The 206,593-nt window shown below is 43.7% G+C and overlaps 10 protein-coding genes, 1 long non-coding RNA gene and 1 other non-coding gene across 22 annotated transcripts; 7 read left to right on the forward strand and 5 right to left on the reverse strand.

Annotated features, from left to right (window-relative positions):
* Nucleotides 1–8,860: 8,860 nt before the first annotated feature.
* On the reverse strand, nucleotides 8,861–11,918 carry sing (MARVEL domain-containing protein sing). The gene is made up of 4 exons (XM_065483623.1): nucleotides 11,716–11,918; nucleotides 10,474–10,656; nucleotides 10,261–10,401; nucleotides 8,861–10,137 (listed from the first exon to the last, which is right to left on the reverse strand). The coding sequence occupies exons 1-4, from the start codon at nucleotides 11,854–11,856 to the stop codon at nucleotides 10,024–10,026; spliced, it is 579 nt and encodes a 192-aa protein (XP_065339695.1). The 5' UTR covers nucleotides 11,857–11,918; the 3' UTR covers nucleotides 8,861–10,023.
* A 431-nt stretch (nucleotides 11,919–12,349) lies between these two features.
* On the forward strand, nucleotides 12,350–13,705 carry LOC135940502 (uncharacterized). The gene is made up of 4 exons (XM_065485427.1): nucleotides 12,350–12,528; nucleotides 12,635–12,796; nucleotides 12,857–13,123; nucleotides 13,190–13,705. The coding sequence occupies exons 1-4, from the start codon at nucleotides 12,526–12,528 to the stop codon at nucleotides 13,277–13,279; spliced, it is 522 nt and encodes a 173-aa protein (XP_065341499.1). The 5' UTR covers nucleotides 12,350–12,525; the 3' UTR covers nucleotides 13,280–13,705.
* A 39-nt stretch (nucleotides 13,706–13,744) lies between these two features.
* Nucleotides 13,745–13,817, reverse strand: TRNAR-UCU (transfer RNA arginine (anticodon UCU)). The gene has a single exon. It is a non-coding gene; the product is annotated as a tRNA-Arg (tRNA).
* Nucleotides 13,818–14,108: 291 nt separating this feature from the next.
* Nucleotides 14,109–18,801, reverse strand: LOC135939344 (probable 2-oxoglutarate dehydrogenase E1 component DHKTD1 homolog, mitochondrial). The gene is made up of 18 exons (XM_065483669.1): nucleotides 18,513–18,801; nucleotides 18,331–18,451; nucleotides 18,101–18,269; nucleotides 17,661–18,042; nucleotides 17,537–17,610; nucleotides 17,369–17,482; nucleotides 17,091–17,312; nucleotides 16,871–17,028; nucleotides 15,995–16,130; nucleotides 15,813–15,944; nucleotides 15,641–15,761; nucleotides 15,448–15,587; nucleotides 15,236–15,392; nucleotides 14,978–15,180; nucleotides 14,810–14,930; nucleotides 14,553–14,747; nucleotides 14,335–14,420; nucleotides 14,109–14,247 (listed from the first exon to the last, which is right to left on the reverse strand). The coding sequence occupies exons 1-18, from the start codon at nucleotides 18,646–18,648 to the stop codon at nucleotides 14,143–14,145; spliced, it is 2,772 nt and encodes a 923-aa protein (XP_065339741.1). The 5' UTR covers nucleotides 18,649–18,801; the 3' UTR covers nucleotides 14,109–14,142.
* Nucleotides 18,802–18,923: 122 nt separating this feature from the next.
* On the forward strand, nucleotides 18,924–20,626 carry LOC135939345 (activating signal cointegrator 1 complex subunit 1). Its single transcript, XM_065483670.1, has 6 exons — nucleotides 18,924–19,167; nucleotides 19,226–19,507; nucleotides 19,559–19,674; nucleotides 19,726–20,017; nucleotides 20,077–20,395; nucleotides 20,450–20,626. The coding sequence occupies exons 1-6, from the start codon at nucleotides 19,067–19,069 to the stop codon at nucleotides 20,603–20,605; spliced, it is 1,266 nt and encodes a 421-aa protein (XP_065339742.1). The 5' UTR covers nucleotides 18,924–19,066; the 3' UTR covers nucleotides 20,606–20,626.
* Nucleotides 20,627–20,854: 228 nt separating this feature from the next.
* Pi4KIIIalpha (phosphatidylinositol 4-kinase III alpha) lies at nucleotides 20,855–30,571 on the reverse strand. Of its 2 annotated transcripts, none has more exons than XM_065482806.1 (31): nucleotides 30,325–30,571; nucleotides 29,996–30,209; nucleotides 29,755–29,934; nucleotides 29,440–29,698; nucleotides 29,253–29,385; nucleotides 29,018–29,195; nucleotides 28,684–28,893; nucleotides 28,532–28,632; nucleotides 28,323–28,473; nucleotides 27,781–27,961; nucleotides 27,529–27,715; nucleotides 27,370–27,473; nucleotides 27,153–27,312; nucleotides 26,939–27,098; nucleotides 26,574–26,713; nucleotides 25,936–26,517; nucleotides 25,085–25,309; nucleotides 24,733–25,035; nucleotides 24,560–24,676; nucleotides 24,224–24,504; nucleotides 23,935–24,169; nucleotides 23,124–23,873; nucleotides 22,919–23,039; nucleotides 22,755–22,858; nucleotides 22,537–22,706; nucleotides 22,231–22,384; nucleotides 22,051–22,176; nucleotides 21,874–21,993; nucleotides 21,691–21,814; nucleotides 21,476–21,635; nucleotides 20,855–21,415 (listed from the first exon to the last, which is right to left on the reverse strand). In XM_065482806.1, exons 1-31 carry the CDS (start codon nucleotides 30,418–30,420, stop codon nucleotides 21,190–21,192), a joined length of 6,252 nt encoding a protein of 2,083 aa, XP_065338878.1. In that variant the 5' UTR covers nucleotides 30,421–30,571; the 3' UTR covers nucleotides 20,855–21,189. The 2 variants fall into 2 exon arrangements, with proteins under 2 accessions (XP_065338878.1, XP_065338877.1); XM_065482805.1 differs by having other exon boundaries at nucleotides 27,781–27,976.
* Nucleotides 30,572–46,746: 16,175 nt separating this feature from the next.
* LOC135940633 (hemicentin-2-like) lies at nucleotides 46,747–166,014 on the forward strand (the record flags this gene model as incomplete). The annotated part of the gene is made up of 7 exons (XM_065485603.1): nucleotides 46,747–46,853; nucleotides 62,292–62,608; nucleotides 144,716–144,903; nucleotides 152,181–152,282; nucleotides 160,223–160,331; nucleotides 161,715–162,005; nucleotides 164,660–166,014. Coding segments are annotated over 7 exons (1,269 nt in total), but the record flags the coding sequence as incomplete, so codon positions are not given.
* A 276-nt stretch (nucleotides 166,015–166,290) lies between these two features.
* Nucleotides 166,291–170,342, forward strand: LOC135939802 (lysosomal alpha-mannosidase-like). The gene is made up of 16 exons (XM_065484374.1): nucleotides 166,291–166,418; nucleotides 166,471–166,655; nucleotides 166,706–166,891; nucleotides 166,948–167,156; nucleotides 167,209–167,348; nucleotides 167,405–167,538; nucleotides 167,591–167,810; nucleotides 167,881–168,080; nucleotides 168,136–168,329; nucleotides 168,384–168,583; nucleotides 168,644–168,869; nucleotides 168,929–169,046; nucleotides 169,103–169,394; nucleotides 169,460–169,705; nucleotides 169,764–169,913; nucleotides 169,974–170,342. The coding sequence occupies exons 1-16, from the start codon at nucleotides 166,326–166,328 to the stop codon at nucleotides 170,256–170,258; spliced, it is 3,078 nt and encodes a 1,025-aa protein (XP_065340446.1). The 5' UTR covers nucleotides 166,291–166,325; the 3' UTR covers nucleotides 170,259–170,342.
* Nucleotides 170,343–172,074: 1,732 nt separating this feature from the next.
* On the forward strand, nucleotides 172,075–177,146 carry fzr (fizzy-related). Of its 2 annotated transcripts, none has more exons than XM_065483427.1 (9): nucleotides 172,075–172,256; nucleotides 172,544–172,897; nucleotides 173,364–173,561; nucleotides 174,644–174,970; nucleotides 175,036–175,260; nucleotides 175,321–175,453; nucleotides 176,181–176,344; nucleotides 176,407–176,604; nucleotides 176,665–177,146. In XM_065483427.1, the coding sequence occupies exons 2-9, from the start codon at nucleotides 172,559–172,561 to the stop codon at nucleotides 176,704–176,706; spliced, it is 1,626 nt and encodes a 541-aa protein (XP_065339499.1). In that variant the 5' UTR covers nucleotides 172,075–172,256; nucleotides 172,544–172,558; the 3' UTR covers nucleotides 176,707–177,146. The 2 variants fall into 2 exon arrangements, with proteins under 2 accessions (XP_065339499.1, XP_065339500.1); XM_065483428.1 differs by lacking the exon at nucleotides 172,075–172,256 and adding an exon at nucleotides 172,322–172,483.
* Nucleotides 177,147–177,271: 125 nt separating this feature from the next.
* On the forward strand, nucleotides 177,272–178,248 carry LOC135939195 (protein lethal(2)essential for life-like). Its single transcript, XM_065483429.1, has 4 exons — nucleotides 177,272–177,424; nucleotides 177,490–177,756; nucleotides 177,816–177,989; nucleotides 178,052–178,248. Exons 2-4 carry the CDS (start codon nucleotides 177,493–177,495, stop codon nucleotides 178,175–178,177), a joined length of 564 nt encoding a protein of 187 aa, XP_065339501.1. The 5' UTR covers nucleotides 177,272–177,424; nucleotides 177,490–177,492; the 3' UTR covers nucleotides 178,178–178,248.
* Nucleotides 178,249–179,657: 1,409 nt separating this feature from the next.
* LOC135939193 (lysosomal alpha-mannosidase-like) lies at nucleotides 179,658–184,112 on the reverse strand. The gene is made up of 16 exons (XM_065483426.1): nucleotides 183,979–184,112; nucleotides 183,313–183,497; nucleotides 183,067–183,252; nucleotides 182,794–183,002; nucleotides 182,601–182,737; nucleotides 182,417–182,550; nucleotides 182,128–182,347; nucleotides 181,863–182,062; nucleotides 181,614–181,807; nucleotides 181,360–181,559; nucleotides 181,074–181,299; nucleotides 180,899–181,016; nucleotides 180,550–180,841; nucleotides 180,239–180,484; nucleotides 180,031–180,180; nucleotides 179,658–179,970 (listed from the first exon to the last, which is right to left on the reverse strand). The coding sequence occupies exons 1-16, from the start codon at nucleotides 184,066–184,068 to the stop codon at nucleotides 179,686–179,688; spliced, it is 3,072 nt and encodes a 1,023-aa protein (XP_065339498.1). The 5' UTR covers nucleotides 184,069–184,112; the 3' UTR covers nucleotides 179,658–179,685.
* A 4,415-nt stretch (nucleotides 184,113–188,527) lies between these two features.
* LOC135940473 (uncharacterized) lies at nucleotides 188,528–196,057 on the forward strand. 9 transcript variants are annotated; one of them, XR_010574872.1, is made up of 7 exons: nucleotides 188,534–188,742; nucleotides 190,774–190,830; nucleotides 192,006–194,102; nucleotides 194,168–194,473; nucleotides 194,689–194,979; nucleotides 195,038–195,421; nucleotides 195,627–196,057. It is a non-coding gene; the product is annotated as an uncharacterized LOC135940473 (long non-coding RNA). The 9 variants fall into 9 exon arrangements; XR_010574877.1 differs by having other exon boundaries at nucleotides 188,542–188,742; nucleotides 192,006–193,163; nucleotides 193,725–194,473; XR_010574878.1 differs by having other exon boundaries at nucleotides 188,548–188,742; nucleotides 192,006–192,045; nucleotides 193,725–194,473.
* Nucleotides 196,058–206,593: the final 10,536 nt, after the last annotated feature.

The following is a 206,593-nucleotide window of genomic DNA, read 5'->3' on the forward strand; positions in this document are numbered from 1 at the left end:
CTCGAAAATTTAAAATTCTTAGGGCATTTACTGGATTAAATTCAACCTTGGAAACTCTATTAACGCATTTTAAATATTAATTTCTATGTTTCCAGCAATTATGAACCAATTTGCTTGCTCCAAAATCATAATATTAAAAATTAGAATTTTGAAATTGACCGAACTCGAAAATTTAAAATTCTTAGGGCAATTACTGGATTATATTCAACCTTGGAAACTCTATTAACGCATTTTAAATATTAATATCTATGTTTCCAGCAATTTTGAACCAATTTGTATGCTCCAAAATCAAAATATAAAAATTAAAATTTTTAAATTGGCCGAACTCGAAAATTATAAATTCCTAGGGCAATTACTGGATTAAATCCATGCTTGCAATCTCTATGAAATTATTCCTTATATTAATTTCTAAGTTTGCAGCAAATTTTAACCAATTTGCACGCTCCAGAATCAATTAAAATATTAAAAATTAGAATTTTGAAATTGACCGAACTCGAAAATTTAAAATTCTTAGGGCAATTACTGTATTAGAGTAATTCTTTCAAACAGTATTACATTATTTTAAATATTATTTTCTAACTTTCCATCAAATTTGAACCAATTTGCATACTCCAAAATCAAAATATTAAAAATTAGAATTTTGAAATTGACCGAACTCGAAAATTATAAATTCCTAGGGCAATTACTGGATTAAATCCATGCTTGCAATCTCTATGAAATTATTCCTTATATTAATTTCTAAGTTTCCAGCAAATTTAAACCAATTTGCACAATCCAAAATCAAATTATTAAAAATTAGAATTTTGAAATTGACCGAACTCGAAAATTTAAAATTCTTAGGGCAATTACTGGATTAAATTCAACCTTGTAAACTCTATTAACGCATTTTAAATATTAATTTCTAAGTTTCCAGCAATTATGAACCAATTTGCACGCTCCAAAATCAAAATATTAAAAATTAGAATTTTGATATTTTCCGAACTCGAAAATTTAAAATTCTTAGGGCAATTACTGTATTAGAGTAATTCTTTCAAACAGTATTACATTATTTTAAATATTATTTTCTAACTTTCCAGCAAATTTGAACCAATTTGCATGCTCCAAAATCAAAATATTAAAAATTAGAATTTTGAAATTGACCGAACTCGAAAATTATAAATTCCTAGGGCAATTACTGGATTAAATCCATGCTTGCAATCTCTATGAAATTATTCCTTATATTAATTTCTAAGTTTCCAGCAAATTTTAACCAATTTGCACGCTCCAAAATCAAAATATTAAAAATTAGAATTTTGAAAATTACCGAACTCGAAAATTTAAAATTCTTAGGTCAATTACTGGATTAAATTCAACCTTGGAAACTCTATTAACGCAATTTAAATATTAATTTCTATGTTTCCAGCAAATTTAAACCAATTTGCACAATCCAAAATCAAATTATTAAAAATTAGAATTTTGAAATTGACCGAACTCGAAAATTTAAAATTCTTAGGGCAATTACTGGATTAAATTCAACCTTGTAAACTCTATTAACGCATTTTAAATATTAATTTCTAAGTTTCCAGCAATTATGAACCAATTTGCACGCTCCAAAATCAAAATATTAAAAATTAGAATTTTGATATTTTCCGAACTCGAAAATTTAAAATTCTTAGGGCAATTACTGTATTAGAGTAATTCTTTCAAACAGTATTACATTATTTTAAATATTATTTTCTAACTTTCCAGCAAATTTGAACCAATTTGCATGCTCCAAAATCAAAATATTAAAAATTAGAATTTTGAAATTGACCGAACTCGAAAATTATAAATTCCTAGGGCAATTACTGGATTAAATCCATGCTTGCAATCTCTATGAAATTATTCCTTATATTAATTTCTAAGTTTGCAGCAAATTTTAACCAATTTGCACGCTCCAGAATCAAAATATTAAAACTTAGAATTTTGAAATTGACCGAACTCGAAAATTTAAAATTCTTAGGGCAATTACTGTATTAGAGTAATTCTTTCAAACAGTATTACATTATTTTAAATATTATTTTCTAACTTTCCAGCAAATTTGAACCAATTTGCATGCTCCAAAATCAAAATATTAAAAATTAGAATTTTGAAATTGACCGAACTCGAAAATTTAAAATTCTTAGGGCAATTACTGGATTATATTCAACCTTGGAAACTCTATTAACGCATTTTAAATATTAATTTCTAAGTTTCCAGCAAATTTTAACCAATTTGCACACTCCAGAATCAAAATATTAAAAATTAGAATTTTGAAATTGACCGAACTCGAAAATTTAAAATTCTTAGGGCAATTACTGTATTAGAGTAATTCTTTCAAACAGTATTACATTATTTTAAATATTATTTTCTAACTTTCCAGCAAATTTTAACCAATTTGCACGCTCCAGAATCAAAATATTAAAAATTAGAATTTTGAAATTGACCGAACTCGAAAATTTAAAATTCTTAGGGCAATTACTGTATTAGAGTAATTCTTTCAAACAGTATTACATTATTTTAAATATTATTTTCTAACTTTCCAGCAAATTTGAACCAATTTGCATGCTCCAAAATCAAAATATTAAAAATTAGAATTTTTAAATTTACCGAACTCGAAAATTTAAAATTCTTAGGGCAATTACTGTATTAGAGTAATTCTTTCAAACAGTATTGCATTATTTTAAATATTATTTTCTAACTTTCCATCAAATTTGAACCAATTTGCATGCTCCAAAATCAAAATATTAAAAATTAGAATTTTGAAATTGAACGAACTCGAAAATTATAAATTCCTAGGGCAATTACTGGATTAAATCCATGCTTGCAATCTGTATGAAATAATTCCTTATATTAATTTCTAAGTTTCCAGCAAATTTTAACCAATTTGCACGCTCCAGAATCAAAATATTAAAAATTAGAATTTTGAAATTGACCGAACTCGAAAATTTAAAATTCTTAGGGCAATTACTGTATTAGAGTAATTCTTTCAAACAGTATTACATTATTTTAAATATTATTTTCTAACTTTCCAGCAAATTTGAACCAATTTGCATGCTCCAAAATCAAAATATTAAAAATTAGAATTTTGAAATTGACCGAACTCGAAAATTTAAAATTCTTAGGGCATTTACTGGATTAAATTCAACCTTGGAAACTCTATTAACGCATTTTAAATATTAATTTCTATGTTTCCAGCAATTATGAACCAATTTGCTTGCTCCAAAATCATAATATTAAAAATTAGAATTTTGAAATTGACCGAACTCGAAAATTTAAAATTCTTAGGGCAATTACTGGATTATATTCAACCTTGGAAACTCTATTAACGCATTTTAAATATTAATATCTATGTTTCCAGCAATTTTGAACCAATTTGTATGCTCCAAAATCAAAATATAAAAATTAAAATTTTTAAATTGGCCGAACTCGAAAATTATAAATTCCTAGGGCAATTACTGGATTAAATCCATGCTTGCAATCTCTATGAAATTATTCCTTATATTAATTTCTAAGTTTGCAGCAAATTTTAACCAATTTGCACGCTCCAGAATCAATTAAAATATTAAAAATTAGAATTTTGAAATTGACCGAACTCGAAAATTTAAAATTCTTAGGGCAATTACTGTATTAGAGTAATTCTTTCAAACAGTATTACATTATTTTAAATATTAATTTCTATGTTTCGAGCAATTTTGAACCAATTTGCTTGCTCCAAAAACAAAATATTAAAAATTAGAATTTTGAAATTGACCGAACTCGAAAATTATAAATTCCTAGGGCAATTACTGGATTAAATCCATGCTTGCAATCTCTATGAAATTATTCCTTATATTAATTTCTAAGTTTCCAGCAAATTTTAACCAATTTGCACGCTCCAAAATCAAAATATTAAAAATTAGAATTTTGAAATTTACCGAACTCGAAAATTTAAAATTCTTAGGTCAATTACTGGATTAAATTCAACCTTGGAAACTCTATTAACGCAATTTAAATATTAATTTCTATGTTTCCAGCAAATTTAAACCAATTTGCACAATCCAAAATCAAATTATTAAAAATTAGAATTTTGAAATTGACCGAACTCGAAAATTTAAAATTCTTAGGGCAATTACTGGATTAAATTCAACCTTGTAAACTCTATTAACGCATTTTAAATATTAATTTCTAAGTTTCCAGCAATTATGAACCAATTTGCACGCTCCAAAATCAAAATATTAAAAATTAGAATTTTGATATTTTCCGAACTCGAAAATTTAAAATTCTTAGGGCAATTACTGTATTAGAGTAATTCTTTCAAACAGTATTACATTATTTTAAATATTATTTTCTAACTTTCCAGCAAATTTGAACCAATTTGCATGCTCCAAAATCAAAATATTAAAAATTAGAATTTTGAAATTGACCGAACTCGAAAATTATAAATTCCTAGGGCAATTACTGGATTAAATCCATGCTTGCAATCTCTATGAAATTATTCCTTATATTAATTTCTAAGTTTCCAGCAAATTTTAACCAATTTGCACGCTCCAAAATCAAAATATTAAAAATTAGAATTTTGAAATTTACCGAACTCGAAAATTTAAAATTCTTAGGTCAATTACTGGATTAAATTCAACCTTGGAAACTCTATTAACGCAATTTAAATATTAATTTCTATGTTTCCAGCAAATTTAAACCAATTTGCACAATCCAAAATCAAATTATTAAAAATTAGAATTTTGAAATTGACCGAACTCGAAAATTTAAAATTCTTAGGGCAATTACTGGATTAAATTCAACCTTGTAAACTCTATTAACGCATTTTAAATATTAATTTCTAAGTTTCCAGCAATTATGAACCAATTTGCACGCTCCAAAATCAAAATATTAAAAATTAGAATTTTGATATTTTCCGAACTCGAAAATTTAAAATTCTTAGGGCAATTACTGTATTAGAGTAATTCTTTCAAACAGTATTACATTATTTTAAATATTATTTTCTAACTTTCCAGCAAATTTGAACCAATTTGCATGCTCCAAAATCAAAATATTAAAAATTAGAATTTTGAAATTTACTGAACTCGAAAATTTAAAATTCTTAGGGCAATTACTGTATTAGAGTAATTCTTTCAAACAGTATTACATTATTTTAAATATTAATATCTATGTTTCCAGCAATTTTGAACCAATTTGTATGCTCCAAAATCAAAATATAAAAATTAAAATTTTTAAATTGGCCGAACTCGAAAATTATAAATTCCTAGGGCAATTACTGGATTAAATCCATGCTTGCAATCTGTATGAAATAATTCCTTATATTAATTTCTAAGTTTCCAGCAAAATTAAACCAATTTGCACGCTCCAAAATCAAAATATTAAAAATTAGAATTTTGAAATTTACCGAACTCGAAAATTTAAAATTTTTAGCGCAATTAACGGATTAAAGTCATGCTTGCAAACTCTATTAAATGATTCTAAATATTAATTTGTAAGTTTCCAGCAAATTTGAACTAATTTGTATGCTCTAAAATCGAAATATTAAATATTAATATTTCTAAATTAGCCGATCTCGAAAATTTAAAATTTTAAAAGCAGTTACCGGGTTAAAGTCATGCTTGCAAACCTTATTAATGCATTCTAAATATTAATTTGTATTTTTCCAGCAGATTTGAATTAATTTGCGTGCTCTAAATTGAAAATATTAAAAATTACAATTTCTATATAAGCCGAACTCGAAAATTAAAATTCTAAGGGCGGTTACCAGGTTAGAATCATGCTTGCAAACATTACTATTGCTTTTTAAATATTAATTTGTAAGTTTCCAGCAAATTTGAACTAATTTGTATGCTCTAAAATCGAAATATTAAAAATTAATTTTTCTAAATTAGCCGATCTCGAAAATTTAAAATTTTAAAAGCAGTTACCGGGTTAAAGTCATGCTTGCAAACCTTATTAATGCATTCTAAATATTAATTTGTAATTTTCCAGCAAATTTGAATTAATTTGCATGCTCTAAATTGAAAATATTAAAAATTACAATTTCTATATAAGCCGAACTCGAAAATTAAAATTCTAAGGGCGGTTACCAGGTTAGAATCATGCTTGCAAACATTACTAATGCTTTTTAAATATTAATTTGTAAGTTTCCAGCAAATTTGATTTAATTTGCATGCTCTAAAATCGATATAATAATAATTACAATATTGAAATTTGCCGAACTCGAAATTTTAAAATTCTAAGGGCGGTTACCAGGTTAAAGTCATGCTCATTTTTTGAGAGTTCAAATTAATAAAGAGTGCAAGCATGTAGATACTCTCTGTTTTTCCTGACTAATCGAGACTATTATTTCCGATTATTAATTAAAAATTAATAAAAGCCGATTTAATAGGATCTTGCATGAATATTAAAACGCTGAATGGCTGAATTTCAGTTAATTTTTAGTTAATTAGAAAACCTTGTGCTATGATTGCACAAATTCAATGTCAAGTCTTTCACTTGGTGTGTCCTTTTATTATGTTATTTAGTTCACTTACTCTTTGACACCGGGTCATTTATGGACCCGAATAGTGTTGTTTTTTGTTGATCACCCCTGTTCTGCTGGTGACCGCTGTTCCGAGTGCAGTTTTCTTGTGGTTGCTGATGTTGAAAACAACCTTTGCTGCGTGCGACAAGAAAAACGATTTTTTGCCCTTTTGGCTCGGTGCGGTTTTTGCACTTTTCACTGCACGCACGAGTCGAGGGCGTCTCTCGCGACTGCTCTCCCGCCCGCCGACTGTCTCTTAAGACTGACCCCGACCGGCCGTTCCCTCGGACCGTCTTCCCCTTCAAACCTTCTTGAAAACAATCAATGTTTTCGGGTCGTTCTATCTGATTATTTCACAAAATAAAGAATAACACTCTCTATTCTGCTTGCTGCGTCTTGTCAAAAATGCAAGGCACCCTCTCTCGGTCATAAATCTACGTTGGTGTTATTGCCATTATACACACAAGCAGATGTGCGCGTCAAATTCGGTTCTTGCTGGAAATTCAGCTTTTTTCTTTTTCCTTTAAAAACGCAAAACAAGCGTTGCTGCGTATGAAAGCACCATTGTATGGGGCGTCCTAGCTAAATATTCTCCCTTAAGGGCTTTACTTGGCGCATCCTACAGCGAGAGTGACCACTTCTCATGAGCCTTCAACATTTCAAGATAAATTATTTTCTTCCAGCTGACCGTACTTTTTATGCCCCTGATTTTCAAGGATTAATTTATAATTGCTAAAAGTGTTGAGTTTCATTTATTATTGGTTTTTGATCGTATTCTCCCTCCGGTTGCGACCGCGTGTTTTCAATTTCGTGTGTCGCGAAACTAAACTCGGCACACAAACCGCTTTTTTAATTGGCGCGAGTGTTTTTTGGTTCGAGCGCACCAAAAGCGATTGATGGGCTATTGCGTTTGAATAATTGATCGCGCTTCCAGACCTCATTCCCCTTTTGCGACTCGCTCTATACTGCCAACCCATTTGATGTGAGAGCAGCTTCGAGTCGAAGTTAAAATTTTCCGCTCCAATTTCATAAGTTTTAGGACTGTGTAATACACAAAATTTCCCCCGCTTCGGAAACAAAGTTTGAACTGCAAAGGTTTGCTATTTTAATAAAAAAAAACACGCGCATGTTAGTTGACAAAACCAAATTGACAGTGGCTCAAATCTGCGCGGAAGCAGCCACTCTACAGTACGCGGGAGTGTGTTATTTAATTTTCCACTAATGAATTTTCATGCTAGCTGATCATCTGGAATTAATTTCCACGTAGAGCATATCTTATTATTTTATATTCAGCACTTGTTCAAACGCAGTCATAAAATACATATATCAAGAGCAGTCTAAAGGAAATCACATGAAAAAGGAAATTATTGACAAAAAAAGCTAAACGAATTTTTGAAAAGTCGACCTCAGTAGAAAGCACACAAAGGTAGACCATGGTGCAAAATAACACAATTTTATATTGCGGCGAGCGTTTCTGTGATCTGTAATTGCCTTCCATTTAGAGCACCATGAGCGGGGTGGAAAGAGACAAAGCACAATCTGGTCGGAAAATAGCAGCAAGCGGGAGACCCATTCGGGACTGAAATGCAGTCGAGCATTTAGGGGAAAGGCGAGAAAATGATTTAGCACTTTCAATTAGCCAAAATACTACATCCATATATTGTCACAAACATCCGTGGTACAACACACTGTTAGGCTTTTTGAATATTTTTCATGAAATGCAAATTTTGTTCGTTTTCCCTCGTTAAGAGCGTCCAGGATCCGTGAAGTTGTAAAAACTTTTAATTATTTGTAACTTGCATTTATAATGATTTAATACTAACAGTGAAACGGTCTTCACTCACTTGTTTGAACTTAAATTAAGAGCAAAATAAATCTCGGTTTGAATGTTAAAATGCTGCGTTGAAAGGGCTTCCCAATCAATTTGTGTTTTATCTGCTAAGTGGTCATGCACTGGCGTCACTTTTTCGGCACGCGGGAAGTGTTCGAAAGGCGCGTTTCGAGTCTTTTCCACTTGTTTTTGCGTGGGAGTGAGTCTCGGCTTCTGTTGCTTTGGCTCGCAAAGTTAATCACGTGTTGTGCTAATACAGTGGTGCAAAACAACCACTCGCGTGCGCCGCGTCATGAGAAAAAAAGGAAAATTAATAAAATACACATGGTGTGGCTGTGCAAATCAGTTAAGATAAAATATATATAGGCGGGCATCCTCGCAGAGAGCAGTCGGCCGGAAAAATGAGCCAAATGAAATATTTATTGGGAGAGTGCGATCGAACGCAGAATTTCCCGGCCGCTGCATAATTAACGGCGCTCACTACGCTGACCGAGCACCGGGTGCGCACGCGCGCGTGTGAGTATCACTAATCGTATTAGTTTGTTTCCACTTCCAAATATTTAAGTTAGACAAAAAATAAATAAACACGATTATTTGTATTTCAGGCACGGTTTTAATGAGTGAGCTGAAGCAGTAGCTTACAATTAGGCGTGCTCGCTGCTGCCGAACGACGGCTCCGAGCCGGGCCAGCTGTGCACGCGGCTGTCTCGACTTCAATCAGGACGGCAGGGTCGACCTGAACGAGTTGCTGGTCGAGTCGAGACGGCCGGTCGAACCGAACGAACCGCCCGACGAGGAGGACTAGTATTCGGCCAAGACGAGACACTGCACCTGCGGAAGGTGGGCAATTTGTCGGCCAAACTAAAGCGAGGAAGCAGCTCGAGCGCAAGTGAGCCGCCACACGCGCAGACACACTCTTGAATGCTTGGTTTTCACCTCTGTTGCACATTCCGTCACATTCATATATATTATATACATACTCGAAAATATAATTAAAATGTGTATGCCGAGAGATACACACGGCATGGCGGCTTTTTCATAAACAATGTTCGATTTGCGGTTACGAGAGAGTTTATTGAAAGGAAGGCCGCCGCCACCGCGTCTCGTTGCTTTTGATAATATCGCCATGATAAGAAAATTCCGTTGTGCGAGTGTGCTTTTCCCCGGATAAGAATGAATCAAAAGTCCTATCTTCGCAGCGCTTCAGGAACCACAAAAATCAAAATACGGTGTTATTTGCCGTAACTAACGCAAATATTGCTTCGTTGCTGGGATTTCACACAAAACTATATGCTGGCAACTGAATGGAACTAAAATTAAAATACCTTATGCGCATACTTTGCGGACGCTAAGAGCCTAATTTTCGTTTAGAAATTGTTCCTTCCCGCAAAATAGTCGAGGAATACGCACGACGACTATGGAACCAAATGCGTGTGCTCTATTTTTGTTTGGCATTCAACGAAAAAAGTACAAATAATTGTTTATAAAAAGATATTTATTGTAATTATTAAAAGGCAAAAAATAAAATGTCTCGATCAGATATCCCACACGGCAATTGATTTAAATATTTTACCCAAATCCTTTGAACAGAGTGTTTGTTAGTCTGCCAAACTGACTAGTTTAAAAGAGAGATGTGTGAGTGTGTTGGCATGGCAATGACGGAAGTGTGTGAAGCGGCGATATGTATTAATTAAATGCTGAATATCGGTGCGTGGTTTCTTCTGTTTGGTGAGTATCCCTTGTAATGTCTGTAGCTCATGTAGCAATCCAACACGTACACGCCTCCTAAAAGAAGTCCCAGACACTGAAAAATAATACCAATCAATTTTAATTTTCAGCTATTCTCGAGCAACACAAATACCAAAATCTACAATCTTTTTCTTATAGATTTACTGTGTTCTTAAATTTAAAAGATGAAATTGCTCACCGCTGCACCGAACATGGCTGGATAAACAATATAAAACGGCGTGACGAGATATCGCGGCCAGAGGAAGAAATTGACCGCCGCCATCAAGGAACTGCTCGAGCTCAAGACGAGAAATGCGCACATGCCGTTGTACAGCGTTTCCTGCCAAATTAAAAAAAAAATATTGTGTGTGTAAGCCAGCAGGGGCCGAAGTAAAATAAAATAGGGACTTACGAAAAGCGACGAACGCACTGCCTTGACGGACTTGTCGGACATGAGAAAGCAGAAAAGGAGGCAGCCGGAACCGAGCAGGGCCGCCGAGCAGGCTGAGAGATACGCGTCGAAAGCAGAGCCCATCTCGGAGGCGTGCGCCAGCCCGAATTTGATCGCCAAACTCTGACACATCGAGCCGAGCACCTACAATCAACGTGACAATAAATAATATGCCATACGTGAAAACATATTTAGCGAGTCTGAAATAACGCCACGGCAGCAGAGCAAAAATAAACAGATTTTTAACAAAAAGTTAGGTTATTAATTCAAATCAGAAGGCTTGGTTCTGGCAATCGACTATTTGTAAAATGGGTCGATTAAAAACGGCAAAGAGCTTCGAGGCCTTGGTTCTTATCTTGTGAATGGAGTCTTGAAATAAATATAATTTTTCCATAAAAGCTACAACATTATATTTTCAAAGTGCCAATATTTTGACCAGGCCAAAAATTTAAAACCCAAAAATGTACAATATAAATTTTCATATTATCCTCTTGCATTGCAGAGGCTGTGACAATTTTTTAAGAGAAAAAATCCGTATCAAACAACGAAGATATGAAAAGTGAACAATATAAAATAAAAATTAAGAAAAACTAATTTAATCTAAAACAAAATATGTATAACACCTAATTTATATGCTGGTGATCCTCCTGTTGATTAATTTTTTAAATCCAACAACAACTACAGACCTTCTGCCGCCGCAAAACTTGAATAAAAATCCAGTCATTAATATTTCATTGTTTTTATTTGAGCTATACCTAATTATTATTATTTATTATTAGATATCTTTGGCAAATATTTGTTTGCTTAAATGTGCTTAAAGACAACGCATATTGAACAATAAATGTTGATATTCTTATAATGTAGACGCACCCTCTAAATTCTGGATCATGGTGGCATTTTTTTAATTGATTTGCTTAACTGTAAAAATTAAATGGAAACAGAATTTGCATTTATTATAATACGATATTATGTCAGCGACATCTTACAATATTTGTTATATCAGCTAAGGACAGGGTCATCTGTCACTCCATCTTTAGAGTGTCAAAATCATAATTCGATGATGGATCCAATAGAGGAAAATCAGAGGAAAGCCGTGAGAAAAATAAATACATATATTGGAGGATGTAGAAGATTGGTGACGAAAATCGTCTAGTCGATTTCGCACGATGCGTAAAACTGAGGAGAGAGGAGAAAAAAACTCACAAACTCGACGATCTTGGCGATGCCAGCCGCCGACGTGACGTAGGCCCAGTTGATGCAGCCGCAACAGCGGATGCAGCCGCAGCAGCAGTTGACGCCCTGGTCGGGCCCTGACAGGTTGACGGCCACCATGCGGCCCGGCATCGTCGGTGCGTTCGACCCTCTATGGCCGCGGCGCCGAAATGAATATTTGTGTGTCTCTCCACCGACGGATGCTGCGCCGCGTGCACCGAGGGGGCCCCCGCGAGCGTCGCGGCTAAAGATAGGCCGCACACGAACGTCTCGTCTATCGTCTGACACGCTGATGCTTCTTTTACGACACGAGTATTAGCCGAGTCTGTGCGGGAGGCTCAAAATTTCAATGAGTTTCGCGGCCTATCTTTAGAACTGAGGGAGAATAATCGCCCAAAATTAAAGTTTTTTTTAAACAAATTTATCAGTGAGATTTAAATTTTTAAAATGACAATTTTTTATACTGCGTGTAGCAACCTATATAATACTAATTTGAGAAAGTCAATAAACAATTTATTATATTTCACTACTTTTATTATTTTGGTTTGGTGTGCTTTTGGCGCCAAAAGGCGGCAAACGCGGCGAATTGTGTTGCGCGCCGCGGCCCGCGGCGGCGCCAGTCTCTAGGCAACCGCACAACCAGCTGTGCACGACTTGTGGATCCAAATAAGCTCTTTTTAAATCGCGTAAACAAAACATTCATCTCTTTGCTCTGCTTATCGAGTTATGTAAACTCCTTCCACTGTTTATTCGTTTTTAAAACTGACTTAAATCTGATCCTGCAGTGAAGAATAACGAACAATGGTAAAACATAAATTAATTTCATATTTTTTTTATTATTTAATTACGACCTCATTAATTTTGTCGTGTGCCTTTTTCTTTTCATTTTGGATTTGTGTCTCATTTCCAGAGTTGTTCCACGAAGAAAGAAAAGACGATAATCGGAGGCATTCGGCGCAAGTCTGGCGGGCCGAAATTCGAGCTGAGCGACGAGCAGAAGGCCGACATCAAAGCCGCTTTCGCGCTGTTCGACAAGGAGGACACGGGCCTGATGGCCACCAGAGACCTCAAGGTGGCTTATGAAACCTCACTGCCCGCCACGCACGTATAGCTCATGCACAATTTGATTCAGGTCGCTCTGCGCGCGTTGGGCTTCGAGCCGAAAAAGGAGGAGATCAAGAAAATGGTGACCGAGGTGGACAAGGACGGCAAGGGCAAAATCACCCTGGACGACTTCACGCAGCTGATGATGATGAAGATGGCAGACAAGGACTCGAGGGAGGAAATCCTCAAGGCGTTCCGGCTCTTCGACGACGAGAACACCGGCCACATTTCTTTCGACAACCTGAAGCGCGTTGCCAAGGAATTGGGCGAAAACGTCACCGACGAAGAGCTCCAGGTACAATTATTATTGCTACGAAAAGCCTGATGAGCATTTTAATTTCAATTCAATCGGTTGCAACAGGAAATGATCGACGAGGCAGACAATGACAAGGATGGAAAGGTTAGCCAGGACGAATTCTTGAAAATCATGAAGAAAACGTGTCTCTACTGATTCACCTAAACGGCTTTTCCTAAAAGATGTTGATCTCGCACCACTCTATCGCACACATTCCCTGTTTATGTTTTTGTGTGGTGTCTTTTCAATCGGTTTGTTAAGCAGGGTAATTCAATTTTATTCGATTTGCATTGTCTCCCACTGATATTTTTAAACTGCAAAATTGTCTGGGTTCTTCAATGGAAATGTGTGGAATGGGATGAAGAAAATAGATAATTTACTTAAAATTTACACGAAAATCCATTTCGTCTCTTCCAGGAAACAAATATATGGTTGCTGCTAGTCAAAACGAGCATTTAAAAATGTATGGCAAACTATCCATCTATTTTTATCAAATATAATATAATACCAGCTGTACTCAAGTATTTGTATTATTTTACGCTCACTGTTGTGGAAAAGAATAAAAATGAAATAACGCGGAAAGCAGTGTATATTTCTTCAGTAAAAATATTGCAAAAAGACCATCCCTTAAGGGGATCGAACCCTTGACCTCTGGATTAGAAGTCCAGCGCGCTATCCTCTGCGCCAAAGGGACCACAGATATTGTGGTGGTAGAGCGAACTACTTAACCGTGGCTTGGCGAGATGGATGCTGCACCGCACGACACGCACGTGAAACACGTCGTGCATGCGATCATCAGATTCCACGCAGTCAGCTTCTCTCATTTCAGCAATTTGTATTATTATATTTTTTGACAGCTGGGATGAAGTTAAAAATAATAGGCCGATAAATTCGAAAAGAAATAATATAAAAATATTTATTTTCAGCATGTCCTTGAAAAAATGGCACAATTAACTTCGTCGAATATATATATATATATATATATATATATATATCAACAGGAAAACACGTTACTATATTTATGGAGAGAATGCAGAGGTAATGACTTCCTCAGCTTGCTGCTTGTGTGCTATTCCATAGCCAACGGCAGGTGCTGCCAGGGTAGGCCGACCTCTGTAGGAAAGCTGTAAAGAGATCAATTTCAGTATCGAAATAGCGGCGTCACTTGAAAATTGGCTCGTCTGCTTTACAAACTGAATATTTGTGCACACCTTCTTTCCCACTAGGTTATAAAACCGCGGCTGCACAAAATTCCAAGCGCCTTGGTTTCTCGGCTCTTCCTGGCTCCAAATAAATGCTGAAAAAATATGTTTTAAAATTTATTAAAACAAGTAAAATCCACCTGTATTAAAAAAATCCATTTTAATTGAAGAAAAATTGAATTTTTTCTCTTTCGTATCGAAATTAGACTAATAGCTGTACAACTTACACTTTGCCCTGGGATATTTCTCCAGTTGCTTGTTAAGCTCGAGAGTGGGGAAAGGGCAGAGAGACTCGACTCGAATGATGGCCACGTCCTTTCGATCCAACAGCTTTCTTTGACCGACCAAGCTGTAGTAATGCTTTCCGCTGGTGAAAACAACTCGATTCACGCTCTTCCCGTTGGCCTCAGCCTCGAGGTCGCCTGAATTTCATACAGCTTATTAGATAACACTCTTTCTTTCCACACAGCAGCAACGAACTCGCCTAGGACTGGGTTAAAAGAAGTTCCGGGTGCCATTTCGGCAAGAGACGAACTGGCCGCAGGCAAGCGGAGCACGGTTTTGGCCGACGCCACGATCAGCGGTTTGCGGAAGTTCCTCAACATCTTTCAAAAAGACTCAATGGGTATCGATCTTTCTTTTGAAAAAGTACCTGTCTTCGCAGAAGGTGGAAATATTGAGCAGGCGTGGTCGGGTGGACGATATGCATGTTGACGTTGTCCCCGTCGGGCTTGTCCTCGTTCGAGTCCGAGAGCTGGAGGAATCGTTCGAGGCGGCAAGAACTGTGCTCGGGGCCGGCGCCGTCGTAGCCGTGGGGCAGAAGCATCACCAGTCCGCTGCACGTGACCCATTTGGCTGTGATTTGCGAGATTAGGCCTCGAAATGCGAGAAAGAGAAGTATAATATATACTTTCGCCACTGGCGATGAACGTGTCGATCTGGATTTGCGCCCCGTTGAAGAAATCTCCAAACTGCGCTTCCCAGATGGCAAGCCGCTTCGGACTCTCGATGCTCATTCCGTACTCGAATCCGAGCACCGCTTCTTCAGACAGAATGCTGTTTGCCACCTGAACGAGTTTATTTTTAAATGAAAACCCGGTTCAAGCAGAAATTAAGACGCACCTCCAAGTGGCCTTTCTGCTCAGGATCCATTTCATTGAGGGGAATGTACGTGTCGTTGGTTTCCTGGTCCACCAGCATCGCGTGCCGCTGCGCAAATGTCCCGCGACCAACATCCTGCCCACAAATCCGGACATCATAACCTGAGAAGATTTCAGTTGAGCAATTATTTTTTAATTAAATTTGTGAAGAGTACCTTCGTAGAGCAAGGAACCGACGGCCAAAGCCTCTGCGGTGGCCCAGTCGATTTGATTTTCTTCCTGGATTTTCCTCAAGCGGCCTTGCACAAAGGTTTTAAGCAAATGAGGGTGGATTTCCTAGACACACAAAATTAAATCAAATAAATCAGGCCCTGGCAATTAACTTACAAAGTCTTGCGGAAAGGACACTGATTTGTGGCCGACGAATTTCAGCAGGTTGGTCGACACACCAGTGTCCCAGGTGGTGACCGCCGCATCGGCCTGACAGACGTGAGACCACGGTCCAGTCAGAAAACTAGCCTAGATATTGCCCTTTATAATTGTTTTATTTAAAAAAGTAGATATATCACTTGTGGTTCGTAGTTGTCCGCAAGTTTCAGCTGATTGTTCAGCCAGTCGTAGTATTTTTTGCTGACGCCGCTCGCTTCTTCCGCGCTGAAAAGTCCGCTTTCCTCAAGTTTCTCCACATACAGATCAGGGACAGATCTGCACAAGAGGAAGGCTCAGCCATTTACGACTATCAAATATTTGTTGTGATCACGAATAACGCAACTTTAACTCAAGACACTTTTAAAACCGTCTTAAACCCTTTAAATTACTTGTCAAGACTGAAAAAATATTTCAAAACTCGAAAAATTACGTATCAAGTCAGTAAATTAATTTATTTTCCAAAATGTACAATTTACATAAAGATTTAATTTCAATAGAGGTGCTTTTTGAAACCTGTTGGGCTTTAAATAATTTTTCAGCCGCGAGATTTTAGGCAGCGGCTGGCAGGACTGGCTTAGTCGAATTTTTTGCCGAGCGGCTGCCCTTTCACTGGCAGCTGTGCGTTTAATATTTTAAACGTCAAGTTTGAGAGTGCTTAGTAATAACCCGAAGGACCGAAAGACCGTTTTTCTCCTGCTCTTTTTAATTTTTTACTCTTTTCACGGGCGGCTGGCGCGGCGCAGCGTAACTGGCAGGGAAAACTCCATAAATTGTTTTCCTAATTTGACTGTTTTTTATTATTATTTGCTGGTTTATTAAACAAGAAATACCAATATTTTTGGACAGATAATTCCAGGGGAAAATTTGATACCAAAATAATGCTAGGAATATTTATGTAATGGACCATCTATTTTGCAAAAAAATCTTAAATTTAGGAAAAATGGTCCTTCACTTTTAAAAGGTGATGCGCATCATTTAATTTACAACGAAAAAACAAAAGATTTTAGCGAAAATACCTTTGTTTGTCGATGATTTTGTACTGAATAGGATTGGTGAAGGTGGGGTCGTCCACTTCGTTGTGGCCCCAGCGGCGGAAGCAGTTCATGTCGATGAAGACGTCCTTCCTGAACTGCCTCTGGTAGCGGAAGGCGATTTGCGTTGCCCGGAACACCATCTGCGCCGAGCGAATGGCAAATTAAAACGTTTAGACGCGTCGGCATGGCAATTGTAGCCTACCTCAGGGTCGTTGCCGTTGACGTGGATGACGGGCGCGCTGACCATTTTTGCCAGGTCGCAGCAGTACCTGGACGACCTTCCCCGCGGCCCAGGGGTGGAGAAGCCGATCTGGTTGTTGACCACCAAGTGCACCGAGCCACCGACCTCAAAGTGCGGCACCGTCGTCATGTTGAGCGTCTCCTGATTGACGCCCTGGCCGGCGAACGCCGCGTCTCCGTGCACCTTAATCGCGGTCGTTCACAAGTGTGGCAAAAATAAATATTCAGATTTGAAATTACTTGGACGTTGAGCACTTTGTCGCTCCACTGTTTCGATTCGTCCTTTGAGTAGGCGCCGTCGCCCAATGTCTGCTGTCGCGCCCTGGTTTTGCCCATGGAAACGGGATTGACGGCCTGGAAAATATGTAAATTTAAAGCTGGCCCAACCATAAAATATGTTAATTTTACCTCCAAATGCGAAGGGCAGAAGAGCATGGTCAAGTGCAGGCTTTTGCCGTCAATTTCCAAGTTAGTGGTCGAAGCTGCAAAATGGTAATTTAAATTATTTAATTTTAAAATTGCACCAAATTACTTAAATGACTGATGACGTCTCCGGTGGCTTGAGCAGATGGAGGAAATTCAAACTGTCCTTTCAGCTTTCGAAAGAGAGCGGCCGGCGGGAAATTGAACATTCCGGTGAGCAAATTGAGACGGCCTCTGTGAGGCATGCACAGCACAATTTGCTCAATTTCGTCTCTGGCGGACATGTAAAAGAGCTCCTGGAAGAAGGCAACCATCGCCTCTGCTCCTTCGGCGCCGTAGCGTTTCACGGTTGGAAATTTGCTCGCCATGAAACGATCGAAAACCTGCGACTTGATCAACTCCTCGGCTATGGCTTTCTTCGCTTCCAGAGGAATGTCCATTGGGACCTTGTCTTCCATTTCCTCGGCAAACCACTCGCGCTCCTCCTCATTCTAAAGAAGCAAATTGTAATTAATAGTAAAAACTGTGGTGATATTAATGTGGTCCTGCCTCAAGGTAGCTGAATTCCGCAGAGATTGTCTTGCTGTAGACGTACTCGAGAAAGTGAATGGCCTCTGCGACAGTGCACTCGCTGGACGGTCCATTGAGGATTCCTGGAGTTTTGACTATGTCGTCGTTGTACAGGCCGAAACGTTCAGCTTCCAACTCTTTCAGCGGCCTGAAAATTTGTTTCGCTCGATTATAACCTGCTCTCCGATGGTTCTGGTTATCTTGTGAACCTTATTGGATTGAGCGCGACCGGATTTATCTCGGCTTGTTTGTGGGCATGCTCCCTGTAAGCGGCGACGAGCCGACAAAAATTTGGCTGTCTGCTGCGGGCCTCCAACACCTCGTGGGAGACTAAAACGCACAAATCAACCATTCAATTTGTTGATAATTACAAACAAAATCGACTGCATACTCTGGAAATCTCGTTTGGGGCGAGGTTTGTAGCCGTAGACCCCGGTGTGTGTTTGATAATTTCTCGCAAACAGGTGTCTGCCGATGTTGAGCACGGTGTTTTTGTGCGCAATTTCAAACGACAGCAACTTGAGCATGATTCGAGAGGTGCTAACTTAAAAGCAGAAGAGCTCAAAAAAGCATTTTAACAACTAAGCACGCGATGACAAACTCTGGCAAATCGAATAAAATGCGATTTCACTGGTGTCCTTGATCTGCACAACCAGTGCCAGACAGCTGCCTAGCCTACGAACCAGAACCAGCCCCTCTCCACTCCAGAGACAACACAAACATCTTTTCTCTCCTCGACCCACAACGATTGGCCCCTCCCCCTTTGTCACTTCAGTCGAGTGTGCGAGTGGAGACCAGTGGAGAAGGAGAGTGGATAACGGAGCTGTTAATGAATCGACTGGCCGGACTGGAACAAACAAAACACGACACACAACATCATTATTCATTACGATTGTCTCTCGATTTGAACTATTTCAGACTTTCTTATCTTGTTTGGAGTCCAAAATGAGTGATAATTTCTGGGACTGCGAGTTTTATAAGCCTTTTCCGCACAACTTGCGAAATTTGGGCCCTAAAGAATTAAAAGAGGAGTTGAAGAAACTGATGTTAGTACACAAAAATAAATAAATAATATTTTATTACAAATTTTTGCAAAATACGCAGACCGCCTGTCATGAAGCCGTACAACAACATCGAGATGCCCAATCTGAAGTGGGTGACGGTCTGTGACCCTGCTGATGGTAGGAAGTCGCAGCCATCGCAGATTTGCCTCAGGTCTGAATCAAGTTCAGACCCTCCACCTGCTGACGGGTCTCTTGTTGGCGAAGCTCAACCTAATTATCACTCGGAGTGGCTGGAAAATGACGGAGAATCGGAGTCAATGTTCAAAGTCGAAGAGGAGAGTGGAGGAAAACACAAATTTAAATGCAACCTGGATCTTCCCAGGTACAAATAATCAACTACTTGTGTATTTTTATTATTAATCGTAATTTTCAGTCAACTCTTTGGTTTGATCCTTGGGCCAAGAGCCAATAAAAAGAATGCAATTGAGCAAAATACAAATACCAAAATCTTTGTTCCTGGCAAAAGTGATGATGTGAATGGCACCATTGGTAACATTAATACACGCGGAATAATTAAATAATAATTTTTGATTTGAGCAGTTGTCAGAGGCAACTCAGTCAGAGATGTTGAGGCAGCTTGCAGGAAAATTTACCACATCATTGACACGAATAGAAACTCGATAAAAGCCACTCATTTCCTCGGCATCGTCATTGACTCTCCAGGCGTCAGACGTGCTTTTGAAAACTTCAAGAAAATTTCATCCATTGATTCCAAATTTCTGCAACACGCGTCGAAACTGCACTTGACTCTTGGAATGCTGGTTCTTTTGAAAGACGATGAAAAATCTACGGCTGCAAGCATAGTCGAGGACTGTGTCAGCCAGAACCTCAGGTAAAAACAATTAAATCTGACGGACGGGCAAGTTTGGTACATGTATGCGTCGTCATTAGAGACAAGCACGGAAAACTGAAACTGCGCATCAAAGGCGTGGAAATCATGAACGACGACCCGACAGCGGCCAGAGTGCTTTACGGCGACGTCGTCAAAGATGACGCCCACGACGAGCTTCAGCAACAGATCCGACAGCTTCTCTGTAGGCTCAACTTGGCAGGATTGTTGAAGCAAGACAAACAGCACGCCGACAGCGACAGCGTCAAACTGCACATGACAATTGCCAATGCTACGTTTGCTGAAAGAATGGCTGGCGTGAGCGCGGACAGAGGTGCTAAAAACGTCAACATGACGTTCGACGCTACGGATGCGCTCAAGGTATTTATTTTATTATTGCCCTTGTTCTCAATTTGATTAAAACTTTTACTCTAGAAATTCGGCGATTACGACTTTGGCGAACAACTGGTCAAGGCGTTGGCAATTTGTGAAATTGGCAGCTCGAGCGAGGAGCATGGTTATGTCCAGTTTTCTCAACACTTCCTCGATCCCCAAAGAGATCAGACTGATTTGTATATTTGCAAGAAATAAATACAAGCTTTCAATTGTTAATACCACATTTTTCTAAGCGCGTAAATTAAAAATAATCCGTTATTGAAATTTTAAAAGAAAGTACGACGTCAATTAAATCAGGAGCGGCAATCTCGGGCATTAAATAAGCCTGGTATTGCGATCAACCTGACACAAATTGAGGATCTAAGATTTTAAATGAATGCGGTAAGTCACGTCTTGAAGATTAGAGTCATTTTAAAACTATTTCCAATTACGAGTAAAAATCGATTTGTTTAACATCAATAGTTTATTATTTTTAGTCAATGAACAAAGACTCGGAAAATATTTTAACAGCGCAATCTAACGAGCAAAAGGAATGTCGATTACAGGAACAACTAGCAACAGTTTTAAATCTGCTATGCACATTGATATGGTTACATTAACGAGAGATATACATATATAATTTATTATTGCTGTTGCTGTACAGCTAACATTGCTAAACACTCTTCAAAGTAATAGGAAGCGTTACAAGTGAAATTCTGACACGTCGTGGCCCCTTGGAAAGAAAGGATTGCGTGGGTAGGAGAACGTTATCACAAAATTAGAAAGAGAGAGAGAGAGATTTAATACGGAATTTGATTCTGGTAGTACTGAATCATGTCATAGGTCTTGGTCCTGAAGTTGAGACACGAGCTCCTGATGACGGACATCATGTAGGCGGACGCCTCGCGTTCTGACGCGTTTGGCTGGAATCGGGCTCGCAGCAGCTTGATCGTTTGTCCGCGGAAGCAAGGCAGGCCGGTGTCCAGCATCAGGGAGACCAGAGAGATGATCGCCTCTTGGTATGGGCTGCCAGAAAAATCACTTTGTTAGCTAATGGAAAAAAAACAGTTTAAACGTGATTCGCACCGAACAGCGAGGTAAGCCTTGACGCAAAGCTCCATGAACCACTTGAAAGGAACAGCTTCCATTTTGCCGCCCATGATCATCACCATCTCGTCCGTCAGTTTAATATCTGGCTCAAATCCTAGATTGCCGCCTGGAGAGCTCTCAAACATGAATCCAAAGTCTGAAACGAAAATGATTTATTTTAAATTAAAAATTGACGACGAGGAAATATATACCAATGTGGATAATGTGGCCTTCGTTGTCCAGCATGATGTTTCCGTTGTGCCTGTCTTTGATTTGCAGCAGAAATCCGACCACACTGTACGCAGCCATCGAGGTGATGAAGTTCCGTCGGGCGGTCTGAAATTTATTTATTTTCTTGCAAAAAACCTATCAAATTTGTGGAATGAAAGTATTACCTGGAACTCAAGAGTGTTCTCGCCGTATTTCTTGATGAAGTACTCGTACATTCCAAAATCAGTCTGTCTGCCCAGCTGGTCTCTCGACTTTGCGTTCGGAACACATTCGATCACCCCGCACTGCCGAATTTCGAAATTAATTAAAACACGCAACTAGAATAATTTGAAAGGAATTACCCCTGGTGAGGTGGCGACCACTCTGTAAGGGAACAGGTACAGATCCAGTCCCACCTTCTGGAAGATGTTTTTGAAAATGCCAATCACCTGCAGCGCGAGCATGTCTTGCCGCACGTCATCGCCGACCTGAAAAATTCGGCTCTAGACACCGGTCGATGAAAAAATTTAATTATTTCCTACCTTGAAAATCGCAGCCTGCCATGATTCGTTGGCTAACGACGACGGATTCGCGTTGATGGCGCCGTGCTTGGACACATTCATGGCCAGCTGCTCCAGCTCGGCAATTCCACAGCGCCGCACCTTGAAGCGAGCCAAGAACGGAGCTTTCGCCGCACTAAATCAAACAGATTTTACACTTAAAAACACTTATATTTTTATTTTAGCATCTTCACTCTCCGCTGAAATAAGTTATACTCAAATAGGTTTAATCTCGAATTAATTCAAGGGGAAAAAATGATCAAATGACGCTCCTGTTTCTTTGCGTACCTCTGCATAGGTGTGCCGCTGTTGTAGTCAATGTCGAGCACCATGGCCTCGGGATTTGACGGCAAATAACACCCAGGTTGCACTTTGATTTTCTTCAAACAATCCAAGCAAGCCTGTTTGCGCTCTGGACCTTTGGGGAAGTGTCTGATATCTCCAGACACCCCGGTCACCTTTCCAAAATGTTAGAACGGTTTTTAAACAATTTTATTTGCGCTTACTTTGCCAAAGAAGTCGAATTCTCTCTCGTAAAACTGCTTCGCGGGACCAGATAAGGTGGAGACAATGTTCTTTGTCAGCACCTCCAACGTGTCGTACAGCGCAGCTGATTTTATCGCAATTTAAAATCAATAAATTTGATTCTGGACGCATTAATAGAACTTACGATCCTTGTTGTGTCCCTCCTCGTCTAAATACTTGTTGGTGTTCATGTTCCAAATCATTTGATGGGCAACAACTTGCGATTTCTTTCCAATGTACTTGATAAATTCGGTCACGTACCCCATCTGACGTGTTAGAAAAAATAATATGATTTTAGGAATTGAATATTTATTTTTAATAAATAAATTTCGACTGGAAAAAATGCGTACCGTGTCGTGCCGGACTGCCTGCACGAGTTGGGGAATGTAGAAGAGCACAGCGTCCGGCGGGTAGCTGCTGAGCACCCGGACGGCGTACTGGGCCGTGATCGGGTGCGGCGGATACTGCCTGGAGAAGAAGGCCAACGCCGCCACCGGCGAGACGCGCGCCCAGGTGAGCGTGTGCACGAGTTCGTGGGCGTCGTTGATGAGCGACTCGGTGTTGACCAAGTACTGCAGCCCCTCGGCGATGTGGGCCACGATGGCGGGCTTGAAGCGCACCTGCCGACTCACCTCGAGCACCACCGTCTCGTTGTGGCGCAGTCTGGACGGCAGGAAGACGGCCAGGGTCGGACTGACGTCCCACGCGAGCCGCGCGGTCTCGGTCAGGCCCTTCATCGGTTTCGACAGCCAAGTCTGGATGTTGGACTCGCCCGGCTGCGACTGCTCCGAGGCCAGAGGGTTGCGCCACGTCGTCAGGTTCTCGATTTCGATGGCCAAAAGGTCCAAAATAAGGTTTCTCCTCTTGATGTAGTCCTTCATGCCTGTTCCGGCCGGACCTGCTTGCTTGCTCCTGACCGATTTCTTCGAAAGGGTGTTCGTCGAGGAAGAAAGCGGGACCGTGTTCATCCAGCCGGTCACCGGTTTGGCCAGGTCGCCGGACAAACTGCTTCTGTCTCCCAAAATCGAAGGCATCAGGCCTGAAATGGATTGCGCGTCTTGCTGCATGGCCGAAATGGAGTTGCTCATCGTCGACAGCAGCTGCACAATAATCGCAATAAAAAACGAGGAAATATATTAATAATAAAAAAACAAGACACACCTGGTCTCCAGAGGTGCCCTTCAAATACTTCTTCTCGGCGTGCATGTTGGTCCAGAATCTAACCACGACGCTGATGTCCTCCTTCAGGGCTGCGCCCTGCTGAGTGGGCGTGCCCGGTGTGCAGCAGAAGTAGTCCAGAGTGGTGCAGTAGATGCGTTCGCGCAGCACGTTCTTGCTGAGGCAGCCCCTCGGCAGGCCGTCCCCTTGCAGCAGAGACAGTGCGCACAGCAGCAACCTATTTAAATTAGACATGGTGTTGCGAAAAATTGCCAAAAGAATAAGCTCTCACCTGAAGCGCACTCCGACAGCAGCGACGTGCCGCGTCAGGTGCTCGCTTCTCGCGCCGACGGTGAGCGGCAGCGACTGGTGCAACACCATGGACAGCATTTCCACCTGGTCCTGGCTGCAGTACTTGGCGGTTTCGATCAGTTCGGCCAGAAACTGCACCCAGATGTTGTGCGGTTGCAAAAGGGGAGGGTCCGGCGTCAACACGCACTCTTCGTAGGCAGCGAGAGGACTGACGCCCTCGTGGTCCACGGCGAACAGACCCAATCTCTTCTCAAACGTACTCTGAAAAACATTGCGCTGAGTCTCGATTTGAATTGGGCCGGCAGACGACTCGTACCTGCCAGGCAGCCAGCATTTCTTGCAGGAAAGACGCTTCGAGGTCAGCCCTGGCGGTGAGTAACCACCTCCAGCAATCGACTGCGGTTATCACCGCCTGCTCTGTGAAAAGCTCGACCTAAAAAATTAAAAAAGCAATTTTTATTGAGCCCTGAAGAAAATTGTTAAACTAACTTGTGACCAGGCGACGGCATGAAGCAAAGGTCTGTAGACGCCGGGAGAGCAAATGAGCAGAGCTGTCGACCTCCACAGGCAGGTTGCGTGTTCCGAGTCGCTTTTCCTTTTGCACGCGTCCCACAATTTAAAGACCAAAACGTCTGCCAGTCTCTCGTAAGCTCCGCTCTCGCCGTGGTCTTGCAGACCGGCCACCAAGCCTGCAACCTCTCCGGCAGATCTGCTTCTCAGAGAAAGAGACGCCATCATTCGAGAGAGCTCGGCTCGACCGCCTGCCACGGTCCTGTCCTGCACCATAGCACCCTGCGAAGGCATTTAATTTCACGTTTGTTTTTACTTGTTGATCACTCACAGTTTGGTTTGGTGGCAGTTGACTAGTGTACTTCATCATGCATTCCGTCGCGAGGGCAACGCCAGCCTGGGCGTTTTGCCCGTTGGAGCTCACGGTGCCTTTAATGTTTCTCGAAGGGGCCAGATTTAAGTAGTCTTGCAGGTGCGACCGAGTCACGTGAGGGGCCCAACGCAACGCCTCTTGCAGCACGCCCTTGCAACGCTCCGCAAAGTCGTCGACTATGCTCTGAAAATAGTATTACGAGCGAAAATTATATCTCAAAGGGTCCAAAAATGCTGATTGGACGGAGAAATTTAGGCGTCTTTTTCAGGGAAATTAATATCGAATGTTTTATTTTTGCAAAGTCTATTGTGCATAAAATTAAAAAGGAAATAATTCTAGAAAGACAACAGACGCGGTTTAAAATAGTAATAATTTTTTAAATAGCATATAATTCACGATGAATTTAAAAAACATCGTTTCGTCATTAATAATTACAACAATTTAAATTACAATTTTGTAGCAGGTTTCATTTCCCTTAAGAATTTATATCGCTTGAAGAATAACATATATTTCAAAATAAGAACACAGTAGGTCGTATTATAGCCTGCCAAACCCGACAAATTTACGAATGACGAGTTTTTATTCCCACAGAATCTTTGGAAAATCTCGCCCAGGCCAAAACGGCTCGCTATTAAAAAATTTTAGGACTAATTTGCTGGTCTGTTAACGATTGGAAACTGAGGCCTAGATAATTCAGAGCCCTGCCGAAAGAAAAATTTGCAAAATACGAACCATAAGAAGAAAATTGTCTGTCTGAAATTCAATTTGTAATTTTCCAAATACAATGAGTAAAATGCGAGACGACTTACGACTCTTCCTTCTTGCGTGTCAACGAGTCTGATCTTGTAGGGAGTGTTCGGAACGTCGAGGAAGGAGGGCGCGTCTTCCTGGTTGGGGTCGAGTACGAGGGCAGACGCCAAGACGGTCAGCGTGTCCAGCATGCTCCAGAGGATGCGGCAGTTCCACAGCAGGTGCGGGAAGCGGTCGACCAGACCCGAGAGGAACTTGTCGGCCACCCTGCGAATGTTCTTGAGCGGGTGGTTGAAGCCGACCAGCAGCAGCTGGGCGTGGCGCTCCAGCTCCTGCTCCCTGGCCTCGTCGTGCGGTCGCTCGGACATGACGTCGAGCAGCGCCGCGAACACCCTGTCGCTGACGCTGCAGATGCACGACCACATGCCACCCTTGTCCTGCAGGATGGCCGAGTCGTTCAGGTAGTCGAACATCATCTCCAGCGACGGCTTGGGCGAGTTTTTCACCCTGAGCGACTCGAGCCAGTAGACAGAGAGCAGGTAGGTGCACTCGGGAAACGGGAACTTGTTGATGAACGGCGTCACCTCCTGCGGGTGCTCCAGCAGGTTCAGCACCTGCAGTTTTAATTCCTGCAGCTCGTTCTGCGATTTTTAATAGAATTGTGAAAAAAGAGGTAAATAGAGGCTGGCCTACATACACCTGAAACGCTGTCCGTTCGCACGGCCGAGGTGTACTGGAGGCCTCGCATTTCTGATCTTGAAGAGGTCTGAGAAACGAGCTGCGGAGATTTTACCGCGATTTCTTTGACGCCGTCGTACCACTCTGAAGGCCACAGACCTAAAACGACACACATTATTTATTTTTCAAGGGGTTTGGTTGAAAAGAGTCAGTTTACTAGCCGATTTGGAGGGTTTTCTGCATTGTTTAGAGCTTAAAAAACTCTTAAGGTGTTTGGCGAAATTATTTATGACTAATGTGACATTTGTCGAGAAATAATTATTGATTAATTTCGAAAATTGTGAGATTGCAGCTAAACTGGGCAAAATTAATAATTTTTTCAACCTGAATCTGCGGCCGTGAAGCCCATGAGAACACAGTAGAGCCAAAAGTCCTTGAACAATTTGAGAAGTCGCGGTTTCGGCTGCCGAATGGGCTGCAGTCTTCTGACAAGGACAGCGATGACGGGAATAAGCATTCCCAGATTTCCAGCGCTGCTCGACGCCTGCACACACGATTCTGTTAAAATGTCTAGTGTTTAGGTGAAAAAAATATCGACCTTGAGAGCACCAGGATGTTTCTCGGAGGCTCTCTTCCCTTCTAAGCCTAACTGGACAAACAATTCGAGCAGCCGGCCCAACAACTCGTGCATTTCCGCGTCGCCTTGCAGACTTGCTGCAATGTTGGCCAGAACATTGATCACGGCTCCGGACACGTGTCTTAAGAAAGGTTACACATGAATAAAAGTAATCAGAATAGAAAAAAATGAATTCTACTTGTACTGAATCTTCCTCTCCTCTCCATTCGCCGCGTAAGTTGTGCTGCTCGCCTCGACAGTCACCATCGTGAACATTTTCATGATTTCCTCGTAGATCGCGGGCTTTGGATGCACCACGTGAATAAATTGGATAAAATTAATTAATTAAGACACTCACCTCGCACTTGGCGATGATCATGCAGCCGAGCTGGTCGACGATCAACACATCCAGGTTGGACGGCGTTCGGCAGAAGCGTTGCTGGAAGAACTGCAAAATGGTTTCCGTGGTTTTCGGCGTGTCCTTCAGGGAAACGGCCACGTGGCCGAGCATGGTGACAATGTTGGTGCTGATCAGAGACGACTCGCTTTGCGTCAAAAGATTATAAAAATTAGTCCCCGTCCGATCATCGCATATTCTCGCTCTGTTTACTTGTCAGACTTTTCCGCGGTGAACAGCCTGTTGGAGACGGAAGCCACGAGCGCTTTGACGCAGTTGATGTCGACGGTGATGCACGCCTGCAGCGCGAAGCAAAGGTTCTCGATGGCCGTGTCCCGCAGCTCCTCGTAAGCAACCTGCGTGGCTGTGTGGTGCGCCAGGTTCTTGCCGTCCACTGTACACACATATACTGCAATTGTTCGGAACGTGGCGTGCGCGAATTAAAATCCGGTCTCCTGATTCGAAAGGGAAAACTAATTCGAGAGATTTACAGCAAAGAAGCAGGAGAGCCGAGTCGCATTAGCCATCAACAGTACAAGCGTCTGACAGATGAATCAATTGTGCTCCCAGAAACCAGAATCTTGATTAATTGCAGGTCAAGAAGCCACATGTTTTTTTTAATAATGATTTGCGCTTAAAAATGGAAACCAAAGCTTCAAGCAACGGAACGTGGTCAAAAATTTAACAAGCACATTTAGAAAGCAGGAAAAGGCCAATTATCGAACTGATTGGGTTGCCACATTTACTTTACTTACGGGAAACGTTGAACTTTTTCGCGCAAATGAGAGTTTGGTGCTGCAAACGCAGTTTGGACAGAATTGGAGAGGGCGTGACCAGAAATTCCCTGAGAGAGCTAATGCACGTGCTGGCGATGCTGGGAAACCTTTGGGCCAATTTTCCCAGCCCCTGAGAACAAAATTTGAATGCTAACGCACGAGCGTTTGGGCTTTGGTTTGCAACTGACCTCCAAGCAAACCATCAGCAGCGGCATGTGCGCCAGCAGAACCTTGTAGTTTTGGTTCAGGTTGATTTTTTCCGTGAGCCGGCTGCACAAGCTGTCCGCCTCTGCGCAACCGATCCATCAATTGAAATAGCTTGAATTAATCGAACGCGAACCTTGCTCGCTGGCGACCGCCCAGACCAGAAGATCGACACACGCAGAGTTGGCCATCACGTTCACTTTGAACGTGTTGACGATGGGCGCGGACTCTTTCGAGTCGTCCTTCGAGGCTGCGTCATGCTGCCGGTTTTGCAACTCCGTCTGTCCGGAGAGGAACAGTTCTTTTACAAACTCCTGAACGTCCTTCGTGAATGGCACGGGAAGATCTGGAATGAAAATTAATTTGGTCGCAAACTGTCGCTTTCCAACTCACAAGGAATAAATAAAATCTTGTCTGAATTATTTGTATCAAATGAAACGAATAGAGCATTTTAAAGGGGGCGTAATTACCGATTTGGGGTTTGAGCAACTCTCGGAGGAGCGTGACGACGGCCAGCGTGAGTGCCTGGCTGAGACTTTTGTAAGGGAACACCTTGGCGTGGCCGGCGAGATAAACCTCGGCGGCTTGCTCGTCTATGAAAGCTAGAATGTCCTTGGTTAAAATCTTCTTGGCAAGCGCCAGAACACTCTGCAAATTTCAAAAAATTAAAATCCGTGCCCCAGGGCGTGGGTAAAAGGGGCAGACCTGAAGGTGGATGATTGAGTAGAAGCTTGTCGAGTTTGGCAGTTGGGTGAAACTCGATCCGATCTTGGTGAAGAAATACGTGGTGGGATCAAAGTTTGATTCTGTCTTGCTTAAAGACGAGAACTTGGAAAACCTGTTCGAATAAACTGATCAGTTGAAAAAATAATCGAGATTCGATTGGGCGTACGAAGAGTCTGGAATGTCTTGGTTCTCCTGAGCCAGCATGTTTCCCGACAGAGATCTCGGAATGATGGTTCGGAACTGCGCGAAATTCCTCGTCTTGCTGCTGTTTGTTTCGCTGTCGCACTTGGCCCTCTGCTCCGGAGGCATGGGCGGGGTGAGAGGGAAGATTCTCGAGATGAGGGGTGTGTCGTTGGGGTCGCCGAAGCGGCCCATCGCGCGTGCCATGCCCATCAACACCGGGATGGTCGCTTTGCACAAGGTCACTGCCAAGTAAATTGTTTGCTTTATTAATCATCCATCGAGAGGAGAATAAAATTACAGCGCGCAGTGGAGCCTCTGGGACTTCTCTGGTCTTTGTAGGACCGGCTCAGGTTGACCAACACGCCGAAGAACTCGATCTGGGCGCTGATAATTTCGGCTCGCGAATCTTCGTCTCGGGAAGCGATGTCGCTCAGAATCGTGTTCAGCACAAAACTGAATCTCTCGGCAACGGGAATTTCTAGCAATGCGAAACGTTTGATCAATTTATTTATGATTACGTGTGTCATTATAGTAAGTACTTTCTGATCTAACGTATTTGACTTCATCGAGCCAAATTGCTTTCGCCAGTGCTTTGAGGAGCTTCAGCAAGTAGGGCAAGATCTTGTCCTTGTGCTGCAGCCCCGACTCGAGGACGTAGACCCCGAGTGCGATGACCGCATCCTGGCCCCGTTGCTCGATTCTGTAGATGCCCTGCTGCGTCTCCTGGGGGCACAACTGGAACAACCTTTTCACCTGCAAACAAGAAATTATTAAAAAAATTTCACGGGGGCGTGACAACATTTACACAAGTCTGTGTTTTCATTTTAAGCAAAAACACAAATTAATTTGAAAGGGGAGGAAAACGTACCTTTTCCCAGGGCGAAGGTTTTATTGCGGCCAGAGACCTTGCGAGGTGCAGCACCGACTTTTGGAAGAACGACTGTCGGTCGATCAGGTAAGACATCTTTTTCTGCTGCTGCTGCTGCTCTTTTCAGTCTCACTCGGTGGAAATCATGAGATCGATTCGCTCGCGATTTCAGTCCAAAAACTCGTGCATCACAGCAGAATCACTGGTCTGGCAATTTCAGCACTGACATTCGGTGACAAGCGAGCGCGAGCAGAGCGAGCTAATTAACTCCAGCTGCGAGCAGCGCACTTTGCTTTGCTCTGATATTTTGGTAAACATATGAGCGGGCGCGAGAGCCACGTAGCGGACACTCGAAGAAGCAGAAGCAGAAGAGCGGCAGCGATTATTCCTCGGCGCGCCTGCCATTCTTGAATGTTTGCAACGTGCATGCCACGCATTACGAGCGGATTGCCTAGCTGATTTTTTTTGTCAAAATCATTTATTTCCAGTCGGGCATATTTTACACACATTTGACATTTTTTATTACAATGTGTACGTTCGTGATTAAAAAATACAGTAAACGGAATATCATTACGAAACACGAAAAAAGCGGTAAAAAGACAAAAAAGGACAAGCAGAAACTGCATGGTCAGAATAAAATAATGACTGTCAGTTAATTACTCCTCATTTTTCGAGTTCAGCATTATTTCATGTTTTTAAAACAAATCACACCTGCTAAAGATAATGGTAGTTTTTCATAATAGAATTTCTTTCAATGTGAGTAATTGAAAACAAATCCGATCTCATTTTTGCGTTTATTTCTTCGAACCAAAAGGAAAAGGCGTTTTTCTTCCATCCCCGGAATAAATCGTGGGGAAAGGGCTTGTGTTGCTCATTTTTCACTCGGAATCCCATGTGCAGGGAAGGAAATTTGATATTTTTAGCGCGCAACGGCGAATTTGGTGGGCAGTGCGTGAGTGACAAAGCAGCCCGGAAAATTTCATCAAAAAGCGTGTGCGTGTGTGCTGGTGGCTGCTGCCGGATCCTTTTTGCCTAGCAAATGCACACCGTTTTATCATTCTCGACAAGTAGATCCACGCGCGTGTTGCCGTCGGCCGCCCGCGCGCGGCTCCGTACGTGTGTGCCCTGCACACTCACACACAGGGCCACTATTTTTTACGGCACACAGAGGAGCACCCATTTTTCCTGCCGCCGCATTTTGAAGTAGTGCTCGGCTCAGTTGCCTTCGCTCCGTGTGTGCGCGCCGGTAATGACGCTGTTTGTAAATATCATTTGCGAGTAATTCAGAGGTCGGCGGTTTGGAAAGGAATAGTTACGTACGCGCCGCCACCCTGCGTTGTGCAGCACACAGAGCTTTGCACCCTCGCGCATTTTTTTTCATATTTATTCACGTACAGTCCGAGCGTGTACAAGAATGCGTATATTCAGTTTGCTAGAAAAAAATGCTCCGTTCTGCACGACTGCACACAACAGGCGAACGTGACGGCTGGCTGGAAAAAGCTGCACATTCCTCTCCTCGATCGCGATTTGAGAGAGAAAAGGGAAATATGCACGGAAAGTTCAGTACAATTAAAAGATACCAAACATTCTAACTAAGATAACGTCGCACTGGTTTTCCCAAAATAAAAAAGGCCAAATTTCTACACTCTTGAAAAAAATTGCTCAGCATAGTTTGATTAATTCGAGTAGAGATTGTTAATCTCTCATTAAAATTAACAGACACATCTTTCAAAGTTTCTGACGAAAATAATGAGAAAATATTTGCTTATTACGTTATATAGAAGCAGAGTAAAGCATGCAAAGTTTTAGTCAGACGTTAAGAAGGAATTGGTTGTTGACTTTAGTATATTGTTGTTGCATCTTATAGCGCAGAGCTCTCCTCTAACTAAATACATATGTTTGTGTTTCATTTAGAACAGAATTATCGCGTTCTTTACTAAACAAGATTCAATTAACAACTTGTAATCACGGCCACGTCAGAGAAAATTTGTTGTTCTGATGGTACACTTCCATTCGTAATCTGGGTCTGGGTCTGGGTCTCGCAGCCCCTTCCCCGAAGACGAAAAAAATAAAAAAAATGTTTGTAATGGTTAAGATTGGATAAAATATGGAGTTTCTGATCACTTTGGTTTATCGATGGAACGATAAGGTCACGCGAAACAACCCAAAATTGTCTCGAAAAGGTTTTAGAACATATTTAATCGTAGAGCAAAATTTCTGCTCATTTTTTTAACATTTTGTACTTTTCTTGTTCATCTTTTCCTTGTAGCCTTAGAATTAGCTCTTAATGAAATTGAATGAAAAGCTTAAAAATTTAATATTCACGTAGAAAAAAATTAGAGTTAGGCTACCTGTTCGGTTCTTCAACTCAGAAATTAGTTTTGATTAAATATCTGGATCAATTTAACTAATCGCGATGTTTCCGGTCGAAATCTTGAATATAATAAGGCTTTTCTGAAAAGTAAAAAAAACGACACTTTGATAGATTTGTCTCTTGCAAAATTGATTCTAAACCTATCAATTTCAAAACATTTCCAATTTTAATTTTTAACGCGCGAGAAGGCAAGACAATGTTCTCGAATTTTAGCACGCTCAGTTTGCTCTTTTTCGTCCATCCCGCACATAAATGCAAACCAAATCGCGGTGCTACCTTTTACTACCCTTCCGACACAACTGCTCCTCGCTCTTCGAGGACAAAATTGCAAGATAGAAGAGGGCGACAGGCACCAGCCGACAATAAGGAATAATTAATAAATGAAATTAATTATTCCATTCATAAAACTGTACCTTATTGAATTTTAAATAAATACTAAAACAATTTTTTTTATATAAAAAAGTGTTATTTGGGCGGTGCCTTTCTGCACTGCAAAATATCACGGACCGACAAGGCTCAACCTTGGTCCGCCAAAATAATTAATTATTTCCAATCGTGATGGGGCTCTCGTGGGAGCACAAATTCGAATCTTTTTAAACACCAAACTAAAATCTATATTTATAAAATAGTTGAAATAAATGTTGGTTAAGTCATCTCTATTTCTCAAAGTGAAAATAATCGTCAGGTAATAAGAGAGCGTTACAGCTGCGTCGTTTTTAAGCTCTAGTTTAAACATAGAAAATTATAAAAAAAAAGTTTTTTATAGATTTCATGTTTCCATTTTATGACTCTTTCGCACCTCAAGCATCAACGAAAATAAAAGGAAATCTCTCAATGACGGCAGCTGAAATTTTATCTGAATCTGCAAAATGTTGTGACACAAACCGTCCAACATGACTGTTATGCTTTGCTGCACAAAACCACATGAAATTGTCAGCTGTTGCTGGAAGACAATGAAGTCTTTGTGGACCGCAAGAAGCGGCGAGATGAGTCGTGTTGCGGGCATTGTCAAAGCGACTCAAAGAGAAAAGGAGCGATTTCGGCTGCGTGTAGTGTGGATGTGTGTGCGGGAATAAGCTCGGCGGCGAGTTGTCTGACTGCGAGTGAGTGGCGCTGGCGGGCCGGGGTGCTCCGCTCCTCTCGGCTCGGCTCCGCTCCTCGGCGCCGCGCTCCGTTCAGTCCACCTCGAGCAGTCCAAGGCGAAGCAAGAGGCGCGTCCGCGCGCCGCTCCCCTGACTCAATTATTCACAGCCTCTGCCCGACTCTGACACTGACTGACAGTGACTGTTTCCCGTGCTAATCACGCAGACGTGCGTTTCCCACCCACCCACCGACGACCAGATCGCTTTTTTGCGCCAAACTTTGCGCGCACACCACCGCCGATCATCTCTCCTCTGGGAGGTAAGAAAGAAAAACATTTTCTACTCTCTCCGGCTCGTCACTTTTCCGTCGCACTCTCGCGCCTAGCACTTTTTGTTCCGAGAGGTAATTTATTTCACGCGCTCCAGGAGCAGTCTATTCACTATTCAGAGTTTTCAACTCTTCCACAATCAATTTATATGACTTAAGAAATGTCAACGTGAGATAATCTTAAAGCCCGCCGGCACCGGATTACAACTGAACAGTGATTTTGAAAATTAATTAATTATTTTTTCTGAGATGCTACCAGCAGTAAATTTTTAATTCAAGACTCATAACTTGTTATTGTAGTGTATGAACCTGATTTTGCATTGTAGTAAAATTCAAAATAGAAAAAAATTAACAAGGGAAATCTCGTAGGTCTGTTTTCAATTGATCAAATTCGTGTAGCCTATTGCGTAATGAGAGTGAATGAAGTTCAGAGGTCCACATTTTTCGAGTTGATACTACTTCAAGCATTTTTTCGAGGTTAATAAAAAAATCAAATATCTCAAAATTGACTTAAAAATACCTGTTTCAGCACACTTTAGGGTAATTTTCGTTTATTATTTAACTTTGATGGGACAAATAGGTCATTGGCTCAGTTTTTACATTTGCAGTTTTTAAGCTCTATATGTAATTTATTTTAAAGACTTTTATCATCCTGATAAATTTTCAAAAATGTTTTTTCTTAACACAAAATTTTAATATTAAGAACTGACGCAGTTAAAAAGGGTGTTCCAAAAATTTAAAGTTAATGAATCACCGAAATACTCAAATATCACTTGGACACTCCTAAGCCTAGGAATGACGAGGCAATGCGAGGCAACGGGCTGGTCAAACTCATTCAGCCGATTTCAATGCTTCTTGTCTGCGACCTGAGGCAGCGTTTGAAAATTGCACATATGAAAGTTAAAATCAGTTTCGAGTGATGGATGAGTGCACGCGGACGTCACAATGCACATGCACTCGCGCGATGTGTTGGCAATGTCATTTGGCGTGCTGCATCGCGCAGCACACAGCGCCGCGATATTAATAATAAAAATGTGCAGGCAGCCGCGCGAGTGCAAAATGCAATATAACTGAATTTCATCCGCGTGCTGATTAATTCCGCGCGCTGCATGTGCAGTCAAATCTGGGCCAATCTGCATTATAATTAATTTCAGCAATGACATTATTATTTGGCGCGGTGGCGAATTGCGCGCCGACCGGGCTCTCACTTCGATTCAATTAGCAATGCAAATCGAGTTATTATATTACTGCACACACACACCGCCAGTAGCAGCAGCAGCAGCAGCGGCAGCCGATGTTTAGTCTAATAGTTGTAACTCATCGCAATTCATATCATCATCGCTTTACTGGAGGAGCAAACCCTTTGCTCGTTTTCTGCGATTCGAATTATGCGGTGCATCATGTTCACTGCTCTGTCTGTGTGTGCGGCACAGTCGAACAAATGCTGAGCAGCAATCATTTCATTCCATTCACGCGATTATGCACGCGAGAACAGAGCCAGCGCATGTCATTATCACGACTGCTATTTTCAAACGACACTTTAATTTATTGCAAATCACATTTCAAATTTGCACGATCGGTTCATGTCATTCCCAGCCGCTCTTGTCACTGCTGGGAAATGAGTTTTGCTAAGTCGATCTCTTATTACGTGAAAAGAAAATCGATTTGATGAGCCCTATTACTTATTACATATCCGGCTGTCATATTGAACTCGTCATTGGTTGAGTCTTGATCAGCCATTTCCAGCCCACGAGCATCAATTTTATCCATAATTTAAATTACCAATGTTGCTCTTTTTCTCTGATTTTGAGAAACTAAGATAAGGTTCGGAAAGTTAATTTTTTTATGCAAATAACAATGTTTTCGAGATAGAATCATTTTTTAATTTCAATTCGGCAGGTTTCAAAATTGTTTTATTTCTAGTTTCAAAAACTACGGACACGTCCCATTTATAGTTTTCAGATATAGTTACTTTTGCCTAAAAATATTAATTGCAATATTTAATCAAACATTGGCCAAAAATTACAAATATTCAGGAAAAATTTTCTTATTCAAGCAAAATTATTGTTTTTTAAATAACCTTAAATTACTTTAATTCAATTATTTTTGATAATTTATTGACCATTCATTCACGAGCTCGTGCTGAAATAAACAGTTCAAAAAATGTAAAATGGTATTTTGCCAGCTACAATCAACAAATTTGTTACCAAATTTCCTGTGTGAATAGTAATATAAAGCCGTTTGATCCAATTTGGATCCTTTGTTTAAACCTTATTTTAAACGAGTCAATTGAACTGCATATGAGAGAGAAAATATCGTGGACTCTCCACACGGGCATGCAGCACAGACGATACCTGATACTGCACACCGATATCACGTTTCCAACTTAACGCGAAGAAGAATCTGCTCAAATGCTTTCATTTTCTCGTAGATAGAAACAAACGTTTTCCTGCAACCTGCCAGCGATTTATTTGACACTGAACGCGGCAGTTTTTCAATTTTACGGACAGCCCATTGCGAGTCACAAACCGCGTTTCGTCTCGAAGGAAGTACAAATTGCGGGTTAATTCGCCGAGCCGCGCGCGGTGTTGGCATCTGCTCGCACGGTGTTATTTTTTTTCCGTGGCCGCAACACGCGAACACCTAATCCCAGCTGCGGCGTGCTGGAAAAATACACACACACACACACACCCGGCAAGGCAAGAAAACGAGAGAGTTACACGGGGCCCGAGGGCAGGAATAAAGAGATGTGGTGGAAAACGCCGTCTCGGGTCTCTCGGATGGAGAGAAATGTGAAAAAAATGCAGCCGCACGCAAAGTGTTGTCGAGGTGTTATTATGCGTGACGTCAGTCACAGCCATCAGCAGTCGGAAAATATATAGGGAAGCGTTTTGTTTGCTAGATGCGGCGAAATTTGACAAAATTACACACCCTCTCGGATGGGGAGCAGGGGGTTGCTTCCGTGCTAGCTCGCGTGGAAAGATTCTTATCTGGGGGCAAAAACGAGCCTTGTTTGCAATCGGTCGTGTGTTTCGTTGCTGATTGCTTAATTGCATTGCTTGGAATATAGCCTTTCTTGTTAAATATTTTGAACTCCGATGGCTTTGATTCAAGTTACTGTTGGGCGGATAAAAATTAAATATTATTTAAGAGAAAAAAATTCACCTTTAATCCTCACGCTTTTGCAAACACATCCGCAGTGCAGAAAATGGCAGAGAATTTTGAATTACGGACGGCTCTTTGAAAGTTGCTGTAGGAAAATAAAAATAAAGAAATGCGCGAACATTTCAAAATTTGAGAGGAAGCTAAATAATTTTTGTACACTTCTAAGTTTTAAAACATTAATAGATAAGCAATTTCAAAGAAGAGCATCCTCAATTACTCTAATAATTGCAAAAACCCTTCTCTCGCTGTCGAACAAGATAAAATTCGATATGGAAATATTGCAGAGTGCGCGGCAACGAAAATTAATATTTGGGATTGAGTTGCAGAGACTTTATGGCGTGAGCGAGCGGTTGATTAAACTGATAATCAGTTTACCGCCGTTCATGGGGCTCAATTAACCTCGGCAGCAGGAACAAATTGGCACACATGCCGCCGCGGCTCAATTATCAGGCTGGCGTCCGAAAACGCGAGTGGTGAACGCAGAAACGTGATGCCGCCGCCGCCGCCGCACGCCGCCACAAAGGGAGGAAATTTATTGCACGTAAATCGTTGCGGAGAAAGTTTGGTTGGCGCGTGTGTTATCACCTTCTTTTCGGCCCGGTGGCCTCAAAAAATCGTGTTATCGAGAATGCATGCTAAAGCGAACAGAAATCTTGACACGCAGCGGCGGAGAGACGGAAAAGGAAAAAGAAAACGCGCAGCCCATTAGGCACGGCGGTGCGGCAGCAGCTCCAAACACACACACAATAACAATAAAAGCTATGCAAGTGAATGCTGCGCGATTGTTAAGCGGCCTCCGAGATTGCCGGGATTCGTTTAATTGCGCCCGGTTGTTCGAGTTTCGGCCTGATCCGGTTTCCCTCTTGTCGATTTTATTGCTACTTTGTCCCCGGCTGATTAATTCGGGCCGATTAAGGCCGCGTGGGAGCTTTTAAGTGTGGTCAGGACGAGGAGGAAATGCTTATTGATTGCAGGCCGGCCGTCCGTCCGACCGGCAACAAAGAGCCGCTCTCTATTAAGGTGGAGTGCAGATTGAGATTAAACAACCTTTTGAATATTTTATCGAGTTTGCGGGCAAAGTGCGCGCCGTGCAAAAATAGCTGATCGGATATTTCTCGTCGCTCAAGTGGATAAGAGAGGCTTTGAGCGAGTGCAAATATTGCGGATACGATCGCTGCGCTGTGCTTATTTTTAGATGCGAAACGTGAGCGATAAGCCACTCTTATTCGGCAGGCTTCTCATTGCTAAATTACTTTCCTCCTCTCTCGCCAAACCAAACGCAAGACAAGTGGTCTCTCGTCCTTATTTATTCACAACGAGTATTTCAAGACATAATCAAAAGTTTTAAATTAGCTTTTTTATCAACAACTTTTCATAATTTTTAGCGTCCAACGAGCTTGTGCTAACAAAGTGAAACTTTCCTTATTTAGACACGCGGAGCTGCCAGAACTAAGGCTGTGTAGGTTTTCTTCGCTTTGTGTTACATTACAGTAAAACTTGATACATTGACCATTATTTTTTTAAGAATAAAACCATAATTGTAAGGAATTTGTGCTAGATCAATTTCGAAATATTTTCTACTGGAGTGGGGAACACCAAAAGAACAACATCTGACTAGATAATTTAAACAAGTTTTTTTAGATTTGTTGAATTTGTATTGCCTGTGGTAGCAAATTTCCTATTTACCGATTCACAAATCTTTGGAAATAAGTGCCATCTCTCAAAAAAGTTTCAGGTTAGTTTTAAAATCTTAAGTATAGTTAGCCGCTTTCACCCGCCATCACGCGATTTTTTTGTCATGAATTCGGGCCGACACAACTGCTGGTGCTGGGCATTATAAAACGACGACGATCTCAACGAGAAATGTCCGAATTTTGCTCTTTTAAGTCCGAGTGGTGCTGTTTGAGTTTCTGGAAGTGTCCTAGCCACGCAGATTCTGGCACATGATGAGGAGGCAAAATCAGCAATTTTAAAACGAATTTAGCACATAACGTGCTTTGAAAAGGAAGCAGCAGTCGCTGGCGGAGCTTTAAAATCATTAGCGCGCAGCCTTTGACTCGAATGTCAGGCAGCGAAAGAGTCGCGCGCGCGGGCGGGCGGGCGGGCGGCACAAACCGAAATTTAATAACTCATATGTGTATAATATTATGTATGCTGGCGTTGTAACGAGGACAAAAGTATAATTTGGTCCTGCGCTGGATGCACGTCTGAATATTTATGCTGCTGCTGCTGTGTCGCTAGTGTGACGGCTTTAAAAAGATCAAAGACGCGCTCGCGAGCAAGGGTTGCGCGCGTTTCATTAGATCAACAAGGCGGCTTGCATGTGACTCTGTTTGCAAAGGTCACGGAAACGAGGTCAACAGTTCGCTGGCTGGCGCAAGGAACAAAGTAAGTGATTCAATTAGCAAAAGCAATGCGCGCGCGGTAATTATGTTAAGTATGCATCTCGTCAGCGGGTAATGCTTCAGCAGTTTTAATAATCGAGAGCAGCCGCGAGGGCGCAAAGATAACTTGGTTATGCATTAATATCTGGTTGGAAAGCATTACCGCTGTCAGCGCGATTAAAATGCTCGTGTGGCCGCGCGCAGACCGACTATCGCAGTGACCAACCGACTCGCATTGTGAGGAAACGCAATACACATTTTGCTTCGAGGCGGGTTTGCGAGCTCGGCAAAATACGAGCAGCTGTAAATAGGACAACACGTTTAAATTCCGGTGCTAAAAGGGTTCAAAACGAAAGTCGCTCTTTCGACTCGTCGTTGGGGTGGCGACTTAAATATTTTTCAAAGTGCGCCGTCACGCCGACTGGCTTGTGTTTATAGTGCGAAAAGTGAGTTAGCTAAAACAAGCAAGCATAAATATAAAGTCCATTGAAAAGCGACGACCTGCTGATGTATTGTAAAAATATCTCATTTAAAACGCTGGCGCGCTCGGATGAAATGACGTTTCTTCTATCCATTATAAAGTTGACGATTTTGCATGAAATTTTTAGGGCGAAGTAAGAAATAATCCAAACAGCATTTTTGGCCCCGAATTTTCCCAAACTTTTCGAGTAAATGTCAACTTTGAGGTAAATTTGCCTAAATTTAAAATGACTCTTCCAACAAAAAGCTATTAATGATGGGCAGCGACTTCCGGCAAGCCTTTTAATGACGTGCGAATAGCTGGATCGATTATTAAAATGTTAAACGCATGCCGAATTTTTCTCAACCACTCGACTATTAAAATTTCATCAAAACTCGATGTTATAAATTGATTTTTTTTAAATTTTAGTGCTTATATAGCCAAAACATTTGCTAAAAACTTCATTTAGTTATTTCAATACGCGTTTTGTGTAATGCAGCCCGATGCACATGCACATGCTCTTGTTCGCAACAACTCGGCTGGTGCCTAGCTGGTGCACTGCGATATAAACAAGAAAAAAGCTCATGCCTTATGGAGGAATTTTGGGCAGGGATTTTTCAGGGCAAAAACTGTGGCTTGAGCTTGAGATTGCATTTAGACCATATTTTAATGGTGGCGAGTGGATTTTCCGATCTAACGCAGTGCATAAACGTGTTAAGCTTAAATAGCCTTAGATTTTATTTTGGGATGTCATAATCATGGTCTCTCGTCTTTGACTCGCCGCCGCTCTGCCCTGCTCACAAAGTCCAGCTCTGCTTTTCCCCACTTCTTCCCCGCCTCTTCCCCACTGTGCCTGTTGCCAAAATTGCCAATTTTCCAGCCATTTGCTTGCTTTACCAGTTAAGCGTTAAGCTGTTAATGCAAAGCATAGACTCAGGTTAAGTGAGTGGATTTGGACCCTAGTTACTCGATAGTTGGTAAACTGTAGAATTTGCTTTGTTGTCGGTGCAAGTGCAAGTGTTAATGATAAGCAAACAGTGCTGATGGAATGTCGTCGGTTGCTGCGTCGACATTCCTTCATAGTTGGAAGGCGGTCGCAGTCGCCAGACTCGCCAGTGCCTGCTTTTTTCCTTTCCTCATCCTTTCGGCTGAATTTTGAACACTTTTGGACCCGGTGTTGGCTCGTTGTTCGATGAAATAAGGTAAGAGCTTTCCGAAAATAACATTAATTTTCCTCAATATCGTTTGTGTGAACCGCAAAAGACAAAATTGTGTGGCGAAATGTTCCAATTTTAAACGTTCTGCACACCAGTTATTTTACCTTCAACTCGTGACTGTGCTATATGTATGCATCGCACACAAATTTTAATCACACCGCATGAAAGCTGAATACATGCTCTTTTTACTGGTACAATGTTTGGTGTTGGTCGCCGCTGAAAAATCCCAGTTTTACATATAATGTCATATTGCCAAAATTCTGGGAGAGCGGCTATGTTTGTTTACGTTGGGTTGCTTCATTATTTCCAGATTGGCTTGAGTTTGATTCGAGTGGCACGGATGTAAAGCTTGGCACGGAAACTTTTAAATCTCTGTATGATTTTTGTTTGCTAAACAATAGCAATGGAATTAATTAAGATGCGTATTACATATAACAAGAAGCTGCGTGAATCCCTGCAATAAACGTGGATATCAGAGGGATAAATTTAATAATGATTTCTTTCGGACGTCCGATTCCTCTCTGGAAGAAATTCTTTCCTTTTTTTTTAAAAAAAATATTATTTTCATTAACATAAGTTAATGAAAATAATATGAAGTTAAAGTTCAGTGGAAATGCAAAGCGTCAAGCCGACCACCGACGACATGGATTTTTTGTGCCTTTTTCTTGATGAAATTCAAGCCTGGAAAGACGATATTTTGGGTCGAAACGAGCGAAAATAAAAATTGGAATGAAGTTCGACGACTGTAATTAATTTTCGGCATTATATCTGTGCTTGTCGGTCACAAGTTGTACCTAAAGTAACCTGATTTGGATGAGAAGCGACGTTAAAAAATTACGAGGATTCCAATTCCGATCGTCTTACAGTCTCGGCAATCCGGAAAAAAGATTTATCCCTTTTTTAGTATTTATATGCTTATTTATTCTTGCAGTCAATACAGTTTAATTTTTCTTATTGGCATGCAGTCTTTTTAAATGTAGTTAAATTTTACTTTTTGTTAGCATCAAATTGATTTAAGAATTTTGCTGTTTACTTAAGACTCCGGTGTCTTACGGCGCAACATTATTGAAAATTTAAACGTTAGAAGTTTGACAGGCTGGATAGTTTATTTTTGCAGAGTGACAATGCTGGTGTGCCGATCAATGGCTGGCTGGCCGGCCGGCCGGAATTCTCACGCGTATATGCGTATTTGCAGGGGTGGTGCGCGGAGGGAGGGAGGGAGGGAGGAAGGCGCTCTTTGTCCGAAATTACATTCGTTTCAAGTCATAAACGCGGCATTCAAAAGAGGCATAAAAGCGCATGGTGGATTTGGAAGAAAGGCGCCCTCGACGAATAATAAAGCGCCACTTTATTGGTCAGTGAAAAAAAGTGTGTTCTGTGTGTGTGTGTGTGTTTGCACGGGCTGGAAGCTGGAAATGAAGAATCTGCGGGACAAGTGAGCCGGCCTATATATTCGCGATCGGACATAAATCTTGCAGCTGCAAAAAGCGTTTGACGCCGAATAAAGGGCTGAGCCGGCTTTATTGTCGCGCGCAGCGCAGCGCAGGCAAAACAGCCGCAGCTTTTCAAGTCGCTCCATTGCATATATATACGGTGTGTAGTGTTGCACGCCAGAAAATGTCCAGCGAACAAAAGTCGCATAACGGCGGCTGAAAGAAAAGTTGCGTTTTAATGCGGCCGTGTGCAGTGCAGTGCACTCACCAAAGCGCGCGCCCTATGATACGCAGAGATAATAAATTATGACTTGTCTGCGCGCGATAGCGCATGCTTTGTTTAATCCAATTCGTCCGCCACCGAGATATGCGCCCTTTGCAGTAATTTACAGCGGGATTTGTCAAACTTTCAAGGGAGGGGGTGCTTGTTCCAAACTTATTTGCCTCCGTCATAACTCGGAGCATTATTTTCGAATATGCGCGGTGGTAATCAAAGTTTATTTTTAGACCATTCTTCCAAATTTTACGGTAGATTGAAAGTTAATGACTTTTTAAGATTTTCTCAAGTCTGTAATGATTTAATATTCGTGGTGATTACAAGACACGAGAGCCCGTTTTCAGGCATGCCACATAATTTGTGGCTTTCGATGTGATTCGGGTTTCGCGTGTCACGAAATTAGTGCCCACGCAAAAGCAAAGATTTGCATCATTCACGCGAGAATGCGTAGCACTTTCCTCAAACGCGATAAAAATACAAATTTGTATGTGCACGAGCGTTTGATGTCTCGAAATGCTCCCGCTATATTTGCAGTTTCCCATTTGTTTGGCAATTGATATGCGTAAACACTCGAATACGCACGGTATATCGTAAAAATTGATCGAGAGCGGATGAAATTTTCAAATTAAAAAGCTCTCTGGCGTCGCAAAGCAAACTCGCGGGCGTCACGGGAAACTGCAAAAATATAATTTGGTTTTCACCTGTTCCGCACGAGACCGTCAAATGTAACGACACGCCCCATCCATCCGCACGGATAAAATTTCACGAGAGGAACAAGACCGCGCGCGAGTGAAAAAAGAAGAACAATGCCTTGTGCGGCGGCGGACGCGCATGTGGAAGAATTCGCTGCCGTGCTCATCATTGTTCGATCGAGTTTCGTTTCGTGCGGATATACGCGCGTCAGATTACGCGAATACACCCACTGGATCATGTTGCAGCAGCGCTTCTGGTTATCTTTTACCAAGAGGCGGGCACCCACCCACCCACCGATAACATGCAGCGCGTAAACAGCTTCTCAATTATTTGGATCGGTTTTCATCGTATTTTTATTCTCTATTACAGCCTGGGGTTCATCAAACAATTTAGGATTTTGTTGTTCATGTCCGGCAGCCAATCTGGGCATAGCAAATTGCGGTCAATGAGTGTGCAGTGTGTGTTTTATCGATTGCATACGAATGTAGTGAGGCTGCAGATTGGAGAATGCACGCAAGCGGCGTGAGAAACGCAGGATATCGGCTGGCGGCGTGGCGGCAGCGGCGGCATGCAAGGCTAATGAGTTTCCAAGGGTGCTTCGACTTCGCCAGAACAGAGCACTTAATTCTCAAACAGGCACTCACGACACGACTAATTAATTAATTAGCGCCCATCAAAAGTGACATCATGTTTGCACTCGACGCGGCTAATTATTTGCTCGCGCAGAGAGCGCAGTCGATCATGAAATATGCGCAATTCGCTCGCAGTCTTTCGTCTTCCGTCTGCAGCGTAGAGGTGCGCGACGAGTTAGGGGTTGGTGATGATGGATGGCGCTTGCGAATGGCGTCCCCCGGGCCTAAATTCATCATGAATATCAAATTCAACTATTTTCACGGGCTGTGCAAATTGGCTCTGTTTACCGCCGCCGCATTAATACATTCGAGCAGATGCGCCGCCGACGGCGGCTGCCGGCTGCTGATATGCAAATTATCCCCCGAAAGCCGCGCCACCCGACCCGAATCGGCACCAGGTGCAGCGCGCGCGCCGATTCTTTCCCGATAATTTGTCGAGAAACTCTGCTCGTTGACATTCCGCGAAATGATTCGAGTCGGAAAGTGTCGGCATGCAAATGACTGACGACCGAGCGGGATCAAAGGACCGGGCAGACGACTGGCCGGATAAATAGTCTGAAAGCGTCTCACTCAAAGTTGTTATAAACAAAGTGGCGAGGAGCGAGCAGGAGGATGAGGAAATATTCCATTTTTCTCGCATCACACTTTATATGACTGGAGTCGCCGGCTCAAATATATAGTTCTTCCGTCTTTGCGGGATTTTGCGCGTAAGAGGCGATAGAATTTTATCGGCCCACTTTTGTTCTTCCTCCCTCATCCACCCGCCCGTCCGCCCGCACGCATTCTAAAAGCCGTGACGTCAATATTCGGTGCTTTCTTTTCGGCTCTCGGGCACAATAAGGCAAAACACACACACGCACACACAAACTCGACAGAGCACTTCGGCAGTGTGTGTGATGGGCAAAGAATTCGAGAAGAACATTCTGATTCGCGGTCGGAATATGTGATGAGCGAGGCGAGAGTTAGTGTCGGCAAAAGTTTGCCGCTTCTTCAAACAGATTTGGCCTCCGGCAAAAAACGAATAAAGATCTTTCATTTTTGCTCTCAGCGCGTTTTTTCACTTCCTGCTTGCATATTTAACCAAGCCATTAGCGACTCTTGGCTAAATTGCCGCGCGCTCGTTCGAGAGCAGCTCGGCGGGTGCGAGTGTGCGTCTCACCCACGCCGCCGGAGACACGCGAGCCGAATTTGCGACAACGACCCCCGCCCGCCCGCCCGTCCGCCCGCGTCTATTAAGCCGCTTTTATTCTTACGACGCATTTATAGGGCAAACAGCAGCGCGCCGCACGGATAAATACGCACCGTCGTGTAACCAACACACGGAATTAAAGGGATTTGCTAGCGCTGGCTTCTCCGAGTCGGCGAGTCGCGCGCGCGTCGCAGAAAAAAGGCACACACGCAGGATGGAAGAGCAAGGCAATAGGCGCACGCAGCAGTTTGCTCTACCAAAATTCACAAAATCCCACAGGGTTTGTCCGGATTTTTTGCCGGATTCTGTGCAGATATCCGTTTCACTGAGGCCGCTTGCTTTTTTGTTGTTGTTTCCTTCCACTTTGCATCCGCAAACAAAACTTTGTTTCCGTCTTCAGTCTGACGTGTATTTCAACTAGAAGCAAATAATTACAAAAAACATGTTTATTTTAAATACGTGCTTTAACCAAATAAACATTTTGCACAGCGTCAGAAATTAAAAAATTTGACCCTCGGGCTTTGGATCAGACGTTCATTTTTGCAAAACAAAATCAAAATCAAAGTCACGAACTTGATTTAAACGATTTGTCTAGCTATCGATTAGTTTAAATCAAACAAACATTTTTTTTTAAAACAATCTCAATTGTAATGTGTGTCTCGAAAAATCGCCTTAAGCGCAATCTTGTCTAAAAGGAAAAGGCTAGAGGCGAATCGAGCAAAAAGCGTGGCGCAGCTTGACGGACGGACGCAAAGCCGTCTGTTGGTTGGCTGGCTGGCTGGCTGGCAAAGCGGACGTCTCCAAAGGTCCTCGCGAAAAGCACTCTCGGCGCAGAAAGAGGCTGCTTTGGCGGCAGGAAAATAAGAAAAAGCAAAAGATGCCTGGGCGCTGCTCGTCGGCGGTGCTGTGCGACGGCCTCCTTTTCTAATTTCGCCCTTCACGCTCCATTCCAAAAACAGTTTGTCATTTTCAGCTGTTCCGACATATTTCTGCCTCGGCCAGATTCTCGCGCGCACTAATTTCGTAATATGGCACACACACTTCGCTCGACTCGACTCCGCTCCGCTTTGCAGGAAGTCTACATCTCTTGGCGCGGCTGTCACCAGAGTGCTTTCTCTGTCTCTTGCTCTTGCTATAGCTGCGCGCGATCATGTTTTATAATAACACGTGTGGAAACACATCACGTAATATTCACTAAGTTTAGCCAACGGAGCGAGCATCTCTTCGCAGCAGCAGCGGCAGCGGCAGCAGCAGGTTTGGTTCGTTCCGCTGCTGGAATCGCGCCAGATACAAATGTGTAAGAAGGCCTTGTGTGCAAGCGGTGGATCTCCATTTATTATTTATTTTGCTTTTCTCCAGAGCGTTCGGCAACTCGCTGAATTTTGGCACCTTTTATCGCGAGTTGTGTGTATTTCTGGAGGCGTTTTTATTCGCGCGTTGAGCGCGCGCGGGCAGCCAAGAATGTGCAGTTGCCGCGCGGCCAATCTGACAGATATTGTCGACAAGCAGGTTCTCGCTCGACATCTATATGATATGTGCAAATTAACTCGCCAATGAAAGTGGACTGCGCGGCCTATTTTCGCATTCGCGGAATTTGCTTCGGATCTGGAATTGAAATCACGTGGCGAGCCGGGCTAAAAATACAAATTTATTCCAGGACGAGCGCGGCCATTTCTATATACTTCACTCTGCATAGCGTTGAAATGAAAAGTCAGAGGTGTGCGCGCGGCCATTTAATTTACGACCAACCGGTTTGCAACAAAAGTTTCATTAAATGATAACAAAACGGACGCATGCAGAAGCAGTGTGGCTTGAAAAATATTCTCTTTGTCCTACTTCTGCTTGCCGTTTTCTATGAAGTAGTATTAATCCCGGCGAAGGTACCAATTACGAGCGTGTTTTGATTTCATTACGCGCCGCAGCCTTGTTTATCCACGATTTTTTGTTTCGTGCCGCGTCAGAGCCTGCCGGGGGAAAAAACGGGCTGATCAATAGAGCGCGCGCAATGATTCATGGCAACCAATCGCGCTGCTAATTAATTTTTTTGCCGAGCCGAGCCGAGCCCACGGTGGATGGAAAAGGGCCGACGAAGCTGCTTGTTTGTTCTTTTTCATTAAGGCCGGCCGCTACACGAATCGGACGCGTAATTGATTTAATGGCCTCTCGTCATGAAACTCGTCTCGCGCGCCCCTTTCTTCCTCGCCGCCCTGGCGAGTGTGTGTATCCCATTAATTGCTGCTGGCCGAATTAAATTGTGCATCAGCAGCGCAAAATCAACCCCCGGGGGAGATGTCACGTTCGCGGCCGGCACCAACTTTGCTTGCTCTTCGCCTTCTTCGTCAGTTTTACGCCGAGTTGGAGTTGGGCCGGCCCGACAAAATAAAACGAACGGGCCGATCGAGTTTTAGTTTTGGCCTGCCCGGCAACTTTTGCTCACGGCCGAAAGGTCGCCGCGGAGCAGACTGCTTTTATATTTCGGCCTGTTGCGTATTGCCGTGTACGTCGTTTTAATAAAACGCCTCGGCAGATATATACGCGCGCGGCCCTAAATTTCGCCAAACTGCCGTCGCCGTCGTCGCCGCCGGTAAATCTAATAAAGTCTGGCTGGTGTTAATTTTGATTAATTCGGCTTAGTACACACGCGTGCAGCGCAGTGGCAACAGTGTGACATTGTCAAAGCGAATCCAATTTGCGTGTCCGCCGATTCCCGGATGCTGGCGGGGAGCAGAGCAGAGCAGAGCGTGACAATTTTAAAGTCGCCCTCATTGGCAGTGCGCCGGCCGGCCGGCGGATTACCAATTTCGATCAAATGCGGACGCTGTGCTCGCGAGTGCATGGAAATCACAACAGGTAACAATTGTTAATTGTTCAAGGCCCCATCCCCTGAAGTGCACACGCCATTTTCAATTGAACACTAAACAGTCTATTTGAACTGTCTGCTCAAATGCATACAGCATTTTTTTTCGTACGTAATGGCCACAGGGCTGTAAACACTGTTTTCAAGATTTTACCACTTATGAATAACTGCTCCACAAATATAAAGAGATCAAGGTTAATCTCCGCACAGACGACAAGAGAAAAACCATGATCGTGTCCCATTTTCACACAGATAGGGGAAATCGGACATCTGGATATTATGAAAAATATTAATAATCAAGATTTAGTCTGAGACTTATTTCATTCTTCTAACTATAAGCAAAATAATTCAAAAGGCAGGGACCAAACACAAAAACGTTATTACGGAACTTAAAGGTTTTGTGAAGTTACGGAAAAATTTATTATTTTAAAATTAGCAGCTATACATATCAATGGTTCATGCGGTGCTGACGTTGCACGCGAGCTTGAAATTTGAATTTCCATTTACAGTATTGGCCATTTGCATGAAATGGCGAATATTGCCACTTTGATAATCAATATTTCATTGTACACACTGGCGGGCTGGCGGGCGGGCGGCATGCATCGCGCACTGATTTGCATTAGCAGGCAAGTGAACACTTTGCAATGAATATATCGTGTCGAGTGACTTTTATTATTACAAAAGACGGATAGAACAATGTGGAAGCGAGCAATTCCGCAATTTTCATCACAAGTGTGGCTTTAATTTTGCTAAAAGGCCGATTCAAACCCCGATATTGATATCCGATTTGGTTTGTGAGAGAGGCTTGCTCGCGCAACTCACAAAGGAAAAGCCATAAAATCAATTTAAAATACAAAAGTTTGACAACGCCACATATTTAGACCAAATTTACGGTCCCAGAGTGCAACCCTTTCCCTCCGTCGCTCACTTGAAAACATAATAGAGCGACGATTAAAATGGATTAAAAGAATCAAAGGCATTGTGGAAAAGCTTTGTGATTTACGATCGCTCAAGCAGGCTGATTCAATTTGGAGTCGTCTCCAAATTTCGTTAGTTTCCCCTTCGTGGTGCGTTCTTTTGAGACGTAATTCGATATAAAAAGCGCGCGCGGTCGAGAGCGGCGGCAACCTGCGTCATAACTCATAATTAGAAGCATTATTGCCCGATTTGTTCGTGTCCGTGCCTGTCTGTCTGGCTGGTTGGTGCCGAGTGCGGCGGGGCAAGGGTTTGTTCCGCTCGCTAGCTGCGAATCGGACATGTTTAATCTAATAAATCCACATTTGGCGCCCCCATGCCGTTTACATTAAGCGCAGCCGAGGGAATATAAAAATCACACACACACACACACGGCGATAAAGCGGCACGTTTTTCGGGGGAAAGCGTGGAGAATCGGAAGCCAGTTGGGAGTCGCGTGGGGGGGAGGGGGGGCGTCTTGATCAAAACGGAACAAAAAGCAGCGAGACGGCCTCAATCAAACGGACGCACCCGCCTGCAATCAACGCCGCTAATCCGAGGGGCAGTGTCAGTGTGTGGCAGACCTCATTTTCCGGCTTCCCAGTCAACAACAAAATTAATTCGTTCCCGAAACTCAAACTCGGAGGGTGGTCAAGATGTAGGACGGAGTGTTTTGATGAGGCCCAAATTGGATACAAATAATGGCTCGACTTCTGCAACAAATATGCAAATTGGATATTTACCGATTATTTGAATAATTTCCGCAATCTGTCACCCACGCTGCACCGTCACCCGCCGGGATCGCCCGCACTATGTCGTCTTCTATAGGTTCTTCGCTCAAATCTTAGCTATATTGCTTTGAATTTTGATATGCGTTTTGAAATGCTCACATACAGACCGACTGAAAAAATCGCTTTTTCTGGCATGTCGCTGATGATAAAACTTGGCAATCTGACTACAGAAATGCTTAATTATTATTACTTGTACGTTTCTACGCCAACCAGTTCCCAAGCGGTATATTTATAGGCTGGAAAAGCGTCGTTAGTTTTGTTTCATTAAATTAAATTGTTTTTTCCCTAATTAACCGCAATTTTCGCTATTTTACACCCAAAATCCATCTTTTTGGGCCTGATTGTTTTATATTTGATAATGCAAACACAGTTAGGAAAATTCAATAAATTTCTACATTCAGTTTGCCGCAATGCAGTCATCTAGCTAGAGGCAATATTCCGAAATTTTATTTTTTTATCGTTTGATCAGAATAATTGTATGTAAACATCAAATTGTAGAGACTCTATGCCAAAGCTTTTATCGAAAAAAAATCGTGAAATAGATGCTCACTGAATAATATATAGTTTAGATTAGAAAAAAGAAGAAGAGCTGGGAAATGACAGTCTGACTGATTAAAGTAGCGGAATTGTTTTACTTTGTGCTAGCAATATTCGAAAACAAATGTTCATCGTTTTTTGGTCTGCGAGTATATTTGTTTTATTTTTCACTGCCCTGGACGGTGTTCCAGGCTCGAAACAATTGGTGCGGCGTGGATCGTGGCGAGCGCGGCTTTATTGCATCAAGCAAATCAGCGGACAAATTGGCGGCTGATTCGCTGTCGACGGAGCGAAACAATCAAAGGGGTATACATATACATGCCGGCCGACCGACCGACCGACCGACCGGCTGCAATTTCGGCGAAAGGACCGAGTGCTGGAGATTGATGATTGCCTTCGTCTGCTTCGTTGTGTCTGAGCAAGAGAAAAAGTTGCATTTTATTATCGGCAGCAGACGGCCCGGGAGGAGGGACGCGACTGCTTTCCAATTTCTGGGGTCGGACGGGCGGGTCTAATTTTGTGATACAATCTGCGAGTGATTGTGCGATATACGCGTCGTGTGACTCATCTTCGGCGGCGCGCTGCGTGCCATGAAGCACCCTTGCTCTTTAATGCCGCTTGTCAGGGAAGCTTATCTCTCGCGAGGCGAGCCGCACAAAATTCACGCAAGATTTATTTGTTTTATACATTATGCGCCGCGGGCATTTCTTGCCGAGGGGCTGAGAAAATTCATGGCGGTATTTTTCACCGGTCCCGCCAGCTGTAATTTGTAAAAATCATAATTTTTTACGACGCTACTCAGCACTCGTAATTTTTACAGCCGAGAGCGTAAAACGACAGAGAGAAAAGTTTGTCTGTGGCGGCGGCGTATTGATTTCGGCGGAGACAGAGCCTTTATGATATTTTTTCTTTTTTTTTCACCTCGGCCCGCCCGGCCCGGTGGCATGAACTGCGCGGCGACACAAAATGATGAAAGTCTAATTTTATTATGCATCATCATGTTCTACTTCAATAAAGCGACTCGCGTTTAATATTCATGGTGCATTCCGTCATGGAATAAAGAGTGTGTTTTGCATTATTCACGATCGCGGCAAATGCACCGAATAAATAGACGCGCGCGCGGCTGCCGGCACAAATTTCGAGAGAGCTAGTGCCGCAGCGATAAATTTCAGAGAACACGGAAATAGAGCAGCAAAGTCACTCGTCATATTTCCCGCTGTGCAGTGCACTGGCAAAAACTAGGCAATTATCAACCAACGTTGGAAATGACTGCGGGCCGAATTTGCAAATATTTCGCGAGCCGCCGAGCGAAAGTTTGCCCTCCCAAGATTGCATATATTGTCTGCCGACGCCGCTGCTGACTTATTGCCGCCGCGCTGCTATTATTATTATTGCGCGCGGCGATTATTGTTGTTATTAATATAATATATTACATGTGCGCGGAACGCCTCGCCGGCCGACGTCAAGCTTTGCATAATTGCAGTAATAAAGAACGATGAATTTGGCGGCAAACCGGTTGAAATGCTTTTTTGCCCGCTGAACGCGTTCCGCCGCGATGGCCATTAAATTGAGAGTGCATCAGAGTACCAATGCCAAGTGGGCCTTTTGTTCGTTCTATTAATCAATTAGAAAGTTCTGCACTCTATTGAATCATAACAAAAGCATCATTATTTTCTCTTTCATCGTCGGCATTCGATAGAGGTAAACATTGTGTATACATATATTTTGATTTGTTTCGTTTTGTCTCTTGAAAAATTCGAGTAAAAAGTGAAAATGTCAAATTTGTTAACAATAACGGGTTTTTAACAATGATTGTGTAATAGTATTTCAGGCAGGCACATAAATTACAATATAATTTATGTGCCTGCCTGAAACTTTTGTTGCTTTTACAAAGGAAATAGTGATGAAAAAATTGCAACATTGAGGTTTCATGAAAAATAAATTTTTAAAGCACTTAAAATTTTAATGAACTGATAAATATTTATACTAAATTGTGGTTTGCAAACATCTTTCCCCGCTCTCTTACAATTTTCTGTTAAAAGGCCTTGAAAAGTTAAGTGAAAGTTAAAAATTTCACTAGCTTCTACATACGAGTGAAATCAACTTTCCGCTTCAAGTTTTCACATGTTTGCGGTGGTGAAATTTGCATGATCATTTATTCGTCAGGTGCTTGCACTCGGATAAATTTCTGCGACTTGCAGACCGAGCGTATTTTGCGCTTGGATTCGCGTTTATTATAATCACTTGTGTGTGCGCTCGTCACACAATGAGCCGTGGGCACCGTAATTGTTGACGGCAAAAAGTGGTGCAGCTCTCTCTCTCTCTCTCTCTCTCTCTCTCTCTCTCTCGACAATCTGTGCGGCAGCGGGGAAAAAAGTTTGCCGGAACACCGGAGACCTGAGAGTGCTGATAATTGCGGATGCATATTTGCTCGAGTGGCAGCTCATTTTCCGGCGTCGCGCACACACACAATGCGCCGAGTTGCCGTGCCGTGCGCCGACTGGAGAAGTTGTGTTGCGAAACAAAAATTTGCGCGCTCGCTGGCTCGTTTGCTTTTTCGAGCGGACGAAATGGATTTGCGAGCGGAAAAAGGCCAGGCGAGTCTCCCCCGCCGAAATCATCGAATGAAAGCAACCGAGGAAATATGTACTCTACACAAATGCTCGCTCGTCGTGTGTCCGTCGTTTAATTTTATGTAGCCATGTGTGTGCGTATTTGCTCTTTTGTTTGTCCTCTCCGTCCTCTCGCTGCTCTCGTCGCATAACCGCGCGCACTTTGTGGCTCTTTAGGCCTCGCGGCCGATTCCAAACTGCGCGAGTGAGCTTTTGTTAGCTGCCGCGCTCAGGAAAACTGCTTCAAGTGCGCACACTATTGCCAATACAAACTTTTCAATGGCCCCTCCATCTCGGAATGGAATAACACCTTTCTGCGTCCCAACCACTTGTGCTGAGTTTTTGGCTTCTTTTGAGACCAAATTTTGTGTCACTCGCTTCTAACGGTTTCAATCAAATAATCCTTTGCAGAATAACCGTGATTAGGACTGTGGAATTTAGATGTTTTTTCGGTCGAATTAGTCTCTTCCTGGCAGTCTCGTGCACTACGGTTTTTGTGCATTGTTTGTATATAGCGTAATTCACGCCTGCTTGAGGCTTAAAATCGCAATTCGTTTAAAATCCTCGAAATAAGAACGCATTCAGTTTGTGCAACTGTTGATATTTGTCCGCAGTTAAAAAAGTTAAGGAGTTTTAAAGCTGAATAATTGGGATATACTATACGTCAGTTGAATTGCAAAAATAACTGGTCCAAAACTTGGCAATTAAACTAACTTTTCACGCATTGACAAAATATATTTCAGTTTCGAAAATTCTGCTTGCCATTTTTAAAATTGGAATAATTTCACCGCACACGCACTAACCAAATTAGTATTCACACTCTTTACGAATGAATATAAGCTAATTTCTAAAACGGGTTCGGCAGTTTTATGCGATTGTAATATTTTGGTGCTTGCGGTGTCATGGCGATTTGCGCATCCCTATAATTAATTAATTTTAGACACTCTGCGGAGAACATATATGTGCGTCAAGCAAAAGCTCGACAGCACAATAAGGCTGTGAATTATCTATTTTTTAAAATGCTCTTTTCCACTCCTGAAAACGTGTTATTTTTTCTCCACAACGTTCACTGACAAAAAAATGGAGCCACACGTGCCAGACGCCAGACGTATTTGGTAGTGTCCTGAGCACCCTGAGTATGCAATGCACAAAGGAGGCTCAAAGCTTTCGATACAGTCTTTGTGACGGCAGCGCAGGTCAAATAGAGCGAGAGGCGAAATTCCGAGCTGACCGACGGGCTCACTTCTTTGTGCGCGCGAGCCAAATTCGCAGCGCACACTCGACGACGACAAGAGCGCGCAGGGTCATTCAGTCAGTCAGTCAGCATGCGAGCGAGCGAGCGGTGATATTTGATAACTTTTCCGTGCCGAGTGCCGTGCACAGCTTGCAAAAAATGCCGTGTGTGTGTAGAGTGTAGGGCGTAGGGCGTAGGGCTGGCAATACAAGATGTACGCTATACACACTACTTGAAAGGAATGAGCTGGAAACGTGCACAGACGGACGCCTTTGATCGCGAGCGCCGCGCGCGCGAGTGGGCGTCTCTCTCTCTCTCTCTCTCTCTCTCTCTCTCTCTCTCTCTCTCTCTCTTTCTCTCTCCTTTTCCCCGGCATAAAGCCTTTGAATTAAGAGCGATTTTGTACATAGATGCACACACACACGCGACGGGATGGGACGGGACGGGAGCGAGAGAGCAAATCTGGCGCTGTTCACTTTTTAAGTGTGTACTCGCCTCGCCCCCTCTTGCCAAGCAGCAAGTCATTGTGTGTTGTTGTTGCAAAGGGCGCGCGATGTGGCCGGATTAGTCGCGGTGGCATTAGCTAAGCCGCAGCTTTCCGTGTAAAAAACGCGAACATGCTCCAAAGTGATGTGTTTATTAGACCAGAATAGGCGTAAACTGGCTGAGAGACACGTCAATTGTGTGCGTGCGTGGGCCGTCGTCGTCGTCGTCGTCCTTGCCGCCGCTGGAGCGAGCAGCGGCACAGATTCCCCTGGGTGCGAGACGCGAAATGTCATCCAGATTTATTAGCATCTCGCAGCTCTGATGAAGTGAACCATATGCCGAGATAAGCCGCAACGAGGGGACGCGCAATTCACCCTGCGTTTAGTTTACAGCCGCGTGGTTTCGAATGAATGCTGCGTTTCACAACTATTTTCCAACAAGCAGAGAGCCCCCAATACACTAACAATAAGGGGCTCAAGACGAGGCGATCGAATGTGGTACGTGGGCGCGCTTTTAACGTTTCGCACTCTTACAAGCTAGCTTTCGTGGTTACTTTATTTTGAATGTGAAAAGTTTTTGCATTTTAATTTTTAAAATGTTTACAAGCTCACACACGTGCCGTCGGACCCCTTTCAAGACTATTTTCAGGCTTTTAAAAACTTTCCACTGGCTTGAAAAATCAGGAAAAGTCCCCGAAATGTGCAAAAAATGACCCGTACTGACCTTTTTTGTGGGCTAAGTCATTCGATCTGTCTCAGAGAGAGAAACCAAAGCACAATTTTTTTAATTGGACAATGAGGAGTTGAGACATTCTCAAAATAATCCAAAAATGTCTTATAAAAGCTGCAAAAACGAGGACTACTAATATTATCCGAAAAGTGGCATGAATTATGCTTGACTCGAGGCTCTATAACGTGTCCAACGCGGCTCACAATCAGCAGCTTGAAATGCGCCCCACAATGCGCGCGATATTGTTTCTCCATCGAAGCTGCGGCTCAATTAAGTCGGCGCGGTGCAGCAAATTAGGTTAATACAATAAAGAGGGTAATTTGTTTGCACACAATTACGACTCGAATAGAATTTGCAGCGCAGTCGACTTTATTACTTTGTCAGAAATTTAAAGGAAAAGTATATATGGGCGTGGAGCGCTGGAAATGCAATAAAACGGCGGCGCAGAGCGAGAGAGTAATTACCATTGTGCCTTGGGAGAGCGCTGAAATAATATCAGTTGTTTACGCGCTACATTCCGACGACGACAATTTCTGCACTGGCAAACAAAAGGCTGAAAAAGATCGCGCACGCGAACGCGAATGCGAAGGGAACACACACACACAATAGCACAGGTCACTTACCAAACACGGCATTTTATTACATTAAAATTTAACACGCGATGGATAGAAATCTTGGAGGGCTGTAAGAACCGTTTTACGACCCTAAAGTGCTCATTTTTCATAACTCCAGCTGTGCGAAAAAGACTCTCACCATTTATTATAGAGCAGAAGCAGTTCTCAACTATTTCCCTATCGGAGAAGAAAGAAAGAAAGAAAGAAAGAAAGAAATAGGGGCGCGAGGAAACATGAACAATAATTTTTCTGCAAGCAGATTCCCCGCGGCGATGCAAAAGGACGAGATTTCGCACACGCGAGCGAGAGAAAAAATTTAATTTGCATTGCGCGCGTGGAGAGAAGGAATGCAATAAAGAGGTGCGGGCGAATCGCCACGGCAGAAATGAGAGCATTCTATCCGCGGCGTCGCAGATAAAAAAGGAAAATGATATAAACGCGTCGAGAGCATGATTATTTTTCATGGAATTCATCGGCGGCGGCGGCGGCGGCGGCGGCACTGCGTTCATTAGGTATGCAAATTGTGCGAGAGCGCAAAATATGCGCGCGGTGGCTGCTGCGGCTATAAACTAGTTTGCTGGCCGAATAAAACATGAGTTATGGCCTGCCGGGAGAGCGAAAGCAGCAGCCCCGTGTGTTTGGTGTGTTTCGTTTCGTTTCGTTTCGTTTCGTCGAGTGTAGTGTGCCTTTCGCGCCGCGCGCGCTGCCGCTAATCAATCATCATCAGCCGCTGAAAGGTGCGTTTCTCCACGGAGAGCGACTCAATGCCGACGTATATTTCTCCAGCTTTGTTGCGAGTTAACGTCGACAGCGGCTTGCACTTAGTCTTGGCAGCGCAGCGCAGAGCAAATGCAAACGCGTCGATTTGCAAATTGAGAAGCACCACTTCTCTCGCTGCAACGATTTTCATCTGCCCGATTATTGCACCCTCTCATTCCTCTCGAGCCTGCAACACGGGAAATTACCAACATTACGTAGAACTGCTCGTTGAAAGTGATGCTGTCAGAGGAAAGTTGCACGGCTCAAACTTTATTGGGAAACGAAGCAACTGCAGATTATCACTCTATTATTATTTTATTTGAAACAATTGCACAAATAGAATGTAGTAACGCTTTCATAACAAGAATCTAGAGGCTGATAAATCTGCTCGAGCTGCTTTAAAGAAAAAACTAGGTTGGAAACACTTGCTAGGAATCGCTCATTCTTTGAAAAAAATACGTCGCTTTTTTGTTGAAATTGATTTTAAGAAAATTTCGCCTGAGAGTTGAAGAGGTTATGCAACCTGCTCAACACACGAGACAAAAAATTACTACAATTCGGGGCGAGCTGTAGAAAACATTTGGCTCACTTTCCTCGCAAAATTGAAAGCCGAATTAGGAACAAAGTACTCTAAAAACAATCAGCTTGCGATTTCCTTCCTCTCATCCGGCCGGAGAGGGCAAATAAACACAGAAGAGAAAGGGCTAGAGTGATCAATTCGCGTGTGTATTATCCACTCAAAAAGGCCTGGCCGAAATGTTGGCATGAGATTTAATGGAAATCCGGTGAAGCAATTAATTGAGCGGCTCGGTTCGGCCGGCGGGTGCGTGTGTGACGGACGCGGCGGAAGGCCCAGCCAGCGCCAGCACCGCGCAGCTCTGCACGTAGCCGGGGGCGGCACGGGGGCGGCAGGGCTGCGTCTTGCTTAATGGGCTCGTTCTTATCCACTTAATAGAAGGCGCGCGAGCGCGCCTTGTTTGCGGCCGACCCAGGTAAATTAGCAATAGGCGTGGTTTTCGCCGCTCTCTCTCTCTCTCTCTCTCTCTCTCTCTCTCTCTCTCTCTCTCTCTCTCTCGAGCTGTGATTCATGCCACTTTGCGGCTGCGTGGCCTGAGACCGAAAGTAACGGCCGACTTTCGCAGTCGAATCCGCACTGACGGCGCGGCTAGAAGGCAAAGGCACCTTTAGCGGAGCTGCGCTGCGGACACTCTTCAAGTGCGCTTTTTCCGCAACACTTTGCCGTGTCGACCGACCACTTGCTGGTTGAATCTTGTTTTTGGTACATCATTAGGGAGTGCGGCGTTTTTATATCAATTTGTCCTGCCAACAATATATTAACATAATTATTTTCTCTCTTAGACCAGGCTCGTTTCCGCATTGCTTCAAACTCCAGACCGAGTAGATTTGTTTGTGTGCATTTCTCATAGCGCTTACTTTCAGGTTAACTAACGTAATTGGGCCAACCATTTGTGCCGCGAGTGGGAGTCAAAAGTGTGGTTAAACTACCCCTAGACGACCGAAACCCGAGAACCACCTCAGCAGTCGGTATAAAAAAAAACACACACAATATTGAATATTGCATACAAAATACAATTATACAAATTCAGATTGTATTGAAAATGTAACTAATTTTCCGCGTTTTTAATCAGCTTTTGCGGCTTGAACAATACTAAACATTTAAATTTTGACTTTTTACACCAAATTTGATTTTTCAACGCGTACCAAAATAAAAGTCGACTTGCAGCACATTATAAATTTAGAGGTGAGGGCTAACAAAATTTGACCTTTCCTCATAGACAGTAAAGCTGGCTTTTAATGCTATAGCAGATCAGATGATTATGATGTCTGTTTTGGGTTTTGGGCGTACTTGATATGTAAAAAGAACAATGGAACTGAGAGGATTTAAAGGAATTAAAATGCTTTCTCTCTTGCTCTCTGCTGGCTTGAACGCATTTTCCCGATCGGACGGCTGGCGGATCTCTTTTCCAGGCTGGCCGGCCGGCTGGCTGGCTGGCAGCGAGTTTGTAAGATGTGTGTGTAGCGCGGCATGGATTAGAGAAATGGGTTTAGAGTTGCGGTCTACCCCGGCATTTAATGGGCCTGTCTGATACCTGCCCTGCCCGCCCATTCGGATCCCTCCGCTCCGGCCGCTCGCTGCATGGCTCTCAAGGATATAAAGAGAGATCAATCGTGGCAAGCTCCCCGGGCTGTAACCTTTGACTCGCGCGGTCGCGCACACAAATGTTGACTTTTAATTAAGCGCGCAGGTCAGGTTCGGCTCACCGGCCAAAAAAATAGTCCGGCAGCCAAGTAATAGCCAAAATAGCCGGGCATGCACAAGTCGGCACAAATTAAGAGTTTGCGCGTGCGAACGGCATGAATTATAAATTGCGCGCGGCAGGCAAGTTTTTGCATTAAAAGTATGCACGTCGCGGATAATACCAAAGTTGCGGCGAGTTGATTACCTAATTGGAAACTTGGGTCGTTAAGGAGAGGAGAGAAGGCCTGCCTGCCTGCACCGTGCTGCCGAACGGAATTCACAAGATTATTACGTGCAAAAGCAGTGCCACGCGTCAAGTATACATAGTATAAAGACGGTGGCTGCATTTTACTTTTTTCTCTCAGCCAGCCAATCATTTTAATGAATAGATTTTCAAATCATGCGAAGTGGAAAGAGATAGAACTCGGACTCATCCTCATTTCCTCGGTGCCAAAAAGTCGTTTATAATTTGTGCTGCCATCGACCAGTACCAGGTACCAGCATGAGCTATTAATTTAATTTAATTTCAAATTACTACATTAAAGTACGTGAACTCGAGATTGGTTTTTACATTAATACCCCATAAATCATAAGATATTTCCTTTTAGACCATTTTTCGCATCACAAATAGCGTCCTACTTCATGAAGGGCTAAGGCTAGCTCAAACATTTTTTTTAAATTAAAGACACAAAGAAAAGGAAACAGAAGATCATGAGGAGGTTGCATCAATTTCAGAGTAAACGAGATACGACAACTACATGCGAGGGCGACGCTGGAACCGAAACATGTCTGCTGTTGACTGTGAAGACAACAATTTGGATTATTCTTTTCAATGTAGCTGTAAAATGCCAACATTCCACAGAGATTCCTATTGAAAAAAGTCTCCGTGATAGTTTTAAATTAGTTTGTGACCTAATTATCATTTCGTTTTGGTTTCCTGATAAACGCAGCATTTAATAGTGGTCGGGGGAGGGAGGGAGGGAGAGTTGTCAGCATACCGCAGATGCGCATCTCGGTGCCTCCAACTCTATTCCGGAGTGAGTCAATGTGTAATCAGCGGCGAAATTCATCGCAGCTAGGTGGTCGCTTGTTGGCAATTTAATTCAATTAGGAGGCAAATAGGAGCAGGCAGGCAGGCACAAACAAACAAGTGCTCTTGCGCGCATGCAAAAACACGGTCGGTGCGACGCCAAGAGGCAGCGTCAGGCAGGATCGCCGCGTCTCAAAGCGCGCGACGTCAAAGGCAAAAGTTGAAATTAGTTGTGCAGGATGCCGCAACTATTCCAGCCAAGCCAGAACTCAGCCTCGCGTGTTTCTGTTCGACCACCGGGCGAGATGCACACCAAGTAACGGGCTAGATAAATTTGAAAAACGCGGGCAAGTGCGAAGAAAAACTTTTTGAATTATTCGAGCGCAGGGGTGCAGTCGCACATTATCCATATCTCATTTGCGGGAGTGTAGTTGGCTCCGCGGCTGATGGCACGATGCACATTAAATTTGTGCCTGCCAGCCCTGCCAGCGAACAGCGAACGTATATCCGTGATTCCACTCGGGGCATATCGGACACGCGGCCGCGCGGGCCGAGGATATAGATTGACAGCGGGCTGGTGGATTTGTTTGCTCAAAGCCGCGCGCTCTCAGACTCGCAGAGCATTCACTGCGGGCCGCCCTTGTGCCCTTGTGTGTGGATATACATATAAAGTGCGCGCCGATGACCTTATTTAATCAGAAAATTTATTCACTCTCACGAGTGACGCTAAAGCAGCAAGCAGCTCTTGGATTTCCAGCCGAGGTGGCTCGAATAAAGGGGTTTGCGGTTTCCAATGGTGATTCGTGGGCATAAATCTTTTGGAGCTGCGCTGCTGGCCGGGTTGGGGTTGTGCCGTATGCCATCGTGTAAAAACGAAACGGCTTCGTGCTTGCTGGCTCTCGAGAAGAGGGCTGGCTGGCTCGAGTGTTGTTTTTTCTTTCCAAGGACGCTCCTCGCTGTGCTTGCGCTCGTTTTTGCCAGCGAGCTCTTCATTTTCGCCAAAATAATGAACGTTGTGTTTGAATAAAGATGAATGCCGCGCGCTCGACGAATTATGTTGCGCGGCGTCTGCTCTGCTCTGCTCCGCGCTGACTGAGAGTATCAAGCATCTTTTTGAAACGTTTCCCCGAACCTGACACACAGCATTAGTGCTGGCTGCTTGCATGCAGCTCTTTCGGCAATGCCGCGCAATATTGACAGCATATTTGAGCCAAACAGATCGATCATCGCTCGCTACATCGCGTCTCGTCTTGTTCTTGACACATTTTAGGGTTGGGAATTAGCGGTATAATGTTTTTGAAGCTAATTTAGGCGGTTCAGACTACTGATTATTTTCAGAGCGTTTTTTTCAACTCTGGTACATTTTCAGGATATTCAATTTGGTACAGCTTTTTTACTTTCAATTATAAATTAAAAATCAATGATGGTTTAAATAAAAATTCGCACTGTTTGGGTGATTATTCAAATAAAAATATCAGAGTAATATTTTTAACGTTTTTTTTCACAAGTATTTTATTCAGCATCTTGTAAAACTTAAAACCCCAACCCTATTTGATGGAGCTTTTCAAGAAAGGGCAAGTAGTAGAAGTGCTTTTGTTTAAACGGAATTCCGGCGTGCCTGCTGTGCTCTTGTTTTGATGAGCTATATCAAACATCATCAGGCTTATGAAGTTTGCATCTACATAAGCTGTAAAACAATTTGGCCCCAGGGAAAAAAGAGCGACTCGGCTCAATAATCCCATATGAGCGGTGGTAAATTTCTTCCGCGGAAATTGTGACCAGAGACGGATTTGAAAGAAACACACGCACACGCACCCGGCCGATAAAACAATTTGGAGCTAACGAGTGGTTGTGCTTTTTTCTGTTTCAGCGGCCGAGGACAAAGGCGTTGGCAACTGGGGCAAGAAAGAGCAAATAATGGATGCAGTGAGGCGCGGTGCCTGAGTTTGCCGAGCCATCGACCAGCCAACCACATGCACGTCGAGTCCGTCGCCAAAGACAAAAAGGACGCGGCCTGCACCCAACTCGCCTCTGCCTCTGCTGCTGCTGCTGCTGCCGCTGCTGCCGGTGAAACAAAAGTTTGCTCCTCATCCTCGGCGGCGGCGCCCATCTCGGCATTCGGCATGACGCTCCTGGCTGCCGCACTGCTCGTCCACTTTCTGCTCCTCACTTCAGTCGCCAGAAACGGTAAGTGCATGGCATGCGCAAATTCTCGTTCATCCACTCCGCGCGCGTCTAACTTTGCAATGTGAAAATCATGTTTCATGCAAACAAATCTCGTACTAAAGTGCTTCCATCGAGAAATGAATGCATTTCAAAGGAGATGAAATGCTCACCAAAGACCTGAAGCGGAAAATGCAGCGAGATTTCTTACTTGCGGGCGAGTGGAATGAATGGGAAAAAGAGTTTATCGTTTGAAACAAAGACAGTTGGTAGGAATTACATGTGACGCCGCATTAATGCATGGCTTTTCTACAACTATAGAGCAGAGTTTCTTTTGTATTCATTCATATAAAAATTACGGACTCTTGTTCTCCTTAAGAAACGGATTCCTCCGTCAAAACAAGTAAATATCATCAGGGCGATTTTTACAGAAAAATACGACCATTTCTTCTACGCAAATTTCTTGCCAAAAATATCAAAATTTCAGGGAGTTTGCAATTTTTAACATAGATTTAGCTTCTAAAAAGCGTTACGGACCAATTCAGACGGTTTCATTTGAAAATATCTATATTACATTGGACTAATATTAATCGCAAAAACTTTCCCCCAAAACCATCTGTGCCTGACTAGTAAGAGACAAAAAACACCAACAGACAATCAACGGAATATTTCTACTTCAAGCCCAATTTTCTTCCGCATTATTTATTTTTATTTATTTATTTATCTGGCTTCAGAAGAGTGTGAGGGAATTGAAGAAAGTGAGCATGAAAGGCTTATTAGTCATAAAGTTGCGTGTTTCGTGCTCTTTAAGCATCTATAAAAGTATAATAAATCAGCCGATCGTTTTTTATTCCCAATTCTATATCTATTGTATTATCAGTGCGTCGCAATTTGCAGAGAATTAAGAAGCTGATTAAGCTAGATTTATTAAATTGTGTTCGATGCAAAACAATTGTTTCAATACAAGAAAGCACCTCGTCGCTTTTAAAAGTTTGCACCAATTTTCGCCATACCGATTTACCGATTACTGGTTCATTGGAAAAGAAGCCAAACTTTTGCCGAGAGCAAATAATAACGACATTTCTCTCGCGAGTCGATGAATATAAAGAGAAACTGATCCAGCCAAATAATAGTAAACCCTCTTGGCGGGAACACGAGTTTACTCCTTAATGGACTCGCGATTAATTAAAAAGAAGAAAGGCAAACTTTTTATGTGTGTGTGTGTGTGTATATATATAAAATTCGAGTGCAATTATTAGTGCTGAATGTGCGTCTCGCGTTTTTCCGAAGGCAAAGGAAAAGTTTCAATAAGGCCTTCCAATACCGCGCATATATATTATACCTCCAGCCTCTCTGCGGTTAGCTCTCGTCTCACTTTTTTCCTCCTCGCTTCCAGAGTATGAATTTTGCGTTTCGCCTTTCGTTCCCATCGCCCGGGGAAAATCTTTTCGGCAAAAAATTGAGCAATATAGAGATATGGAATAAGCGCGCAGCACGGTGATGCGTGCGTGCAGATAAGATCAGGCTTTCGACGACGAGATTACGAGCAAGGTGCAAAACACCTTTTAGCACAAAATTGAAAACGCGAGACTAAAAGAGAATAACAGCTTCAAGCTGCGAGGAAAGTATATATCTTGACTATACTTATACTGCTCTTAAAAGCGCCATTCATTTCTCTAAAAAGTTAACCACATTATGGGTATTTTTTTTAAGAATCTTTGTCAACACTTTTTCTACACAGCGAGAGGTTGCGAGGTGTTTGCCTTGCGAAATTGGCGGAGTAAGCCAAGCAGCGCATTACCAAAAGTCAACACGCACTTGATTTTAAATTGAAATCGCGCCGAGCAGCAACGCGAGAGAGAGAGAGAGAGAGAGAGAGAGAGAGAGAGAGAGAGAGAGAGAGAGGAGGAAAAAGAGAGAATTGCTTTCGCGGCGCGAGAGGCAGGCACGCAGGCAGGTCGCTTAATCGCACTTATATTTGCACACACACACACACACACACTCAAAATAGAAAAAGCGACACACACTCGCGATAATTGTCACTTCTTTTGAGCCCGAAAAAGAGATGTGCGAGCGTCGACTCCATTTGCATTTGCACGCATCCCGAAATTATTATTTTTTCGCCCTGTGCGAGTTTGGCTGCGAGAGCGCAGGGGAGAGAGCAGCGAGGGCAAGATAAAATTGTGTGAACGCGTTCGCATCTTTTGCGTCACAAACAGCACACACGCTCTGGCAGTTTTTGTGTCGGCCCTTCGCGAAGAGCACGGAATGAATTGTGGAAAAGGCGGCGTGCATCTGGCAAATGATAATGGCAAAAATCGATTCGCGAGTACGTTCCGCGCTATTTGTTTTGAGGCGCGCATCACTCTCAGCGGCTGCACGACATCCGCCGACGAGTCTTCAATTTAATATCTGCAATCACGGCAAGCAGAAAAATAACACGGTGGAGCCTTACGCAACGAGAAAACTTTGAGTAATAACGCCCGAGCGGCGCTTTAAAAGCGATCCGAAGAAGAACCAAAGCGCTCTCCGTCAGATAATCCAAATAGAGTTCATATTTTTATCTTTGTCGAGATGACCCACTTTTATATCGTGCTATTACCTTTATGGAAAAATAGCTTTCGGTCGAAAGGAGGTGCCGGCAGATGAGTTGAATAATGGGCGGTTTTGTATTTTTGGCCGAGATTAGTCGCTATAGTGAATAAACAAACGAACATTTGCGTTTTTCAAATTTATAATTTGAATTTTTTGAAAGCTTATTTAGAGCAAAACCCTGGAAATTTCACGCAGTTTGAAGTTTTAATTCTTTCAGAATTTTAGAAATTTCACTGAACCTTAAAGTCACGACCACCCCAAAAATTTACAGAAAACGACATCGTTGACCTTGGCCAATGTTCTTACGTTAGATACGGGGTTCATTCGCTGGGGCTTGGCGAGAGAAATCCATATGTTGAAATTACACCACAAGCAAAAAAGAAATACATAAAAGGGTTCTAGAAAATTCAAACTTGCGAAAAAGACATTCAAATTGTTCTAAACATAAAATCGTCACTTACAGTGTCTCTCAGAAGAAATGTTTACGGTTTAGTCATTTAATTAGTATTTTGTTTTGTGGGAAATTCATTAAGACGATAAGAGGAACGTGAAGAGCTCTCAAGCATCATTAACAGCCTATCGCGAGAAATTGATCTGATCAGTCAAATTCCATGAAACAGGCTTCTCGAGTATTCCATTCTATTTCGGAGACAGTAACCAAAGTAACGCAGGTGGGTGACGTCAAGGTGTCAATCGTACAAAATCGCAAGACGAGGCTGCGTTTCATTTCCTCGCTCGCACTGACAATGAGAAACGGAAAATGTGACGAGGCGAAATTGCACTCACTCAGGCGCACCAGCTCGCGGTTACTCGCGCGCATTGTTTGTTTCTGCCGTTATTATCACTAGTCGTATGCGACTCGACTGCCTGGGAAATTGGATGTCGCCTAAATAATTATTGTCTCGCTCGCTCCACCGGCAGCGGCGGCGGCGGTGGCGGCGGTGGCGGCGGCGGGGCCGATGCGGCCGAGGGCAAACAGCAATTGGGTGGTGCGTGCGTGCGTGCGTGTGGGAGCACGCACCGCTGAAAACACACCGCTGATAAGGCAGAAGATGCATACGCGATTTTCGGGCAGGCTTTGATGTGAGTGTGTGCGGCATATATAATGAAACGCGTGGCGGCGGCGATGATGAATGTGCCACCGCCGCCGCCGCCGCACGCCCGCTGCACTAATTGCAACCGAAGCCAGGCATCGCAAGCAACCGACTTGCCGAACAATCAAAATTGTTGCACAGATGGCAAGACGACGATGCGGCGTTTTGTTGTTGCTGCCACGGTTGAAGCCTTGCTGATTGCTCTAGAATACAGAGAAATTATCTGACAATGAGTTCGGCGAGAAATGGATGACTGTGCGCGCGGTGACACACTATTAAATTTATACCAAGCTGTCTATTTCCTCAGGCCAAAAAATGAGATGACTTCTATGAGGGTCAGGGGGGCATTTCAACATACCACATTCCCTTTGCTCTAGTAATTTGATCGAATTTTTTAAATTCATCTAAAATTTACCACTGGTTTACAGCCAAGGAAAGTTTTATTGTTTTACAATGAAAAATGATTCAATTTAGAGCTGTGAATTTTACGAATTTTAGATGGCTGATTTTTTTTTGGCCTTTCAATCGTCACGTGAGTACGAATCATGCAATTACAAACCATTTTTGAACCGTATAGTTCGAGTCGTGTAAGACCATTTAAAAACAGCCTGAAAATGTTCGAAGTTGCAAATAATAATATCTCGATAAAAGTTTATATTTTGTGGCTCGTTTTTTTCCAGGTGGAACATGAGGCACAAAATATTTTAATAAGTGCTCCTGCCCGAAATAGTGAATTAGTTTTACTGACAATTTTTCTGACTCTTATAAAAATGTCAATTTTTTTGGGAGGAAAAGGGAAAAGCTGTAACAGAACTTGCTTTTTATTTATCGCCCCTATTCGCAATTTGTTAGAGCTTAATTACGATAAAATCTCACATTTTGTCAATGTGAAGAATATGTGTAGTTATAATAATTATGTATGTAGCGGTAAAGGAGCTTTTTTGATGGGAGCCAACAATTTGCGGTGGTTTCAATTATTGTAATTTTGCATTGTGGTTTAACAGCAGAAAAATGAATTTAAAATAAGAATTTACTGTCAGTTTTCGCCCGTAAGCCACTCGGTGCTGACGTGATCCGTTCAATAGTGCGCAGAACCAGATTCAAAGGGTTTTGGTATTTGGTTAGTTTCCGATCGTAAACCATTTCTTCGTCACTTCAACCGCACTCGTCTTCCCCAAATTGGTGACCCCGACGTGACCGTAACGCAGCCAAACCAGTTTCAAAATTTCAAGATTCGAATTCGCCGGACACCCAGCAAGCTCTGATGCCACTGCGGTTTGTACACAAGAATGTTCGACTGCAGTCATCGCAGCATCAATCAACAATGAGATGTAGCAAGAGTAACAATGGACCGTCGCGCCAACTCGTAGAATTTTTGGAGCTCTATCCCCGTTCGTGTCAGCGGCCACGATGTCGCCTGAGAGCCTCCCTGTCTGTGTGGAGTGAGGAAGTCTGCGGACACCTTCCCTTTGCCGGCAAAATGAGAAGAAAATGAAGAATTCGGATGTGAGCGAAGCAGCAACTGCGTCCGCGTAGGGCCCACACGTGAAAGAACGAGAGACGCCTAATAGTTCTGCTCAACTTATCAACAAAAAAAGGTTTGCCTCATTTGACACGACGGGTTAAATTCGGTCGCGGTTGTGTTTCCAATCATTATTTAAATGCAAGGACGAAAATTTGTCGCCTATAAGAATTTTCTTTTCTGCTAATAAACAAAGTTATGTAAATTCCAGACCTAAATAATTTCAAAAGCGCTGTTTCGCTGTTTCATTTTTCAAGGTGGAGCAAGCGGAGTTGACGCTCTTTTCCATTCGCATTTGTGTGAACAATGCGTTCGGTAATTGGCGTGCAACAGAGGAATACAGAATGGCAAAATATATTTGATTTATGTATTTTTGGTAGTTGACAACTGCGGTTGGTCTGGAGCACAAACACTCGACACCAATGTGCTGGAACAATTACGGCGATTCAAAGTCGGTCCAGGTAAAATTTGTTTTTGGCTTTCCAAACATATATAGAAAAAAACTGGGATTTTAGAATAACCTGAGTGCCTAATAACATAGATTAAGAAAATGTTTGAAACATTACATATTGCTCTGAAACAGTTGACTATTTTAGCAAAATAAAATTTAAATTCAGAGCCTTAACTCACAAGAAGATAGGATTTTTTCGTTAAAAATAAATTTCTGGAAATTTACTGCCATCGAATTTGACATGTAACAAAATTCCCAGTCTATCTAGAAAATCAGTGCAAACATGTGACGCTATTTAAATTTTTGCGTATGGTTTGCGTCTTTGCGTGATGAAACACTTAAATTTATTTTGTACATGCTGGGATTTGGGATGTGAAATTTCTGCTTTTGCGTGAATCCTGAAAATGGATTCAGTCTTAAAATAGAATGCGGTGGCTGCGAATTCAAACACGCTTTGAATCGAGCTGACTGGAGAGCGGAGCGCGGCGTGTGTAATTGCTGCGGGATGTCGTGTGACACGAGTTGAGCGGACGGAAATTCTGCCTTGCCTGCCTGCCTGCCGTCTGCGTGTAGAACAACAAACTTGTCCAATTTGTCAAATAGTGTATATGTAGTTTTTGCGGCTCACTGCACTCTATAAAACGGCTCGCAGTCGTCGCCAGCCGCTCCCACATTTCGGCGCGCACCGTAACACAAAGAAAGGAAATTTCAGAGGAGCGCAGCAGCGCAATTTGGACGCGGCGACGCACTCGCCGGTGGCATGGCATGCGATGCGAGAGTCGAGAGGAAACGTTGCCTCGCCGCGACGAGGAAATAAAGTTAGCAAAACGCGCAGAGCAGAGAGCTCTCGCGTGCAATAAATCCGATAATCCAGTCGAGCGGAATTTAGAGTTGCTATTGTACAATTAGCAGGCGCAATGAATACATTTCTCGAAACGGGAGGGGGATAGAGACTTCATCTTCACAGGCACGGCGGGAAATGGAAAATAAAGTGGCGCGCTCGTTGCTGGAATTAAATTACCGGGCTTCAAAACTTTTTATCGTCTTGTTTTCCACTTGACTTGTCGCAATCGAATGCACAACTTTTCCTAACGGCGCATCATTTTCATTTACGTTTGGCTTGGTATGCTGCTGGAAAGTGCGATAATGTACCTTTTGTGCGTGCACCGCCGGCTCTTTTTACTGTAATTTTATTCATTTAATTGCGCACCGGCCCGATAAAAGTGGCACTCGCCAACGTGGCTAATGGATTGGAACTGCCAACGTCAACAGCGAGTGCATTTCTAAACTAGCACAAAAGGCAGATTCGGGAAAATTGCTTGCATGATAATTAACAGCAAAGTACACGCAGTGCTTGCAGCTCAAACTTTTGAAATTTAAGCGTCTCAGAGTGCTGTGTGGGTGTGAATAATAGAGGCGCTGCTGGCTGCTGGCTGCTGGCTGGCTGGTCACGCTTCCCTAGTTGTTGTTTGCATTCGCACAGAGTGCAATTTATCGCATTGTGTTGGTGGCAATAAACGCTGCATTTGTGACGAGGATTACAAACTGTGCGGTGGAGCGAGCCATTATTATTTATCTTGCCGCCGCCGCGGCCGCCGAGACCGTCCGTTCTTGGCTGCGAGTTTGCAAGGATTAGCTTCTATTTATTCAGTGTTTAACAAGCTAACACAGACATCAGCCTGCCGAGCCGAGCCGAGCTAGCAAGTAGTCCATTCAAATTGCGCCTAGGCGCACCGTAAATCGCATGCAAATTGTATGAATAATGTACTCACTCACACACACACACACACACACACTTGCTTTACTTTACGGGCTCACGGCCGCCCGCCGAGACGCCGAGAGAGCAGGAGTAATACACTTTGCCCTCGTTTTCAAACTATACATCGGCCCGTGCGCGGCATTGGAAAATATTTAGTGATAGATCGGATGAGGAAGAAAAAGAAAAGCTTGTTTTCGCTCAAGACACGTCATTAAAGAGTTTTGTTTCGCCTATTTCCTTTGAAAAACAAGACCATGGCGAACGGATGCTCTGCATTTTGAGTGCTTTTTCTTTCTCTGCTGTTTTTCTATGATTTCGAATTGTTTGTCTTGCGGAGGAAGAAAAAAGGTACGACCTGATTTCGATGCTCAATAACAAGGCTCGGGTGCTCGACGCCGTCACTCACTGCATGCTGCCAGGAGAAAGACAGACAAGAAGTCTGTATCGGCGTTGCTGCAAATTTCTCGCGGCCGGCCGAGCCAATAAGCTACTTCGGCAACTTCATTAATTTTTCAGCCGCATTCGCGCACTGCTTTGGCTATAGCTATAATAACAGCGTCAAAAATGTATGAAATTTGATATCCGTGCGTTGCATTGCAGCGTGGAAAAGTGACAAAAACCAGAGGTTATCGCGTCACGCAAATTGAAACGAACCGAGCGTTTCAGCAAATCGAGTAATTTCGCACGTGAGAGATTGGATTTTCAACTGGTGCGCGGGATGAAAAAAGCAATTATCAATATTTCCCTGCAATTAAGCCGTGCTGTGGGTCGCCGCACGCTCACGCTACCTGCCCCTCATTCTATACAGTCCGCATGTTTTTTTTACTCCATCAACGGCTGAACTCTCTCGTTTACGCTCTGAATATTTAACCGAAATTGGCGGCCGGGGCGAAAACCAGATCCGCCGCGTACAGTTTTCATCCAATCATAATCCGCAAACAAAAGCAATTTTAAATAAATAAAACGAAAAAACATTACATTTGGAGTAATTCAGTAATTCCTGTGTGCGCGCGCGGCAACGAATTTGTGCCTCTCCGCATATACAGTGCGTGTTATTCAGTTTATTTGACGGCGGCGGCGAATGAGGGAAAAAGCAAAATTGAAATTCGCGTGTAAAGCGGAATAAACAAGGCATTGTTGGCGCGCCGATATTTCATTCGCGCCTGTCCTGCGAAACAAAACGAAATAGAGGCGAGATTTCCACCCGAATTAGCGCGTATTTACCCAATCTGGCGAATCTGGCAAACGCCCCCGCCGGCTAATTGGCGCGGCACATAGAGTGTATTTCGCGAGCCGCGTGTGTCACGTGCAGCGTTTCGCTGCTTTCCCGCACACAACACAAAAGGCGAAAACAGGCAAGTTTGGAGCAACGCGGCCGTTAATACGGCGCATCGCTGGCGAGTGAGCGAGCGTGCCAAAATACGCCCAGGCGACAGCCAAATTGCTAATTAGCAATATATACCGCAGCCGCGATGAATTCCGCAATTTTAGTGGAAACTGCGCTTTCGGTTTCGAATTCGTCGTATTCTCCGCAGGAACTGAATTTATTTGCGAGCTGTGGAATGTCGGTTGAAGCATAATTAGAAATTCAAGGCTAGGTGTGTAACAGGGAAACTGAAATTAGTTCCGGATGCAATATTATATCTATCAGGTGAGGCAACATTTATTATTGCTACTGTTGTGCCAAAGACTGAATCATAATGAGACAGGGCTGTGCGATTAACCACATTTTCTGACCTTCCTAAACTGTCACGAAAAGAGCACACATTATATGCAATTTTAAATTTAAAGGGTCACCTTTTATTTTATAGGTTTTTCCATTTTTCAATCATTGTGGAGAAAAATTGCTTTTTTTGCAGTTTTTTTCCTTCTCGTTTTGTTTGTTTTTCTCTGTGTATGGTCTTTTAGCTAGATTGAGGAAGTAAAATCAAATTCCATTATTTCAATAGCTTTGCTCGCTTGCGGTGCAGGCGCCATCAAGTTAATTATCGTGCTTTCAAAAGTAAACACTGATGAATAATTCGAGGCGGCACGAGCACTCGGCGTTCACACTCTGCTCTGCGCGGCGGCGGCGGCGTGCGTCCGCAATGACACCGACACTAAATTAACAGTGAAAGCAACACAATCCGCCGCCGTCGCCGCGATGCCAGCAGCCAGCGGCGAGACGAGTGAGAGCCGGTGGCGGTGGAATGGAGGCGACAGCCCAAACGAGACGCCGTCCGAATGTGTCTCGCGCAGAGAGGACGGTCTCTCAATTAGCCAATTGAATTACCCACCTGCCACAGCAGCCAGGCTTTTGTTTTTGGCGGCGTGAGTGCGCGAGGCCGAAACGATATACGCGACGGCTTCATTCACGCGGCAGTCATTTGGCTGATTGCAGATCGGTGGCTCGGCGTTCGGGGCAATCATGCAGAGTGACACGGCTAATGCATTAGCGCATACACGGAGCGTGCATTGCGAATATACGCAGTCCCGTGCCTCCCCCGGCCCCCGGCCCCCCGCTCCAGCACCACCCAGGCCGGGCCAAAGATTTATTGCCTTTGTTCCCCGTGGGCCCAGCGTGTTGCGTACGCACACCATAAAAATGCTGTGCGCCTGTGGAAAGCGGCTGCTCAAATTATTTATGGCAATATTCCGGCTCGCTCAGAATATTCTCGGAAATTTGGGTTTCAGAGCTGAGAGAGTCAGCAAATGACGTTTCTGCCGGAAAAAGAATTGATTATAGCAACCAGATTTATAGCAAGAGTGTGAGCTAAAATTGTGATCTGATTACGTCCTTTGCTCAACTTTGGTTTAAATGTACCAAAAGCTCTTTTTATCAATTGAATCGTTGACTTCGAATATGTATACTGGCGTAGCGTAGCGGTAAAGGAACACGGTCCTGCTTTTTGTTGGAAGCCGACAATTGTCGGCCGTTTGAATTGTTGTAATTTTGCATTATTGTTTAACAGCGGCAGAAAGATGATTTTCAAAATAGAATTCTGTTTCCGCCCGTCAGCCATGAGCCACACGGTGCTGACGTGTGCAGAACCCGATTCAAAGGGCTCTGGTGTGGTGGTGATTGGTGTCCGATCGGTGCAACTGAAAGCCATTCCATCAACAAAATTCTTCATCTGAATTGATCGTTCTTCGTCGTTTCAACCCTTCTATCGCCCAAACTGGTATATCATGAGGGTTTTTTTCACTAAATCTTTTGTATGTTTGAGCTGAACGGTGATCTGAAATTTACATGTTTATACCGGCCTGAACCAAAGAGACAAGGAGTGAAGCCAGCACCCCGCACCCCAACTCGATGCCGACTCCGTCGTCTGGCGACCTGATTTAAAAAAAGCCGCAGCTCGAACCCAGCAGTGAGTTTGCTTATTTATTAATCGGCCGGCTGCCGGCTGACAAGTTTATTAAATGAATCACGGTGCGCTTTGATTAATTGGCGCTCAACTATTCATTAGTATGTGTGGCTGGTGGCACAGGCCAGGCCAGGCCAGGCCAGGCCAGGACTGCACGTGGCGCAAGAGGCTGTGCCGTTGGTTGCATTGCAGCTCACACTCGGTTTGCTCCGCGTACACATGTACGTGCATACGCAATGCCGGCCACCGGCTCCCCACACCCACCCCCTTCCGCTCTGTGTGTGTGTGTGTTTGTATGTGTGTTTGCGAAGGCAGTATCGACCCCTTTTTCACACGCGGCCAGGGAATGCCGAACGGGGTGCATTGACTTTTTGCTATAATCCGCGGCGCTCACTTCAAAGCCAGAGCAGCCAGGTGCTGAAGGCTGGCGCGCGTGATTAATTGAACTGTTAATACGCACAAGCGGCCGACGCGAATGTGCACACTCATCCTCGCATCGGATTGCGATTTGCTTGTGATGTACATTGTTGTTGTGCAGTGTGCGACGACAGAAAGTCAGCCTAACGAACCGGGATAGCTGCGCTGGCACCAGGCTGATGGATTTTTAATTAATTCGACTAGACGTGTTCAGTTAGCTCACCAACCATCAAGACGCTTTCACACCTTTTGGGCAAACAATCTAAAAGTCCATTGTGAAATTTTGCAAAGATGATGGATTAAAATTCCTAATTGCAAGTGCAAATCTAACACATAAAAATTAATGAAATATGTTTTAATTTAAAATTGTTGTCTTTTTTCTTGGGAAAAACGACTGTTGATCTAAGTGGATTTTACATTCGTTCAACAAGACGCGCGCGGCATTGCTGAAGCATTAAAAAGTCATACCTTTTTGAGCAATTGCAATGTCGAGTTTTTCCGCTCGGAAAGAGATATTTAATTCTGTGTCGAGTTCTGCAAATTAATGTCAACGATGTATTCTCGGAATGCATCAGGTCATTTCAGTTGAAAATATATTCGCTCGCGCACTTAAGCCCTTTTGCCAGCAGGAAAAAACGTGCGGCTTTTCATTAAATGCGTTTCTAGAATAAGTTGAAATGTGCACTGCTCTTTTATTCGAGGGACAATTTACTGTGCGGTGGTAGCATTTAACTCCGGCCGCGCGGCCTCCTATATATATAGAGACTTCGAAGGCCGCGTGCATATACATGAGTCCTGAGTCCTGAGAGTAAGTTCTTAACGTGGCACGGTACAAACGCGGTTGTTTGCGGTTGTAGGTAAGTACTCGGCACTACATGCATACGTAATACACGGTATAAAGTGCCTCTCGAAAGCCGCCTTGTTGCTTCGTTATTACGTGCGGCGTAGATATTTTGCGGGGCTGCTGCTCGAGGCTTGGACTCTGATGGTCTCGCCGGGCACGCTTGCTTCCTCTTTCTCTATTTTTCGCAAATACGCGCCTCGGATCCGACCGGTCGCTCGGTCGGTTGCAACTTTGCGAAATACGACCGGCACGACCGAGCGGCAGATAATGAAAATTTTAATATTGCATTTTTGCTAGCAGGACCGGTCGGCCGGCCGGCGCGCGGCGTCTCCGGGGAGCGCTTGTGCAGCAAATTGCAAGCGTGCTCCAAGCCGAAGGCCGAAGCCGAAGCCTCGGCTATATCGAGTTTGTGCGCTCTTATTGTCTTGCTTACGCGCACACGCCTAACGGACAAATTTCCTACTCACTTCACCCTGTGTGTCGCTTCTCGTGTACGTATTGTTTTATTTTTGCGCTAACTCGCTAGAATTGCCGACGCTGCCTGTGTGCTTGCTTGTTCGTTGCCGCCGCACAAAAGCAGAGTGCCGTCGCCGCAATTTTTCATGAACATGAAGAGTCGTCTTGGCGGCAGCGAATTAACGCGGTGCTGCCTTTCTCAAATTACGAGCGTTTTTTCATCCGCCGAGTGGGCTACAAGAATGACAAAAATGCCGCCATTACAACTTTCCTTTTGCGTCATTCCGTTCCAGCAGCACAATTTTTCTTTGACAGAGCGAGAAATGCCACGAATGATGAGGACTTTGAAGGTGGCCCTTGAAATTTAAAAGTACACCACCTGAATCGTCCTTGTTGGCATTGCAAAACCAGAAATCATCAAACATATTCCAAATTTTTAGTGTTTTTTTTGTCGGCCATCAACGTCCCACCAGCTGCGGATATTTCGTTTTCATAGCTGACATCATAACTCTATTTCATTTATCAAACTCTGTTTATGCTTGATTGGCACTTCAACTCGAATCGTGTTATATGACGGTGAAAAAGGAGTTCGTTTTAAAAAATCCGATAAAAATAAAGACGTGTTTTACATGCGGTGCAGAGTGCGTTGAGCACAAGAGGATTTTAGGCGACGAAAACAGCCTCCAGTGCCAGGGTTAGTGACTCTTTTGGTGTGTGTGTTTTCCCCCTGAAGCACCGTCGCGCGAGAGACACTTGCCAAGCGCGCACCAAAACAGTTCTGCTTTTCTTTTCCCACACACACATAGGCTGAATCAAAACAAACTGCGGGCAATGGAAATTTGTCTTACCGAGCGGGTGAATGACAAAACAGCAGCCTCGTCTATTCAAAACACGAGCCAGGGCAGCCGAGGGCACGCGCTGCAGCACACACGTAGCAACGCAAACACGCGCGGCGGCAGACTTCTAATTGTGCCGAAAGGTCGACGCAATGCTTAGGATATATATACATTTTAACGGAGCGTGTGCTTTGCTTGTCCGTTTATCCCAACAATGCCGAGCATTTAGCCAGCGGCCGGCTCCAAGTTTTTGCCCGCGAAAAATCGGACCGGCAATTTGTACTTGTGGATTGGCCATTTTGGAGCTAGGGACCGCCGCCATTAATTATCACTCGTGCGTGTGCTTTAGAAACAAAAGCTGCGGGCGCTCCGCTCTGCTCCGTCCCTGCCAAGTTTGGGCGCAGAAAAAGCGCAGCAGACAGGTGGAGTAGGGTTGCCGCCCACCACTGCAAGCCACATTATTTATTGCCCAACCTTTCAGGCAAACATAGTTGCAGGCCTTTGAAACTTGCTTTGCATATGCGATGGGTTATTTTAGGGTGCAGGTCACCATAACATCGAAATATATCCGACTTGCAATCAACTCCCATTTGAATAAAAAAAATGAAGCTCGCTTATTGTTAGTCAAGTCGACTCGGCAGTTCTTGTGGCTCCAAAGAGTCTATCAGCTTTATAAAATGTCCCGGATACTTCCAAAACGGTTCACTCTTGAATTAAAATTTTTGCCGCTGCTGATTGTGAGCTGGAGGTGTTTCGGTGTTGCGGCCCCAGCGTGGAATCACCGACAGAAGACCGATGTGGTTCTCTTGGACGTCCCAGACCCAGTGCAAATCCTCAGCACCTTTAACAATGCCTGTGGATCTGCACTCTAAAAAGACACACACCAAACTTCCGTTTTTAAAATTTGGAAACAAAATGCAGAACTTTGAATTTTAAATTTTGTATTCTTAAATAAGTTGATATAATTTGTCTTACCACAAGACAATTCAGATAATAAAAGAAAAAAATTAATAATTCAGGATCATTTTGAAACAGTAGGATTCAGTTTTTCCAGCACTGAACTATGTGCAGTGAGGAGGAAAACCGCTAATTACGCAATAGTGCGCGGGCGATCGATAATCCAATTAATGGCAAGCTACGCAACATATAAAATGAGTGGAAAAGCAATCTATCTGCAAACGACAGAATTCGTATGAAAACTTTTTGGCCGCCCAGCACACCTGGTATAGAAACGGGCTTGCTTTTCCTCGGTAGCCGCAGCCTCCGCCTCCGCCGCAAGAGCTGCGCGACGCGCGGAGGGCGGGCGGGCGAGCGGGCAGGATGTTGTATCAAAAGCGCTGGGTAAATTGTGTAAACTCCCAAATATTTAGCCTACTGGCTGGCTCTCCCACTTACACTTAAGCCACGTTTCTGTTTGCCCGCCGACTAGTTGGCTCCTGCTCACATATGTACACACACGCTTATTTATTTCCGATGCGTACAAACACGCGTGTGTGCTTTTTAATTCGGAAATAAAACACGCCGCTGACTGTGCACTTGGCCGACCTTTGCCTTTGCCCACCCCCGGGGGTGAACAATAACTTTTTAGTAGAGTGCCTGTTAATGTATGATAATTAAGGTCAAGCGCACGAGAATCCATTTGGCGCCCGAGGGCCTCTGCTTTGCATTTTGGAGCGCAAAATTTGCTCCTTGTGTCAAAAGCCGAGTTGGCTGAAAACCAGCAGAGTTTTCATTCGTCAACTCTTTAGCAAAGTGACAATTTAAACAAAATTTCAAGCCACTCGCATGTGAAATGCGGCGTGTTTTGGTAGTTTTGAATGGAAATGCTTTTATTTGATCTTCGTTTATCATGGATGTGATTTCATTTTGCAAATCAACTTTTACTAATAGCAGCAATTTGTGGAACGGCCTGAATATAGCCATAAATTAGCACAATGAAAACAAAGGTCGCAACGTCTATATCTATCTACGCGGCTGGTGATTTAATTTCTGACCAATCTGGTGGCCTGGCAAACCAATCTCTGCAATTTATATGCCGAACGCTGGCCTTTGGCGATGCCGCCGCCGCTAATTTCCTTGACTGACACATTTCGAAAAGGGTTACACGCGCATCCATTGACGCAATCGGCCCTCTCGATAAACACATCCATCGATTTGGAATTTATTATCCCTGGCCGTTTTATATGGCTCGCGAATAATAATTTGGCCCGCAGGCTGGCTGGGCAAAAGTGTAATCCACTTGAGCCCCGATTACATTATTATCAATATACAAAAAGGGGGCGCGCGCACAATAGCCGCGCGTGTCGCCGCGTTACCGACCAAAGCCGATTTAGCGCGTGCGAGGGCTCGAAATTTTGCTCTCTCTCTCTCTCTCTCTCTCTGTGTCCACTCGAATTCCGATGCGTGCTCGTGCTGTGCTCCGGGGTCGGTGCGTGTAATAAGTCAAACGGCCGCCCCGGGGGATTGCAGCGGCTAGGGGCTAGGGGGACAAGGAAACCGTTTCGTCGCCGCTGGCCGGGTTAAAAGGCCCAATGAATTTATCGGTGCCGCTTTGACGACAAGTTGGCGTGTTGCTTGCTGCTCGCTGCGCCTCCGTGGAAATCCAATTCCTCACTTTTAACGTGAAAACCTTCGGGAGCGAATGGAGAGCAGACGTTCGTCCTCTGTGACTTTGCGAGTTGCACGCCAAATGTGGTTCTCCTCCTGAACTTTTGTTGGATTAATAATTGTTTTTTATGCTCCGTCATGGACAGTTTTCAGGCGATGAAACCGGCTGTAATTTTTTATTTTTGACCTCGACCATAGGTATTCAAAAGAGATAGTCCATTCCCATTGCTTTGATGAACCTGTAGGACACGCAACTCGCACACTTAACGAGCGTGCCTGACTGACTGACGTGTGGCAACTGCTATTGCAGAGCAGAGAATATAAATGTGCGTAGCGTCGCACATGAACTTGCACAAATAGAGTGACGCGTGTGTGGCAGCTTTTCCAGTTTAAATGAACGGCCACATGACGTTTCCCCATTCCCCAGCAGCTGAATGTCCTGGCTGAAAGGTTGAAAAGAAATTCAACGACACGATGCTATACAACAAATCACGCAAATTACGTAAGTCATAAAATGTGCTGGAAATTGTCACGATTACATGTTAAATACAACAGGTTGTGGCATTTTTTTATTCGTGAACCGTTGGGACATCCAGCAGTTCAGTGGTCAATTTTTGTTATCCGTCGATTTTTGCGAAATACAGAAGTTTAAATAATAACCAAAACTTCCATGAAATGATTTGCATTTAAAGTTTAGGGTTTAGTTTACTTAGCTAATTTTGGTTTGATGGCAATTTTCTATTGAAACATCGATTGCAGGGTCCATTTTTACAGACACTATAAAACTTTGTTTGTTCTGGGCCCTGTTTTTCTTCTTTAAATTAATTATGTAGCAATAAACTCCAAATTTTCTGAAAGATGATCATCTTCCCAAATTGTATATGCTGATTAAAGATTTTTCTAGATCTTTCGGGAAAATTAAATTGTTTGAAAATTGAGAGATTATGTATTTAAATTGTTATACCAGAAAAGCTGAAATTAATATTTGGAGCAATTATTTCGAACCATTTTTTACTTTTTCTGGCCAGAGCCTAAAAAAGGAACATTTCAGATTAATCGATACGTCTCGTTAAATAGTCTTAACAATAAAAATATCATTATATTGAAAGGTTGAATTAAAATTCTATTTCAAAACATTTCCCATGACAATTCCCACTTGACTTTTTTCCTTTGGTTCTCCTTGTATTTATTCCTCTAGCACCATATGTATAGCTTGTTTAAGCTATTAAATTAAAAATTTTCTCTTGTTATCTTGCTTGAGAGTTGAATAAGTTCACCACTAAATTCAAGCCAAGTTTCGTTTGAAAAGAATGCGAAGACTATCTTATATATCTGTGCGGAATGGCCGAGTGCCACTTTTACTTTTCCCATAATCGTCGGGCGCAATTCGGAACTATTGCACATCTATATTCTCGAGTACGCGACCAACTCGCTGAATAATCCGGCGATACAAACTAAACCTGAAGCAGCGCTCGATCTGTCGGAGCGAGCAAGTAGAGAGAATTGTTCTAAATATTGAAAAGGCGCGGCTGCCGGGAGTGATGCTCGGCTGGATTTGGAATTTTTTGCCGCTGCCGCCGCCGCCGCACTCGTCGTGTTCCGCGCAACCATAGCCAATTTGCTTTCTTTTCTTTACATAAGCTGGATTTGCGCTCGGCATGTATTTTTGCGGCAACTTTTCTCCGTTTCTCCAGCCGCCGCCGCCGCTGCCGCGTGTGCATCCGTCTGCTCGGGCTTTTTATTATTTTCATTGCTGGTGGGCAGAGGCAAAGCTTCTCTGCTGCGGCGGATCCGTCCTCCTCACTTCTTTCTTCAACCAACAATAGCGGGCCAATTAGGTGAGTGAAAATTTTCCGCACGACCAACAAGCCAAGAGAGATTCGGAAATGATTTGCTCGGCCTTGGTGCTGCTGCGAAAACTTTTCAAAAGTTTTGCTGCCCGCGAGTCAAATGAAAATAACAAGACAGATTCTATTCCCCGTGCGATATACGAATCAGCTGTCCGATTTCATAACGCGGTCGTCAAGAGAGGGAAACTGCTGTTATGTTATACGTTCATGCTAAAAGAGGCTCTTTTCGACTAAATTAAACTAATTCGTAATTTTTTGCGTTATTTGATCAAATTTCTCGAAAACGGAAGCAAACACGCAGTTCTGGTATTTGCTCAAGTTCAAAACTTTTTTTAGATTTTAAAGAATTTGTACTTCATTTATACAGTTTTCTTATCTGAAGCATATTAATATTTTTTTTTTAATTTTAATCGTCCAGTTTAATTTGTAAGTCAAATCACAGATTGCATTTCATTGCTGTCGAATACAAACTTTGGGTGCAAATGTATTATGTGCGGGCCATTTTGAAACTCAGCACATTTGGCTGGCTGTAAAGAGGGAAAGGAATAAAAGTAGGCGCCGCAGACCATATTTAGCACCATTCAATTACTGTCGCTAGCCGCACGCAGCTCGCAATTTTGCCCAATTGAAAAGCTGGAACGAGCCTGCCTGCGCGCACTCTGCGTCGGCATCGGCATCGGCATTGTGCGTGTTATTTAAGGCGCTTCGATGAGCCCATGTAGCGAGCGAGCGGGCGGGCGGGCGGGCGAATAGGCAAATAAAATGGAGATGGAAAAGCTATATCGCCGGCCGGCATCCCGCCGCGCACAAAATTGTCGAGATAGTTGGCCTACGTCAAATGCGGTGGAATGCAGGCTGCGCGCATACAAATTGCAAAAAAAGAGATTACGCATTTAGCCAACTTTGTATTTTATGCACTTGCCAATAAACCTGCTGAGCCGCGAGATGAAACCGGCAGATGATACAATCGAATGCTTTTCTTCTCCCCGCAACTTTGCTGATTTGCACGCGGTACTCGAAATATTGCTATTGATTTTGCAAATGAGCCGCGCGCGTGTGTTTATGCGTGTCGCTAATTTTGCGAGCGGATGTTTGTGCTCGGCTAAAGCGGACGCTTTGCATTCGGGTCACGGCTTTTGTGTATGCAAAAATGGGGATTTTGCTCCATGCAAGTTAAGTCTGCAAATTTATGCCGCTCGACTTTTGGCACTTTTTGCTGCAAAAGCTCGGGGATTTGCGCCGTGCCAGTCTGATTTTGTTTGATCGACGACGCTTCAAAATTGATTGTAAAATTATCTTTTCCGCCATTCGAACAAACTAAAATTTGTATTAGCTGTGGAATTTCACGAGTCAGCAGATTTCAATGAACTATAGGCACAGATGAAAAGCCTAAACCAGCTGCGTCTTTGGTGAGAAATTCAGGAAATTGGGCATGATTTGCATAAGCGGAGGGAGCAAACGGGCGTTGGGACGATTCGGCGAGACGAAGTTCACCGCAACTCAGACGCGCGCCGTGTGTCGACCGACACCGCAAATGCCGGCCTGCCGGGGCTGTCGGCAATTCGCATTCACACGTCACACACATTAATTCACCTGCACTCGCAGACTTGAACCGAAACTGGGTTAGCAAGCACCGCGTGTTTCACCGACTCAAGGCGATAAATCGCCGCGAGTAATAATAGTTTAATTCTCGCTTGTTAGCCGCTGGATCAAATTAATGATGCCGCTCGCTGCAACGGCGAGTGTGTGTGTGTGTGTGTGTTTTATTTGTGCAGAGCAGATGATTTGCGAAGAGGGAAATGTGCAAGCATTGTGGAGTGGCAAACGAGCTCTGCTTGTGCAGCACATCTCCGCTTTTATTCTTGCTCGTGAATCTCTAGGGTGCTGATTTCCCCTTTTGAACAACGTGTTCGACTCAGTCGGCGTTTTGTTTGCCCACTGCTACGCCGACTCAGTTGACAAAGCGGTTTCTCTCTGTTATTTTTCCGCCGCGCTCACTCCTACCCTATCCTCGGGGGCTAAAAGAGACTTGATTAACGATCTGACGGCCGCAGCTAATTTGTTGCACAGAATGAGAACGAGAACGAGAGAGCAGGCCGGAAATAATTTTTGAAATGCGATCTGCCGTGCAAAAACGTGGAACGGAGCCAATCTGCATCGCGCGCTAATTGATGCCTATATGCCCATTGAATTTCTTCTGCAATAACAAATTGCCGTGTTGAAATGACGGATCAATTTTATGCGGTCTTGAAATTAATACTGGGAAAACACAAACTTTATGGGGCCATTGCATTCCGTGTTGACGATTTATATTGCTCACGAGGATTCAACTCGGCTCTTCAAATATTCTGAAAATTTCCCGTTCCACCGCACGAACCAACACTTTTTGCGCGCACCGAAGCCCAGTAATAAACGAAATTTACAACACAAAACATTTGCAGTCAGCCGCACCTCTTAAAACAATAACTTAATTAAACGCGCGGCCCACTCGGCACGCGGGCACGGGCACTAAAATAATAAAAAAGCCTCTCACGAAAATTCATTGAATTCTTTACAAGGCACAAAAAACATGACGAAAAAATACGAGAGCGGTAGCAGGAAAATCGGGTGCTGCTGCTTTTGTAGGAGCCAAGTGCGGCGTTAAATTTCGGGAGCAAAATGTGTCACTCTGCGCTCATTGTCTCGCGCGACAGAGAATGAAAACAAGGTGCGGCGGAGGCAGCGGCAGCGGATAAATTCGCATTCGCACACATTTTTATCTCATTTGCCGGCAGCGAACCGCACACACCTTAGCATCGATTCGGCGGCTTTTCTTGTTTGCTCTCCGGCTCTGGCGGTTTGATCGATACATTTCCATCCTGCGGCACCAGCCGCGCAATGTCTGCTAACCGTAAACTTTTTATTGTGCGTGAATTCGACTCGAGTCAGAAGACGCGAAACTTTCCACTTTTTGTTTTATTCCTTCTCTCTTGACCGGGCCTTTTGTTCCGGCCATTGCGCCTCAGGGACAAAAAGTCTCGACTGCAGCTTTTTCAATTCGGCTTTCAATTTCGCTTTGGCGCATCCAAACTAAAATTTCACTGTAAATATAAAAAAAATTGTGACTCAAGAAAAAGCATTGCTTTCAAATAATTTTAAAATGGAGTACAATTGATTCTGAGACTAAATCAGCTTTAATTTGGACATTATTTAATGTTCTAATACGTCTATTTCTAGCATTTGGTTCGCTTTTTAGCCGCCAATTAAATGAATCCAAATTTACAAGCTCAGCCACGTGATACAAGAGAGGAAACCATTTATGAAATTAAATCAAATTAAATTTCAATTAATATTTCAATAAATCGGTTTAAAAATCAATTGCGTCTCGGCGTTTATTATTAGGATAGCCTTGGTTCAAAACAGACCGTTGAACCCCTATAGACGAAAATTCGCAATTGAAATGGTTTGCTGCGTGACTGTTTTTACCAAGTTGCCCGAATGATTTCAATTGCGCAGTTGTCGGCCCTGAGAATTAAGCGGCGCGGCGAGCGAAGCGAACGCGTACTTTGCATCCTGGCGCCGAATGCCGTTCGTTCGGTCGTTGGTTAGTTGGTTGGTTGTAGGCCCGAATTCAATTTAGCTCGCCGCGCACTATATTATCCGCCGCGTTCATTAATATGTATGCGCATTCGCTGTCTCCGAATATGGTAATCAAGCAAAACTTAATTTAACTAATAACCAACGGAGCGACCGACTCGCAGGCCCGACCAATGAGTTATCGCGCACCGGCCCAAACTGCGACCTGCCCGAAATAAACTCGCTCTAATGTTATGCAATGGAGGCTGCACGCAGGTCAAACCGCTCTTCGTTCCGCCGCCGCCGCCGCACCACCACCACCACCAACCAACCCGTCTCGTCTTTTAAGTTTGAGTGCACAAAACGGCGTTTTCATTTTTACACCTCTAACTCAAATCATCTCTGGATTGAAAATTGAATTTTTGTCACACAAACGCAAGATTTTATCTTTCTTATTGCCACGATTTTGGTTTGCAACTAATTTTTATTAAACCTCACAATGAATAAAATTTCCTATTCAAGTTTAGATACTCGGGAAAACGTTAAAGTTTCAAAATTTGATGTGGGATCTGATGCATACATTTTTCATCCCGAAAAAAACCTATTTTTCGATTCGCAACTCTAACAAAATTGTCTCTCGTCTCCACTCGGATTTTTAGTACAAAACGAAATTTAAAACCTTAATCACGATATTTTGAAACAGGCTACATCAAGGGAATTGACACACAGAAACGAAGGCAAAAAGCAACGGGATCTGATCGAAGCTTTTTGCGACGATTTAACTGAATACGCGTTGTTTGGCAATGCGTGCGCGGCAAAAGCTGGCGTCGCTCTTTGAACTTGGCCTGAACAAAAGCATTTCTTTATTTCGTTACTCGCTTTGAAGTCGGTCGCGTTTGCCAGGCAGCTCATGCGATTTGCGTGTATGGTGAATTGCAAACAGAATTAAGGAAAGTCTTGTTTGCTGAATCTATCAACGCCGTTTTACCATCCTTTACCCATAGTGAGCGATTTTTCTCTTAATCTCTTTTGGGATGTCAAGCTGCATGCACGAAATTTTCGCCACTGTTAAAGAACAAAAAATATTTTTTATGAAGATGGAAGTATTTTATTTTTCTCATTCATTGTTGAAACCCTATATGATAACAAAAATTTACAAATGTGACATTATAATTCATTAGTTAATTTTGGTTTTAAAAAATATTTATTTATAATCACTTAATATTTAAATATATTTAATTATATATCTTGTACAAACTAGTTCATAAGTCCAAGCTGTCGCCTTACAATGCATGCTAAATAAACGTATTTTTACTATTAAGTGTTAAAGTTTAGCTTTGCAGAAAATTTATAAAAAAATCCTAATTACCTGTACTTGAAGTTCTATCTAAAAATTAGGAAAAAGCAAAAAATCTCCCAGGCTGTCGTTAAAATTTTCTATAAAATTAGTTCCAAAGTTAATAATTATTCGAATGAAGTGGTGATAGTCAATTATTGGACATCATGATTTATTTCTTTCGCCAGAAGAGAAATTAAGCTCATAATTCGGACGCACCATTGGATGATAGGTCGCGTTGAGAGGAATCGGAATCAAGCGAAAAATCATTGACAACCCGTTTATTTTTCGAGAAATTTGGCAAAAACTGAAATTTAGTTGTTCTCCTATGTTTTGTTTTGTTTTGCTCTTTTTTATCCTTGTCCGTCCGAGGACCGGGAAGGGCGCGCACTGCACTAGCACGAATGCTGAAACCCGGGTCCCAATAACACCGCGAACGGATAACATGGGCGCACCAGGCCGCACAGGGACCCAGCCCACTGAAGGGCCACTTGCCTCTGCACCGAGGACTGCATTGAAACGCTAGACATTTGTCCCGTGAAGCCAAATCACGCATGCTGGGAAGGTGCAAACCAGCAAGTAGCGAGTCGGCACCGGTGCGCCTCCCAGCCCGTCGAGCAATTTGAGCAATTCGAGTCACTAAACTAACCACTTTTTGCCATCTCTGACATTGGGTAGCCAGTATTAGATCTCCGAACTGCTCAAATACCTCACATTGCTTTGACACTCCTAAGAGTGCCTTAACAATGCGAGCCAACGGGCTGGTTGTAATTTCATTATTGCAAATTGTAGAGATGAACTGTTGCTAAATTTAACAAACAATAAACTACTTTGTCACAGTCAACAATGCAAAACGTGCTTGATTGCTGGCCTGTAAATCTCTACTTTAATTTAATTATGGCAATCTTGAGTGCTTTAACTGTTTTGGTCTTCATTCGCATAAATATCGACTATCATTCACCGTTATGCCAAATTTTAAATTACTTTTAGTTAACCAAATGAGTAAATTCTTCTAAAACTGTAAGTTTGAATTTGTTCCATTTTATAGATGGCTTGAAGCTAATCCGCATTCATGAGCGACGACCTTTCCTTCTTTTTTCTGAATTTCATAAATCGCTTATCAAAAGAGCATTAGTAATCTTTGCACTCGCGCGCTGGGATGCAAAGATGGCGCGCGGATATCGAAGGCAAAGTCGACGTAAGCCGCAACACGGGTCATAAAAATGAGATTAAGCCGATCTGCATTGTGTGTGCTGTGTGACACGTGAACCTATTGGCCAGCTAATGGCACGAGCCTGAGAAATCCGTCGGCGCATGAATCTTGCATGAGTTTTTCCAATTTGCGCCCCCGCCCGCTCGCGCACACACGGGCGAATATCGAGCTGACAATCTCGGCGTGCGGCGCTATTATTACCATAAATGCAGAAGCGATGCAAAATATCGACGCCACTCGAGCGGAGCAGCCAAGGCTCCAGCGTGGAAATTGCGCTGCTCTCTTATTGCGCCACGCAACGCGAATTTCTTTGCACCGTTTTTGTTTTCAGTCAGTCGGCTGCGAATTTGCTCTGAGCCGAACTCAAATAGATACACATGTCCTCGGAGGAAGAAAGGACAAGAGCAAACACGCTCTCGCAAATGAGAAACTACATACGCCCGGAATAAGGGAAACGGCGGTAAATAAAACTTGACGACGCTTCCTTTCCTAACCCCGCGAGCTAGCTTCTGCATTTTAATCGCCGCTCCATTCTTTTTTAATAATAAACTTAAAGCGAAAGGGAAATTTGCAATTTGCAGCCCGCGTTCCAGGCTTTATTGTTTGCATTTATTTTATGACGTTTTTAATTAGTTTGGTTGCGGCAGCTAATTTATTCCTTTATTCTTTTCTGAAAAAGCAACAACTGGTTACTATTTTTGAGACTCCATTCCTGGGCGCTCAAATTCTGTGGATGTTTTAATGAAATGAATGCACAATAAATCGGAGTAGCCAATAGCAGGCTGGAATATTGACAACAAGCCTTTCCAGCGTTTTTTTTTCCAAAAATATATGAATATGTAACAGCCCCTTCTAAACCAGCTTTTTACGTAGTTAACACAGGAAGCCCACTTTTCTGCGGTTAGCTCTAGCTGTAGTTAATGAATTTTTATTTGTTGCACACATCAAAGACGCTTTAAACGACTTCTAAAGGTTAGATTACTTCTTCAGATATTTTTAATCGAGTTTTTAAATTTTGCACCAGTCTTTGCGGCACACAAGAGTCTTTGCAGGGCCCCAAGTCTTATTTTCCAGGGCTAGAGACACAACTGGGAAAGCTAAATTTAATTTTTTCAATTTTCTCAATCTTCGTGCCGCACTGTCGAACACTGATCAATTAAATTGAGACCTGGAAAATGAATAGTTAAAAGTCATCTTAGTTGGCATTTCTCAATCACTAATTGCATCTTTTCCTTTTAGCAGCAGCCCTTGAGTTGAGAAAAATTTAAATTACAGAAGCGCTGGAAAATAGCGTTTTGCAGCATTGATGCTCACGTTACCTTTTCTAGTTGCGCAAACGAGCTTAATGTATAAAATAGTGTAGAGGGAAAGCGACGAGCTGAGAGGAGCGAAGAGTGAAGTGCTACACACATCTCATTTTAATGAATCTGTCTGGCTGGAGAGAAAAGTCTTTGAAATGCGCATAATCCTCGTAATAATGTGGGCAAATCCCGAGTGCTGGAAGAGCAGACCGGAGGCTGGCGGAGCAGTGTCCCGTCGTGCTAATTACCCCGCAAGATTATTACGACGCGCATTATCTCACTCGTGATGCGCACTTGGCACGGCGAGGCGGCGGACGGATGCGCAAAAATAAATGAAGGCACCCGCAGCAGACGCGCATAAAACAATTTTTGCGCCGCCTTTATCGTTCCTGCTCATCTAGCGCGATTTCAGACAGTCGTGCATTCATTTCGGCAGCGGCACTTTTAACCCGGCGCGGCAGGGCAGGGCAGGGGAGGGCCGGGCTGCTGCGCGGCAGCAACAAGTAGGCCATAATGAGAAAGTCGCTGCCGAGCAGAACACCCTAACAAGGCGCTGTCGATGTGAAAAATTGAAACGCCCGCCCGCCCGCCGCGCAATATGAGACGCACGCTTTTTGCTTTTGTGCTCCGTCTCCAATCAAAGGGAGCAGCCACACCAATACGTATAATATAAACGCGCCGTTTGTTTGTTCGGGCCGCACGTTCGCCTTGCAAAGGGATCGTCTTCCGCGTGCGGCAATTCGTTCTAATGAAGCGCCGCTCGCATTCAAAGTCAATTTGCAACTGGATCAGTCAGTTGATTTCTTTCTCGGCCTGTTTTTCGAGCTACATTAAGCAAGAAGTCGAGATTTGACACCTTTTTAAAAAGGGAAAGTTGTTTATCGTGTCGACTGGCACCAAGAGTCTTGGCTCGATGCTTTGCTTCGTTTTTTAGCACGACCCGTGTCGAATTAAACATCGATCGAAAGCGAAGAAAAAGAGCTTTGATGTGCTTAGTCTAAATTTGAATTGTGATAAACGATTTTCTGTGCAGACACATTTGAACGAAAAATATTTTGATTCAGTGCAAAGATTACGAGACGTGTGCAATCATTGCTGAAAAGCGCGTTATCCGTGTAAAAGGTGTGTGTGCGTTGATAAAAATTCGGTGGTGCGTGGTGAGAAAAGAAGAGGCTGCAGCGTAAAAGAGCTCATAAAAAACAATCGCTCACTCACTGGGTGGACACGCGAGTGACAAGGGTCAGTAAATAAATTTGGCACTTGGACAGAGTGCGCGGGTGCGCCGGCTGCTGCGTTGTAAAATTCACGTACAGATGTGTCTTTTTCGCACTCGTGCCTCGCCTCTGCCGGATGGCCGAGCGAGCGCGCGACAATTTTGCGCCCCAGCTTCCCTTTTTACTCCCGCCACAGCAGCCTGCCGGCCGAACGGCCAGCCGACCGACCACTCTCTCGGCCAGGGGAAACCGCGACAGCACATTTTGAAGGATTCACACTTAACGACGTGAGCACCGGGTTTTTTTCACCACCACATATGGGAGCGTGAGAGGAGGCTTTCAGCACCTGCGGGCTTGGATTCGGCGTGTTTCTCGTTGCTATACATAGGCTCTCCCGGTTGCATACTCTCCTTCCTGGCAGGCGTTCAGAGCCGCAAGAGCAGACGACTATTCACTTTGCACTCGATGCACGATATTTCTTCTCCTTATCTAAATCTAGATAAATGTTTTAATCCATTTCCCATATCAGTCCCATAGTAAGGTTTAAGAATCTTGAAAATGTTTGAAATTGTGAAATGATCAAAGCAAAAGCATGCCGGTTGCATCTGTGGCAGCCGCCTTCTTGTCTGTTTGACAGGCGAGACTTCATCACAACTTGTTTTAGGAGCTCATTGATCCAAACTGAAATTTCGTTTGTGGTCACCTAAGCTCGGACAAACAAGCGTAACTAATTTCCATTCTTACAGCAACGGCTTCTTTAAGATTGAACTACCCTGTTTATTGTTCTAAGGTATTTTTCAATCCAGCTTATTGTCTTTTTACTATTATATCCTCTCTGACTGCTCACTCGGATAAGTCACAACTGCGAATATCGAAAAATGAGCTGCACACTTGGTAATTTTCCAAACTGAAATCTGCCCGAATTGATTAAAGCAACGCAGATTAAATGGAATAAAAGGGATCGGTAGCGCGCGACACAATGAACGTGATGAATTCAAAGTGAAATTGTGTGCGACGGCCTCGAGGGAGCGCATCTGCCGGCATTACCAGTCGTTGGCACACGCCTTTTTGCGATAGCCAAATTAAATCGGCGGCCGGCCGGCGGATTTTGTCAGCGCGCAGGTGTAGGGCACGCGTGAAACCTGATGATGCGGCCGGCGGGCGGGCGAGCGAATTTCCATTTAAATAGGCCTCTTTGGGGCAAAAAGTGGCGCCGGGGCTCGCCGCTCTGCGTGACAAATCGCTCCTCCGGCCTCGGCCATCGGCGCCCATTGGCATAATGCAGCAGAGACACGACGAGCCGATAAAAAATCGCTGATACGCCATGCCCGCCTGCCCGCACCCACCGCGTGCGCACATGCTCTCGATGGCTCCGCTCCGCTCCGTCCGTTATATCACATACGTTTTGCAATAAACTGTAATGTAGAGAGAGGAAGAGTAAAAAATAAGCTAAATGCGGTGATTGCGATGAAGCATCTTTTTGTACTTAAAGGTTTTATTGATCGATGGTCGTTAACCTCCAAAAATGAAACAGATGTGAGAAATAGAAATTACGGCAAAGATATTTTTTGCTCGTGAAATTGAGCCATAGCGCGAGGTTGGGGGCTCGGATTTCCTAAAGATGAACAGGGCCTTGTCAGCGCCATATCAGCGTCCGCTGTCGATATAAATATACAACTGAGTGAGTGAAACACGAGCCGACGAAAAGCCATGCTGCGCCAATTGGATCTCAAAATCGCTGCCTTGCAAATAAAGTGAGAAAAAGACGTTTAGCCTGCGCAAAAATTAATTTTTTCTTTTGCTATATGCACCAAATTCGATTTTTAATAATGAGCTCAATGTCAGTGAACAGCGCGGGTGGAATTGATCATTGATTGGATATTTACAGGACATCAATGATCATAGCAACGTACCTTAATTATTATTTTTGGCCGTAGCTAGCAGTCCACTGAATTTTTTGTTTTTGGAATCTAGAAAACGAAGTCCACGATATTTATTACAATAAAATCTAGACCAAAGTGACAGTTAAATTTCCAATTTCTCGTCGTTGTCCAACGGTGTACGAATTATGAGCTAAATTCTGTAAAAGGCGATGAAAGGCGAATGAGAGCTCACCCCGCTTGAATAAATTATTGCTGGAAATTTAAACAGCACTCATCCAGACAAATTTTAGTTCTACCAAATTAAAAGATCGTGTTTAGTAAACGTTGGAATGGTTCTCCGAATTTTGCACCACTTTAAAGAGGAGGGTCAAGAATTTGGAGCAGCTAGAGCAATAGTGGCTCCGGCCGGCGCCGTATTGCTGGTCGGCGGCGGCTTCAAAGTTCAAAGGGCTTGCGGTTTTGCATGTTGCGTCACGCACGCACTCTGACGCGTTTGATAGTCGGGACTCGTTTTGCATTCCCGGTCCCAGGCAGGATGCAGTTCCCACGCGCTGCGCGACAGCATGAGAAAATTGTGCTACGGGGACACAACTTGGCATGTGAAAAGCGACACTCGATTCGGTCACGCCGACGTATTTTCGTTTATTTGCTGCTGCGGGAGCAAGTGCATAATGCCACATACGAACGATGGGACAGAGAAACTTGATATTTTGCGGTGCAAACAACATCGATCACGTGGCTTCTTCTTAGCCAGATGAAGCGTCGGATCTTCTTACGAGCCGGCGATTTTCTAATTCTTTGCTGGAAGCGAGTGAAAGAATATTCTTATTGCACGCAGTGAGCACGCATTTTATATAAAACTTTTTATTTGATTTCTTTCGAGACGTTGATACTTTGTACTTGTGCAACTTTACCTTCTCTCTGCGAAAACTTTTGATGAATTGGTTTCCGGCGATGTGCCGCGCCGGCCCGCGCGAGATTAAAACAAAAAGTTTTATTTTTCGCCTCTCGACTTTTTCGGTTCTGCCGAGCTTTGCTTTCAGGCGCACGATGAATATTTAATTTGCTTCTTTTGCCCTGCTTTAGCTCTTTTTATGCTTTTTGCCCGCAAATATTTACGGGTGAAATGAGCGCCTCTGCAAATTACGAGCAAAACTAACACAATTCTGCCTGGTTTTTTTAATTCAGAATCAAGCAGCACCTGCGGCAAGTTTTTCCTTTGTTTCCGCAGGCTGAATCGTGCTTCATTTGCAAATATTAATTATGCAAATATGTGGACGAAAATTAAGAAACACGACTAGGAAATTAGCTCAGGCCAAAGTTGGGCCCGCAGTTTCCTCTGCTTTTGTTTTAATTCCAGCTGTGGGCAGAAAGTTGGTCGTCAGATCTAAATTTTGCGCGCGAGTTCATTGATTTTTGGCAGTGACGCGTGTTCATACGAAATGCCGCATGTTTTTGTTTGCTCGTATCTGCGAAAAGCAAAAAAGAGGCCTCGCTGGTTATTCATATTTTGCCATCTATAATTAATTTTGCTAGCGCCAGAGATATTTTGAATACACAAACAGCTGGAGGACAGAGTGTTGATCAAAACAGATTGTTTGCAGCACGTTTTTCTGTTTGTTAATAAACATAAATGCGTAAAAAATGTATTCACCGCGCGTTACATCATTTCTCTTGAAAATCAAGTAGGAGTTTGTTTCAAAACTGAGACGTAATGGAGTGAACAGTCAAACCGTAGACATATGCAAATGCACAAGATTTTACAATTGCAATTTCTCTCAAACATGTAAGTTTGAATCAATGCTTGTGCACGAGCGAAGAAATTACGTCGCGTTTCAATGTGCAAGCGCTCTCTATTATTGCAATCATCGATACTAACAGGCAGCAACAAATAAGTCGTCGAGGCAAACAAAGTACTCGAGTCGCACAATCAAATAAAAGCAGAGCGAGTAATCGTCTGCTCGATTCCGCGCTGTCGTTATTCTCATTGTGCGCGCCCGAGTCGTGTGTGTATGTTATTACATCGTTACTCACTATTATCCGCGTTTGCAAGCTGGTAATAACGAAAGCGCTCGTTGCGCTTGTTAAGTGTTTACGTGATTCTCTTTCTGCGCGCGGGCAAATTGCGAGCAAAGCAAAGCAAAGGAAAGGAAAGGAAAGAAGCAAGAAGCACAATCGCACGTTCGAGTCTGCGGTCGCCGCAAAATGAGGATTATTAACACTCTGTTTGATTTGTAGCCGGCAATTCACTTTGGTGATTCATAATTAACAGTTTAGTGCGTCAACAGTTGGCCTCACTAGCGCGAATTAATTGTACTTTTACAACTGCCATCTTTGCGCCACGCTGCAGCATTTGCGTCGTAAAATTTTCACTGCACCGCGATGTGTCCCACACGTAAATTTATTGCTGCAAAAAGGTGCGAGCCAACTTTGCTGACGCTTTCAAATAGAGCTAGATATTTCCACACGCTGTGCTGTAACATACACTCTCAATCATATCTTACAAACTTAATCCATTTTTACTTTTTAAAAGAATGTGAAAGAGTGTAAATATTTTTACCAGAACTTCCTAGAGACATACTTTCGTGTCATCTCCAAATTGAATAGTTAAGACCATCAAATAAGCACCATCACGAATTTTTTGTGTTGCCTGACGCAATTTTACAATTAATTATTCTTTAACATGAACGAATTTTAAGTAACTTTGCCGGGGTTTCAACCATTTTTTAGATCCCCATTTCCTCCAAAACTCCTTCGAGTTAAAAGCCTTTTCCAAAGAAAGCAAAATAAAAGTTTGTTTTTCCTATAATATCTCGTTTTCGCAATAATAAATGCGGATCTGAGAATTTAATGCTCAGCCAGTAGGTGTTGATTAGAAGCAACAAATTGCGTGGCCACAGCTGAGCCGCTTCGCACTTGAATATTGTCTTAAAGATAATCGAGAATTCGTCGCCTCGCCTCGCCTCGCGTGCATGCACAATCAGAATCAAATTGCGTGAAGCGCGACACGCACGAATACGCACTGCAGGTATGGCACGAATTGCAAAATTGCTCAGCGCGACAGATTAAACGCGTGTAGTGCAATAGCGCGCGCGCGTATTAATGAAATTTGGTAGCGCCTACCGCCACGCTTTGTGCGAGCATAATTATTCACAGCGTCGCCGAGATAAATTGAGCAGCAGACCCGGAATCTCTTGCAGCTGCGGGTCGTGGAATACAAGCAAACGATAGTTTCACATAAGTTTTGGTTAGTTGCTCTTTTGTTGTTAGTTGTTACATAAGAAAGGAGCTTTCCAAGTTTATTTTTTTTTTAAATTACTCATTTTCATCTTCTAATCATCTTCAACTAGTCGAAGGTTTTAGGGGTTTCATATTATGACGACATCTCCTTTTCCTGTGGTGCAAACTTGTAATAATTAACATTGCAGTTAATTTTTCTCTTTGGTTGTATACATATTTTATTGTCATCGCCTGATCGGTCATATTAAATTTAATGACTAGAATCTTATTTTCCATTCTCTTTGCCTCGAGAAAGCAGCAATCTTGGGCCGCGTCGGAGGAGGCTTGTAATTCAGAAAGCTGTGCTGTGTTGCCGCACACAATAATAGCTCAACATTGCGGTGCAAGGAAACGGCTGTTCCGCGGCGGCGAGTCGTATACTTACACCTCCCTTGAGAGAAAAGCGGCGTGGCGCCTTCTCGCAACCGGCAAATTATTACGAACGCGTGTAAAATCACTATTCCGGACGGACGGCGTGGCTCTTAAAAGTGACGAGCCGGCTGGCCTTTCTCTCTTCTCTCTTTCTCTCCCTCGCCTGCCCAACACTTGCTCCTACACCACATTCGTTTTTTTTTAATATCGCAAACAGACAGACGCACGCACACGTGTGTGTCAGCGCAAAAAGAACGGGGGAGCGTCGCTTTTATGCAAATTCAGCACTCGCCCGCGTGATTTGTGGACCAAAAATCGCAAAGTGGATTTCGATATCTCCCGGCAAATATTTATTTATGGCCCCGATGCGCAATTGCGTCTCTCTCTCTCTCTCTCTCTCTCTCTCTCTCTCTCTCTCTCTCTCTCTCTCTCTCTCTCTCTCTCTCTCTCTCTCTCTCTCTCTCTCTCTCTCTCTCTCTCTCACGGCCTCCGCACTCCGCACCGCCCGCCGGCGCTGCCGCAAACTTTTGCAGTTCTCGCAGCTTTGATTACTTCCAAACTTTTGTTTCGCGGCAGACACACGTATGTGTATGGTTTATCAGGTGATTCAGCCTGAAATATATATTTCTGTACGGCCGGAAAAGTGGAAGGTTAAACGGCCGTAAAAAATATTTATAGTGCGACACACAGGAGAAACGGCCCAATTTTGCGAAACTGCTGCGAGCACCATTCTTCGTCCGCGAAATATTATATTTCTCTGCTCGCTCTTATCTTTACTGCAGTTTGCAGCCTGTTTGTCCCTCCGCCGGTCATAACTGCAAACGACAAAGGAAAGAAAAATGCCGCCAATGAATCTCTTCATCCCCCAAGCTTGGGCTTCGTCGTGCTTCATGTCATTCTACGTGAAGACGCAGAAAAAACTGGATGCTGAAATTCATACACTGCATCTCAGCTTGGTACAAAATGTCACAACAGTCTTTTTCAACAAATCGGATGTCCTGTTCGATAATTTTGACTTGGGTTAGTATATCAAATATAAATATATTGTTAATTTCCTTTGAATGTGTGGAGTAATGTTGACCTGCTTATGGACTAATCCACAGTTAACTTAAACGTTTCAATTTGTGAATTTGTAGGACAGTCTTAGTCTTGTCGGTTGTCGAACTTGTTCTGTGCATTTTATCAACTACGAAGACACCTTTGATGTCTCTATCAGAGTGTAAAATGTAAACTCTATTTATAACCTACGCGCTGTTGCCATTTCTTTGCATTATTTTGTTTTTAATTTCATGTTTTGAAGTGCATGCTCTTTTTCAGAAACCAGATTCGACTATCAAGAACATCAAAATAAATAAATAATGAGATTTTAGAAGTGAAAAGATTGGTACTATACTAATTATACGTATTTTAACTAACACGGATTTTACCCTCGCTTTGATTGAAAAATATATGGAAGAACCATAACCTTGAGTGTCGACAAACCAACTAAAATACCAAATATAATTGTTTGAAAATGAAACTTTAAATAGCATATTTATAGAACAAGCTGAGTTTAAAGTTAAATTAGGATAAAATTATACTGCAAAGCAAGTAAGCAGGAAAAATTGCGTCACAGCCACTCTGCTGGCTTTGGGCCGATCCTTAATTAAATCTGTCGGCCTGGAAGCACTCAAAGCACTTGGCAGCGGAATAAAATCTTGGGCGGCAGGCATTGTTCCGCGAGAGCTCATCCACGCGCGGAGCAACAAACAGGCCATTGCGTGAGAAGCAGTCTCAGCCTATTAGAGGCAATTAGCATTTTTCATCAAGTGAGAGCTACACATGTCGAGCGAAGCATAATATGCGCGTATAGCGCGGCGCACCCTCTTCAAAATCGAGGCAGCACTTGAGGATAATTAGCAGCGCACGCCTCTAAATTAGCGGGCATCATCATTTATTTGAAGAGAGCGAGAGCAGCACAAAGCGCGCGTGCACTCGCGCAAATTAGATTAGGCGCGCGTTCAGCAGGCAGGCAGGCAGGTCCGACCGGTTGGCATTATGTTCGGCTCGGCGCTCGGCACAAACGCAAACTCGCTGCCCCCCAAAACCCGAAAATGCTGTTCTGCGTTCGTTGTGTTTTAATTAAGTGCGGCCGGCGTTGATTGTGCGAGGCTGCGAGGCTGCACGGCCATTGTCGGCGCGGGCAGAATGGCAGCACGCATTGATTGATTAAATTTGCACGTTTCGCAGCGGCTGAAAAGTGCACGAATGACCGCGAAATAATGCGGCGAGATGAGCGTAAATAACGCTGCAGAGCTGAATAGCATTTTTGTTCTCTTTTCACTGCTCGTTTTATTAAAATGGCAATCTACCGTGGCTTTTAAATTTCCATCATATCTTTCCAGCGAATTTCCTTTTTACTGGGCACAACCTATTACCAATTTCAAGCTTTTTTATTGCTTCATTCCATTAAATTTAAAAATAGTTCATCTTACTTAAAAATTTTCCAAAAAGAATTGCTTTTTCACAGTGAGTGGTGAACAAATACGGACGTTTTAATAAATATTAACACGTCAAAATTAATTTAGAGGTGCATTTTGAGTTCAATTTAATATTAAGTGATTTAGAAACAAAGTAGGGCGGAAAAGAATGTTGGTTTTCTTTGCAAGATCAAGTCGATGCTTTCTCATGGGAATGTATGCGTCTTTGAGCAGAGAACTAGGCACTGCCAAAGTTTTCATTTATTGAGACATTGGGTGATATATGTATATTGGGTGCGCAATACATAAAATACGTTACAGGAAAATTGTAGGATAGTTAAAAAAATCAAGGCATGATCCTCATTAAATTTGTCAAATCATTTTCCCCTGGTGGTTAATTTTTTTAATTACATGTATAATAAAATAATCTCTTTGCGATTGATTATGCTGGCAATGGCAATATTCCGGAAAGCAACGAAATTTAAAAACAGTGTTGCGTCGTTAAATCGGAAAAGGATTCATTTGTTGAGAAGTGCTCTCTGTTTTGAGCAGCATCGCAATCAGGGCTTGTTAGACGTACTCTTTTGGTGCGGCTCACCTGCTCTGCAAGGCTAATCGCCCCTTTTGCATGTACAGAACACACGCAGAAATTACCCCGGGACACGGCATACGTATGTAGCTGATCCGAATCCGAACCGCGCGTGTACCGATATAAAAGTGAAATAAATTCAGCGCAGGGATGGGGAAATCGCAGCTGATAAATTTCCCAGGCCATTAAGATTTTCCGCATTGGGCGTAACGGCGGGCGCGCGCGAGATAATTCACATGCAGGCCGGGCCTGCTCCAGATTTGCGAACAAAGCGCGGGCAAACAAACAGAGCATACATGCCGCTGTGCCGAGCAAAGCAGAGCACAGCGCGATATTGAGCTGCAGACACGAACGCTTGGCTGCTGCCCGGCGTTGACAATAAAACCTGCAAGTTGTCCTTGTCGTTAATTGTCGTCAATAGAATAAGGGCGGCGCTAGCTCGCTCGCTGCTGGCGAAATGCTGCGCTTTCGAAAAAGTGTGGCCCGCAGAGTATGACGAAAAAAAAAAACAACGGTGCAGAACAACGCGCCACATTGTGTTCTCTAATTAAAAAAGCTGCTTTTTTTCTTTCTGCTTCTGTTCACTCTTGAGCCTTGTAATTGCCAATTTGGCTTTCTGTTTTTATCTCTTTGATAATTATAATTTCAAATGGAAAAGAAATGAGCTTTTCATTGTCTGCTTCCGAATTACTTTTTGGATTCAGTCCATTTTCATTTTAATGCTACGCGAAATCAACTTAAAGCCTTATTGTTGATGTCGAAAATATGCAAAAAAGGGCTGCACGTTTCATGTGCTTTTCAAATAGTTTGTTGCATGAAATCTTAATTTAGTTTGTAGCAAGGATTTTTGTACATAAGTCTTGCCGAGAAGATTCGAATTGAGCCACGGAAACGGCAAGCATTGTGAATGTTCGGTGAAACTGGCAAAATCAGAAATTTTGCCGTGAATGTTGCTAAGTTGGTATTTGAACATTCTTAACGACTTGCTTCAAAAGTCAATATATGTATTTCAAATCATGTACTATTGTTGTCGCATCAATTAGTTACAAATTTCCCAATTTTCTTCACGGAAAGCGTGCAAGTGAAGTGATGGCAATAACAAATAACAAGCACGATACATCCCTTGATGCTAAACACATGCCCTCTTCTTGTTGAAAAACACTTGCAGCAAAAGAGGACTTTTTCCTCAAGAAAGAGGCTGAGTCGTAGCAAAAAGAAAAGAATAGAAAAGAAATAAAGCTTTTGCACCCCCGCGAAGAAAGTGTTTACTTTGGAGAGCAGCAAAGTTGGTGCGCGCAGACCATTATTTGGTTCGATTGTGCGGCCACTCGACAAATGCTGTCAAATCAAAAGCGACCGCAGTTGCAGTTTGTGCTTGGCTGGCTGAAAGTCGTCGTGTGTCGGACGTGCGAGTGACAGGCCGACGGCCCCGTCGCAGCGGCGGCAGCGGCGGCGGCCAAATTAGCGCTCGCTCGCTCGCTCGCTCGCCGGCAAAAAGCCGTGTTCTGCACACGACACACACACACAAACACACATAGCCGGCTGTCTGCGATGTTTACACCTTTTTTGCGCGTTCATTACTTTCAGTCGGTGGAAAATGCGCCGGCGGGCTGGAAAAATGCCGTGTTTGTGTCTGTTGTGATTTTGTTGTTGGTCGTGAATTATGACACGCCGGCTGAATAATTATGCTGGCCTGCCGTGTTTGTGACAGCAGAAAAGGCTGCAAACTGCCACTTTTCTTTCGCGTGCCGCAAAAAGTGACCGCCTTTTTCCGTGTCGCGGCTGCGACTCGAGGGCCGCCGGCTGCGGCAGTCATCTGCTCGGCACAGACCACCCCCATCCCCATCCCCATGTTTGCAATATACTGCCGCGCGCGCATTAAACCCGACATAAATTTCTGTGCCATTAAGCGCATCTTCTGCCGGTGCATCTTTTCTCGCTGACTTTGCCTTTCCTCCCATGAAAAATGAATTTAATTGACTTTTTTCCTGACGCAACAATAGTAAAATAATCAGTCCGCAAAGTAAAAGCCAAGAAGCTTTTGAATAAGGTGTTTTCCGATTTCAAAAAATTGCACATGCCAAGGTTTTGAGTTACGTCCAAAATGAACAGAAAATTACTTTAAATTGCGTTTGACCTTCACTGTGATGATGATGACCTTCAATTTGGTGCTCATTCGTTCGGGCTCGGCGAGACCTAAGTTTTAAAATTGCTCCACTTAAATCGTTGAAAAATGGCGCTCTCAAAATGTTCCTAATCTGCGTAAAGTGGAGACTTAAGACTGGTATGAATTTCGTTGGTTTTTGCTTGACGTGAGCCAAAAACATTGTGTCTGCCCCGATTTTTGCTCGGCTTTAGATCTGACAGTGAAATTGCAGAGAGCAAGAGAGGAAAACAAGGAAAGCGGCGGAAATTTGGCCGGGGTGGAGCCTATTTGACACGGAGATAATTTGAAGATAACGCGCCAAGCCAGAGTTTGAAAACTTCCATTAAGATTGGCCTGGCGTATCAAGATCTCACCTCTGCGCGTCTGCGGTGGCCGACGGCGACACCGGCCCGGCGTAAACCTATTTAGCCACCGCGGCGCACTTTGATTCCGCCACGCCACTCGGCATAATTCAATTCGAAAGGCTTGAGTAATGGCCGAGTAATAACTAGCTTTTCTCTACTTTTCCTTCCTTCCTTCCTGCCTTCCGAGCACTCTCGCCATGCCAGGGTGTTATCTGCGCGCGCGGTTAACCTTTGCATCCTCAATTACTGCACTTGTTCTATTCCGCCGCAGATAAACCGAGCCGCGCGCGAATAATTTATCGCCGCGCGTTCGAGTAGGCAGAGTGGATCTTTCGGAGCTAATTTGATTATAAGTTGAGACATCTCGGTTCATTGTTATCGTTCCTTTGCGAAATTAGCCGCCCGGCCGCCCGGCCGCCCGCAGATGTTGGCGCCAAGTTTTCCAATTAAAAATCGAGCCGACGAACCGATTTAAGAGCAGAGACGTGCAATTAACACGCAGCACAATTTTTTAATTCGCGCGCCGCCGGCCATTCCTTTCTGTCTAATTTGCGCGCCATCAATGACGATAATTGGGCCGACAGCAGTCGTTCGCTCGGCTTCCTTTTCTCCGCCGCGCCGCGCCTTGCCACCGGGACAAAAGACAAAAGAAAAGTTTCCAATCAGCGACGCACTCCGCCCGTCCGCCCGCCCGCCTAACGAGCAGCCGCGCGCTAATTTCAAATGGGCTCGCAATTAAAACTTCACCCGGGAAAATTTAATTTGAGCTGGGCCGTTGCCGATCGAGCCCATGTGCTTCGCTCTCGGCGCATGTTTCATGCAAATCAGCCGCCGGGGCAGTGACACACTCTTGTGTAATTTATGCCATTCCGATGCGAGGTGTGCGCCGCGCCGCGCCACCCACCTGCGATTGATCTTTTATTTGCGTGCCTCCGATATTTTAGCGCGTCGATATTGCGTGACATTTGGAATCGGCCAGCATCCTGCTGCTTGTCCCTTCTCGACCGCTTCTACCACTCCGATTCCTGTCGCCACACACGGGAATTTCACTGCTCTAATTTGTATGTTTTGTGCGCGCCCTTAAAAAACGGGTTCTCTTAACTTTGGCTCACATTGACCTAAATAGACGAAAATTTCGCAAATAAATATATAGGTCATCAATCAATGTCAAAGATCATTACGGATCATTTTCTGAACCATACACATCATTCATTGCATATTAGAGGAGGTCGTTGTTTATTTCCTGAGAGCGTATGCGATTCAAAACCGTCGGACAGCCCGCGACTTTTTCTATTATCAGATTAAGCTATTCCCTAAAAGTGTGGTTGGAGAAAATTTGCTTCAGGCAGAATCAACCTAAATCCTCGAGATCGGTGTTTACTTATTCAATTTCCTCGGCATCGCAAATGCGGGCGAGACAATCTGAAATTCCACTCGGGTCTGAGAGCAGTGTGTGTCGCCTTCTTTTTTTTTCTCACCCGCCGCAAAACAAATTTCCTTAATCCTCAAACAGGGACATCGCACTGCCCTGCCCTGGCCTGGCAGCAGCAGCAGCAGCGGAGGAAGAAAGCACCAACGCGCCTTCTGCTCTGCCGATTTTCATGCATACGTACCAACAAACACACGCGAGAGTTCGGAATGTGTGTGTACGTACGTCTGCAGATGTTGTTTTGCATCCGAGCTCTGCTCTGCGCGTTATTTGTCCCCCGACGCTGACTGCGAGCCTGCATAAGGAAGTGAAAAACGCGTCCTTCGAGACTGGGAACGCGAGCGAAAATGGAATTCATCGCAACTATTATTCAATACAAATTGCGAGCGTGCTCCATCCGACCCATTCTTTCTCTTCGGAAAAATATTCATCTGCGGCTGCGGTTAATTTTCCCTGTCCGGAAAAGTGACAAATGTGCAACCTGCACAAGCAACCGCAAACCAGTTATCTCTCATTGTTACCATCCCAACGCGAAAATGCAATAGATTGCACAAATTATAACAGAGCTTAACCGCAATTATAATGCCGATATTTCGCAGCCGATCGAGCGGGAATAAAATCTATGTCAGCGTTAGCAGAACTTCACTTGTTGCTTCGTAGGGTGGTATTTTAAGCTTTTTTAAAATAACGAGGTGTCACAGAGGGTGAGTGGCGGGGTTTCACTTGATTAATTATTTCTGATTTATTGTTTGACAATAAAAACAGTTGCGATGTTTGCATTTATTTTGCATGCACCGGGACCTTACTGGCCAGTTCGAGATCGCGTCAAAACAATAATTCTCCTAGTTCTCCCCATCACTTACAATTAATATTAATTAATTTTTCCTTGGTTGAAGAACTGATCGCATTTTTACCTCTCAAAAATGATTTGCTTCGTTTTTCGGTCGAAATGAAAATTAAATGCTCGCTGCATTTAATACCAATCGAAAAATATGACTTACTTCCTCGTGTGCTTCTCTGTCTACATTATTGACATTTATTTGACTGGCCATTTTATCTGCTCTGCCAAGATCGATATATTCACCATGAGGCGAAAATATCGCTGCTCAACACAAAAACCGAAGCAATTTGATTGCAAAGGAAAAAAAGGCAGCCCGCATGATTGACAGCTTTTTCCGTCGTGTCCGCGGTCTGTGGGGAGTGGAGAGTGGCAAGTGGGCAGCACATGAAACGCGTTTCGGCCTCAACATGTGGCGTAGTGCGTATCCACTCTTTGGTTTGGTTTGCTTTGGAGGGCGCGTGTGTCCAGAATGCCAAGCACTCTGCGTGATGACCGTAGCTTTGTGCCCGGCTGGTCGGTCGGTCGGTCGGCTGGCCGGATAGATTGTAATGCGAGCCGATCATTTGTTTCCAGCCAGGCATGGCAGAGAGCGAGTTGGGCTTGGCCGAGATTGTTCTGCTGGTCGGCCGTCTCTAAATTTTGAATGTGCAACGTGCAAGATTCATGGCCAATAAAGCGAATGGAAATGTTGAATTCAGACCACGGGAATGAAGCCGTTTGTTATTAATGCGCGCGTTTGCATGCTCGCGAGCGAGCACAACTGCAGCCAACCAACCATTCGTCGGCTGGGCATGGGCAGCCCCTCGGCCCTCTGCCGTCCGTGTTTGTTTGATCACAACTTTGATAAGGGGCCGGAATCTGACACGGCATTGCGCGCTCTTTATTACAGGATACAAATGTTTTCTCCCATGAAAAGCGTGAAAAGACCTTAAAAAATATTGTTCTTTTGTTTCAGGTAAGCAAATGAGGTTTCATCAAATTAATCTTTCTACGGCTTTCGTCGTGAGTATATCCAGGAAACATGTGTGCATTATTTTGATTTTTCCGTGCGTGTAATTCGAGTGGAACGCATTCGCCGGTCATTAATCAATGATTTTCCGGTCGGTGTGCTCTCGGCAAAAACTTATTCGCAAATCATGCCTTGATCCAACAGAAAGCGGGCGATTTTATCGATTCTCAGTTTGGAGAGCATTTTAATAGACCGAAAGAACAAAAGCAAAACACGAGACAATGTCTATATACGTGACGTGCACACACTCATTGCACTTGGCTAAATGGTCGTGTGGGCGGGCGGCGTTTTATTGTGATCGAGAATGAGAGCTTTTAGCGGAGCTGCGCATCGAACAAAGCGCCATTTTAAAAATGCAAAGTGCCCCATCTTCAGCAAATATGGGCGCTCGGCTGCTGACTCTTAGCCCGCGCGGTATTACCTTGGATTCTTGCATTTCGCATTGTCATCTGGCTCTCTCAAAAAGCCGTTCGGCAAAAATGTGATCGATTGAGCGCGCGCGGGAAAGCGGCAAAAGGCGCCGGCGACACGCAGGCATCTCGGAATTCATTTTCCGCCGCTTTGTTTGCGGTGGGAAGCGGCGGCTCCGTAGTAAATCGAATTCGCGAACGTAGGCACTAGGCAGGGGCGTCGATATGATTGGAATCACAACACTGAGCGGCAAATCGCGGCGGCGGTAGCGGCGGCGGCGCTTGATTGATGAAATTTGATTTCCATCGCTGTCGCAATATCGGGCCATAAAAGCAGCGCCGAGACAATAAAAAGTATATTGCATACATTTCTCGGTATTTTGCAGCGCGTTACATCTGTTTCTCCAAACAGAATGCGCGCGATGTCGCCATGAAAAGAGAGAAAGAAACAACCCAGATTGATCGTGCGCTCATTCTTTGGAATAAAGTGAGTGGGAGCGCTGAAAAGGCCGAAAAGATGAAAGGCGCCAACGGATTTCCGCGTGCAGAGCAAACAATTTGGCTGCGAAAACTTTCACGCAAATAAGACGCTCCAGCCTTTGACACAAAAATGCAAATGCGTCTCGGGTCTCAATCAAGTGGATTGATTCCGCTCTCGCCTTATCACTTTGCTTTTCAAAAGCGTCTTCCGCTCTCGCTAATTTTGAAAGCCGCAGCGAAAGATAAATTCTGTCTCCGGTCTTCGGTTCAGAGTGTCGCCGGCGTTGTATTGATTTTGAATCTAAATTGCGAAGCAAATCAGCGCGGCGGTGTGTGTTTGCCGCCCTCGCGACATTATGTATATAGGTGGTGCGCGCTCATTACGCGTTGCGGATTCTCGCTCGACGCCTCTTCTCAAAGACGCAATGCCGAGGCACAATTGCCTCGCTACTTCACTCGCCGCATCAAAACCCACATCCTTGCGACAGCGACACACAGCTCGGGGCCACACACAATTGCTTACCTTTGTCCACGTCAAGAGAAAATAATAAGCAGATGTGCGACCAGCTGCTTGCACGACGCGTTCAAAACTTTCCTTTCTTAGATTGATTTAATGTGGTATCGTTCGTTCGTTCGTTCTACATTCTACTCAACAAATGTCAAGCGAAATACATGCATTATTATTTATTGAATTGATGTTGACACTCCAATTTTTTACCCGTTCGCGCGGTAGGTGTTGGAATTTTGCCTTGCATGCGTTGAGCTGTTTATTTTTTATTAATGGGAAATATCTAATTCCATCTTGGGAATTTTTCCAATTATTATTACATCTTTTTAGCAAACCAACATGAAATTGTGCTCCTGCAAGATAAATTTCAGTTTTCCACTGGTAACTTGTTAAATGTTCGGTTCATGTACGTGCGGAGTAACTTGATCTTCACTCGTCGCAGAATCCAAATTATCGAACTCGAAGCGTGAAATATCGAGTCGTTAATTCCGGGCGGCAAAAAAGCAATTAGGACGCGCAGGCGGTGGGTATGGTATATATTGGTTAATCCGCGAAATGAGTGCGTGGGCGGCGGGGCGCGAGTCCCTTTTAAAATGGGGCGCGTCGTTAGCACGATTGCCAGCCGGGGCGCGTGATCCTTCAGTCTTTGCCCGCTCACCCGCTCGGCTGGCTGCGTGCGCCGCGCGCGATTATTATGCAAATAGCGCGTTAATGAATTTGCTCGTGAATAAAACAGCAGTGTGTGTGTGAGTGAGATCCGATCTCCGCCAAGGCACTGAGAAGAGAGCCCAGATTGAGAGAGACGGAGAGGGAGAGAGAGATTGTTTTGCAATAACTCAGGCACGCCGACGGTAAACTTGGGGCGTACGCGCACCGAATGTTGAAGCACAAGTTGGATGGAGTGAGTACTCTTGCTGGCTTGCCTGCCACTGCACCAGAAGAATGTGAGCCTGTCGCTCGAGAGATAAAATATTTCTCTCTTAGCTCAGTTTCATTTGTAAAAAGGCTTCAATAACTATTAAAGTGTTTTCCTGCAGTTTTGAGCTAATATTTCAGGAGGTTGCAGCAAAAAATTGTATTTTAATCATTAAAATCATTTAACCGAGTTTTGAAGTCAAATTATTCAACTCAAGCATACAGAAACAAGTTAATTGTTTTTATTTTAGTTCTCCATGTGATCCGTTTTTTGATTCTCTAAAAGGTAACACACAATCGGACGGTTTCGCAAATGAGTGCATCATGCTGGGATGGTTAAAAACGCGCGATTTGCGGTAGCATCAACTTAACATTGCTCCTAAAAAATTATTTACAAAAATTTAAGTTTCAGACGAACGTTTAGATCGGGCTGTAAAATTCAGAAGGTTGTAACAAAAATTGCAAAGGTAGTTTGCAGCAACAATTTGACAGTTACTTGCAAAAATAATCTCTTTCATCTCCAGAAGAAGACACGTTGCAAAGTCCTGATAAAATCCCCTTATTAATTATTTACATTAAGATACATAAAAAAATTTATTGCGATCCGCCAGGTCGCATGTAAGAATTTTTCCCCGAAAGAAAGAACGTGTCGTAAAATCAAAAGTGTGTTGCGACGCACAATTCTGCGTGCGTCTCGTCGGAAGTGGCAGAAGATTTTTCCGCTTTCATTTTGCGCGCGGCGTAAATCTCCGGAGGACAATAAAGCAGCGCGTCGAGGGAATTTTACACCTCGGTCCGGAAGCCGGTGGCCAATAAAGGCGCCACTTTTTGCCCGCGTCTTCTCTGCGCGAATGGGCCGCCGGTGTAAAGTGCAGAAATTGCGGCTCTCGTCCTTTGTCCTGCGGCTTGATCGATCTGCGTCCTGCTCACACTTTGTTTGCCCCACGAGCGAGCCAACAGTCGGACCGGCCGGCCCGCAAAAACAATTGGGCACTCGCAGGAGAAACCCACATTCTCTCGGTGGGCTCTTTGTGCATAATATGGAAAGGCCGCAGGACGGACGGACGGAGAGACGGGCGGACGCCGGCCGCCCGGCCGGCGTTTATCTACTCAAAGGTCTCGTGCCTCCGCCTTTTGTACGAAATCGAGGTTAAAATTACACACTGCTTGATGAAATTTGCATGTGGTTGGCATGGGATTTAATTTCCGCGCGCTTTCATGAATTTAGAAGGCTCTCGAGAGGATTGCCCCTGCGCGCGTGCATCCGCTAACTCTCTAGCGCTAGACGACGCAAATTTAACCCACTAAATAATGTTCGCCGTCACGTTAATATTTGATTATCCGGCTGGCAACAACACTTGAAACGCTTGTCAAACCAGCGCAATTTACCGCCCAGCTTTGCACTTCAATATGAAATTGCAAAGTTCGGTTCTGTTAAAGAACATTTTGAAAAATTTAAATGAAATACTGCATTTTCAATTCTATAAATGAGAGATATTTTTGGTCCTGGAAATGTTTTTCGTTTTCTTCTCTTTTCCAGCGGATCGATTGTCGATTTTGAAAACATATTCGAGGATACGAGAAGTTTTCGTGTTTCGAAATTCAGGAAAGCTTAATGAATGCTCTGAAATTCTGGCAGTTGACGCGATTCTCGCTCTGAATTAAAGCCTATACGGTCTTACAAAAGGCCCAAATCTAGCGCTTGGAGATCGAAATGCAGCTGCCTGCCTCCAGCTTGAATAAAACACCTCTTTTGACAGGCCAAAATATAATTTATGGTTACGCTCGCACGTTTATTTGCTCGGCGGCAGTCCCCAGAGGTGAGGTGTTTCTGCGGCACATAATGTCGCGAAGCATTTTATTCCGCGAAATCTCGCCTAATTTCGCGGGCAGAGTGAAAGAAGGCTCGCTCGCTCGCTCGCTCGCAAAGGAAAGGAAAGGAAAACACAGAGAGAGCGCGCGGCACAGGGACGAGTTTATTTTATCTGCGCCGCGCTGCGCGACTAAATGAAGATGTTGCGCCATAATATGTGGCGTTAAGTGTGCAAAGATAATGCATGCATGCGCGAGCGCGGCTGCCGGCGCGGCGTGCTGTGCAGATAGCGAATGCAGAGAATCACACAGCCAGAGACAAAGTGAATATGCAGGCCGTGGTGCAGAACGCGATTTTCCGCCGCGCCGCTACCGCTGTGTCCCACAAACGTTAAAAGGGCATTTTTATTTCACAAAATATGTGTGCATCTCTTGCACCAGATATGAGATACGAAACGAATGGTTTATGTTCATTGCGGCTTCAGATTGTTTTCATTACATTGCAGAAAACGGAATGTACGCATTTGTTTACCACCGTCCCACTTCACTTTGGGTTTGAAATGGAAAATAAACCTTCCGATCGATTGCTTTCTGTTTACTCGAAAAACTTTATTCCAGGGCTATAGCAGACTCGTTGGTAAAAATGTCGAAAACTATATTTTCTCTCGCAGGTCAAAGCACCAGCCCCATCTTTTTTAATTCCTGGAAATATCTTTCCATTTCCAGCAAATTACGTCTTCTTTCGGAAATCTCACGAGATAAATTCCAATATTTGGTCAAACAACGTACAAAAAGTATTTTTATCTCGCTAGATAGTGGTAATTGTCTTGTTAAAAAGTGCTGACGGATAAATTTACGTTGGTTTGCTTCATTTTTTGTCGAGTAGCGTTTTTTTACACATGCCCTCATTTGAGAGGCGTGTTTGAGTTTTGACCTTTTTGCCTGCTCATTGCGCGCGTTCCGACACGCGTTTGCACTCGCGGCGGCGGCCTCGCTCGGGGATGGACGCGAGCGAGCCGAAACGAAATTCTCGCGCGCAACTTTGGCCCTTTTTTATTTATTACCCACGAGAGTAGAGCAAAAATGACTGGATTGCGCTGCAATGAGCGTGACGTAACGCACCGTGTAATGGCTTTTGGGAGTTGTCCGTTAAAAGCTGCTTCTGCGTTCGCGTAAAATGTAGCTAATGTAATTTGACTGCCGCCGCCGGGAGGCGGGAGGCGGGAAAGCAATGAGGCGGACGTGCGGCGCAATTCCTTCCTCGACGACCAAATTCATTAGCATAATTAATTTCGCTCTTAACCGTGAGGGCGAACTTACTTTTGTGATTTCATTCGTGAATAATTTAGTGTCGCGCCTCCTCGGCGTGTGTAATGATTTCACATCAGCGCGGAGACAGCTCGTGCGCAAACTTGTGTCAAGAGATTATTACTCCGCGAGTGTCTCGTTGATCAAGAGAGACCTTTTTGTCTAGACGCGCCGACAAAACAATTTCGATATTAAATTCCCATCGTTATTCATTTACTCCGCCATCCATTCAATTTACGTGCCATCTGCGCTAACAAGAATATAATACAATCTTAGAACTTTCCTCGAAGAAAATGTTAGTTATAGTATGTCTGACAAAAATAACAATTTGGACCTCAAAAAGGACTGAATTTCCTATTTTTCGGCTGAATCCTACGAACGCAGTGGCCAGCCAGCACTGGGGGCCGGGCGGCAGGCCAGCGTTGACACGGAAAAAGCTCGACGATGACCGTTTTTTAATTAGCTTAAAGCTAGTCAACGGCGTGCTCTGACAAGCTTTAAGCTCGTCAATTTGACAAGCGTTTTACTTCTCAAATTGACTCATTTTAGATTCAGTGCGGCCGTTGATGGAACGAACATTAGCAGCGATTCGCGGCTGAAAAACTGACTGATATTTACGCTGGTCCATTAAAAAAAGCAAGTCAGTGTTTTTGTAGTCCGTTACCCGCAAAGCACAACTTTTTCGAAGAGCTTTCCATCTGCAAATAGAAGAAATTAATATCTCTCAATCGCAATCGCTTAAATTATTTCCAACCTCCATCCTTTTTTCTCGGCTTTTGACTTGCCAGCGCTGAAAATAGCGGGACAAATCAGTTTCAACAGATACATTATATTCTGTTTGGAAAAGCCGCTGGCATCAGTCGTTCCATTCGGTGGTTCGGCAGGTGACACGGTGCAGATATTCCATTGAAATATTCAAAAGCAAAGCTGCAAAATAATAATGAAGCGCAAATATTTGGCGTTTTAGTGACGGCTGGGACCGGCCCAAACAGAGGGCTTGGTGAAAGGCTCAACAATTGTGTTGCGATCAACATACATATTTCACTTAGGGTGATGTGCAAGCGGTGCGCCAGATCCGCAATTTGAAATTTAAATTCAGTTTAGGAGCAGCGCCGCAAGGAGCTTTTCGCCGGTGCTTGGTGCGGTTTATTTGCTCTCTTATGCAAATCGACACACACACAGAGCACGCCCACTTGCCAAATAAATTAAACCGCTTCCGTGACGCGGCGCACGGATAATTTTCGCAACGCAATAATTCAAAACAATTAAGGCACGAGCCTCGGTTTGCAAGATGCGGCCAGATGAAAATTCCGTGCCGCGTTTTGGATTTACGGCGCAACGTGAGCGCCGAGCGAGCACGGATGACACAACAGCGAATACATTTCGGCCGATGCTGTTCCGTTGTGCGTTAGTGACCGGCGCGTTGCCTACCTCGGCCGAGTCAAGGGGCTATTCGGAAAACAGCAGCCTTATCGCGCTGATGTTTTGATTACAGCTTTATTGCCGCAATGAAAATTGCCTCGTTTGCCGTCTAGCTGCGTCGTTGCTCAGACGGCCGGCCATAAATTGCTTCTTTCGCCGCCGCCGCTGTTGTTGTTCCTTTACAACGGCAACTCTTTTCGCATCCAAATTGAAAAATCGATGTCGTGCCAGAGCGCGGCCGAGCATTAAAACTCTCAACGGAGATCAAACGACAAGCAGGAAATTAAAATCGTGATTGTTATTGCTCTTTTCAAGATGCTATCTGGCTTTCAGAACCAAAATTAAAAGGCGCTGGCAGCATATACTGTTAATTTATTAGCCAGTGTACTTTTAACTTTTTTCTTTCACGAGTAAGTAAATTGCTTTTCTACTCTTTCCTCCCGATAAAATGCAGCAGGGAAACTTTTGAAATGATTAAATTTCTTCAATGAGAGATGTAACTTTTTCTTTTCTTCGGGAATTGTAGAGTGCAAAGTAGTAGAGCATTAATGAAAATTACACTTTTATCAATTCCGTTCCAAAATCAGCAATTCAAGAGAGCCCGCTGTTCGACATTCCGATTACCGCGGGAAAATGAGAAAGGAAACAGATTAGATAGGGCGCGCAGCAGTCGCTTAAGGCTGCGTCGTTTGCCTGTAAAATCGGGGTCGGCGGCGGCGTTTTCTTTTCACCAGATCATTAGATGCGGCCGATTTCGGTGTCACCCGGCTCAATATATCTTTCTGCGGTCGTCAGCGGCGGAAAATTGATCATGCAATAAAAAAGTGTCCGGGTGACGTGCGCCGCACCGAAAGACAGAGAAATGAATGAGGCTGTCTGAGCGCGCGGAAAATTTTCCGTCTCGATATACGCGCGGCGGGTGTACGAATTATACGTACGACGGAGGACAAAAGGCATCGGTCGTACCGCTGAAAGTGCCATTTTTCAAGCGGGCGCCGCGAGAATTACGACGGCTGCGCTCGCGTCAACCCTTCTATTATTTATAAGTTTCTATTATTTAAAGAGGCAGTCGCGCCGCCGGCTTCATTATTCACCATCACCAGACGCTCTCCTTATTGACAAATGATTTTCGCCGCACATGCGAGCAACAGCATCCACACCGGATATTGAGAAAAATGTATAAATCACCGCTGCCGCCGCTGCTGCTGCTGCGGCAACACATGTGCAAAAAATATTGCCTTTGTCCCCACTGGCTGCGCGCGAATTATTCACACGTACGCAGCCGGACGCAGTGTGCTAATAGAATCTCTCTCTGGCACGTGGCAGCAGCAGCAGCAGCAGCAGGAAAAAAGGTAAAAAAGTGAGTTGCATGCAAGACAATTTGACGTCCGCGCGCGCCTTTTGTGTTTGCGATGCGCGTAATAACGCTTTGCGGTGCGAGTAATTTGGTTCGCGTCAGGGGAAATTATTTTTCCGACTGCTGGCTTCGCTTCGCTTCGGTTCGTTCAGTGCCGCGCGCCTTGCCAAGGTGAGTGAATTTTTATTTACAACGCGGACGGACACGCTTTATTATTCAGCTTTCAGCTGACAGCGCGGTGAACACACGACACGACACGATTTCTTTCTTTCTTCCTCTCGCTCTGTGTAGCGACATTTTATCCTGCTTTGCAAATAGATGTGTGTTCATGCGCTAAACGAGGTCGTGCAATGTGAAAGAAACGCATGTTCACTCACAAGGCTCACTGGGGCAATTTGCCCACCGAGTAAAAAGCCACGACTGGCTAACTATGTTCAAATAAATGTTTGGTTAGCAGCGAAATACAAAGAAATGTGTGCTAATTTCCGTCAGAGATACTGCACTACAAATAATTGGTAGGGCTGTGAATCGTCACGGGAAAATCTAGAGAGAATGAATCATGCAACATTAAGCTATTTAACCGCGTGCTTAAAAGAGCGAAAAATGGAATAAGTGAGAAAACTATGAAATATCAGCTGAAACTGATATTTTAGGGTTTAACTTGAAAATATATTTTTTATTTATAGGAAGAGTTGATTTCATTGCAAACTTTTGAACCTATCATGCCATTTTTATTTTTACAACTATACGTTATATTTTCTTCAATTAGCTGAGAACCCCCTGTGCATAAATTTTAAATGCAAAAAATCATGACCAAGGGCCAGAAATACATTATATTAAAAGTACATTGTTAAGTCGTTTCTAAAATGCTAAGATCATTAAAATCAACTGGTAGCGTTCCTCACTCTTTGTATGAAATTTGTCGGATCATTAAAACTTGTCATGATGTGTCAATTTAAAAATATTTTGTTCTTAAAATTCATTTTCTTTTATTACCAGTGTCCGTGGAGCTTACTTACAAAAATCAGTCATGAAAATGAATCCCAACAAAAATGGTGGAAAATGAAGAATTTGCTGGAAATACCGTCCAAAATTCCCAGGACTAATCTCTTTTTGAAAGTTTTCGCGCGCGAGACACAACAACTAATTGTGAGAAACGATTCTGCCTTGGCAGGCTGAGCACAATTCCGACTGATGAGGCTCATATCGAGTGACTGAGTCAGCCTTCTTTCGCTCCGCGCGCAGTCCCTCACTCGAAACAAGCTCGCTCGCTCTCGTCGGTTTTATTGTTTCTCTCGGAGGGTCGTTTAGTAGCTGAACGCCGCCGCCGCCGCCGCCGCCGAGATAAGCCATGCAGCCCGCGGGGCACGCGGGCGGGCACGGCCAGAGCCAGAGCCAGAGGAGTCTGCTGCCGCTGCACTAAATCGCTCTAATTAGATCTGCCCTCGCTCAATTAACTGCACTCGCATATCTGTTGTAATTATCGCGCTTGATACACGGCTCGCTTTGATCGACTTTCTCTTGTTTGATTGTGTCCGCTCTACAAACTCGCAGTTTGCAGCTTTTCAAAGCTTAATCTTGCATCTGAATCGAAGGTACAATCGATTTAAAAATTAATCTCTAATTTACGTCTGAGCAGTCCAATTATTTTCACGTTGTCGTAACTCTAAATTTAGGGAACGTATCGAAAAGCTCTAGAAAGGAGAAACGAAAGTTTCTGCGGGGAAATCAACTTGTCGCTTACTTCATGCAAATTAAAATTAATGTCGCAAAGTTTCGCTTTCTACAAATTGATTTTTTTCGACTTGGAAAACTCATTTCAATCGTTTGCGAATTTTCCTAGAACTCGTGAGCAGCTCAACTGTCGGATCCAGTGAATTTATTTAGTGAGACCAGAAAATTGGTGGCGGGAAAGTTGCGTCTCAAGAAATAAATAAAGTGGGCGTGAGCGAGGCACATAGGTAAGCGTTTCACAGAGAAAAGTTTGAGTTTTGCTTCCAAGAGAAGTTATGATGGAGCGCAACAGTCGTGAATCGGGCCTCGCACGTCGAGAATGGCCAAAGCCGAGGCGGATTTCTCGGAAGCACGCCAGTCGCGTCAACGAGAGCAAGTTGCGACGAATAATGGAGCCAGAAGACGCCCGCCCGCCCACCAATTTGCACGTGCGAGAGGCCGACTCTTCAATTAAGTACGCACGCCGCTCTCTTTGGCAATTTGCATACTCGCCGCCGCGTGAAAGGGAGCAAAGCAGAACAAGAAAATTCCTTGCGCAAAGAAAGGAAAAGAGACAAGGCGCACAGTCCTAATCAAGTGCATTTAACTTTATCACGTCTGCAATTTATTCGCGCTCGGGGTGCACGTGGCCGCAGAAATTATAAGAACAAGACGATGCGCGCGGGTGAAATGACGCGTGTTTTATTTTCATTGCCTTTGCGCTCGGCCAGATGGAAGCTGGCCTGGCTCGGCGCGGCGCGGCTGCATGGGAAAGCGCAATCAAGCAGAGACACGCGCCGACGACCTTCACTCGGGTTGCTTGCAAAAATACAGCGAGCCAGAAGGAAAGTTTTGCACGCTCAGCTGCTCGCTGCGGCCATAAGGCTAATCTACGGCGCGCGCGGCCGATGACATACAAGTTGACCTCCGGCACGGGAAATGACGCTGCGGAGCATGAAGGCGCTGCTCATCTTGCTTCATCCGACGCTGCAGCTTTACGACCAGATATTAAATTCTTCCGAAGATCTTACTTAAGCCGCCGAGCGCGATTAAAAGTTGCCTATCTTTTCTTCTCTTTCACTCGCTTGCTGGCCAAATGCGCGGCCAGCTCGCACAGATCAATCATCACGGGGATTAATGCGACCCCGTCCCGGCGCTCAACTTTTATGTGACTTTTCTTATTTTTCATCTGATAGAACTCTGTTGACGCTTTCATAGGATATATTCCAAGCCTGCTCCACCAGCTCAACCCTCTATATCGCATTTCTGCAGATCAATTTACGATTCTTTTTTTGTGGGGTTTCCGCTCTAAATTTGTCACAAATACCCTGAATCGAATATAATGAAAATTTAATTCCTTTCGTTGGATGCTTTTTCGTGGGAACCTTTCCGCTTTGTTATGACCCAAATTTAAAAATCCCGCGAGTTTCGCTCATTACAGTGGTCACTGTCAAGAGCGAATCTGGAGAGCGCATTTTTCAACGACATGATTACAACGTATATACCCAGAGTCATTCGTGTCTCTGACGGGAACATGTCGCAAACCACCATCTATCTTATTTAAAAATAATGGCTGCCGAAAACAAGTGGTACAGACTTTTCAGCTGTTAGAAATCACATATTTTCCAATCATCTGTCACATTTCGATTTAGGAGGTAACTGGTTATGTTTCGCACATATCGACTATTTATGCACATCCCCTACATGTGGACTTTTTCATACTTCCGTAAATGTCAAAGTATAATTTAGGAGCACGGGCAGACGAAGCAAACCGCCATTGTTGCAGTGGGAAAACGAGGGAGTTAATTTCGTTGCCGAACTCACCTACGGAGACTTTGAAGAGTGATGGAACAAAAAATGATGAATGAAAATACAGGATCCAATTTGATCATGAGTTTTTTAAATTTGATAAAAAGTAGGGTCTGAATTTGAATTTGCTACGGCTAAATGACAAGAATATGCTCAAACAAGGAGGAAAAAGTTGTTTGCTGCTCCGCAAGCCGTAACAAAGGTTCATTATATAGACTTGAGTGGAAGAGCTAAGATAGTGAGTCGCATGCAAAGCGGGGCACGCGAACACGGCCTGCCTGCAGGCCGGCGAACTTCAAAGGCTTCCTTTTGGGCAGCAACTTTAAATAAATCGAACGAACACGAGGAAGACGCACGCGGGCACGGGCAGAAAGATCAAACGCTGGGGCGCGGAATCTAATGTGGGTCAGCAATCAAATTGGCCGCGGTGGCGGCGGCGCCGGCAGCGGATAATTAGAGTAATGGGGGTGGCAGAGCAGGATGGAGATATTATCACCCGCCCGCGCGCCCGCGCGGGCACCGCCATTAATTATAATCATCCCCCGTCCGTCAGCGCACGCCGGCAATTACCGCCGCAGCCATGAGCTATTCAAATGCTCTCGCGCGTCTTTTCGCATGTGTGTGTGTGTGTTTTCAGGGCTGTTTTCGGCGCCGAAAAACGAGCGGCGAGTCCATCAATCTCGCGGCAGCCAGCCAACCAGCCCATTTGTTTGCGTTAAGTCGGCAGATAATGCGCGCGTGCCGCTGTGGGGAAAAAGTCCCAACTGTCGAACTTGACGGCCGCCTCCCCCGCCCACCCCCGAGAGCCGCCCCCGGCCGCTTTTATTGCTTCCAGCGAGAGAAGGGTGCTGCCTGCCCTCCACGATTGAGATTTGTTCCTATAGCTTCCAAAGGGGGTGGATTCCGATTTTACAATCGGGCGCGCGTTTCGAACCCTCTTTACGAGCTAATGCGGCGCCGTTTTATTGCGGCCGACCTTTGCCGCGCCGGGCGGCCGGGGGTTGTCCGGCCGGCCGACATATTTATGCACTAAAGCCGATCTAGCTGTTGCTTTCGCGACCGAGAATTATGCCGCCGCCGCCGCCGAAAGCCACGTGATGGCGTGATAAAAGTTGCTGGGTGCGCGCCCCTTAATTAAATGCACTATCTGCTCTCTGCTGAGGAGAGCCGTGCTCGAGTCAACTTTTGCTTAAAGGTGCTGGTGCTGGTGGTGGTGCTCTCCCGAGGGTGGTTTGCTGGTCTCCAGATGGGGGCAAACACGCAATAAGCAGAATGGAGCGAGAACGCCGCTCCAAATTGAATTGCTTGCTCATCTGTTTTAATTAATAATCACTCGGGTAGACGCGGCGGCAAATCTCGTCAACGAAGGCTCTTTAACTTTCTTCTATCGAGATCAAAGTGGCAGGAATGTTCTCTAGGCTAATTTAAGTTTGACAATCATCCTAACTGTCATTAGTGTGTCATCAAGTTTTCAGTCTAAACAGTCGTCGAGGCAAGCTCAGAAATAATTTGTAAAAATATCCTAGAGATGAAAAACTCTACCTCAACCCACATTAAAAATCATTTGCCTTTTGTGTTCCTTTAATGCGGTACGTTTCATTTGACGACAAAACCCAACTTATTCCAACAAAAACCGTCAATTAGCTCCAAAAACAGTCCATTTTTATTTGGCAAGGCAGCTTCGATTTTTTTAAAAATACTGCAGTGAAAAGCGTAGTTAAACGGCAATTTTTTTTAATTTTAAAATTGAATAAGCAATCCTGGAAATTGCTTCTAACAATTTAGAAACTTTGCCTTGAGTTTGCGTCTAGTAAATTTTAATAAAACATTAATCTGCAAATCCGGTTTATAGATGGATTCAGCTAACAATGTGATTACGATTATTGTGTGAAATTCCCATCTCTTCCATGCATGATTGGCGATAAACGAAAAACGTATAATTCGTGGAAGAAGTGATCGCTGACGCATTTTGCTTGTCTATCAATGCCGACAGCGTGACAGGATTTCACTTTGGTCGGAAAAGCGTCGGCGAACGAGGCGTGGAAAGCGGATTAGGCGCGAATAGTGGCGGCTCAGCAGTGTTTTTAATCCATTTGCGCGTGCGAAGGTGGCAGGTGCGAGGGCCGATCATGCGAAGGGCCGGCCGGCCGCGTCAAGGTGCGTCCGTGCCCAGCGCCCAGCGGGCGAAACGGCCGACAAATGGCGGAGCGCCTTTTACGGCTGGGGTTGGGGCTGGGGCTTTTATTAGATTGCCAGAGTAAATTAGAAGGTCGGTTGTAAGCAAAAAATGTCAGACACACGCCGTTTTATGTGGGTAATTAAGCGCGCGGCCCGCTTGATAAGCGCACTCGTTGCAGCCCCGGAAAAGTCTTTCTGTCGGTAGATAAATTAGCGCGAGTAAAAAGTTTTATTTTGCCCTCTCAAGTCGCCCCGTGCGCAGATAAAAACACTTTTATGGCTAAACAAGTTGCTGGCGCAAAAGTTTTGTGGCTTTGTCCTCCTGATGCGTCCCGTCTCGTCCCGTTCCGTCCCGCAAATGGCAAGAGGCCAATTATACTATCGTTGCAGAGATGCAAAAAACAAATATATAATATCGCTCTAAAATTGCGTCCGCCGCACAAAAGCCGCGGGAAATTTGAGAGCGAGCACTTCCTCTCTCTGGATTTTATATAAGCTAGCCGGAAGAAAATTGCCAGTGATTTCATTTGGACGCTAACGGCCACTTCACATGAAATTTTTGTAATTGGAGGGTAGCGATTGCGGCTCAAAAATTCGCTGCCACCAAGCACTGACTGCAATTTCACGAAATTATGACCCCTATTAGCATACTAAGCACCTGTTTTTTTTCAGCGGCACTACAATCGATTGTAAAATCTTCTTTCTCCAACGATATTAACTCGTCGATTTTGGCAGCAGACGTTGAAAAGTTGTGATAAAAATTGAGCCGTAACCAATGGAACACATTTATGTTTAATCTTTCTCCATCAATATTGCGGTTTTAAAATTTCATCTGAGCGAGCGAGCGCGCGCGAGCGGGCTGACCGCATAAACCACGCGGAGGAAACAACGCTTCATTAACTTTTAATCACTGAAAAATGAGTTGGCTCGTCGTTGCACGGAATAAAAATTGCCGACGACCCCGTCCTCGTCCTCTGCTGCCGGCAGATTATTATTTTTGCTAATGCGATGCTAAATTTTGATGAAACTCGGGCCGCAAGCAAGCGCTTTTCGTGAAGACACACTCAACGAATGGCATTAAAAAGTAACGCCGCGCGCACAGCACACTCGAGCAGCCCGAAGATTGTACATTAACCGAGATAATGCTGCGAAACGGCGGCGTTGTTGTTTCGCCGTTAAAATTTTATCGCCGGCCCATTAGGCGTTGGGAACGAGGAGCCAGAGGCCGGCAATCGGACGACAATAATTATTATCTTGACTTGAGGGAGCGTGACGCTTGGCTTCCGCCGACAGACAAGACACTTGATCAGCAAAACTTGGCCAAGTGCAGTCTCCGCTCCACGCCGCGCGAAACTACGAGTTGTTTGTCGTGGCCGCCTGCCTGGCTCCTGGCTGCGGCCGTGCTCGGCATACTCTGAGAGTTTGATCTTGCGCCGTCGACTCCTCCTTCGAACAATCATCCAAGTTTGAGCCGGCGTGGAACGCAAATCAAGACTGTTGTGTGCAAATTGCGTCTCCGACTGAGATTTGTAGCGACACAAAATTGCCTCTTGCAACTCACTCCGCACAATCGGATTGGTTCTGCGAAAATTCAATTGGTGTAATTACGATTAAGTCTTGCTTGAACGCTCGCTCATTAGAGATCTATCTATGAATAAAATTGTTCTTGATTTAAAAGAGTAGTCACACAAATATTCTCATGTTGAAAATAACATGAACAAAAGGGCAAAAAATGGCATGCAGGTAACGGACACACTTTCATTCGATCGATCCAATTCTCATGGGAAAAGATTTGGATTATGTTTGGAACGTGTTTAAAAAGTGTTAAAAGCATCAAGGGAAAGATTAGCATTTTACGGATTTGACGCTAAAGAAAATTGGAGCTCGCATCAAAATTCCTTTTCGTGGAAGAATCAAGAAAATCGATGTCAGAAAAGAGAAGCAGCTAAAAGTGAAATACGACGCGACAATTTGCGGATGCAAATTCTCCCGATTCGGAAAATCTGCGCGCGACAAAAACAATTTTCCACCCGAGCTGCCGTGTCTTTTCTCGAAATGGATTGAGCACCGAGGGCAGATAAGAAGGGCGATTGTGCGTCCGCACGTCCTCTGGCCTCCGCCCGCAGACTGGCATCTCTCCAGCGAGCCGCGAGCCGCACGTATCCGCCACATCGGCCAGAATTAATTTTTGCGTGTGGCTTTTCCGCCGCGGCCGAGATTCCGCCCGGCGATAAAATAATAATAAATGTCTGGCCTCGCGCGCGAAAGAGAGAGAGGGTGGGAGAGGCCGTGATGATTGCTCTCTATCTTTCTTTTGCCCTCACTCTATTTTTGGCCGTCTCTTAATATACGTGTGTTTCATGCGAACCGGTAACGACGCTTTTTGCAGCCATTAGAGCATTTAGAGCGGAGGAATCATCAATTTCTCCCTCGCTCGCTCTAATAGCAGCCCGTTTGCGAGCGGCGCCGATAATAAAATATGAGCAGTGCTTTTAACAGCTCAAAAGAAAATTAACACACGACCTGGCTATGGCTCGGTGTGCAGCAAAGCTGTCACGCTCGAATAAAATGAATAAAATATATATTTTAATGGCCGCGAGTACATCGACTCTCGGTTCCTCCGATGACACGGAATTGCAGATTAAAAACACTGACGACAACCGCATTCTTTTAGTTCAAACTAGATTTCTGTTTGAAATGTCCTGCGACGTGGCGCGTCTAACTAAGGGGATGATGTTTTTTTTAATTAATTGAATAATAAAAGGCCACGCCCACCAGCCAAGTCTACCTCTGCAGCTGGAAACGGCCTGTTTCTTTTGGAGCGCGTCTAGGGGTAAATGGGTTCGAGAGTAAATTCGATTGCCCAAGATGGGCATCCCGCGGCTCGGCCACGGCCCAAGGTTACTGGAGGGAGGGAAAGAAGGGCGCGAAAAGACGGCTGGGCCAAATTGACACGCAACTGGGCAGGTCAGGGAAAGCCAAAGGGTTGGTTGGCCTTTTCCAGTCCTCCATGCCAGACGGTAGCGCAGGTGAGGCGAATCAAAGAACCGTCGCGAGAGCAGCTCTCGGATTTTATTTAGCTTACATTTGTGTCGTGCTTGTTGTAACATTATTATTTTGTTCACTTTAATTTGATAAACGTATATCGGCAAGTTAAATGTGAATTCACAAATAATGAAATTAAGTGAACTGAATTATGCCGGTACACATGTGCAGTTCCGGATGAAAACTTCAGAGTCAGACTACGACACCCTGAACCCTGCAGCTGGACATTGACTAAAAGGGCCGGGAGGGAAAGCCGAGTCCGCGAACCTCAATAGCAGTGAATTATAAAATAATATGAGCACTTTTCCTATTTTGTTCACGCACAGTTGATAACTGTTTACTTCCCGGAGAAATATTATAAAACGATTCAAAAGAGAGTTTCCATTTTCCTCACGAATGATTGGTCAAAGGTTCAATTAAAATTGTTAAAATCTGCTGAAACAGGCCCTTTGTGCGGCGTTGAATTAATTAATTTCCTGGTTCAGGATTTGTGTAGGTTAACGATTTCCAGGAATAAAAATAAAACAAAAATGATGATGTTAGTTTAACTTCCGCGAGGAAAATTAATGAGCTTAAAAGCCTAACAGCATCAATCACACCCTTCATTGCTATAGGGGAGGTTAGAACTTATCAAACGATGTGCAGTTTTTACATTCTTACCATTTTAAGCTTAAATGGTAATGATGTTAAAAAAGTAATAATGGAAAATTTCTGTTTAGCTCTATGAAAATTTGAAACGAATTAAATTAAGACTTTTGCCATAGGATATATACATATTATTTAAGGGCAATTTCAGATTTTTAAAAATATTATATTATTAAACACTAAAACATTCAGAGCAGGTCCCTATCCCAGCACTGACTTTAAATTTCGTGTACATTTGATAGGGCTGGAGAGGAAAAAGAACACAAAATTTTAAATTACACGATGTAATTTAAAAAAGAAACCTTGAAATCTCTCAAAAAAATCAATTTCTTCCCTTGTTGAAATACCTGTATTTCATTTCGTAGATTTTTCGGGCAACTAGCTATAACTGTTGTTCGACTCTGGACTTTGGCTATAAAAACAAAATTGAATTGATAAAAATTTGATTAGTTGAGTGAACAATTTTATAATGGAATCGCTTTCTGGAGAAGCAGACAAATGGCCGGTCGCTTCTTCGCCGTGTCGAACGTGTGTGCCTGACGTTATTCGAAGAGTCCCAATTTTTTATTCACTCGGCAGAGCCATTTGGAGGGCCACCATAATATAGCGAGGGACGCGTGACGCGCGCGGCCAAGTATTGCAAAACGTCGTCCGTCCGCTGGGCGGCCGGCCGGGCGGCCGGCTGGGCAATCATTCTCCGCGTCAGTTGGCCGCATGCGATGTCCACTTGCAAATGGATCCGAATTCGAATCGTGCCTATTATTTATGCGCGCGCCTGATCATGCGGCCCATTGTCGCAGCGGGCGGGCAGGCAGGCAGGCAGCACAATGTGTCATCATTTGGACCGCTGTCAGCCGGACAAAAAATGCTGTCACATTGTGCCGGCAGAACGCAGAATTGATAATTTCGCTCGTTTAGCCTGGAATTTTGTGCACTGCACGCATCCGCAATAATTTCTTCTTAATTGTTTCAGGTAAGCAAAGAAAGGGCAGCCACGCGGTGAGATTTATTTCGGCCCCATTGTAAGTTGCTCTTTGAATTATTATATTCTACACTCGCGCGCGTTTAAGAACAAACAATGCTGGCTCTTAATTTCTAATTAACCCAAACTAGCGCCAGTAATTTCATCGGCCGTGCGATTATTTTGCTTTTAACTGCATTTCTCAAACCTTTTAGCGCCTTGTTAGCAGACTGCGTGAATACGTCATTTATTTTAATTAGTCGGACGCGCGCGGCGTAGTTAAATTCAGCGTGGCAGCCGGTGAATTTCAAGCAGCAAGCAGCTTTCTGCTTGTATGCCGTCGGGATCGAGACTAACTTGCTATTTCCCATTTCCATATCCAGCTCTATTTCCACTCGGGCCTCGCCGCGCGGCGCGGCGCCGCGCCACACGTATATATGAATATGTAACTAGCAAGAAAATCTATTTTTTGCTCGTGTTTGGCCTAGGAAGTAGGTGCTACACTCGCGAGCAAGAGCATCCTCACTTGTCTGCTCGAGTTTCTTGCCGGCATCTACACTCGCAACAAACACACAAATTCAAACGCAATAAATTCTGATTTCTCCAGCAGTCGTGATGGCAACCTCCTCGTTTCCCTTTTTCAAATAGTGAGCAGTGTCGCTTGCAAATCTTGTCTTATGTTTTACTTGTAAAGGAGAATCTTGATACCTTTTTTCTTCTCCAATTTATTTTAACGCAAATATCTTTTTGGTAGGCCTTCTCAAATTTTCCCTCTCACCGACCATTTTAATTGTAAGTTAGGCTCCAACGAAGCCACTTTTTAGAGGTTAAATGGAAAACTGATTTTTTTCGTTCAATAAAATGCTAAAAAAACAACTATCGAAGATAATATTAAATCGCAATTCAAGAATGAGATGCAGACATGAATAGGATAAAGACTCATTTAATTTGGCTTAAAGTTGTACTTTTGTTTGTCTCATTGGGGAAGCAACAAATAAATTTATATCTAGTAGCGAGCGAGACAGCGAGAGAGAGAGAGAGAGAGAGAATTCGATTTGCGAGAGTAGGTGCGCTGTTTATCGAGCAACGGCCGGCCGGTCCAACTTATGATAACTCAATTGTTGGCTGCAAACTTGGCTTGGAGCGTGCCGGCGACACTGCACTGCAGCCGTGCTCGCTCGCTCGCTCCAACTTGTCCGTTCGCAAAACTCACGCTCGAGTTAATCACTTAGAGCGCAGCAGCAGCAGCAGCAGCCGCGCCATGGGCAATCACTTTTTCACCTTTCACCGTCCACCAGGGCCGCTCTCTTCACTTCAACCCCAAGCCACCCCCGCTTTGCACAATATCCGCTGTGTTGTCGACAGCTGGCAAGGTGTATTGCTTTAATTGCGCACTCTCGCGCTCAAGTGGCTGCCGAGACGCGCGCCACGCCGTCGGTCGGACGGGTCATGCACCTCGCACCATCAGCCGAACCTTAATTAAAGCGTCGCGGGAATAACGAGAGAGTTGAGTGCGCGCAGGAATTCCGCTCCTCGCGGCTGGGCGCATTTTCAAGTTACAAGAGGTTTGTTAATTAATTCGCGACCACCGAGAACTACTCCTTTTTCTCACTCAGGCTCTTTGACGACGTGCGAAATAAGAATCGCGCCTGCACGACATTTTCCTACTGTCAAACACGAGTCGAATCCAATTACGTGAACGCTCTGATTTCAACTCCATTTAAATTGAATAAATCAACCCCAGGTTTCATCACTGGTGACATAATCAGGGCCGTTGCACTCGTCACTGGAACAGTGTAATTTTACGGCGAAAGCAACTAAAAATTGACTAAAATCCTTGCAAATTTGTAGCACGTGAGACCAGATATTACCCAATAAAATTTAGGTGCAATTCTTTGCCCGAAAGTCTGTTGCAAATATTACGAAAATCAGTTTTATTGCAAATACTTTTGGGGGAAAAAGACACGCTTCTTTATACTCCACTCTATATACTAATTAATTCTTTCTATATAAAAAAAACTGAACCAATGGTGCCGAATAGTTGATACTGCAGCTTCTGCGCACAAAATGTTCAATGTCCGCAAATAAAAATGACTAACAGCTCACACAGCCACTATCGATTCTGTGGCGGAAGTGCTTTTTGCACAAGGCTCGTGCAAAATCCATCACTTGAATTTCTCAAGGTCTAATTATATTTTCATGATTCGTAGCAGCCAGACGGAGAGTGGGCAAGCAAAAAGCAGCGCTGCCCTTGCCCGTGCCGAGTCAAAATATTTGCCGTCCAGAGAGAAAGAGAGAGACCGTACCCTCTTGAACTTGAAGCGTGTGCGTGAAGCGTGAGATTTGAGCGTTGCACTGCACAATATTGGGTGGCGGAGGCGGAGGCGGAGGCAGCTTCTTCTCACTCTTTTTGCGGTAAAACCGCCGATCTCGAATGTATGAATTTTCGAGTGGCAATTGCGGAAATTTGGAATCAGTTGAGCCGGGGGGAGGCGGTGCGGGAAAAAGTGGGCCTGTTGGGTCAGCGTGGCCGTAAAACGGAATGGCTGCGATACAGCGCGCGTCAGCATGCAGCACTCACTCGCCCGGCGGCCATCACCCCATCACCCCATCAGCCCATCAGCCCGCCCTTACCTGGCCCCTGACCCAACGCGCCGCTTCTTTTGCAAAATTTATTCGCTGCCGCCGCCTCTGTGAGAGTGTGTGTGCGTGCCCTTTCCGATGCAAGGAGGGCAGCCGGCAATGACCTAGAATCGGCAAGCGGCATCATCCGCATCCGCAGCGCGCCTCTTCATCACTCATCAATTATTTGGCCTGCGAACGGGCGGCAGCGTCAAGCCGACGCCGACAGACGCACGCCTCTCCTGACGACCTCGCCAAATCGTCCTATTTTCCACCTTTTCTACTCGAGCATGCGTCATGACAATGCACTATAATTTATGCTAATTAGATATTTTTCTTACTAAGAAATTAATTGAGGTTTTTCATGCTTAAGAGTTTACTATTAAATCAAAGAAGGAAATTAATTTAAATTAATCGTGTTCAATAAGTTCAAATTTATTTACTGTTTAAAGTGAAAATTAGTTTCTTTAATTTATATGAAAATTGGAGTACTTTCATTGGTCGTTTGTATGAATATTCATTTAACAGATCGGGAATTTTGAAAATGAAGGCGTGAAAGGAAATATGGTTACCGAAAGTTAAAAAACAAGGGCGTGGTAAGTGCTCTAAATAAAAAATTTGGAGGTTTTAGTGTTATTTTCGAAATAATCGGTCTTCAAAATGTTTATGATTGATATTCATCTGACCTAACCGTTAGTGGTTACAGCAAAACAATCAATAAGCGGTTCAACAAATCCATGTAGAAAATTGCAGCGTCTAAATTTCCAGCAGAAAATCGGAGTATAGCCATAGAATTTGCACGGCATAAAAAAATGAGCTTGAAGTGAGAGATGTAGCGCAGTAGCAGGCGCGCGTTTTCGCTCTGTGCCGTGCGCTTCGGGACATTTATTCGCCTGCTCGCGTTTCAGAGGCTGCAGCGAGGTGGGCAAAATTATTTTCTAGCTCGGTGGAAAAAATAGGAATTTATTTGGGAAAAGCGGTCGTAAAACGGTCCGGTTGGCGTTGCAGCGGAAAGCGAGCGGCCGGCGCTTGCTTCCGAGTTTTTATCACGCGGCCATGAATTATAAATTCAAGAATGAATGCCACGGAAGCATTAATTTCCCTGCTTGAAGGCAAAATCGATTCACGCGCGCGTGCATTCCGATACGGGCTACTTTTTATTCCGGGGCCGCCGCCCCAAGGAGACACCCCTGCTTTTCTTCGGCAGCAGGCTGGCACAGCAGCCGCGGCCAAATCAATCTGCTGTAGTTTAGTGCAGCTATTTTGGGCCACGCGCATTCGTCACTCGGACTAAAAGCTTGATGGGCTGAGTGAGTGCGCGCATCCGCACAGTTATTTAGCCCGTTTCGGTGACTAATTCCGGATTTTATTGCCACAAGAACGCTTTGTTTCCTTCAAACACGCCGTAAACCAAAGATCGATTGCATAGCCACAGAGGGACAAGGACACGCCGGCTCATCGATTTTTCATTCTTCTTTTGATGTGTTCTATTTTTAATTATAATTTATATTAAATTGTCACTCAATTTATAACTGATCTTTAATAAAATTCATTAACAATTTTACTATGAGTAAACACTTTTGATTAAAACTAATAAAAGCCTAGTTTGGAGGAGCCTTTTTATAATTTTAAAAATATGTATTTTAGTTTATTCTTGCAATGGTTAAGAACATCATCCATAAAAAACTGTAATCAATTAAAATATTAATCTTTTTTTAACAGTTGAAGCAATTTTTTTCTTGTTGGCTTTAAAATTTGTTTGCTGAAAATTGAAGAAAGCAATTAGAAGAGCGAAGTGGGAGGCTCAGTACATGGCTTAAGTGCTATGTCGAACTTTTGCTCGAGTTAATTGGACAAAAAGTTGATTACCGGGAAAGCCAAGTGCGCACTTACTTAGACAAAGCGCCATTACCGCGCGGCGGCGGCGGCGACTTTTTCTCGCAACACAGCGGCGGGCCGGCCAGGCGGGCGGCGAGAATTTTACGAGCTCGTGAAGGGAGCGAGAATGGACGTGCGTCTGTCTATTCTTCACGCCGGCCGACCGGCACATCAAGAGCGAGCAGCGGGTTGCCTAGCCGCCGCACCGGCAGGCGTCCGTCGACGCCGACCTTAGTACGAACCGCAATATTACGTGTGTTACTCGTTACTCGTGGCCTCGAATTCATCTTAGGCGTGCTGAAAAATGTATTTGGTGCCTTTTTGTTTCGCAGCTATTGAGGCAATTTCGAACAATGAGCGAAAACTTTCATCACCTTTGATGCCTCGCTTTTCTTTGTATATTCCTCCTTTCACTCTTTGCTGCCTTTGTCAGGGCCACGGCGACGCGACTTTATTATTTCATGCGAGGCACGCGGCGCGGAGCGGAGCGGAGGGAAAGAGAAAGGCCGGCTCGGCTCCTCTTTCCGCCGCTTTTTATTAAAAGAAAAAGGAAATAAATGCGCTGCTCTAGTGGCATCACAAGCGTAAGCACTGCTGGAAATTGTAATTGAACTCCACGCCATGCTTCTCCAGAAGAGAGGGCGGAGGGGGGGCGGGGGCATTAATTTTAATTACGCGCGGTCACAAGCGTGCTCCGCGCGGCCTTATCGCAAAAATAAATCTCGACTCAACAGCGGCTAATGCGTTACACGTGATTTATGTGCCGCTGATTGCCGGCTAATTAAAAATATTGTAAACAGTTAATTTACATTTAGAAATTGCTCTCGCGATAAAATTACTATGGCGACCCTCGTCAATGAGTGTTGTTCAAAAGCAATTTCGTCGCGGGCAAACTCGACGCACAACAAAGTGGAAGCCAGTTTATTGTATGCATTCCGCAAAGCTTTATTTTATAACGAGGCCACAGGTTATTTTGCAAACTTGAAAGCTGCCGATTGCATTTAAATAGACGGTTTCGACGACAGGATTTCAGGAGGAAGACAAATGGTGCGATAAAATGCGCCTGTTACGCTGCTTACTCGCTACTTACCGGCCGCATTTTCATGTTGAATCCGTGTTTTTGCTCCCCTTTCATGTTGGCATGATACGCATCTCGGTCGCATGCTCGCCGCCCCACGCGCGCATGCATTATCAAATTTATGAGGCGCAGCTGTTTTCCAGCCACTAAACTCTGTCGCCACGCTGCCATTAAGTGTATTTAAAGCCGATTCAAGAGTGAGCCTATTCAAAATCTACTTTACTCATTTTTATGGCCGTTGTTGAATATTTTAGCTTGTTGGGCTGTTGAACTTTACGCTCTGCCAATCTTTACGGTAATTTCATCTAAAAAATGCCACGTGTGACCTCGGATCTTTTTTCCGTCGCATCTCAAATGTTGAACAGGGGATTTGCTTCGTTTGTCACGTGTGTCTCAAATTGAAAAATAAATATTAAACTAGTCCCGTTTGTCGACGTGCCTCTTTCGTCTTGCGTCAGACACGACTTTTGTCTCTCGCGAACATTCAGAATTTGTCATCCACGGCAGCGTGCGTCTCGAATTATTTCGTCCCAACGGATTCACCGAACACGCAGATTAATAATTGATTAAATAAATGTGCTCTCAAAAGTTTGCAAGAAGAACATTTAAAGAAAATAAGGGAAAAAAGCTTTTGCCAGCTACGAACAAATAGCATATCGCTTAGCTCTGAAAAATTCGGCTCGAAACTTTTCTTTGCTGTTTTTTTCTTTCTGAGATGCAAAACTTTGCCTTTTAGGTAGAAGATTCTTGCAAACGTTGCTTTTATGCAAACATATATGGATGAAATCAAATAGCTTGAAGTAATTGAATTCTTGTTTTATCTCTACAGAAAAAATGACTGTATCGTTTTTTACTGCAATTTTAAATATCAAGACGAGGAAAAGGATTTTTAAGCTGAAAGTGATTTTGGTGCTGAAATCTCTCAAGTCTCGTCCCACGCGGACAATTTTGCCCGCGGGTATAAGCCTCTTTCCAATAGAATGCGGTGCCTCGCTTGCTTTCCGCCGTCTCTTCTTCGCCTTTCTCTTTCTCTCTGTCTCAGTCAGTGAGCCGGCGTGCCGTAATAACATGTACAGTGCATTTAATGAAGAGTGAAATATGCAATATCCCAGGGGATGAGCGAAGTGAGCTGGCGTTTATTTCATTTCGCCGACTAACGAGACGCCGAGACGAAGACGAACTGCTCTCCCAGCTCTGAGCTCTGAGCTCTGAGCCGTTCCCCGACGCGGCTAACAATATTTGCAGCGCGCAGATAGAAGAGCAGCTGCTCAAATTATGCAACCGAGCGAGCGGTAATACCTGCAGGCTCGGCAGGTGGGTCCGCTCGCTCTTTAAAACACACACACAGCACACATAGAGAGAGAGCGGGAGTTACTTAGTCTCTCTGACGAGCGGCTTCATTCTTAATTACACGGCCGCGCTCGTCGGCATCGCACTTATTTCTCTCTCGTACACACACACAGCAGAGAAGTTGTATATAAATTTCGTTAGGCGCCCTAATGAGCAAGAACTGCTGACGCTGTTGCTGCGGATGACACACTGCACCGCCGCCCAAATGACGCAATCTCCGCTCTCAAGGGCTGTCGCGGCACCCACTCGAAATTGTTATTTTTCGCAGAGGGGCGTCAAAATAATTGCCCATGTTTGCGGGCAAACGGCAACTTGACTGTTGCGTCGGCTAACATTTATCACAAGTTTTCAGCTGTGACTTGTGCAGGATAAAACTAACTTTGCGGTTAAAGTGGTGATAGCAGGCTAACACAATACAAAACGGACACGGCTGTCCATGGGAAGGCATTGTAATTCCAATTAGATTTGTATAGTCTGCGTCCAAATGTCATTTTCTGGCTCGCTGATGGTGGGGCGGTGGTAAGCTGACCAAAGAAATGGATTTTACATATTCTCTGCTGGATAAGACTAAACTTTGATATATTATACTAAGGTTTCCTCGTTAATCGGACAATCGTCGGCTAGCTTCAATTGAAAAGCCGAGCACAAAGTGAGCAGCGTAAGATGAAACGGTCTGGGGGTCGGGGTGCCTTTTGCGGCACGCGCCCCCCAAAGGAGCTAATTAAACAAAACTAGCCGACAAAGCGGCCCAATGCGCCCAACTGCCGAGGAAAGCACATCCTATTAATTGCTGCTGGAGCTGGAGCGGCGGGAGAGCTCGCAATTTGCTGTTTCGCATGCATCGGAGTGATTATTAAAAAGAGCATCGCGCGCGAACGGGGCCACGGCTTCCATTAGCGTGATTGCCCGAGCGCTGAGAAGTGATGCAAACAGCAATCTTTGTTGGCCATTATAATTGGTCCACTTGCATGATGCATAATCGCGGAGAAACAAGCACAAGAGCGGCAACGAGTCGGAAAATGAAGCTGCTCGAGTGCACCCTGCTGCGATACGATGTGTGTTGTGTGTGTAAATAAAACGGTGGCCCATTCCGCTTCGACTGCCGTCCCGTCCGTATCGCCGCCGTGGTTTTTAGCTGCTTACTTTTTTGCGCGGATTATATGTGATGTGATGGGTGGAGTGGAGTGCACTGAATAGCAATTGGAACGCCGCGCGCACAGCTGAAACGTCGCATCAAATTTAATGGTAAATAATAACGGGCACACGAGTTGCCTGCCGTCATTTCCTAACAATAAACTGCAAGAGCAGCGATCATTGCATTGTCATTTCTCGAGAGTGCATCTCGGCAAATTGCGACGCCAAATAGATGCCATCAAAATCACAGCATCCATCTTTCTAAAAGTCCAATTCAGAAGCGTTCGAATTGGCTTTCCCAATACGACTGAATTTGATGCGTTTGAATGCGTTATTTTTAATATCTAACAATTCAGTGGCATTTAGTTATTTTTATAATGAATGGGTTTATAAAGTAAAAATGAATTTGCCAATCGGGAAAGTCCTTAAAGCTCGAAGCCGCCAACATTTGACTTTTCGAGAGTACCTTTCATTAAGCGATTTCAGATTTAATCTTGCCACTGTGTTTTACTGGTGTTAAAAGATCGGTTCTTCCGACCGCGGTAGGAAAATCAGCAAAGATTTTTTTCCTCGAAAATTAATATTTATTTTACGTATCTCAATTTAAATATTACTACTATTACACATGTGGGGAGTGATTATAACTCTGTTGATTTTGCTGATGGAATTCTAACAAATTGAAAAGTTGTGAAATGAAATGTCTGATTGCCCGTCCGTGGGAGTAGCCATTGTTAATTGAGTAGAGTTAAATATTAAACTAGTTTAGTAACATTGGACGGAGTATTTTGTGTTAAGTACAACATACTTTGCACTGAGGTTAGTGAATAAGGGAATAATTTAGGTGGGCTCATTGCGCTGCATGGAAACAATTGTTAGAGCCGTGGAATGAGCATCGCGGACAAGTCGGACTTTGATTAAATCAGCAGGCAGAATGGCACACGTCGCTCAATTAGAGACGAGGGGGAACATCCATCTCCATCAGCAATTTAAATTAGCCAGGCGGGCAGGCGGCGTGCAGTGCTGGCAATCCATTCGCTCGCAGACTCGATGGTCCTTCGCGGTCCGTTTAGCCGCACGTGCGCGCGTTTTAAGGCAATTTGACGGCAAATCGCCGTCTGAGACGCGCTCGCTCCGCACGCTGAATATTACTGCTCGACGCAAATTTTCCTTGAGAGAGCACATTTTCCGTACAATTTGGCCAAAGTGCGGAGCTTTGAGCTTTCTGCAGACCGGCACACGGACATTACGTTAAAAATGTCTCTCTATGATTTTTTTTCCGGAACGATTTCTCCGCCATTTGTTCTCTCGAGTAGGCATTGATGATTAATAGCAGTAATTCTTGCTGTTCACTTTTTACGAATATATTTCTATAATTGCTGCGAGCCATTACAGGGAAATCACAGGATTTTATTTTCTTGCTAAATGATTATTAAAAGCGTCGAATCTTAAGGAGCGGCAGATGCTAAAAGCGCTGTGCAATTGATACGATTAATTGCCATCTGTATTTCTACAAATTTTTAGCGAAATAAAGAGTCAATTTTTCAAATAAAATATGCTGCTAGAGTTCTTCTTTAATTTTATGACTACACAACTTGTTTCAATGCATTTCTTTGTTGTGGAATTTTTTCCAAGGAATAAAAATTACCTAAAAGGCATGGAAATTGCCTTTTCAATATATACATTTTCAAAATCTCAATTTTTCAATTCCAACCTCTTCTCCCAAAATAAAGCAACTTTAATTGCAGATTAATTCGAATAGGAGGAGTAGTTCAGACAGCTTGATATTACTGAGTTAAAGGTTATTTGTTCAATTTGAAGCTAAAAAACAAACATCTGAACTTTAGAGCCGTTTGTATAACTCGATTTGGTCTTGGGAGACGTTGAGAGAATTCCATTTGTTGGGAATCCGAGAATTTCCATGGAGGCGGCAGTGCGTTATCCGGCGGAGAAATCGAGAAGTGTTTCAAGGGACAAACATGAGGCGAGCAATTGGATGCAGTAGGTCGAATGGTGGAAACGCGAGGACGTGCGCCGAATAGCGAGTGCGTGGCGTTCCCCTCTCGCACGCACATTATTTCGCGACTCCGTGTTTATTGGGGTTGCAGATTTATCGGGGCCCGTGGTATCAATCAAATTAAAACGCTGGCCCGCCATTGCAAAACCAACTTTTTATCGCGTTCAAATCGATAACCGCGCGCTACGCTGCCGGCCGCGGCGAGCCAAATTCCAAATATTCGCACATACACGCAGATAGTCGCGTATGGCCATTCGCCGGCGTTTCGCTTGCTTGTATGCAGTGCAGACACGTGTTCGCTGTAGAGATTTTCCAGCCTGCAAAATTCGCACACGGCTGAATGTGGAAATTTTTATTGAGCGCGCGCGCATACGTGTAATGAGAGTGGCTTTCCCTTCATTTCAATGCCGTTTGTTTTGTTCGCTCTCGTGCAAATGAATGAATAAGATATTGATGCTGGCTGACGAGCGTGCGGTGCTGCCTGCATTAATTGCGAAATGCCAATTTGCGCACCGCGCAATTGGCAAAATTGTATGGTCGACAAATCTCTATAAAATCAATAACAGAAGAAGCTCCAGAAAACAAGTTCTATTTTTTCACTTGACAAACGGAATGCAATTCGTAAAATGAGATATACGCATATGTGAAGAGGCTGCATAGACAGCTAGGCAGGAGGAATTGTCGTGCTGCTTTATTTGTGAAAGGAAACTAACAATAAGCTGCTGTCGCGTTTGCAGACGATGCACGGTTTATCGTGGGCGAGCGAGCGGGCGAGCGAGCGAGAAATGTGCAAAGATAGAAATGCCAATTTAATTGGAGGTCATTGACGTGTCAAACCAATTGGCGAAAGAATGTGCTGCTCCGAGAAGCAGACAAAGCGACTTTGACTTGCAGCTAATCGGCCGCGTGGGTTCATTTCATCTGCAGGGGAGCAGAGCAGGATGCTGCGCGAGAGCAGCCCCATTTTCCAGCCCAAGACAAGAAGATTCGGCTCGTCAAAGCTGCTGCCGCTTCACGAGACAAACTATATGTATTAGATTGCGCCCGCCCGCCCGCGTGTGTGTGTGTTCTGCAGTCTGCACACACACACACATACGATTCGGTCGCCCCTTTGCCTTTGCCTTGCTTGCTTCCCTTCCCAGTTGCCAGTCAGACACGTTGACGCAACGCATTAAATGGGTGTGTGTATTGACGCAGCGTTCAAAGCCGAGAAGAACGAGCTGCTCGGCTGGATGCGAGAAATAGGCGCGCGTAAAACAGCCCGAATCTGTCAGCTTGCAATTTTTCCTGCTCGGCGCTTTATTGAAAAGATCCGCCGAGTGCACGCCCACACTTGTTTCATTGTCATTCGGCGATCGCGCACTGCTCAGCAGTCGTCCTTCTGCTTTTGCGAGGCACACGCACAAAGAACTTTCTTTCTTTCTTTTTTTCTTTTATTTCGGTTCGCTCGCTGAACTGAAATAAAAGCAAAAACTGTTTTCTTACAGGATAGAAGAGGAAAGGCAATTTTCCCCCTATTTGCTGTTTTGCCTTTCGTTGTTTTTTGCATTGCGAGAGAAAATAAATCCTGTTTTCCGGGAAGTTTTAGAAAGCTAACTCCCCTCGAAACTTTATTCCAGCTAGTAGGACCGTAATTTACTAATTACATTGAACGTAACGAGATCTAAATTCGGATGAGATAAACTCCACGCCTCGAGGGCGTAGATGAAGCTTTTGCGTTGAGGGTGCTATTTTGGATTTCGCACAACGTCGGTTCAAAACATGCAGCCCACACTCTGAGTGAGCGAGCTATACGCGCCAATTTTATCTCGATAAATGGATACATGATCGCACCTCTAATGAGAAAATGTCGATCTTTTTGGATAATACTAATCATCTTCCTGCGCAGGTGAAGTTTCAGGCAATAACTCCAATTTTTCTTCAATGATTTTCCCGTAAAACATTTATATGAAATGCTAAAAATGTTAGTTTCAGATAGATCGCTAAATATTTGTTTATTCTTGGTAAATGCCAATCCAGTAAAATGAAGAGGAATGCGGAATGATAAGCAATTCACTTTACACAGGAGAAGCTACACTAAATTTCAACTAAAAAATTGATAAGAGCCATAATTTGGTACAGTTTTAAGATAAATAATATTATCTTCGTTTTAATTTTCAATTTAAACTCTCAACCTTAATTATCATTAGAGAATTGAACGCAGGTTTTGCATCTGAAGACTGCACTTTTATCAATTCACTTCACACTCGCATGATCACATGTCATGCTCGTTGAGCGTCTGATGGGTCGAGGGTGGAAATGCAAACGCGTCGTTTGCCTCGCGCACGAAAGCAATCGGCCAGAAATCAATCTGCGCGCCAAGTAAACGACGACGTGTGGCCGCGGCAAAATAAACATGCAATTGAAAAGCGGCAGACGAGACGTGTGCTCCGGCCGCTGATTGAACATGCGATATATCACATTTCCACCGGGACGTCTGGCTGGCTGGCTGCGGGGCCGACGACGCTGGCGGTGGCGGTGGCGGCGCGGCAAAAAGCCTAATTGAATTGCCGCACACGAGCAGGCAAGGGTTAATCACGCGTCGGCCCATAATTCGGGGCCCGCGCGAGCGCTGATTGATATCCGTTTTTGCGGGCCCGCAACGTTTTTGCGGAGACGCGCGCGCTCGCGCGCGTGCCGAGATTAATACAGTTAGTTTGTGCTACTTGGACAGTGATAGAGTGCCTTTGACATGCGCCGCTTTTTCTCACTTGAACGGATATGCATTAATCACGCCGGCCGGCCGGTCGGCCGGCAGCCACACACATGAAATTTAAAATATGACTTCCCGTTGCGCGCGACTTTGACAAATGGCCCGATACTTGAATTAATTGCCGACACTTTTCGAAAGAGAAACACTTGTATTTCGTCTTGTCGACGCTGCAGCAAAAAAGCGACTCTTCCTGTTGAATTCTGCGCATGATAATTCCGCCTGCGCTCGAATTCCGTCGCTTTTTTCCTCTGGTAGAACGCGGAGTCGCGGTATATATAACGTGCTCATTAATATTTGATGCGAGCAGCCAGCCATTCACGTCGGCCTACAAAGGGGATTTAATCAGCGCAAAAATTCGCTTCTCTTTCACCGACGCCGGCCGGCCGGCCGGGCCGCCGTGTTTTTCCACGCTTTATTTAAGTTCGCCGCATCGGAAATACATACGCATATATTATTTTATGTAAACGAACTGCTCGCGCTCGCTCGCACGCAGCTATTGTCTTCAGCCAGCTAGTCAGCCAGGCCGGCCAAAGTGCGGCAGCTGAAAATGGAAAAGCGCGTGTTTGCTTTTGGCTTTGGAGCGCGCGGATTATGCTTGTTCTTTTCGACGGACTTATCAGCTTATGCCAAAAACTTGCCACTTTGAGTAGCTACCAGCAACGCCGGAATGTTTTCATTAAAATCAGGAAAAATGCTGGGGAATTACGAATAAAAGAAAGCTAAAAATGGCAGTTAAGGATTTTAAAACAAATACAATTAAGTGTAATATTAAATCAATAAATAGATTTCATTTTAATTGAGCTGCTCATTCAGATGAATTTTTGTCAATGGACGCAGTCATGTTTACGACAGTTTTGATTTTCTATTCCAAAAAAGCTCAGTCCCAATTCTGTTGCTAACAAATGATAGGTAATCTTCTTCTTCTTCTTCTTCTTCTTTGGAATCTGTAATTTATCAACAATTTTGCCAGCGATCGGAGGCCAGCATTATTTAGCACTTGAAGTGTGTCGAAATTTTGAGTTTGTAGCTGGCAGCAAAGTGAGTCGATTACTACCGTCTTGTCTCCATTTCACGGAGGGTTGTATGCAAATGATAACACTCGCGAGCAAGGTATACATATTATTATGCCGCAGCCTGAGCGGCGCGTGACACCGTGAATGCCAAGCAGCACGCGCGCCACCCGCCGCAACCAGAATGACTTTTACACATTTGGCCGGCTGCTGCGAGTTTCGGTTCGGCACACTACACACACACACACACACCCACACACGGCAGCGCAGAATATTGCACTCGAGTGTGACCGCTTGTTCATCTGTTCCGGCAGTGGGTCGGTCGGACGGTCAGTCGGTCGGTCGGTCGGTCGGCGGATCCCGACATTACTCCACGTCAAGAGGCTCGTAAATAGCGACCGCGAAAGGAAATCGAGAAAGAGCCTGTAATCTATGGCCTCTGTTAATTTTGATTGCGACTCGCTCGGACATAATTCAAGTGTCAGTGGCCGGCAGGAATTCCCATAAACTCGCGTGTTTCCTCTCTTCTGATTGGCAAACAAACCAACATCTGTTCTGCACGATGCGGCGCCTTTAAGGCGATCCGTCATGCCTTGTTCCAGGCTCCAATGTGTTTTACTTAACAATGGAATGCCCTGGAATGTTGCAATTTCTTCATGGGCAGCACGAGTCGAGTACAAATTTGTTTTGCTCAACGAAAAATATGGAGTTGGGGTATAAGAATGTAAAAAATCACCAGTATTGGCGTGAAAGCTAATTTTCAAGAATTATAAGCAAAATAAATTTTTCTGGGTCCATGAGGTGTAACGTCGCAGCAAGCTGAACATTTAATTACATTGAGTTACATGCAAATTAATCAGGTCAATAAATACGCTTTTTTGGGTGTAAAACGAGTTTAAGATAAAATGGCGGGTAATTAGAACTAAAATCATTATTCGAAGGGAAATTCGCGGTTCTCTTTTTAGCCAATAGTTTGTCCGTCAGAGGTAAAAAGCGCGAGGATTTAAGATTTCATCTGCCGCGCTACTGCCTTGATCAACCCAAAAAGCACTAATTTGTCGAGATTTCTTTGGCAATTTTTGATTGTATGTGAACCAAAATTTCAAGTTCAAGCCATTTAAGGCTTGACGACAGGGCAGAAAATTTACAAAATTTTGAAGGGCATTTTTTTCATTACCGCCCATTTCTACAATTGTTTTTGCCACGTTCAAGTATAGGAAAACCCAGCACTACATAAAAATTGGTTAAATTAAAAAAACAATACCTCCAACAAGAATCCCAGGCTAACGCAACCCTGTCCAAAATTTAATTTTAGTATCATTCGGTTCTTCATAAGTAGTCCAAAAACTAAATTAATACGGCAAAATTAAAAAACGCAACAGTCTCAGGTTAAAATTAAACCATCGCGCATCCACTTTTCAATGGCCAAAACGAGTCATTTTCATTTCTAGAAATGATATTGTGGTCAACTTGGAAAGATGTGTTTCTCTCTAAACTTTTTACCTGCACTTTTTTCGGCCATTTGCCGCATGTATTTTAGTAAATATAAGTCGATGCATTTTATCATGTTTGTGGAAACCCTGGTTTGAAGCTGCATTTCTTTATTTTAGATAGATTGTGTTAATGCAGCGGAGTAATAATAAGAGGTTCAGAAAGAAATTTTCACAGCTCTCGTAGTTGTTTCGAGTTTTGCGCCACCTAGTCGGGTAAACGACGCAATATTGAACGCTTTTCAACATACATCTCACCTTTCAAGTTTCATCCATGAATAACTCAAATAATCTTACTTGTGACACAAAGAACGTACCGCACGCTCATACCGAACTCAAAGTCAAATACTCTCCGCGCAACGCAGCACGACATTTTCCTTTTTATGCTCGCATATTATTTGCTGAAAAGCATTGCACGCAGGTTTATTAAATGATGGTAATAACGCGGTGAAATTCCCCCGATGTGGAAAGTTATGCGCAGAAAGAAAAGCGAATCAATGAAACACATCTAAGCAGGATCAGAGAGGAGGGGAGCAAATGAATTTATTTCTAATGCTGCTGTGCGCTTCACGCTTTGCCGAATTCATGTTGTGATCTGAACCTTTGCCATTTGCTCCAATTCTGCTTATTTTTGCTACTGCAACAAAATAAACCGGAGCGAAAATTGATAAAAGCGTGCAGGATGACAAAAAGTATTTTCACAACAGCGTCGGCGTTTGTTTATCTGGTCTCGTTCGCTCGCGCAGCCAGCCCGGCTTTCCATGATTTGCACCGTTTTATTAACGCTTTTTATTCTCGAGTAATCAGGCGGCCGGAGCTGGAGCACACACACGAAATAAATACATCCGCAAGTCGAGTCCAAATCCCATTATCTTGCTTTGCGAGAATCAATTCTCTCTCTCTCTCTCTGTTTCTCCCTCTGCCGCTGATAAATGAATCCGCCGCAATAAAACGCGAGCTTGCCGAGGGATTCGATTATTTTCCGCTGGCTTAATCCTTTAATATTCGCGCGCGCGAGCGTTTTATTGATTTTGCCTACCAGCCGCGCAGCGCACGACCCAAATACCTAGGGCGTAAATAAATTACGACCTCTCTTACACTGTGTTGTACGCGACAAAACGTATGATATTCCGCCATCAATTTTTCTGCTTCGGACGCGCCGGCACATAAAACGAGAGGCTCGGCAAACAATGGCCATAAAAGCAGCCTGCACTGGCTTTTCCCGCCGATAATTAATTTATTACGCTCCATGTCCGTATATTTCGCAACCATTTTTATTTTTCGGTGATAAAGCTCTTTATTTTGAGCATGATTTAAGCACATCAGGGGGTGAAACCCTTTTAAATTTCAAGCTAATGCAAGTTCAACTTTTCAATTTTTTGTGTAATTGTTTTCAACGAAATGCTCACCGATTTAAGTCGATCGGAGGAGCAAACATTCACATTATTATAGCGCGTGTTCCAATTTAGGCACAGACTCGCGCTAATTTATCTGCGCGTGACATGAAATTATTGCCAATTTCGAGCGAGCGGGTGCAATTGCCGACAAATAGAGCCGCAATCGCAAATAACAGTGGCATCGGCCGTAAATAGTGGCCCGTTCAGTCAACAAATCGCACACAGCGCGTCAAGTTTGCACTTTGCAAATCGCGGTAAATTAGACGCAGGCGGGCAGGTAACGAAGCCGGGCTTGTTGGCCGCATTCGGGCCGATTCTACACAATTTGGCGCGCGCAGCAGCAGGCCAGGCCGCAAGACGAATGGCTGCAAACTTGAAAGCCCCTTTGCCTGCGCCCATGATATTTCGCCGCTACCATGCAGCCGTGAATATTTGAACAGCAAAGTTGCACGCTCTTATTAATTAAGGGATTATTATTTGACGCGCGCGCATTAATATCAGTTTATCTTGCGAAATAAATGCAGTAGTCGGCAGATGAACGCGTCTGACAGGTCGCTAATTAAAACCTCGAGCACATGTACACCGACCGAACTTGGTGGTGCCGCGCTGAGACTTGGCAATAAATTTGCCGCCTCTCATCCCCAGCCTACTCTCTCGTGAGTGCGTGCGTGTGTTTCCGAGGGTGCATTTGGCCCGGCGCGCCGAAGATGGAGTTGAGCAAGAAGCATCTCGACGCCGCGGCCGCTGCCGCTGCCACGCCTGCTCGCCGCCAACAAAGGATGAGCGAAAAACGCTCCAGTCTCGCTGCAGACATGATTAAACACCCCTAATGTGTTACGTGCCCCGACATCACACTACGCCGCGCGCGCACAATCATATTTGCATATTCCGCCGATTCGAGAGATGTCTAGTATTTTTGGAACAGCAGGATTTCGCTCACAATCAGGATCCCTCTGCAAATGTTGTCCTTAATTTAAATTAATTGTATTCTGGTTAGGTATCTTTTCGATTGAAATTAAATGCAGGTTGCTCAGGATTTAGCGAGCTGTATTACGCCCTTTTAATGCATAGTGATATTTTTATACGGTCTTAGTTAGCAAAATCGATGAATAGAGATTTGATTTTTGCATTTTTTTTATAATAAGCTGAAATGTATTTACCTTCCTGTCCCGTCTGAGTGCTGCGGATATGGTTATGTCAAGTTTTTTTTCTTGCAATCTATTCTTGCTTAAAAAGAGGACGACTTCCATCCTATTTCACTACAAAAAATGCATACTTGCCAATCAATTACTCAAATGCCGGTGCATCCAAGAATATCTTGCAATGCTTTCCTCAAAATTCTGCACGTATATTCTTTTTCTTTTGAGATTTTCCTGGAACGTGTAGCGAGTACGTTGGATGAATTGGCGGATGGACGTGGGTATGCAACCCGCGCCTTTTCACTGATCTGCGGCACAGCATCATCTGGTTCCGTGCAAGATTTTCCTTATTGTTAGTGTGTTTTGTGTGGTTTTTCCCTTTGGTATCCGCAAGCTCCTTAGCTCTCTGGAATCCCGCGATTTCTAGAGTTATTATAGGAATTCGCGCAAAAACAAACGCATACCAAGAAAACTGATTTTAACGAAGGCTTTGTATATTAAACAAGTAGCGCCTCGTCTGAAGTGCTGTTTCTCCTGTTCAACTTGCGGCATCATTTGGTTTAAAAATAAATTTCAAAGTGGGAAGGCGTTGCCTCTTAGACCCATTCTTATCACTCACACAACGTGGAAATACAGAGAGCAGACCAACAAAAGCTAAAAGTGAGTGCTCCATCTGCGCGTCTCTCCCTTGCGTACATTTAATAAAAAAGTGTCATACAACCCAACGGGCGCGGAGGCGGTCGCTTCGAAGAATTAAGTTTCTTTTTGCAGCAAAAATAGCGCTCCCGCAAATTAATTTTTTTTCTCTTACCGTCCTCATTCCAGTTGAATACGTTTAAGAAAGAAAAGCTGTGCTCGTTGGAATAAAAAGCAGTTGCAGCAGCCTGGTCATTTGTCTCTGGCAGTTTATATATTATTATATTATTTGAAATCGCGCGCGAGCACCGCGACTCGTGAGAGATGCACACGACGCCGAGCAGATGTTGCACTCGCGCTAAGGACGCGCTTCATTTGCAATGCAAACCAGCCGAGCCGAGCCGCGCCGCGCCGCGCGCTCACCGAGCAAATCTTGTATGATCCGTCCTCTTAAAAAGTTTCTTCAAGCTCTGCAGATTATTTGCACCAGCCTGTTAGCCTGCATGCTTGAAAACGCATTCAAATTGCAAACTTTCCTGATCTACTAATGACTCTTGAACCCTTAAGCGTGTTATTTCTATCTAGGCTACATGCCGAGTGATGAATTATTTAACTGTGGCTTGAATTTAAATTTAATAGTTGACTCATTAAATTTATTCGAATTTCTTACTTGACTAAATAAAAAAATCGCGTATTTGTATATTTCCAGGGTTGATGGGTGGTAGCACACTGATACACATATTTACTTATTTTTTAATATCACGTAGAAAAATAAAACTAAATTAAAGCGATCCGGAGAAGCAGGGCAGTGGGATTATTTCATGTTAGGGGCGGCAAAACCCCGAATGGCCTGTTTAGCAACCGAAATATGCTGCGAGCAAGAGATGAGATTGCACGAACCTGTGGTTAATTTCACGGGGGATAAGCCAGGCTAGAGGGCATCCACACTTGAGGGGGCAGCCGAATAAATAATTACTCGGCGGCTAACGCGTAAGGCGCGGTGTTACAATTACACCTTGGACCTTCGCTCACTCAGAGGCGCGAGAGGAAAAGGGACGCAGCTGGTGTGCAGTGCAGTGCAGGGGGCGTGCGAGCAAACTAAAGCAAACAAAGCCATCTCCGCTCTCTGCCGGCCTCAAGCAGTTTAACTTCTTGTGTCGCTAAACAAACGCGGCGCGCGTGCGAAAGGGAATCGCTAATTCGCACCGGCGCTACTAATTGTGTGCACGAGTGTCGCGCCTCGCTTCCGCTCTCTCGCAATTGCAGCGATTTTGGAAAGAGCAGCTGCCGGCCAGCCTCCTTTAATCCCATTTTATTCGCCCGAGGCGCGAGCGCTGCCGAGCCGAGCCCAAACTTTGCCAAACTGCTCTGGGACGCATCCTACGAGTTTCTCAAAGTAAGTGAAAGTAAAGTTTAGTGGGTCATCAAGTGCATCGTGGATCCGGGCAACCCTTGCGTGCACTTCAAAGTAGGCTCAAATTGCGCGTATAAAATTATTTTGCCGCACCCGCTTGCAGCCGGATTATTGTTTGCCTGCTGCGCCCCCGTTTCCCCAGGCCGACGCATTATCTTGAGACTGCAACTGTACAAAAAAGTGAAGCAAATACATATGGACGGAATTTTCAGTGTATATCATTTTAGCATATCCTAGTTTTCTTATTAAATATATATATATATATATATATATATATATATATATATATATACATTTTTTAACCATCAATATTTATCTGGGGAGCTATTAAAATCACTGGCTGAAATTGTTAGCATTATTTTTTCAAGCTACATTTTCCCAGGAAAAATGTAGCTAATTGGTATAATCGATGGAATGTGTTTTACATGAATTTGTCACGGCCATTTGGAAGGCTAGCAAACAAATTACAGCTGTTTCCACCGAGATGGAGATTAATTATCTGATCACTCTGTGATTTGGAATTTCGAGGTGCGGCACGCGTGTGTTTCGATGCAATCTCGCGGCGGGCGGCACAAGGGTCCACGCTCTCTCGTTTGCATATCTCGCGTATTATGCTAATGCGTGGGTCCGAGCATTAGAGTAAAATGCTTGTATTCAAATGACATACGCGTTTATATTAATTCAGCGGCTGACATGCTTTTCGGCAATTATCGTGTGTCATTTCGCTTGTTGGCTCGTCGTCGTGCCGCGCACATTTAATGGCCGATCGATCGGCGGTGCGCACTGCTGAGTGTCTTTTAAAATTTTCCCCCGGGGTGGGACGCACGGCAAGTCGGAGGCGAAGATGATTGCTGTAATAACGTGGCCGGTGAGTCGCCTAATTTTATTGCTGCGGCCTGCAATTCGGAACAGATAAATATGTAAACAAGGCTGGCTGCGATGAAAATCCACCTTGCTTTTTTATTCCCCGGTGCGATCGGTTGCGCAATATCAAATTCAATTCGGTGACAACAAGCCCGGGCACCAATTTGCAATTAACGAGCGCGCGCCTATTTTTTCAGCGCGGCAGTTAACGCGTCCGCCCGCCCGCCCGCCCTTTTGTGCAATATACGTGCTCGCGCGCGCGAGAGCGGTCATAAAGCGGGGCAAATCCATTGACAAAAACCGCATAACGCATTCATCCAACAGCTTTCGGCTATAAAATGCTCTCATCAGGCAGGCAGGCCTGTCTGGATTTTACTGCCGTGCGAGCGCGTCCTCGCTGCACGCGAAAATATGATGTGCAGTATAGTATCGCCAAGTTTTTACTGCCCCGCTAGCAAGTAATTAGGCACAAACACGGCGTAATTGTCTCTCTCTCCGCGAGGGCACGAGTTCGTTAGGCGCAAATTTAAATTTGAAAAATAAAAAAGCTCGCTAATTCGCGCGGCAGTTAATTTGGGGGCGGCGGGCGATGAATTACGGCCAGTCGGCGGCGGCGTAATAAAAGAATTTATTATATTGCTCGCGGCTGGCACGCGAGCGAGCGAAGGGGCGAAAGGGTTGTGCAGGTGGCCGGCCGGCCTGCGGAGCAGAGCAGAGCAAAGGAGATGAAAAAGTTGCCAACACCGTCACACGCGACACTTGGCCTTGCTCCAGCGCTGGAAGCTGGAAGCTGCGTTCGCACAGACGAAACCCGATGATAAATCACCGCTCGAAATTAAACTTTTGCACGAGAGCCAGAAAGTGAGTCGCTTTTTCGGCCCACCGCAGCAAATGCAATTTTTCCCGCAGATTTCAGATACGAGTGCGTGCTGGCGGATGGCGGATGCGCGACCCTATCCGAGGCAACACCGCCCACCACGCTGATAATTTATCGGCATCTCCTTTCTTGCATATCATTAAAGATTTCCATTCCAATTTTTTTCCAGCAAAGTTTTCCCCGCGTGCGGGATAAGAGTTAGAACGCTTTGGGCTAGGATTCATCTTAATACAATTTCAACGATCGAATGGTACATTTCCCGCGAGATCGAGCGAATTTTTGGCGGAAAATGCTCCAAGCAGCAGCAAAGTGTCGGGATTTTTTTTTAATTACTTCTCGGTTAGATTTTGATAATATTTACTTGCTCTTCCGATTATTATAGAGCTATCAGCAAAAAAACTTGGAGGTAACTAAAAAACGTACATGTATATGGAAAGCCAAGAGAAATATTGAACGAGGTTTAACTCACGTAAATTGAATGATAAAATTGTTAATTTCACTTCAACATTGATCAAGAACCTGTCACAATTTATATCTGGTCATTGGAGCTAAAATGTGGTAAACATAAACAGACCAGAAAAACGGAATTCTTGTATACTCTTTACTCTTCTGCTGCTCCCAATCTATACATTTTCCGCCAAAAAGGTAAATACAACTTCCAGTTTTTCCTCGTTTCAGACGTTAAATCCTTTTTTAGGCCTCGTTGAATTTGATTATATGGTATAAAAGGGCAAGAGCCATCCATTTTTTGTGGTTTGCCTGCCACTTGCCACGCTCCAACCTCAACACGATACCCGGAAAATGTGAGTGTTTCCGTGACTTTTTCAAATTAAGGGTTTTTTATTCACATGATCGCGTTAGTACGTGAACTAAAAATCGTATAGAAGTGTAAAACCTCTACCTCACTTTCTCAGCTCTCCATTGTTGGAATTATTTAATGTAAGTTCTCATAAAAATACGGCGTCTCGTGCACTTTTTCGCACTTCTGCGTGGGCAAATGATGCATTTACCCGTGCAGACATGTCTAATGGTAAATTGGCGTGTAGCGAGAGGAAGATAAAGCAACATTTAAATGTATCGCATCGTCAGTTTGTTACGGCGTGTGTGGATGTAAATTCAAATAGAGCGGTTGTTTTGTTTGCAGACGCTGAGCACCAGAACGTGATCCGGCACAGAAACGGCCGGAGTCTGCGGACGGGCGACGCCAACCAGCTGAGTCCGTCGGGAGTGCAGCCGGCCATATTCGGCACGGAGAACTCGAGCGTTGTCATCGCCAGCATCGGCAGCACCACCGTCTTGCCGTGCACCGTCAAAAAGTTTGGAAATGGAGTGGTAAGTCGCAAACACACACACTTTAATTAAAGCCCTGCCGCCCACCCGCTGATAACTTTGAGCGCGAGACGAAACCGCAAATTATTTGCACAGCCGCCGCTCTGCAAGTAAATTAAACTCGCGGCCCGCGTCGCAAAAATGTGAAGCTCGGAAACACTTGAAATGGAATGAACTGCCTTATTCGGGCTAAACAAAAAACAGTAATACAAGAACTCGACACCTCTGACGCGGGGATCAAGCAAGCTCAGCGGTTGCTCACTCAATTTTGCGATACCGCATCCATCTCGACGCGCGAGACACATCTTTGACAGTTTTGTCGGATGCTGTGCGCGTTGATCACCGCCCTCGCGCGCACACACGCAACAGCCCATTCTCTCGCTCTCTCTTCCTCGAGTCGGCCGGCTAGTCCCCGGGATACAATTTCGCTTGTCATGTTGCCTTCGTTTCGCCCGCTACTTTTCTCACGCGCGCACGCAGGCGGCAGCAGCAACACTTCTTGCGGCTGTCAAGCAGTGTAGCCCCGGCCGTCGCTATTTTATATAATATGTACGTTGTGCGCCCGCCGCGCAAGGTGCTCGCTTGTCTCGCACTCGGAGATACAGCCAGTTCGCGAAACTTGCGGCCAGATGCTCCGTGCCCACTAAATCATCTCCGCGTCTTCTCACGTGCCGCCGACCTTTAACTTTCGAGTTGAGTGAAAATCTGATGGTTTTTTCTTTGAGAAACAGAAGATAATTTTGGCATTTCATTTATGCCTTTTGGCCGAATTTATCAGCTATTGGCGAAGGTTTTAAAAAGTCTAATGTCCATAAAATTTAAAGAAAAATCAGTAAAGCAAACGTTTTTTTCAATTTGTGCAATTTTTAAATAGTGCGGCAGAAAAGAAAATTCTCATTATTTTGTGTTTTTTTAACCATAAAAGTTGGTTTCAGATATTAAGCTGAAATTAATAAGGAACAAATTGACTTTGTCTGAATTTTATTTCAAATCCTCAAGTGATTTTTTAAATAGAATAGACTTAAGAAAAGAGTGCAGATTTATTAAAATGTTAACAAATGAAAGAAAGCCACAGAGGAGTCGGTCTACTGTCCGCTATAAAATATTAACTATGTAATTTTCTAGATATTTTAAAATGTGCAGCTAAGCATAATAATTTTTAACCTCAGCCAATCCTCAGTTTTTGCAAATTTTCTCATTGTTCTCTTATTTTCTCACAGGGTTTTTGATACTTTGTTTGAAACTTTTACAAAAATTGGATCAAAACCTATTGTATTATGCTTTAAAAGACCTTCACGGACTGTTATAACTAAATTAATAAGGTTGTATCAATTTTTATGAAAGACATCCACGCCGGAACGCACGACGCGTGTCACTTTTCAACAGGTTCACACACACATTGGGCTGCGCTCTCCATTCTCCATTCTGCGAGAGCAAAAGCGTCGAGAAGGCAGTTTGCGGAGGGAGAGAGAGAGCGAGTTAACTAGCGAGAGTACTTCTCGCACTAATTCTCGGGAAAAGGGAAGCCGGCGGGAGGGCGTTTAGCGGAAAGATTCCCATCCGCCCGCCGCACTCATGCCGGCGTCAAGTTTAATTTTATTTGCGCGCCAAGTGGTTGGCTGGCTGGTTGGCCGACCGGCCGGCCGGGGGCCAAGTGACGGAAGGCCATGCAGCCAGCTTCTTCTCCTAGCTGCGCGGTTAATTTAACTGCTCTAATTCAAATTTACTGCCGTGCGCGCAAAGTTTAGTCGGCGGTGCAGCTACTTGTCCTTGTTGCTAATTTAAAATGGGCTAACCTCACAAACAGATGCAGCCGCGCGGCGCGCGGTGAGCCAAAGCGGAAAAGGCCTGCCAGCGAGCGAATTACGATCGTGCTCTCTCTCTCTCCCACGCAGCACCTCTCACTTTGGCCGCTGTTGTTCTTTGCCTCCTAATTTGCATGGCAAAGCATCTGGGCCGGGCTGCGGATGCCGAGGCACCAGGCGTAGCGTAGCGTAGCGAACATCTCGTGTTTATTGTCACCCGGCGCCACACGGGCTCTCTCTCTCTCTCTCTCTCTCTCTCTCTCTCTCTCTCTCAATATGGAAATGCCGCCGCTAGGTGAGGGGAACGAGCCAATTACGCTGGCTGTCGGAAATCAAACAAGTGCGCGCTGCTTTTTTGCAATCTCCATTTTGGCCCCAGATGGCCGATCCTTGTTTTGTTTTTCCTTTGCTGGGAAACAACGCACCCCGTGAATGCCACTTGGGGTGTAACAAAGGCTTGTTTGACGCCGCGCTATCGAACCAGCGAAAAAAGGTGCGCGCATGCAAATTAACTGCTAAATTAGAATTCCTTGTCGCGCTGAAAGCGAAATTCCGACCTCTCGAACGAGCTTGTGATTATGCACACGTTGCCTGTTTCGACTTCCCGACCGGAGCGGTGCTTCTGGCTGGTTTTTGGAAGTGCATAAAGCTGATTGTGAATTGCAGCACGTTTTCAACACGCCATAAGTCTCAAGAACCGCAGTTGGAGTTATGCCTTGCACCTTGCATGCACCGCATTCTCCAGACTCGTAGGAATTTCATTTGTTATGCTCTGCGTTATATTAAATTCAAAATCTAATTTTGATTCAACGCAAAATTCAACGTAAAATATCAAGGCTCTTTTTCGTGACAGTTACCTTTTTTCCCTAGCGAGATATTGCAAAACTTTATAAGTTTATAACGAGTTTTGGCTCAAAACCGAAAGTCTAATCCAAAATCGATAAAAATTAATTTCAATAAATTGGAGAATTTCTCTCGTTTCTAAACTTTTTCTTAGCACTTAACAATAATTAAGATGTTATCAAGTAACGTCCCACCTCGACATGATCACTATTAAATTTCTCTAAAGATCTTCCTAAGATCAAAATATTTATTGATCAAACTTTGCTCATTACCATTATTTATTTTTTTGTTAAAAAAATATTAAAATAAAAACAAGACATGATGGAATAACGAAAAACTGTAAGGCCAGCTTGTTATCAATATCGATTGGAAAATAGAAACTACTAAAATGGTTAATCTAAATAATTGGAACCGACTTTTTATGATAAATGAATCACCTGGAAATGTAATTTTTGTAGCAAAATGTTACTTGCTGCGCACCGACGATGTAAACGATTTCTTACGTTCTGATGTGTTTTATCAGGTTTTCCAAGCAATGAAAAAGAAGTTTTTTTTATGTGTAGCTCGAATGTCTAAATGTAAATGAGACGCACGGAAAAATGTCGATCATCTTAAATTTCCAACCCCCGTGAAAACCACGGCGAGCGTGTTTGCTGAGTGCATTATAACTGCCAACAAAATAGACTCCCTTCTAATTTTGGTTGACAGTTAGAAAATTGGTTCGATTTCTTGGTAATTTGACAGTGAAAATCTTAAGAACAACTCGGGAAGAGTCTGCGTCTTCCAACGTGAACGTCAGCATGGTTCACATTTTCTTATCAAAAATTGTGCCGAATTGTTATTCCCTCGTTAAAAGTTGGATAACAACGCCCCCGGCCCGGCGGTGTTAGATTGTGCCTCCGTGCATTTTCGAGTCTGTGGTCGCGCTCTCATTATCGAGGAAAACCGCAGTGCTTACTCTCGGTGATGCGCTCGCAGCCAAAGTTTGAACTGCGTAAACAAAAACGCGCGCGCTAGCTCTTGATTAGCAGGAGAATTGGGTCTTCCGCTCGAGAGGCAAATTTATTAGCGCCTCGCCAGGAAATATCGCAGCTCCGAAGGCACGTGCTAATTTGAATTTAGGGCCAAACTTTGTCGAAACAGCGCGGAGAAGCGGGGCCAGGCTTGGAGCATAGAGCCAGCAGAGGCAGAGGCAGGCGTCTGGGGCCCGTCGCGTCGAGCAGCAGCCGGCAAGACTTTATTTGCACTCGCGTGCAGCCCAAGATATTGATGGCACCTCGTGGGGGCTATCAACAACATGAACCGCCACTCGGTGACATTTACTGATCGTTAATCATCTTCCCCCGGCATTATCACACGCCGAGTCGACCATGCTCCACGCTTTCTGCGCGCCACACGCAGAAATTTTGGACGTTTTATCGCCGATAAAGCAGCTATACAAATGGCCTGCTGATTGAATTACAAAAGCACTATCAACGAGACACAAATTTCAGACTCTGCATGAGTTTTTTTTTAAAGGCGTCGATTGTGAAGCCAATTTGAGTTTATTCGTGAATGTATTTAATTAGTTCACCATCGCGACAGCGAACACGAATCCAACGAGATCGAGTTACTTGTTTTAAAAAGATCAAATTTCATTGGGACAAAAAGGGGTATCTTTCGAGAGAATTTTATTTATTTTCTGCATACGCAACTGTGACACCGATGAATTGCGATTTGGACCTCAATTTTCTATGCTCTGAATCGGCCTCAGCGATGAACTAATTGCATCAAGAGTTTCCCGAATTGGAAACCAATCTTCCAGGATGAAAGGCAGGAATTAAATTGTAAAAAGAGGATAGTTGGCTCAGCACAAAATAAAATCCGGGCAATCGCAGAATTTTGTGACCCGAATCCCGATCGGAAATCCACTTTGGCCGCGGCCCCATGCAGATTTATTCAGCCGAAATTAAGTTGCGTTCGGATCGAGCCAAAGATACGGACGGCTTCTTTATTAGCCCGCCGGAGAAAAGGTAAATCCAATTTTGAATAGCCCTTTTCCGCCAAGGGGCTGCTGCCACTTGTTTTGCGCATCGAGCAGCAGCAGCAGCAGAGCGGCGTCTGCAGACACGTAGGTTTCTGGTGTGCTCGGAAAATCCCACGGGCCGAACGCATCGGGGCTGATTGATGAGATCCCACCGCCAGATTGCGCCCGGGCCCTTCTTTATTCACCCCTTTTTCCCCGAGAAATATGTGCTCACCGGTTGGCAGGCTGGCAGTCAGGCAACCGACGCACGCAGACACGACGACTTATTTACAGCTTGCGACACAAATATGCAAATTTATCTCCGTTACGCAAGCTTTTTTCAATCGCGCCAATTCGGTCACCGCGGCACCGCCGATTCTCGCGAGATTTTGCCCAAAAGCTAAGATTGCACTTTGTCGTTGTCACGCTGCTTTTTCCTTTTTCCCTTCCTTTTCCTGCCCCAAACGCTTCTGTCGGCAGTTTCACGCCTCCCCCACGCCGAATGAAAACACTAATAATTCAAAGAGCACAAAATTTCTTGTTTTTTTGTCTAATACTAGACGCAACTCGGCTGACCTCATGCGAGAAAATTTGTGATCGCCTGTAAAAGGATTAGCAGTATCTATTGATAGTTTGGTTGAAAATTTCTGAAGCTTGGTTAGCGGAACACACAAAAGGGCATCTCAGATCCAGGGGTTGTCGGTTGGTTCCCTTTTTAGTTTTAGGGCTAAATAAACTGGATTACCAGAGAATGTACCTTCTTCTCCATAAAATAAGAGAGAGAGAGAGCTCCGGAAAAGGTTTGCGTGCGGCGTGCGGCCGGCTTTTCACCCACTGTGTAAGCAGATAAAATCGCTGCTTTTGGCCTGGCTCTCATAAATAATAAATAACGCGCGCAAGATTGCCTTCCTTATGAAGAGTTTTATCTCGAGAAACTCGCAATTGAAAGCAAATCAATATACATTCAAATGCACTGGAAAAAAGACGACGCGGTTCTCTCGATCAGGATGGATGGATGGAAATTCATTCAATTTAGACGCGCGGCGACGGCGCCGTTTTTGCGCGCAAATTAATTCAGCGAGAAGGCGAAACGACCGCCCGCCAGAGCGATAATTGCGTCATAAATAAATAATTAGAGTACGTACAGAGGAAACGAATTCGCGGCCGGGATGCAGCGCATAAATTAATTAATTAATAACGACGCGCGGCCGGGATCATTTGCATGCAGGTCGCCCGCCGCCGCGGATAATTACGCTCGGCAATAAAAGGAAACGACACGAGATATGTGTTTCGATTAGTTCTGGTCGCACCCACACGTTATACATATTAGAAATGCTGGCAAAATCAAAGCCGCTCGCTAACAAATAGATGCGGAAAGAGAGAGGGAGAGAGAGAGAGAGAGAGAGGGAAGGCAAACAGAGCGCGCCGGCTATTTGCATGAATCGCGACACGAGTTTGCATCAAACACACAATTCTACTTGAATAATTACCCCTACGTGCTGCTCGTAAATCACGAACCGTGCGTTTTGTAAAAGACGATAATATTTTAGTGCCAAAGAAGGGCACTCCGTCACAACCTTTTTCCTAGAGCTACTGTAAGCTCGTAAAATTCCATTTTTTGAACCCTCCAAAATTTATTCATGATTTTTGCACTCACACGCGCACTGGTTTAAGTTTCAGAATTGAAGCGCTTAATTCTGTTTATATTTTCCCTGTCAATTGAGCGTGTATTTTGTGCATAGAGGAGGAACAAAAAACAGGCTGCGAGGCGTTGGTTTTTAATTCACCCTTTATAGGTGACGCTGTTATCGCTGATTTTCAAAGGCCGTTTCTGATGTCTTTATCATCAAGGTCAAAATGTAAAATTTTGTATTACTACACACTCTTTTCCAAAATTTCATTCTATGCTAAAATCGAAAGAAAATCAACTTCCACGCAACCAATCCTCATCAAAAGCCGAAATAATGTTAACAATAAAATGCAAAATTGTCTGGTCAAACAAAAAAGGATGAAGATAACTTGTCGAACATATTGGTAGGCACTTGATTATTTTGCAAACGAGAAATTTTTATCCCAGAATGAGCCTAGCTAAAAAAGGAAGCAGGGAGCCGTTTTGCTTACAGTCAGGCGTGTCCCGGTTTTCGCTAATTAACTGGTTAAAAGTGTGCTTTATGTAAGTTAACTTCGATATCTAAATTATTTTATCTTTTTTGTTGCCCAAATTTTCCATCAATTACAATTCTTGCGTTAAATAATGCAATTGCCAAAGACCGGTTACAATTAGTGCAAGCAGCCCAGAAGCAGAATATCGCGCCGCACACAAACGGCAAAGTGCGGGCGGCGTCCACTTATTGTTAGCACCGCAATTTGCTACTTAACACACGAAGCCTCTCACTGCTCATGTGAGCAAAGTTGGCTGCGGTGCTGAGGAGCGCGGTTCGCGGTGTTCCCTTTTCCCGGCAGACCCTCGTGTGCTGCTAATAAAGCCCAGGGACCAATTAGCGCGCCTTGTTCTTCCGAAACAAACACGCCGGCCATGAATTATTCGGCCCCTAATTGCACCACACACACACACACTCATACGTGACGGCTAATTTGGTGCTAATTTGGCGATTTCTGTCACGCAGGTCTCTTGGATTCGCCGCAAGGACTTCCACCTGCTCACCGTCGGCCTCGTCACGTACAGCAGCGACGACAGATTTTTCGTCGAGCACACCAGACATCTCCAGGTAATCTTTTCCTTTTCCTTTGCCACGTGCACTTTTCATGTTCGAAATCCAGGTCGTTCCAGCCGGAAACACGACCGCCGCGCGTGACTTGCAAAAATAATAAAATTGCAAGTTTGGAATTGAAATTAGACTAAAAAACGGCTCGAAAGGATTTTAAAAAAAGGACCTGCGCAGTGTTAAATTCTGGTACTAAACCGCAGTTTTCCTTTTAATTTTAAATGAGCCTTCCAGTAGTCCACATTTTACAGTACCCATATTAAAAACGTGACCGTAAACATAAAAGTGTGATCAACCGTGAAGTACAAGTTGTGCTGTTTAATTTCCCAGTTGCTACGCTTTGAAATTTGATTTGTCGATTAATTTTATTTATTATTGCCGTCGTTGACACGTGCTGCCGCCAGCTTGACGCAGCGAGTGGTTTAAGAGCGCTCAGAAATTCATTTCGCAACGTCTGCAATTCAATATTCGCCGCTCGCTCTATTCAATTACTTTTTATGCCGCAGCCTAGCGTAAAAATGTTTAGTTTCACGCCGCCGTCAGCAGCATGTTTCGAAATTCACCCGTTCCTCGGCACCGCAGCATTCATATGTGTATATCAAAAGCACCTGCAGCAATTTCCGCGTCATTATTTTGCCAACAGACGCAAACACTGCTCGGCCTGCAAATATTTACCCTGGCCGCAAATCCTCGCGAATAATCCCGTGGTAACTGCAAAACAATTGGGTCGCGGCGCCAATTATCCGGCTGGCAGCGCCGCCTGATCGAAAAACAACACCGGAAATGCGCTGGCGGGCGTGCAAAGACGTGCACTGCCCAACTCGGAATCCAAATCGATGATAAATACTCGCTCACTCACGAGGCACGCGCCTTCTGATCAAACAAACAGGCTTGTTTGAACCGCCGCGGGCGCCGCAGAAATAAAATAAATAGACAACAGCTGGCGCCGTTCCCGCACCACCCAAAAATCACCTCTCAAACTTGTAACTTTCGCCCTCCTTTTCTATTGACAAACGAGATTCTATTCTTTCCTTTTTTCTTTCTTTCTGCGGCGTTTAATTTCATTACGACTGGCGAAGCTGCATGGATATAATGAAATGAAATGAAATGTGTGTTGGGAGTTCAAAGTGCAATTCGCTCCCACGGTGAAAGCAGAGTTTCAGCGGACGCGCGAGACCGTCTAATTGCTTATTCTGCAAAAATGAAGCAACACTGGCTGGCCTCAATAGAAATTACAGAAACGAGCGGTGCTTTTCCTAAGTAAACTAATTAAGCTAACCAGCGAAAAGAAGTAGTATAATATAGTTCATGGCAGTCGGCAAAAAGCTGCAAAAGCAGATGGTATAAAGAAGGCGGTTGGATCTATCGTCTTCCTTGTGCTTCGGTCGTACAATTTTTTGTAAACCTAAATAATAATGGCTTTATTTTTTCATTTTCAAACTTTAGGCTCGTAAGACGGCTCAAAAACAATTAACAAAATTTCCACCTGATTTAAAAATACTAAACGTTTCCAGATCTCACATTACTCTTTTGGAAATTTTTATTAACAATTTTTTTATTTCCTATATATGTATTCAAATAATTTCACCAATAATGTGTATTTGTTTCTCTTTCGCCACCTCTAATTAAATTAACACCAAATTTGAGGTCATTACGGGCCATGAGCCATGTATTCGCGATTTCAGGTGCTTTTCGTAATTACCAACATTTTCCGCTAAAATTTAGTATCACCCTCTAGATTAATGTACTGGGCACTTGCGAAACTGTATGAAAATTCGTGAAAATCAACTTTAAACCCTTGAAAAACCCTTACCCATTTCTGGGAACAGTCAGAATAAAAAACCAATTCAGTTATTTGACTCGTCTTCACCTCTTCTGGAGCACCGAAACGGTTTGAAAAAATTATTAATAGAATTAAAAAAAAATCACTATATTTTCGCACGTTATCTCTAAGTTAATGTGTAGACTGAAACTTCGGGTGAATTTTATCTAATTAGTTTAATTTTCGCACAGACAGTCCTGTCGGTTGTCCCCTATCGCTCATTTGGAACACAAAACAAAAAGAAATAAAAACATATTCCTGTGTTCCTTCTAATAGCTCTCAAAAATAATAATAATATTATTCTTTGACAAATTACTCAAGTAAATTATTTATTCCTGATATAGGATTCCTCTCCTGGAGGAATGATATTTCGAAGAGGAAACATTTAAAAATACAAAAGATTTTTTCCTAAACTTCAACGTAGATAACGGGTTTGAGAATGTATCAAATTCCCCGGGGAAAACTGAAAAGCTCCACTTTAAGACGATAGCAGGGGAGGGCGCATTGTGGGGAAACTTCACAGCGTAATTAATTTTGCAGTCGCGGGCAGGCGGGAAAAAAGGTGAGCAAGAAAGCTGAGAGCATCGAGTGAGTCCATTTTTGTTGAGTAAATAACGCGCGTCCCCGGAGGAGCAGGAGCAGGAGGATCGGGCCCATAATGAGAGAATCTTTTTTACGGCCGTCTATTCAGCGACATGATGGCCGGGATTTGGACTTGAAATTTTCATCGGCGGCGCGGGCGGCGCGTGTTCTAAAAGCAGCGGCCTATTTACCGAATATCCCGCGGGAGCAGCAGCCGAGATAAGACGCGGGTTATTTTTGCTGACATTGAAAGGTCATAAACTCGACTTGATGGAAGACGAGGGATTAGCTCCCGCAGCTTTTCACTTTTAATTTGCGAGCGCGCGCGCGAGAGCTGCAAAAAGCAAGCAAGACGGATCATTCGCGGAAATAGGGCGCCAGTTTCCGCTCTCGTCGAAATTTGCTACGGGCGTTTAGCTAGGCGCGCGCGGGGGCGGACGAGAGACGAAAAGGGTGTGTGTGTGTGTGTGCGTGTGTCGCGAAACTTTCTCCGCGCGGCTCGCGACTTTCCCGCGGCAAGCGACTCGCAAAGTTGTAAATGGAAAAGTTGCTCTATTTTCTACTCGTTAAAAAGTTAAATTCCGGAGCTAGACGCAGAATGCGAGGCTTTCGGCTGTGAAGCAAACTTAAATGTCTGTATCAATTAGACAGCCGCGCGTTTATCATCAAGCGAAATATTTAACTAATTTGTTTAGGCACTCTAGACTTGGCTGCTGGCAAAATACAAATACTCCCCCTTTCATTTTGACAGTTTTAATTGGCGTGGAAATCTTTTCATAAGAAAATAACTTATGGCCGATTCTTTGTCTTAGTTGGTATGTCGAATTTATATGGATTCGAGTACTCTTCAACGATTTTAGGATGTTTGGGAAGGAAAAATATTTAAACAGACACGGCATTAGCGAGTTATGGAGTGTTAAAGAAATAAATTTCATATGCTGGTTTAATAAAATTTTAAAGCCAGTTTTTGTTAAATCGTAATTGTCTTTTGAAGAGGGAAAAAACCACGTGGATGATTTTAATTGATACCGTTTTCCTTTTTATTATTATTCATTTTATTGGACACCATCGGTGTACAACTAATAGTCAATTACAAATTTATTTATTATAACGGAATGCTTGTGATAAAGTTAAAGGTTTTGTGACACAGTCTAGTAAATGGTACATACTAGAAAGCAAAGAATCACAATAAATACATTTACAATTAGCGGTGACATCGAGATGAAAACATTTATGTGAACAGACGAGGAAATGATAGCCATTTTCCTTTTTATTTGTTACTATTTTTAACTGTAGATTTTCAAAGCCTTCCCCTCGATTGCAGAAAATAATATTAATTTTAAAAAATAAAATGAACTCTCATTCTTGAATTTTATTCAATAAATTAAATATACGCGTAATTACAAAGAAATGGCAAGGAATTTTTATCTATTAAAATTAGATAAATTAAAATATAAAATTTCGTCAGATATCAAAATGCAGTTAGTTTCACAAAAGCTACAGTCCAGAACAAACTTTGGTGGATTTTTTTTTTTAATATTTCTATGGATGTCAAAAATTAGCTAACGAGTTAACCCTATTGAATTTAATATCTCAAAATACCATAGTTTACGGAATTTTTTTAAATTTTTATGCCTTTTTTGTAAGATTGGATAAAGCATAAAATCGTCAAATCGAACAATTTTGACACACTAATTTAATGAATAAGGTTGAAATTGAATACTCCTCTCGTGCCGCAGATTTTCTCACAGCTTATTCCCATAAAACTGTAAATCAATGGCAAGAGTATTTGATATATTGCATCACAGGGGATTGGTGCTCTCTTCAGCAGAAAGCAATATCGTAACAATCGTGGACGGTGCCCCAGAGAGTTGTTCTTTGCAGCATGCCCGCGTTAAAAATCAATCAATGCGGCCAATAATGAAAATAGGGCAAACATTTAGAACGCTCGGTCCGGCCGGCCGGCCAGTTTGTCACTCTCGACACTCTCGAGACGGACACTGCTCTCGCGCGCGATTTCATTTATGGCTTTTCGCTCCTTGTCATCTTTCGTCTGTTTCCATTTTTATTTTTCGTCTCGCACTGCCATCTGCTACTCGTTCGTGATTAAAAATATTGATTTCCGTGTGCCGGCGGCGAAAGTGTGTGTCGGCTGATGAAAAATGACTTTCTCGTCGGGCGGGCGTCGCTTCTAATCGCGTTTCTTGCGGTGCTCGAGTCAAACGCGCGCGACGAGCGACACCGTCGCTCGCTTTAATCTCGCTCCGCGCCGCTCCTGCTGCTGTTGTTGCGTCTGCAAATGCTTTTCCTCTTCCCGTGAATTCGCGGAAAAATTGCTCAAAGGGGAAACTATAAATAGCATGCACGGTGCTCTGCTATTTGTTTTCAAAATTGAATTCTCTTCTTGCCTTCGTTGAGGCATACGGAAAATTTGCTTCTGGAATTTTCGTGATGTAAGAAGCGAAAATTCATTGCTCGAAATAGCTGCTGGTTTAAATCCCCCTACAGTTTATAGGCCAGAGACGGAATAAATTCTCATCGCGTCAGTTTTTATTTGAAAAATGACGCCGGAGAAATAATTTAAAATATTAATAGTCGTTGAAGCAGTCGGTAGCAAGCAGATTATTAAACTTGACTAACTTTGCGGAAGGCAATTCCTAGTTGAGCTCACTCAGGAGGTGCAGACTTTCTTCATCAAAGTTGCTTCCAACAATGCATCACAGCGAGCTGGGCAAAGTTGCAGCCAATTTTTCCTGCTTGGAAAACTGCATATTGATGAGACCGGAATGAGCAAACACACGTCTCATAAGAATCGGCAGCTGCACGGAGCAGCCGGGGCTATACGTCTTTCGAAATTTAATATCACGCCAAGACAAACAAAGAGTGAGGTTGGCACTGTGTACACACACACAGGCATCGGATGGCATCGGATGGCGGCCCTAATTCAGTCAATCGGCTGCAATTTTTGCTCGCAAGGATTCGATTCACGTTTATATTATTTGCGCCGTCACACGCATTACTCCTCTGGCCTGGCTCTGATATTAACAGAAAAAGGGCAGAGAGCAAGGCGGAGGTATAAGTAGGGCGGCCGCACGGAAATATATGAATGTGAAGTACACACACCTAATGCAACACGCCGTCCGAATGAAAAGTCCTCCGCGGGGACTCAGGTGCCGCAAAATGGGTCGTTAGGGCGCTCTTTGCTCGGCCAAATGCACGAGACTGCTTTTCGGTTGCGGCCGCACCAGTTCGTTGGCTCCGTGAGTGCGGTGCAAATGGCCTTCGGGACACACCATTCCCTTTTCCCCTCAGATATATTTATTATCTCACTTAACGGTAATGATTGTAGCAAAATTATTCATAATAATTAATTAAATTAACCTTAACTTGGCTCAAAATTAAACGAGTTTCTATATCATAATTAAAACGATACATTATTATCCTGTTTTTTTAATCTTTACAAATACAAAAAATGGTATAAATATTACGCATTCTAGTATTACAAAATTTCAGCAAAAAATATTAAATTTTTGTTTACAAACTAATAATTCTCGGCAAGCCCTCTGCTAGCTATCGTTTTTATTTTCTTTTCATGAAATCGCTCTTTAGTCTTTAGCAAGGTTGGAAACGTTTTTTCAGGCTTGTGAAATGAAAAATGCATGTGTGTGTGTGCGCGCGGTAGGATGGAAACCTGATCTTGATTCAAATGTCGCGAATCCAACATGGTATTCAGGCGGTGACCAGCGGAGCAAGCCAAAAATGTTTCTCGAATAAAAACGAGCCGTATATTCCTTTCGAATCAAAGTGAAAAGACTTGTAATAATAATTTGCTCGGTCCCAAATGTTTCGAGCGAGTAATAAAAAGCGGGCGCTGCTTTGATCTCAAAGCCGGCTGCCGGATCTTTTGCCGCTCTTCTCTCCGCGCACTGGAAACTCGAGGCCATCACATGTTATGCAATCTGCATTGCAGAAGAGCTCGCCGGGACGCATACACACACACACATATAAATCCTGCTCTCACGCTCCGCGCGCACTTAGCAACTTTCTCGTGAATTCCTCCATTATCGCAGCCCGTTTCTCAATTTGTTCAACGGGATTTTCTCGAGGAAAATCTGCACATTTTGATGCTGCTGGGATATTTCCTTTTTTGAATTTTTTTAAGCACCGCCGGGCGAAGTAAAGGTTTTGGCTCCACGATGAGAAAAAATATGAAACGATTGCTACGGGAAATTTTTTGGATATTTAATTTGCAAGTTTTTAAATAAAATGGAATTGATTAAGTAAACGCCAAATTAAATTCCAAAGATCTTTGAGCGGACCACTTGATGATTATATCCGGAATTTTTAAAGCCAGAAAGTAATATTTAATAAATCTAGATGTGCCTTAGAAAGAAGTCCGCTGCCGATTGAGAAATAAAGTAAACATTTCAAGTGGTTTTTGCTCTCCTTTTTGAGAAATTCAACTTTTAGAAACGAAAACCACTCGCTTTTTTATTTTTGCGTGTATTTTCACCTCTAAATCTGATTGTATCAGTCAGAAATTAAAAACCACGCACAGAGTTCGACTTTCCTGGTGCACAAGAGGGTGTTTGGAGTGTTCAGTGTGCATCCGGATTTTTCCAGTTCGTTGAAATGTGCAGAAAATGACCCGACGTAATGAGTAATGACAAAACCATCCGTACGCTTTACTAGAGCCGGAACTGGGAGTTATCTCTATTTCATTTGTGCATCACGACCTTTACAAGCAATCAGCTGCGCCCTTCATTCATCTTAAGCACAGTTCTTATTGACCTTTGATCTTGACTGACGGCTTAAGATTTGGTTCAAATTTGATCGGGCTCTCAGCACACCTTTTGCATCACTGGCAGTTGTTTCATTTATATTTTTCAGTGTAGACTGATAGCAAGTGGCAATTGTATCGATTTTGCTTGACATTAGCCAAACCATCCCTTCGTTCGGTTTTCGTTCACACGTCAAATATTTAGAGCCCTCACCGCGCAGTATACCATTTTCTGTTTACCAAGTTACGCGCGGACACACGAAATGAATTTTGCAAGTGCATTTGGAATGGAAATTGGACTCAATTTGAATCGCAATTTCGCTCGATGAAATTGCGAACAGAAGACAGCTAGAGGGAGTGTGCGCGGGGAGGAACAAGACAATTGATGCCGCCAGACGCTTAATGGGCTGGAGCTCGTTAGAGGCAAAACAAGCAAATTAGTCGTGACATGATTAAAACTGATCAAGGCGTGTGCACACACACACACACACACACACACACACACACACACACACGTCGAGTGAAAGCCGAGCCATGAATACACAATTTGCTTCAAAGCGTGCAATGCAAATCGCTGCACAGCCCAATATTCCGCAGGCTGCTCCGGGGTCGGGAGGGTTGCTATGGCAGGCAGGGAGAGGGAGGGAGGGTTTTGCGAGATGAGAAATTCGGCGGCGTGATTTCCGCCTAATGAACTCTCGCGTCAACAACAGAGAGAGCGAGCGAATGGCTAATTCAATTTGATGATCTCCGTTGCAGAACTGGGGACTGAAGATCAAGTCGGTGCAGCAGCGCGACTCGGGCTTCTACGAGTGTCAGGTCTCGTCGCATCCCCCCACCAGCATCTTCATCGAGCTGCGAATCGTTGGTAATTAAACTTTGGCCCCTCTCTCCACTGCCCTTATTGTTAGGCCTGTTTTATTGGAGCTGACGCCCTCCCAGTTTGCATTTGGCTTAATTGGGCTTTGCCTAAATTATCCATTTTGACGGGCAAACAGCACTGACTTTGTTTCTTTTCGTTCACAAATGAGAATTTCCTATTTTATCTTTCTTTGAAGTGATTTTGAGGCCTTGGAAGCACTGTTTCTGATTTAGCGATTAAATTACAAATTATTAGGTAACTTTTTGCTAAAAAGGAAAGACCGCAAAAAAACAACAACCAACCCTGAGTTTTACTTTACTTTAAAGGATGAAATGATTTTTTATTTAAATGAAATAGATCCAGGGATAAAGTTTGTTGTTTTTGTTTCTTGAAAAGTCCAATACTTTGTAGCACACGTAACTGGAAACTAGTTGAAAAACTTCACACGCTGATAATGTAAATAATTTTTTTTCCACGAGAAAGGTAAAAAATATTGAATGTTAAGCGCACAAAAGCGAGATGGTCGAGTTCTTTCACCTTTTCATCCGCTTTTTCCATGTGATTCAAAGCGTGTTGCCGCGCACGGAAAAACAGATCGTGCTGTTTTTGTTATAGGTCTTTATACGAACCGCAACCGCGTTGCAAACTGCGAACTGTACCCGCGTAATGCGATTACGATCGCAAAATTGTTTATTAAAAGATCAAACTAGTGCGCTGCGCTGCGCTGCGTGTCGCGTAATTACTCTTCGATTCATGCATCGCGCTTTGATGCACGCGCCCGCGTGAATTATTTATACACAACTATAGCAGAGGAATCCTCTCATGATTACACTATTTTGAGCCATGCGTGCAAACAGTATACGCGCGCGCGCGAGATGATAATATTTTCAATAGATGGATGCGGGTTGTTATCGCGCGGCATCAGTTTCACTGCGCGCGGTACACATCGCAAATAGAAACAATAATTGTTTTGTTTGTCGTCCATCGCATTACCATTTTATCGTCAGTTAACCTCGTCGCAATCCAATTTGCAAGCATAATTGATGCGTCCAATACACACGCTTTGATCAACAGCAGTAAATATACCTTCGGAAAAATGCAATTTGATCAGTTTATGCTTTTTAAACCAAACTTTGAATAAATATATTGCTTTTTTCTAGAATTCTCGCACAGTAAACTTTCAACTCGTATTTTAAGACATTTAGGCGACCTGCTTTAGTAACTCGACGGGAAAGCAGATTGAAATCCGATGCCTACTAGATTTATTTTTTCCATTTTTGACCTAATTTTTCGACGCGTCCTAATTTTTTAACTGGGTCGTCTCTTATAAAATATCCCTTTTAACGCACAACAGCTCCAACAGACTAAAAAATTTTGTCTGTTCAACAGAGGCGTCCGCCGAGATCTCTGGCGGCGCGGCGGACCTGCACTTGAAGAGCGGCAGCACCCTGCGGCTGACCTGCTCCCTGAAAAAGAGCACGGAGCCACCGGTGTTTGTCTTCTGGTACCACGACGGACGCATGATAAATTACGACAAGGAGCGCGGCGTGCGTGTGCAGAATGCGGGACGAGCCGGCAGCGCGCTCATCCTCGAGGAGGCCATGCCCGCCGACTCGGGCAACTACAGCTGCGTGCCCTCCAACGCCCGCCCGGCCAGCATCAACGTCCACGTGCTCGACGGTAATGGCCCCCGATTAATTTCCCACCTTCCAGCTCCCTCGTCCCAGTGCCCTGCTTTTCATTCATTTTGCGCAGAAGAGAGAAATTCCAAAATTGATGCGATTAGAGTTGCACGTCGGCAGTTGAAGAGGCGATAGATAGTCAACTCTTTGAGTGTATTTATCTCTACTGCCTCAATTGCCTTCGTTATCAATGTTATGATTATTTTTTTCATTTAGGCTGGAATGCCACAAAAACAACGTCCAAATCGAATATGCAAATTCAGGGGATCCTCCATGAATTTTGATGTTGTACGTTCCCTCGCGCAACAGAAATTAAAATTTGCTTTTTTTCATCAAAAAGCTCCCTGCCAACGAGAATTAGTGAATTTAACGACACTGCCGCTGGTTTGTCAAAAAGGCTGTTGGTATATGTTTGCATAAAACATCAGTAAATGAAGTGCTGCTGTTTGTTATGCCGCAACCCTCTCGCCGATTTTTATTTCCATCAGATGCGACCAAAAAAAGCTTATTTTACGGTCGAAAGAAAAAAAATTCTCCCCTCATTCGAGTGCCTGATTATTTGGTGGCTATATCATCGCTGCCGTTATTGATTTTGCGCCGCTTCCCAACCACCGTGAATTCACATGATTCGATTAGAAATTAAACTTTGACAACACTGTGTTAAAAAAGAATTGTACAGCTTTTATTGGAATAAAATTAAAAAATATTCCCAATCCAGAATTACAAAAAGGGCTCATATGGACTTTATTTAAAATTGGGGTTGAAATACGGTCATTGAATGCAGGTTTTAAACTCTAATATGTATATAAAAAACATAAAGCAAACACGCTTCCCTGAAATTTTTCGTAAGAGTTAACATGCTTTGGGGAAGGCTATGGAAATTTAATTATAATTTTAATAATTTCGCTCGGCTCAGAAGTTACAAAACACACAATAAACTCTTTGACCTGATAACCGATTCGGTGAGAGGATAAAATATCCCCAGAACATTTCGCTTAACCCACCTAAATCTTTCCTTCGACACGTGCTAGCGTTTCGCCGTGGAAAGCCGGAAAAAAGTGGAATGACGTCCGCACTAGATTTGTTCTGGTTGAGTGCACAAATCCATCCACTTTCCTTCCTTAACGAGCTATCCAAATTACACCAAACACTATACATTTTTGATGATATTCGAAAAAGCTAAACAATCAAAATTCATCCAACTAAATACGACTGCTGACGCGTGACTTGTTAAAATAACAGGATTCGATTGAGAATGGAAAGAAAAGCACTTTTATCATCGATCATTGATGAATGTTCATTTAGTGTTGTCGTTCGTCGTTGTCGCTGGCGATGAAGTCGGGAAGCTTTGGTCGTTGGCTCTGCTTTCTGATATATTCCGCCGGCGCTGTGCTTGAGCGAAATAAAAAAAAGAAGGTAATCCCAGGGGTGAGCCCTTATGCACTGGCAAATTACCTACTCTACCTGAACGAACGTACGTATACAACAGAGTCTCCACGGGTCAGCTTGCAAACTCAACGATTTTTCCGCTATTTTTAACTCTTGCCGGCCGACCGGCCGGCTACCTGCTTGCGCAATGGAAGCCGTCCATCCGGCAGGGCATGCGAGATGCGAGAGAGCGAGCGTGCCTAATTCGTCTTGGCCACGCGCGCACTGTCTGCGAGATGCCGAATACTGCGAATTCATATCTATGCTTTATCAAATTTGCCAGCAGAAAAAACGTGGGCAAACGGCTTTTCCTGCTACCGCTCAATAAAGAAAAGCATCCGTCGTTGTCGTTGTTGTTTTCCGCGCAAACGAGCGTCAAATCAAATAAGGGTTTATGCGATGCGACTCCGTGTGTGTATCGTTTTTATTCTGCTCTCTTTGTTTGTGTATCTCGTGTACGAGCAGAGAGTATTTGTTTCATGCCAGCGAGAAATCTTGCCGATTCGTTGGACTACTACTGCAAAATCCAATGATAAAGCACGCCTTTAAACGGAACGAATGTTTCAGGCCTCTTAAATCGAAGCCCCGCATACGCGCCAAACTTGTATTTACTCATGTGGTAAAACCTGGTGCGAAAACCATCCTAGAAGAGAGCAGAGCGTAGTAGAATGAATTACCTTTATTTTACGTGAGATATATTTGCTGAAAATGCAAAAGAAATGAAATTCTATTGTCCATCCACGGACTCTGTTCAATTTTGTCTCGGTTTTTTATTTTAATTTGACTGCTCGGGACAATTTTAGATTAAATTTGAATTTAAACACGATGGAAATTATAAATTGATTTGATAGTCATCTCGCAGCAATACCTTCCAATTTTGACAACAGATACTTCGGAGTGCACGTCAGCCGTGAATTTATTTAAGGAATCAGTCACCGTAGAAATTAATTCATAAATAATTTCGAAAAAATGCTATTTCATTGGAGAGATGACAGAAAAAATTCAGGTTAAACATTGGTATTTCGGATTTTGACCCAGCATCTGTGGCAAACTCGTGCAAATAGCCTTGGCAGAATATAATTCGGTTAAACTGTAACGCAAAAATCAACACCTGGAGTGGGAAAACGTGGCTCGCTCCGGTGGCAAATTTGATTAAACGCATAACCCCGTGCGCGGCGGCAGCAACAAGGAGAATAAAACGCGCTCGCTCGGTTGGTGTTTCAGCTGGAGACGAGAAGCCGGCCGCGATGCAGCACGGCAGCCGGACGTCGAGCTCGTCGCCGCTGGGCTCGCTGGTGCCGTGGTGCACGTTTTCCTCGCTGCTGGTCACCTACTTGACGTGGTTCCGACCCCAGAGAAGACTGCTGCTGCCCAGGTGATCTCGTTAAGCGGAGAAAAAGTGAGAAGAAGCAGCAGACGACTATAGCTCGAGAGACAGACTGCACCCTAATTACCCGTCGCCACCCCACAGTGTGTGTTTGTGTGTGTGTTGAGTGAGTGAGTGCGGCCGTTCACCCTCCCGCTGGACTGCAGGGTGTGTTATTGTTGCCACGTTGATTGGTTGCTTGACTGTGTGTGTGTGTGTGTTGCTGATCGAGCAGACATGAGTTTTTTCCTTCCTCTCCGAAGAATGAGTGAGTGCGCTTGTCGGATTAAGTGGCTCAGCATTTTAATTGGATCGAACCCGAATAAGAAGGTGGAATTAATTGGATGCCACTCTCCACCCTGCCCTGCCCTGCCCCACCCCCGCCCCTTTGTCCGTCGTTTTATGCATTTTAGCCGGCACCCTCTAAATTAGGGTTCCATTCAAAATGCGTGCGTGACCTGCGAAACCTGTTTCCCTATATATTCTATGATAACTCTCAATCTCTTCGCTTGGAATCTCAAGAATATGTATGTCGGTGTATTCACTTCAAAACGAATGACTCGCTGCGGTGTACATTTAAGCACACACAAACAATTGGTGTAAGCATATTATTATGTAATATGTATATTTGACGCGCGGGCGGGCGGGCGGGCCGGCGAACCTTGTTGGAGAATTTTGGCAGATTGTGAAATATGGTCCGCGCGCTTGCGACATCTATGAATATATTTTTTAATAAATATTTGTGTTGAAACTCGTTGCTTCGGTCTAACGCATTTTAAGCCTCGGTTAGTGTCCTCTCTCTCTCTCTCTTTCTCTCTCACGAAACGTGCGTGTATCATAATGTGTAATGTGTTGTGTAAATTAACCTCTTGCGACTTTTCGTGCAACTGCCGCCGACATTATTTCAATTTAAAGCGTAAATAGCGATCCTCGCAGCTTGTGTGTTTCGTTTTCACTCACTCACTGAGCGGAAATTTGGCGATCCTGTACAATAAATAAATAAGGTGAAGAAAACGGTTAATGTGCTCAAGAGATTATTAAAAAACAAAACAAAAATACAACTATACAGAGATGAATATTCCGATGAAATTGTGTAATTTAATGTTTGGTCCGGCAATGAGTTGGAAATGCGAATTCTGTTCTTAATTTCAACTGTAATCCAATCAATTGCCAAATTATTTAATATTTTTAAAAATAAAAGTTTGAAAAATGATATCTATAGTTTCTTTTCCTGTGCATTTTTTATTTATTTTAATTGCGCTACGCAGATTTTAGAGCTTTGCCTCTGTAATTATCAAAATGAGTAAAAAATGCCACTCACGTAGACTCAGGACTTTGTTCGTGCAGCCGATTGTGTAATATTAAATAATTTGTTCTCAATGAGCCACTTGAATTTGCGCGTCACACGCAAAACCAAATTATTATCTTGAAGCAAAGTCTAGCGATTTTTCGATGTTGCACAAGATATTTAAGAGTGAATCGCTTAACGATAATGAGTGCAATTGCGCGCCGGCTACAGCAGCGATGGGTGCACTCGCAGAGAGATTGTTCGCGGTGGCTGCGTGCCTCGCCGTGGCCGCCTCATCCCCTTTACCCAAAGCCATTTGCGGTTACGAGGTAAATAAAGCTCGATCAGCGATTTTTAAAATTTTAATCATCTTGCAATTAGTCGTGTCCCGTTCCGAAAGAAGGCATGACGAATGTGCATTTGATCGCTCACTCGCACGACGACGTTGGCTGGCTGAAAACCGTGGACCAGTACTATTACGGTCAAAACAACTCGATTAAGCCAGTCGGGGTGCAGTACATCATCGACTCGGTGGTGAATGAACTTCCGAAAGACCCCTCCAGACGGTGAAATTCAGATTTAAAACTCTTTCAAAAATTTCTCACGCAACTCGTAGATTCATTTACGTCGAGACCGCCTACTTCCGCCAGTGGTGGAATAACCGAGACCAAGAAGCGAGAGAAAAGGTGGAAGCGCTGGTCGAATCGGGCCAGCTGGAAATCATCAGCGGCGGCTGGGCCATGCACGACGAGGCCGTCACCCACTACCAGTCCATTATTGACCAGTTCACGTGGGGATTTAAGTGCGCACCGACCGTCCCTTAAAAAATAAAGTGCCATAAGTCGAATCATATTTCAGGAATCTTGACGACATGTTCAACACGTCGTGCGCCCGCCCCAAGATCGGCTGGCAAATCGACCCGTTCGGCCACGCGAGGGAGACGGCGTCCATGATGGCCATGATGGGCTTCGACGGACTCTTTTTCGCCAGGCTCGATCATGCCGACAAAAATAACAGGTTTACAAATCAGGGATTGGAGATGGTTTGGAAGACGAGCCCCGATCACGGTGCGAAATTAAATCCCGCAGCCTTTAATTAATAATAATTAATTAATATTAGGTGCCTCTTCGTACCTGTTCACGAGCGCCAACCACGATATATTGTACCACTCCCCAATCGGTTTCTGCTTCGACATTTTGTGCGACGACGAGCCAATTGTCGATGATTTAAACAGCCCAGACTACAACGTCGACAGAAGAGTACTTTAAGAGGAAGAAATCGGTTCAAATTGCTTTAAATTGTTGATAACTTGTAGGTCAACAGCTTCATAGAGTTCATTCAAAAACAAAGCACGTACATGAAATCAAACAACATTTTGGTTACGATGGGAATCGATTTCGCCTACCAGCAAGCCAGCTACTGGTTCAATAATTTAGATAGGCTGATCAAGTGAGCCCTTTTTAATTAAGCGTCTTCTATAAAACTCGTTGGAAAATAATAGATACACCAACGAAAGACAAGCAGAAGGGGGGAAAATCAACCTTTTGTACTCGACACCTTCGTGCTACCTGAAAGCGGTGCACGAAGCTGGCTTAGAATGGCCATCGAAAGAAGACGACTTTTTCCCCTATTCCAGCGACGAGTACAGCTACTGGACCGGCTATTTCACTTCACGGCCCACGCTCAAATTTATGGAGAGAAAAGGAAATAACCTGTTGCAGGTCGATAAACATTTTTTAATTAACGAGACTTTTAAGTTAAATTAAAAAAACATTTTAAATTATTTATCAGGTGTGCAAGCAACTGAGTGTTTTGGCGGATCTTCGCGAGGAAAAATGGGAGGACTTGGCTTCGCTGCGCGAGGCGATGGGCATCATGCAGCACCACGACGCGATCACCGGCACCGAAAGGCAACACGTGGCCGAGGACTACGCTCTGCGTCTGCACAGGAGCATGGAGCATTGCCGACAAACTGCTGAAAACGCTCTCAAGTACGCGTGTCTTTGGCACGAGACTCGAATTCTAAAAAGCGCTGCACAATTTTAGCAAACTGGCAGCGAAGGAAGGCTCGACCGAGGTGCAGTTCGACTCGTGTCTTCTCACCAACGTCAGCCAGTGCGACACTTCCGAGCAGGCGGAAAAATTCGTGGTAACACTGTACAACCCTCTCGCGCAGGTGACTTCAATGTTCGTCCGACTTCCAGTCCAGGACTTTGAATACCAAGTCCGTAATGAGCTCGGTAATTAAGAGAGAATATAATTAAATGCATTAATTAAACGAAGATTGTTTATAGGCGTGTTAATTGACACACAAATGCTGAAAATTCCGACGCCGGTGCTAAACATGCCTGGTCGCCAGAGCTCAGCAACGCAGGAATTGCTTTTCCAGGCTGAAAACCTTCCTGCTCTCGGCTTCAAATCATACCGAGTTGAAAAATCAAACACGGCCTCGCCGCCGCCTCAGCCTTCTGAAGAGCTGGTCATTGCAAATGACGTAATAACTGGTTTAAATTTGAATTTGTTTCTTAAAATTCAATTTGCCAATTTAACACAGGTCATCGAAGTCACCTTTGATGCCGATCTGAAGCGCCTCTCGTCCGTGAAAGACATCGCAGCGGACAAAACTTACGCGGTCAGCCAAGATTTCCAGTACTATGAAGCTGTGGAAGGAGATAATCTCGGAGCAGCAAGACGCGCGTCCGGCGCCTACATTTTCCGACCTGTGAACCACCAAATGTTCCCGGTTTCTGACTCGCCTCCTACAATTGAAACCTATACAGGTGCAATCGACACACGTACAGCTGGAAAGCAATGAATTTGGATAATTAAATATTTTCAGGTGCCTTGGTGAATGAAATCCACCAAGAGTGGAATGACTGGGTCAGCCTCGTAACCAGGATTTATAAAGGAACGAACCACGTCGAGTTGGAGTGGATTGTCGGGCCCATTCCGATCGAGTAAAATTTATTTTTTCTCTCATTTAAATATATTTGTTCATTTTGTAATTTATCAGTGACGATATAGGCAAAGAAGTTATTAGTTTGGTCTCACTAAGTGGCTGGGAGACGAATGGCAAATTCTACACCGACTCAAACGGACGCCAAATCCTAGAACGAAACAGAAACCTCAGACCCACCTGGGACTTTGACCCCAGTTTAGAGCCTGTCGCGGGAAATTACTACCCAATTACCACTGCAATATCTATTAGAAACCACGCCGCAAACTCGGAGAATGAAGAACTCGCCATTATCACCGACAGAGCACAGGGCGGTTCAAGTATCGAAAACGGCACCTTGGAAATTATGGCAAGTGCTTAATAATTATTAATTAATATCCGCCACATAATAATAATTTATCTTCAATTTCTCAGCTTCACCGCCGTCTTCTGTTTGACGACGACAAAGGTGTTGCTGAGCCTTTGAATGAAACTGCTTTCGGCGAGGGCCTCGTGGCGCGAGGAAAGCAAATTCTGCTGTTCGGCCAGACGGAGGCGCACCCGACCTCGATTTACAAAACGAGACGCCTCGTCAGGGACAGCATGGTGCTCGCGCCCTGGCTTTTCATCACGCGAACCGACCTCACACCCACTCAGTGGGGCGAACAATACAACACCTTCGTCAGTTTATTCATTACTGAGGGATCAGCATTTTTCTAAAAATAAAATTTCGCGACAGTACACCGGGCTGAGGAGAGAGGTACCGCCGAACGTCAACCTTTTGACCTTGGAGCCGTGGAACGGCGAGGGCATGCTGGTCCGAGTTGAGCATTTCCTCGAAAAGAACGACGACCCCGAACTGTCGCAGCCGATAAACGTCCCTCTCATGGTGCCCATTCTATTTTAATTTCCCGAGTTTAATTTAATCGGAAAATATTATTTTTCCTAGGGCTTGATTGACAGAATTAACGAAGAGATGGCGATCGGAGAGACGATCCTGGGCGGAAACCAATGGCTCAGCGACAACGTGAGGCTCGAGTTTAAAATCGAAGGCGAGGAGTCAACGAGCCAGCAGCTGCCACGACCCGACCCCAACGAGGACATGGCCAACATCACCCTCAACCCCATGCAGATCCGCACTTTCATCGTGCAAACCCGCAGCACCGCAACCATGACCGCTCCCTGCTCCATTCTACTGTTGGCTCTAGCCATTTTGACAATTATAAATATTTAAGACTCTTCTTCTTGGAATTTAATACAGTTTACGAAATTCCACGTGAATTTAATAATAAACAATTTTACTATTTTTCACATTCTATTTACTTGAAATTTTAATTAACCTGCAAGGATTATCAAAATGTCTGTTTGTTATTTCAGTACCTTTTTTAATACACACATTATATTATTAGGGCGAAAATTTTATTATATAATTGGATTTAAAATAGTGTTACTTATTTCTCTTGCAAGTAGGGTAAAATATGTATTATTGATAGATGGCCTGGAATTCAATGTGCGTGGCTTAACATGCTTCTCAGGAGGCAATGTATTTAATCAATTCAATTTTATTTCTACACAAATACGTCATGTCATAATATTTATAAAAGTAATTCAAAATAACAAAAATATGACACTTAATTTCGTTACTTTTTGGCTCTAATAGAATTTCCACATTTAAAAATACATTTTAATCTGTTCAACTTGCCTGGAAGACAATAGAAATTGTACAACAAAATGCGTAAGATTGCTTTCAATTTCGGAATCTAATATAGCCGGCTCTTTAAATCCCCGTGCCTGTTGGAACTTTAAAAAAATATTAAAAGGTGGATTTCCCAGCCAAACTTTAAGCCCTTTAAACGTTCCTTGCCCGCCTATTAATTGTGAAAGAGAAACCTACTTATTTCTCAAGTAAAATCAATTTGTTTACTATTTGACAGAATTTCTTACTACCTTTACACCCCACGACTGTTTCACAACCTCTCAACGAAACATTTCAAAAGGAAAATAACCCTGACGAGATAACAGGGATTAAAGTGCCACAGGCAAGAGCTGTATTTAAACATTTAAAAACCCTCCAGTGGAGTCCTAGCCATTTGATAAGTGGTTTTATCACACCACAAGAAGGTAAACAAACGGGACCAGGGATCGGGGAAAAGGAACAATAGGCAACACGCGGTAACTCCGAATCTGAACCCCCAGGGAAAAAATTCCTAACGGGCTGCCGGGCATCGGGAAAATATTTTCGGGAGCAGCAGTCCCACGAAGGCAATTTTTATCTTTTGATAATAAAAACGGTAAATTTTTATTAATTTTTCAAAATGTCTGCCTTTTTTAGCACCGAGCAGTAAATAACCGAAAAATAGTCTGCTGTGTACTGTGTCAGAAAGCTTTTAAACGCTAATTAGATGGTACGAACGTCATAAAAGCAAAGAGAAAAAAATCCCTATTCAACTCAAAGATCAAAAAGTATGTTGTGGGCATAACGACAAAAAAAGCATTTTTGGCTTGTTGCAGCGTGTGAAATGGATTTCATCATGTCTCAAATTTTATCAAAGAAAAGGAACTTTCGGAATTTCCATTGTTTGTTTTGAATGTTATTGGTAAATATCGTACATTTCATAAATTTTGTATGCATTCCAAACTTATTACGAAATTTTGAAACAAATTTTCTCCGAGCTTCGGTGCAATAATATGTATTAATATTTTTTTCCCCCAATTTTACTCTCCTTGTTTCAAGCAACAAAACACCGTCCTAACGTTGGAGTCGGGAAGTGAAGCAAGAAGCAATACAAGTGAAGTGACTCAACTCAAATTTAATAATCCACCTACGCAATCGCGTGTGTGTTGTCAGCTGTAAGAGTTGATTCTTCCTCCGACTTTGACTGTGTGTGCGTTGCGCGACGTTCCCTGATTTTAAATTTTCGTGTACCGATCACCGCCTGCAGCTCCTGCTCAGATAGTTCATCTTTCTACCACTAGCACCAGCCCTGGCACCAGCCGCATGTTTTGGTGGCGCTGCCGACGCTGATGCTTGATTGCGCATGCGTGTTGCAGCGCTAAGCAAGGCTGCGACGGGAACACAATGGATGTGGCCTGTTGTGAACTGTTTATTTTGTAACAATGTCTTTTTAATTAGAAATTCCTCCGATTCTTGCTCATTTCTCTGTTCGCCGCCGAAGGTTATGCTCGTGCCGATATTCTGAAGTGTCATTCCGACCACTCCGAAGCAAAGAAAGTTAGTATGCGTACTGGAATTTACAATATTTACACTCAGCAAGACGAGATTGGTCGAATAAGATGCATTTTTTGACACAATCTGCGTTATTTCCGATCGATCTGAACGCAGTCCCGATGCATTTCGTTCAGTGAGATGCAAGTGAGCTCTCTTCGGTCCATTTAAATCCGCTTTGAGCGATTTTTCAATCGAATCTTGACCGAGCGAGACCCGCCCCTGCTTTCTCCGTAATTTATCTAACCCACTTTCTGTCTCTCTGTGCCGATATAATGTTGTAAACTCTGCAGAAACTCGGCGCCAAGATGGACCAGATGTACGAGAAACGTCTGAACATGCTGACCCCCGTCCAGTCGCCTCAGTCGCCGCAGCAAACGTACCAGCGGGCGTTCACCTGTCCGACGAGGAACATCGCCGTGAGAAACCTGGAAAGGGAGTTCGGCTCGCCCAACGAAAACTCGTACATGAGCGGCGACGACAACGTGGACAGGTTCCGCGTCCAAGCGAGCTCTGTGGTGAATTCGTGGTCGAGCAGTTCGTTGGCGTTTGCCTCGAGATCGGCGCCGAATAAGGAAGTCTGCAGTGACCGATACATCCCTTACAGACAAGGCAACAACTGGGAGACTAAGTTTCCCATGATTTCTGTGAGTTTCTTTCGTGTTTTCCACAGAGTAATGATTGTGTTAATGGCTCGGTAAACATATAATTTGAATGTGATTTTAATTTTTTATGTTAAAGACGGGTAGAAACTCGAGTTAAAGTTCTGTTTGCCAGGTATGCAAGAAATTTGAGCAAAGTGCAGAGAAATATTCGAGTGTGTGTGTTTGTGCTGACAATGAGCTTTAAATTTGCTTGCTTGAGGTCGACCCCGTTTCCTGTGTGAATGAAAACTTGGTGCGCATTGCAGTTAAACGTCTGCTTTAAATGACAATTCATGCTGTATGTACTTGTTGAATTTGCGACCGTTGACTGCCTTTTAATTATTCACGCTAACCGTCAGCATTTAAATCACATTCAAATCAGGCGATTGGAATCACGATCGCCGCCTTGAATTATTCATCGAAATAATATATTAAGACGGACGGGCCCTTTGTTGTTGTTGTTTTGCAGGACGAATTAGCCAGCCACGATAACAACAGGAATAATCACAGTCCAAAGAAGAGCAAGGAGAGCGACGGCAGCAAAGACGGCGCAGCCTACTCGTGTCTCCTCAAAAATGAGCTGCTCGGCACAGAAATTGATGACGTGAAAGCACAGACTGACAATAAGAAGCAGACGGGGCCGACCGAAACCAACAACCTTTTTAGGGTGAGTTGAGTACTACCTTTGCAAAAATTTTGATGACAATATCTCTTGACAGACAAAGAAAATTATCCTATAAAATGGCACATGAATATTTGCAATTTGACTGGTCGTCAATATTACCGTCAAAATCTTTTAAATAAGAATTAAAATGTGCGAAACCTGTCATGACGCAGGGGATAATAAAGTTAATAAATTTATATAGAAATAAATTGTACCAACGCTCGAGTAAAGCGTCCATCGGGATCAGGGAATTTTTCCGGGACAGGAATCCCGACAGGCAGTTCCAGGCATATTAAACTTCCAAATTTTGGTGGTCCATTGGACAGGATTTTTTGGCATTTAAATTTTCAGGTGACACTTATATTTATTTGTTTTAACAGTAATTAAATTCCAGGCTTGAAGCTCGGGAGTCCACCTTCTAATTTCGGAACTCGATTATCGAGGGCAACGAATAAATAGGGAACGCTCCATTCCCGAGCTTCAAATCTGAAATTTCACCATCTTTATTTTACAAGGAGTAATTTATTAAGCAAAAATAAGTGGCACGTACGTCAACTTTCAAGGCCAATATCCAATCGACCTTCAAATTCGCACCAGGGAATGGAAACAATAAAAAGATAATTATTAATTTAAAAAATAAAATTTGACACCTTTTCCTCCACATTAAATTGTTTTGATGGAATGACGAGCGATCCGGGATTTCTCTAAAAGTTATTTTACTGTTTCGGGAAAAAATCAGAACATTTTCCTGGGACTGGGCCAAACCCGGGAAAACAATTTCAGGAAAAGGAAAACTCGGGACAAAAAAATAATTCCGATGGATGCTTTACTTTGGAGGCGTAATTGATTTTCAAGTGCTAAAAAACTTGATCTATGAACTGTATTGCACCTAAAAATCACGGAGTTTATAATCACGAAATAAATTTTTCGCCTGTACAATTAAAAAATTTCCTGGAAAGCCAAATTTGGAAAGGAAAATCTCGAGTACTTGATACTGAATTGTAGCCCTTTCCTTGCGAGCTGAGAGCTGACATAAATTTCAACTTGAAATCGCTTGATATTAATTAATGTGTGCTGTGTTTCAGTTTAAATCTCCGAGGAAGAACTTCCTCATCAGTGACAGCAACTCGCCGTACTCGCTCTACCCGGTCAGCCCAAAGAGCCAGAAGCTGTTGTGTTCGCCGCGAAAGGCGACTAGGAAAATCTCGCGCATCCCCTTCAAGGTGCTGGACGCGCCGGAGCTGCAGGACGACTTCTATCTCAATTTGGTCGACTGGTCGTCGCAGAACGTGCTGAGCGTCGGGCTCGGCAGCTGCGTCTACCTCTGGTCCGCCTTCACCAGTCAAGTCACCAGGCTCTGTGATCTCTCCAGCGACACAAACTCAATCACCTCCGTCGCTTGGAATCAAAGGGTAATTCCAATATTTCCCTTATTCCGCGCCGAGAATCGAATCTGATTGTTGTTTTTTGTTTTTAGGGAAATTTAGTCGCCGTAGGAACAAATCACGGGTATGTTCAAATCTGGGACGTGGCGGCCAACAAGCAAATCAACAAGTTGCAAGGCCACTCGGCCCGAGTCGGTGCCCTCGCGTGGAACGGAGAGGTGCTCTCCTCCGGCAGCCGAGACCGCGTCATCCTGCAAAGAGACGTGCGCACGCCCAGCGTCATCCCTGAGAGAAAGTTGGTCGGGCACAGACAAGAGGTGCGCGTCTAAAATAGCGTTTTCCCTTTCATTCTCTGAACAAGGGCGTCTGATTCGCAGGTTTGCGGCCTCAAGTGGTCGCCAGACAACCAGTTCCTCGCTTCGGGTGGAAACGACAATCGACTGTACGTTTGGAACCTTCATTCCCTCCAACCAGTCCAAACCTACTCGGAGCATTTGGCAGCTGTAAAAGGTAGGCACACTCATTTAATTAACATATATACCGTCTCTTGATTTAAATTTTAAAAGCTAGCAGGCTTTTACAAAGAATTTTAAGATGGCAAAAAACTGTCGAAATATTGTTCCACGTAAAATTTAAAAATATGGAAAACAATACCATTTCCTCAAATTTGATGGTTTTGGCAGTGCAAGGCGCTCTCAAGTTTGGTTCAATTGATGTCCAGCAACGATTGGAAGCCCAAAATATGGTCAAACTTCTTTAAATTCAAAGCCCAATTAAAATGAACGCAGGACACCCTGCCGAAATAATTTATATAAAAACAGAAATACGAAAGACAGTTGAAAGAATTAATTATTAATGATCTGGTAGATTATTATGCGCCAGTGGATGATGTGCCATCTCTAAAGCGAGAAAAACATTTTTCAGAATTAAAGTTTTCGTTCGTTGCAGCCCAAATCACATTAGAAATCGTCCTGGTGCCGGCAAAATTGCGAATAAACTCAATTTTCCTTGTTGCAAGAAAAGGTCAACAACCATTTAAAAATTTTAATATTGAGTTTGTTGAAATTTGCGCAATTTTACCGGCACCAATACGAAACGAGCTTCATTTAATTTTAATTTTCATGGATATTTCGTGAATTTAAATCTTCTCGCCGAGGGTCCGTGTTTAGCTCAGAAAATCATATAAATTATTAAAGGAAAAAAGGCAGTTTAACCGCAATTTTGTGTTGCATTTCAGCGATTGCCTGGTCTCCTCACCACCACGGTCTCTTGGCTTCGGGCGGCGGCACGGCCGACAGATGTATTAGATTTTGGAACACCCTGACTGGCCAGCCGATGCAGTGCGTCGACACTGGCTCGCAAGTTTGCAACCTGGCCTGGTCCAAGCACTCGTCAGAACTGGTAAAATGCCTGATTTTCCCATTAAATCGTTGGTTCAAGCCTTTCTCTACCTCGCGTCGCAGGTTAGCACACACGGATACTCGCAAAACCAGATCCTGGTGTGGAAGTACCCGAGCCTGACGCAGGTGGCCAAGCTGACCGGCCACTCGTACCGCGTGCTCTACTTGGCCATGTCCCCGGACGGAGAGGCCATCGTAACCGGCGCCGGGGACGAAACCCTCAGGTTCTGGAACGTTTTCAGCAAAGCGCGCTCGCAGAAGGTACGCTAGCTACATTCCTCTTGCCATGTTTTCAGTACTAAATTCGCTTTTGCCTCGCAGGAAAACAAATCCGTGCTTAGTCTGTTCAACAACATCCGATGAGTGCCCCCAAATTCCGTGAATTATCCACAGGAAACCAATATCACAAATGCTTTTTGGATGTTTTGCATATTTTTGCAACATCGAGTGATCTATCGCTGACCGTTTTTGCAATGATAACTTTTAGTTAAGTTGTATTGTACATTTGCTTCGCCACAAAGAGAAAAAGATAATCTTTATTTCCCTATTAAGTAGTGTTTATGTTCAATGAATTCTGTGATGTCTTCTTAAGGGTCCGAAGGCGAGTCAATTAAAAATTGTAAATAAGTTGTCTTCGAAATCCGAGGCAGAAGTTTGAAAAGCTGTTTGATTTCCGGGAGGTTGATTGTGTGAAGTAAGAATTAAATTTGTGTTTGCTAATTAATCTATGAATAGCTGTAATTTCGTAAAATTAACTAATTTGATGATTAAATTTAGAGAAAATATATAATATTTAACGGGAATATGCTGGTGTTTCTCTTTTTTGTGTCGTTCCGTCTAATAGTATCCAAATGAATCAGTGCGACGTGTCTGGCCGGTTTGCACTGTTTGTTGTCGTTCTAAATTTGGACGCGTGAGACATTCGCACCACCCACTTGATTCTTTTGGATGCTGCTGAACATATTCTGGAAGCGTTCTCCTCGGAGACGTCACCGCTGGCGTTCTATTTAAAAACCACAAACCGCCTCCCCGAGTTCCATTCGCCGCTTCTAACTCGCTCAGTTGACAGCCAATCTTAACCGTGAGTAGACGAGTCAAAAAAGCAACTGCGGAGTCTTTGTAAAAATTAATTTGGCTTTTGATCAGAGCATGTCGATGGTGCCGATGCTTTTCCGCGACTGGTGGGACGATTTCCAGCTGCCGCGCTCGCGCGTCTGGGACCACAGCAACTTCGGCATCGGCATGCACAGGGACGACCTGTTTCGCGCGCACGACAACGTCATGCGACCCTGGCGGCGGCCGCAGAGCGTCATCGTGCACCCCATCCAGACCGAAACGACCAGCACCGACAACTCGGTCTACAGTGCCGTCATCGACGTCACCCAGTTCACTCCAGCCGAGCTGAGCGTCAAGGTACGCAGCAAACGCACCACCGCAATTAACCAAAAGCTTTACACGGTTCGAATTTAAAGGTCCAGGGTGGAGCCGTCGTCGTGGAAGGCAAACACGAGGAACGAGCCGACGACCACGGATACATTTCCAGACACTTTGTCCGGCGTTACGTGCTGCCGGAGCAGTTCGACTTGGACCAGGTCAACTCCAGTCTCTCCTCGGACGGAATCCTCACCATTTCTGCACCCAAGAAGGTCAGTCCAGCAAAAACTGGAAATAATATTTTCATTCTTTCAATTTTATTTATCTGTTGCAGACTTTGCCAGGCAGCGGTGAAAGAGTGGTGCTCATCCAGCAAACGGGAATTCCTGCAGTGAAGGCGGCAGCTACCACCACGTCTGAGCCGACAATCACGCACCCGCAAACACCCCAGCCGATTTAATCGCGATAAATAGTTTTTAATTTAACTTATTCGGTGAATGTTGTGCGTCCAAATTAAAAAGATTTATTTAATTTACAATCGTGTTATTATCAATTTAAAAATTAATTTAAAATAGGTTTCTGAGTACAATTTTATAAATAATTAAAATTCAATCACTTTCAACATTCACACAAAATTAATTATTTCACATCTTAAAACATTTTGTGGAATAAATTTCAGGGCTAGGAAAGGCAAAAGTAAGACAATTCTCGAGTTTGGACCCGCGTGGCCACTCGGCAGTCATCCTCTTGTCCCAATCTCCACCTTCATGGGCAGCTGACCTCGCCAGGTTGCGTCACAATAAGGGCCCGTGGGAAAATCCGCGCGTGTTGCTGCTAATTATTTCAACACCGCGCGTTAACTAGAAAATTCGCTCGCAATTTGAAAACTGTTAGATCGATTTTGGAAAGTCAAAGTTTTTCAGGCACGGCTGTGAGACCCATTTTGGCTCGAAAGTGGGAGTTTTGAAAAAATTCTAAGGTTGCTATGACTGGCGACTGGCGGCAACAATGCGCACACGAGCGAGAGAGTGACACAACAAACGAGTTGTAGCGTAGCGTGTGGTAGTGAGTGTGTGCCTGTTGCTGGCTAAGGAGAGTAGAGTTATTGCTGGCAGCGAGCGGTCTACGCGCACGCTGATGGACTCTGCCCGTCATCGAGCGGCCCGGGAGGCGGCCACAGAAAACCGCGGCCGACGGCCACTTCGTTGACAGGCCGAATACCCGCATTTTAGGCAAGTAAACAATCCTATTTGTGTTTTGGGGGAGGTGAGAATTCGCGGCCAAGAATTTTTTCAAGTTTTCGTTTGTTTTCTCGCGAACTTCTTTTCGGACTGGAGGTTTTTCGGTCTCAATTTGACAATGCCGACGCGGCCGACACTGTGGCCGACTCGACAGCCGGCCGACGGACCGAATTCGCCGTTTTAACATTGGTTCCAATGGGCGGGATAGGTGACGCGGGTTAAGGTCAGATGCAGGTTAGAGACAGGTCAGAAAGAGGTACGGTATTGTTGCGACTGAACATTTTGGTAAATTCGCGAATTGCTTGACGGGTTTTGGTCTCATATTGACCAGTTCTACTCGGCCGAACCGCCGGCCGAATTCGACGCATGGTTTTAGGCAAAAATGTATACTGTGCCGCAAGACCAAGTTCATCGACCCTTGCCATTGTTGTTTTAATTTTGTAACAACAGTCACTATATATTTTATAATTGGATCTTATTGTTAGGCTCGGTTTTAAATAGCATCATTAGAACCGTTGATTAATTTGCGTCGAATATTGTGTCACCTAAATTAATAAGTTAAATCGCAATTCAAAATTTGCGATACGTTCGAATCCCCTCATTTAAAACACAATATTTTTTTTTATGAAAAATTGAGAATGTGTAGAAATAAAAAAAAGAATTTCAGTGCAGAGAATAAAAGCCTTTTTTTGTAATTTATTAGTCTTCAGTTCTCGCATGCGAATTTTTAAATATTTATAATTGTCAAAATGGCTAGAGCCAACAATAGAATGAAGCAGGGAGCGGTCATCGTCGCGCTGCTGCGGGTTTGCACGATGAAAGTGCGGATCTGCATGGGGTTGAGGGTGATGTTGGCCATGTCCTCGTTGGGGTCGGGTCGTGGCAGCTGCTGGCTCGTTGACTCCTCGCCTTCGATTTTAAACTCGAGCCTCACGTTGTCGCTGAGCCATTGGTTTCCGCCCAGGATCGTCTCTCCGATCGCCATCTCTTCGTTAATTCTGTCAATCAAGCCCTAGGAAAAATAATATTTTCCGATTAAATTAAACTCGGGAAATTAAAATAGAATGGGCACCATGAGAGGGACGTTTATCGGCTGCGACAGTTCGGGGTCGTCGTTCTTTTCGAGGAAATGCTCAACTCGGACCAGCATGCCCTCGCCGTTCCACGGCTCCAAGGTCAAAAGGTTGACGTTCGGCGGTACCTCTCTCCTCAGCCCGGTGTACTGTCGCGAAATTTTATTTTTAGAAAAATGCTGATCCCTGAGTAATGAATAAACTGACGAAGGTGTTGTATTGTTCGCCCCACTGAGTGGGTGTGAGGTCGGTTGGCGTGATGAAAAGCCAGGGCGCGAGCACCATGCTGTCCCTGACGAGGCGTCTCGTTTTGTAAATCGAGGTCGGGTGCGCCTCCGTCTGGCCGAACAGCAGAATTTGCTTTCCTCGCGCCACGAGGCCCTCGCCGAAAGCAGTTTCATTCAAAGGCTCAGCAACACCTTTGTCGTCGTCAAACAGAAGACGGCGGTGAAGCTGGAATTGATGGGAAATTAAAATTTTAAAAAGATGTCGCGCCTTTAAAATGAAAAAAGACCAACCATGACTTCCAAGGTGCCGTTCTCAATACTTGAACCGCCCTGTGCTCTGTCGGTGATAATAGCGAGTTCTTCATTCTCCGAGTTTGCGGCGTGGTTTCTGATTGAAATGGAAGTGGTTATTGGGTAGTAATTTCCCGCAACGGGTTCGAAACTGGGGTCAAAGTCCCACGTAGGCCGGAGGTCTCTGTTTCTCTCCAGAATTTCTCGTCCATTCGAGTCGGTGTAGAATTTGCCGTTGGTCTCCCAGCCACTTACCGAGACCAAATTTATAATTTCTTTGCCGGTGTCGTCGCTAAAGAGGGGAATTATTTTCTTCACAGAGAAGGGTAAAACAATTATGATTCGTTACTCAATTGGAATGGGCCCAACTGTCCATTCCAGCTCGACGTGGTTGACGCCCTTGTAAATCCTCGTCACTGAGCTCACCCATTCATTCCAGACTTGGTGAATTTCGCTCACCAACTCGCCTATTTACATTTCAAATTAAATATTTTCAAGCGTTGCTCCAATAATTTTTGGCAAACCTGAGTAGGTTTCAATTATTGGAGGCGAGCCAGACACTGGAATCTTTTGATTGTTGACTGGCCGGAAAATGTAGGCGCCGGACGCGCGTCTGTCGGCGCCGAGATTATCTCCTTCCACAGCTTCATAGTACTGGAAATCTTGGCTGACCGCGTAAGTTTTGTCCGCTGCGATGTCCCTCACGGACGAGAGGCGCTTCAGATCGGCATCAAAGGTGACTTCGATGACCTGTGTTAAATTGGCAAATTAAATTTTAAGAAACAAATTCAAATTTAAACCATTTATTACGTCATTTGCAATGACCAGCTCTTCAGAAGGCTGAGGCGGCGGCGAGGCCGTGTTTGATTTTTCAACTCGGTATGATTTGAAGCCGAGAGCAGGAAGGTTTTCAGCCTGGAAAAGCAATTCCTGCGTTGCTGAGCTCTGGCGACCAGGAATGCTTAGCACCGGCGTCGGAATTTTCAGCATTTGTGTGTCAATTAACACGCCTATAAACAATCTTCGTTTAATTAATGCATTTAATAATATTCTCTCTTAATTACCAAGCTCATTACGGACTTGGTATTCAAAGTCCTGGACCGGGAGTCGGACGAACATTGAAGTCGCCTGCGCGAGAGGGTTGTACAGTGTTACCACGAATTTTTCCGCCTGCTCGGAAGTGTCGCACTTGCTGACGTTGGTGAAAAGACACGAGTGGAACTGCACCTCGGCCGAGCCTTCCTTCACCGTCAGTTTGCTAAATGCAATGAATTGAATAAAATTGTCCTCGCGCTCGGCATGAAAAAATGTACTTGAGTGCTTTGTCGGTCGTTTGGTGGCAATGCTCCATGCTCCTGTGCAGACGCAGGGCGTAGTCCTCGGCCACGTGTTGCTTTTCGGTGCCGGTGATCGCGTCGTGGTGCTGCATGATGCCCATCGCCTCGCGCAGCGAAGCCAAGTCCTCCCATTTTTCCTCGCGAAGATCAGCCAAAACAGTCAGTTGCTTGCACACCTGGTTTTCAATTATCGTTTACAATGAAGTGTAATTTATTGGACTTTGGTGGGAGCTAAAAGTACCTGAAGGAAGTTATTTCCTTTTCTCTCCATAAATTTGAGCGTGGGCCGCGAAGTGAAATAGCCGGTCCAGTAGCTGTAATCGTCGCTGGAATAGGGGAAAAAGTCGTCTTCTTTCGATGTCCACTCCTGGCCTGCGTCGTGCACCGCTTTCAGGTAGCACGAAGGTGTCGAGTACATCAGGTTGAGCTGCCCACCCTCTGCCTGCCTTTCGTTTGTGTACCTAAATAATGGCACCGCGAGTGGGTAATTTAACAAAAAGGTTATCGCAGTGCTATTAATCGTCGCTTACTTTATCAGCCTGTCTAAATTGTTGTACCAATAGCTGGCTTGTTGATAGCTGAAATCTGTGCCCATCGTCACCAAAATGTTGTTTGTTTTCATGTAGGCGCTTTGCTTTTCAATGTAGGAGATGAAGCTGTCCACCTGGCGTGAAAAATTAGATCGGTTTTGATTAATTGAAAATTTTAATTTACTCTTCTATCGACGTTATAGCCTGGGCTGTACAAATCGTCGATTATTGGCTCGTCGAAACACAAAATGTCGAAGCAGAAGCCACTAGGAGGGTAGTAGAAGTCGTGGTTGGCGCTCGTGAACAAGTACGACGCAGCGCCTTTTCGATTATCTCTCATTTTAGCGACGAATTTAATTGGAATTCTCTTTTCTCACCGTGATTGGCACTAGCCTTCCAGACAAGTTCCAGCTCTTTCTTGTCAAACCTGTTATTTTTGTCGGCCTGGTCGAGTCTTGCGAAGAAGAGTCCGTCGAAGCCCATCATGGCCATCATGGACGCCGTCTCCCTCGCGTGGCCGAACGGGTCGATTTGCCAGCCGATTTTCGGGCGCACGCAACTCGTGTTGAACATGTCGTCCAGAATCCTGAAATACATATAATACGCAACTTGTGGCATTTTATTTTTTAAGGGACGGTGTCGGTGCGCACTTGAATCCCCACGTGAACTGGTCAATAATGGACTGGTAGTGGGTGACGGCCTCGTCGTGCATGGCCCAGCCGCCGCTGATGAACTCCAACTGTCCCGATTCGACCAGCGCCTCCACCTTTTCCCTGGTTTCTTGGTTTTGCTTATCCCACCATTGACGGAAGTAGGCGGTCTCGACGTAGATGAATCTAAAATGTCCAAATTTGAATATTTAAAATTTAAAATCAGCCTTTGAGGTGAAAATTCACCGTCTGGACGGATCCTTTGGCAGCTCTGCCACCACCGAGTCGATGATGTATTGCACGCCGACTTGCTGAATTGAGTTTCTGTCGCCGTAATAGTACTGATCCACGGTTTTCAGCCAGCCAACGTCGTCGTGCGTGTGTGCGATCAAATGCACGTTCATCAATCCGTCTTTTGGCACCGGACATGACTGGAACATTATTTTTTTTAAAAAAAGGTCACACATTGAATTTGTCTGTGTTATATTTAGGTTTGATTTTATTTTACATATTTATCCTATTATGGTTTTGCAGTTTGCGCCTTTTGTGCACCTTTCAGTGTAATGCTATTTTTTTATTATCAAATTGTTTTAAAATACCGATTTAAAATACTCCAAAACCAATCAAACAGTCATTTGAACAAGAGGCAATTTAGTTTGCTATGCGGACACAACAGATCTAATAAAATAATATTAATTGGCAGGCGTAAAATCAGCTGAGAAAGATTATTTACAAATATTAATCAACGATTTATGTAAATGGATTTTCTTGAAATATCTCCTTGTAAAATTAAAATTTTAAATTGGACGCGCATCGTCAAAAGCCGCCAAATAAGAATAAAACAAATTTCCCCGATGAGAATATCACACGCATATAAAAGTAAATTTTCGCTTGAAAGTATTCAGAATTTACCTGATAGCCGCAGGTGGCTTTGGGCATCGGCGAAGATGAGGCCAAGGTGACGCAAAAGGCCGCCACGAAAAATCTGTCAAGTGCTCCCATAGCTGACTGACTGCGCGTGTTATCATCCAGATCGGCTCTTTTATAACTATATTCGGACGCATCTCATAATCAATCACTTGACTCTCTTAGGTTCGTTTTAGAGTAGTATAGTAGAGAGAGAGAGAGAGAGAGAGAAAGAGTATTCCACAATAATTATCTCGTGTGTCACGTGTGTATACTTCACGCAGCGTCAAGTGGGGTCACGGATTGGCTTGTTTGCTATTCATCAAAGAAATTGTTGCAGCAAACAGGAATTTGGTTCAGTGCTAATCAGCTTTCCTTGAGGTAGTTATCAATTTAAATAGCAGTGCAAACACCTCCTCATAGGACGAACGAGTTTTCTCGCGTTAAAATTAACCAATTTGAATGAATATGAAAGAATACACAAAAATAAATACCAGTAATTGCATTTTATGCTGAAAAAATGCATTTATATTACAGAACTTGAACAATTGAAGACTTTTCCTGTCATGAAAATACTAGTAATTAAACTCGTCAACTTCAAAGTTAAATATTTGTTTGAACGTAGAGTTTCGCAGCAAATAAAGGAGTATTAATACAGCACAGATCAATTGAAGATTATTTAATATGCATTACATTTTTTTATCATTAGTATATATTTATCATCCCATATCATGCGCCCTTGATTGGGTTTATAAAACGCAAAAGATAATATTTTTTGAATTGCCTCTCAAGCAGGCTTCTCTTTTATTTACCTCTGGAACTGAGTTTGCTACTTTTTGTTGAATTATTTTAAAAGAATACATGCGGTGACAAAGTAAAATTTTCACCAATTCAAAAGCAATCAGTTGAAACTCGGATATTGCAGATTTTCGATGGAATTATTAAGAAAAATTACCAAAGGTTTGCGTCGTCGATCCAGCGCGCATGAACTATTGACTGCGAATTAATTAATAATAAAAGTATGAATGTTAAGCCAGGAAAAAAGCAAATTGGGTGACGATCCGAGACTGACGAGAGCATCTTGGCGGAGCTCTTTGCAGCGCGCGAGAGGGTTAAATCAGTCTCCCATCAGCATCCTAATTACTCTCGATATTTTTATTGCTCGCCTTGCGGCGCTCTTGGACGCACGTGATTAATTAAATTAGCAACTCAAAAGCGGCGCCGCTCTCTGGTGCATTGTAATGTCACGCTGGATTATGGATTAAGGCTGATTCAATTAAATCAATATCATCCCTGAGAAATTAACCCATTTTTTTTTAATTTCAAAGGATGCCAAGACGCCAGAAGGCGGGTCCTTTTCTGGCCGCGAATTGCTGCTGGACGAGAGCATTTTTGCTGCTCTTTCGAGCGCGCGAGAGGGTTAGATTAATAAAGTGTGGTAAATAAGTGTGCCAACCTTCAAACCGCCGCCAATATTTAGGAAATTCAAATTCTTCCGATTCTTTACTCGCTCAAAATACTCACCCTGCGTGGCTCTTGTAATTTAAAATTAATTTCTTTAAACTAACAAATTAAAATAAATTGAAAAGGAAGGATCTAAATCAAGTGACACCCCCCTTGGCAAGTGGTCTTCAGATTTTGCTGAAATTCGGTGGAGATGTTGCCCTAGGGGACCTAAGTTGAACCCTAGAATATTAGGTTAAAATTCCAAAAATTGCCCATTTTACAGGGGTTCAAAATTTGAGATTTTTGAAAAAGGTGATGTTTTCAACCATTTGTAACTTTGACTCTGTTTGTGGTTAACACAAAAATTTTGTATCCAAAATGATCTACGTTTAATGCCAAACAACTTCCCCAAGATAAAAAACTTCGTAGGTCAATGGTCAAGGTCACTAAATTGGGGTCAAACTTTTCGAAAAAATCCCACATACCCTAGTACATAAAATTTTGAAAATTCAAAATAGCCAAAATGTGCCTCATATCCATGGTAACAACATATAAAAAATTGGCGAGACTTATTTTTTTCTTTTTCGAGATATATTGAATTGAGTGTTAAAAATCGATGTTTTCCGGGTCTTTTGATCGCAAATAAAAACACGTTTTCCGCTTAATCTCAGCTTCTATGGGTCCGATTTAGAAAAACCGCACACCATTTGATACGTAATGACCTCCCCTAGGTAGCACAAGTGATCATAAGGGTGCCCACCCCCTTCGAACCCTTAACCACCCCCTGGAAATCCGAAAAATTTATTTTTTCATATATTTACTATCTAAATCGATTAATTAAGCAAACTGCTAATCAAATATGTTCCAAAATAATTAAAATATAAAATATTTCAATTTTCTTTGTAGAAATAACTGTAAAAACGTAAAATTGCTCATAAAAAATTATTTAAGTTTATTTTAAATATATAATAATTTTGCATTTTTTTGTTTATTCAAAATGACTGAATTTTTTATTTTTACAATGAATTTTTGAATATATTTTCTATTTTACAGTGTTTTTTTATAAATATAAAGAAATGCAACCATTAGCAACAATGTTTAAAACACACAATTTTAACCAAATGCCAATGGTAAAACAATTATTAATAGTTGCATTTATTTATAATAATAAAATAAACACTGTAAAATAGAAAATATATTCAAAAATTCAATTTAAAAATATAAAATTCAGTCATTTTGAATAAACAAAAAAATGCAAAATTATTATATATTTAAAATAAACTTAAATAATTTTTTATGAGCAATTTTACGTTTTTACAGTTATTTCTACAAAGAAAATAGAAATATTTTATATTTTAAATATTTTGGAACATATTTGATTAGCAGTTTGCTTAATTAATCGATTTAGATAGTAAATATTTGAAAAAATATTTTTTTCGGATTTCCAGGGGGTGGTTAAGGGTTCGAAGGGGGTGGGCACCCTTATGATCACTTGCGCTACCTAGGGGAGGTCATTACGTATCAAATGGTGTGCGGTTTTTCTAAATCGGACCCATAGAAGCTGAGATTAAGCGGAAAACGTGTTTTTATTTGCGATCAAAAGACCCGGAAAACATCGATTTTTAACACTCAATTCAAAATATCTCAAAAAGAAAAAAATAAGTCTCGCCAATTTTTTATATGTTGTTACCATGGATATGAGGCACATTTTGGCTATTTTGAATTTTCAAAATTTTATGTACTAGGGTATGTGGGATTTTTTCGAAAAGTTTGACCCCAATTTAGTGACCTTGACCTTTGACCTACGAAGTTTTTAATCTTGGGGAAGTTGTTTGGCGTTAAACGTAGATCATTTTGGATACAAAATTTTTGTGTTAACCACAAACAGAGTCAAAGTTACAAATGGTTGAAAACATCACCTTTTTCAAAAATCTCAAATTTTGAACCCCTGTAAAATGGGCAATTTTTGGAATTTTAACCTAATATTCTAGGGTTCAACTTAGGTCCCCTAGGGCAACATCTCCACCGAATTTCAGCAAAATCTGAAGACCACTTGCCAAGGGGGGTGTCACTTGATTTGGATCCTTCCAAAAGAAATTTGATTAAATTAAATAATTCATTGAAAAATATTTCTAATAAAGGAGAATATAATAATTTCATGAATCTGGGTGCATTTTAAGTATTAAATTGAAATTAAGTTAAAAATTGGATATGATTGAATGCTAGAAAACGGTATTGCGCAAATATAACCCTTTTGTTTTCAAAAAGGTTGCCTACTAGATAAAAACCCACAGCCCAGACAAGACCCGCCTTTTGGCCCCTTTGCAACGATTTGAATTTTAAAAATTAACAAGATGAACTCGCAAGAATGACTCTGATTATCAAATTAAACAGCCGCCATACAGCGTGAACGATGCACCAGAGAGCGGAGCCAAGAACGGCCCTAGCTGTATAAGAGGCGCCGCTTTAGAAAAAAATATCACGAGCGTTGAAAAGCACCAAGAGGCGGCGCCCGTTCTGCCCGTCGATTGCTGCTCTACGAGCGCCTCTTGCTTGCTTGCTCTTTCAAACGAGCGAAATGGTTAAATCAGTGCGATACAGTATTTATAAATTTCGTCGGAAGTGGTCTCGAGTACTTTTATTTGTAATTTTTCAGTCCTATATATATTATGGGTTAAATTTGTTATGATTGCGTAAAGCTCAATTTTGGTGTTAAATCACTCCAAGTGGGGAGTGTTAATAATTAAAAAATAACTGTAAAAGAGGAGACAGGAAATACCATAAGATACATTATAATGCGATGATAGTATGTATATTTGAAATTTGTTTCAAAAGGGTGACTTTTATCACGGGCCCGCCAGCTCCCAGCAATATCCCTTTTAAAAGCGCGATATTGGCTTGAATGATTTTTAAAATAAAAAACGCTTGCAAATTTAAAAAACGAATTATTAAACAGTTGATCAGAATGGAAAAGAAGTTCGTGATCGTTGCAGATTTCGAGACTTTCTCGCTCGCAAAATTCGCCCGACGATTAATTGTGCCAGCTGCTTGCTTGCGAGCAGAGGGCAGATCCTATTTAAAATTGATGTTCAGCCACTGGTGTTTGCTTTTTGCTTGCATAAATCAAGCCGCGTCCGCTCTTGTCTAGCTTTTCGGCCGCGAGATGAGTCGACCCGCGTAAGCTGAAGGAGGCGTCCGGCCTTCACCGCGTCCGCAAGCCGCCGCTGGACCCGCTGGACAACGTCTGCTTCATCACAGAGTGACCGCATATCGAGATTATCGAGGGCATCAATCACATAACAAACCACACACTTCGTCAAAGGGGTGAGTTATCGCTCGCGCATTATTGTTGCAATTGGGCATTTTTATTATAATTTGAATTATCTTATTTTGTTACTTGCCTAATTTTTGCCAATTTAGCCGGCTAAAAGTCAGTTAAAACCGGCTCGTGCGATTGTGAAAAATGATTCGCAATCAGAATCCGGGATATAATCTGTTGGGATGTACACGGCGCTGATCGCTGATCCCCTTTCTATCATTCTGCTGCACCTCCATCGTGCGGTAGCGGAATTTTCATTTTCCCGCCGATTGGATTCAAAGCAGTGAGCAGCATAGAATTTGCTGCTGCAGGTCGCTTTCGGCCGTGTAGCGGCGCGGAGCCAATCAGAGAGCTGCTGCTGCCGCTGCTGCATTGGCGGGAACAGAAACTGGGCAAACACACCAACATTGCCGGAAAGAGGGGGAAAAGTGACAAAACCATCGCCGCCGCCTCGCTAGCGGCGCTAGCGCCATTTGCCATTAGACATTTAGACATTAGACTAATAGACGAGTTAATAGAGTAAGCAGGGCCTGTATGTTTTGCAACTGTCCCTCATCCATTTTGTGTATTTGTCCGATTTTCCCTTTCGACAATCTGATCTAAAGCACGTAATTAATTGGAAACCTCCGAATTTCGACACATCTTTTGCACACGAATATCTCAATTTCCCGCAGAGCAGCGTGAGTATGTATGTATTTACATAATTTTCCGAGATTCTTGCCTTGCATAGATTTGATTATGATCTCAGTCTCGTGCGTGAATCATTTGCTTTATCGTGGCTGCGTGTTTTTTAAGGATTTCATCTTTTGGTGTGTATTTTACAGTTGCATTACGCGGATGAAAATTCATGTGTACGTAAATTCGCTAAAACTTTTGCAACTGCGCTCGAATAAATTCGCATGTATGTATGAATGAAAATACATACATTCAAGCAATCGCTGGTTTTGGCACAGCGATTGCCGGTGCCGGTATCGATCCAAAAGATAGAAAAAATCCTTTTGAAAAACGAAGACGTGCAGTCAGGATAATGTGAGTTATTTATGTGCGAGACCCAGGTTTTAATCAAATCTTTTCGAGGCAATTTGGAAAATGTATGTACATTCGCTGCATGGCGGGAAATTGCGGGAATGTGTTTAAATCTCAGTCACGTACACCAATCATTTCCTGTAGCGTGACTGCAAAAGGCTTAGTGTTTACAAAATTTCAGATTCGGGTGTAATAAATTAATTTGCATGAACTTTGCAACTGCTTTTTATGTATGTTGCATGAGACTAGAGGTTTTTATCTGTTCTCTCCTGCGGTGGTGTTGACGCATTCCTCTTTGCAGCCTGGTTTCGACCGTCGAAAATGGAAATAATGCGCGGCCAGTAATGAAGTTTAGTACATTTTTAGGTGTACAAAAAGGTATGTATTAACACTATAAGGATTTTGTTTTTCATGCACGCGATGTATGCATTCGATTCGTCGCTGTTACATCTACTTTCAACCACACTCATTTCGTAAAATCCAGAACAAGAATTAAGATGATGAACCAGAAGCGTGGCAGCCAAAGTAAGTCTTTGAGCGCAAATCAGGCGCGTTGAAACTGAAAAGGGCCTTCCAAAAAAGGCAAAGAGGGACACGTCAGCCCTCGTCGAATTGTCACGAAAAAGAAAGATATCGCTTTTTGCCTGTGCATGACCAAACTCCTGAGTCACGAGTCCTGAGTCCTGACGCCGAGGCAAAAGGCCAAGGCCAAAGAAAACATAATATTGAGTGTAAAATAAGCATTGGAGAACTTAATCGGGGCGCCATATTGTTTTGTTTGGCAACTCTTTTAAATTATACGAGGTAATTTTATTTAATAAAGCGTCTACTAGTTTTGCGGTACGTTTGAGGATAGAGGAGCGTTTCCAGTTTCCAGCCCAGGGTTCCCTCGTCAAAAATCAAGGATTTCCATTATTTAACAAACGATTTCCTTCAAATCTAAAATTATTGCTATCTATTGGTATCTTCAACGAATTTAATCGATTATTTTGTGTTCTGTCTTGTTTTAGCGGAGAAAGGAGAAAAAGCAGCGCAGCCGAAGGGAGGAAATAATCAGGAGGATCAAAGTAATGCAGCGGTGTTTTACCTTAATTAACCGATCTAGTCAAACCAAGCAGTTTTTTTAAAAGACTTTTTAGAAGTAGCTTTCGCGCAACACTGAAAAGGATTTCTCTAATATCAGCGGTATTTCGTTGAGCCAAAATAGATTTTCGCAGCTGTAAGTTGCGAGTAATCCTGTCGGAATATATTTATTTTTAGGCTTACGTTGCCTCTGCTTTAATTAATAATTGATGCAGCGATCTGCACCACGGGAAAATGGTAAGTTGGGAATCGCTCTCTACACGCACTGCGTACTCAAAATTTAGCGTCTGCTGACGCTCGTGATAACTAAAATTGAAACGACCTCTCATGGCGCGAAATACTAACCGTTTCCGGGATTAATCCGGAGAAATGGTGGTCTTTTGCGCAATGGAAAAATTGCGAACCCTGGAGGTTTGACGCACAAATTTCTAAGAAAGTTTGCATATTTTTCAGGCTGTTTTCTTATGGAACGGAAGGTATTTCTTCAATTTCTGGTTTAAAACAAGTTCGCAAAAGATTCATTACAAATATTTTCTCACGAAAAGTACCCATTTTTAAAATTTCAATTTTTTGGGGCTTTGAAGCCGGCGGCTGCCCATAAGTGACTCAAAAATTTGACGGCCGGATGAGACCTCTACATAGAATCTAATATTAATTTTGGTAAAATTATTTAGTCATTTTTTATGCGTCCTAATCTATTTTTTGCATTGAATTCTTGGCTCTCATTTTTGAGACCAATTTTTTATATTATTTATTTTGCACTTTAAAACTTGTCTGCCATCCATTTAGTTCTTGGAAATGTTTAAGAAACTAGGTGTGGTAAGAATCGGAAATATAGCAAAATAATGTTTCAATCGGTGCCAGTTTTTGCAAAAAATAAAACTTATTTATACACATTTAATCCTGAAGATTAAGTTTTCTGAAGCTAAATCAGTATTATAACACCCTTATTCAATTGTTTGCGTGACGTTGTTGGCTTCAAATCTTGGTGGGCTTCGTGTTTTTTACGGAACCATCTAAATTACTTCCTGGAATATTCAAAACGTAAGAAAACAAGGCATCTGATGGTCAAATGCATTAGTTTTTTATTTTAAAAAATATTTGCAGTCCTTTCTGGATTCGGTGCCAATGCGAATGAATTCCTCTGCTCTGTTTTCAGAGTTTCGTGCGAAAGGAGTGTCAAGTTTACGCCCGGACTGGTATGTATTTCTGATTGCCGGGATCATCTCAACAAAGCCCTCGCGGGTGGCAGAGCAGTGCGCATTGTTTTGCTAATTTACTCCATAAAAAGGCGAGTCTGAGACTCTACGTTAAACTATAGGCCAAGGAGCTGGCATTTGGTTATCTTGGACCAGCCGGCATGAAAATTAAAACTGAAATCTCTGTGCACGCCCTAGAAGTGCGTGCAGCTGCACTAAAACGCTACGGACGCGCGTTGGACGATTTTAAAAATTAATTTCCATCACTGTAGCCGCTTATTGTCCGAATGGAATAAACTGAAAGCCGTCTCAGCAGCAGTAGTTGTCACGTACACCAATCGGCGGAATAAGTCTACATTTTATTTAAAATTTCTTATTTTGGTGTAAGTATTTTAGTTGCTTTACGTTATCATATGTGTGTTTTTGCACAAACTTTGGTACTGCGTTTTAATAAATTTCTGTCTAAGCAATCGCTAGCTGGCGACAGCGATTGCCGGTAATATGCGGATCAAACCTAAACGAACGGAGCCTTGCAGTCACGGTGAAGTAAGTTAATTTTTACACAGGTTTTTTTAATGAAATCTTAAAAATATTTTTAGAGCATACGTTGCTCCATGATGTTTGCATTCGTCTGTGCAGCATGGATTTTATCGCAAAATATGCAAATTATACTAGAGGAAAATGGATTTCCCAAATATCGGCGGTATTTGTTGAGTCGAAACTAATTTCCGCGGATTAAATAAGAGTATAATTATTATTTTTGGCGGCTATAATTATTGACTGTCGATTTGCTGCGGTGTGCAGCAGGGGAAAATGGTAAGTTTGGCAATATTCTACGCTCGCTACTCAATCATCAACAGGCACAATCTGCTTGTTTTGCGTCTGCTGCCGGCGCATTGCTGAAATACTTCTCTTTGCTCACTATTACTCCTGCGTCTACGGTTTCTCGCACTAATTTCTTTATAAATTTGCATTTTTCCAAAGAGTTCTCTAGAATGGAAGGTAAGACGGTTTTCTTCAATTTCGATAACGCTCCTGAAAGTTGCTTTCAATTTGTATTCTTTCTAGAAATATGCAGTCAATTTAAATCCTTATTTTGGCTTTGGAATCGATTCAAGGTAAGAATTAAAAAAAAAACTGCATTGTGTTGCCTGCAGTAAGCAGTTGGACAAATTTGAAGCCGAAAGATGGATACTATTAAAATATAATGGATTTTTTTTAATATGATGGAATGTAAATTAGAAGCCTCAGCCGCGAGTTTTAAATTTGCTGATGGCGGTGCCAGCTTCTCCAGTAATTGTGCAGTATGGTGTGCCGAAAGCCTTTTTTTATCTCGACCCTTTTTCACCGGTGGCTGGCAGCCCAGCCAGTTTCACGGCGGCTGCGCACGTCACTCTAAAAGTTTGATGGCTGCCTGCGTAACCTTTTACATAATTTAAATTCCTTGTTCTGCGTTATGCTTAGTTTGCATTTCATTTTAAATTATACATTAGCTTCAAATTTTAAGACGGAACCATCTGGATTTTTTGTTGGAATAGCCGGAAAGGTAAAAAATTAAAGTTACGTGAAACAAGGAATTGAACGATCAATTTATTTTTTATTAAATTTTAAAAATTATGCTTGTTTATGCGCTTATGAACTCTGTGCCAATTTGATTGAATTTACTGCTCTGTTTTCAGAGTTTTGTAGGAGTTTGACTCCCGCAATGGTGAGTACTTCGGCGTAGCGGCGGATCTTCTCATCGAAGTCTTCGCTGGTGACAGTGCAGAGCGCTTTTTGCTGTTGGTTCGCTATATTATTAAAGCGGCGCGGACCTACTTAAAAAATTTATTCCTCGATTGTTAAAAAAGACTGCAGCCGAGATGAAATAATATCTTTCATGCTGTAATGTATAGCCGTGATCCCATTCTATCATTCTGCTCTTTCCTGCAATGGTGGAATTTGAATATTTCCGCCGGTTTCATCGGCAGAAAATTCCTTGCTGCTGGTTACTCCCATCCCGCATCGGCGTGTAGCCAATCGCAGCGCTACAACTGCTGCTGCTGCTAAATTTGCGGGTAGCCCGTGGAAACGCGAACATTGACGAAATGAGGGGCAAGTGCGACAAATAATCCAATTTCAGGAGAGGAGCAATGCTGAGAGATGCGAAACAACAGCAAGACGGAAAGGAGTGAGTAAGGAGTTAGGAGTGAGGTGAACGTAGCTGGTCAGCCCCCCACCACCGCTTCCCCTCTTTTAATGACTGGCTGTCTCGCATCTCCTTACCAGCACCGTCTTCTACTCCCAGCCTAACTCTCCTTCAGTCATCCTAATCCAATGCATTGCTGCTGCGCCAGTAAACCTAAGCGAACAAGCGTGCCTGGTAGATGGCCTCGGAGGTCGGAGGCGGCCACCGAGGGACACCGGCCGATTGATTACAGAATTTGGGGTGAGTACAACCCCGCAATGCAAGATTGTGTGCGCGTGTGTTCAATCCGATCGTTCGCGAACATTTTATTGCAGCGTCAAATTCTTGTGCGAGCGCCCGCAGTGATTTCCACTGCTGCTGCCGCCGACATTACATTCTTCCGTCCGTCGAAACTATTACAAGAATTTTTCCTTGCTGCCGTTTTGCCTAAAGTGATTATTTTGTCTGCTTCCCAGGCAGAACGTGAACTGCTGGGTGGCCCTTTGCCTGTTGGATGGAACTACGTGGCGGCACCTGCCAGGAACCTGTGCTTCCGAGATTCGATTGTGGAGGCGCCACTGCTGCGCGGCGCCAGTTGAACAGACTCAACGCTGCCATTGCGTGTTTCCGAAACGTTGTGATCGTGCGGCGCCGAAAATGTCCGAGGCCCACGAGGGCCTCCTCAAGCGGCCAACCGGAGACGCGAGGCCTTCACCCTGGCCGCCACTGCCTGCCGCAAGCTAGACCACGTCCCTCGGTCACTGTCGGTGAGTTTTTATCACTGCTCTGCGCATAGCTTCAGCTGATAAGCGTGACCATGTTCAGAATCCTGCGAGCCGGGAAGCGCGGTGGCCATGTTTTCTTTAAATTAACACCTGGCGCGGATGATGCCTACCTGAGAGCCTCGGCGTCGAAGATGAGGCGCGCCGTCTGCTCGAATTTGGTCTCTTGAGTCGGCTGCGTCAGCCGTGTCGAGGCCGCGGCCGCCCTCGAGCCAGCCCTGCGCCATCCGCATCACGTAGCCCCTCGGTGGCCCCCAGCCTGCATCCCGGTTCCCGCCGCCGCTCTCCAGCCACTTGGGACGCGTCTGCTCGTCCAGTTCGGCTTTGGACTTGTTGCGAAACTGCAGGTGTGGTTCGAAAAGCAAAGACGAGCCTTTTGAAGCGTTTCAGAAATAGACAAACGTGCAATTGGACCAACTTCCAGCAGGTTTGATCTTTTAATCCGAGTTCTTAACTTCATTTACTGCGGTTTGGCTGCTTCAAGGACAGCATCTTCGACCCTTTTATTGTAATAAATGCTGCCACTGCTGCCTAATTAACACTCTCGCGTCCTTTTCTCCTGCGAATATTCATCGTCATAAAATTTGCTTATTCTTTAATCACTCATTTATTGTGTTATTATTTGTTGCCAGGGGGCCGCGACGGCAAGCCAAAGTCCAAAAAGCCGCAGGACAACGACGAGTCGGACCAGTCGGGCGACGAGGAGAAACAGCAAGCCCAAACTGCAGCTAGTCGACGACAAAACGTCCGGCCCTGGCGAGAAATAGAACAAAGAAGGATTCGCTCCTCGCGGCAAGCCCTCCAGGCGCGGCCGCGGAGGGATATCTTAAAGAGGTTTGAGTTTGTCGTGGTTCAAGTCGAGACAGCGCGCCAGCCAGCCGTGAGCACAGCTGGTCCGGCTTGGAGCCGTCGTTTGGTAGCAGCGAGCACGCCTAATATTGTAAGCCACTGCTTCAGCTCACTCAGAATGTTGAGAATCCTGCGTGGCAGCAAGCAGTTGCCCCGTAGTTAAAAACCCTGTAATAATTTTGTTTCTTTGCCAATAAAATTCATCGAAAGCTGACATGAATCATTCGTTTTACTAACAATCGTTTCCAGGATATATTGAGCAAAACAGCTGATCGACTAGAGTAAGAAAATCGCTTTGTTTACTAAGCCTAGCATAGTATTTGGCTCTGGCAACAGGTGGCATAGAATTCGCGATAAAGAGACCTCCTACTGTAGCCTGCTGTCCTAATACTGAGAGCCCGTATTTAGAAAGGAAAAAGAGTAGCGAAAACAGCGTTCAAAATGGCTCATTCGTATCAGGTTAGCAGGAAGCAAAAGGAGGTACAGAAAATCCTCCTTTTGATGCCTCCTACCGTCTCATGCTGGCCGCGTACATAAAGCCCGATTTTCACTGTGTTCCTCGTGCCTGTCTCTAGCGTCTAAGAGCTGCTAAAAATTGAGCATTTTGTATCCACTCTGCAGGAGACGGTAGAAGGTATCAAATGGTCAATTCTGCGTACCTCCTCTTGCCGCATGCGAACCCAGTACTAAAACCCGATTTTAACGCTTGCAATGAGAGCAGAAGCTTCGTATAACATTAAAAATTGATCATTTTGTATCCAGTCAGCAGGAGATATTAGGAGGTATCAGAGTGAAGAATTGTCTCTTTTTGTCACGTGCTTACTTTACGCTAGATTTATACGCGAATGGGCGGTTCATTTTGGTGCTGAATGCCAGATTCACAGGCTTCCATTATTAGTGTGGTTGTGGCGGTAAAAATCAAATGCTATCCAGTATTGCGTAATATCGGTTTATTCTTGAATATACCTTACAAACTTAACAAAGATGAATATATTTATTCGAGTAACACACAATTAAATAGTTTAAGAATACAAAATATAGTATTTCGGGGACCATTGCGGCCTTTTCTGAAGTCGAAAAATGTCAAAATGACGTCATTTGCGTTTTTTCCGGCGCTGCGGCACTGCCATTGAAGGCCTGCGCTGAGCAATACCTGATGAACGCTTCACGGTTCAGCTTCAGCACCGTCTCTTATACAATAGTCTTGCAGGTCCGCTAAATCGGGGAGGATAATTTGAAGGATTCCCTGAAAAAGGGAACTGGAGGAGCAGACGCGCGTCTTAAGTGGCTGGAGAGCGGCGGCGGGGGTCGTGATGCAGGCTGGGGGCCGACGAGGGGCGGCTACGTGATACGGATGGCGCAGGGCTGGCTAAAGGGCGGCAACAGCGGCGGCGTCGAGGGCGGCCGCGGCCTCGACACGGCTGACGCAGGCGACTCAGACATCAAATTCGAGCAGACGGCGCACCTCATCTTCGACGCCGAGGCTCTCAGGTAGACATCATCCGCGCCAGGCGTTTATTTTGAGAGAGCATGGCAACCGCGCTTCCTGGCTCGCTGGATTCAGAACATTGTCACTTATTAATTAACGCTGTGTGCGCACAGTAGCAATAAAAACTCACCGAGAGTGCACGAGGGACGTGGTCGAGCTTGCGGCAGGCAGTAGCGGCCAGAGGGAAAAGGCCTCGCTTGAGGATCAAGTCTGGGATCATGCACAGCTTCTTGGCCCGTGCCGGCGCCGGGTGGTCACTCGTACAGCAGGCTGGCTCCGCTCAAGACTCATGACATGAGGGCCGTGGAGGACATGAGCGTGTCGTCACATCCACGCCCAGACAAAGCGGCGGAACCTATGCTAGTCTCCGAATCGCACATCATCTCGACCGCCTGCGCCATAATATGATGCTGCGACTGGGAAAAAATGAATAAAATAAATTCTTGGTCAGGGAAATCAAATAAAAATACGAGGAGGTTTTGTGCAAGAACCACTCACCAATAAGCAGACAATGCGGAATGCAGTGAATGCGGTGGAACGCTGTTGCAAGTCGGCGTTGGCAGTCGCTTATTGTACTGCAAAGCCTAGTCGCAATTCGCGACCACAACCACAGCAGCCAGCAGTCACGTTCTTCGTGGGAAGCAGACAAAATAATTATGTCAATTTAGGCAAACCGGCAGCATAGCAAAAATTCTTGTTACGTAATAATTGACGGACAAAAGAAAGTGAAGTTGGCGGTGCAGCAGTGACAATCACTGCACGCACTGCCACAAGAATTTACGCTCAAATAACATGCTCGCAAGCGATCTGATTGAACTCGGCGCACGCACATGCTACAATGACTCACACAATATTTTTAAGATCTAATAATTAATAAACCTGTGCAAAAATTAACTTACTTCACCGTGACTGCAAGTCTCCGTTCGTTTAGGTTATATTACCGGCAATCGCTGTCGCCAGCTAGCGATTGCTTAGACATAAATTTATTAAAACGCAGTTGCAAAGTTTATGCATAAACGCACACATACGATTACGTAATGCAACTAAAATACTTACACCAAAAAATGAAATTTTAAATAAAATGAAGACTTATTCCAGTCTCTATTAGGAAATGATTGGTGTAAGTGACAACTACTGCTGCTGATTGTGAGACGGGTTTCATCTTATTCCATTCAGACAATAAGCTGCAACAGTGATGGAAATATGAATTTTTAAAAACGTCCAACGCGTCAGTAGCGTTTTAGTGTAGCTGCACGCAATTCTGGGGCGTGCAGACAAGAGATTTCAGCTTTAATTTTCATGCCGGCTGGTCCAAAATAAACCAATGCCCGCTCCTAGGCCTATAGTTTAACGTCTCTGGCAAACTCGCCTTATTATGGCGCAAATTAGCAAAAAAATGCGCACTGCTCTGCCACCTGCGAGGACTTTGTCGAGATGACCCGACACGCAGAAATACACCAGTCCGGGCGTGAACTTGACGACGCTCCACTAGCACGAGACTCTGAAAACAGAGCAGAGGAACTCATTCACATTGGCACCGAATCCAGAAAGGAAAATACTTTTTTTAAATAAAAAATAATGAATTTGACCATTAGATTCCTTGTTTTCTTATGTTTTGAATATTCCAGTAAATAATTCTGATGTGGTTCCGTAAGACACACAAAGCTTACCAAGATTTGAAGCAAACAGCGTCACGCCAACAATTGAACATATTGAATAAGGGTGTTAAAATAATGATTTGGCTCCAGAAGAAAACTTAAAAATAGATATTTGGGACGCATAAAATATGACCAAATAATTTCACTACAATAAATATTCGATTCTATGTAGAGGTCTCGGCCGGCCGCCAAATTTGAGTCACTTAAAGCCAGCCGCCGGCTTCAAAGCCCCAAAAAAATTGAAATTTTAAAAATGGGTACTTTTCGTGAGAAAATATTTGTAATGATCTTTTCCGAACTTCAGTTTCAAACCAGAAATTGAAGAAATACCTTCCGTTCCATAAGAAAACAGCCTGAAAAATATGCAAACTTTCATGAAGAAATTTGTGCGTCAACCCTCTAGGGTTCGCCAATTTAGCATTGCGCAAAAAACCTCCATTTCTCCGAATGGAACCAAATTTATATTTCGCGCCATGAGAGGTCGTTTCAATTTTAGTTATCACGAGCGTCAGCAGACGCTAAATTTTGAGCGCGCAGTTTGTGTAGAGAGCGATTCCAAACTTACCATTTCGCCCCTGGTGCACGCTGTAGCAGATCGCTGCATCGATTGTTAATTAAAGCAGAGGCAACATAAGCCTATAAATAAATATATTCCGACTGGATTACTAGCAAGTTACAGCTGCGAAAATCTATTTTGGCTCAACGAAATACCGCTGATATTAGAGAAATCCTTTTCAGTGTTGCGCGAAAGCTACTTCTAAAAAGTCTTTTAAAAAAACTGCTTGGTTTGACTAGATCGGTTAATTAAGGTAAAACACCGCTGCATTACTTTGATCCTCCTGATTATTTCCTCCCTTCGGCTGCGCTGCTTTTTCTCCTTTCTCCGCTAAAACAAGACAGAACACAAAATAATCGATTAAATTCGTTGAAGATACCAATAGATAGCAATAATTTTAGATTTGAAGGAAATCGTTTGTTAAATAATGGAAATCCTTGATTTTTGACGAGGGAACCCTGGGCTGGAAACTGGAAGCGCTCCCCTATCCTCAAACTTACCTCAAAGCTAGTAGACGCTTTATTAAATAAAATTACCATGAATAATTTCAGAGTTGCGAAACCACACAATATGGCGCCTAATAAGTTATTCAATGCTTATTTTTTCCCCAATATTTCGTTTGGTTTGGCCTGGGCCTTGCCCCGGCGTCACGAGGTTGGTTGGTAATGCACAGGCACAAAGCGGTTATCTTCGTAGTCTTGAGAAATTCGCTGAGGAGTGTCCCTCTTTGCCTATTTTGGAAGGCCCTATTAATTGTTTTAACTATTAGACTTACTTTGGCTGCCACGACATTTCAATCAAGGAATAGGCACAGAATCCAGAAAAGCAAAAAAAGTCATCTTGTAAAATTTAAGAAAAATACTGACCGTCAGATTAATAATACACAAGCTCAGCTAGAATTAACGCCAACAGCTTGCGTGGGCTGGCGTTCACTTAAAATGCCAAGAATTCAAAAGGTCGCAGCACAAAAAAATTCCAGAAAGTAATTTAATAAAAATAAATGTTCGATATTACGTTGAGGTCTCAGCCAGCCTGGCTCCGCCGCGCCGGCCGCCAGAGTCAAAATTTTAAAATATTCATGGTAACAAAATGTCTTGCATTAATAACCACAATGAAACCGCGCCAGCCGCAGAACCGAGGCCAGCCTGAATAATTATATTCCGACTGGAGAGTATTTCTTTCGCTTTTTCGGGAGAGCACTTTTGTTTAAACGCGCCCGATTTGAGCTGAAAGGGTTTCCCTGGCTCACCTTCTGGATTTTGGATTTCAGCAGCTTCCTCTGCATCGCTGCTCAGTGTGAAAAGTGGAAGGAGACACCTGTGAACACTTTTTTTTCTCGTTAAACGAAACACAAAATAGCAAAAAGCGATTATCATTAATAAAAATAAAATTAAATAGAAAATAAAACTTCATCAAAGAGGAATTGCTGTGAATTTCCCCGCAAAATCCTTTGCTGCCAAATGAGGCTCAACAAGTCGAATTGAGAAGTACAAAAAAATTTTGAGAGCTAACAAGAATGTCCAACTGAATGCCCAACATTGTTTGTCGGACACGAACCTGACAAACAGGTGTGACCATGACAATACTTGCCACCGAACATCTTCGTCGTCTGCTTCACTGCATCGTTTCTGTATGATTGCACTCTTTTTTGGAACTTTGGAGGCCTATGCAAAAATCTTACTAAATAGCAAAGATGACTAACCATTACCAAACTACGCAGAAAGATGTGAATTGCATTTAGATTAGATTTTAAAGCAAGTCATTTAAGGGATTGTGCATGTAAATATATAACAGACGAATCGAATGCATTGATTATGCACATAAAACTAATCCTTGTTGTCTTAAAGTATGTACACACTTTTGTATACGTAAAAAGTACCTAGTGCACCCCTAAAATACATACCAAAATAAAAGACTTTTAAAAATTAAGGCGCAGTCACGATTCAGGATATGATTGGTGCGTACAAGACTAAGATTTCGACAATTTCCCGGCAAGCAGCGAATGTACATGAATTTTTTAAATTGTCTAGAACAGATTTGATTAAAACCTGGGTCACGTACGTAAATAAATAACAATATCCTGACCGCATGTCTTCCTTCCTCAAAAGGAGTTTTTCCATATTTTGGTTCGATGCCGGCTAATACATACTACAATACTACATATAAGAGGCAGGTGGCTGGCAAGGGGACTCGTCTTCCTTTTTACAAACTTGAACCAAATCAATGCACCCTGAATTCAATACGCAGAAATGTAGACACAAATTTCTAGCATTGACTTAAAGGTCGTGTGTAGATAGAAAAGAAAAATCTGTTCTGACCTTTGTTTTGTAGGTTTGTTTGCAGCCGTTACACGGGACTGGACCATCGTCCCAGTAGCCGGCACCAGAAAGGGACGCTTCAGGTTTCAACCTCGACGTCATGAAAGCAGTCCCGCGAGCCTGGTTCCAAACTGGGCATCGTCATCTCGCTCAAATTCGACGTCTCACATGAGGGTCCTGTGATGCAATGCACTGCAAGTCAGGGGTGAGAAAATGTCACTGCGCTGCAGTGAGAAAATCTCACCCCACCGCATGTCACTGCTGTTACGTGTGAAAACAACTCCCCTTTGAATCCCCAAGAATAGTGGCATGCGGTGTGATGAGATATTCTTAATGCAGCGCATTGACATTTTCTCACCCCTGACTTGCAGTGTGGGGATTGGGAAATAAACAGAAGGAATTTAAGGGAAAAAGTTAACAGCAGGGTATTCCCACTCGCGCCACAGGCACGAGCAGGATCCCTCTGCTGGGAATTAAAAGGAAAGGGAATTTAAAGGAAAAGGAATTTACAGGAAAAAGGAAAAGGTTAATAGCAGGGTATTCCCACTCGCGCCACAGGCACGGCCAGGATCCCACTACTGGGAATTAAAAGGAAAAGGAATTGAAAGGAAAATGGAAAAGGTTAACAGCAGGGTATTCCCAGCCGCACCACAGGCACGGCCAGGATCCCACTACTGGGAATTAAAAGGAAAAGGAATTGAAAGGAAAATGGAAAAGGTTAACAGCAGGGTATTCCCAGCCGCACCACAGGCACGGCCAGGATCCCACTACTGGGAATTAAAAGGAAAAGGAATTTCAAGGAAAAAGGAAAAGGTTAACAGCAGGGTATTCCCAGCCGCACCACAGGCACGGCCAGGATCCCACTACTGGGAATTAAAAGGAAAAGGAATTGAAAGGAAAATGGAAAAGGTTAACAGCAGGGTATTCCCAGCCGCACCACAGGCACGGCCAGGATCCCACTACTGGGAATTAAAAGGGAAAGGAATTTAAAGGAAAAAGGAAAAGGTTAACAGCAGGGTATTCCCAGCCGCACCACAGGCACGGCCAGGATCCCACTACTGGGAATTAAAAGGAAAAGGAATTGAAAGGAAAATGGAAAAGGTTAACAGCAGGGTATTCCCAGCCGCACCACAGGCACGGCCAGGATCCCACTACTGGGAATTAAAAGGAAAAGGAATTTAAAGGAAAATGGAAAAGGTTAACAGCAGGGTATTCCCAGCCGCACCACAGGCACGGCCAGGATCCCACTACTGGGAATTAAAAGGAAAAGGAATTTAAAGGAAAATGGAAAAGGTTAACAGCAGGGTATTCCCAGCCGCACCACAGGCACGGCCAGGATCCCACTACTGGGAATTAAAAGGAAAAGGAATTGAAAGGAAAATGGAAAAGGTTAACAGCAGGGTGTTCCCAGCCGCACCACAGGCACGGCCAGGATCCCACTACTGGGAATTAAAAGGGAAAGGAATTTAAAGGAAAAAGGAAAAGGTTAACAGCAGGGTATTCCCAGCCGCACCACAGGCACGGCCAGGATCCCACTACTGGGAATTAAAAGGAAAAGGAATTGAAAGGAAAATGGAAAAGGTTAACAGCAGGGTATTCCCAGCCGCACCACAGGCACGGCCAGGATCCCACTACTGGGAATTAAAAGGAAAAGGAATTGAAAGGAAAATGGAAAAGGTTAACAGCAGGGTATTCCCAGCCGCACCACAGGCACGGCCAGGATCCCACTACTGGGAATTAAAAGGGAAAGGAATTTAAAGGAAAAAGGAAAAGGTTAACAGCAGGGTATTCCCAGCCGCACCACAGGCACGGCCAGGATCCCACTACTGGGAATTAAAAGGAAAAGGAATTGAAAGGAAAATGGAAAAGGTTAACAGCAGGGTATTCCCAGCCGCACCACAGGCACGGCCAGGATCCCACTACTGGGAATTAAAAGGAAAAGGAATTTAAAGGAAAATGGAAAAGGTTAACAGCAGGGTATTCCCAGCCGCACCACAGGCACGGCCAGGATCCCACTACTGGGAATTAAAAGGAAAAGGAATTTAAAGGAAAATGGAAAAGGTTAACAGCAGGGTATTCCCAGCCGCACCACAGGCACGGCCAGGATCCCACTACTGGGAATTAAAAGGAAAAGGAATTGAAAGGAAAATGGAAAAGGTTAACAGCAGGGTGTTCCCAGCCGCACCACAGGCACGGCCAGGATCCCACTACTGGGAATTAAAAGGGAAAGGAATTTAAAGGAAAAAGGAAAAGGTTAACAGCAGGGTATTCCCAGCCGCACCACAGGCACGGCCAGGATCCCACTACTGGGAATTAAAAGGAAAAGGAATTGAAAGGAAAATGGAAAAGGTTAACAGCAGGGTATTCCCAGCCGCACCACAGGCACGGCCAGGATCCCACTACTGGGAATTAAAAGGGAAAGGAATTTAAAGGAAAAAGGAAAAGGTTAACAGCAGGGTATTCCCAGCCGCACCACAGGCACGGCCAGGATCCCACTACTGGGAATTAAAAGGAAAAGGAATTGAAAGGAAAATGGAAAAGGTTAACAGCAGGGTATTCCCAGCCGCACCACAGGCACGGCCAGGATCCCACTACTGGGAATTAAAAGGAAAAGGAATTGAAAGGAAAAAGGAAAAGGTTAACAGCAGGGTATTCCCAGCCGCGCCACAGGCACGGCCAGGATCCCACTACTGGGAATTAAAAGGAAAAGGAATTTCAAGGAAAAAGGAAAAGGTTAACAGCAGGGTATTCCCAGCCGCACCACAGGCACGGCCAGGATCCCACTACTGGGAATTAAAAGGAAAAGGAATTGAAAGGAAAATGGAAAAGGTTAACAGCAGGGTATTCCCAGCCGCACCACAGGCACGGCCAGGATCCCACTACTGGGAATTAAAAGGGAAAGGAATTTAAAGGAAAAAGGAAAAGGTTAACAGCAGGGTATTCCCAGCCGCACCACAGGCACGGCCAGGATCCCACTACTGGGAATTAAAAGGAAAAGGAATTGAAAGGAAAATGGAAAAGGTTAACATCAGGGTATTCCCAGCCGCACCACAGGCACGGCCAGGATCCCTCTGCTGGGAATTAAAAGGAAAGGGAATTTAAAGGAAAAGGAATTTACAGGAAAAAGGAAAAGGTTAATAGCAGGGTATTCCCACTCGCGCTACAGGCACGAGTTAGATCCCACTGCTGGGAATTAAATGGAAAGGAATTTAAAGGAAAAAGGAAAAGCTAACAGCAGGGTATTCCCACTCGCGCCACTGGCACGGGCGGGGCCGCCCTGCTGAGAAAATTAAAGAAAAAGAAATTGGACTCACCCTAAATGTGCCCGTGGTCCTCGATCGTCGGCTGGTGGTCGCTGGCCCCTCAATCATTGCTGCAGACAAGTACCGCGCACGTCATCCTACCGTCACTGCCAGTTAAAGACTAATGAGTGTTAAGGAGAGTAAAGGTACCTTTACTCTCCTTAATGAGTGTGAGAGTAGGAGCAGCGAAGCAACAGCAAGACACCAAAACAGGGGAAGGAGTGGGGGCAATCGTTGCTTGTTTAATGGTTGATCGCTCCCCACTCCTTCCCCTCTTTTGGTGATTCTGGCTGCTTCTCCTTAAGTGCCACCGCTAGCTACGCATGCGCACATGTGCCGTCTGGCTCCGCCTCCTACTTCACATGCACAACGTTTGGCTTTTAGCCCGCGAAATACGCTTGCCTGCAATCACGCGCTCCGCGATTCAAAGCCAATTTATTAAAATTTTACATATATTTAGTTTTTTTAAACTATCGGCAGGACCAATAAACACGAATAAAATTTTTCGATCAAATATTTCGTCCTGGTCCCGGTCAAATTGCGCCACGTTCATCAAACTCCCGCATTTTCATTGTCGAATTGATTGTTGACCTTGTCACTCAACAAGGGAATTCGCGTTTGGTTGATGAAAGTTGCGCAATTTTACCTAAACCAGAACGATTTAGTTAATTTTGCGATTCCTTTAAATTGCGGTATTTTTTACAAATTCTAATTAATTATTAATGTTTTTTAAATTCGAAGAATATAGACTAGTAAGCACAATTTTTCCGCCATCAAAGTGCTGTAAGTACATAAAGAGTTGCTCGCGATTATGTGACGAAAACGCGAGGAAATTCTTGGCCACCAGATTAAGAAATAATAAGTATTTGCACTCACCCGAAAATGTGGAAGTCGGCCGCCGGTCAGCCGAATTCCACACCATCCTTGGTAGCTATCTGGTTGTCGCTAGCCGGTCAATCATCAATCGCGGCTGCAGACCAGCACCGCGCACGTCATCCTCCCGTCACTCGACGTCGTGAACGCGAGCCTGGCGCCAAACTGGGCATCATCTTACTCAACTTCGACGTCGCACATGAGGGTCCTGTGATACAATGCACTGCAAGTCAGGGGTGAGAAAATGTCACTGCGCTGCAGTGAGAAAATCTCACCCCACCGCATGTCACTGCTGTTACGTGTGAAAACAACTCCCCTTTGAATCCCCAAGAATAGTGGCATGCGGTGTGATGAGATATTCTTAATGCAGCGCATTGACATTTTCTCACCCCTGACTTGCAGTGTGGGAAAAAGGAAAGAGCAGGGTCACACCCACAAGCGTCTAAAACACAGGCGGGCATGACCCTGCTGGAAATTAAGTTTAAAAGGGAAAATTAATTGAAAAAGGAAAAAGCAGGGCCACACCCACAAGCGTCAAAAACACAGGCGGGCAT

Source organism: Cloeon dipterum, chromosome 3, assembly GCF_949628265.1.
Source record: "Cloeon dipterum chromosome 3, ieCloDipt1.1, whole genome shotgun sequence".
In the NCBI taxonomy this organism is placed as follows: domain Eukaryota; kingdom Metazoa; phylum Arthropoda; class Insecta; order Ephemeroptera; family Baetidae; genus Cloeon; species Cloeon dipterum.

Bases quoted from the DNA above. Each gene is read 5' to 3' on its own strand.
- Pi4KIIIalpha (XM_065482805.1), bottom strand. From the start codon at position 30,420: ATGTCTTACCTGATCGACCGACAGTCGTTCTTCCAAAAGTCGGTGCTG. The intron at 25,036-25,084 runs GTGAGTGATCAA...ATGCCTTCGCAG, and splicing joins AACTGCCACCAAACCAAACT to GGTGCTATGGTGCAGGACAG. The intron at 21,416-21,475 runs GTGCGAATCACG...TTTTTCTGGCAG, and splicing joins AAGGCTTACCTCGCTGTTCG to CCCATACCAAGAGGCGATCA.
- LOC135939193 (XM_065483426.1), bottom strand. From the start codon at position 184,068: ATGGGAGCACTTGACAGATTTTTCGTGGCGGCCTTTTGCGTCACCTTG. The intron at 181,560-181,613 runs GTAATTAAGAGA...GATTGTTTATAG, and splicing joins CCAAGTCCGTAATGAGCTTG to GCGTGTTAATTGACACACAA. The intron at 180,485-180,549 runs GTTGGTCTTTTT...CATCAATTCCAG, and splicing joins ACGGCACCTTGGAAGTCATG to CTTCACCGCCGTCTTCTGTT.
- sing (XM_065483623.1), bottom strand. From the start codon at position 11,856: ATGCCGGGCCGCATGGTGGCCGTCAACCTGTCAGGGCCCGACCAGGGC. The intron at 10,402-10,473 runs GTAAGTCCCTAT...TTAATTTGGCAG, and splicing joins CAGTGCGTTCGTCGCTTTTC to GAAACGCTGTACAACGGCAT. The intron at 10,138-10,260 runs GTGAGCAATTTC...ATTATTTTTCAG, and splicing joins CAGCCATGTTCGGTGCAGCG to TGTCTGGGACTTCTTTTAGG.
- LOC135940502 (XM_065485427.1), top strand. The intron at 12,797-12,856 runs GTGGCTTATGAA...AATTTGATTCAG, and splicing joins TGGCCACCAGAGACCTCAAG to GTCGCTCTGCGCGCGTTGGG. The intron at 13,124-13,189 runs GTACAATTATTA...CGGTTGCAACAG, and splicing joins TCACCGACGAAGAGCTCCAG to GAAATGATCGACGAGGCAGA.
- LOC135939802 (XM_065484374.1), top strand. From the start codon at position 166,326: ATGGGTGCACTCGCAGAGAGATTGTTCGCGGTGGCTGCGTGCCTCGCC. The intron at 167,157-167,208 runs GTGCGAAATTAA...AATTAATATTAG, and splicing joins GAAGACGAGCCCCGATCACG to GTGCCTCTTCGTACCTGTTC. The intron at 168,870-168,928 runs GTGCAATCGACA...AAATATTTTCAG, and splicing joins TACAATTGAAACCTATACAG to GTGCCTTGGTGAATGAAATC.
- fzr (XM_065483427.1), top strand. From the start codon at position 172,559: ATGGACCAGATGTACGAGAAACGTCTGAACATGCTGACCCCCGTCCAG. The intron at 172,898-173,363 runs GTGAGTTTCTTT...GTTGTTTTGCAG, and splicing joins CTAAGTTTCCCATGATTTCT to GACGAATTAGCCAGCCACGA. The intron at 176,345-176,406 runs GTAAAATGCCTG...CTCGCGTCGCAG, and splicing joins CCAAGCACTCGTCAGAACTG to GTTAGCACACACGGATACTC.
- LOC135939344 (XM_065483669.1), bottom strand. From the start codon at position 18,648: ATGCTCAAGTTGCTGTCGTTTGAAATTGCGCACAAAAACACCGTGCTC. The intron at 17,483-17,536 runs GTAAAATTAACA...CATATTTTCCAG, and splicing joins TCTGCCCTTCGCATTTGGAG to GCCGTCAATCCCGTTTCCAT. The intron at 17,313-17,368 runs GTAATTTCAAAT...ACCGCGATTAAG, and splicing joins ACAAAGTGCTCAACGTCCAA to GTGCACGGAGACGCGGCGTT.
- LOC135939345 (XM_065483670.1), top strand. From the start codon at position 19,067: ATGAGTGATAATTTCTGGGACTGCGAGTTTTATAAGCCTTTTCCGCAC. The intron at 19,508-19,558 runs GTACAAATAATC...CGTAATTTTCAG, and splicing joins TGCAACCTGGATCTTCCCAG to TCAACTCTTTGGTTTGATCC. The intron at 20,396-20,449 runs GTATTTATTTTA...CTTTTACTCTAG, and splicing joins ACGCTACGGATGCGCTCAAG to AAATTCGGCGATTACGACTT.
- LOC135939195 (XM_065483429.1), top strand. From the start codon at position 177,493: ATGTCGATGGTGCCGATGCTTTTCCGCGACTGGTGGGACGATTTCCAG. The intron at 177,757-177,815 runs GTACGCAGCAAA...TCGAATTTAAAG, and splicing joins CAGCCGAGCTGAGCGTCAAG to GTCCAGGGTGGAGCCGTCGT. The intron at 177,990-178,051 runs GTCAGTCCAGCA...TATCTGTTGCAG, and splicing joins CCATTTCTGCACCCAAGAAG to ACTTTGCCAGGCAGCGGTGA.